The sequence below is a fragment of the Dreissena polymorpha genome, chromosome 2, assembly GCF_020536995.1.
Source record: "Dreissena polymorpha isolate Duluth1 chromosome 2, UMN_Dpol_1.0, whole genome shotgun sequence".
In the NCBI taxonomy this organism is placed as follows: Eukaryota; Metazoa; Mollusca; class Bivalvia; order Myida; family Dreissenidae; genus Dreissena; species Dreissena polymorpha.
Window position 1 is genome coordinate 66,709,773 of NC_068356.1, and position 279,522 is coordinate 66,989,294.

The following is a 279,522-nucleotide window of genomic DNA, read 5'->3' on the forward strand; positions in this document are numbered from 1 at the left end:
GTTCAAATGATTTGCTTAGGGCATCGGCTATTTTCGCAATGTCGCTGTCAGAGAGGCTTATCTGAAGAGACGCATCAGGCGCATCCGGAAGAGACTCAGTCGAAAATGTACGTGTTTTCTTAAATTCAGCCTGATCGAGAGGGGATATTGCGGCTCTCTTTGAAGTCTCTTGTGGAGCCACCGTGGGCGTTTTTGCCGCGACAAGAGTACTTAATGTTTTTTTGTTCATTTTACTCATTTGCCCTTTCTTATTTCGGCCAGTATACGTGTGGTCTTTGTTGACAATCAAACGCTGTGATGCGCTTACTGATTTATATAGATGTACACAATGGGATACAAGAGCGCAAGTCAACCGTGACCAAGACGGAAATGAAAAAGTCCTCAAATATCACTTTTTACTTATTATTACGATTGTTTGAGATCAGAATAACGTGGTATACATACAGTTCAAATAAGTGTCCATTTCCCGCGAAAGTTCACACAAGATTTCATTTGGGAACCATAGTTCTCATGAGAACCTAGCGTTCGTTATCCGCGCTTCTTGTCAATGGCGGTAAAAGAAAATCGTAATCATCGTATAACTTTGTTTGGCGTAACTGACGAACTTCACTTTTCTCTGAGAAGAATAACACCATTCAGTGGGAAAATTTAAAACCAAAATAAATCTACTTATTTTCTAAAGTTATTTTATGCAAATCTTCATTATGAATTAATACATATTAAATATGAGTTGCATGCTTTGAAATTTTACTAGTTCAAAGAAAATATTTTAAATAAAACTATCAAAGTATATTTGACAGGTACGTATACTGTGGAACTAAACGAACTTATAAACAATGATCGCCTCTCATTGGTCACCCCTGACCATGCCTCGCCCGTTGTAGTTTTCCGCCTCCCACTTGACTCGCATGTCACCCGTTTTTGCTTCGATACGGTCATGTTCATTTTGCGCAACGAAAATTATAATACTGATATTTTTCTTTTTTGTGCATAGACATATTACATTAAATACATTATGTATGTACCGCATTCGTCAATTTACTGTAAAATGTATTTCTTAATTAAAAACAGATTGGAAATTATATAATTTAAAATACTTGTTCAGCGCTATGGTTTATCAATTTTGAAAGCAAACAAATTACTAGTTTTATTAATTATTTTTCAGCGATAAAATATTTTACAAAACCTAGCACCAAGAATGTAGATCTACCCCAGTGTTGTTTTTTTCCATGGGCCAATCACAACAATATATTTGATATCCGTGAGAAGTCTTATCGCTTACCGCTGTTAAACCCGTTTATGCCTAGTGGACTCTCCCATCCTTCTAAATTGGATCAATTTATTTCCAAAATTAGGGATTTCTAGTATGTTTATTTTTTTATTTAAAATATTTCTTACAGAAATTCCTTTAAGCAAACAGCGCAGCCCCTGATGAGACGCCGCATCATGCGGCGTCTCATCTGGGTCTATGCTGTTTGCCAAGGCCTTTTTTCTAGACGCTAGACATAAATGGGTTAAGAGGTGTAGTTATTTATGTGGGTGTAAAATCATTATTAAGCTTTTATATTATCTAAAAGCCCATAAACCCATTAAATCAACGAAAATTTTCGTACATTATTTCGAAAAAAAAGTTAATATAAAAAAATTCAATGTCCCTTATAGCAAAAGCCAAAATTTCAACGCTAGATGTGATCTGGTACGTAGATTTAACAAGATACAAAACCCTTTTTTCAGGACACAATCTTCAACACATGTTCATGTACCAAGTAAGAGTTTTTGTGTTGTATGCATTGATATTGTTGCGGGAAATTAAAATGGAAATATATTGTGACACAAAAAAGACGAGCATTTATTGTATAATTTATTTTACAACATATTTTGCGAAATATTCGTTGATTTGAATATTTATGTTACTTTAAAGTGCCTTATTGGCCATGTTTTTACAAAAAACGTAAGGTGTCGGTTACCTGTGTATCAGCAGCAAAAGCATGGGTTCATACTATTGACCTTCAGTGCGTGACTTCAGTATGTCTGACTGATGGAACAATCACCATGTTTACACACATTGGCTGAAAAATCCACATGAGCCGTGCTCTGTGAAAAGGCGGTTGAATGAATGTGCGTAAAGTGTCGTCCCAGATTAGCTTTTGCAGCCAGGGATGACACTTTCCGCAAAAACTTGATTCTTGCTAAGAAGAGACTGTCTTGAAACGAAAAATATCATCAAATTGTAAAGTGTCGTCCCTGATTAATCTGGGACGACACTTTACGCACATTCATCAAACCCCTTTTTTCCACAGAGCACGGCACATATTGAGTCATTGTATGACGCACACATGATTTGAAATGTCCGAGACGCGCTTATCCGGCGCCAAAGCTATAACTTTTCCAATTTATAATACTTATACAGGGTTTCTTCTGAGCAAGTCAACAACCGGGTTTAGTCCACACTCTTTAATATTCACACATTAAGGGACATAAGTCCGATCTTTACACTGTAATGGTTGAATAAACACACCATGTCGTGTTAGGCCAGTTTCCATGAATAGTATTAGCAATTTAAAAGTATGCTTAAATCGTCAATTGTCTGATGTAAGCTCATACAAACTATTTTTATTCTATCATAATCAGAGATAAAAATGTATTCATATAAATTACTATTATTGAAATTTACCTTAGCAATTTCACTACAGATCAATTCAATTCGATAACACAATAATGAATGATTCACTAGGACTAAGTTTCACACCTAACCATACCCTCTGATTAGAACTCAAAAAGGTGCAACTTGCCGATGGGAAAAGTCACAAGATAAATGTGTGGTACAAACGTGATATTTTACAGACAGACAGACAGACAGACAGACAGAAAGACAGACAGACAGACAGACAGACAGACAGACAGACAGACAGACAGACAGACAGACAGACAGACAGACAGACAGACAGACAGACAGACAGACGACAGACAGACAGACAGACAGACAGACAGACAGACAGACAGACAGACAGACAGACAGACAGACAGACAGACAGACAGACAGACAGACAGACAGACAGACAGACAGACAGACAGACAGACAGACAGACAGACAGACAGACAGACAGACAGACAGAAGACAGACAGGCAGGCAGGCAGGCAGGCAGCAGGCAGGCAGACAGACAGACAGACAGACAGACGACAGACAGGCAGTCAGGCAGGCAGGCAGGCAGACAGACAGACATTTTATTTGACTTGCACAATGTACATCGTCAACATCGAATCCAGGACAATCGCTCCTACGGAAAATCGCTCCTACGCTAAATTTGACAGGGCGGCCAGTCGCTCCTACGATGTTTCGACAGGGCGAACAGTCGCTCCTACGATGTTTTGAGAGGGCGGACAGTCGCTCCTTCATTATTTTGCCAACCCGGACAATCGGTCCTACATTATTTTGTCAACCCGGACAGTCGCTTCTAAATTATTTTGACTCCACGGCAAAACGTAGTATACGCCGAAAAAACTTATTATACATATATTACAATATAAATAAAATAAAAGTTAAGAAGAACATGTGGCGAAATTCGAAATAAGCCAGATATTTAATTCTGAAATCGAAAATGTCTGTACAGTCGAATTCGCTAGAATGTTGCATTTTATGAATTTCGTTTTCAATGTATAATTTTTCTTGTCTATTTTGTGTTATTGTAACAAATACATATAACATTTTATCAATATATTACAATTTAACACAAATAAAAATTGTGCAGTATCACGTTAACACACTATTTAAATAATCATAGAAATGCCGATTAAGAAATCGTTCAGTGTTATATATCAATGGGTCAAATGTGATAACAATGACCTAACCAATTGTTTACTTACCTTAATTAACTTGAATGTGATGCCAGTCTGTAATCTTTTTGCACGGTTCGCACATCATAGGTGTCTAAGTGGTCATTATCGATTGATACTACCATTGTTGATATAGCAATGATATTTATTGAAAGAATGTACTTGCAAAGTATGTTTGCGTATTATTAAGACTTTTTGATTGTTGCTTCCTAATTTGCCATAAGCACATGATGTAAATTAAATTTTATTGTTATATAAATATTATTTCTATGCTATTATATAAATATAACTTCTGATTTAAGGTAACACAAGTGAACGGTACGAATCCTCATTCGCACGAAGCAGATCATCACAGTATTGAGGCGAACAAATGACGATTTGAAATCATAAACGCTGCACACGCGAACAGGGGTAAGCCAGGACAGATACTAGCCGACAAGCTGGTCCAATTTCCAGTACAGGTAATAATGTCACAGTTATTAATATAATAATATATTAGTATATATTAGTATAGTAATATATAAGTATGTCTACGCACTAAACATAACCGTGATTACATCTTGAGCTTTCAAGTTGTAAATACTATCATTTAAGTTTTAGATATAATAAAAAATATAATACTATAAATATTGTATAATAGACACTTTGAAGCGTGCCATCAGGCGTGCGAAGTGTGGTACCGTTCGTAGCGAGCCTCTTTCCATGCAAACCATCCCTAACCCACTCCCGGAGCCATACACCACCACCACAACAGAGGGCAGTGAGCCGTTCCTGGTGTACGACAATGGTTCGGAGACCGCACGGCTTCTAGTATTTGCCAGCGGGACTTGTCTCAATCTCCTCGGGGGTGCCAAGGTAGGGTTCATGGATGGAACGCATTCCACGTCTCCAGTGTACATATGTGTTTCCTTTCGTTTGTATGTGCTTACGTTTGCGTGTTTGGTGTGAATATATGTTTATAAATGTTATATAAATGTCATATCATTAATGCAAATGAAATAAAGAAAATTTCATCTACCCGGTATGCGGTTTTTATGTTTATTCCATTCACAAAATGGCACTTATTGCAATAAATGTAATGTAGGAACTAAATTTCCTGATAGGAATAATGCAGATACCATCGTCCGAAGTGTCCTTATAACTACCTTATAATTACAGACAAAGAATCAACAAACTGTTACATAGTTTGTTAATAAGTAAATTAATTCATTAAAATTACATTGATCGGCTCATGTTGAATCTGCTTACTGTTAATAAGTTGGCAAATTTAATTGTCGGTTAATTATAGGTTTTAGCCTTTGATCGGCGTATACTACGTTTTGCCATGGAGTCTAAATAATGAAGAAGCGACTGTCCGGGTTGACAAAATAATGTAGGAGCGATTGTCCGGGTGGCAAAATAATTTAGGAGCGACTGTCCGCCTTGTCAAAACATCGTAGGAGCGAATGTCCGCCCTGTCAAAACATCGTAGGAGCGACTGTCCGCCCTGTGAAATTTAGCGCAGGAGCGATTGTCCGGATACTGTCAACATCACATGTGGTTGGTATTTATATATGTCAACATGTATATGCGCAGAAAACAAGTGTCAACAAATATGAATATTTACAAAACAAATATATACAGAAGTACAGAGGAGGAACAATTTGAAAATTACGTTATACGGTTAAACAAATTCAATCTAATACTCAACGATTCCTTAACAAATAAACAAAGTTGTATTATTTTAGACCTATTGGTTGATTGAAGCAATTGTACATACTTAATAACAGATGGATTATTATACTAATATTTTTTAATGTATTTCTTTCTTATATAAAAAATGTTGAACAAATACATACAAAATGAAATTCGTCCTCAATATCCGTGGCATAGCAACAAAGACAATATCTTTCTTGTCTAGCAATATTGTTTCCATTATATCTACCTAGTCTCTGAATAGTATGAACCACCACGGGGAATGTTATTACAGTTCAGCGAAAAATGCAGTGGAGCGTGATCACTCCATTCATTGAATGGACATATTGTATAGCAAGTATTTATATCATATATATATTTATTGTATAACAAATATTTTGTATATAAATAACAAAGATTGGACATCTGCCATTATATAAACAACAATTATCAGCGTATTCACTTAAGGGATGAAACGTACTCAACAATGAAAACATGGCTATCAAAATTATGTCAGGCGTGTTTTTTACCGCCCATCATGCCATTTTGGAATGAATCTGTTCTTTTTTATCTACTTTATGGCATTATATAATAAATGACATTTTACATCAGCAATATTGTGTTTGTTCTTTCCTTCACGACATACGAGTCCGTCCGGTTTCTGACTTTTTCATTACCAATTAGGACGATACATAAATATTTTACTGAGTCAGGATGTTCGGAACTCGTCGCGCACTTTCTGATCGGTTCAGCTATTCGTCTGGTTTATTTGAATAGAACTGTACGAACAATTATTATTCGATTTCGACAGTTACTAATATGGTCTGAAATATCGCTTATTATTTTTCATTTGACAAATATAAAATGTGCCTCGCTCTGTGAAAAGGAAGTTTGATGCAATTGCGCAAAGTGCCGTCTCAAATTAGCCTATGTAATCCGCATAGGCTTATCAAGGACGACACTTTCCGCCTAAACTGGATTTTCGCAAAGAAGAATCTAATGTTCTTAACAGAAAATACCATTAAGCGGAAAGTGTCGTCCCTGATTAGCCTGTACGGACTGCACAGGCTAATATGGGACGACACTGTACACACATGCATTCAAACCCCTTTTCACAGCGCACGGCCCAAATCAAAATGTGACGAAATCATGACAGCATGTACACATGGAAACTAATTTGATAGGTGTGAAATCGTTTGCTGAAAGGTTTTCAACTTACTTTTTTATCTTACAAAAACGTAAAAAGTGTGAGAATATGCGCTGAAACAGTTATTGTGTTGCCCTTAAAACTCTACTTTATGAATCGTAATTGTATACATGCTATTGTGTGTTAGGCGCTTGTGTGCACGTTTATCACTTAAATTAACGTACATTTGGAATCCTTTAAAATCTACTTTCAGCACTTTGAAAACGCCTTTTCTCTTCTTAATGTACTTTTGTAAACGTTTTTGACGCGCTGTAAGCACTTTTGTAAACGCGTTCTCTCTATTAAAGGTAATTTTGTAGACGCTTTCAATCTCCATTACGTACTTTTGGAAACATTTTCACTCTAATTTAGTGACTTTTGTAAACGCTTCCTTACGCACATTTGTTATAGTGTTCACTACCGAATAGCATTTTTGTAGATGCGTTAATATGTATATGTGTTATTCTTTATTTCCTTTAACACGAGCGAAATCCTCATACATTCGTGTTCAGTTGAGTATGCTTACATTGAAATTCGGACACAAAGTATTCAAAATTCATCCGTCGCGACGTAATATTATGTGTATTGTTTCATTATACACTTTTGTATGACATTGACGACGGTCATTTTACACTTTGAACTTCGCGAATCAATGAATGTTGATATAAAATAACGTGGAGTTAAGTAAATATGAGAAAGAAACGCGAATTAATTAGATCACTACACGCATTTTTTTGGTAACGCAGCGTTCACAAAATATCGCGGTGAGATTTTCTGTGCTGCTCGCAAGCTTGTACCCGAGTGTCTTGTAGAGAGTGCGTGGACGTACGATTGGCAGATCTTGGTTCGTGATCTCACACGCGTTATTCACAGATTAGAACTAGATTATCAATATTGCACTAATCGATAAATACTCTTTCGTTTTTATATGAAAATGTAAGTAATACTCTTGTCGTGTTACAAACTATATACATGTATACCTATTTCAAAACATAAGACAATTTTACATTTTTCTAAAGAAAAAAAGAAAAGACCAGAACATTCGAACAAGAATGACCAGAATAATAAAAGACACGTATGTTTTACATTTAAATTCAATTTTTTGACATGTTGAAGTGGCAGGTTCATACAACAATGTTATTGCAAATGACATGTTTGCCGAACGTTTTTGTATAAATGTAACTCCTCTGTTCCTATAACTTCGTGCAGCCCTATAAGATCGTATACTCTTTTATGACGTAAACTTCTAAGCAACATTCGAACGCAAGTGCCCGTAAACTGTTCAGTTTTTAACGCGAGAATTTCCACAGCCGATAAGTTAACAATCACGATGAAAAAACAATAAATATGATATAATGTTCGTTTTTCTGACCTCGTTCCAAAGAAATAGCCTAAAAAGATGTTTAAAATCTGCACATTTCCTTCACCAGACGGCTATGTTTGTCAATGTTTTGATCGTAAAATGTTGTAAGAGTAGTTTCCCTTGGAGGCCCGTCTCGAATTTGTGTTGTGCACTCTGAACTTTGCATTACAATACGGTTAAAGTATGCTGTTTGCGGAAAATTTTACCCCCAAATGATGACACGAGACCATACATTAAGATCGTAACCGGCCTACTGCGATAAAGATTCTCGCTGCGTCAATTTGAGATTTTGTCACAAAACAACTGCCATTAGAAGGGGTGACAGCCTTTTATGCCCCCATTGTGAAAAGAATTTTATTAAGCTATTTTCCGTTAGTAAATACACTTTATCTAGACCTCTGAATACAGTTATCACAGTTCATATTTCGTTTTTATGAAGACCAGTTTTGTTTCAACCATTATTTTCAATACAGTTTATTCACGAAATTCATCTAAAAAAACATATTTAATACAAATAAACACATATTCACAAAAACATATGTCGGTTATTATAAACACATCCCAGGGCCTCGCTGTGACGTCATCAAAATCTGTGCACGATCTTATAGGGTAATTCTGTGTGACGCAGACTACGATATACATGAATGTTTAAAGGTACGTAACTCCATTATTATTGTCTGTCAACCAACATATTTCACTCGTTATTTGTTAAACAAAAGATGAATCATAAAGTATATATCAAGTTTAGTTATTGTCTAATGATTTTTCATGAAATATATGACTTTGAAGTTTAAGGTGCACGAACTTATAGGTTTAGAGGCTGCAGTGCACCAGCTAGGATTTGAAAAGGACAGGGGGGCTTTTTTGTCAAAAGGGCACTTTCGACGCGCAGTATTTTGTGAAAAGGGCAATTACGAGCGCGCGGGTGTTTCTGGAATGCTTCCTATTGCATGTTAATTTATATGTTATAAATAATTGTATTATTCCCATTATTATTAAACCATTCAAATATAATGTCTACAATGAGGATTAAACTAATAAGAGTGTAATAAGAGATTTATGAATAATCATATGTAAAAAAAAAAAATGTTTTTTTTTTTTTGGGGGGTGGAGGGGGGGGGGGCAGGGCGGAGGTTCGGGGGGCAGGGCGGAGGTTCGGGAGGACAGGGCGCGGCGCCCTTCGATTATTTAGGCCTAGCTGGAGCACTGTCAGGCTAGATGAGGTATATTAAGTACACAACTCTCGAACAGCGGTCAGTCAATGGAAATTGCCAAAATCACCGTTGTCGACAATTGACCGCTTTTCTCGAATCACCACTTTTTAGATGGTTGGTCAGTTGGTAGTTTTTCCACGTCATTACCCCACCCAGTTGTTCGCACACAGTGTAAAACACCGGCTATTTGCTTTCAAAATAAGGTCGCCCAAACTTTATCTTTGCCCTTTTTCACCTTACAACAGTCATTCATAGCAAGGCATCAATTGTCCCCAACATCTTTGCGAAGAACAAGCTGATTTGACAAACGTGTCTATATCCAGGACAAATATATGCTGCTTGAAACTATTTTGTAAGAAGTGAACACTGAATTCCATCCTTACTGAAAATAATTGAGTTTAAGCTGATAAATAAGCGTTATTTTGCACTGTTTATCATAAATACGTGAACAATAGGACATAATTGACACATTATCATGATTACTTCAAGGCAACAACCAATTGATCAGATGTTCGTCGGATGTGCCGCATCAGAAATTCATAAAATGTATTTTTTAACCCATTTATGCCTAGCGTCTAGAAAAAAGGCCTTGGCAAACAGCGTTAACCCAGATGAGACGCTGCATGATGCACCAGGGTCTGCGCTGTTTGCTTTAAAGGAATTTCTGTAAGAATTATTCTAAATATAGAAATAAATATACTAGACATCCCTAATTTTGGAAATAAATTTATCAAATATAGAAGGATGGGAGAGTGCACTAGGCATAAATTGGTTAATTTATGTTTCTATTTCGCAAGTCTAAAGTCTCAAGTCCTATCTCTTATTATACGAATTCACTGACCACGCTTGCGCGAGTCTATGTCAAGACCATCTTGTAGACGCAAGTCCAGCGTTGTGGTCGACAAGTATTCCCATCTGATGAGTTTAACCCATTTATGCCTAGTGGACTCTCCCATCCTTCTAAATTGGATTAATTTATTTCCAAATTAGGGATGTCTAGTATATTTATTTCTATATTTAGAATCATTCTTATAGAAATTCCTTTAAGCAAACAGCGCAGACCCTGATGAGACGCCGCATCACGCGGCGTCTCATCTGGGTCTACGCAGTTTGCCAAGGCCTTTTTTCTATACGCTAGGCATACATGGGTTAAATGTTGTTAATACAAATAGAACCGTTTGATTTATTATATCTTGAAATGCTAGTGAACATCACATCTACTGATTTAACATTAAATTGTTTTATATGTTTTGTTCGGTTTTGAAAATTGTTATTTTCGTGTACAGGTCTTTCCATCATTTTACGTTATCAGTCAACGTAAACTATAAACTGTTCAAAAACATTCAAGGACTTTATTTCAACATTAGCCCTTACTCCATCACACTTATACTATCACTATCATTTGTTTATCGCTTAATAGTACATAATGGTAGTATAAAATGAGCTAAATGAGTTTGGCAAAAGGCTCAACACATATGTGCACAGTAACTTTTATTATTCTGCGCCTCGCCTTAGTATCTGATAATGTGGAAGTAAAATAAGTTTATGTGTGTTTTCCTTCCCCAAATTCTGGCGGCAAAATTTCCTTGTGGTCCAAGCATATATTAGTCGCCAGAATCAAATTGATTATGTCACTAAAACGTTTTATTCCACGTAAGAGGATGTTTTTTTTGGATTTTTTTTTATTGTCTGCAGACTAAATGTGTCTTGTTCTGAGAAAATTGGACTTAATGCATGTGCGTAAAGTTTCGTCCCAGATTAGCCTTTGCAGTCCGCACAGGCTAATCAGGAACGACACTTTCCGCTGTTATGGTATTTTTCGTTTAACGGAAGTTCCTTCTTACCGAAAATCTTGTTGTTTAGGCGGAAAGTGTCGTCCCTGATTAGCCTTTGCGGACTGCACAGGCTAATCTGGGACGACACTTTATGCACATGCAGTATGCCCAGTTTTCTCAGAACGCGACTCAAATGTATTGGATGCGAATTGCGAAAGTTAAACTGTATCCTCTGTCCTTTGCTCAAGTCGAATTATAAAAATCAATTTGTGGGTGCACCCCCCCCCCCAAAAAAAAAAATCCATTCCATTATACATATGAAATCCATTATGCTGACTGTATATGACTGCGGTTTCTATTTATAACTAAATACTGTATTTGCCTTGAAGCCATCGATCAGTCACATACACTGAAACCGTCTTCCTTTTTTGCATTTTTTAAAAACTTATTTCAAATTTAATTGATGTAAAATGAGAACCACCTAACGTGTTACGATGAGAGGCATTGATCATGCCTTATATTGTTTTACGCGAGTCGCATTATAAACGTTAAATGGCCCCACTAAAGCTTAGTATTTACGGCTTTCTTGTGGATGATACGTAACCATGGTTACAATTATCGTTTATAGAAATGCCTGCAAGACAATCGATTACAGTAACGTTCATTCTTGTCGCTAAAGTAAAACGCGGCTAAAGTTTGCCAAACGATATTTTAAAGCCTCATAAACACTAAAAATTAACGAATTTTTCGTAAAATATTCCGTAAAATAAAGTTAACCCTAACAAATCAGTGTTCCTTATAGCAATTGCCAAAATTTCAACGCTAGATGAGGTATTGTAACATACATTTAAAGAGATACAAAGTGCTCGTTTTTAGTTTTTTTTGTGACAATGTGTTATATTTTAATTTCCCGCGTCGATATCCGATCATTTACGAGCGAAAGCGAGATTGGCTTTAGGCAGCGTCCGTAGCACGACGTAGCTCTCATGCGTTTGCTCGTAAATGTTCGGATATCGTCGCGGAAATTCACATGGAATATATTGTCACACGAACAAACACGAGCATTTTGTATTTCATTAAATAACTTATTTAACGAAATATTGTTTGAATTGGAGTGTTTATGGGGCTTTAAGAAAGTATTAAACATATACTTTATATAATAATAACATATACCAATTAATATGCCTCTTTAAAAGTTCAGATGTAATTATATTTGCTTTGAAATCGTGATGATTCTTTTAAAAGGATATCAACCTAGTGAAAATGTCATCAACGTTAGTGAAAATGTCATTGTAACGTAAATTTAAACATTGAGAATTAAAAGCGCAACGATTTAGCACAACGCACTGTTTACTAACTGATTATTAAGACGATGGTGTATTGGGTAGACAATGCGTTCAGTTAAATATATGCTCATAAACACAATTCAATGGCAATCGGTAACATTCTGCACAGATTAAACACACATCAAAATGATTATATTGTTGACACTGATCTTCAAATTCTGCATTTGTTTGCATGCGTTTGATTATTAACCGTGTCTTTTTCTGATTTTGGTGTTCAAATTTAAGTACTTAATCATTGGCATGCGCACAGGCATTTCTCCATGCACAATGTATTTTGAACACAGTGCACAGGTAGGATCGATGGCATCATGGGTTATCAATCTTCAAACAATTATGTGTTTCAGGTTCAACACCTTCCTAGAGAGTAGAGAGAGAGGAGAGAGGAGAGACGAGAGAGAGATCCAGGAGAGAGTCTGAGAGAGAGAGAGAGAGGAGGAGAGAGAGAGAGAAAGAAAACAGGGGAAAGAAAGAGCAAAGAAAGAAAGACAAGCAAGAAAGAAAGAAAGATCGAAGAGGAAAGAAAGAGGAGAAAAACGACCAAGCGGGCAAGAGAGAAAAACCAAAAAAGAAAGCGAGTAAGATAATCCTCCGAAAAGAATCGAAAAAAGACACCAAGTCAAAGCCCGCCCAAAGAAAGAATCCTTCAAGACTCCCTCGCTGACAGAAAGCAAGACAGAAAGGTCCGCCCGCACATCCCCTCCCTCCCTCCCTCCCTCCCTCCCTCCCTCCCTACCCTCCCTCCCTCCCTCTCTCTCTCTCTCTCTCTCTCTCTCTCTCTCTCTCTCTCTCTCTCTCTCTTTCTCTCTTTCTCTCTCAACAACGAAAAAGTTAATGTTGAAAAAATAGTTTAATAGTATGAAAAAATGCATAACATTCGTCGTTTTAATAAACACATGCAAAACTTAATACTTGTAAGTAATTTCCGAAAGTATTAAAGAGACAAGAGCAAAACAAAGCTACAAAAAGCGGCACAACAAACACAAAAAAACGACAAAGGATTTAATCGATAAAATAATTATTGAACTGAAGTAACGATATATCAGCAAAGGAAGGAAAGGATAATTGCATATTTCAAAAGTGTCAAGTTATGTAAATGCGTTGTAAAATAAAAGATGTTAAGGGATACAAAATCTCAAACAAAAATTGCACATATGAAGACAATTGACCAGAGTTAAAAGTTAAAAAGTGTCGACATTACCATTTTCATAATAGTTTATTGGATTCAAAGAGAACTAATGTTTTTTGCTCATATCTATCGATCATGGGCCTTCGTTTGCGCTCGTGTATAGTTTGGTTGAAAGGTATTCACACATCAACATAATCATCCAAAACATCTATGAGACACTCAAGTTGGTGCTGAACACCTTAGTTGGATTGACAAAAATGAGGTGCAACTCAGCTCATTTTTAATGAGCACATACAATTTCATTTTAATGTAAAAGTGAAACGAATGTTCTACATAATACAAAATAAATACATGTTAATAAATAAATCGCTTCACATTGTATGTAGAGCGACCTTAGTCCAGGTTTTCACTGACGTCACGCAGCCTTTGGGTTGATAAAAGGTAACTGTTGATAAAACGTGTCGTTGAAAGCTAACAAATGGCTCGGGTCTGCCGTTCTGTTGAGGTGCCATTCCTCGATACAGTCAAGACCAAGGGGCTGATAATCCAGGAAAAACTTGTTAACGAAGAGGTGACGTTTGGAGACTAATTCCTGGAGATCGCCGACCCCGAATATGCAGACGCCCCTGACGAACTTCCCTTGACACGGGTTGGCCCCTCCCCAGGCCGCATATACTGCTAGCCATGGCTTATCATCGGGCTTTCCTGTAGGAGACAATCGTTGATAAATGTGGTGTTGGTGGTTGTTATTTGTTGGCAATTGAAGCAGTGGTGGTAGCTGTGGTGTTGGTTGTCGGGATGAGGGTGGTGATCGTCGAGGTTATGGTGGTTGTTATGGAAATATTGGTAACGTTTTATGTTGATTAAATAATTAATTATGATCGCGGTTGAGGTTATTATTGTCCGGGTAAGATTGGTGATCATCGAGGTTTTGGTGTTGTCATTTGTGGTGATCGCGGTTATGGTAAATGTTGTCTTGGTGAGGTTAGTTATCGTGGAGGCGCTGTTGGTTATTGTTGTGGCATTAGAAGTAAAGATGGCAGTGGTGGTAGTAGAGTTAATTGTGCTACAAATACTGAAGCTGGTGATTTAGTAGCTGTTGGAGATGTAGTAGGAGTAGTATAGTGAAAGTAGTCGATGGTGGTGGTTGTGTGGTGTTGGTGTGGTTATGTTTGTACACTATTCTAATATGACTAAACCACAATTACTTCAAATTGTTCAACACTAACGATTTTTTTTCATAGCACAAAACAATTGTTCTTTAACATTATATAAGGGTGCTGGATCACGTGACTTTTTGGGGTTCCACCTGTTAGCCTTAACGGATTTAAACGATGGCAAGTGGTGCTTTTTTTCAAATAACTTTTTTACACAAGTTTTCTTAAAAATGTCAACTAGAGCATAAAAGAAAGATGTTTATGCTGCTTATGGCAATGTGACATACATTAGAATGACTTTATTTAATAAGCATGTGTTCTTGTTTGAAAATTTCATTTTTACAGCATTCACTGTACACGGTTGTGTCACGCAACGTGAAATTTTGTCACCGATATAAAACGTATTCAAAGATTTATTCTTATAACTTAAGATATCGGCACAAACTGCAAGGAAACCTGTCTTTTATACACTATAAATTTTTGCAAATGTATTTCAATAACTTGAGATATTTGCAAAAATAAAGTTCTTAACGGCGTGATTACATTCTGTCAAGCCCGCGTGTAAACCGCTGAAAACCCTATTGATTCTACACCCTGATATTGGAATTTGCGAAATTACGTTACCGTTATAAAATGATCCAGGGGTCCCTATCTGAGGATTATACTGCAGTGAAGCCCAGTAATATTCATCCGGACTGTACACATCTCGGAACCAGTCTAGAATTTCCCGGGCTGGTTTACTCTTTACCACAAATTCTACGAATTTGCGAGTGAAGACCCCGTATGCACTTCCTTTCACTACCGTTATATTAAATGGAGGATCGCTTCGAAGATAATTGGATTTATATAAAGTGGGTTTCATATCTTTCGGCTCCTTTCTTTTATAAACATATCTAAATTTAAACCGGTTTTCCAATCGTCTGTTTCCGGTAAGCCCTTCTATATCATTTGCACCGTTGTAAATTTTTAGTATTTCAATAAGTTCCGCATTTGTCTTGATCGGAAACTGCTGACTAGGGAGATTAATGAAATATTTCCACTTGTTTCCTCGTTCTACAAGATTTTCCATGCAATTAATATCCGCCTGGAGCCTCGAAAATCCGGCGTATACAATGAACTCTTTCTTGGACACTACGAACACATTGTCTAGGCAGTCCGCTATTCCCTGCACGGCCTCATGAACTTCCGGTGCTGCATCGCCGTCCACGTGCAGGCAGAAGAAAATTCCGAGGAGTGTACAAGGCTCGCAAAAGGCGCTCAGCTTGTTCCACCTCCTTATACAGCAAAATGCTGAACGCAATTGGGTATTCCGGTTCTTCTTTATTCTGAATGAAGCCATGGTAACCACGGGTAAGTTTAAATGTATCACAATTCTTTGTTAAATTGATATAACCAGTGTCTGAAATTCCCTTACGTGAAAATGCTTTATTGTTCATCAGCTCATTGGCGCGATCAATTTCCAGTTTGCTCCCGTTTATAATTGCAGCACAATCGACGTCAAAAACGCGTCGTCTCGCTCTCGGGGAAAAATGCCCTAAACCAAACTTGCGTATTTTAAATTGTGAGATTCTTTCCATCACTGAATCATTTCTGAGTTGTGTAAGTTCCGAGAAATCTTTGAGATTTCTGGCAAGGTTTTCATAGATAGATGTTGAGTTTAAAGCCTGACCGGAAATAAACACGAGCACAATGATGACAAAGCAAATGACAATAATTCGTTTGCGACATTTTCTGTGGGGCATGTTCACATTAACGAGGTTCCTGGAAATAGAAAAAATAGCTTTCACACACGTGTACCATACATTAAAACAATAACCAAATATGCGACCAGCCCTTTAAAGTATAATTAACAAAGTGGAGTTTCACCGCCTACAAAATGTATGTATAATTTTCAAGTATTTCTCCTTTTCCATAGAAGATTGCTTTCAGGGAAGCACTCAGATGAGCAATATCACTAGAGTCGGGAAAATCCCTATTGGCGTCTTTTTATCTACGCACTGATTCAACATGCAAACATTGATAGCATGCGTACACACTCAGTCGGAAGCATGTGAACATACGCGGGAAGGTTCTGTTAATAAGTGCTTGAATACAAGTGTATTATCTCACGTAACTCTGTTCACATCGACTATTAAATACCGATAGTGGTACGGCTAACACATCAGAATTAGAAACATGGGTCTATCCACACACTCAGGTGGTTTCAGTTTAAAACAATTACGAAGAACAGATATCGTATCTCACGTATTTCCAAATGGTCGAAAATGATAGCTATAATATTATCCAGTTATTGCAATGATGTTCTACAGATAATCACGCCGGTGAAATGCGAAGAACGTCGGGGGTAGGCGAACGATGGCGGTTCAGGGCTAATTTTTTCGGCGTAGCTGTTTAACGTCACTTTTGACCTTACCTGACCTTTCGGCGGCTAACCACGAATGAATACACTTCAATATTCCATTGGCTGATTTTAGCATACCACCAAACATTGGAAACATGAACGCGTCTTTGTAACACTGTTATACTGCGTGTTCAGAATGAAACAATTTTATCTCTACTGAAAAGGCTTGTGGATAGAATAGTTTTACACTCAACTCTTGACATCAACACAGTTTGTGCGTGCACCTTTATTTTCATAGGATTGCCAGCGCCAGAGCGTTTGTACTTAAAGGCTATGTTCTCATATTGAGCAATTACTTCCATATGTCTGTCTGTATACTAGTATATTTAAGTTTAAAAAAATATCATTTTTCCCTATCCTGATATTTGTTTTGGCCAAATCATTTTAAATTGTTTTCGAAATTGAACATTTAACATGTAAAAGTATTAAGTTTTAAACAAGCCGTCGTTCTAGAAGTGGAAGCGTGGCCTCACTTCAATACATTGCATTCCAACCGGCAAGGTATCAGGGTCAGTTCGCGGCCAGGAAAATAATCGTTATATAATATATAGACGCTATCGCGTGAACTAGGTGAACTGGAATTTTCTTTAGACCAGAAATATGTTAAATGAAGATATTCAGCGATATAAGTATGGTATGTTAATAATAGATTCTTAATGTATTTTCAACAATGCCATGATAAATAGTATTTTTGATTAATTTAACAAGAATTATTCCATCATATTGACTAATGTATTAAGAATTATGAGTGCGATGATTCTCGATACGGTTCATAATCGAATAAAATAGCAATGCCCGACAAACCACTAAAACAGGTTTGTTCGAAGAACGCGCGTATAAATGTTTAAAATATGTACGGATACTTCGCGTGTGGCCGGTTGACTCATATGTTTTAATTTCACTTCCATTCTTCTTTAGGTTTTCTGTTTTGTATATATAGGTTTATGACCAGCAATATGTAATAATGTAAAATAAGCCGCGAAAACTCCGCGTAACATCCCGCACTGCGTGTGATGCAGCTAAGAACTGCACAGAAAAAGACATTCGCTATCTTTGATCTCATTCATTGAACTCTACTTTTCACCAACTCCAACCACAATCAACGCAGTATATCTTTTTAAAAATATATTTCTTGTTTTCAATAATTTCACGACAAGTACCAGTTTTGATTATTAAGAATTATTCCACCATAGCGACCAATTTATTAAGCATGAGCGCGATGATTCACGATACTATAAACAATCGAATCAAATAACTACCGGTATGTCCGAAAAAAAACATATCTGTTCGAAGAGCGCGCTAATTAATATTTCAAATATGTACGGTTGATGCGTGTGTGGCCATTGACTCATTTATTTTCATTTAGTTTCCATTCTTCTTGTGTAGTTCTGTTGTATATCTATAGATATATGGTTAATAATATTTTATAATGAGAAATAAACCACGAAATCTGGCGCAACGTAATTGATTTGCATGTGATTCTGCTAAGAACTGTTCAGAAAAAGGCATTTGCTGTCTCATTGATATACATGTTACTCTTTATCTTTCATCAACCACAACCACAATCAACGCCGTATATCTTTTTTAAAGATATTTTTGTTTACAGAAACGTCATTGTTGGTAACATCGTCGTTAACCCATTTATGCCTAGCGTCTAGTAAAAAGGCCTCGGAAAATTCTGTAAGAAATATTCTAAATATAGAAATTGATATACTAGACAACCCTAATTTTGGAAATAAATTGATCCAATTTTGAAGGATGGGAGAGTCCACTCTGCATAAATTGGTTAATAGACGATTAGGATCCACGAATAAAATTATCGTTTAAAGTCATGTCTGCAAGACGATAATTTTCCGATGATCGATGTTAATTGTTTGTTTAACGCTGACGAAAAATATATGTTCGATAGTTTTACTGATGATCGATGTTTATTGTTGTTTCACGCAAAAGAGATGCTTTGCAACTCGTGAGGTTCATATATCACTCGAGTACTCGAGTTGACTTGTAAGATAGACGAGGTCATGACATATCATGCATGAGTATATGCCAACGTTTATAAATAAATTTTATTGTCTGATCGCAAATCAAAACCTTGGTTAAACAGCTAAACATTAATTGTTTCAACACTTTTTCATTTATATTATAGTGTTTTACGATTGAAAGACAATATATCGTAAACAGTTGGGCTCGATGAGCTTATAATTCAAAGTCTTACAGTTTAATTCGATCCAGATGTTGCAATTTTGCAGCGTTTTTAGGCGTCAAAATCAATTTAAGGGGGTAACCTCGTGCGTCCTTGTTGGCGATGACCAATAATTATTGCTTAGTGCTGTCCAACTAAAAAACTGTTCTATCGACAATAACTTCAAACTTTTAGAAGAGAGAAAGTTATGCGACTTGTTCTCTGCACTTGTTTGTCATCATTAATTGTACTTACATTGTATATTAAAAAAAGTGCATAAAATTCGCAACCAGTCGCAGTTTTTTTCTTTCTTTCTTATACATTTTTTTTGCGAAAAAAAACACAATAAAAATACATACATATTTTTATAAATCATGTATGCACCTTACGTCATCAGATGAAAATGATGGCGGTTATGATGATGTTGATGATGAAATTAATGAGGAGGATCATTAAAGGTACTGACGGTAGTGATTGTGACCAAATACATGTAGGTGTTCATTGCCAAAGTTGCATTGCAACAAAAGTGCGGTAAAATACAGAATTATACTTAAGCAGTTTGACAGAAACGTGTCGTAATAAAAACTATTTTAACATTGCTTTCACGGCATCTACCAAGTTTAGTAATTTATTGTGCACATGCTCGTTATAAAGATTTTGATACACAGTCTGGCTTGCATTTGAGAAAGGTGTTTTGTAAAATGCGTCTTTAAATATGCTAACATACACTTGTATTTCACTTATCATGCAACAACTTTAATGTTTCCTCATTTCACTTACACGTTTACAGATTTAAAACTTCTTCAGTTGTGCATGATCCTTTTTAAATATTCGACTAGCATATACTATTACGCGAATCTTAACTTATCATGAATTGCAATCTAAGAAATTAATTTGATCACAGTTTTTGTATAATTCTAATGTTTTTTAAGGTCATGATTATTGAAAAATAGATGGCTGCAAGTTGAGACTTTTTATTAAACAGTTTTATGCTAAGAAATTAGACATAACGTTAGTTTGTGTCATTGTTTTGGTTGCACATTTTAGTTTGACAGCGTATAGGAGCAAATGGTGTAAGCAATCGAATCCACAGTTGCAGCTTAAAGGGATCTTTTCACGTTTTGGTAAATTGACAAAATTGAAAAAAGTTGTTCCAGATTCCCAAATTTTCGTTTTAGTTATGATATTTGTGAGAAAACAGAAATACTGAACATTCACTATGGTCTAATATAGCTTTTATATGCATCTTTTGACTATTTAAAAACCTGAAAATGATAAAGCGTTGCATCACGAAACGATTGAATAATTTGAAGAGTTCAGTTGTTGTCGTTTAATTTTTTGCAACTACGAAGATTGCTTATATAAAGTATAAAATACGTCTCTTGTACATACTTGGCAGGATGGCCGAGCGGTCTAATTGGTTTTTACTCCAGTACTCCGGGGGTCACTGGTTCGAGCACTGCTGCGGGCTACTTTTTTCCTTTTTTTAATGTTATTCTTGATTTTTTACTGAAGCTTTTTAGATCCAAGGTTTACATTCATCAATATAAAGCATTTAATGACAAACTTCAAAACATGCCAAAATCTATGAAAAGGCCCCTTTAATCGATATCTTAATATTTCTCATAGTGTTCTTCGTATAGTAGTTCTTATTTTCGTTTGTTTGTTGAATTTGTGCAAAACCAGCGTCGGATACGTCTGAGACCCAGCGCCATTTTGTTCAGAAGTGGTCGCGCGATTGGATTCTTCTCAGATATAGCCTAGAAAATCGGCCCGATGCCGATGCGATCATATTGGCTTGTCGAATACATATAACGGCGCGCTCGTGACGTCATTTGTAACTATTTATAGTAACTGTATGTAACATATGAATATTACATTTAAATCGAATGTCTGTGAAACGCAATCGCAAAGGAGAAGTATAACAAATCACAATGACATATCAATAAAACTGCTGCAACACTACTACTTATATAATCAATGTGACTTATAACATTAATGTTAAATCACAGATTTTGGCATGTATTGAGGTTTGTCGATAAATGCTTTATATTAATAATTGTAAACATCGGATCTAAAAAGCTCCAGGAAAAATACAAGAATAAAATTACAGAAAGAAAAAAGTAACCCTTAGCTGGGCTCGAACCACTGACCCCTTGAGTAAATGTCAATCACTTAGACCACTCGGCCATCCGTGCTCATACCATGAGTGAAGCATGTTATACTTTATATAGTAAAACAAAATAAAACGATTACAACAATACTCTCCAAATTATTCAATCGTTTCGCGTTGCAACGCTTTTTATTTTTCAGCTTTTTAAATCGTCAAAAGATTCATATAATTGATATTTAAGAGCATAGTAAAAATCCAGTATTACTTTTTTCTAACTACAACGAACATTTGCGAATCTGAAACATTTTTATTTTTTTATTTTTTTCAATTTTCCTAAACATGAAATGGCCCCTTTAAAAATGAAATCGTTTTAAACTACAACTACACAACGGCAAGAATGCATACACCTACCTGTCCTGACTAAAGTGTTCATACTACAATGAAAATCAACACCTTTCGACCATTCATATCATTGCGTTCGAAAACCTCACGCTTTATAATTAAGGATAAAATCGTTATTTCCAAATATTCCACAAATCTTATGGAATACCTATTTGCAATAAAATACACGAATTTACTGTTATTTCAAATATTACGTTAATTACTAATCAACACTTGTACAAATGTTGTTTGTTTGCATTACGCAACACACTAAACTGGTTTGAACTTATGTTCTGTTTAAAACAACAGCGATGCACATTCTGTTAAACACTTCGCCGACCTAATCTTTCGATATACGATGTCATGGGGTTGCATAGACCTGCTGTATCAAAAGAATATATGTTTCACGATAATAAGCATATTAATCACTCGAGCATCATGTTTTTTTCGAACAAACGCGTCTCTTATATGCACTTTCAGGTCATTTTGTTTTATACCTAATCTGAAAGCAATATTTCTTAAACGGTAATTAAATATGGTGACATGGAACTGCCATTCGAAAACACTTAAAGGGGCCTTTTCACAGATTTTGGCATTTTTTAACTTATTCATTAAATGCTTTATATTGATAAATGTAAACATTGGATCATAAAAGCTCCAGTAAAAAATCAAGAAAAAAATTAAAAAAAGGAAAAGAACATTGCCCGGAGCAGGTTTCGAACCAGTGACCTCTGGAGTCCTGCCAGAGTCCTGAAGTAAAAACGCTTTGACCCACTGAGCTATTCCGCCGAATACACATTCTTGACGTATTTTATACCTTATATAAGCAATCTTCGTAGTTTCACAAAATTTAACGACAAAAACAGAACTCTCCAAATTATTCAATCGTTTCGCGTTGCAACGCTTTATAATTTTTAGGTTTTAAAATCGTCAAAAGATGCATATAATGGCTATATTAGAGCATGGTTAATGTTCAGTATTACTGTTTCCTCACAAATATCATAACTAAAACGAAAACTTACGAATCTGAAACAACTTTTTTCAATTTTGTCAATTTACCAAAGCGTGAAAAGATCCCTTTAAGTTTCGCAATAATTATTTATAACCCACTTGAATATAGTTTTATTAAACGTGTATCGTGTTTTTGTCCGAGACAAATTTACTTATTTTTTTGCAGTACTGAAATTCTCCCTGAAAGTGCCTCAAATTGCACCATGATTTTAGTTAGCAAAAACTTAAAATTTAGTGTTAACAGGAATGTTAGCGTGTTTATGATTTATGTTATTATATGATGACGAAACAGGAATATTACCGTGTTAAGGTTAATGTGACATATTTCGCGAAACATATGTAGTTGGCATTATACGTAAGTTGTTAACGCGATCATTATTGCGAAACTTATACTGTTATCGGAGAACACTGGAAAAGCGGTTTTCCAAGTTTCCTTTGTACATTACGACCGCAATGAATTTAAACGCTAACAGGACTTGACAGCGAAACACAATGGTGTTGTATTTGCGATGCATGCCTTATCACTTCAGCGTGCATGTCACATAAGGCGTAAAACAAACAGTTGTTTGTTTGCAGTAACACGACCAAACTGCATTGTGTGTGCATATCAACTATTTGTATTCCATATATAGTTATCTTTTATTTCTACGCTCGATCATCATAAATTATAGTTGCAAAATAAACTCAAAATTATTAATGAACATATGTAAAACGGATTTGGATGATTTTGAATAAATTATGTCCCGTAAAATCTTAAAGGGGCCTTTTCACGATTGGGTATATTGACAACATTAAAAAAGTGTTTCAGATCGCAAACTTTCGTTTTAGTTATGATATTTGTGAGGAAACAGTACTACTGAACATTAACCATGCTCTAATATATTCATAATATGCATCTTTTGACGATTTAAAAACCCGAAAACTATAAAGCGTTGCAACGCGAAACAAATAATAATTTGGAAAGTTTTGTTGTTTTCGTTACATTTTGTGAAACTACGAGGATTGCTTATATAAAGTATATAATGCATCTGTCACTGTATCTGGAAGAATGGTCTAGTGGTCTAAGTGGTAGACTTTTTACTCCAGGACTTTAGGGGTCAGTGGTTCGATCCCTGCTGAGGGTTACCTTCATTTTTATTCTTGATTTTTTTACTGGAGCTTTTTATATCCAATGTTTACATTTATCAATATAAAGCATTTAATGACAAACTTCAAAACATGCCAAACTCTGAAAGTGTACAATAATATGAATATAGTAAAAGGGTTTAAAACAACGATTGGCCTACGTACCTATTTTTTTAATATGTAAATAAGACAAACAACAAATTTGTATTGTCTAACTTAAGCCCGAGACGGATGACAAGGAAACAAGACCATTTACACTTCTGTCTTGTTAATTGCAAATGCATCAAGAAGGACCCAGATTAACGTTGAAGATGACATACAGAAAGTTGTCGTCTCGGAGGGTATAATTGAATAAAAAGTCTCTTTCTCTCTCTCTCTATCTCTCTCTCTATCTCTCTCTCTCTCTCTCTCTCTCTCTCTCTCTCTCTTCTCTCTCTCTCTCTCTCTCTCTCTCTCTCTCTCTCTCTCTCTCTCTCTCTCTCTCTCTCTCTCTCTCTCTCCTCTCTCTCTCTCTTCTCTCTCTCTCTCTCTCTCTCTCTCTCTCTCTCTCTTCTCTCTCTCCTCTCTCTCTCTCTCTCTCTCTCTCTCTCTCTCTCTCTCTCTCTCTCTCTCTCTCTCTCGCATGATGCGGCGTCTCATCAGGGTCTGCGCTGTTTGCTTAAAGGAATTTCTGTAAGAAATATTATAAATATAGAAAATAAATTTACTAGACATCCCTAATTTTGGAAATCAATTGATCCAATTTACAAGGATGGGAGAGTCCACTAGGCATAAATGGGTTTATAGACGATTAGGGTCCACTGTTATAATTATCGTTTAAAGTCCTGTCTGCAAGACGATAATTTTCCGATGATCGATGGTAATTGTTTGTTAAACGCTGACGAAAAATGTATGTTCGATAGTTTTTTGATGATCAATGTTTATTGTTGTTTTATGCAGAAGAGATATTTTGCAACTCGTGAGGTTCATACATCACTCTAGTACTCGAGTTGACTTATAAGATATACGAGGTCATGACACATCATGCATGAGTATATTCCAATGTTTATAAATACAAGGTGCGTGAAGAGGCTCGCCGTTCGACATTAGCTCAACATTCAAATTACCGAATGTCGAGCTGGCTCGGCATTCCATCTCGACATTCAGTTCGGCATTCGCATATAGTGTTGAATGCTTTTTTCGAATGTCGAGCTGGCTCGGCATTCCAGCTCGACATTCAGTTCGGCATTCGCATATAGTGTTGTATGCTTATTTTCGAATGTCGAGTTAGCTCGGCATTCAAGCTCGACATTCAGTTCGACATTCGCATGTAGTGTTGTATGCTTATTTTCGAATGTCTAGCTGGCTCGGCATTCCAGCTCGACATTCAGTTCGACATTCGGACATAGTGTTGTACAATAATTTTTGAATGTCGAGCTGGCTCGGCATTCCAGCTCAACATTCAGTTCGTCATTCGGAGATAGTGCTGCACAAATTTTTTTGAATGTCGAGCTGGCTCGGCATTCCAGCTCGACATTCGGCTCGGCATTCGCACATAGTGTTGTATGTTTATTTTCGAATGTCGAGCTGGCTCGGCATTCCAGCTTCGACATTCAGTTCGACATTCGGAGATAGTGTTGTACAATAATTTTTGAATGTCGAGCTGGCTCGGCATTCCAGCTCGACATTCAGTTCGGCATTCGCATATAGTGTTGTATGCTTATTTTCGAATGTAGAGCTGGCACGGCATTCCAGCTCGACATTCAGTTCGACATTCGGATATAGTGTTGTACAATTGATTTTGAATGTCGAGCTGGATCGCCATTCCCGCTCGACATTCAGTTCGGCATTTGCATAAAGTGTTGTATGCTAATCTTCGAATCTCGAGCTGGCTCGGCATTCCAGCTCGACATTCAGTTCGGCATTCGCATATAGTGTTGTATGCTTATTTTCGAATGTCGAGCTAGCTCGGCATTCCAGCTCGTCATTCAGTTCGACATTCGCATATAGTGTTGTATGCTTATTTTCGAATGTCGAGCTGGCTCGGCATTCCAGCTCGACATTCAGTTCGGCATTCGGATATAGTGTTGTACAATTGTTTTTGAATGTCGAGCTGGCTCGGCATTCCAGCTCGACATTCAGTTCGACGTTCGGAGATAGCGTTTAACAATTTTTTTGAATGTCGAGCTAGCTCGGCATTCCAGCTCGACATTCAGTTCGGCATTCGCATATAGTGTTGCATGCTTATTTTCGAATGCCGAGCTTGCTCGGTTTCCAGCTCGACATTCAGTTCGCCATTCGCATATAGTGTTGTATGCTTATTTTCGAATGTCGGGTTGGCTCGGCATTCCAGCTCGACATTCTGTTCGACATTCGGATATAGTGTTGTACAATAATTTTTGAATGTCGAGCGGGCTCGGCATTCCAGCTCAACATTCAGTTCGGCATTCGGAGATAGTGCTGTACAAATTTTTTTGAATGTCGAGCTGGCTCGGCATTCCAGCTCGACATTTAGTTCGGCATTCGCACATAGTGTTGTATGTTTATTTTCAAATGTCTAGCTGGCTCGGCATTCCAGCTCGACATTCAGTTCGACATTCGGAGATAGTGTTGTACAATAATTTTTGAATGTCGAGGTGGCTCGGCATTCCAGCTCGACATTCAGATCGACATTCGGAGATAGTGTTGTACACATTTTTTTGAATGTCGAGCTGGCTCGGCATTCCAGCTCGACATTCAGTTCGGCATTCGCATATTGTGTTGTATGCTTAGTTTCGAATGTCGAGCTGGCACGGCATTCCAGCTCGACATTCAGTTCGGCATTCGCATATAGTGTTGTATGCTTATTTTCGAATGTCGAGCTGGCTCGGCATTCCAGCTCGACATTCAGTTCGGCATTCGGATATAGTGTTGTACAATTGTTTTAGAATGTCGAGCTGGCTCGGCATTCCAGCTAGGCATTCAGTTCGACATTCGGAGATAGTGTTTAACAATTTTTTTAAATGTCGAGCTTGCTCGGCATTCCAGCTCGACATTCAGTTCGGCATTCGCATATAGTGTTGCATGCTTATTTTTGAAAGTCGAGCTGGCTCGACATTCCAGCTCGACATTCAGTTCGCCATTCGCATATAGTGTTGTATGCTTATTTTCGAATGTCGAGCTGGCTCGGCATTCCAGCTCGACATTCGGTTCATCATTCGCATATAGTGTTGTATGCTCTATTTTCGAATGTCGAGCTGGCTCGGCATTCCAGCACGACATTCAGTTCGGGATTCGCATATAGTGTTGTATGATTATTTTCGAATGGAGAGCTAGGGCCGATGGACGACCGATCGACGACCGATGGACGACCGATGGTGGACCGATGGACGACCGATGGACGACCGATGAACGACCGAAGGACGACTGATGGACGACCGATGTAGGACCGATGGACGGGAGAGGAATAACCGATGGACGACCGATAGACAGATAAGGGACGACCGACGGACGGACAAGGGAAGACAATTGACGACCAATGGATGACCAACAGTTGGACGAGGGACGACCGATGGACGACCGATGATCGAGGGACGATCGATGGACGACTGATGGACGACCGACAGTTGGTTTAGTTACGACCTATGGACGGCTGTCGGTTATCCATCGGTCGGCCCTTCCCAAACAGTCGTCGCCAATCGGTCGTCCAACGGTCATCCATCGGTCGTCCATGTGCCGCCCATTGGTCGTCCATCGGTCGTCCATCAGCCGTCCATCGGTCGTCCCTCGTCCAACTGTTGTCCGTCCATCGGTCGTCCATTGTCTGCCCTTGTCCGTCCGTCGGTCGTCCATCGGTCGTCCCTTATCTTTCTGTCGGTCGTCCATCGGTTATCCCTCTCCCGTCCGTCGGTCGTCCATCGGTCTTCGGTTGGTCGTCCATCGGTCACCTCGACATTTAAAAATTATTGTACAACACTACATCCGAATGGCGAAGTGAATGTCGAGCTGGAATGCCGAGCCAGCTCGCCATTCGAAAATAAGCATACAACACTATATGCGAATGCCGAACTGAATGTCGAGCTGGAATGCCGAACCAGCTCGCCATTCGAAAAAAAGCATACAACACTATATGCGAATGCCGAACTGAATGTTGAGCTGGAATGCCGAGCCAGCTCGAAACGAAAATAAGCATACAACACTATATGCGAATGCCGAACTGAATGTCGAGCTAAAATGCCGAACCAGCTCGACATTAAAAAAAATTGTACAACACTTTCTCCCAATGACGAACTGAATGTCGAGATGGAATGCCGAGCCAGCTCGACATTCAAAATTTATTGCACAACACTATGTTTGAATGTCGAACTGAATGTCGAGCTGGAATGCCGAGCCAGCTCGACATTCGAAAATAAGCATACAACACTATGTGCAAATGCCGAACTAAATGTCGAGCTGGAATGCCGAGCCAGCTCGACATTCGAAAATACGCGTACAACACTATCTCCGAATGTCGAACTGAATGTCGAGCTGGAATGCCGAGCCAGCTCGACATTCAAAAACAATTGTACAACACTATATCCGAATGTCGAACTGAATGTCGAGCTGGAATGCCGAGCCAGCTCGACATTCAAAAAGTATTGTACAACACTATATCCGAATGTCGAACTGAATGTCGAGCTGGAATGCCGAGCAAGCTCGACATTCGAAAATAAGCATACAACACTATATGCGAATGCCGAACTGAATGCCGTGCTGGAATGCCGAGCCAGCTCGACATTCGAAAATAAGCAAACAACAGTATATGCGAATGCCGAAGTGAATGTCGAGCTGGAATGCCGAGCAAACTCGACATTCGAAAATAAGCAAACAACACTATATGTGAATGCCGAACTGAATGTCGAGCTGGAATGCCGAGCCAGCTCGACATTCAAAAAAATTGTATAACACTATCTCCGAATGTCGAACTGAATGTCGAACTGGAATGCCGACCCAGCTCGACATTCGAAAATAAGCATACAACACTGTATGCAAATGCCGGATTGAATGTCGAGCTGGAATGCCGAGCCACTACGACATTCAACAAAATTTGTACAACGCTATCTTAGAATGACGAACTGAATGTCGAGCTGGAATGTCGAGCCAGCTCGACATTAAAAAATTATTGTACAACACTATATCCGAATGTCGAACTGAATGTCGAGCTGGAATGCCGAGCCAGCTCGACATTCGAAAATTAACATACACCATTATATGCGAATGCCGAACTGAATGTCGAGCTGGAATGCCGAGCCAGCTCGACATTCGAAAATAAGCATACAACACTATCTCCGAATGTCGAACTGAATGTCGAGCTGGAATACCGAGCCAGCTCGACATTCATAAATAATTGTACAACACTATATCCGAATGTCGAACTGAATGTCGAGCTGGAATTCCGAGCCAGCTCGACATTCGAAAATAAGCATGCAACACAATATCCGAATGCCGAACTGAATGTCGAGCTGGAATGCCGAGCCAGCTCGCCATTCGAAATTAAGCATACAACACTATCTCCGAATGTCGAACTGAATGTCGAGCTGGAATGCCGAGCCAGCTCGGCATTCGAAAATAAGCATACAACACTATATGTGAATGCCGAACTGAATGTCGAGCTGGAATGCCGAGCCAGCTTGCCATTTGAAAATAAGCATACAACACACTATGCGAATGCCGAACTGAATGTCGAGCTGGAATGCCAAGCCAACTCGACATTCACAAATAAGCATAAAACACAATATGCGAATGCCTAACTGAATGTCGAGCTGGAATGCCGAGCCAGCTCGACATTCAAAAACAATTGTACAACACTATCTCCGAATGTCGAACTGAATGTCGAGCTGGAATGCCAAGCCAGCTCGCCATTCGAAAATAAGCATACAACACTATATGCGAATGCCGAACTGAATGTCGAGCTGGAATGCCGAGCCAGCTCGCCATTCGAAAATAAGCATACAATACCATATGCGAATGCCGAACTGAATGTCGAGCTGGAATGCCGAGCCAGCTCGACATTCGAAAATAAGCATACAACACTATATGCGAATGCCGAACTGAATGTCGAGCTGGAATGCCGAACCAGCTCGACATTCAAAAAAATTGTTTAACACTATCTCCGAATGTCGAACTGAATGTCGAGCTGGAATGCCGAGCCAGCTCGACATTCAAAAACAATTGCACAACACTATATCCGAATGCCGAACTGAATGTCCAGCTGGAATGCCGAGCCAGCTCGACATTCGAAATTAAGCATTTAACACAATATGCGATTGCCGAACTGAATGTCGAGCTGGAATGCCGAGCCAGCTCGCCATTCGAAAACAATTGTACAACACGATATCCGAATGTCAAACTGAATGTCGAGCTGGAATGCCAAGCCAACTCGACATTCAAAAATAAGCATAAAACACAATATGCGAATGCCGAACTGAGTGTCGAGCTGGAATGCCGAGCCAGCTCGACATTCAAAAACAATTGTACAACACTATCTCCGAATGTCGAACTGAATGTCGAGCTGGAATGCCAAGCCATCTCGCCATTCGAAAATAAGCATACAACACTATATGCGAATGCCGAACTGAATGTCGAGCTAGAATGCCGAGCCAGCTCGCCATTCGAAAATAAGAATACAATACTATATGCGAATGCCGAACTGAATGTCGAGCTGGAATGCCGAGCCAGCTCGACATTCGAAAATAAGCATACTACACTATATGCGAATGCCAAACTGAATGTCGAGCTGGAATGCCGAGCCAGCTCGACATTCATAAAATTGTTAAAAACTATCTCCGAATGTCGAACTGAATGTCGAGCTGAAATGCCGAGCCAGCTCGACATTCAAAAACAATTGCACAACACTATATCCGAATGCCGAACTGAATGTCCAGCTGGAATGCCGAGCCAGCTCGACATTCGAAAATAAGCATTTAACACAATATGCGATTGCCGAACTGAATGTCGAGCTGGAATGCCGAGCCAGCTCGCCATTCGAAAACAATTGTACAACACTATATCCGAATGTCAAACTGAATGTCGAGCTGGAATGCCGAGCCAGCTCGACATTCGAAAATAAGCATACAACACTATCTCCGAATGTCGAACTGAATGTCGAGCTGGAATGCCGAGCCAGCTCGACATTCAAAAATTATTGTACAACACTATATCCGAATGTCGAACTGAATGTCGAGCTGGAATGCCGAGCCAGCTCGACATTCGAAAATAAGCATGCAACACTATATCCGAATGCCGAACTGAATGTCGAGCTGGAATTCCGAGCCAGCTCGCCATTCGAATATAAGCATACAACACTATCTCCGAATGTCGAACTGAATGTCGAGCTGGAATGCCAAGCCAGCTCGGCATTCGAAAATAAGCATACAACACTATATGTGAATGCCGAACTGAATGTCGAGCTGGAATGCCGAGCCAGCTCGCCATTTGAAAATAAGCATACAACACAATGCGAATGCCGAATTGAATGTCGCGCTGGAATGCCAAGCCAACTCGACATTCACAAATAAGCATAAAACACAATATGCGAATGCCGAACTGAATGTCGAGCTGGAATGCCGAGCCAGCTCGACATTCAAAAACAATTGTACAACACTATCTCCGAATGTCGAACTGAATGTCGAGCTGGAATGCCAAGCCAGCTCGCCATTCGAAAATAAGCATACAACACTATATGCGAATGCCGAACTGAATGTCGAGCTAGAATGCCGAGCCAGCTCGCCATTCGAAAATAAGAATACAATACTATATGCGAATGCCGAACTGAATGTCGAGCTGGAATGCCGAGCCAGCTCGACATTCGAAAATAAGCATACTACACTATATGCGAATGCCGAACTGAATGTCGAGCTGGAATGCCGAGCCAGCTCGACATTCAAAAAATTGTTAAACACTATCTCCGAATGTCGAACTGAATGTCGAGCTGAAATGCCGAGCCAGCTCGACATTCAAAAACAATTGCACAACACTATATCCGAATGCCGAACTGAATGTCCAGCTGGAATGCCGAGCCAGCTCGACATTCGAAAATAAGCATTTAACACAATATGCGATTGCCGAACTGAATGTCGAGCTGGAATGCCGAGCCAGCTCGCCATTCGAAAACAATTGTACAACACTATATCCGAATATCAAACTGAATGTCGAGCTGGAATGCCGAGCCAGATCGACATTCGAAAATAAGCATACAACACTATCTCCGAATGTCGAACTGAATATCGAGCTGGAATGCCGAGCCAGCTCGACTTTCAAAAATTATTGTACAACACTATATCCGAATGTCGAACTGAATGTCGAGCTGGAAAGCCGAGCCAGCTCGACATTCGAAAATAAGCATGCAACACTATATCCGAATGCCGAACTGAATGTCGAGCTGGAATGCCGAGCCAGTTCGCCATTCGAAAATAAGCATACAACACTATATCCGAATGCCGAACTGAATGTCCAGCTGGAATGCCGAGCCAGCTCGACATTCGAAAATAAGCATTTAACACAATATGCGATTGCCGAACTGAATGTCGAGCTGGAATGCCGAGCCAGCTCGCCATTCGAAAACAATTGTACAACACTATATCCGAATGTCAAACTGAATGTCGAGCTGGAATGCCGAGCCAGATCGACATTCGAAAATAAGCATACAACTCTATCTCCGAATGTCGAACTGAATGTCGAGCTGGAATGCCGAGCCAGCTCGACATTCAAAAATTATTGTACAACACTATATCCGAATGTCGAACTGAATGTCGAGCTGGAAAGCCGAGCCAGCTCGACATTCGAAAATAAGCATGCAACACTATATCCGAATGCCAAACTGAATGTCGAGCTGGAATGCCGAGCCAGTTCGCCATTCGAAAATAAGCATACAACACTATCTACGAATGTCGAACTGAATGTCGAGCTGGAATGCCGAGCCAGCTCGGCATTCGAAAATACGCATACAACACTATATGTGAATGCCGAACTGAATGTCGAGCTGGAATGCCGAGCCAGCTCGCCATTTGAAAATAAGCATACAACACACTATGCGAATGCCGAACTGAATGTCGAGCTGGAATGCCAAGCCAACTCGACATTCACAAATAAGCATAAAACACAATATGCGAATGCCGAACTGAATGTCGAGCTGGAATACCGAGCCAGCTCGACATTCAAAAACAATTGAACAACACTATCTCCGAATGTCGAACTGAATGTCGAGCTGGAATGCCAAGCAAGCTCGCCATTCGAAAATAAGCATACAACACTATATGCGAATGCCGAACTGAATGTCGAGCTGGAATGCCGAGCCAGCTCGCCATTCGAAAATAAGCATACAATACTATATGCGAATTCCGAACTGAATGTCGAGCTGGAATGCCGAGCAAGCTCGACATTCGAAAATAAGCATACAACACTATATGCGAATGCCGAACTGAATGTCGAGCTGGAATGCCGAGCCAGCTCGACATTCAAAAAAATTGTTTAACACTATCTCCGAATGTCGAACTGAATGTCGAGCTGGAATGCCGAGCCAGCTCGATATTCAAAAACATTTGCACAACACTATATCCGAATGCCGAACTGAATCTCCAGCTGGAATGCCGAGCCAGCTCGACATTCAAAAATAAGCATTTAACACAATATGCGATTGCCGAACTGAATGTCGAGCTGGAATGCCGAGCCAGCTCGCCATTCGAAAACAATTGTACAACACTTTATCCGAATCTCAAACTGAATGTCGAGCTGGAATGCCGAGCCAGCTCGACATCCGAAAATAAGCATACAACACTATATGCGAATGCCGAACTGATAGTCGAGCTGGAATGCCGAGCCAGCTCGACATTCGAAAATAAGCATACAACACTATCTCCGAATGTCGAACTGAATGTCGAGCTGGAATGCCGAGCCAGCTCGACATTCAAAAACAATTGTACAACACTATTTCCGAATGTCGAACTAAATGTCGATCTGGAATGCCGAGCCAGCTCGACATTCGAAAAAAAGCATACAACACTATATGCGAATGCCGAACTGAATGTCGAGCTGGAATGCCGAGCCAGCTCGACATTCGGTTATTTGAATGTTGAGCTAATGTCGAACGTCGAACGGCGAGCCAACTTCACGCACCTATAAATACATTGTATCGTCTAATCGCGAATCAAAACCTTGGTTAGACAGACAAGCACTAATTGTTTCAGCAATTTTTTTCATTAATACTGTAGTGTTTTACGATTTAAAGACAATATATCGTAAAAAGTTAGGCTCAATGAGATTATATATCAAAGTCTTACAATTTAATTTGATCCAGATTTTGCAATTTGCAGCGTCAAAAAATAAATTTAAGGGGTTACCTCATGCGTCCTTGTTGGTGTTTAACAATATGGCTTAGTGGTGTCCAACTAGAAAACTATTCTATCGACAATAACTTCAACATTATTGAAGAGAGAAAGTTATGCGTCTTGTTCTCTGCACTTGTTTGTTAACATTAATCCATTTGTGCCTAGTGGACTCTCCCATCCTTCTAAATTGGATCAATTTATTACCAAATTAGAGATGTCTAGTATATTTATTTCAATATTTAGAATATTACTTACAGAAATTCTTTTAAGCAAACAGCGTCATGCGGCGTCTCATCTTGGTCTACGCTGTTTGCCAAGGCATTTTTTTCTAGACGCTAGGCATAAATGGGTTAACTGTATTTATATTGTATATTAAACAAAAAAGTGAATAAGATTCACAACATGTCGCAGTATTCTTCTTTCTTTCTTATACATTTTTTTTATCGAAAAACAAAACAATAAAAATACATACATATTTTCATAAATCATGTGTGCACCCTACGTCGTCAGATGAAAATGATGGCGGTTATGATGATGTTGATGATGAAAATAATGAGGAGGATCATTAAAGGTACTGACGGTAATGATTGTGACCAAATACTTGTAGGTGTTCATTGCCAAAGTTGCATTGCAACCAAAGTGCGGTTAAATACTAAATTATACTTTATGCAGTTTGACAGAAACACCGTATCGTGATAAAACTATTTTAAAATTGCTTTCATGGCATCTACCAAGTTTAGTAATGTATTGTGCACAAACCCGTTATAAAGATTTTGATACACAGTCTGGCTTGCATTTGAAAAAAAAGTGTTTTAAAAAATGCGTCTTTAAATATGCTAACATACACTTGTATTTCATTTATCATGCAACAACTTCAATGTTTCCTCATTTCACTTACACGTTCACAGATTTAAAATTTCTTCAGTTTTGCATTATCCTTTTCAAATATTCGACTAGCATATATTATTACGCGAATCTAAACTTATCATGAATTGCAATCTAAGAAATTAATTTGATCACAGTTTTTGTATAATGATAATGTTTTTTAAGGTCATAATTATTGAAAAATAGATGGCTGCAAGTTTAGACTTTTTATTAAACAGTTTTATGCTAAGAAATTAGACGTAACGTTAGTTAGTGTCATTGATTTGGTTGCATATTTAAGTTTGACAGCGTATAGAAGAAATAGTGTCAATCGAATCCACAGCTGCAGCTATAATCGATATCTGAATAATTCTTTTAGTGTTCTTCGTATACTAGTTCTTATTTTCGCTTGTTTGTTGAATATGTGCAAAACCAGCGTCGGATACGCCTGCGAGCCAACGCCATTCTGTTCAGAGGTGGTCGCGCGATCTGATTCTTATCTGATATAGACTAGAAAATCGGCCCGTTGCCGATACGATCATATTGGCTTGTCAAATACAAATAACGACCCGCTCGTGACGTCATTAGTAACCATTTTATAGTAACTATATGTGATATAGAGGATATTTGTTGGATTCGGTGGATTATCGCTTTTAATTCACGAGTGATCATAGAAAATGATATTTTCACGAGTGGCGCAGCCACGAGTGAAAAAATATATTTGCTATGATCACGAGTGAATTAAAATCGATATTCTACCGAATCCAACAAATTTTCTTTTTATTTTATGATTTTTTTCACAGTTTATATACATCGTTAAAGAGCTTAGTTAAAGAATTTCGCTGGGATAATGACGTCATTTCGTCCCAAAAATGACGTCATTTCACAGTAAACAGTGAAAATTATCGATAATTTTCACTGATAATTTCCACTGTTTGTAACAGTGAAATTATCAGTTTTAATTCACTGATATTTCTCTATAAACCACCGGAAAGCATAAAATAAATATGAATAATACATTTAATTTGAATATCTATGCACACACAATCACAATAAAATGAAGCAGACGTAGAACAAATCACAATAACATATCATTAAAACAGCTGCAAAACTACTACTACTAATTCTGCTGATTATGACGCATGACATGAATGACTAATTAAGTTTCCCATTGCCCCATGTTGAAGATGAAAATTATAACTTCAAATCTTCAAGAATGCTAAAACGTACCTGTACATTCTATGATAAAAATCAACACTTTTCGGCATATTCTATATCATTTTGTTGGAAAATCACACGCGCGCGTTATAATAAATTATAAGCTGTTTTCTTTGAAGACCTTTTTTCAATAAAATACAAGAATTGACTGTTATTTTACAGATGTTTAAAATTACTAATACACTTTTGAACTTATGTTTTGTTTCAAACAATTACAATGCATGTTCTATTTCAAACAATTACAATGCACGTTCTGTTAAACACTTCACAGATATTATCTTTCTCAATAACGCGGTACAATATCAATGGGTTGCATAAACCAGCTGTATGAAAAGCATATTATGTTTAACGCCAAGTAGCTATTAACCACTTGAGCATTGTGTATGTGTTTCGAATACGCGTGTCACTTATAGGTTCTTTCAGTTCATTTAGTTTCATACCTAATCTAACAGAATATATTGGTAAACGATAATTTAATATGGTGACATGAAACAGCCATGCAAAAACCTCTTAAGCTTTGCTATAATTATCACATAACCCACTTACGAAGAGTTGTATTACAAGTGTATTGTATTTGTGTTGTCGATAACTTTTTGTCACTTTTTTTTTTTGCTTTACTGAAATTTTCCCTGAAAGTGCCTCAAAGTGCACCAGGATTTTAGTTATTTAGGTAGCAAAAACTTAAAATTAAGTGTTAAAAAGTATATCAGCGTGTTTATGAATAACGTTATCATATGATGACGTAACAAGAATGTAACCATGTTAACGTTAACGTGACATTTTTCGCGAAACATGTAGTTGGCATAATACGCAAGTTGTTAACGCGATAATTATTGCGAAACGTAAACGCCTATCGGAAGGCAGTTCTATGCCACCATATCATGTCAAGCGTTTTCATTCAGTTTCCTTTGTACATGACACATGCAATTAATGTCAACGCTGAAAGGACTTGACAGCGGAACACAATGATGTTGTATTTGCTATGAATGGCTTATCACTTCAGCGTGCATGTCACATAAGGCGTAAAACAAATAGTTGTTCGTTTGAACTAACACCCATTCTCATCTTGTGTGCATATCATTTATTTTTGTATTCCATATTTAGATATCTTTTATTTCTAAGATCGATCATCATAAATTATAATTGCAAAATAAACTCAAAATTATTAATAAACATATGTAGAGCGAATTTGGATGATTTTGTATGAATTGTGTCCCTGAAATGTAAATGGAAGTGTAAAATAATATGAAACAGTAAAATGGAAAATGGAAAACAAAACAGCTATAGGCCTACGTACCTATTTTTTTGAAGATGTGAAATAAAACAAACAACTAGTTTGTTTTGCCTAACTTAAGCTCGAGACAGATGTCAAGGAAAGAAGACCATTAACACTTTCACGACACGTTAAACACATATTGTTACATAACTGAGACTTTTTTATATATACATGTACCAATATATGATTTGAAAATCACAAATTGTTATTGCTTTAAAACCCAAGTTTAAAGTGGTTATGTGTTAATCCGCAATTATGCAATGACAACCTCTGTGATCCATCGATACCCGAGGTGTTTTGTTGATTAAATGTTCAATAACATGTATTTAAAATATTAACAAAATATTTAAGTAAGATAAACACACGGGTATCGTCTTTTTTAACCCTACTAGCAATATTGTAAATAAACAATAAACAACAAATGTGCCGAATACTATGCAAAACACAAAAAACTCGATCGCAATTTTTTTCTTTAAAATCTTTTATAAATATATTCACTGTGACATGTCTATATCGCAAAATAACATTCACTAACATTCAATGCGTCCTTTAGAACGCTGTTTAACTTTCATTGCACGTTTATTCTTTCGAACGGATTGTATTGACGAATACTCCAACTGAACAATTATTCTAGGTTTTAACGAGAATTTAATTTTAAAACTATTGTTCTGTCGAAATCGCCTTTTCACCACAATGGTTTCAATATTCTTAAAGCAACTATAATAAATACGATGCTCAAGCAGTATTAAAATGATGAACATTGAAAGATGAAATTATTCATAAAAAATGATACACATGTTTTCACTTAAATTGTATGCATTCGCAATTTTTTTAGTGACAAAAGGTTCACTATGTTACGACAGTAATTTTAATTTGTCAATGAATATGTTATATGATATTTATTGTTAACCCATGGATTTTGCGTTTATATTTTATTTATATTAGTGTATGTGTTGTAGACAAAGAGTGTTAAAGTCCGAAATAACATACAAACGGTAGGGAGCACGTAATCAATGAAAGAACACTCGTTATGCGACAAAAATATACTGATTTGAGTTTCCTAGTTTCCTAACCGCCATTAACAATACTCAACCCGATTTCTTAACAGGGGTCAAACAACTTAACAACACGAGGACAAGAACAACAATACCACGACAACAGCAGTTGCAGCACGAACCACAACAATAAGATTAACACATCCTACTGTATTTACCATTAATGCCTCCATTACCACATACACTATATCCCAATTGCTGCTACTGCGACTAATGATCGTTCTTAAAAAATGACTTGTATGACAAACCGCCGAATTCATTGAATTGACTACCGGTAAAAATGATCATTATTTTAAAGTAGACGAACAACTAACAATTATTATAAAACATGCACTCCAAAAATGACTTTTATGACAAACTGCCGAGTTCATTGAAATAACTTACGGTAAAAATGATTATTATCTTAGAGTAGAAGAACATCTAACGATTGTTACAAAACATGCACTCCAACATATCACGTATTTCACTTGCATTACAAGCAATTTTATCTGTCCTCCACCGTGCAATTACATATACGTTCTCCGTTCTGGGACACAACATGACATAGTTTTGCTTCAGAACATCTCTAAAACTTCCTACCTCAAACTTAGTCACTGCACGCATGTATATAGATTATATTATATTAATTTGAACTATCGCTGTCCACTTATACATGTATCTATCTTAACATGGTTTCCCAATCCTATACGTGTCACTGTTTTCTCTTTACTTACACTACTAATTTTTCTCCTCTTATCGCACTGGTCTCAGATTTATTCGATATATTCGTTATCCAATAATGTTCGCTTGAAAACATGCAACTTAATATAACCTCTATGGAGAAGACGTCTATGAGACGAAGTCTTCCGTTCTTATCCCGATCAAACTTGTTTGTATACAACTGGCGTATGTTTCATAAACATGTATATGGACCGTGCTCTGTGAAAGGGGTTTAATGCATGTGCGTAAAGTGTCGTACCAGATTGGCCTGTGCTTGAAACAGAAAATATCATATAAGCGGCAAGTGTCGTCGCTGATAAGCCTGTGCGGACTGCACAGGCTATTCTGGGATGGCAGTTTACGCACATACATTATACCCCCTTTTTACAGAGCATGGTACATATGGGAGTGCATTCTTGTTTGAAATAAATACGAGGTTTAAACTAAAATGATATGAAACCATGTGACATGCCATCTGTATAACTTAAATGTATACATTCGTACAAAGAGGCTCTTTCATACCGGTAGTGCGTTATTGTTATTTTCCCTAGATTGAGTGTTGTTTAACAAAAAACCGGATGTGGCTTTCAAGAGAACAAAGATATTCGGTGCTTTTTTAATTGGTTTCAATGCGAAATGTTACATACCAATTATTGTTTCACTGCTTTACTGTACAGAATTGATCACACATTACAATAAACTACTCAGTCATGTCATTATTTGCTTTGGAGAATACTATATGACACCGAATTGACATTCTTCTGTTCTGATTTTATGCTATATTTGTATAAAAAATGAATGTCCAGAAACGATGATACTCTAAACCATTTATTTGCATAGCGGATATTCTTTCAGAAATTTCTCGTTGGCCTCCATTATCTGCATGTTTCAAGGAAATTAATTTGTAGCGTTGTTTTTTTATAAGAACGGAGAGTTTTCAATAATGGAAACTGGTGTGTCCACACCTTTGTTGAAAATCTCCTTTCGAATTCAGCTCAGTATTTAGCGAGCATTTCAGCAATCAAAATTCTCGTTTGATATTTAACGGCACACAACAGAAAGAAGTCTTTAGTATGTTTTCCACGTCACGAAATACAATCAACATACATACATTATGTTAAAACATGTAAGCAAATATAAATCAAAGAATAACACTTTCTCGAATGGACCAAATGAAAACTGCATCAAGTGCACACAACGAGAAATAAAAAAACTGATTTACGCAACTTTAATTGGCCGAAGATACTGGTTTTGCTTTATCAGATATATTTGTTTCAGACAAGCAACCAATGATGAATGCCATTGAATGGTCATAGAATTAAAAAACTGATGTTGGTTATGTAGTATTCTTTTTATGGTCATTTTGATAATATTATATTTTTCTGCTTTCCGTTAGTTTATAAAGAAATATGAATTAATTAAAACTGATAATTCACTGCTTCAAACAGTGCATGCTAACAGTGAAAATATATAACAGTGAAAATTATCGATAATTTTCACTGCCATAATGTGAAACGCGTCAATTTTTTAAACGACGTCATTATTTCAGCAAACATCCAAAAACAATCATTTGTAAGCTTAATTAAAAAAATGTGTTAGATTTGGTGGAATATCGATTTTAATTCACTCGTGATCATAGCACAAATATATTTTTTATGATCACTCGTGAATTAAAATCGATATTCCACCGAATCAAACAAATCTACTTTATATAATGTTATCATCCTTGCGTGACAACAGAAACCAATATTAACTCAGGTAAATTGAAGTATACTAACAGTCACATACAAAATTCGTGGACAAACAAGACAACATTATATAACAAGCAAACTATTCGCATTTAACTTGGAACATCACATATATTAGGCTGAAATGTTAAACACGTATGGGCACACTGTTTTTGGATTCTGATATCGAACAACTTATCAATTGCTGTGAGCTAATACTTTATTATCCATTCACATACCGCTTTGATTGAACATTATGCAAACCAATTAAAGAATAGACAAACTCTTTATTAAGTTTTATTAGTTTAAAGGGGCAGTCAACCAGATTGACGAAAAAAGAAAAGTTATAAAATACCGTCATTAAATGCTTTATTGTGATTAATTTAAACATTTGATGTAAAATCTTCAGTAAAAAATCAAGAATAAGATGAAAAAGGTATTTTAAAAAATAACCCTGAACAGGACTCAAAGCACTGACCCCTGGAGTCCTAGAGTAAAAAACCTCCCATTTGAACCATTAGACTCATACTATAAGCTTTGTATTCTATACTTCATATAAGGCTTGCAATCCTCGTAGTTTCACAAAATATAACGACAACAACATATCTCTCCAAATTACCTGGTAGACATACTCAGTAAGATCTTATAACCGAATATACTGAAAATATGAAAACTTAACAACAATTGTCAAGTAATGAAATATACCAGTCGTGATATTTTAATCAATATAAACTAATAACTGTAATAAGTACGGTATTTTAGAATTTCCTTTTATTCATGATATATAGCAATCTGGTTGACCGCCCCTTTAAGTATCTAGTCTGAAATCATTGTTTGCAACAAGAGCTGCGGAGTACTGTTAAATTTGATGTGTGCCCGTCATTGTGTAATTGTCCCTGCGCCACTGAGTTTTTGATCAGTGCTTGGAAGCTCTGATTGATAAACATCTTGATCGCCTCTAAATAATTTTAAATAATTAATGATTGTTCAGTGACAATCAATATGTTCATAAATACTTCCGAATTATTTATAACTACAAAGTTTCTGTATCGTTTGAGATACACAAATGTGTATGTTTGATACTATGTGAGACGCTTATTAATCAGTTAAGTACATGTAATAAAACTGACAATCTTTAACATTTTTTACTCCATGCGTAAAATATGAGCCTTATTTTTAGTAACGCCGTTTCACTTATGATAATATTTAACTTCAGCAAAAACAATACATAACTAAGCTGTACGTTGTTTTACTGACTTTCTTTCTATGAAAATCATCACCACATCTTTACGTCAAAATTTAATGCGCATACTAAGGCGATTCGCGGTATATAATTGTGTCTTGTTCTGAGAAAACTGGGCATAATGCATGTGCGTAAAGTGTCGTCCCAGATTAGCCTGTGCTGTCCGCACAGGCTAATCAGGGACAACACTTTCCGCTTAAACTAGATTTTCGGTAAAAAGGGACTTCCTTTAAACGGAAAATACCATTTAAGCGGAAAGTGTCGTCCCTGATTAGCCTGTGCGGAGTGCACAGGCTAATCTGTGACGACACTTTACGCACATGCATTATGACCAGCTTTCACAGAACAAGACACAATTAAAGTTAAACACTCATACCTTACTTTAAGCTTCTCTGTAAAATAAATCCGCTAAATTCAGTGTGTTCTACACAATTATTACATTCTGATAACAATTCAAACAGTGATATGAACAGCCACGTGTCAAGTGTTTTTAACTCAGTGTCATACGTAGTCATATAGCAGGCATGCTCACTTAATCAATGCATGTCCGCCTTGACAGAACGTTGACAATGCATCACAATGATTTATCTTCCACAATTGACTTAATTTCACTGCGCATGTAACGTGACGTACGCGCAAGCCCGATGAAAAAGAAACGAAAAGTTGCTGCGGTGTATCCCTTTTTACTTTAATGGAAATTATTTTTTTAAACATGTATTAAATTTAGATTTTTATATAGTATATTGACTTTGGCAAATAATAATTATGTTTAATTAATGTGCAAGTAACAATTTGTGTGAATATAAATTGTATATATATAATTATATGCGTTCTTAATATTGTTATGTGTTATGAAACTGCCCATATCAGATGATTAATTCTGAGAAATATTACTGTTTATTTATATATGTACGGTACGCAAGCCAGTGGTGTATTTCCATTGTATGGACCAGTGGTGAAATAATAGGTAATGGGAGCCATGCTTTTGTATCCAAACACTTCTTTACATTGGTACAAAACATCAATAAAAAGGGTCTCCCAGGTTAAACTATGTAATTTTTAACGCGTAAAACTCAAACATCGATCGTGATGATATGACTTTTGGGTAGCCTACGTACGGTCACGTATATAATGTTTCAATTAAGATTTATTTACTTTTAGCATAACTAAAGTCCAATTATCGTTTTGTTTAGTTTGCTGTCTGTATCTCATGTAAATCGAAAAAAAATTCTTGAACATCACGCAGCAACGGTCCATATATTACACGAATGTATTCTTCATTCATTCGAATTCTTGTTTAAATCGACAAATTAACAACAATTTGAAGCTCGTTTTCTTAAGTTTTGCAACTCAGTACAAAACAATCTTGACCGATTGCTAATTTGTAGCAAAGGGAGAAAACGGTAAAAAATCATAATTATGATTTATCTCTTCTAAACAGCAGCGTCACTCGTTTTTTATTCGTTTTGCTAAAGAAATAACGGTCAACGGGAACACGTACTAAATTTCAATTTTTAAAACCACGACACATACTTTCAGGTACCATATTTTGAGTATGTTAATTGTTTGCACTTTTTCTCGTGAGAAATTTTAAAATCCTTGTGTCCCTCATTCACTATGCTTAAAGACTCTTACTCGGGTCGATGTATTGATTATTTTTTAACAGCATTCCAAAATATATTTTTTCACTTTTGCATAACTTTAGATCATACATAAACATAGTTGCATGATGATTTCTAATGTAGAAGGGGATACAATCGTTTTATCAGACAGTTACCTGATATTACAGAAAGGAGTTTATTTGGGTTTTCTGTCAGTGCCCTTATAACAACGTCTTTTATCGCAACATATCACAGAGATCATATCGGGTCGTTCTAGATAATGACAGATGCATAATACGCATTCATTCTCGCACAGTCCGGACAATTGTCTTTAAATAAAATCTACATTTTAAGTGCGTTTTTGATCGCGTTCATTGTTCCAAATTATTTGTCTATATATTAACCGTGTATTAAAAAAGATTTGCCAACCGTGAAACCGCAGTTTTCGAGAAATGTGCTTTTATATGATTTTATGCTGTCTAATTCTGAGGATATTTCCATTTGATATAATATAGCCATTATTCCATAAAAGCACTATTAGTATTAAAACAAACGATTAAAACAACGTGATAAATTTCCTCCATATCAAAACACCCGTCACAAAACTGCACGATTTCAAACAATATACATCTTTCCATTAAACTTGTTGATCTTTATGTTGGTGCTTGCACAAATTAAATTTACATAATCGATTAATTTGCGTTATTGTAAAAAAAGAAACTTACACCAGTTTTTTAAAAACTTTATTCAACGTTGCAATCCTTCAATATGACAGAAAAAAGTATGATATACTGAAATGAAAAATATATAGATAGACTTGGCAATTTAACAATGTTCTGCTTATTTTTGTTCTTTTGTATATATAATAAAAGAAACCCAATACCATACCGACTACCGATAACAGTACACTTGAGTAGACACGCGTGCTAATTAATCTATAGAAGCGAATAATTCTTCATTATGATGATTAAACCTTTTAACGTGTTGGTATTTAATTTGTGTTTTTTTAAGTACATACTCCAATAACGTGCGTTACTGTTTTTTTAATAAAAAATATATAATAAAGCACATAACAATTTTCTCAGCTTAATTTATATAAGCAATTCTTCCGGCTAACATACAAATATTCTTTTCCTACGCAAAAACTAATATATGGAAATGTAACACTGTCCCGTTCATTTTGATGTTTTATGTCCCGTATATTGCGTTAACCAAACTAAATGCGCTACCGATGTATACTACATTTGAGTATATAAACATGCGGGACATAAGAATCTAGAGAAGTAAATGAGGTTACCCGATGCCAACAACTTATTGTTTAATGTACGTCAAGTCTCAATCTAGATAAAAATTCATGGAATGAATGTGTTTGTCAGAGCAAATACCTATCGACTCCAATTGTAAATGACAATACGAACGTTGACGAGTGACGTCACGCGCACCTGCTAAATGACCCGTATTTACACTGGAGGGCAAAAAGCGATATTGACCTCCATTGTTGACACTAGATCTAGCGTAAACAGACCGTTGTATTTCTAAATATAACCAAATATGGTGAACACATGTTCCGCGGTAGGATGCACAAATAGGGCAAAGAAGGGAGGCAACATTAAATTTCATAGATTTCCGACCGAAACAAACAGAAGAAAGAAATGGATTCAGGCAATGAAGCGAATGAAACTTGACGATCCCTCCCAGCTGTGGGAACCGAAGGATCATGATCGGCTTTGCTCCGAACACTTTGTAGGAGGTAACATTGTTATAAAATAAAATGTAGATTTATATAAATAATTGAATTTCCAAAATGTATGCAAGCACAGACATTGATTTTCTGTTCTGCAGCATCAGTGCATGTTATATAGTATGGGCCATACCCCACCCACCACCATTACAATTACACCTAAATAATTTACATTTGAAAACTGTTGTGTTGAGGAAGTCCATGATGAAGATTCTTTGTTCCATTAAAACTGTTGTTTAACAGAATTTCTCATTATTTATTGTTGAAACTGAAATAGACATACACAGCTGAATTTGTAAAGGAGATTTAAGCCACATCAGGCAAAAAAGAACTTGAAATGCAATCTGATCATGAACCAGACTGTTCGCTACTGTATTCAGTCAGTAGTGTCAGTACCTTCGAATGATGAAACTGTAAGGGAATAGGCTCAAAACACACAGTGGTTATATAAAGCATATTATTTTATCAATTTTAGGAGAGCCATCTGATGACCCGGAACATCCTGGTTATGTGCCGTCATTGTTCGCTTTCACACCCATGGCTAAAACACGTATCGACACGTCAAGGCATCAGAGACGTGTACAGCGCAGACTTGCCCTAACACCGGTAGTGATGGATGAAAACCGAGACATTGCAGCTGCGAATGCTTTGCTCAAGCTTGGTTCTAACAGTCCAAAGTTCGTTGAAAAAGGTAAAAAGCTTTCCAAAAAATATATGATGTTTAGTTAAGGGTAACCACGAAAGTTTTACGAATGAAGCCAGTAGATCTGTGCACAAGTAACTAAATGCAAAGCAATAAATATTACTTTAAAGATTGACTGAATTCATGTTTAAAGGGGTTTATGTGAGATACAATATAAACTGGAAAAGTGGCTCCTTTGGAAGCACAAACTGCATCCAAGAAATATAATAGCTGACCCAGTTTGATATATTTATGGGCTAACTTTTCTTCTTATTCGGTGAGTGATGGGGATAATGAAAGCTCACACAGCCTGTTTTTTTGCATGTCCACTTAAACGTTGTTTGTATTTGCATATGACCATGTCCGCTAAACAGTCCGCATGTGAACATAGTTTTGTTCTTTCCTTAAAAATTGTGTCCTCATTTTCAGGAACTGACCCAGGTCCAGATCCAAAAGATGCCAGACTGAAAGAACTGGAGACCCAAGTCAATTATCTGGAATTCAATTACAGCTCTCTGCAGCAAGAATACCAGAGACTGCTGGAAGAAAATAGAACATTAAAACAAGAACTAGGGGAGAAAAAATTCACGCACACAAATCTTAAAAATAATGAAATAAAGACACTGACTGGTTTGCCATCATGTGCAGTTTTCATGTGGATTCTGACGTTAGTCAGCCTTGGCTTTAAAAAAATAGGAAATTTGAACAATGGTGATCAACTCCTGCTTGTGTTGATGAAACTCAAACTGAACTTGACAAACGCTGATCTTGCTATAAGATTCAACATATGCCCAACGCAAGTTTCCAAGATTTTTTCAAACTGTGTGCCGATAATTTCCAAAAAGTTGAAATTTTTGATAAGATGGCCTGGCAAGGGAACTATTCTCAAAAACATGCCGAAGTCATTCCAATTGAAATACAAGAAGTGTAGAGTGATAATAGACTGTAGTGAAATATTTATTCAAAGGCCTTCCAATCTTGATACGCGAGCAAAGACCTATTCAAATTACAAACACCATAATACGCTCAAGTTTTTGGTAGGAATTACTCCGTATGGAGCAATAAGTTTCTTATCAAAGTGTTGGGGTGGCCGCGTATCTGACAAGGAAATAACTGCCAAATGTGGATTTTACGAAAAACTGGAGAATGGGGACCTAGTACTGGCAGATAGAGGCTTCTTAATTTCCGAGGAGTTGGCTGTGCGTGGGACTTCATTAGCAATTCCACCGTTCACAAAGGGCAAGAAGCAGCTGGGACACAGGGAGGTGGAGGTGGCAAGACGCTTATCCCGTGTGAGGATCCACGTTGAACGGGCTATAGAGCGCATAAAGAACTTCCAAATTCTTAAACATACTTTGCCCATATCGCTGATAAAGCATGCTGATGACATTCTTCAGATCTGTGGTGCTCTGACAAATCTGCAGCCCAAATTAGTTAAATAAAATGAAGAGGTCATTATTCTGTTTTGTTTATTTACAGTTAGGACACTAACTGAAATGTATATTATAAGTACAGAACTTATATAGACTAGTATGCAATGTTATAAGCTCAGTATGTGAAAAAATATACATAATTGTCATGATTGCTTTTATAGGAAGTTACTGAATCCTTGAAATTGGTTACAAACTAAAATGTTAATTCATGGGATATCTTCTATGTTACAGTCAGTGGTGTTCGCCTTTATTTCTACATGAATTTGTCAAATGAAATTGTTATTGAATAAGCTGAAAATAAAAGCTGCTGCTTTATTGTTGATATGTGTTGATACTTAACATAATAAATACAGAACTGTTGACAATTTCTTTATTTACATATACGTCATAATACCGAACTGTCGGTTTGGTTCTATACACATTACACACAGTCATCTTAGATGTATACTATGCTCAACTTTCAAACTATATATTTCATTTACTTCAAATACTTTTAAGTTGTCAAAAAATTTAAAATTTGGGGAAAAAACAACACACATGTAAAAGTATATGCCATGTAGAATTTGTGATTGTATTTGTTCTTTGAGATTTAAAAACATATGCTTAAATTTACTAAATAGAGATTTGTTGATATAAGATTTAGCATGTATGAACCTTGAGCATAGTATAACATTAAATGATAATAGCATGCCAAGATTTAACACATTTACTATCCTCATTCATTGTCACCACGTTCCAATTTTTTCATGATAATTGCTGGAACTAGTTCTGACATGGCATATGTTGTACATCTGTTTATAAGGTCTCTCACAAAAGTGCTGTCATAATAGACTGTCTGAACAAATACACCCTTATTTGTATAAACAACAAAGTCACAAAATTGTTTCTGGCACACAAACATTTGAAACTGAATTTGTGTGTAGTGGCGGTGACCCTCCTTCAGAGTTAAATTTTCCTTTCCGAGGTAAAATGTAGGATCTATGTCTGGAATGTCCTTAACACACACATCGCGATGCTTGTATGAGCACTTCACTTCAACAAGTCCTTCCCCGTGACATAGGCAAGTTCTTACACCATCGGGTGATGCCGCAAACACGGGAAATGTGGTGTCTATCACTAGTCCACTGTCCCGCAACACAAAATTGTCATGTTCTTTCGCCATTATGTCATTGTACTGTTTCTTTGCTTTTTTTTTCGTTAACTATTCCAAACCTAACACTTTGTAATCCACTGATGTCTGTTTTGTCACTGTCCATGATCCTTTTTATCAAGGCATCAGACTTAGTTCCCTCTTTCCTGGTTTTAACATCATGAGCATTAGATGCCGTTATGCGACCAAGACGTTGTCGCTTCCATAATCCACTTTCCGACTGGTTCCTGGTCATTTTTTCGAGGTTGCTGGCTTGTGTCGGAGTGACAGTAAAATCTCGCAAGAAAGCTCTGCATTCTGCGGCCAATGCTTCCTCGGTTAGCTGTCCACTGATGCTGTGCTCTCTGATAAGTAACTGGAGAAGAAGAAAATAATTGTTTAGTCCAGAACACACTCGCAGTAAAGAATTTGTATGAGCAACTATTAAAAGTGTTTTAACTGAGATACAATTTGAGGAATTTTTAGACATTTAGACAACCCCTCCCTGTTCTTTGTATAAATGCTATTGAACGCCAAGAAATAAAACCAGCAATATATTCACGAGTCTTGTCACATGAGAGGGGACCTAATGGTGATGTGACAAGTACTTGAAAGCGCAGTCTGACGGATATATATATCTGAATCTTTTAAAAGTACCGGCTGCCTGGCAATCGCTTAGAAATCTTATTAAAATGTAAATAGTATGCTTTTTGATGTGCAAGCTTGTGCTACCTACCGGGGGCATATCTTCGTCATCTGATGCAGTATCAGTGTCAGAGTCGTCTTTTGTAAGGACACATGCATTTGGACAAATGCGTTTTAGAGCACGCAGGGCAGCTTCGTCGTCAAAGTCGTTATCAGAGTCTGTGTCTGGCGCGGGTCTGGCTTTTCTCTTGGGGACTTTGCCGTGCTTTGGTTGGCTGAAATTCATCTCACTCAAAGGTTCTGCAGCTACCTATAGAAAAGAGATGCATAACAGTTTTAGGGTTTTAACAACAAAACTTTTCTGCAAGTATTAAATACAAAATACGTATCAATTATTACATTAGTTCCTGTAGTTACCTTCTCTCTGTAGTAACGGTTCCAGACACAGGCAGCACTGGTTTTGGATGGGTTGGTCAGGTCTAGCTTCACCGCAGCTTCCACTTTAAACAACAGAGCTGCGACATGACTGCAAGCCTCTCCGGTGCTGAAAATACAACAATAATAACCCTTAATATTTGTTCATAAATATTTGCATGAATGAAATATTATTTTTAACATAAAATGTATTTATCAACATTTAATCATCTGCAAACATATAAAAATAAAATGGATTACTTTATATAGATATTTTACTACAATAACAGCCCATTATCTGAACCTTGGCGTATTTACAAATACATAGAATGATAATTTCATTATATACCCAGCTTTACAAGTACAGTGTGCAGAGATCACATAGCCCTTATCCCTGTCCAGGCAGACCCACACCTTGTGCCATTGTTTTTTGTCACTGATCTTCTGTGACGGAATTACTGTGGACTTCAAGAAGCACACATGGTCATTCACCTCGTGGAATAAAACCTCATGAACATGGCCCGAAATGAAGAAGTTGTAACCGTCCAATGATTTATAAGCCTTCAAAGATTCTGCCGTGTAAAGCCCATGAGTGTTAATCAAATAATTGTAAATGTCACCGTACTGCACAGCAGGCCACATTCCAATGTCATTCTTCCACAGTTTTTGATCAATTTCAAACGGATCATTCAGTTTCTCACCGTAAACAGTTAGCTTAAGGTCATACCTTTTCTTATCCTCCGAACAAAGATGATCTAGATGCAAAATTGACAGCTTTTTATCCGATTTAATCTTATCTGATTCCATTGTTGTGTTGACAGTTTGCAAGCGGAAGCGCGTTTTTTGCCCTCCAGTCAATGCGCATGCGCGGAAATACCGAAATGTAAACAATAACAATCAACGTTCGTATAAGAATGAATTTTTAAAAGTCCACTTGAAGCAAAGTGTGGGCAGGATTAGAATGTATGGACTGCGCTTACTGATCGAGATCGATACTATAACGCAATAATAGAATGCTTGTTATATCATGGTGTTCAAAATGATATTCAGTATGTCATTTGGAATAGAGAAAATTTTGGTATTCCCAGTTTGTTGTGAAGCATCAACAAATATGTTGATGACATCATTAGACTCTATTAAAATCGCATCATTCTGTGTCTGCTAGTTCAATCAGTCAGTACATTTCCCGTGGCCGTCATCAAGACAAAGGCAATTTCACAAGCCCGACCTTTTTTATATTTGCATCAGCACTGGGCTACGATGCCCGACTCTCCTGCGTCCACAGGTGTCTAATTCTGTTCATCTTAACTATTTTTAGCTATATAACATTAAAACCTTCTTCGTTTGCCTCTTTTGTGGATCAGTATGTGTTTGCTTTCCCAAAATTGTTTGTTTTTCCCAAATATAGTCTGATGTGACATTAAAAGATTCTCCTATAACACTTTCAATACAAGTACAACTTGAACTACGCACCCATATAATGCTCACAGAATCTGCCCCTACTACAGCATGTAGACTCAAGGTACCTTTCATAGGATTGATAATATTGTTCTTTTGGTCAACTATAGATGTATCGGTCTCATATTCCTCTTCTGTCATCAATTGACACTTAAAAGAACTGTCTTGAATTGAAGTATAGAGAAATAAATCATATGCGTCTTGGATAAGAGCTCGACCTTTTTAGCGCATTATCTGCATTACGCTTTGTGGTTCCGTTTACGCCTTCGCAAAAGCCGTTGCAAGGACCATATTCAACGAAGTGCCATTATGCTATCAAACCCTAGCGGCTGTTGAATCTGCTCACTAAATGAATATCGTATTGTAACGATACTGTGACAAAAGTAAATCCGTCCAAACGTGAACATGTCTTACTTTTGAAACAATTCGCTTGACTAATTCTGCTGCTTTGTCTATTTTGTTAATGATCATGGTTGAGTTGTAGCTAAATGATTCTTAAACATACACGGAACCACGGTGTTCAAGCTGTCTTTCTCCAGTCATGATGTACATGTTTATCACAACCGGATTCAGCGTGACTATGGACCTATATCAAAACGCAGACTGGATCTCTTCTAGACAAGTGAAAGTATTGCAACGTATTTGATCTTTCACCCTTTGTGTTATACCTTCAAACTATTTTGTAAATTGCTTCATCATCTTGATTAACTCCATTCTCCTATTTGTATTGGCCAGTATTTCATAGAGGAACTCTATGTTGTTATAGACCAGTTCGATAAACGACCGAGGGAACTAAAATAATGGTGCTTTGCACAAAGTCCGACACTTCGGGATGCAAAATTCACCAAACCAATATGATTTTGCCTGTATCTGTAGAAGGATGCTTGTTTTGATATACTAATGGTGGATTCGGCTATGACTTTAACATGAAGGTTTTACATATGGTCATTCAGCACTGTTTTCTGAACTTCCCCTTGCTTACCATTGACAGCATCCGCTTTACCTGGCATCATAATGGAGTTACCGTCCCTTTCCAAAAACTTCGTGATCTATTGAGTCAAAGTTGGGCTTTCAGCATTTACTTCTTCACCGTTTATACAGTTTTATTTTAACCGTGACTTTTTTCTGTTAAGTTTCGTCTTCCTCTCCATAATAGACTTGTATTTTATCCTTTTCATAACCCTACGAAATACGATCTTGCTGACTACTTGCACTTTGCTACAAAATTTTCAAAGACTTAATATGTATACAGTTTCAGCTTTTCGAAAATAATTGAATGGAATCAAGTGATTAAATGTTCTTCGTCTTGTTTGTATTCCCCGTGATGCATTTTGTTGAGCAGTTGTGTGTATTTAGTCAAGGCATGTTTGTGTGAAACTATCTGAGAATTACATGTTCATATAATGATATACATACGAGAATGGGATCTGCTTTGTTAAACCTGTACTTGAGTTATTTGCAAATGACTCGATACCCGAATCCTAGATCCGCTCCTTTAAAGATTATTAAGATATTAATTTTCAGTTTACATCAATCACTCACTTTGAATGGTGTCAGGCATGATCAAGCCATTATTATGTTAATTTCAAAGTATCGTTTGCGCGTTTCAATTAAAATTTACTTTACAGTAGCTACTTAAGTTCCGTTAATATATGAAAGTTGGAGTTGTGAATACGGTTAAATTTTCGAAACGTAAATATTTTATGGATATAATTTGATACTTGTCCGTATGCATCATATGACCGACTTAAAAATAATAATACATTTGTCGTCATGTGTATGTTTGCAATTCTTTACGATGCTACTTTAATAGTCTCACATTACCGAGCGACAAGCCTTTTTGAATTACGAGCTATCCGAGACACAATATCGACGAGTGTTAGCAACGGAAAGATATCAAACGTAAATAATGTTGGTTCTGAAATTGAAAGGCTATACATATCATTGAAAGACTTTGTTACGTTTTGAGGGAATGATTCACAATGTTGCTGTTATGGTTGGCAATTAGTTTATCCTAATAGTATCCTCGATTACCGTAAATTCGCGACATTATCATTTAATGTCAATATTTAAATCGTAACATATAAACAACAGCAATAACAAACACAACCTTTTAAAATAAATACATCCCTCGCTGATTTGTTCCAAAATAAATCCAACACTGTATTTTTAAAAGTCTTAAATATAAACTTTGTTTACATCAGTGTAAAGCGTCAGCTATTTTGTTTTGCTACCCAGGGAGCCGCATTCGCGGGTATGACGTCATGCAACAATTCCTGGAAAGTTAGAGTAATGAGGCCAAACTGACTTATTGTAAACAGTCAACGTTCGTTTCTGGTGCTTACGTGAACTAAAAAAAAAGTCCAACAAGTAGTAACAATTAAATATTTACATATGTACATTGTTAATTGCATTACAAAAGTCGCTATTCTTTAATTATGCAATGTTGACAGAAGAATTTCTCCCGTATCCTCACCAATCTTACAGGGGTGCAGTAGTTTAAATGTGTCCAATGCAGACATAGTCTTCCATTTCTGACACCATCACACTGGGCTTATTTAGTGAAGATAAATGATTCTGCTCCAGACACAGTCTGCGGAGGGAACAAATTGCACATACAGCATTTTTATTCATCATCCATTGACTCATCTTAAGAGCTGCAGACATTCGTGTACTCGAGAAGGGCCCGGTAGAGGTTCCTGTTTGGTTTTATTTAGATTTGTTTTGGTTGTTCCAGGCTGTTTTCCTTTATTACCTGATTGCATGAGCTAAGATTGCTGAGATTGCTCGTTTTAATAGGCAGTTAATTTGTCATAAATTTGTCTGAGTCGGTTACATCCTTAACTGCAACAATTTTTACAAATGTTTCTCCTGTTTGATTTCTTCTTATATGTTTTGTTTTTATTGTTTTCAATACCTTTTCTGTGTAGGAAAACATGTCATAACCTTCAGCAAGAGTGCATATTCCATTATCGATAGTAGTATCTGAGTCACTGTCCACATACAATTCAGCAGCAATAATACCTTCTTTTTGTATGGCGTCCCTGTTGAGGGTAAATGCCATCTCGCTTGAATCCTTTCTGGAGATTGTCATTTATTATGGTCTGATAGAACACTTTGCAGTCCACATATATTGTACCTGGTAATGTCAGCAGCAGTTTTGCGCAATCATTTAATTGTGACATGCAGTATTGTACATACGCTAGAAATGTCCATTACATGACAAATCAAGGGGCTGCAGGATTTGACTTGTATGGGCTGGAAGTATGAAAAGCACAATATTGATAGCTTTTTCCCTGTCAACTAGACCCACTTATATATCTATGTGAACGGTATCTGTCTAGAATAAGAAGAACCTTCTCATTGGAGCGACCAGGTATGCATTTGATGAAATGGTTTTCCAAAAAGTCCCTGAAAACTTATGCATTTGACCAACGACTTTCAGACATCACAGCAGCTGTACCGGGTGAACAACCAAACAACAACTCCGGCATGAGCCGTTTTCCAGGGAAAACAAAATATTTTGGTAAAGCCTGGCCCCCAGCACTACCACAACCAATGAGCGTCACAGTTTGGCCTTTACCTGAGGTCACTGCAGGTGGACAGTTGTCAGCTCTGGAAATAATACTTGGTGGTTGTGTTCACAAGTGAAGCCTTTCTCATCAACGTTAAACACTAAATGTGGTTCGTTAGTTTGTTAATGACATGTATTGTTGACGCATGTGAATTTGTTTTGTTTTTCTGTTCATATTGTTGTGACGATGATCTCTAAATGATTAAGTCGGAAATAAACATTATGTTCTCTTCTATTCTGTTAAGAAGGATGTGCTTTTTTAGGCATGACTCAAAGTTACCAAAATACTCCATAACCACAGACTCTTTTGTCATTTTAGCACGGGCCAACTCTAAAGACCCGGGTTAAATTTTTTTCATTTCAGGCCATGTTCTTTTTAAACCCTCTAACCAATAGACGGACAGTGCCTGATTTGGGGTTCTCTTTCCAATGCTATCAGCATACTCGGTTGCTACGTCAATACATTCCTTACCTGTATAACAATACCCATAGTTGTAATAACATTGGAGCAGATCCCACTGTGTCTGGATGTTTTTTTCCCAAGACCTTGTCACGTAAAGTATTTTCAGGCACTTAGGATAATTACGTGGCTCTAAGGACGGACACATTCTCTTTTTTAAAAGCTTTGTAAACATTTATCAATGCAGTGGGAAAATAAAGCCTATATATTTCCGACAAGGCATATGGGGTGGCCTAAAAAACAAAAAAACAACACGAATCAGCTTAATTTTCTAAAAGTTCTAAGAAACGCAAAATAAAACTTATTTTGCATCATTCATGATCGGAGCGTAACAGTGTCATATATGAAAGCCATACTACAACAGCAGATATTTGATTTTCACATACAATATATGAATTCAATTATCGAATATATAATTGGTGTTAAGAAAATATGGCGTTTAGGCTAATCGATTTTATTCACACGTTTTATCTGTTTTAAACGCATTGTTTTCAGGCGTTCTAATTGAGTAAACTTTAATTAACATTTTCCCACGATCGCACATGCGTACGAACAAATCTCGCTACCTGTCACGTGAATTAAACAAAATCCGCGAATCGATGGTAGTCGAGAGTTTAGATGAGTCGATGTCTAAAAAGAATGAATGTTCTGAATCGTATGGCGTAAGCACTTCTTCAGAAAGTAATAATGTTTCAAACAATATATGATGTATTCATAAGAAAGATGTGAGTGTGTTGATTTAAATACACATACCATCAAAGCTGGGAAAGGTGTATTTATTCTGGTCTAGAAAGTACGTTCGTATTTTTAACAATATGAATGTCTGCACATGAACCTACAATACATGATAAACAACTAAAGTGAGATTCAAACTATTGTAAAACGAACATAATTATGTAGTTATAATAACTGTCGGTATACAAATAAGACAATCGGCAGAGGAAACATTTACCGCAGACACAAAGCGATGTTAACACAAGCAGTTAATATATACATACTTACACCATTCCCCATTCATTTATCAGACGCAGCCCGTTTTTCTCCAAAAGTTCCAATGCTATTACTTATAATCTTAAGTCACAACGACTTTGGTTTAATGATATTTTGTCTAATATTTCGTTGATAAAACCACTTGCAAATACACATAAATATAACTATAAACTCACAAAGTCTGTGGTACTTCCTATACATAGATATATTGCCAAGACGTCTGCAGTCCATGCATCGATATGCTTAAAGCATTACACAGATGAAAACGCCCATTATCATATATAGGAAAACTGGTGCCATGGATACCACAACCTCTCTCTGGAACACACTACTTAAGTTATCGAACTATAGGAAGCAAATTTATAGTAGCAGATTGTTGCTTATGCTACTGCTGCTTCTTCTGCTATTGCTTAATGCATGCAAAGTTAATAATGATCATGATACTGATATATGTCCTGGGGTGGTATTCCAGAAGCATCTTAAGTTAAATTTTATTTTTATCCTTAAATTGGGACATCTTCTTAAGTGTTTCATTTCATACTGCAATAGTAAGGTATCGACAATTACATCAAAATAACATCATTATGTCAATGTTATTTGAGGAATATCAAAAAAACATGCATGTCTTTATTTAGTAAAGAAATACAAAACATTGTTATTTTGAACTTTAGTGAAAATATTTAAGAAATGACTTAACATGTTTCTGGAATACGGTCCCTGATTATACAGACTATATTTGTCCGGACCCTACTTCGCGCACTGAATGCTTCCTCTACATGATACACAATATTGTGTCGAGTTCTTATACATTCATACCGGGAGGGCTATCTCAGTCAGTAGAGCAATGTTCAACAAATCAGAGAATTACGGGTTCAATCCCCGGCCCGGCCGCATTACATGCGCGGTGATTGGTAATGAAATACTTTCCTTCATCATCAATTTACTTCTTACTAACATAGGGCAGTTGTTAGTTTCTCGCATACTTATCTGAATTATCTACTGGTAAACCAGCTAGGAAATAAAAGTTTGAGTTCAGGTAGTGCACGCCGTGATTTTAGTTATTAAATTTGGAATAGGCGAAAAATCAAACAAAACCATGAACCAAAGTGACAATTTTGCGGCCGACATTCTGTCATTCAATCGATTATTATAACTACGGCCATTAATGCGTTGCATTTAGTTCGGTTTATATTGCAAGGACTACCTCTATCATGGTTTATGGTCATTATAAACGTTCATAAACACAATGAAAAACGTTGATGTGTCTCGGACTGATACAAACGACTTCAAAGTTAGTAGCCAAAATCTGGATAATATATTAGACTCTTACAGCCTTTAGTGAAATATTAATTTGGAAGATAATTGTGGCATGCAGACTTCTACATGTGCGCATTCTCAAAATATAAGATAATAAACGATATTGTATGACATCAGTCATAATCATGCAAGCGCTGGATGCATGATAATGATGATGATGATGAGGAGGAGGAGGAGGCGGAGGAGGCGGAGGAGACAGAGGAGGATTTGACAGTCTATAAAAACGACTAACATTATTTTAATGCTTAATCAGTGCTGTTTATTTGTACCGCAACATAAAATGAGTTTGTCCTTACTTCAAAGCTACGGTAATGTCGTTATATTGTGCAAACAATCAAACACGACACCCACGTGAATGAGGATGTCGTATTGAAAACAAATTTAAAAACTCGGCAATCTCGTTCCCTCTACTACTATTGGATGCTTTTTAGAAAAAGATTGCATTTCATATGTCAAAAAATAAAAAAGCAATTTAAAATGTTTCCCTGACAACTCTGATATCAACGTGTGTTATGCGTAATCTGTTCAAATACATAGCAATTTTACTATTTTTCCCATATCCCATTTAGATAAGGTTATTGACACATCGAGGCGCGCTTTACTTCACCTACGTCGGGCGTTTTGGTTACTAACCGGCAACGGGCGGCTAGGCAGCGTTATATGAAATTATTCTCGTTTCGAAAAATACGCCGTTTTGTAAGTATTGTGCTTGTGATTTTGCAAAGAGAGTGCATCAACGTTTCAGCGCGGGAAATGAAAAAAGTGTGTCGTTTGGCATTAAAATACGTTATAAGGCCTATTGATTATCAATCTCGTGTGCGTGTTTTTGTCGGAGATGCGATATGGAGAAGGAAGAAACAAAGGCCTTACTAACCCTTAACATGTTAGTTTGTTAAAACAATCAGCAAAAAGTTAAAGGCTTGATTTTCCACACAAAAAGCTGCGTTTCGGTATATTTTCAGTCCAGACACTTTTCAGATGGCATCCTTACACGCATCGTTGCGAGTGCTGGATAAGGATGCCGACACGTTTACGGCGCCCTGAAGATTTGTCATATGAGCGGTGTCATTTAGGTTGATCACCGTTGCTCAATAAAGACATCAGAGCGGCAGAAGATTTATTATTGCATTGATGTGTATAAAAAACTGTCCAATACGAATACGCACGCCTACTGTGTCTTTGTTTAGTTGTTTATATGAAAAGATATTGTGTAAGATTATCAAGGAGAAAAATGATGATGATGAGAAGGAGGACGAGGAGGATAATGATTATCATAATGATGATGATTATGATAATGATGATGGTGTCGATGATGATGATGATGTTGATGCTGCCGCTGCTGCTGCTGATGATGATGCTGATGACGACGATGCTGATGACGACGACGATGATGATGATGATGATGATGATGATGGACGACGACGATTACGATGACGACGACGACGACGATGATGATGATAATGATGATGATGATAATGATGTTGATGTTGATGATGATGATGATCATGATGATGATGATCATGATGATGATGACGACGACGACGACGATGACGATGATCATGATGATGATGATGATGATGATGATGATGATGATGATGATGATGATGATGATGATGCTGCTGCTGATGATGATGATGATAATGATGATCATGATGATGATCATGATGATGATGATGATGATGATGATGATGATGATGATGATGATGATGATGATCATGATGATGATGATGATGATGATGATGATTATGATCATGATGATGATGATGATCATGATGATGATGATGATCATGATGATCATGATGACGACGACGACGACGAAATGACAATGATAATGATGATGATTAGGATAATGTGAATTAAATGAATATAAATGTCAGTAAATATTGTTTTCGTCGTTTGAGCACGTGCGAATTAGACGAAAACTACTTTCCCTTGTCAATGTAGTTTCCGATAGGTGGCTCTGAAAGAGTGCGTTTATCTCGTGGCCGAGTAACTCTGTTCGGTCATTCAGCGTTGGGATTGACACATAACACATTGAGACCATAACACATTGAGTGAATTTATATCGAACAGCATCGCCTCTGACCAGACCGCGCAAATGCACAGGTTGGGCTTAAGAAACGCTGGCCAAAACGCATAAGACCCATTTTCGCATGACGCGGCTATGAAAGTGTGATTTTAATATGTCGAAAGAAACTGCGTGTAAATCAAATATTAACATACGATATATTTCCAAAGTGAAGAAATACACTCATAATAAGGCATGTGAGGACACATATGATGTGCACTCCCGTAGTATTATTTTTTATCTACTTACACTAATGTACGTTTTGACAATGATAACACACATTTCATGCGGAAAATATGCGACTAACAAGTAAAAAAAAACAATAGTTAAACTTTTGTTTTCAAGTTAATTATTTAGAAACGTTAATTGCAAACTTTATTTCAAAGTCAGCATTTACGCCGACTACCTTTTTAAAAGATATTTCTTATTATATTTAGATGTTTTTTATATTCGGTTTTAGCGAGTATAAATAATTTTTGTTGTTGTCCATAGTATATCTCTAGTAATTGGTGAACTCATGTTCAACGTTTTATAAATTGAGAACTGTGAATATAAACAAACTTAGCCTTCTACTATTGCGTTGTTAGCACCCGTTAATACAAAAGATCGCCGTTATCTGTTGAGAACAAAATAACGTTTCCCAGACATATCAAATTTGACCCCGTAGTATGCACTTTGAACGAGATTACTCTACATCCCACTATACTTGTTTATCAGCAGAAATTTTATTTTCCCGCATCTATTAATAGCCTCAGATTATGAATGACATACGTCATTAAGACGCAGCAGATAGTGGACTATTTTAATCATTCATAAACATTCTCTTCCGCGACACGTATAATACAAATATTGTTTATTGATTTTTTTCTATATACGCTCCGTTCAAAAATATTCCATTTAACACGATATTCACAATTTGTTTCCATTTGTGAATGAATATAGTTAAAGAACTCAAACCTCTTGCATAAATTATACATCTCTTTATCGTTATCAGGTTTATCGTAGTTAAGAGCGAACTGACTTGAAATGTTTGTACTACCATTAGTTGTTCGCAAGCGAATAACTAAAAATGAGGCGCTATCAAATTACCGCTGAAAAGAATGAGTTAGAACCAGTAATCTTGCAAAGAAGAAACGAGTGTAGACTATTATCAATTATAGTGAAACTTAAAAGGCGGCGCCATAATATTACGAGTACGAGTAAGAACAAGTTATCTTGCAAAGAAGAAACCTCGCAAATTCTGAAAATCTATGAAAAGGGCATCGCTGGAAAAAAGAACAGCGGGTGGACACTAAAACAATTGCAAACTTATACTTTTATTTAAAGGAAATGTTTGGCCTATAGCCATAAAGTTCCATTAACGAAGAATCAGATAAACACCGCAAGATTACTCAACGCCTAAATATGCGCAACTCGATACCAATACACGTATAAGCGAAGAAGAAATCAGACAAATAATACATTTGCAAAACAATAACAAAAGCCGCCGATTACCGATGTATTATTCTCAAAAAAAGATAGATATAATTATCATGCCATTTCTAGACCCCAATACAGCAATATTTGTCTAAATCATGGGTAACGTCGGTGATCGGCATTAAAATTCAAGTGTTCAGAAAAAGGTGATTTAAGTGACTTTACCTATTTAAGTCTAGCGTCTAGAAAAAAGGCCTTGGCGAACAGCGTAGACCCAGATGAGACGCCGCATGATGCGTCGTCTCATCTGGGTCTGCGCATGATGCGGCGTCTCATCTGGGTCTGCGCTGTTTGCTTAAAGTACTTTCTGTAAGAAATATTCTAAAAATAGAAATAAATATACTAGACATCTCTAAATTTTTTGAAAATAAATGGATCCAGTTTAGAAGGATGGGACAGTCCACTAGGCATAAATGGGTTAATCAAAATACTACATGCGCATGACGCTGACACAAATTATCGCAAAAATATACTCCCAAGTTCTATTGACCGTAATTACTCTCAAGTTTGCGAACACTATTAGTTTTCGCCCTACACCGTATGTTTTATCCAAACTTATTAAATAATTATTTCGTGCCTCTTATTTTACGGACACGCATATATTCCTCAAATTTTATTCACTTGATTTTCGGACAGTTTTATTTAAGAAGAATTAATCTTACCCGGTATTGCCGTTATTCCGTGACACATTACGCCTGTCTTTTAACAAACAGATGCCAGTAAAAAATGTACAGATTAATACAAAGTCAGCGACGCGTATTGTTTGAATAGTTTAGATAAATAGGACTGTGTACTCTACGCAAGTAATGATTTCATCCGATAGCTTTAAAGGGGCCTTTCCACGTTTTGTTAAATTGCCAAAAACAAATGTCTCAGATTCGCAAATTGTCGTTGTAGTCATGATATGTGCGAGGAAACAGTAATACTGAACATTTACCATGCTCTAAAATATCCATTATAGGCATCTTTTGACGATTTAAAAACCTGAAAATTATAAAGCGTTGCAGCGCGAAACGATTTAATAATTTGGAGAATTATGTTGTTGTCCTTTTATTTTGTGACACTACGAGGATTGCTTATATTAAGTATAAAATGCATCTTTCATTGTATGATCACGGATTGCCGAGTGGTCTAAGCGTTAGACTTTTACCCCAGGGGTCAGTGGTTCGAGCCCCGTCCAGGGTTACTTTTTGCTCTATTTTTATTTTTTTACTGGAGCTTTTCAGATCCAGTTTTATATTTATAAAATGTAAAGCATTTAATAACACACTTCAATAAATGCTAAAATCTGTGAAAATGTCCCTTTAAGAAGTTACACAAAATGTCAATGGAATCCAAGTCTACTTAAAGCGCATTCTATACATAGATGGTAACGTCACTACGTTATTGTCAGTAAGACCGGTGTTACACAATGCTTAAAGCGAGATTATACGATTTTGTCAAATATTTATGATTTTTTATAAAATGTGTAAAAAAAACTTATTATAGATATATTTTAATATAAATTAAAACAAAAGTTAAGAAGAACATGTGTCGAAAAATGCGAAATAAGCCAGATATTTGATTCTTAAATCGAAAATGTCTGTACATTCGAATTCGTCAGCATGTAAATCATGCATGTACGATGTGAATCTAAATTTAGTTTTACGGATAATTTTATTTTCCTGCAACGGTATCTATTCGTACGACACACGAACACTAGCTCCGATCCTAATAAAAAGACGAATGATTCGTTTATTGAAGGAAAATATGCACGAAATATCTTCGTCACAATCGACTCGGGGCGCTAATTTGTCTTTGCTGCATTTTATGAAATTCGACTTCAATGTATACTTTTTCTTGCCTATTGTGTGTTATTGTACCATATTTTTTTATCAATATATTACAATTTAACACATATAAAAATCGTATAATCTCGCTTGTATTTGCAGTTTTTTTTCTTTTGTTTCGTGTCGAAGACAACTTTATTGCTTTCATATAGTGCCAATTTTAATTATCTCGATGCGTTTGAAAATATTTGTTGAATATTTGTTGGTGAATGCCTGTTAAATATTGTCAATTGATCATCTAAGAACCGAACCGAACATAAAACATCGTTTATTTAAGCCAAGTATACAAAGTATATAACAAAGCAAGATTATTTAGTAAATAATAAACTTCCGGTAATATTAACAAAACAGATGTGCAAAAACAAAATGAATGCAATATGGACAGCGTGGTGGGTACCTTAGTTGGATTGTAGTAGTACAAAAAATTGGCCCGCGACAAATTTGACGTGTGACAATTAGCAGGGGGATGCGGTTGCTTATACACGAGCTTACCGGGTTTAAGCATAGGCGCTCGATGTCAATGTTTATATTTATTTTTTATTGTTATTATTTTGTTTTTAGTTACCCGTATTTAATTATAATGCAAACACATACTAAATCAATAAAAATCTTCCGACAAAACGTCTGCTTAAAAAAAGTTCGACTATGTACATAGAAATTGACAAGGTAAATCACTCGCCATTTTCTGAAGCAACGGAAGTGCATCATTATGCATAATTAAATCGCTGTCACCCCGCTCGCGTATTGAAATCCGCGCGCAGGCCGGGAACCTCGATCTTTAAATATCAATAACAGTCAACACACTACGGGCGCCAGATTTGATTTTTGAATCGGTGATTTTTTTCTGGAAACCACCATGGCAGACCAAATCCAGTTAAACAATTGGTAAGGAATGATTCATGTGTATGCAATTTACAACATATTTTGTTGATTACCCCATTAAGTGAGTGAAACAATAGTTACAGAAATTTATCACATCGTCTGTGGAGGTCTCTTAGGCTATAGGCATACACGCATGTACATGACAGTTATTGATATTTAAAGATCGAGGTTCCCGGCCTGCGCGCGGATTTCAATAAGCGAGCTGGTTGACAGCGATTTAATTATGCATAATGATGCACTTCGGTTGCTTCAGAAAATGGCGAGTGATTTACCTTGTCAATTTCTATGTACATAGTCGAACTTTTTTTAAGCAGATGTTTTGTCGGAAGATTTTAATTGATTTAATATGTGTTTGCATTATAATAAACTACGGGTAACTAAAAACAAAATAATAATAATAAAAAAATAAATAAACATTGACATCGAGCGCCTATGGGTTTAAGTGAGGTTAGTTGGGCTCGCGTTAGTTGGAGCTTACTTCCAAGATGGCGTCGTTTTCCTTGTTTTCGTGAAGGAGTAGCGGATATTTTCATCCGGTAAGACAATTGATATTTCTGTTAAATGATTACGCCCTTTCGGCTCTGCAGTGTCTGCGCTTCCGTCATTGTTTTGTTTGTTTCAAGACGTCGGGATAAAAAGGTTATTGAAGGAAAACCGTCCACAAATCTGTTGTCTTTTTACGTGACGTTCAAGAATTGGATGAACAAATATCCTGCTCTCTTATAATACACAGTATCACGCTGGTAATGCGTATACTTTTATAACAGATGGCATTTTGATAAGAGAGAACAACAAAAGTCACGCGCGAGAGGTAAGTTCCTCATTTTTTTTAAAGCTATATCATACAGATTAGTTTTTTAGACAAGGCACATGGTCGAATTTACAAACGGTGTATCCTTTTCTATTGGGAAGATAAAATTTACAAATGGTGTATCATTTTCTATTGGGAAGATAAAACAAATCACGGAAGAATGGTAGATTTTCCCCCACAGAATAGAAAATTCGGTCGGAAAACAGCATGAACTTGATGAATAAAACTACTTAGAAATATTGCACGATATTGTTTGATATTCCAGCATGTAGAGTAATCACTTTGCTTCAAATACTGAAATTTTGATAGAATTCAATTAAACATAAACGAATATAGAGCATGTTTTCAATATATTGGGTACTGTGATAACCGATTGAAATGCATTTATGTATATTATGGTTATTCGTACCAAACATTTTGAAGTCGGAATCAATGTGCATAGCCAAGCGCGACACATTGCTAATATATGCATAAGTTAATTACAAACACATGTGAAATACAACCAATGGCATTGTTCGTTTTCAAAAACCACATTATTATTAATTGATACTATTGATATTATAATTGTAATGTTTAAATAAGATATAAATGCTTATTTCTGAAGAAATATTTTTCAAAGACGACCGGAAATAATTGTCTACATATTGAACATGTTTTCGTGGTAACTTGAGATTCATAGAGATGAAAATACAATGGATCATGTGGATCAATACGATCGTGTTTAATTTTACTTATAGCAGGGCTCTAAATAACGGGAGCGAAGGGGTGTTTAAGAGGCAAATACGCCTTTATTCTTCATAATGTCCGATGTCGTTGTGCTTATTAGAATTTTCAGTTCTGTGCGTTACGGAGTATAGCACAGAACGTATGTCTAAACATAACGCTCCGCACAAAACAGGTATATGTGCGGTTCGTTCATGCGTGTGGTTGTCACGTGAGTGATGGTCACTCAGGTGGACATAGGCGGGAATTTGCACGGGTGTTCATTGTTTGGTCAGTTCTACGCTAGACTTTTTTTTAATTCGAACCGCATTAGTAGTAAATTGGCTCAAATGACATGTTATGTTTGTGTGACATAATGTTAAGTTACATGTTAATATTGGTTGTTTTCAGGTACAGTTTTCCAGAGTTATTTTACATTGGGCTTCTGATGAATTTTTATCTCTGGTTTTTACCCTGGCCTTGAAAACACCAATTAAGGACACAATACTAGAAGTGATGTATACACATTATAGTTATAATTTGTTATATAATTTATAGATCGAAAATTGTCTTGTTAAGGTTGTACTACGATTGTACTTGATTGCTATATGATACGAATATGTAATATTCGTGGATGTTTGTTGTCAATAAACTGATCGCAAGCCTTGCCCAATGCAGGGCTCTAAATAACGGGAGCGAAGGGGTGTTTAAGAGGCAATATGTCGTTGTGCTTATTAGAATCGCATCATCAAGACGATACTAATGCGTACCCACACAATTAATAAGAGATATGAAAACCCCGTTTATCTTGAGCTCTGCCTATACTTTATATATAGAAAGAGTATTATTATATATTACATGATTTAGTACACCATATACATTGACGAGAAAGTGTCTTCGAATAATTGCCAGTTAATTAGGTGTGAAATGCCTTTCAGGGACCAGCACACGTGCTCGAGTTATCGAAAATCTCATGTTTGAGTTATTGCGGGTATTTTTTATATAGAAATTTAAGGAAAATGTTAGAAACTTCCTTTTATGCTTGAGTAATCACCAGGTTCAGAGAAATCGCTAGCTCGAGTTATTGCATTTCTACTGTATTTCATTCACAGTGGCTACACATACCCAGGCAAAGGCCCTCGTAGCCCAATGCCTACGCATCTGAACTCCTAATTGCTGTATATTGACGGATCTCAACCTTTAATAGCAGTTTTAGCAGCGTGATGTTTCATGACATGCTATGTAAATGATCGGTAAATGGCCTAAGTACCTTTATTAGAACATAATTATACATGCTTTAGATCAACCGTTTGCTACAAGGAACGTTAGTTAAAATTGTTTAAGCTCGTGTACTAAGCGAAGAATCGGCGGTTGGGTGACTGGAAATATAGACGGTACTCATCAGACATATCGATTTAGTTTCACATTTATCTTTCACATTTATACAAAATCATAAAAAATAGTCTTAAAAGATAAGAAAATGTTTCGGTAATTCGTTTTTAATTTACTTCAGAAGTTACCTTTTATACATTGCCTGCTTACCATAACAGTATTCCACGGCGAATTCTTCATCTCTGATTCATTAAAAAGAGTGTTTTATATCTGGTAAAAAGTGTCGACTAATCTGGAATAGAAGTGCCATTGTCATTGAGATTATCGGTTAAAGAAGAGTCTATTAAAATTTGTCATCCAACTCTTAAAATATGAATTTTGTCAAATACGTTAGAAATCTAAAATGTAGTATGTTGTACCGTTTATGGATATATTGAACTTTTATTTAAAAAATAAGCACGTTCTTGGTTTATTTCCAAGTATTTTAATTTTGTTGAAATGTGTTCTGATCATCCAATTCATGCTGATTTTCAATGGAATTTTATCGTTTTTGTTTATATAATCCACCGTTTTTCTGCGAATTTCTTTCTTCGCAGTACGAAGTGCTATACCATTAATCGACCAAACAATGTCACGTGTCTGAAAACAAACTGAACATAACATAAATGTAAAAAAGCTGAAGAACTTTCCACTCGCGCGTGGCTTTTGTTGTTGTCTGATATCAAAGTGCCATCCGTTATCAATGTATCCGCATACCCGGCGTGAGTATTGACGCACGTGAATATTTAAATTTAAATAAAATCACGATTATTTCATTTTCCCAACGCCGTTTCATCTCTGATGACTAATTAATTGCCAAAATAATTGGTTTTGCCCAACTTTTTGGAACTGACTTCTTTTTAAGCACATTTTAGGACCTTATTTCAAAATGGCAAACAGCTCTTTGCTATGTTCAAAGGTCTTACACGAAATAACTGTCGTGAAAGAATTCCGATTGGTGCGAATGTTTTGGAAAACATTTTTTTCTGTAGAGATCAAGATTTATTATGGTTATTATATTTATTATTTGTTTTGTTATTAATATTTATTATTATTTGTTTTCTCACATACTTAACGCTGTTAGTTTCCGTATTATAACGCATTTGGCGTTATTATTTACACCGTGAAGTCTATTTAGGGTAATAAACTAAATCAGAATTAACTAAGTAAACCCCAAATAAATTGCGCGTGCTCTTTTGAAATAAAAAATCAGTGTTCCTTAAACCAATAGCCAAAATCAACGCTAGATGTGGTCTGGTAACATAGATTTAACCAAAATACAAAATGCTCTATTTTGTTTTTTGTGTGACAATATATTAAACACAGGTTCATCTACCATATATGTGTTTGTGTGTCGTATGAAAATATATCGTTGCGGGAAATTAAAATTGAATATATTGTGCCACAAAAAACAACAAACACGAGCGTTTTGTATCTCGTCAAATCTATGTTACCATACCACATCTAGTGCTGAAGTTTTGGCTATTGCTTTAAAGAACACTGATATTTATCGGTTTACTTTATTTTACGAAATATTTTTCCAAGTATTAGTTGATTTTGAATATTTATGTTACTTTAAGTGTCCGAAAATTTACAGTAATTGCGGTAATAGACTAAATAAGAATTAAGTAAGTGAACCCCAAATATATTCCGCATGCTCTTTTGTAATAAAACTAACATAATTATCCAAGTACAATGGACAATGTTTATAAACTACTATTTTTGTAGGCTGAGTCTGCAGACATGACTGCTGTTGGGGACGTGGATAAGTTTTTTTCCATCCATTCATCAATTCACCCACCGACCCAACCCAACCACCCAACTAAACCCCATCCATCCATCCATCCATCCATCCATCCATCCATCCATCCATCCATCCATCCATCCATCCATCCATCCATCCATCCATCCATTCACTGAAAGATTTATGGTAGCGCACCCCTAATGGGCACATATCCAAATATAATTTACTTAATTATTTTCATAATCAGCATCATTTCACTGAACTACATGCAAATTTGTAGGTAGGCTTTCCATGCTTTTTAAAAAAATATACCAAAACCAGCCTCACGCTCGGCTTTTGTCCAGTTTATTTTCACCCCTGGGGTATATAAAAGTTCCATAATTCATTCAAATTTCAAAATATGGGCATGCAGTTGGTGTGTACAGATGCAGTAAAGGTGTTTAAAATTGAAACAAGATGAAATAAGTATTCTTTTACAGACATTTGTTTTTTACAAATTTTTATCTATGGAATAGCGCCATGAAATGTTAGTGATTTCAGCCTAGTAAAAATTGGATCGGTTAAAAACAAAGTGTCATAAAATTAAAAATAGTATCATTTAAGTTATATTTTAAACTAATTTTTTATAGAAACACTATATACAGCAAAAATACCAAGAAATAGACAGATTTACCGTTTACTTTTTGAAATAAAAATAAAAATGCAAAATGCATCATTCGTATTTTCAGCAGTTAATTACCCAATTAAGCCATCACGTTGTTTTAATTTTAAAAATGGAAGGATGTGCATACAATTTTCAACATATTTAACAATAAACATAGCTTATATGCTATATTAAATCAAATTACGTTAGAAAAGAAATAAAACGCGTCGCAAAAAGTATGCGATGACGACAGGATTCGAACCTGCGCGGGAAGATCCCAAAAGATTTCCAGTCCATCGCCTTAAGCACTCGGCCAAGACAACTTCGCTTCAGTGTAACCTTAAATTACAGGTTTGAAAAAAAAATGCATCTCTCGGAAATAACCGATCATTGAAGATCGGCAATGATCGTAAAATAATTCGCGGGAAATCATTAGAGGTGCGGTACCTTTAAGCAAATCAATCGTTAAATATTTTAAAGATCTTCATGCTTGAAAAGAAGGACGCACTGCTTATGCACTCCGGTTGCTGAAAGGATCTATATATGGTTTATATGATAACCGTTAAGGCGATACAGTATTAAGGGTACTGATTTGGATCGCATTCCACTATCACTTTATGTTATACGGGTTAGGTGAACAGAATCACATAGGCAATAAGGCGTAAACAAGTTGTTTTTTTGCACTATACCGACAGCCCTATTTTTTCTGCCGACCAAACATTTATTATCGGTAGTCCAAGTTAAGTTTTTGATATTTTTGCTAATTCTTTTAAAAGAAAACGTTTTCGATCTGTTAAGTTGTATTAAATCTTTCCACCTAATTTGATAAAAGAAAGAATATTAAATAGAAATATTTTGAAGATTTCTGCATGTATTTGCTTATTTTTATTTATTGGAAATCATAACTAAACTTACGCGATCTTCACAACAAGATCTTTTGATATTTAAGTGAAAAGCAAACGACTTTTGGTCTGTTGATGTGTTAAATAAAAAATGTTTGCATGTGGAAATCTTAAAATTAAAACGTAATCAAAACAGTTATCTTCTGTTATTGTGAGCGCATGCACAGTAACATATATATATACGTGATTTATTCAATATTTTACCGAAAGAAAGCGTATTTGTGTGCTTAAATATTGGTTTATACACTGATTGATTGACTTTTGGTGTGATTAAAGAACTTATGTCTAGCTTAGAACGGGAGCCAGGCTATATTAGTAAGTAGTATATAACCGGAATTGTGTGGGCATATAACTTTGGGTTAAATCAATATGAATGCGCCCATATAACTTTGGGTTTAATCAATATGTCTGCCCCCGTCACATCAACAAAAGTTGTGATTTGAAATACTGAAAATGAGTTTACAAAGCAATGTCAGAGCTTCTGTTCGAGAAATACAAAATAATTTAAGGCGGGCAAGTTCTAAGGATGCATTTGTTAAAGGTCTGAAATGCGCGTGCGAATTCCTGCCGTGTCAACAAAAAGAAAAAGCAGACGAAATATACCATCAACTGGATGAGAGTTCTGAAGTGTTCTTGAAAAATCATCATTCTCAGTTCACTCGATTTCTTTTGGACATAATGAATGTTGACAACGTTGGGCAATTGAACAAAGATGAATTTACTAAATATTTTTTAATATTCTTTCTCAATGGCAGTTGTGAAAATGCGTTGCTGGCTGTCTTAAGTTTCCTTGGACGTTCTGGGTAAGATGTGAACAGTTAAGGGTTCATTCAGACTGCGTTTTATGTAGTAAAAGCCTTAACAATATGTTTCTGAATCTCATTTGCTACTCATATATCTCAATGTATAGTTAAACAATTTTCAAATCCGTGAAACAAACATTAATAAATAGATCTGAAAGATCGACTTTATGATCACATTTTACTTCATTTTATCCAGGCATCTGACATCAATTGCAATGTCTGGAATGTTTATGTGCTTTATTAAATTAGGTTACATTAAAATTGTTTGCATTTTAAAAGGCATTTTTACTACGATTCATTTATGAATCTTCATAGTTTTTCTATTTAGGGAAAAAACAGTATATATAAGAAAAGGAAAAGGGCACCAACGCAATCCTACTACTGGACATGAAATGAAGGCACTGCTACACAATTCAAAATAAATTATCTTTTAAACGGTACCTCTGTCATTCCATTCGACGCAGTATTAAACTTCCCGCATGGCCTTAAAACACGAGAAATTGTCCAAAATTCGGTCGATGTAGATAAGCCTGTCCACCTGTGTTGACACTGAAGGAGTACTGTTTGGCACGTAATAAGCGATTTCCCGATACATTGTCTATGTCTCCATATAAAACACATCCAAGGAACACTATCCACGTCAATAACTAGCTCGGTCTCCAAATATTAGCCAAGAAATCAACTCGTTTTCACACACAATAATTCTTAACGTCAAAAGCAACCATTTGCCGGTGTCAATGTCAATTGTTACCTTACCTTTGAACTTTTTACAATTTCAACCAATCAAATAACGGCGTTCCAAAATCTGCGCGATGCGGTCGGCAAATTGCTACATTTAGAATTATTGTGTGTGAAAACGAGTTGATTTCTTGGCTAATATTCGGAGACCAAGCGAGTTATTGACGTGGATAGTGTTCCTTGAATGTGTTTTATATGGAGACATAGACAATTTATCGGGTAATCGCTTATTACGTGCCAAACAGGACTCCTCCAGTGTAACGTCTACAATATGAATGAATATACGCCATGTAAAGTGTTTTTACAAATTAATATTTAATTCATAACACATATAACACAAGAATAAATGTTTCGTTAAATTTCCAAATGAGAATAATAATTTGTTATCCGAAACACGCTTCCGATTTTAAGCTCATCTGATTGCTCAGGTGAGCTTTTCTGACCGGTCTTTGTCCGTCGTCCGTCCGTCTGTCCGTTAACATTTGCTCGTAAACACTCTAGAGGCCACATTTGTTGTCCAATCTTCATGAAACTTGGTCAGAAGCTTTGCCCCAATAAAATCTCGGCTGAGTTCGAAACTGGGTTGTGCCGGGTCAAAAACTAGGTCACTGGGTCAAAAAAAACAAACTTGTAAACACTGTAGAAGTCACATTTTATGTTCAATCTTTATGAAGCTTGTAAAATGTTTGTCTTAATGATATCTTGATTGATTTCAAATTGGTTCCGGTCTGTTGAAAAACATGGCCGCCAGTGGGTGGGGCAGTTTTCCTTATTTGGCTTTAGAGAAACCTTGTAAACACTCTTGAAGTCACAAGTTTTGCCCAATCATCATGAAAGTTGGTCAAAACATTGGTTTTATTGATATCTAGGACGAGTTCGACAATGGTTCGGATCGGTGAAAAAACATGGCCGCCAGTGGGCGGAGCATTTTTCTCTATATGTATATAGTGAAAACATGTTAACACTCTAGAAGTCCCATTATTTGGCCCAATTTTCATGAAATTTAATCAGAACATTTGTTTCTTTGATACGAGAGTTGAGTTCAAAAATGGTTTCGGTCAAACCTTGTGATCGAACACTATGGAAGTCACGTTTTTATTCCCCCCTTTGAAGAAGAGGGATAATATATTGTTTTGCCCATGTCGGTTCGTATGTCTGTCTCACAGGTGGAAGTAACGTACATTGGATAGTATTTTTTTAGGAGCCCAATATATTCAAATAAATATATTAAATCATGTTTAATGAGAAAAGAATTGACAAAGAGCCATGAAAAAAAATCCCCACCCTCTGATATTGGAATCATAACAAGGTCATTAACTAGACTTTATTATAGACCTGTCTTCGCGGGCCTCAGAAATGTCAAAAATAGCTTTAATCCAAAGCACGCCTCTTTGTTTTAAATGAATAGGACGCGAGCTATCGAATAAGGGGAGAAAGGTCAAAAATATTGTTTGAAAGTCTGTAGAAGATTTATTCGGGTTGACAAACGGACTCGAAATATTGCTCGGTTTTCGACTGACTGTGAGTTAACGGCTGGAAAGATATTTTTGAAGTTAACTTTTTTGGAAATGTTGTTCAATTGCCCATAGGAGGAGTAAGGGATGCTTTGGATTAAAGCTATTTTTGACATTTTTGCGGCCCGCGAAGACAGGTCTATAATAAAGTCTAGTTAATGACATTGTTATGATTCCAATATCAGAGGGTGGGTATTTTTTTTTTCATGGCTCTTTGTCAATTTTTTTCTCATTAAACATGATTTTATATATTTATTTGAATATATTGGGCTTCTAAAAGAAATACTATCCAAGGTACGTTACTTCCACCTGTGGTCTGTCTATGAAACTTCATAGGTACATTGATCATGACTCGAAGATGACCCCTATTGATTTTGAGGTCAAAGGTCAAGGTTACGGTGACCCGAAAAAGTAAAATGGTTTCTGGATGATAACTCAAGAACGCTTATGCCTAGGATCATGAAACTTCATAGGTTCATTGATCGTGACTCACAGATGACCCCTATAGATTTTCAGGTCACTAGATCAAAAGTCAAGGTCACGGTGACCCGAAACAGTTAAATGGTTTCCGGATAAAAGTTCAAGAACGCTTATGCCTAAGATCATGAAAGTTCATAGGTACATTGATCATGACTTGCAGATGACCTCTATTGATTTTCAGGTCACTAGGTCAAATGTCAAGGTCAAGATGACCGGAAATAGTAAAATGGTTTCCGGATGATAACTCAAGAACGCTTATGCTTAGGATCATGAAACTTCATAGGTACATTGATCATGACTTGCAGATGACCCATATAGATTTTCAGGTCACTAGGTCAAAGGTCATGGTCAGGGTGACTCAACTTAGAAAAATGGTTTCCGGATGATAACTCAAGAACGCTTACGCCTAGGATCATGAAACTTCATAGGTTCATGGAGGTGACCCAAAATAGTAAAATTGTTTTACTCAACAACGCTTATGCCTAGTATGATGAAACTTCATAGGTACATTGATCATGACTCGCAGATGACCCCTATTGATTTTCAGGTCACTAGGTCAAAGGTCAAGGTCACGGTGTTTCGACTTAGATAAAAATGGTTTCCAGATGATAACTCAAGAAGGCCTATGCCTAGGATCATGAAACTTCATAGGTACATTGATCATGATTTGCAGATGACCCGTATTGACTTTCAGGTCACTAGGTCAAGGTCACGGTTACTTGACACAGTAAAATGGTTTTTGGATGATAACTCAAGAAAACTTACGCCTAGGATCATGAAACAATATAAGGGTCAAGTTGATAGAATTTTCTTATTAAATAAAAAAAATGGAATTCATCATGTAGATGTCTTGAACACCTTATAACTTTGTTATCCATCTGATATGTGTGCATTATCAGTTGTATAACTTGGCCGGGGGGCAGTTATTTATATTTATATTAAAGCTTGTGAACACTCTAGAAGTAACATTTTTTGCGCAATCATCATGATTAATGTCATAATTATCGCCCTTAGATTGTCCAAATTTTCATTATATTATACAAAATCCTTGTATACACTCTAGAGGTCATAATTTTGTTTCCGACTTTATGAATCTTGGTCATAAAATTTATTTTTGTAAGCAACGTTTGATGTTTTGTAAGGGGAGTCAACTCAAAAGATAGGCCACCAGGTCAAATCTTAAAAAAACAAAATCACTCAATATGCCAGAGTTTTGGTTCAATAATGATGAAACTTGACCAGGATGTTTGTCTGGACAATATCTAGGTCAAGTTTGATGTTTGGTAAAGATTTAATGAACTGACTCCTCTCAGGTGAGCGAACTAGGGCCATCTTGGCCCTCTTGTTATGTTAACACGACGTTTACAAATGCTTCCAATATACAGTCATCATGTATATTTCCCGACAAAAGCGCGCGAAAATTATGCTACAATGTACAAGGTCAAGGTATATGCGTGGAAATATTGATTTTTTGATACAAAAGTTGAAGTGCAGAGAACACTGAATTCTGTTGATTTCGGTTAAAAGTTTCTTTGGTATTTTTTAACACAATTATATCGCGAATAATTTGATATTTCCTCCAAATTAACTTCAAATCAAACACGCGTATCTTTATCATTACGGTATTTTAGAAGAGTAATTATTGAAACAGTAATTGTACTGTATACTGATTAAAGAGAACATCTGGACGGAACTGGATTAAGTGTTTGGCGTTATGAAAACACGCAAAGCTTGTCTACTGACCTATTGTGTAGACTGCTGTCTGTGGTGTTTTGACAAAAGGGATTAACATGTGTGAATGTCACTCTGCCGATGTGGTTCATATTTACCGGTAATACATTGTTTTCAATGTCATTATTTTATATACATATGCACTTGTAATGAATGTAATTTTATTTGAAAATCAGGAAGTCAAACAAAGTAATATTGATCAATATCTCGTTAAACACGGAGTTTCCTCCGCGTTGCCAAACGCCGAGGGCCGACGCATTGGCTTATCAATTTGCCGATCGTTAACCTCGGTGGTACCCATCATGCAAACTCCGCGTATCGCGGGACGTTCTTAATCTCCCTCCGTGGGCGTGTCCGCGGAGAAGCGAGGGAAATTGGGGAAAACGTGTGGACTGTACTGTACTTGTACTAGAACATATGCATTTTTTAGCTCAACTGTCACGAAGTGACATGGTGAGCTTATGTGACCGTGTGATGTCCGGCGTCCGTTGTGCGTGCGTGTGTCCGTCAACAATTTGTTTGTGTAGACAGTCACAGTTTTCATGCAACCTTTATGAAATTTGGTCAGAATGTTAATCTTGATGAAATCTGGGTTGGGATTGTATTTGGGTCATCTGGGGTCAAAAACTAGGTTACTAGGTCAAATTATAGAAAAACCTTGTGTAGACAAGAGAGGTCACAGTTTTCATCCAATCTTTATGAAATTTGGTCAGTATGTTTATCTTGATAAAATCTGGGTTGGGATTGTGTTTGGGTCATGTGGGGTCAAAAACTATGTCACTAGGTCAAATAATAGAAACACCTTGTGTAGACAATAGAGATCACAGTTTTTATCCAAACTTAATAAAATTTGGCCAGAAAGTTAATCTTGATGAACTCTGGGTTGGGATTGTATTTGGGTCATCTGGGGTCAAAAACTAGGTCACTTGGTTAAATAATAGAAAAACCTTGTGTAGACAATAGAGGTCATCCTAGATTATGGAGCCCAAATCTATGCATGTGCATAGCCAAATGCCCTAACAATGGTTGATGCCATTCAACACAATGCCCTAAGGATAGCTCTGAGAGCCCTAAACTGTACACCGGGTGCACTGCTAGAGGAGGAGGCCGGTGTGTTACCTCTTGACTTGCGTAGAAAACAACAGTCCCTCAATTTCTGGGCCAGGGCTAAGTCTCGGCATGGTTCAAACCCCGTTAACAAACTTGTCGGGACTGGCACCTTCATCAAGGGGAAAATACTTAAGCGTAAGCATGTCGCCCTACCTTTTGGTGCGAGTATTAGGACCCTGTTTGAGGATGCCGGTCTCGACAAGGTACATGTAGCAGACCTGAGACCCTCCAAGGCCCGCCCCCCTGGACGCTTGGACCCATTGATGTTGACCTATCACTCTCTAATAAAATAACGAAAACTGACTTGCCACAACTCATCAAGTCAGAAGCTCTCTCTCTCTTATAGATAATATGTATGCTGAGCACCTAAAAATCTACACTGACGGCTCCAAATGCCCTAACTCTGGTCCGTAGCCAACTCTTTTGTAATCCCTTCAAAAAACATAAGTAAAACGCACAGGCTCAGCAACAATCTCTCTATTTTTACAGCAGAATTTTTGGCAATTAAATTCTCTCTGTGCTGGATATTGGTCAATAAACCTTTAATCAGACTCAATGTCATCTCTTGAGTCCATAAAAAACAGAAATAGCAGATCTAGGCCTGATATTTTAGCTAACATTTTGGAACTTCATCAACAGTGCCTAGATAAATCTTTAAAGGTCACATTAGTGTGGTGTCCAGCACATGTCAACATCAGTGGGAATGAGCAGGCCGACAGGGGGGGGCCAAGGAGGGCCTCTTGAGGGGGGTCGTAGATGTTGGGGTACCCCTGGCACCTTCTGAGATCTACTCCCTGACAAAAAAATTTGTTTTGGGCAAGTGGAATCTCCGGACCGACAATTTGTCTTCCCGTCGACATACTTTTACCAGACCTGCGAAAACCCTCAGGCCGCCTGACAGATACTCAGCAAGCATTGTGCTTGACAGAGCCATCACGCGCCTGAGGATGGGAACCACCCTATAACCCGGTGGCGCAGGAAAGTATGTCCTCGGTATAGATCCTGCATGTCCTAGGTGCCAGGAACCTCTCACTGCGCCCCACATGCTGATGCACTGTCCTAACCATAAGGCGCAGAGGGACCACCTCAAAGCTGCATAGCACTCCCATGGACTAGTTTTTAACCTTACCAACGTGCTAGACTCCAAGGGAGAAGCTAGGGGCCCGGTCTTCTCTGCCCTCGCCAAATACTTACTAGATTGTCAAATAACTGACAAAATCTAGGTCATTGGGGGAGGGAGAGCAGCCAACACCCACCTAATTATACAGTCTTGTGACTGTTTTCTTTTAAAATGTGTAATCTCTGCACAAACCTGATGTAATCTAATAATTGTGTTGGATTTGTGTCGCTTTTACACAACCTTTATTTTAGCTTTTAATGGGTTTATTGTTCTACCCCGCCCTTTCTAAATCATGGCCAATGGCATTGACCTGGTCTTCTTTATTTTAATACATTTTTTATGAGAGTATGACGTTAGTCAACCATTTACATTTTTCAGTTTTTTAATATAATCATATTTTATGGCATTTCTTACTACAAGAAAGGACGAGGCTGTCCAGTAACCTGGGATTGTTGGCTGCATTGCACCCCCTCCCTTCCTCTTTGACACCCCAACTTTCCCCTTCAAACTCGAAGAACCATGTCGGACTGGAGTGCACGGTACAGGGCCTTATACCATGATAAACACCTATTTAGCCCTACCCAGGACAAAGTATTGTCGACTTTGTTGAAACTGCTAATTTTGTTCCTTGGAGTACATTAAATATTGTTATAACTGCTTTTTGTGTAGCAATTTCCTTTTTTTTGTGAAAAACTGCTACTTTATATAGCAAATTGCCTTAATTTTTATCTAAATATTGCTATTCCTACACCATAGCAACCATTTTACTTTGTAGTGCATTAATTCATGTTAAAATTGCTACTTTTATAGCAAATAACCTTATTTTTATATTAAATTGCTATCTTATATAGCAAATTGCCTCGGTTTTTCTGTTTAATTGTCATTTTGCATAACATACAAGGTATTTAAGTATTATTTCCTCCATTGTTATCCCCAATATATTAATAATATTGGTTAGATTAGAGCTTTTTGGGTTTATTTTAATGCATCTAGGTAATATTTGGTCTTTTTACCATTTTACATCTTACCATTCTCAATTTTCCTTCAATAGCATACAAACTATTTTTCATCTACCGTGCACTCCCTCTGGTCCAGGGGAAACAACCATTGTAGACTCCATCACCACAATTACCTCCCTTAGTACAACTGAGTGACACCACCTCTGCTGGCTCTTCTTTTCCCCCACCCACAAAGGCCTACACTTCCAAAAATCTCCCCTTCTTTCAACCCTCCAGGGTGGCAACATGTATTTTAAATATATAAATGCATATAGTTCTGTACATATTTTTTCAATAATGTATCTTTTGTACAAATTTAGCTGTTTTTGTCTCATTTTTAACTGTAAAGCACATTGTCTTACCCTTATTTTTTATGTGGCCCTATGAAGGTGACCGTTTGGAGACACGTAAGTTATTGCCCTTAACATATAAGGGTTTTTTACTAAACCCACAATATTGTTTTAATGCCACTCTGGGGGGACCTCTCTTCTGCATAGCCCAATCCTTCTTAAGTTCCATACAGACAGGGTCCTATGTTGGAGCATTTAGGCTATATTCCCTGTCTGCAAGTGTTCAACATTGAGCCACATACATAAACTGGTACTCATTATTTTTTTAACAACTCAATACTCAATTGCAACATTAATATATAATTGAGAGTTATACTCCCTATGTGTTATCATATATTGTCTTTTTTCCTTTCCTTTTCATATAATTGCATGTACACATGCAATTTCACTTTACATTTGAGAGCTGTTAAATCAGGCTCTGGCTTCCCTATTAATTAATGTTCATAGATATAAACATATCTCACCAATGATTAGATCTTGTTGTGTGGCATTTAGTTTAAACTTTAAATATACACATAAAAATGGTACTTGACTATGTATGTAAACATATTGTGGCAATGTTTAACCACTTTGTGATCTGGAAAACCCTCAAGTATTATTATTGTGTTACTCAAACATATTACACATCTGTGTATCCCTTTTTCTATAAGACTTATATTAAAATGGTCCTATTTGGACTCTAACATTTAAAACACAGATCACAAAGTCTTAAGACTCCAACAAACCCATTGCAGTATATACTGAACAGTGGGTCTGGTAATGATGATGCCAAATACAACAGTATGTGTGTTTTCACCATCTTTACTTATAAAAATTGGGCTATTCTTTCTCTCTCTCCTCCTTAAAAAACAAAACAAACAATAACATACAATAACAACATCATATTAATGATAATAATTAATAATAAGCACAGTAACATAACATAAAAATAGTAATATATAACTATAAAACAAGTCCAAGTTCTTTTGGATTTATCATCTTTTTCCTTCATTTATAATTTTTGCATACAAACTATTATTGTTTACTTTTTCTTAAAGTACAACGTCAGCCGTGGGAAATCTATTTATAAACGGATTGACCTACTTGCAATCCTTAATAAGAATTTACGGCCAATCAGCGCCATCGTTTTATAAATGCATCAACCAATAAAAACGCCGCTTTTTAACAGCGTTAGGCATTGTATGGTACTGCGTCTTTTCAACGCTTCTTATAAAGGTTAGATATTTTTAAACCAATAGATTTTTATTAAGGCACCGCACCAACACTGCAAAGTTTCAATTTATATCAATGGTACAGCCCAGTAAAATCGGGCTGTCCATTTTATGGCCGTTTTCGGCTTTTTTACGCAGAGTTCTATGTTAAGCAGTGTGCTCGGGCAATGGTTTATAACCGAAGTCCCGAGGGTAAACAATCCCATTAGTTAGAGGTCATCATTTTCATCTGATCTTAATGAAATATGGTCAGAATGTTTATCTTGATAATATCTGATTTTAGATCGTACATGGGTCATCTTGCGTCAAAAATTAGGTCATTGGGCCAATTCTAGTAAAACCTTGTGTAGATGAAAGAGGTCACAGTTTTCATCACATCTAAATTAAATTTTGTCAGAATGTATGAATTGATGCAATAGGGCTTGGGATTGTATATGGGTCTGATAGAATTTAAGTTAATGTAGCAAGGTTAGTCAGGTGAGCGATTCAGGGCCATCATGGTCCTCTTGTTTAATTATGTGTGAATTAAAATAGGTAATACCCTCCACCATGATAATATGCATTATCAACCTAGTCATGTCTCTGGTGTGTAGAACAAAAATGAAAAATACACTTTTAAGTCGGCATAGCCAAGAGATAGTGGACTTTAAAACATGATTGTCTGACAAGTAAGTGAATAGAAAAAAAAATGTATCAAGTTTTGTTTAGAGTTGATTTATGTTAATTATTGTTTGTCTCTCATCCACTTCAAGCTCAAGGAAGTTTATTTTCAAAGTGCGAAAATTCCACTAAATATATTTGCATTTAGTAATTATCATTCTTCGACCGTATTTTATTCTACATTATATTTTTTATCTTAATTTAAAATGTGAAGTTCTGGTAATACATTACACCACATTACTGATTACAATTAGTTTTTAAGAATTTTATAAATGGCCCCAGGGCTTTCCTTTGACCCGAGCCCCCGGGTTTTGACGCTTGAAAATTACAGAATACCCTAGTTTGACTCGTGAGAAAATTACGTCATGCGTCACATTAGACTCGGGGAAATGTACCGACTTGCGTCAGAGATCAAAAGTTGTTTACAGTAATCGATAATTGGCTTGGAGCGGAGTATCTTTTGGTAGACGCTAACCGTTATCGTCCGTTTCCAATCATTGAAGCACAAGTCCGCCCAGTAGGCGGATTTTGCCCATTGAGAAATCTAGTAATGACACTGCTGGTTCGATGACACGTGTATCAACGTTCCATTATTTATCTGAGCATTTGTTATCAGCTGTTTGCAGAAACGACATGTATTAAACCCACTAAAACAGAATGGACTCACCCGCGTCAGTTTTAATAATATCCAATATATAATTATAACATCCATATCCACAATATTTTGAGAAATACTACCATAATATGTCAGAATGTATTTCCAATGCTGAATACAGTGTACCCAACCCTGGTTTATTCCATGTTTGCTCCGTTCAAAGACGCGCGTAAGTTATGCTGGCATATGTACTGTATACAACGTCAATTTACACGCTTTGCATCAGAGTTGCTAAAAATAACCATAGAACTGGTATAACTGACCGTGCGGCAAAGTGACAAATTTGGATGCTGCATGTGCTAATTGATTACAACATATGTGTAAAAATTGACCATTTGAGACGGCATAGAAAATCGGCGTGTTTGTCGCACGTCTTCGGTAAAGATGGCACATGAAATAATTAAATCCGGATTTGAGCCGTCCAGGGTCGATTTTGAGATAAATGTAAATCCGATTAGTAAGTTTAAGGAGGTATTTTGATGGTTAACGGCTGGCACTGACATGAGCAGTAACTGACGAAACATCTTTGCTACTTTCCGAAAAACCGTTCCATTCCATCCGCCCTTTTATCTAAATAATAAGAAAACAATACTTGGACAAATATGACCTGTGTAATGTGAAAATAGTCATATGCCATATGCAGCCAATTTAGCTCGAGCTGCCTAGGCTGTCTTGCAGTCTGGTCAGGAGCTACACTGTCCTCTAATGACACCATGAAACCTGTCATTACTTTATAGTGGACAGGGTAGCACCTGATGAGACTACCCAAATGCATATCACTTAAGACCCATTTTTGCAGGAACTGTGTCACCTATCAAAAGTTTATGTACATTTTCTTGACTTCAGGAAAAGCAGTTATAGACCTTAGAAAACCTATAAAAAGTATATAAATAGTTCAAGTGTGTTACCACTTTGAATTACATTTAATGGTATCAATTCAGTTTTTTATCTGATTTTTGAGAAAGGGCCTGGCCTTTTTACAGGGGAAAAAATCGCGCTAAACGCCGGTTTTTGCGGAAAAGTACTGAAAATCTTAAATATTCAATTTAACATGTTTACTGTTTTTAATTAAATTCAATGCAACAGATTTTTTAATTATCAATATTTTTCTATTTTCTACACTGGATCAGGTTAACTTATAAATATTACAATTAAAGGCCCCCCCCCCAAATTTTTATTTTTTATTTTTTTAGATATCTTTGTTTGGGAGAAAATCTCTGTAAGAGGGGAAAAATACTTCAAGGAGAAAGGGCTGATATTAGGCGCGTTTTACAGAAGGAAAAAAACCTGTAATTTAAAGACCTAAACACTAATTTATTTGTTGACAGAAGAGAAGTGTAATTCTAAAATATGTGTATACAAAAATATGCATTGAAAAAATATTGTAAGGAATCCAGATACAAGGAAGTCGAAGAAAATGTAGAAGCGTTTTCATTCTTTTCAGTCCAAGCTTTCAACTCAACAAGAGTATTGCCATTCTTGAAGAGTTTTTGAGACAGCATAAAATTGCCACAATCCTGCAAGAACAAAGTGGGACCATCAACATGCTATCTATATGAATGGAAGGCTGAAGGAAGGACTCTGCTATGGGAATTATTGGTATCTGAGATTGCATCCATTCATGATAAAATGGCCAACAAGCTGAAGACTGATATAAGGTACTAGTGAAGTATTGACTAATGTTTGTGAAATCTCATGTTTGATTTTACTTGTAACTAAAAAAATGAAAACATTCAATACAACAACACAACTTGCTACTCGTAAATAAATCAATTAAAGAGCAACGACTTAGAACAAATGTGCAGTTGACTGTTCATACTTTGGAACACAGCAGATAAATGGGGAACTTGATTTTGCCACTCCTTAAAGTATATGTGTCCACTATTTGAAAAATGAAAAAAAGAGTAAAACAGCTTTAAATGTGTTGTGAGCAAGACCTTTATTGTTTTCTTTTCATACCTTAACCAGTTATATTTGCTAACACTGTTTGGTTTGGAAATGATAATGAACATTTCTTATTTCACAGTTCAGTTTTCTTTTCTGTTCAATATAATTTGAAGAGCAAAGTCAGTCATAATAAATCATAAAAAGCTTACCATATTAAATTGGAGCCATTCCTTGAAAATCATGTCTATTTCAGTGATATTTTTCGTCCCAAACGCTACATCCCCCTTCTGATCTCTGATATTCTTTAAACACTTGGTATGGTGTGTAAATACATTCGTTTGTAAAAAGACTGCAGCTTGGAATTCATCAGTCACCTTGTTGGGAAACTTTGCATCTCAGGATATGCAGGTAATATGAACCATTATTGCAACATTGCTTTGTAACTAGTTTTTTGCTAAAGTGATAAAGTTTTGGGTTTAGTTCTTACCTCTAAAGTGGAACATTATGACAATAGTATTGGTCCATTCGTGTCAGGCTAAAATGCTTTTTTTTCAGTAACCAACTGCATACATTTGACCAAACTCCTGGCAGTTTCAACAATGTACTGACTTACACTTAGCAACAATGATTTTCTCATTTTTCATTTTCTCATGGCACTTCTGCAAGAGTTTTAAAGAGTTTTTTTATTCGTCTCCTCATCTCTTTTCCACATACCCTGTACCATATTGACTTTGTTGCTCAGCCTGTGAATTCTGGGTTCTTTCCTGCAAAAAGCAATTTTTTAGCAATTGAACAATAACCGGTATAAGTCTTCAACCAATCTAAATGCATGTGCGTAAAGTATCATCCCAGATAAGTCAGTAAAGTATGCATTATCATGAACGATTCTTTTAGCCTATACTGAATTTTAGTTTTGAAGAGACTTCCTTTAAACCAGAAATCTCCTGAAAGTAGAAAGGATGGTTCCTGATAAGCTGAGGGGTCCGTACAGGCTAATCTGGGATAACACCTTATGCACAGGCTAATCTGGGTTGACACCTTATGCACAGTCTAATCTGGGATGACACCTTATGCACAGTATAATCTTGGATGACACCTTATGCACAGGCTAATCTGGGATGACACCGTATGCACAGGCTAATCGGGGATGACACCTTATGCACAGGCTAATCTGGGATGACACCTTATGCATAGGCTAATCTGGGATGACACCTTATGCACAGTATAATCTGGGATGACACCTCATGCACAAGCTAATCTGGGATGACACTTTGTGCACAGGCTAATCTTGGATGACACCTTATGCACATTATAATCTGGGATGACACCTTATGCACAGGCTAATCTGGGATGACACCTTACGCACAGACAAATCTGGGATGACACCTTATGCACATGCTGATCTGGGATGACACCTTATGCACATGCTAATCTGGGATGACACCTTATGCACATGCTTATCTGGGATGACACCTTATGCACAGGCTAATCTGGGATGACACCTTATGCACAGGCTTATCTGGGATGACACCTTATGTACAGTATATTCTGGGATGACACCTTATGGACAGGCTAATCTGTGATGAAACCTTATGCACAGGCTAATCTGGGATGACACCGTATGCACAGGCTAATCTGGTATCACACCTTATGCACAGGCTAATCTGGGATGACACCTTATGCACAGTATAATCTGGGATGACACCTTATGCACAGGCTAATCTGGGATGACACCTTATGCACAGGCTAATCTGTGATGACACCTGATGCACAGGCTAATCTGGGATGACACCTTCTGTACATGCATCAAACCGACTTATCCAAGAGTGAGGGTCATATTTAACCCTTTACTACTCAGAAACAATCTTTTACGCATTTGAAAAGTCCTTTAGAAAATCTAATTAAATTGAAGTCAACTCTTAATATATTCAAGTTTGAAAGGCTTCATTTCAGACCCTTAGATACTGATGAGCAGCAAACAGCATAAAGCCTGAATAGACTGCCAGTTACGCGCAGGCTGTTGTGGATTTATGCTGGTTGCAAAAGCCATTTTTACTTTGCTTCTAAAAAGGAATGGGTTAAACAACACATGGAGAGAGACTTGTTTAACCAAATTCAGGCTTTCAATAAAATTGCTGCAATCATTTACTTTAAAAGCTCAGCAGCACTTTTAACATTATAGTGCATTTGCTTTAGCTGTAGAAAGAACTGTTGCTATTTTTTTAAGAATGATTTTGATAAACATATTTAAATACTGTAAAACCATTAAATTTCGTGTGGTATGAATTTTCGTGGATTTCGTTGGTCCGCTGAACCACGAATTCGAGTACAAACGATTATATATACATTTGTAATCCGAAATCGGTCATTTCAGAATGTCATGTCGGGCAATCATGCTATAGTAGGAGGACGTGTCTGAACTTTGCCCGTCTTCAACCATTTTGAAAGAGACATTGTTTGATTGAGCTATGCTAGTTAATACATTATGTTGTTTTCTTAATAAGTGTTTGGGTAATAATACATTTTAAATCAAACAATTTATTTAAACTGTACATCAACGATTATTCTCTTTTAGGTGATGCTTCAAATTTACAGCTTGCAGATTTATCACATATGTCAATTAGTGCCAATTAAAGTTAAAAGAGACATAACGGTTTTCACACGTGTATTTTGGGGACCTTATTACTCAATTGTTACTACTAGGGATCGATTGCAAATATTGTCAATATTGTCAAAACAACAATAGGGACTAACAAGTGCGCCGCTTTATCGCTCTAATTGGCAATACTCTGCAACACTTTCATGCTACAGTGCACATTAACCTCAAGTCTTGCTATCAACACAGATAAGCAGATTATGCTTCGTTATTACTCTTGTTGTTTTAATATAAGTTATATTATTATGACGGTTAGTCTTCCCCCAAAAATTGAAATTACGTGTCAAAGAATTTGTTGTTTTTTAGTAAACCACGAAATTTCATACCGACGAATATCTATACGTTTACAGTTGTACAGAATTTTTTTAAAAATAATGATTTTAAAATGCAGTATTCTCGAAACTTTGCAATTGTTTTCAGACCAATTCTGGGATATTATGCTTCAACAGACCATGCTGTTGGTCCGCCAAGATTTCATTCGGAGCAGAGTAATGGAAACCATAGTTACCAGAGTGCCGGACAGATGTATGGAGAGCGTTCTAGTTCCTCTTGTAAAGGATTTAGGCTGGTAAGACAAGAGGCAATTTGCATCCTAGCTGAGTGTCTGCTTGACACTGCCCTGTAACTGCTCTACAGGTTACAGCAGAAGTAGAACATAAATAAGGCATACAAATTACTTCATGATCTATTCATTGGCAAGCTATTTGGCTGGTTTCCGTTACAGAAGATATCGATTAGTAATAACAATAATAGTAAATTGACTAAATCTTCACCTATAAGACATTTTATTTATTTTGATTGTCTTATAACCATAATTACAAACAAAAGTGAGTGTAGCCATTTCTTGACATGTTAGAATATGCTATTTTCAAGTATAAGCTTTTACACAATTAATTGGGTACACATTTTGTGTAATTTCAATCACGTACACTTTCATGCGGTTTTGATTTTGCTCAATTCCGTTTGAGTTTTTGCTTATTTGGCATTATTTTCCAGATACCAATGAAATTTAAAAAAATGCTATTAAATTGATAAAATTTAAACACTAAGATGATATTTGCTGTTGTTTTAATATTTGTTCGGCTACAACAGATTTCTATATTAAACTTTTTATGTCTGAATTTGCGTATGTAGTGGTTACATCACGCCGGGTATGCGGATACTTTGATAACAGATGGCACTTTGATACCAGATAACAACAAAAGCCACGCGCGAGAGTTGAGTTCTTCAGATTTTTTGCATTTATGTTCTGTTCATTTGGCTTTCAGACACGTAACATTGTTTGGTCGATTAATGGTATAGTTATTCGTATTGCGGAGCAAGAAAGTCGTTAAAAAACAGTGGATTATAAAAAAGAGATACAATTTAATCGATAATCGTCATGAATACGATGATCAGTACGTATTTCAACAAAATAAAAATACTTGGAAATAAATCAAGAACGTGCCAACTAATCGAAATAAAAGATCAATATGTCCATTAATGTTACAACATGTTAAATTGAAGTTGAATAACGTATTTGAGGAAATTAAAATGTTTTAAGAGTCGGATGCCAAATTTTCATAGACGCTTCTCTTACCAATCATCTCAAAGACAATGGCACTTTGATTCCAGATAACTCGACACTTTTTACCAGATATAACACACTTTATTTAGTGAATCAGAAATGCAGAATTCGCTGTGGAATACTGCTATAGTAAGCAGGCAATAAATAAAAAGGTATGTACTGACGTAAATTAAAAACCAATTACCGAAACATGTTTTTATCCCTTTGGAATATGGTTATAAAAGGGAAAGGGAATTGTAAAGCGAACTGCTTCATATAAGTAGAGCTCAATATAAAAGGAGTTTTCCAATCTCTTTTAAATTTTGTGGCTACGCATTAGTATCGTCTTCATGATGCGATTCTAATGAGCACCAATGACAAAGGATTTCATGAGGTGTATTGGCCGCTTTAAGACCCCCCCCCCCTGCTCCCCTAATCTAGAGTCCTGCTATAAGTTCAATTGAACACAGTCGTGTTAATCCAAATGATCCGTTTTATTTTCAATTCTTTCGAATCTCAATTAACCACTTTAAAACAAGTTTATTATTTAGACAATTATTTTCGGTCGTCACTTCAGAAATAAGCATTTGAATCTTATTTAAAACTTGCATATATAATAATAATTATATAAATTAATAGTAAAAAGATTTTTGAAAACGAACAACGCCATTGGTTATATTTTATATGTGTATGTAATTAAGTTATGCATAGATTCCCAATGTGTCGGGCTTGACAATGCAAATTGATTCGTACTTCAAAATGTTTGGTAAGAATAGCCATAATATACATAAATGCATTTCAGGTAGAAGATAAAACTCGGTAATCAGAGTGCCCAATTTGTTGAAAGTCTCGGTTATCCATATATGCCCTATATCGGGAATCGAAGTATCCGAAACTTCATGAATGCAACCTATTAAAACATGCTCCATCTTCGTTTATATTTCATTGAATACTATCAAAATTTCAGTATTTGAAGCACAGTGATTACTCTACATGCTGGAATATCAAACAATTTCTTGCAATATTTCTAAGTAGTTTTATTTTGTTAAAATGTTTACTGTCCATCCAGTTTATGCTGTTTTCCGTCCGAATTTTCTATTTTTTGGAGAAAAATCTACCATTCTTCTGTGATTGTTTTCTTTCCAATATAAAAAGGATACACCATATATAAACTCGACCATGCGCCTTGTCTAAAAAACGCATCTTTACGATATAAGTTTTAAAAACCCCTGATGAACTTACCTTTCGCGCGTGGCTTTTGTTGTTCTCTGTTAGAAGTGCCATCTGTTATCAGAGTATCCGCATACCCAGCGTGGGTTACATTGGGAAATGAAAAACAGGTCAAATGGGACAACATCAAATGAGAGATACACATTTTTTATGTGTATGGCATTAATAAATATTTAAACTACAAGTTAAATATTCAATTAATTAAATTTTGAAAAAAAAGATTCATTATGAATGATTTACTCTGCACATAGTGATTAATAAGTTACATGTGTAGAGGCTGACTAATGGTCAAATTGGTACATGTTTGTGGTGTTAACCCTTTACCACTTAGATACTGGTATGTATGTTCACGCATTTGTAGTCCCTTAGAAAGTTATACTTAAATGAATACCTTTCTTACTAGATTCAAGTTTTTAAGACTTCATCTCCAAACCTTAGGTACTGATGGGCAGCAAACTGCATAAAACCTGAACAGACTTCGAGTTACTCGCAGGCTGTTCTGGTTTTAAGTTGTTTGCAAATAGGCATTTTTACTTTGCTTCTAAGTGGGAAAGGGTTGATAAATGGAATGATGGGTACAAAAAGAAAAATGCGAGAAGTAGACTTCTGCGAAATTTAGCATTTCCACATTATGGAGGGAATTGTAATTTATATAGTTATGGATAAGTGTTAATCGTCATGTGATAGTTACAATTAAATTTAAATCTAAGGTACATTCAGTTTTGTATAAACAGTTCATGCAAAATGTATAAAACATTTCATGGTTCATGTTCTATGATAAAGGGCATATTAAAACCTATGTTTGTATGGATAACTGATGATTGGCCTTTTTGTACCCATATTATTTTCCACCACCAAAAGGTGTAGGTGTATATATATGGTAGACATCATAACATCTATGTCTGTGTGCGTGCTTTCATCCGTAAAACTTTGTGGGCAACTTTTTATGTCCCCCACCACTGTAGTAGGGGACATATTGTTTTTGCCCTGTCTGTTGGTTGGTTGGTTGGTTGGTTTGTTTGTTTGTGTGTTTGCTTCAACTTTAACATTTTGCCATAACTTTTGCAATATTCAAGATAGCAACTTCATATTCGGCATGCATGTGTATCTCATGGTGTTGCACATTTTGAGTGGTTAAAGATCAAGGTCAATGTTATCCTTCAAGGTCAAAGGTCAACAAAAAAATCCATGGGAAGTAATAAGCTTTAAAGGGAGATAACTATCTGAACCTGCTAAATAATAAAAAAAATCAAAGCACCGCAGAAGGGGACATAGTGTTTCTGACAAACATATATCTTGTTTGTTTATGCTTTTCCTCAAACTCAAGCACAGGCTTATCAGGGACAACACTTTGCACTTAGACTGAATTTTTTTCTTTAAAAAGTATTCTTTCGAAAGAAAAGTATCATATAAGTATAAATTGTCGTACCTGATAAGCCTGTGCGGACAGGCTAATCTGGGACGATACTTTTCAGAAATGCATTCTGGCCATTTTTTCCAGGACACGTTTAAATTGCTAAAATTGCAATTCTCCTGTTGCAGGTATGGATTGATGGATCGTTTCCTAGACAACTGTGTAATCCAGAACCAAAAGATTCAGCTGTTGTTGTGAACCAAGCTCGTTTTTCACAGATACTTTAGCACAGTGAGTTTAACCCTTTACCACTCAGTATGCTCTTTGACGCATATGTAGTCCCTTAGAAAAAGCAGAACCAGTAGTAATCGTAATAGAAGCAGTAGTACATGTAGCAGCGGCGGTGACATGGATGAACATGAATGTCGTATTGGAAGTAGTATTTGTGAAAATAGAATAATGCGTTATTTTTGTTATTTTAGTTCTTGTTGTTTTTGCTGATGCTGATGATGATGTTCTTGCCGTTTTGTGTAGTTTAATATCAATTCAATGATTACTGTCTTAAAAATCATGTTGTGGTTGTTCAATCTTTGTATAAAGACAGTAAAGTGGAAAGATATGTATCAACAGTGTATGCATGATTTTGTCATTTCACAATGGAGGATAATTAAAAGGATTTCGCTCTAGTATCCAGTTCACCAGTTTATTACTGCGGCACTCTCAGTCAGGAAATTCCCGTCAACGTCTGGCCTTGGGATGTTTGGATTTTGTGAGGGTCTTGAGGGTGCTGTGCGCATTTTAAATGCTGCCTTGAGTCATCTCATTGTTGATGTTGATACAATCCTCTACTCATGGGTCTCATTACTGTTCTTTTTCAAATCCCTGTTCACTGTCTGGTATTCTGCCATAGAGTCGAGGCTGGTGTACGTCTTATGCCTCGGCATTCTTATTTTGTTACAGAGGTCTATGATGTCGTTCGTCATTCATGGCTTGTTCTTTCTTCTCTCTCCCAAGAACGTCTTCGACCGATGACAAAAGGACATCATTCATGTTGTGTGTGATGGTGTCAATGTCATAGTCTGAGATGTTCATGGCTGCACACTTACCATCTATATATGCTTGAAATATCTTTGATATCTCTTGATCTTTGATTATTTTCAAGTCAAGTCTGATTCGAGGGCTCTTGGTGATGTGCTTGCTCTTTAATTCCAGCTTGACTTTGGTGAGCACTAAGTCATGATCACTGTCGATTTCTTTGCAAGGAAGCTTTATTGTGGGCGCCTTTTTTATGCTGGACTTGAACCGTTGCGGCGCCAGTATGAAATCGATTTGGCTGTGTACTTGCCCGTTTGGAGCATGCCTGCGGTTCCGGGAGGTTTGTGTTGGCGCAGCGTGTTTGCAATGAGAGTAGGTGGCTTCTTGTGAACTCAACCCTAAGTCGTTGATCAGTCCTAAGCCAAATATATATAGTATTCCTGACCACTCTTGGTAGCGTCAGGTCCAACCTTTACATTCCATTCACGTGGACAATGGGGTGTCTTTCTTAAGGACATTGACTATGATGCGCGGTAGTTCTCCATAGAACGGTTAAAACTCCCTGTTTTTCTAGTCCGCTATTGGTCCTTCGACCTGAATGATTTTGATGTTGTTAGGTTTGGCTGATAAACAGATGCAAAATGAGTCTGCTGGAGACTGGGGTGCAACTGATGAACCTGTTGACTAAGTCCAACTAACGAAATAAGAAACCCCGTCGTTTTATCTCCGGGGCCCCGACCGATCCTGCATGGCATTCCGTTTTGTTTCTCCTTATCATTTCTTTTTAGTGGGCTTTAGGTAATCTTAGCGACCTATATAGCCTCTCCAAGATTTCGCAACTGGTGTTGTTTGTGGTTTTATAAATAACTTTCGAAGATTGTTAATATCTTTCAATATAAATTATACAGTATACAGTAGAAGTCGATAACATTTTAGTTTCATCAATTGAACACATCTCATGCACGGGGCAAGTGACCAAAGCTTACGTCGGGAACAAGACTGCGACACTTTTAGGCTCACAAAAGCCCTTACTAGCGAACGTGAAACGGCAAAATCTCGCTTGGTTTAGACACATTAAAAGGCATCTTTCTCTGTGAAGGTCTGTGCTTCAGTGAACGTTAGAGGGAAGTCCCCGTCGAGGTCATCAGAAGGACGGAAAGCTGGATGGACAATGTGCAAGAGTGCACATCACTCCTCATGGATGGATTCCTCTTAGCAGCCCACCACAGACATAACTTGCGGAGGGTTTCTGTATCGTCGTCTTCCATTTCCTCTGAACGGTCAAACCGGTAAAGGGATTGATAATGATGCCTATGAAGCAACACTGATGACTATCTAGAATGAAACGCTAGCAATATCTTGCAACAAATGTCTGTCAATTGCCAAAATGTAGTTCATTGAATCATGTGCTTTGTGAATCATTAACACACATGTAACTTTCCATTAAATGCCATCAGTAAACATCAGTAACATTCGTGTACACAAGACGGACAGTACCAATCATGCCTTCAAATACCGACGCAGTTCGCACGATCGAAACTGATTTAATCTATGCAAATGGGACACTTCCGGCGCATTTCTCGTTCTCGTGGGATTTGTCATGCCATACTGGGTTACGTTCGACCATAAACCATGCCTTAGCAACGGAGCGTACGAGGTGACCGTGTACGTTAGTATCTGGTACGGCATGGTGTGTGATATGGATTCGCCGACTTACTGCCGCATGAATGGTATAGGCTTATCGCTGCACACGAGCGACACTTTTAAATTCAGTGAGCTTTCTGGGTGTAACGCAGAAAAACTTTCGGTCAGTCTGGCTTCTAGATTAGGTAAGGAAACGATACAGTGACATTTATTCCTTAATATATGACCCATCAATATCAATTTAAATATATTGTGCATTGCAAACGATAACACTAAGTTTAAATATGGATGAAATTAAGGGGTAAATCAAATAAACATGTTATTTTTATATGCACATCTTTAACAGTTGCTTTACACAATCTTCTTTCTTTCATTCTTCGTGTGACAACTTAATATATGAGCGAGGATTACATTATTTAATGGAATAGTGCTTCAACTTCATACTTAAATACAACAGTGCGTACATAAATATGTGTTTTGCAACTACAAGGTAAATACTCATCGTGGACGGCCGTACCGATAGTGATGACAATAGGCCTTGGTCTGATATTCGTTGCCGCCATTATGATAGAGGTCTGGAGATGTGCAGGTTACAGCAACAGAAAGTTTGTCAAGACCATATGCTTTTTCCTTCTTCTGGGAGGTAAAACGTTACAATATTGTTTTTCTCTGTATTTTTATACTTGTATTACATATACGCTATATTTATGTATACACAATCTTAATGCCACGTATTATTGTGGAGACTTAGACAAATGACCAAAGTACCCGAAGATCCCGACATCACATGATGAATATCACTTTAACTCACAACGTTAACATGTTTGGTCTACTGTACATAATTATAAAATAGAAACAGAACACTAATTTAACCGGTCTATACTGATTGGCTTTCTATACAAAAAAATCCGCATTTGGATTTCAAAACCCATTGATAACAGTTTTATCCAGATATGTTTACCTTTGCAACATTATCATGATCATACTGAATGTTTGAATTAATTAACTTATAAATTAATAACGCATTAATTGTATTAAATGTTGATCCATCCTAACCATGTTGCAGTTAACGTTCAATTAACGTGCATTGTATCTATGCGGATGATAACTAAACTTCCCAATGGGATATAATTATCATTATCTACGTGTTAGTCCGTCAATTGTTAACAAAACATATAAATAGCCTGTGCGGAAAGATTGGCTTTTAATGGACATTTACAGTAACTTTTGTACTCCTTTGTTATCATGAGTTCTCGTCCTCGCCATGGTGATACTCGCAATTGTCGGTGTAACAAGATCATTTGGCGTCCCAAAGTACACGATAAGTGTGGGGACGTTTAACTGGTCGTTACTCACTACCGGTATTGGTTCCCTGTTGGTTCTCGTCGGAGGCTATCTAGCGTACAAAGAGGTCTGCATTTGGAATGAACCAGCCAAAACGGTTAACGACACTGTTAACTTGAGAAATATTGAACCGGGACCTTCTACACACGCAAATCCAGCGTTTACTGGTATTGTTGCTGATAGGGTTGATGCATATAAATTGTATAGTGGTTCACACGATAACAATAGAAAGCCACGAGAAACAACAGGGTCTTCATCTTCATACTCAGGACAAAGATTGACTGATTATGACGTTGTTTTGGTTTGTGCATATGGATATTCTAATCATTCAATTGATAACCATGGAAGAGCTTCTACTGGGCACTTGAACCAACGGTTCAATAATTATGATGCTGGTAGGGGCGGCTTATATGATGACAATGGCAGGCATTCCCTTGCGCATCCAAACCAACGTTCCGCTGGTTATGATGCTGGTTGGGTCAGTTCATATGGTAACTCTGGAAGGCGACAAGGGGGAACAGGTTATACCGAGCAAAGACATTTCCATAATCAACCAGATCCAGATAACTATTTGTATTCAAGGAGTTCGAAGCAAAGATACACTCCTAGTTTTTAGTATGTGATCCGTATATGTATATCGTGTGTACTATGTAATCTCAAGATTAAAACAGAGTTGGGGTTTAGGAAAGGCAACCCATAGTTTTGTTGTAATGCATGTTTCACTATATAATGACTAAGTTATTCATGTAATTGTCGATATTGCGTTAGAACAATTTGAAGTGATAATTCATTAAGGACATTTAAACCGATTGTAGGCTCAACAAAACCATTAACAGAAAAATGCAGTCATTTAATATAATGCATGTTATAAAAAAAATTGCTGCAGCTCATCCGACAACGGATATTTATTCCCTGCATGTCAATCATTATTTTGGCTTTTAAAAGTCTTGTTAAAGGTGCTAGCTACTAAAATCGATACCTCACAGGAGAGAAAACCAACCCATTTATGTTTTATTAGAATTATAAAGGTACTTCTATGTGTTTGTATAAATGAAAGGCATGTCAAAACTACATTATCGGCGATTTTGTAGTTAGTTATATGTTGCATAGGCAAGGTGAACGTGTTTTTTTTCTAATTTTAATATGTAATATTATAACTTTGAACAATACCGATACTAGTTTTATGATTTTGACATTTCATGAGCAAGTTCCAAAAAATTTGACCAGCATGATATTTTTTCTAAAAGAAGACAAAAACAATGATGGTAATGATTTCATTAAAGAATAAGAATAAAGGAGTTTGTTTCGTCAGACCATTTATAAATGAGTTTGTGGATTATGAAATCATTGTTATCAGGTTTTGTTTTAATGATTATGTGAACTAGCGCAGTTTTTGTGCGACTGAAATGTTCGTTGTTTTGCATCGACATGTTTATACTTACCTTTAAAGTTTCTTCGTAAGTTTTTAAACGTCCGTTTCTTTCTCAAACTTTTTTCGTGACGTGAACGATATGGGAGAAGTCTTTATATGGTCTGCAACTAGTAATGACATTTGCATTGTTAATATTGCTTATACTATATCTTATTTGATAGTGTACTCTTCATCATGTTATTTTATTGTGGTATATATTCTTAATATTATGGTTTGTTCACATTTTATTGTTGTGGATATACGAATCACTATGTAATGTGCACATTTTGTTGTTGCGTCTATATCAATCATTTGTTTTCTTCACATTTTCTTGTAGGTTATATTTCAAACATTATGTTCTGTGTACAGTAAACTTTCGTGTATGTACGAATCAATAATTACAAATTCGGTAATTCAAATCATAGAACGAATAAACGCCACTAGACAGTCGAAATCGATCTACAGCGGTGACCAGAAATATTATGAGAACAATAACAGAATGAGATATACCGGAACTTTTTATCTTTAAAACGAACCTTTACCGTACAAATGGTATATTTCATTTTTAGTCTTATATCTCCAGCGTGTTTGAAGTTACGACTTAAACAGGAAATAATGTAAAAGCTTAACTACAAGGATTGCTTATATAAAGTATAAAATACATTACTAATTGTATGAGCAAGGAGTGGTCTAAGCGATACACTTTCACTCCAAGGGTCAGTGGTTCTAGCCCAGTTGAGGGTTACTCTTTTTCTTTCTTTATTTTAATTCTTGTTGTTTTTTCTAGAGCTTTTTAGATCCAATGTTAACATTTTTTAATATAAAACATTTAATGACAAACTTCAATAATGCCTAAATCTGTGAAAAGGCCCCTTTAACAAAAAGCTAATCGGACTCAACTTATGAACTGCTTTGTAACGATTAATGCGATTTATGTGTGATAGAAATTTCAATTTATTTGCCTCTTGTAGTTATTCCCAGGAATATACGCAGAAGGAATAAATAACCATCAGCGATAACGCTAAAGAATTAAAACATAACAAAAGTTAACGGAAGGATGAGTGAACGCTCTAACGAACTTACGGAAGGACACGGAATCATCATTTTTCTTTCGTAGAATTATGGTGTGGCCTTGCTAAATCAAAATTATATCAGTAAAAAGTTGCATTATTTAAAATTTATGATTGTTTCGATGTTTTATTGAACACGTTTTACAGACTATGATGCTGTATTTAATACACTGGTTTATCAGCAATATTTTCGAATGGAATGCATACTAAATTTCATTTAATTGCATACAAGTAGTCGCAGTTAGACGAATTATTCTTTGTGTTATAGTAGGTAATAATGTTGCAGTTTTACACCAAGCTTATTTCGGTCCTTTAATTATGTTTAGTACAATGTTGGGAGTTATGAAGGTTGTCAAGTCTTAAAAATTTACAATGTAGATATCTATTTGTTGATCTAACATAGCTCTGTAAAATACATAAATTAGACTTTAGGATGGGATGTACTCTTCCTTGTGTTGTGGCTCTCATACCAGTTCACTTCTGCAAATTACCGGATATGCACACACTGACTCATTATGTAAGAAATGTGCAGAATGGCTAATTTAAATATTATATAAAGAGGTTTTTGGAAGGAAACGGAGGAAGGAAAAATGCAATATGCATGGATGGTTTGAATATATGCCACTTAAAACGTGTGTCTTTATACTCAGCACATACATGTTAACATATTCCTGTATGATTTATTATAATAGCGTATGTCTTAAATAACACGTGTTAAGTATTTTATTGAAATAAACTAAGCAGATAATATTTGCGTTAGTTTGGAATTAAATCCTGTTAACATTTTCAAAGTGGACTTTGGGGAGCAAACTTACAGTTGTTATCCCTAACCAGACCGGCATTATTCATCTCTTCAGTTGCGAGCTCTTAAGAGAAGTCACCGCAACAGCAGAAAGCCTTCTTAATGATGAACATCATGATCCGTTCAGAAGTATTACTGCTTAAGTGAACAGATTTATGTGTACAACTCATTTGAAAGTTAATGACTCGTGTAGATCTACTTGATAAATGTAATTAATTACGAGAAATATTTCATAAGCCTTGATTGGTGAAAGTGTATCTTGGATTTTAATTATCAGGGTGACAGTACTGTGATTGAGATCTCCAATTAGCGGATTCGAAAGGTGTGTAAGGATATAAATGTGATTGAGATGTGTAAGGATATAAAACATTTTCTTATTGAAAATGATGCTTCTGCGAGCCATCTTGGTTGCATTGCATGACAGTGTTGTTAATGCGTAAATGTATGCGTCATGAAAAGTTACTGTTAAGGAAAATCAGAAAATGCAGAAAAATCAATTTCGTTTATGTATATAAGAAAGGGTCTTGAGTGGTGGAACAATTCTATGCAGATATGTAATGATTTTTTGTAATGAACTGTCAGTTTACATTAAGCTTGTAACACACGCTTTTATTTCTGGTAAGGGGAATAGATTCCCTACAAGGAAGCGCAACGTTTTCGGAACCTCGATGTGTCGCGAGTTGTAAGCGGTTTTCTGTCCGTAGGCAGCTTCTTGTTTTGATGTTTTAGTTACTCTTTTTAATGCCAAGTTCTGCATGACTATACTGTTACTACAATTTACTTTTTACAAAATGATTAAAGCGGATGCATATGTGAGAAATTGGACAGAACAAAAGCCATAGCGTCAACTTCTCCTCTTTGCCTTTTCTGCAACCAAAGCTTTTGCCTTTGAAGTTGTAATGGAATATGGCGAAACGTACGGCTATCATGGTAAACTAATAACCTTTGTATAACCACATTCGGCGACAAAAGACGTATCGAGGTTGTTTCACCGGGGGTCTCCTCTTGATTCTTTTATTAACACAGATGATGAACTAAGCATATTTTGAATTTATGCATTTACAAACTTTGTGTGAACGTTAAATACGTAATCGGTTTAGATAAAACATATACATTGTAACTACTTACCCGATATACTTAGAGCTGATGTTAACATCTTCACGTCTAAAGTAATTATCCTACGCTATGGTATATTTTGCAGTGTTTTGTCATATTTAAACGCACACTACGAAATATATATTTAAACCAAAATGGTTTTTAATGTGCATTTTTTATTCATAACAAATCATGTAACTTTGAACGCTGAATGAGTTTTATTTCATTTAATTAGTCGAGAAATGCTAAATAATTATATATGTTAAAGAGACTTGAACGTAGTTTAGTAAAATGACAATACAACAATGTTATCGATTTATATTTTTTTTCTAAATGCTTTTTATAACATTTACAGAAATCACCAAAACCTGTTAAGAAGTCATTTAGGAATTGACTCATTTTATAAATTGTTTTGGTTGTTGGGATATATTACACCGTGTTATATCAGCTTTAAGTAGTTTTTAAGTACACTTGAACTGTGGAATAACACACCTTCTATTTAAAAAATATTTTACCATTGGAGATACAAAGGTTTTGATGAACCCTGATTATCAAGCAATTTAAGCATACACGACCTTAAGGCCCATATAACCATCATAATGTTTTCAAAAGAAGTTACAAAGATTGTTAAAGGTATAAACTTCACATTCTTATTTTTTGTGTAAACACATATATTCTGTAAAATATTGTGACACGTTTCGCGATATATTTTGATACGCTAACATGAACTTCGTGCATTCGTACAATGGGATACACTGGTCACCCTCGTATTATTTGTACTTATGTGCAATTCTGGGTGAACTTTTCGGTTATTTGGGCTGTCATGCATTGTTTTCCTTAAACAATTATTTAAACAACTGTTCAATACTATGATACATCACTGTGTTATTTTGAAAAACAACAACAGCATAGTGAACTCAAGGATTGCCAATAAAACATATTCTGTCAAATACATTTATATTAAAAACGGATTAAAATGTTTCAGTTAACACTTAATCCATACACTTAAATCAGGCGTAAGATAAAGTTGTTTATTTCAATTTAATTGCGTATTTAAAATAATAATTTGATGCATATGGAAGTTTACAAAGACTAAATCTATTGCATAATGCAAATATTTGCAAAAATAATATTGTTTTAATCACGGAAAAGTCAATATTTACACGTTACCACGAAGTATTGGGGATATTGTCAATTTTCAACCGGGACCGCGTTGATTCATGGGTAATTGGATAAAGAGCATGTTATGGTGGTGCTTGATTTTGAACCCGCTGCTCTACTCAAGTGCTGTTTATGAAACCCCGCTTTCGTTAAGTATTTTTCTTCCGTGTTTACATTTTGTTACTCGTAATACGCGGAAACGAACGTATTTTATTGCATTTTCCCTATTGCTTCATTCGCAACTGTTATCAGCAATCTAGTCGTCAAGTTACGCGTGCATTCGTCGTCACAGTATATCAATTGCAATATGTGAAGAGGTTCAAAATAATTTTAGCTACATGTGTTCAATATTTCTTTATAAGGGTATACTAGATAAACGACTGAGTAAATGATAAAAGGCGACCTAGCGAGGCGTCTTATCAGGGAAGAATGCGATAAGAGATATATTACCCAAGTGTAAACATTGAGGTTTATCAGGTAAAATCTACAACGTTAACACTAGAAGGAGTAAAACATTTAAAAATAAGTATGACAGTAATAAGATGCATTAATGTATTTGTTGGACATTTAAATTTCTTCATATACATGAATAACTAATCGAACATGTTAGTACCATCATACTGAAAATGTGGTTAGTCAAGTTCAGATAAACTTAAATGCTGTTTGTTTGTTTACACGTTCTGCATTGCCCTTATATTTGTTTTGTAATAAAATTGCACAACACAGTAATTGACATACACATACTTATAAATTCAGTTAAGACTTCAAGAACAGCTATGGGTATATACCCTGGTGTGTATAGCAAGAAGTTTCATTACTTATTTATTTTCAAATCAATAGCAAATTAAGCTACAGGTGTTGTTTACATGGAGCTGTTTTAATACACTTGAACCGTGCTATGTAAAAAAGGGTTTAATGCATGTGCGTAAAGTGTCGTTCCAGATAAGCTTGTGCATTCCGCACAGGCTAATTAATGACGACACTTTCCGCAAAATCTTGATTTTGGCTAAGACGAGACTTTCTTGAAACGAAAAATATAATTGAAGTGAACTAAAGTAATCTGGGACGACACTTTACGCACATTCATTAGTCCCCCTTTTCACAGAGCACGGCTCATTTATTTTTTATGTTAGCGTTTTATTTCCCACTTTCAGAGGATAGTTGGGAAATATTAGTATTGGACTTATCCGCCGGTCTTTTCTTCAACTTCCCCTGCCGGAAAATTGTTTCGGATGTAACTAGAACGGTATTACTGCTAGTGGAATTGTACTTACCACCATGTTAACTTTCGCGCCCGAACATTTTGGTTCATTTTTGACAAGTGGTGTGTTAAGAAAAAGTAAAATGTGCAGGCATCCGTGTTATACGAATACATGTCTTCTTGAATTTATATTCAGAAATACACTTATATGTTCACAATGCATATTTTAAATACGCTTTAGTGTGTATAAATTAATCATTTTATTAAAGCCGAATGCCAGCAACAGTAACGAGACAAACATATATATTTTTAAAATACTTAATGCTTGTTATGCCATGATTCAATAGCGTTAAAGCAAACCTAAAAAGCTGATGATGAGCGGATATTTATGATAAGTTGATTAATAAAAAACGTTTGAATAACATAATTTATGATGTGCACATTTATACACATTATAAATGCCTGAAAAAAAATCAAACAAATATCAATGTTACCAGTGGAAGCAGAGTTTCAGATGGTACAAAGAATTCTCCGATCCGAATTCTGTTAAATGCAATGCTCGGTGCATATTATAATTTAGATACATACATGTTGTTTCATGGAAAATATTTTAGACACTTGCGAACTAAAATTAAGAACACATTTGTTAAACCAAATAATATATAATGACGAACTTGTGATGCAATGCACATTCCTTTAACGAAAATGTAGATCATTTTATAAATTTTATTACGTTCACAATATGAACATAAAAATGTGAAATATATGGACTTAATACATGTATCTGATTGCTTCACTTACATAACATATTCATTGTGCAAGTTTTTTATAACTTTTGCAGTGGTTACTATACAAAAACGCACAACCTTTTAAAACCAATATACATTGTTAAACTTAACAAGTATGTTCCGATTAAGAAAACATATATTTTGATTTACAAAATGATTTTCTGTCATGCGTACAAATAGTCGAGGTTAAAAGAAAAATGTTAAAGTGTTTTTACATCCAGCACCAGACATCTAAACATGTTATTTAGCAGGGTCTAAACAGAAATTTCTTGTGTAGTTTTCGTATTTGTAATGGTTGTTTTATGTCATAGTAAGGATGCCAGACATTTCATTACTGCACATCGTTTACAATCAATCCAAAACATAGGTTAGAGTTCAGTATAGTGCTCAACCTGTCGTTTGCTTGGCTTCTTAGGCACTGCATAGGGATGTTCTTCGCTATTTTTTCTAGTAACATTATCATAACCTTTATTGAACTCCTCTTGTTTTCGGTTACTATCCTTGTCATCGGTACCACTAGAAGATGGACGGGAAACTCTTTGACCAACAGTTCTGGATTCTTCAATACTGTAAGGTTTGTTGATTTGCTTCGAAGACGTTTCTTGCGCGGTTTTCATTGGAACGTCTTTGTTATCATCTTTTTTACCAAATTCTACCCATTTGCGAACTTCCACCGTCGCTAGGCAGCCTCCCGCGAGCGCCAGAAGGGCGCCAATACCGGAAGTGAGAACGGACCACACAAACGTTCCAGGCACCCTTTCAGACAACTTCGGTACGTCAAAGGATTGGACAAGGCCTACGATAACTAGTATCACCATCGCAAGGATGGCAACTCCTGAATACAAACCAGTAACGATGGATACATATGCGTCAAACAGACGCATCAATTTGTATATTTGTAGTCCTATAGAATGTCATTAAGCTACATGCAATTGTCGATCTAAAACACGCATGGATAGGCGAACTATCACTTACATATAATACAAATCGTTATTTGAAATGAGATAATGGTAGTAACAGGAATATTTAAATTTCAGTTTTAATTTTGTTAAAACTCGGTAAACGGCATTATGTAGGTCCAATTTTACGTTTATTCTTATTGTATTAAAGTAAAAATTAGACCTGAGATTTTGTATTTGGATATATTGCTTCATTTTCTCTTACCGCTTTTAACATAAAAACACTGGCTTGCAAGTAATGAAAAAACATGAATCTAAGAATAATACGCAGATGAAATACTCTTTATGTAGATCCTCTTAAACAAAAAATTAACGAGCAGAAACACATTTTGAGGAATGTTACCTCCAATGATGAGGAAACTAGACATTGCAGCGACAAATCCTCTGTTACGGTACCCTCCGCATCTCCAAGCCTCTACCATAATTGAGGCCACAAATATCAGAACAAGACCGACTGACGTCAAAATCTGCACGGCCGTCCATAATCCGGAGCCACCTTGAAACACACACACACACACACACACATATATATATATATTTATATATATATATATATTATATATATATATATATATATATATATATATATATATATATATATATATATATATATATATATATATATATATATATATATATATATATATACACCCACACATACATTTATTTCTTAATTCATATTAAGGAAGTTGTTGAATTACTGGTATACTGAACGTTACCTCACAAGTTGTCAAGCTTTTTAGCACATTTAGTTGTTTATATTAAGTAAACAAGATACAAATATAATAAAATTATTGTTATTGAGATTCAAATATTTTATTTTATTTGCCAATTTATCTGCTTTGTCGATTAATTTTGTTGTTTAATAAGGCTCTGACATATATGGCACATTCTTTTTCGTAATTAATCATCCACAACAATACAAATATTTTTTTATCTATTTAGAATGCTAATTGCACGCTCTAAATTTTGTAAATGGGGAAAAGGATAAAAAATTAGTTGTAAATCTAAGTATAGTCTGTCCTTACCTAATCCGGAAGCCAAACTAACAGATAGATCTTCCGCGTTACATCCAGTTAGCTGGCTGAAATTAAAGTTGTTTCTGGTCTGTGGCCGAATACCCTTCATCCGACAGTACGTCGGCTTGTCCATATCGCATACCATGCCGTACCAGACGCTAACGTACACGGTCCCGTTGTATGAACTGTTGCCAAGACACGGTTGATGGTCGAATACAACCCAGTAGGGCATCACAAATCCGACAAGGACAAGGAATCCACCGGAAAGAGCGAACATAAGCGCTCCAGAAGCGTAGAACGACCATGTATTCTTGTTTGTTAGCTTTCCCATTTTTTTTCTATTCTTCTATTTCTTTATCTGCGTCAATGTGTTTTTTACTTACTCTCCCCGTAAACCTTGCAGGTATCTTACATTAAACGTTCGTTCTATTTTCTTTGCGCTTGGTTTGGAAAACCTATACATTAGTTTGAACGTTTGAAATATGTGTGTATGCGAAGTCCATCGATTTAAGAATAAGCAAATCTTGGGCGTTGTTATCATCACAGCGTGGCGTCTGCACTAGAAAATAACACGAACGACAACACATTTATTCCATTATTCATACTACGAACATCCCAAGCTTAATCCATATAATGATAATGCATGTATTGTCAAACTCGATATACTTATATTTAAAAATGAAACACAACTTAGTTTAACTACATGGCGAATACTTTCGCCTTCGATTTATCTTTGTCTATTTGTAAATTGTTGCACTATTGAATTTCTCATTCAGGGTCACATATCACTGATAACGAGCTTTTCGTAATTGGTTGAATGTGCAGATTGTTCACCACTCATTATACATCTGATGACTGTTAAAGCATATTTTTCCTTCAGACTCTCCAGTGTGCACAACAAAGAGATCTAATGTTTAGGATGTGTTTACATGTGTCTGCAAAAAAATAAACAAATACTTATTAAACTAAACGAGAAACAAGAAGTTATCACGAGAACATCAGAACCTTTAAATATTCAACAAGTGGCCTGATGATGTTTCTTATAATTTAGGGTTACTGCAGGTTATTGTCTATGCTTCTTCGGATAAAGTTCATTCTTCAAATGAGCGTTCAGCGGCGTAGTCAAAGAAACACCTAAGCGGTGGCAGTTTAGGCATGCAACCGTTCCGCTCCCGTATTGTTGTGTGACCAAGGCAATATCTGATTTCATTAAAGTTTCGTGTGTGATATATTGTAATTCCCCTTAGTTGGATAATGGTAAAACATGGTCATGCACTTGAAAAGTATGCTAAAACCAAAGATGAAACGGAACTTAGCTTTATTTTAATACGCATTAAAAAAAAGTAACAAGAGATGTGTTTGTCAGAAACACAATGCCACACTATTGCGCCGCTTTGAAATAAAATTTCAATATATCATTTGGCACTTTTAAAAGTTAACTCCCTTTTAAAGCTTATTACTTCCATTGGATTGTATTTTTTTTACTTTTGACCTTAAAGGATGATCTTTACCTTGACCTTCCACCACTCAAAATGTGCAGCTTCATGAGATACACATGAATACCACATATCAAGTTGCTATCTTCAATATTAAAAAAGTTATGACCAAACTTTAACCAAGGTTAAAGTTTTGAGACACACACAATAAATGAATGACAGACAGACAAGCCAAAACAATATGCCCCCGATCTTTCGATCCGAGGGCATAACAATTATTATATTCGTCCTTCTGACATAGATGTGCCTCAGAAAACCTGTATGTAATAGATAATGTAGCAATTCTTACAACTTATAATTCGGTATGCAAATTTAAATTTAGATAGCTGATTCGTCGTGCATTAGAATGGTTACGACACTGAATGATAAACGAAACTAGCACATTTCATTCATGCGGAGTTGTTTTGCTATACATCAACACTCACCGTGATGTAATAACACTAGTTGCATTATATTCCAAACTATAGTTTGATAAAGAATTAATTTTAAAATGCCTCAATGTTATACATGTATTAGTCAACACCGATATTTAGGCATGTTTTTCAACTTGATTCGAAACGCTTAAGACCTGTCGACCACAAATACTAACATGCAGTCTAGGTGTTTCCTATTGAAAACATTTTTATCCTGCTTAACATTTGGTTTACAGCCTTCTTATCACGGGTAGTTTGGACTATGTGATAAACCCAACTTCAACTTGAAACATCTTGATAAGTGTTCTCGTGTTAACCTTAAATATTTTAATTTACACCTTATGGTCTGTATTTTGAATAAGAAGACAAACCTTTATTCATTATCGGATTGATCGTTTCAACACAGCCAGCGTTAAGTATAAAATAACGTTGTTTTTGACAAAAACAAAACATTTTCATTGATATCACTAGTCTTATGCAGTGGGGTTTAATTCCCCACACAACACCAGGTGGATTTTCATATTTTGCTCAGAAAACTCAGAAAAAAATTGTACTTTACTTATAGTATTTACAAAAGGGACTTGTTCAGTACACTCAAATATGAAAACATTCTTTAACATGCAATTGCGGAAATTACCAATCTCCCCGCAGAGTTGTCGTTCCTTGCTTTCACCTACACTCTCTGCCATCATAAGAAAATCCTACCAGATTTGGTAGGATTTTTGTTTACGTATTATATATTGAAAAGTAGTATAATTTTCTTTTTTATTTCGAAAATCGTATATAAGTTTAGGTCCATTATGAAAAATGAATTACCTAAATTTAAACAAAGTAAAAATAACAACGGTAAAATTATTGTACCACGTGGCTAGGCTATCATCACATGGATGGTTATGAAGGCAGGGATTCGATCCAGCTATACTGGTTTCAGTCAAATCTCTGCGCGGATGTTGGGAAAGTACAACAATGTCAAGTACTATCTTTCATACGAAGATGTTCAACATTCAGCTTCTGATGTCTGGTAAATACAAGGATACATCCGGATATAATATTGCACTTAGTGTTTACCCAGTTATTTGATAACTGCTATACAAACCGTGTAAACGGATGTTGGCGTGTGTCATCTATCAGTTTAAATTGAGGAAGGTTTCAGATTACCTTGGAACATTTTATTTTAAAATGCCTGTTTCCTATTTTGTCACTACAGTGTAGTTTCGTTATTGATATTTTAAGTTTTAACTTACTACGAACTTGTAAATAGACGATTGAGATCGCCGTGGTGTAATGACTATGGTGCCCGCCTAGCGATAGGTAGGTCAAGGGTTCGATCACCACATCTATGGGAGCCTGTTATAGATGTCTCTAAAAGAGATACGGGTTCTACCCATTACAGGGAAATCAAGATACAATTAATATGTTTAAAATAATAGACAATATTTAACATGCTATATTTTCTTATTATAAGAAGAGTTCAGTGTATTGAAATGTTATTCAAGTTTTACGCGGAAGGTTTTGCAGTGGACGTTAATGATTGCACAATGTGTACAAAACATAGGACAAGGGACGTTAAGGACCATTATTTGCCTGGAAAATAGTGTGTGTGTTTTTTTTTTAAAAATTATTGCATTATTCAATAACAAATTGTGAATAATACGACGTGCACTTTACGTTGACATAGTTATTGCATCGTACACCGCATATATGACGTCACACTTAACGTTCTTAACTCGCGCGTTTCTTCGAAAAACGCCAAATCGAGCATATTTTCATGTTTATCATTATTTTGTGACAACAACACAAACGTTTGCTAACTCGATTTTTCTAAAAACCGAAATACATTTCCGTAATCTGATCGTCTGTATCGCTTTATTTTTGCTAAAAGAGCGTGTTGAATGAGAAATATACATGTATTTCCATCTTAATCGACATTTGATTGAAAAGTTTATAATTCATATCTTTAAAGATATAAATGACGAATGACGAAAAAAGAAAAGTTCTAAAATACCGTATTTTTAAAAGTATTAGTTTATTTTGATTGACTATATTTATATTAAAGGGGCCTTTTCACAGATTTTGGCATTTTTTAACTTATTCATTAAATGCTTTATATCGATAAATGTATACATTGGATCGTAAAAGCTCCAGTAAAAAATCAAGAATAAAATTAAAAAAAGGAAAAGACCGGTAACTAGTCGTAACTAGTATATTTTAATTTTAGAATTTTATGTTGACTTATTAAATCATTTATTTTTCATTAAGGATGTCTAAATATTAGTATTGAGCTATATGCACCAAACGCGTCTGTCCAAAAGAAAGGAGGACTTTTAAAACAGACGGAAGTAAAACCACTTATCGAGTACTTGCGAAAACTTTTGATATTGAAAGACAAAGTAACGGACAAATATGTAGGTCACAATACTTGCCCAATACTGTCTTATCTTATATACACGTATACACACCGGTAATGAATATTCTGATTTATTTAAATTATTGTTTTATTATATTTATATTTAATGAATGCAATTAAATGGAAACAACATAGATCTATTTGAATATATATCAGGGTTGACGAAAGACCAATACAAAAGTCTAATCGGTAATGTAGACAACATAAGGACCACTAAGACTGACCAAGTTGAATTGAGATTTAGTCATATATTTGGCGTTAAGAGTGCTAAAAAGATTTTTCCAAGATTTCACCTATTTAGCAAGTTTTTTAGCATACGTAACCTTATCATGTCAAATTATGATATGTAAAAACAGATGGCAAAACTATTTGAATATTCAATTGAATGTTTGCCATTAGGATATTTGAAAAACGGTAGTGTTATGAAAACCCATTTTCCATTTAAAAAAAAAGTTTTTACTAAACCGTGATTCAACAAATACTGCAAGTGATTTGACTTGATCATATGATATCATTTGACATGCCAGACTTGTTCATAGAATAAACAGTTTGGTGTCGGAGGTTGGTAATAAACAATTACATCTGAAAGTAGTAAAGAATTACAGTTAATTGGTTATTAAAACTATCAATTTTAGGGCTGTGGAAACACTACCGAACCAACAATATACATCACACATTTGGTCATTTTTTATTAGAAATTTAGCTTAATTTGATAAATGCATGAATGCTTATCTCAATGTTTTTATTAGTGTATTAATTAAGGTAGCGCACCCCTAATGGGCACATATCCAAATATAATTTAATTAATTATTTCCCTAATCAGCATCATTTCACTGAACTATATGCAAATGTGTAGCTAGGCTTTCCATGCTTTTTAAAACAATATACCGATTTTTTTCAAAACCACCCTCACGCTCGGCTTTTGTCCAGTTTATTTTCACCCCTGGGGTATATAAAAGTTCCATAATTCATTCAAATGTCCAAATATGGGCATGCAGTTGGTGTGTACAGATGCAGTAAAGGTGTTTAAAGTTTAAACAAGATGAAATAAGTATTCTTTTACAGACATTTATTTTTTACAAATGTTTATCTATGGAATAGCGCCATGAAATGTGCGTGATTTCAGCCAAGTAAAAATTGGGTCGGTTAAAAACAAAGTGTCATAAAATTCAACATAGTATCATTTAAGTTATATATTTTAAACTTAGTTTTTATAGAAACACTATAAACAGCAAAAATACCAAGAAATAGACAGATTTTCCGTTTACTTTTTGAAATAAAAATAAAAATGCAACATGCACTTTTATATACCCCAGGGGTTAAAATAAACTGGACAAAATCCGAGAGTGGGGGTGGTTTTGAAAAAAAACGGTATATTGTTTTAAAAAGCATGGAAAGCCTACCTTGCATGTAGTTCAGTGAAATGATGTTGATTAAGAAAATAATTAATTAGATTATATTTGGATATGTGCCCATTATGGGTGCGCTACCTTAAACAATTTTGATAATATGTGCAGTTCAAACAGCTCTAGCAGTAAATTAATAATGAGAAAGCACACATGTTAAATGCATAATTTTGTCATATAACCATATTGTAAATTTGCTACTCAAAAATAAAACAAGAGGCCCATGAGGACCTGAATCGCTCTACTGCTATAAACACTGTACAAGTTAGGAAAGAATAAGATGGAAACTGTGTACTTAATCGCGCAAACAAGGAGAATTTTCTCAAATTCAAGCGGAAATTATTGTGTACTTATTTCTCCTATACTGCTCATATTCAATAGGGTTGAAGTCCTCATTGATATAAAGATACTGTGCAATTAATTGCGTAAACAAGAGGGATTTCAAAATTTTCTCATATTCAAGGGGAAGTCATTCTGGACGTATTGCTTCGATATTGCTCTTTTAAAAAAGGGTTGAGTCTTCATTGATACAAAGACGCTGTGCAAGTTTGCCAAGAATTGGATGAAAATTATGGACTTATTCATATAAAAAAACTGAATTTTTATTTTTTTCTCATATTCAAGGGGAGATAATTCTGGATTTATAACTCCGATATTGCTAATTTTCAATAGGGTTTGACTCATCATTCAGATAAAGACACTGTGCAAGTTGGGAAATATTTGGATGAAAACTGTGGACTTTATTGTGTAAACAAGCCTTATTTCACAAATTTCTCAAATTCAAGAGGAGAAAATTCTGGACTTTTTACTCTGATGTAACCCATTTTCAATAGGGTTCGAGTCCTCATTAATATAAAGACACTGAACAAGTTTGAAAACAATCGGATGAAAACTGTAGACTATCGCGTAAACAAGAAAAAGATTAACGCACGCACGCACGCACGGACGGACGACGGAAACCACACCATGACAAAAGCTCTTCAGGCCTTAGGCCAGTAGAGCTAAAAAGAGTGTCTCTTATACACAAAGTAGTAAGCACTGCTTTGTAATATTCTGCTGACTGTTAATGTGAAATTCAAATACTGATTTTAATATTCAATGCGATTCCTAGAAACAAAATTGTCAATGTGAACTTGAATATAACTTTATTTCGCAAAATATAGTGAAAGGTAAAGGATAAATAACATGTTTAAAATACTTGTATACATGTATAGTTGTCTTAAACAAAAATTAAATCTAAAAACAATGACGGAAGAAATTCGTACAGTACATTAATTATTACTTTATGATACTTAATATTTCTTTGAACAGAACGCATCCTTATAATTAATGAATACAATGAAAAAGCAACAACTCTCCTAAATTTCGTCCTACAGTTCATTTTACTTTGCATAAGCATTATTGTAGAGAATCACAAATGACAACAAGAAAGTCCTGTATGTATATGTATTTGCAAGGTTTAAATCAAGATTTAAAAATACACTGATAATATACATTTCAAAGATAAATAATCATCAGAGCAATCCAATTGTTTAACTGGTGATATCATGCTTTCAAAGTTTGGGGAAACACAACAAATCATCCAGAGAAACAAATGCAATTAAACATTACACTTAATAAGAAATCCTTGATGCCAAAACACGTTATTATGAAAGTACGGTTGTAAACCAATTAATAATATGATATTACTTGGCAACAAAATCAAACATCAAAGTTTATTATGTGATGCAACATAACTTTTAATACAAGTCTGGTTTTACCAAGCATTCGAGTTGAAAGTACATGTCCAAAACCGTATGCACTAAATCTTGTGAAACAAATCTATTTTACTTTAAACACATGGATGTTCCCATAATGTGTTTGACCCACAATGATGGATGATGTGCTCATATTGTAACATACTGAATGTGGGTGAATAAATCTATCCCTTCTCGTAGCAATAGTTGCCAGCTTCTTCGTCCCTTGACCATCCAGCTGTATGATAGTGTTTGATCCATATCCACAGACCAGCACCTGTCCCTGAGCTATCACATGTATACCACGTGGGCGTTCCAGGTCTAGGTCGGTAAAGGTGTGGAGGACTGTACCCTCTCTGGCCAGGGTGAGGACCTTGTCATGGAAGAAGTTTGTGACAAATATCTTGTCACCTGACAGACTCATTGCACACTTATTTACTGTAAAAAAGATTGGAGTCAATGTGGCAAATTCTTTACAAAAATCATAAAGACACAGTTAGATCTTATTCACATCAGCTATCTATTTTATTTAACAAAGTACTATTTTTCTTACAATGAACCATGTACCAGTATGAATTAATGATTATTTGCTGAAACACCATGACGCACACATCAATTACATTCTCTCAGTAAAATGTACTCACTGACATAGTCAGAGCATTCTGACATGATTACTATTAGGGAATTATTTAACACCAATACAAACTCTTAAACAGTAGGAAAATAAGCCAAGGCACCACTTGGCAAAGGAAGGACATTATTGTTGAGTAGACAATTATTTCTGGTGCAAGTATTAAGTTCTATCATTTTAAAACATTATATCTGCAATACGCAGATATTGACTTTTAAATGAATATGTATACAACAAAATATTCCTTTTAGTTGTTTCAAAGATACCAAGATATATCCACCTTAATATTACCTGTGAATTTGCCTGATGTATCATCATACGGTTTATTCAGCAGGGCTCCACTCATTGAATACTTGTAAAGTGCAGTACCAGAAGTGAGATACAAGTCTTGCAGATTATTAGCAATACTATTACATCTATGTTGAAAATGTAACTTCCTGCCCATAACCAGCAGTCCGTCATTCACTGAGACAAACTGAACCTCATGTGTCATAATGTCATTCACAACAACAGCTACTTCACTTATGGTAATTTTGCACATGTCACGCGGAGAAGAATTTAAATCACAATGTCCCACCACCTGGTATTGATGATCTAATAGCTTAACTCTTTTATTATAACAATCTGCGACAAGGATCTGATCATTTGCGAGAACACAGATGGCACTTACATATATATCAAATCTGCATCACTTGGTATGCTTACACCATGCTCTGACTTTCCTTGCACGGCCAATACCTTGTTTGGGGCACCAGGCAGGCATTTACCCACAGTTGATTGAGAAAACGTAGCCATCTTGATCACTTTATTATAACTTTTCTTGAGAAGTCTTTATTCCTTAAATTACACCCCTTCAGCTGGTGACTTAAATCAACTCTTAAAAATACTTTGGGCTGTACCGTTAACATATAAATATTTCAGCTATCATTACTTTACCTTATTTGACAGTATCAAACACATTATCAAATCATATGATGTGCATGTTATCATACAACATCAAAGTCGGCCAGGATCATTCATAAATTTGCAGTCTAAATTCAAGCACTTTAAAGCATTTTTCAAGACAAAAAAGTGAAATTCAAGCTCTTTTAAGAATTTTTTTATGGTAAAGCACTATTATAAAACAACTAGTATTGTTCAGGCTGCATAAGACATAATATGAAAAATACTACTTTTCATAAAATATATTTGATAAGAAAAATGCTTGCATAAAATCGGTTTACAGAATTACTTAGACAGGTATTGAGTTTCCTCTTATACTCAAACCCGGTATTATCGCTGGTCGGCTATTCTCGCAGTATATGGTTTATGCCCCCTGGTTTTTGTTTACAAACAAACCTACGCTACCTTCTTGTAAAATCTGCATGAAACCATCTCCAATATCAATCGATTCTTACAAATTAATTGTTTTAAAAGGATGGAAAACATAATTTGAAGCAATAAACGACTTAAATTCATCGTTTAATGAAAAACTGGACAGTGAATGAAAATAACTGTGATATTTTTTTTATTTTTGTGTCTTAATTAAAATCAAATTAGTTAAAATGATACAAACTTAATTGATTGTTGCTTTTGATGGTATGTCAGATCTTTGTGTATTCATGCTTGATTTAATTTTAGTGCTATCTAACCTATTTTCCCGCGGTAATATCTTTCGTAATAATAAACAAGATTAACTGATAGTGGTGTTGTTTATGTTATGACTTCGGTTTTAATGTTTTTCGTCATTAATACGTAATTTTTAAATGAAGTTAAGTCAAATGTGATTTTCGATTCAATAATGTATCCGCTATATTAATACGGTGTTTACACACGATTGATAACTCCTTTAGTACCCTGTCAATACCGAGTTGCAGGCTATATACTTGGACTAATGTTTACATTGAAACATTTTCCAACATAACCACTTAGTATATGATAGGCCCAATGCTGACATCAACATGTTTTTCAACGTGACCACTTACATTAAAGCTTTTGGGGTATCTCCTAAAGTCAGGGGAAGCCATTAAAATTTTTATATAAGTAAATTTAAAGCTCTAAGAAAAAAACTGCGTTTTTAACACTTTTTATAGTGATAATTTAATTTACAGAGGTTCTACTGAGCCGATCTTGCCAATTCTGAAAACATGACTCAGTCTTAAAAAAATGTAAATGGGTATTACAACCATATGAAGACCATATAGCACTAATATGATAGATATGTTCATCATGTTAAAGATCCACTTTCAAATATGCATCAACATATTGATGAAAGTATTTTGTTATTTACCACAGTCTGTGTCAAATATTTATTAAACTCGTTTACATGAAGAAGATAGTGTTCAACAATAGCATACATTCTCATGAAAATGCAGTACAAAGGTAGAACAATGCTAAACTGTGCAGAGTTCATGCATTGGGTGGCATTATGCATTCATTTTTAATATTAAATAAAAAAATCAGTGATATATGAAGTACAATTCTATAAAGACAAAATAAACAATCAAGTGACAACTGTCACTAATCACCGAAAATACAAGAGCATGTTTACATTCATAAGTTGTTTAAGTAATACCTTTATTTTTCAGAACAATTGTTTTGTGTGTGTGTCGATTTCCAACAAACCAGTATAATCCATTCGGGTATTTCTGTCTACAGTTTTGCTTGCAGCAAGAAATCGAATTTGCTAGTGGGAAAACACGAACATCGACACAGGATAAAATGGGTGGTTTAATAATTGGCGGTACTGGCCAAAACAGGATTTGTCAATTTTCATTCCCAACCCGTTTTGTTTAATACACGGTTCGCCATATAACCCTTTAAACAAAATTAATTTATATAAATGTTGGAAATGACATAGGATGTTCATAATCTGGTTTTCCTGATTTTCCAGCACGTTTGAGCCGAATTCGAGCTCTTTCTAAGCATTCTGTATAGTTATGATTGATAATGAGCATTTTTTTACACCTCTGATTGTTTTCAAGCACTTTTCCACGTAAACCTTCATTTTCAAGCACTGTAAAGGTCAGTGCCAATCCATCCTGTCTGTAACCCCATCAGAACTTGTAATATTAGTCCGTTTAAAATGTCTTAAGAACACAATCAAGTTGTTGCTCTTCCAAATGAAGTGGTACAGCTATAAGATGCTGAGCAACAATAAGCTGAAGACAACATTGGAGAAGAAATGCATATCAACATCAGTTGTTTGTTGGTGTAAAACTTTATGCTCGTTTTCTATTCTTAGGCCACTCCAAATTGATAATTTGGTCGTCGGATTTGCCGCACCTATTTTTTCAAAATGGAATTTTTTTTTATTTTTGTACCGCTCGCACTAATTTGTGTGTCCTTCTGTAACCATAGCGCATGTTGTTGTTTTTTTAAATTTGTAAAAAAACGCGATTTACCATAAACGATTTTGACGCTGAATACGAATACCAAATATAGTGTTTCGTAACCCTTTTAATCGTTTACTGCAGACGCTAAAAAAATCGATCGAGACGACCAGTACATGTTTCGCTGTCGTAACCGTTTTAACAAATTGCGGTGAAAAGTTGCTGTAGCCAACCCTTAAACATATAAACACATCTGCGTTCTGTGACTTATTTGAATGTGTTTGTTTACGTTTGAACATGCAACTATCAGCAGATACCGTTGAAACATGTTCAGTTTCAAACAACATCGGGAAACATGACGTAAGATTTCTAAAATACTTTTTCTTCATTAAATGGGCATATAGACGGTATTTCCCTATATGTAGGCAATATTTTCCTATAACACTATTTTAAGTGAACAAAAAATAAACATAAAATCATTAAATGCTGGTTCTAAAAGTTTCACAGGGACAATGTTTTATAATTTTTAAAATACATGGTTGACGGAACATGTTTAACAGCTAGGTCCGTGCATTTCAGAAACAGCAAATAAGTTCTTTGTAATGTATAAATTTATTTCAGAAAAATACAATACCGTACTAGCTATCGGTATGCCCCTTTTAAAATAAGGTAGCGACAAGGGATTATATGCATGGCCTTTGACTGACTGTCTGTCATTATCATTTTGATGATTGTCCCTCTTCAAGTGCTATTGCATCATGGTATACCTTTTCAAAGCTTGCAACATGGTATACCTTTTTACAGCTTTGACTGTTTAAAAATTCAAACATATATAAGCAGCAGTAGGTAGACATATGTCCCTCAATGATATGGTTACACGTATGTTTCGTGGTCAAAGGTCATATGCAACTTTCTCCTATACATATGAGGTCAATATATATTTTATATAAGAATTGATTTGAATGTAAAATATAGCTGTTTAAACCTGTATCTCTTTAAAATGCAAACATTTTCTATCGAAATGTGATTTTTTTTATTCTTCGCTCGAGAATTTTCCTGTTTTAAAGGAAATTTTTTTTCGTTCGCCTCTTCAACTTAAAAAAAATCCGTAGACCAACATATCAATTTGGAGTGGCCTTATACATGTTTATTAAGGGTGTTTAATAACTGTTGGAATGTGTGTACTTAAAATTATTAAACAAGAAGGCAATGTTCCTTAAGGTGCTCACCTGATACCCAAAGGAACTTAACTTCTTTGAGAAGGTGGAGTTCAAAATAACAAGTGTTCCGAGGTTGGAGACATATGTCCCTCCAAACAGGGCTTTGAACTAGTATCCACAATTTTAATAGGTGTCATCTGCTGGCCATGGCCAATGCACATGTGAAGTATCAAGCAAATCGGTCATTTTGTTGACGAGTTATTGATCGGAAACAATTTTCACACTTAGTGCGATAGTGCCCTTGACCTAGTGCCCCCAATTTCAATAGGTGTCATCTACAAGGCTAATGCATATATGAAGTATCAAGCCAATCTGTCAATTCGTTGACGAGTTATTAATCGGAAACGAACTGGTCTACAGACGTTCAGACTGGTCTACCGACAGACAGCCAGCAAAACAATATACTTCTTCCTCTTCGAAGAGGGGCATACTAATTGAAATTGCGTGCATAGTCCCACATGCCTCTATTTTCACCTTCTGAGATTCATCAACTATGCTTAAGTGCTTTTTGAGTTTCGGATATTTCGGACAAACGGACACAAACAAAACTAAAATGATGTTCATATTCCTCACATGTTCTTTTATCCACTTGCCTAGTTTCCTCATTTTCATACATTTAAAATAATTATAGGATGCAGATGCTAGTTTTTCAATTCTTTCTGTAAAACATAGCATCTATAACCACAGTTTTTGTCAAACACAATTGCTAAAAAAATGTGGTTATTCCCCATATGTCACTCTAACACACACATAGTTTCATCAACCTGGCTTTAGCACATGTTAAGTGATTGCAAGATCCAGAAATTAGTGTTTGATGATTTCGGTAACTTAAGCAACCACAATTTGTTTACGACAAAAAACTGAACCATCATTCATATTACCCATATTGTATCTGCCCACATAAGAGTTTAATCCTTTACCACTTAGATACATATTTTGATGCATTTGTAGTCCCTTAGAAAGTTAAATTATATTATAGACCTTTCTAACTGGATTCAAGTTTTAAAGGCTTCATTTACTTAGATATTGATGAACAGCAAACAGCATAACTCTTAACAAACTGTGAGTTACCTGCAGGCTGTTCTGGTTTTATGCTGTTTGCACATATCCTTTGTCACTTTGCTTCTGAGTTGGAAAGGGTTAAAATCTACCAAATATTATGAGTTAAACTTCCAAAGTCAAAGGCTCGGAAATTCTGACTTTTGACATTACGGAACATAACGAGGCACATTGATAATAAACGGAAAGTAACGTTTCCTGATAGCTGAAAAGGAGTTTAATCTTGTTGCGGCCGTATGACAAATGGTAAAATATTGAACAAAATGTTTATTTACAAATGGAATATAAAATTTGGCCATACATTTTACTCTCACCACACTTGACAAAATGATTTGAAATTTCTGAACGCAGGAAAGATATTTCAAGACATAAAAATTTCAGATCATTTCAATGAAAATATGCCACTCTGTAGTTGAACATTAGTTTGGCAACAATTAAGTTAACATGCTAAGATACGAAGATATGCATTATAATATTAAATGGAAATGAACACTGGTTGTATAGTTTTTTTTACGTTTGACTCCATATAAACTTAATCATGTTTACATTTGAAACAAAATAATACAATGTACCACAAAACATACTTATTTCACTAAATTGATAATAAGTCAAACTTATTGTTATTAATGTTCCCCCACAATTGGTTGAATAAATATAATTCATAAATTCTTTACTCTGAAACAAACAAAGTTCTATTGAATTATTGCATTTTTAAATATTGCATTATATTTTCACTGCATTGTGTAGTCATAAATAATCACTCTAGATATAAAAAAAATAGCCAATTAATCCATAAAATAGTTTTCTTCATAAAATACCTTCAAACTTTACAACATAATTAAAAGCCTTTGTCAAAATAAATTAATTATACGGGTTAATGAAGAAGAATTGGATGCTTTTGAGAAACTATGTCCGTACCTACATCCTTTCAATAGAAAAGAATTGTTCCATGTATTCGTAATAGTGTAGTGTGTTTTTCGTCATTTTTAATATGGCCTAACAGCAGTGTTCTGAATAAATATTTCGTTGGCCTGTTATATTTTCAAACTAGCCAGCGACTAAGAACTTAAACGGGCTTTTTTGCAGTGTTTTGAAAATATATTTTTGGGATAAGTAGCCGATGCCAAGATTTTTAGTAACCAGTGACATCCCCGGCTGCATGTGCTTAAGGAGAACACGGCTTACAGATTTCAGCTTTAAACTTTTCCCTCTAATATACACATTTGTAGTTTAAGAAGATCAAACTTAATTCAAAACCTCCCAAATAGATGCAAGTTTAAAGGCTTCATCTCACTGGTTTTATACTGGTTGCATTTTCACTTTGGTTTTTAGCGGGAGAGTATTGAAGAAGCATAAAGGTTTGTTTTTCAGACTGTCTTGTGTCTTTTTTGCACTAGTTTTCAATAGGACATTTATTGCAACTGTAACATAAACTGTGTTCGCACGTATAAAAACACTGTAAGGACGTAAAAAAAGTAATACAGACGTCGTGAATTTGAATAATATTTGGTTTGAAACCTTCATGGAAATAATAATGTTCATATGTTCATAACCAACGAATTTCTGTGTTACATGATATTTGTCAAAAGGCCTTTCATATAACTGGAACAAGATGTTTCTAATAACAATTATAACTGTATCATGACATAATTCCTCAAAAATGGCGTACTGTTATAATGTTGATTCTTTGTAACTCGGCCATTTCAAACAATTACACATTCAACATAAACAATAATCAAGTCATTTAGCAGTAACTCTTTAACAATTACTCATGGCTATTTTTCAGTGACGGTATAAACATAAATACATAGAGTCCAACAAAAGCATTTCATAAATATCAACAGTCTATCTCTACGAACATCACTTCACTTTCTGACATTTAATTGCCTCTTTAAATGTTGCTGCACATAATCATATGAGCCTCTGGGAAAACTGGGCTACATGCACGTGCGTAAAGTGTTGACACAGTCATGGTTCGAATTACTTTTTTGTTACAACTCGCAAAAATTGCAGGTTGTTAAAATTTTATCTCGCATATTTTCTTTCCAACTCGCATTAAACGTTTTCGAAAAATGCATCCTTTGATAGATCTAAACTCGAAAAATAAAGCCCTGAACTTGCAGTGATACTGTGGTAACAAATACACAAATATAAAACTGGTAGAACTATGTTTATTTTAACTTAAAAGGTTTAAAAATGCAAGAACATTGCAAATTACACTATTTAAGGTAAGATCGGTTTACATCGGCTAATGTCGTTTAATATCGTAACTGAAGTCGTGAGGTGCCCGCTTTGTTCGGTTTATTATTTACAAAGTATAAATCTTAAATAAAAACATGTTATATATAATTTAATAACAGATTGTATCGCTGAAATGCATAGTACATTATATTACGACGTCAAAATAGATTTTTCTTAAAAAATTGTGTAAAAAATTAACCGTAAGTAATATATTTTCGCGACAGCATAAAATAACAGCAATCGTGAATCGTAACCAAAAAGACGGTTAACGAGTGAAAAAACGTAGCAAAAAAGAAACAAAATCTGTACGTAGAGTGTATAAACATTGAGTGCCAGTTGGTAAACACTACAGCGTATGGTAAAACCCACACAGTCAAATTGGGAAAAATGGACCTGGACAAGTTGAATACCATGCTTTGTTGTCAACTCAAAACTTGAAACGGGTAAGGTCACAGATATATGATCAGATATTTATATATAATACACATACGGTAATCATTTATATTGATATTTAGTTCAAAGATGTAAATTACGGGCATTATTATCATTATATTATGGTCTTTGTCTATGCTCTCTTTACTGTAAACATCAATTTACAGTTACCAGAAGAAAATGTGTATTGTTTTTTAGATCTTGTACTTACTTGAATCTTTGCTATAGTTATATGTGTTTCTGTATTTAGCAATCGTGGACAGCCTGGATGGACCATCCCGTGTACACAATATGCTGTCCACATTAAACCTCAAAACAATATCGGATACCAACTTAAAAATAATGGAACAGCCAGGTGATAGAGCAAGTTGCAACTGAATCAGCAAGGATTGCAGCGAGCGATGTTATCTTAAATGAAATGACGTAAGAATATATTATTTGGATTATCAGCGGTAACAATTAATTTTTTGCATCATTACATGGAAAACATCAAACTATGTAAGATGTGTTGTAAAACAAATTATCTATGTTGACCGCCAATCTCACAGGCGTTAGTTAGGCAACGTTTGGCAGGCCTTTTTAAACAAATCCTGCGGGTCAGAATGTCTGACCCATTCCCAATTCAAAATACAAGTATTTTCGTCCAAATAGCTGAAAATTTTCCCAATCGTAGAATAATAGTCCAAATAATATGTCAAAAATAACAATAATCTTCTTAAAAACATCATGGTTTTGTTCTTCTTTAAACAAATGTCATGGCTGGTAGATCAGCAGTTCACACATTTTATGGCTTGTAGATCAGCAGTATGATTATAAGCCTAATAAAATTCCAATATATTATGTTTAGTTGCATTCTAAATGTGATATTGCATGTCAATATTTTACTAGATTGCAATGTCAACTATGTTTCCAGTTGAAGGAAGGGAACTCCTGCAGGTTACTCATATGCTAGGTGGAAGTCCAGTCTGGTGGTTAGTTCCCAACATACGTCACGCCAACTGTTGCAATAAGTCAAGAGGCTTTACATGTTACAGGCATTTCAATGACTGATGGGACAATGACATTCATTTGATAAGTTTTGCCGCCAGTGTCGAGACATTTACATTCATTGGATAAGTTGTGCAGCAAGTGTCAATATGAGTGGCTGTCGAAAGACTTATACATTGGCTTGAACAGTTTCAAAATGTGTGCTTAGTTGTTCATAATGATCGTCGTTTTGATTTAACAATTTTTGTTTCAATCTTGGTAAATTTAAGTGCAATTTATATTTTGTATAACTGGGCTTTTATCGATTCTCTATCAATAATCAGAAAATTATATCCAAAGCAGTCCTTTAAGAAAGTTGATTTAGTTTTACAATTGCTTGGTCAACTATATAATGCACACGATGCTTTGGCAGATGTGACAGGACTTAGAAAGTCGCTTTAATTTGTGATTTTTCTTCAAAAGATCAAATGACCCACAGCTTTTCCCCATTGGCTGTGTAAAACAAAAATGCTTTCAACGGTGCTAAAGACCAGAACTGTCCAACATTGAGCCCACTCATTTCATGAAGTGCAATAAAAAGGTCTATGGTTGAAAATATTGCTGGGTCAGGGCCAAATCTTGTGAGTTGCTAAGAGTCACTTATTCTAAAAAAGTATTACATGAAGTTGTTCTAAAAATATGTAAGTACTTAAACGAATGATTTGAAAGAAAATTTAAATTACATGTTTTACTTCAGTACCTTCAGTCCTTTTTTAGTAATTACAGGAGTCAGATTGTGTGCAGTTCTTTATTTATTTTTGAGTTACAGTGATTACAATTAGGTAAGAAATATGGTACTGCATAATCTCCATAATGCCCTTTATAAGTGCAGAAAATTTCATCAAAGCGCCCTTAGTACTTTTTGAGTTATCGTAGGATCCATTTTGTGTGATTTTATGTTTCTATTTTTAGTAACAGTGACCTGATCAATCACATAAGGTGAAAAATGAAGGGTTGTACTTAATCCCTTCATTGCCTTTAGATGCATGCCAAGTTTCACCAAATTTGATTGAGTATTTGTAACTAACTGCAGGATATAGTGTAGAAAGCCCTGTCCATGTCAAAGGAACTTATAAGTATACGCTTATTTAGTTTCGTTATGAAATTTTGCATTCATATTTTTGTTTTTACTTTGTTTTTAAATGAATACAAGCTTGTTAGGTGTGTGGCCATTTGAATTTAAATCTAACAATGTTATAGAAAAATACTTAATATACAACTTTTTTTCTCACTTTTCAGACCTACTCATGTCCCCACCCCCACCCCCACCTCACCAACGCCATCCCTACATTGGCAGATTTAGCATAACTGCATAATGTATTAAGTATGTGTATAAAGAGAGTAAGAACATTTAAGGTGTTAACTGAATTGGTAAATGACTCTGTTTATTTTGCATATTTTGACCATTTGCCATTATGTGGTTTTGAATATCTTGAAAAATATTTCTAATAGTCCTATTAGATTTTTGTTTAAAATTGTTTAAAATATACACGGGAAAATTGCTTTTTTGACTTCGATTTAAGCTGATCACATGTCTCTGCTAAAATATAAATGCTCAAATTCCAAAGAAATAACATACAACTTATTAAAAAAAAGAGGAAATTTTGTATTAGTGATTTTTGCATACACGGGTCGAACTTGTAGTTTTTAAGGACCTTACATAATAAATAAGATTTTGTTTCATTATTGTTATCACTCAATTGTCTTGTATTAAGTTATTTTATCATCTACAATCATATACTGTTCTAAATATACACACATTGTTAACAAAAAATGCTAAAACATATGAGTTTATTGAATTTATTTATCCCCAGGGGTAATTTAATTTAGAAAAAAATTCAAATTATGGGTCATCATACAGAAAAAAATCACGAAACAAATGTTGCATGGAAAGCCATCCTTAAAATGTGTAATAAGACCACACATGGCATGAAGTTTATGAAAATAATACTTTTATTGGGTTTTGGAATATTGCTCATTACAGTTGTACTACTTTAATGGTAAACTATGATCCAGGTCTTTTTCAGCAACTCATTCAGCCCTTGTGACACCTTGTCGAGTATTTTTGTTTTTAAATAAAAACAATGAACTGTCTGATCAACAACCTGACGTTTTATGTCCGAATATAGTGCACATCTGAAAAATCGGTTGGGGTTACATCATACTTTTTGTTTTAAACACAACATATAGCAATCTTAGATTGGTTGCTATTTTAAAATTATGACGTTTATCGGATGCGCACAGATCGCTCTGTGTTTGTTTCGCATGTCCAATTGGAATACCCTGTATAACGTCATCATATCGTGTGTTCCCTCGTGCTATTAACGCGAACCTGGTACTTACCACAAATGGAGATCGGTTGAGTTTATTCAATTCTAAAACAACATTTTTGTTCATTCTCGGTCTGCATTTGTGTTTAAATATTTAAGTTCTGGATTAAATAATTATCCGGGATAATCAGGTAATATATGTAATATGGGATAATCTTAATTTTTCTCCAACTGGCAAAAACCGTATTTGTGCACTCGCATTTTAGTCGCGTTTTTTTAAAATTAACTCGCAATTGGCCAGTTTGCGAGTGTTTAATTCGATGCCTGGCACCAAGTATAGCCTGTGAAGTCCTCATAGGCTAATCAGAGACAACAATTATCGGCTTTATGGAATTTTTTGTTTAAAGGCAGAAGTGTCTACCTGAAAATTCCGTGTGGCAGAAAGTGTCTTTCCTGATAAGCCTGTGCAGACAGTCTGACAGTTAGTCTGGAACGACACCAAACGCACATGTATTAAGCCCAGTTTTCCCAGAACAAGGCTAATATATAATCACCTGCTTTAACTGCTACAACCGTTTTAACACAGAACATCTAAAATATTATTATTAAAAACATAGCATGAATAAGTTTATGATTTATGTTATGAGCAGTAAGACAAAGAGAAGAAAATAAAGTAATAAATACTAAAGTTCTTCAAATGATAATTGTATATTGATGATTAAATTAATATTAAATCTAAGTGTTTCAAAAGTATGTTGCCGGCGCAGCCCCTGTTGAATTGGTTTTAATTGCAATAATTGGTTTTGAAGTTTGAGGTGCCAAAACTTGGTTCGCTGAGAGTGATGTCCCTTGAACTGAGCTGAATTGTGTCCGTTGCATTGTCTGGAGTCGTGGCCTCTGAATTGGTGAAGTTGAGGGAATCATGGGCCCTGAAACAAACAAGAGATTTGTTTGAAACACAATACCCCCTACTGCGCCGCCTTGACCTTTTACAGCTCAAAATGTGCAGCTCCATGAGATACACATGCATGGCATATATCAAGTTGCTATCTTCAATATTGCAAAAGTTATGGGCAATGTTAAAGTTTTCGGACGGAAAAAGAAATTTCGTGGATTCACAAAATGTGGCATTTAAGTTTCACCTTATATGAGTGGGATTTTTTTATACAGTTCAACCTGCCAATAACGACCACTCAAGGGATTTGGTCGTTTAGGTCTTTGTTCACAGGTGGTCTTTATTCGCAGAGTCGATTGAAACTTTGCAAAATATGCTAGTATGCTTTTAACAGGTACCGTATCTATGTATGTGCTTTATTGTTAAAATGTGTGAATACTAATCCATGTTTAATGTAAAAAAATGATTGAAAACACTGTTTTGTTTTATATTTACATGTATTATTTTAATTTCCAAACTTTAAAAATAATGTACCAGACAGGATGTCAACAAACGTCAAGAACTTACGCGTGGATGCCATAATAGTTATCTTAACTGACAATTTACTTATCTATAATCTATGCACGTCGCATCATGAAGAAATTTAAAAATGTATGTGTGTAAATGGCATCGTAATTGTAAAGAAACCGTAAATTTCCTTAATAAGTTGATATAAGCCCCAAACTTTTCTTTGATATTTTCGGCAATTAGTACATAAATAATCGCAAACCACTAAAATAAAAAGGCAACTTCATACACCTTCGATACACTGTCGAATGCATAAAAGAAGCAGGCGGCTACCAATAAGCAATGTGTATTAAACAAACAAAAAACAGCTCTCGAGTTAGGTAAAGTGTCACTTGCCTATATCTCCATAGCGACCGACCAGTGCACTGATAAGATGTGCAGCTTTATCAAGACATATCAACCTACAGGGTAATTCCAGTATAACCGCCCTTAGCTTTGTTTTCTGGGTGTTATAAGATAGAATCTATCATGGTTTTATAAATGTTTGTGCATCGGAAATTAGAACTGCATCTTACACAATTATGAACTCATTTTTGAGGCTTATTCAGTGTTGTTTAAAGGAAATTATAATGGTAATTTTATTATAAACTCCTACGCAGTTACGCAAGTTCTTTGTTTGAAATGTTAAGTCAGCACATGTTACAGTCTGATACCTTTATTCGTAGAAATATAACCTGATTAACTTTATTTACGCACAGAAGTCTGCCCACGTTATTGGAAGGATAATATCACAGTATCACAGGCTTTAAAAAGGGGAATACAGGCAGCAGTGGAAACAATAATAAATCAAATTCAAGCTAGACATTTGAGCAACGGTCTGGGAAAACTGGATAGATTGATTTGAGGGAACATTTTCCTCTTATCATGGCTTATGTGCGACAAATTTCATATTTTTCCCGTAAACTTGCTAATGTAGCGGTTTATACGAAATATTTGGGTTTAAATGCAATAGATGATCGTATCGTGATGCACTTCTCACTAATATTAGCAGTAAAGACCTTAAAACAATTCGCTCGCTGATTTTAAACGAATCTGGTAGAAAAAAATGTTTTGTAGCACTATCGGGTCTTATGAAGAAAATATTTGTAAGCGTAACAGAAACACAATATATTTGGGACCATTGTATGGGGAATAAAATGTTGAACATTTTTGTATAACACACTTGATGGTTTCATACAACGCTTAACAATTACGGACCGAAAATCATCCTCAACAAACAGAAATTTCGCGAATCGCAGAATCTTTCATATTTATTTGCACTGATAGGGCCTAACATTTGATTGATATTTATTATTGCAACTGTTGAAATATCTGACAAGCAGACTCTGCCGAGCAACATAACAGACCAGTCTTGCTAATCTATATTATGAAATAATGACCTTGTCGTTTCAGAGCCATTCGCTTTCGAACTAGGTATAACGTATATCGATTTGAGGGAACACTTTGCTCTTATCATGGTTTAAAAGTTCATATTTTTCTCGTAAGAAACAGGTCCGTAAGAAGGATTTTTCTCATGTGAATCGAGTCTATGATAAGTGGTACAATCGTACAGGGAATTTATTTCTGTGCATTTTCATGTATATAACTTCAAAATACGCTGAATGGTGACAAAACTACAATCCGAAAACGAATCCAAACCAATCGCATTTTTCAAGTATCGAGCGAAACTGAACGTCGAATTGTACTTAAAATATGTTTATGGGTCTTGGTTTATGTGCTCTCGGGGTCGTGATGAAATTTTCACTAAAATAACCAGTAAAGATCATAGAACAACTCGCTCGCTGATGTTTACGGACACCTGAGTGACTTAACATTCGAACGTTTCACGTGTGGTAAAGCCATTTCGTTTATTTACATTTGTTTGGAACCAGACGTGCGCATTCGAGTAGATCTGTGTCGTTTACTGCAGACCAGTGACTGTAAGTGTAAATTATTTTTTTTAGACTTGCAGCAGTTGCATTTCAGGTGCTGAGCAGTACAGACGTGTTTCTGAGAGGTCTCACAAGTGTTATGATCATTTGCATTACAGATATAGAACAGTACAGTGGTGGTTCTAAGGGCTACAAAATGTTGGATCATGTTTTCAGACGTAAGCAGTCATTTGCCTATCAGGTGCTAAGTAGAGCAGAAGTGTTTTTGAGAGCTCTCACATGTTACATATTATGCTTAATGGTTTTAGATGTTTCAGAGTTGGGAAAAAGCAGTAAAAACAAAGCAGACACCTTTCAAGAACAGTTTGTTGCATGTTTCTTCTTATGTTTGATAGTGCTTGCCAGCAATGTATGATTGTATGCATGTTTCTCTTTCGGATTCTTAGGGTTTCAGTCTTGGCTCCAGCGGAAATCAAAATTCACATGGTGGCACACCAGTCCGAATATGCTCATTGCTCTAGCCAGGATTGCAAATTACTTGTGAGCATTGGCAAGGCTCCCCAGTTAACGGAGCAGTGTTACTGGCGTTGGGTCGACAGTGTTGAGGCGAGGTTTTGCTTTGGCGCAAGAAGCGGGTCACTTGCTTTGGCGAGTCAACGTTTGATCGTAGTTTCCAATCTAGCTAGATCAATGTAAGGTTTCTTTGACTGCGTTCTGTAAGCAGTCCTGCTATTTGTAAAGAAAAAAAGACAACAGCAGTCAACATTCACTGAGATTGGGCGGCCGAGGTATGAAGGTGTCGTTAAACCGACTCCACAAGTTGCAAAGCGCGCCGATAGCACTTGGGGGGAAACGCCTCGGTTTTCAGCGCTAAGATGTTTTATAAATGCTGTCGTCTGGCAAGGCGCCTCAGTCTATCGCGACGGACACTATGTATTGTCCGCAAGCGTTAGAACCTGACGTGGGTCGATAATGCGTATGCAAGTCCGAGGACGCGGTGGCATTGATAAGGCTACAAACCAGTTGATGACTGCTTGACCGATACACGAATTGCTATATAGGATTGTCAAAATTGTTAAGGTTTTGCTTGGCACAGAAGTTTGTTGCATGTTCCTTCGTATGTTTGATAGTGCTGACCAGCAATTTATAATTGTATGCATGTTTCTCTTTCAGATTCTAAGGGTTTCAGTCTTGGCTCAAGAGAAATCAAAATTCACATGGTGGCACACCAGGCCGAATATACTCATTGCTCTAGCCTGGAGTTTGAAAGTGCGGACGATTGGGTTAGGAACTGAATAAGCAATAGCTTAATTGTGCTTTTCCTTAGAAAGTCCTGTGTATATATTTTGTTAATGTGTGTCTAATGGTTCTCAATAGATTTGGAATAACCAATTTATACCGTACGTACAAACGTACCAATAATAGTTTTAGTAAATAGTAATGATTGATATGGTATGTGATTTTGAAAGGATATCAACTGTCAGCTTTTTACCCACAGATAAGTTTGTTTTGCAAAAAAAGATAGACCGAGCCTTTACTCTGGGATCTTATAAAGTTTGAAATTGACAGCCGAACACATTAGTTTTTTTAAGTTATTAACGCTCTTTAAGTGTATAATGTTGATTTGTCTCCAGAAACAAATAATTTAGAGATCTGAAAATTGTCAAATGGTAGTTTTATCTTAAATACTTATGTTAAACATTGTTTTGTATCACCACTTCATGATTACCTTCCAAAAGATGTATATAGATGGAATATGAATATTGATATGGTAATGACTTAATACTGATATGGGTTGTTATTGTTTGTGATTTTATTTTTTTTCTTTAAAACTGTGTCATATTACAGTAAGATAAGATTTCATTAATTTAGCAATATGATAACTACTACATATATGAATGCATGTAAACATTAATACCTCACTTTAAAATGTACTACTGTCAAAAAAGTTTTAAACAGACTATCTTTGTATACATTAAATATAGAAATATATTAATAGATGTGAACGCATGTTAATTTCGAATGTTAAGTTATTATATGTAATCTGAACATTCTGTAATGAAAATAAAAATGTTCACACATTTTTTTTTAACTCGTTGTTTGTTAATTCCTGCTTGCTTATTATTTTCATAAAGCGAAGTGGGCGCTAAACTTAGAATCAAATTTGCATGGTCGTGAGCTTATTACTTATACCTCTCCTCGTGTTATTTGTTATCTAGTGACATTGATTTTTGAAACACATCAAGTCAGGTTTTACGACACATAATGAATACATACATGCATTACAGATACTTATGATATCCTTGACCTAGTATGGGACTCTACAGCCAAAGATTTACTGTCTTAGAAGTTGAAGAGGAGGCTAAACATATATTTTTGTGCGTCTAAGCATACATGAACCGCATTTAAGAACAGTTTTTTGTTGTTAATGAAGTTAACTCAATCATTAGTTGAACAGTGAAACCGTAAGATAGCTCATCCTCATGTTTGATTTACAAAACTTTCTTCCACACAGACTCGTCAATTTATATTAATTTGTCTTCTGCGGGAAACATAACACTTTAAATAATATTTTTAGTCATTTTGTATGTTATAAGCTTGTAACATAAAATCACATGCTTTTGGGCAGTCATATGCAAGCGATATCAAATTGTTTTACTTACCTTATCTGCTTTGCTGTTTTTGAGTAAGTCTCTATCAAGCCTGTTTGGACCAGATGCCCATGACCTACATCACTGCAGACTTGGCATATGATATTAAAGTATGCAGTTCGTGAGTTTTATAATTAAGAAGAATGCCACATTCAGTCAGAGAGTCATGACAATAACTCAATGCTTTTAGGAATCAAATGTAATTACCTCTACTCAAGTAAACATATCAACAACTTACTAAAGGAGTGATACTTGTATTTGGAGACTGAATCAATACAACGTTATGCAGTATAAGATGGATATTATTATATCGATCGAAATTAATTATGCAACGTTTTTACAATTAATCAAATTTTTATTGATTTAATTATCAGCTTTAAATGTAGTTATTAATACTGTTGTAAAATGCAATCAATATAAATAGGTTAATGTAATGTGTGTGTTACTCAAGATGTATTTCAAATCATAAAATACCCGTTAAACCCACGAAAACAATTTAAATAAAGCAAGGTTTTTTAAGCAGATCTATCATTTGCATCTCTCAGGCTATTGCAATATCGTCATTTTGTTATTACACTTGTATTCAGTTTATTAGAGCGGACATAAATAAACGGAAATGTAAATGCAAGCTGTTTATAGAAAATCATACAAGCACTGATATTTATAAAATTTTATTTACACAAATAATAGTGCTTAAGCGTTTTTTCCCTAAAAATCCATCTACAAATATTTTCCCCAATTTAGTGCCAGATCTCTAACATCTATAACATTTTGTTTACAAGAAATCGCGTAGCACAGTCGACACAACCAATTTGGCTCACAACAGTAAATGTGTGTGTTAGGCAATAATATTGGTTTAATTGATTTAATTTAACATTCAATTGATTTATATATACAATTATAGTTTGTGATAATAGAGATAATAATTTGTAGAGATAGGATTAACAAAATATGCATTACATTTAATTGCGTGCTCATTAAGTCAACGTGCACTGTATTTTTTTTCTGAAAGCTTTTGAAACCGATTACAAACAGAATTATCTAACTAGCGAATGGATACTCATAAGCCGAGTCGATAACCAAAATACTTCTGATCATTTGAGTCGCGTTCTGAGAAAACTGGACATAATGCATGTGCGTAAAGTGTCTCACAGATGAGCCTGTGCAGTCCGCACAGGCTTATTATAGATGGCACTTTACGCACATGCATTAAGCCCTGTTTTCTCAGAACACGACTCAATTCGTCAAACAGCTGAGACTGAACCGCTTAAAATTTCACAGTGAAGGTCCAAAACATAAACATTGTTGAAAAGGTAGGAATTGTCATCTTTGTGTCTATACCACCACACAACATGTATTTATACATTTTGGTAACACATTTGTAAACTATAACTGAAATTGAAGTTTAATTTCACAATGAAAGCAACGTGCACCGATTGTTCTTCATCATAATTTTTAATATTGCAAATATTAAAACAACATGCATGTATTTACTTCGTTGATAGTACACTAGAAGTAAATTCGTTATTCGTACAAGAGACGAAATTTCGTAAAGTCAATACACAAGCTGATATTTGTTACTTCCCTCTAAGCAGTTTACTCAACTGGTGGCAGAAGTTTACCATATGACATATGATACATGTTAAACACATGTCGACCGTTTGCAGAAATACAGATTATTAAGATTGTATTACTTCGTGAATACTCTCCGGCAGTCGATAAAATCAACTTTACCGTTAACTTAAAATAGAAGAAGGGATAATTTAATCAGCGTTGATAAGTTGACCTTTATGATACAGAATTTACTAACTGGTGCAATCCATTTAACTTTCTAAAAAGAAGCTTTATATAGTACTGTAACGTAACAGCATATGCATATTGTTTATTCTTATAACATAAATATTATGTTATACAATATAACAATATGACAGAAATTTAATTACAGATAAATATTAATAATATGATAGGAATTTATAAGTAAATTTAATTATCATAACTGTATGTCAGAAATTATCAAAAGATGTCTTAATAATATGACAAAATCATGTATGCATGTTAGAAATTAAAAAGATGTGTGTATAATGTAAGAAGATGTTAAACGTTTATTTACATCAATATTTATAAATAACTGTTGTTATTAATGTTACATCTTATATCATAATAATAAGGGTTCTATAAAGAAAATATTTGAATGTTAGAACCAATAATAACATAAATGAAGTTTAGGAATTTAACAGCAAATCTTTGTGACATAGTTGCCATGATTATAGGATTTGAAGATTACTATTTCTCGCAAGTAGAAACATGACATATCTTTGCATTCATTGTAAAGTCGACTAAATCAACAATTTGAAACGTCAAAGATAGTATATTTAAATATGAGAATCTGCTTCTTAGAGACGTATATTTGGTAAAATGGTCAACAGTGTTGATACAGGAATTCTAATCTTATTAGATTATTTCATATATTCATTGAAATATGCCAGATGAAAAGGATTACAGTGATACCTTATTTGAATCAGTCATACAAAGTATTGCACCGGGAAACTTAAAAGTATTCAACTATAAGATTACATTAAAACTTTCTATCACCACAAATAATCAAATCAGATGTCTGGAAGGATTATTTAAATAAGTTGGTTACTATACTCCTGGGGGAGTGTCCTGTAGAACATTAATTTAGCGATCAACCAATCGGCAATTAACAAATATAATATATTTATATAATATATAAATTATAAAAAGATAATTCTATGACCAAACCAATTAGAAGTCAACAAGTAGTCAGTGAACACTTTGATCAATCAAATATGTTATAAGGAATAGTATTATTTTATGTTTATATGTATTTCAGTATAAAACGAGATGTTTTATGTAGAAAGGATATCCTGCGGTTAGATTTGAAAGGAACTTTGAAACTTATAATTATAATTTTGGTGTTAGAAATTATCTTGATAGAATAATAAAATAAAATAGCTTAAATCGTTCGTAGACTTGTTTTGTTTCTATAAGTTAAATTAAATACGTTGACACTCAATTACGCTATAATACAATCCTTTTTATTGGCCACCGTATGTTGAGTATTCGGTCAACAAAACACGTGTATTTTTTACAAACATTTAATTTGGCAACGTTTTGTTTAAGTTACGTATAAACAACGTTTAAATGAAGTCATATAACCGCTTTATGGTGAAGGTTGTCCGTTTTGCCTAAAACATGCGTGTGTGTTTTGCAAAAGTACGGAATACCGTTAGTGTCATCGTGGTTACACATTAAAATCTAGAGGGCGAGAATGCGAGAATGCGATAGTAAGATGGCGACAATGCGACAATACGATGACGACATTGCGACAATACGATGGCGACAATGCGATATTACGATGGCGATAATGCGAGAACGCGATAGTTCGATGACGATAATGCGACAGTGCGAGTACGACAGTGCGACAATACGATGGGGACAGTGCGATAGTAAAACATGCGTGTGTGTTTTGTAATAGTACTTAATACCGTTAGTTCCATCGTGATTACACATTAAAATTAAGAGGGCGAGAATGCGAGAATGCGATAGTACGATGGCGACAATGCGACAATACGATAACGACATTGCGACAATACGATGGCAAAAATGCGATAGTACGATGGCGAGAATGCGAGAACGCGATAGTTCGATAACGACAATGCGACAGTGCGAGTACGACAGTGCGATAATACGATGGCGAAAGTGCGATAGTACGATGGAGACACTGCGACAGTGCGTTAATACGATGACGACAGTGCGACAATACGATGACGACAATGCGACAATATGATGAAGACAGTGCGTCAATACGATTGCGACAATGCGATAGTACGATGGCGACAATGCGATGATACGATGGCGACAGTACGATATGACTATCGCATTGTCGCCATCGTACTATCGCACTGTCGCCATTGTTTTTATGCACTGTCGCATTGTCGCCATCGTACTATCGCGTTCTCGCATTATCGCCCTCTGGATTTTAATGTGTAACCACGATGTCACTACCGGTATTCCGTATACAAGCGGTAAAAACAGATCTGTTACATTTAAGACACTTAGATCTACAGAATTTTCTCAACGAAATATATGAGGAAGGTGCAATTAAATAAATAGTTTCAAAATTACAAAATCGCTGATCTCAACTTACCGTTAATACTGCAAATCTAAAATGAAATTCGGATTCGATTATGAAAGGTTACACGTATTACGATCATACCGTTAAATCATTAAAACAATTTGAAAAAAGCTATTGAAATATACAGCATTCACGCTTATAAAACAAAAATGAAGCGTTTATATCCATCTTTTCAAATGGTATATTTGCCATAGGAGTTTGCTTTTTAACTTACGACCTTTCCTGTTATTTACGGCAAGTTAAATGTTTGATTAACTGCTATCTGAAAATAGCGACGTTCAGAATAGAAACATTGCGACAGCCACCACCAAAAATAACAATACGCCATTTGTGCTTGTTCTGACAACTGCATTTATCAAGTGGGAAAGGTAAAAGTTAATGCTTCGGCAAGTAAAACACAATACGATAATAAGATACGTACTTTTTCTTATAACCTAATGACAATTATAATTTACCAATATTTTGAGGGGTTTAACAAGACCAGCTTAAATACTATTTCTAGGTTAATAGTAATATTTAAAATATCAACTTTGGAAGAAAGATGGTCGTCATTAGCCGCAAAAAAAAGTTTGACATTTGACGTAGTCAGAAGGTTAAATAATATACTGGCACCAGCGAAGATATTTTGTTGAGGTCACATTCCTCGATACAGTCAAGACCAAGGGACTGATAATCCAGGTAAAACGTGTTAACGAACAAGTGGAGCTTCATTACTGATTCTTTGAGATCGCCGACCAGGCTGAGTATCTGGCCTGCCAAGGCTTTTATGTTGGAAAAAAATTGTAAATATATAAAGCAATGTTTTTTTTGTGGTGGTGGTGGTGTTGGTGGTGTTGGTGTTGGGAGTGGTGGTTGTGGTAGTGGTGGAAGTGGGAATGTCGGTGTTGTTTTTCGATGGTGGTAACAGTATTAAAAGTAACAAAAAAACAGTAACAGCAGTAAAGTAACAGTAGTAACAGTAACAGCAGTACCTTTAATAGTAGTAAATGTAACAGCAGTTACATTAACAGCAGTTGAAGTAACAGTAGTAAAAGTATCAGCTGTTACCGTTACAGTAACAGTAGAAACAATAACAGCAGTAACAGTAATAGTAGTAACAGTATATGTAGCAACAGAAACAGCAGTATAAGTAATAGTAGAAACAGTAACAGCAGTAACAGTAACAGCAAAAACAGTAGTAACAGTAATAGCAGTAACAGTAATAGCAGTAGTAACTTTAACGGCAGCAACGGTAACAATAGTAACGGTAACAGCAGTAACAGTATCAGCAGTAACAGTAACGTCAGTGAAAGTAACAGCAATAACAGTAGTAACAGTTACAGCAATTACAGAAAAAACGGTAACAGTAACAGCAGTTACAGTTGCAGTAGTAACAGTAACAGCAGTAACAGTAACAGCAGTTACAGTAAAAGTAACAGTAGTAAAAGTAAAAGTAACAATTTTACAATAATATCAGTAACAGTAGTACCAGTAACAGCAATAACAGTAACAGTTGTAAGAGTAACATCAATAACAGTTACAGCAGTAACAGTAACAGCAGTAACAGTTTATAAAGAAACAATAACAGAAGAAACCGGAAAATTAATAAAGCTAACAGCAGTAACAGTAAAAACAGTAACAGTAGTAACAGTAACAGCAGAAGCAGTAACAGTAGTAAAAGTAACAGCAGTAACAGTAATATCAGTAACAGTAACAGAAGTAACAGCAGTAAAAGTTACAGTAGTAGCAGTAACAGCAGTAACAGTGACAGTAGAAACAGTAGCAGCAGTAACAGAAAATCAGTAACAGTACTAACAGTTACAGCAGTTACAGTAACAGTAGTAACAGTAATAACAGAAAAAGCAGTAACAGTAACAGTAGTTATAGTAACAGTAACATTAGTATCAGTAACAGTATTAACAGTAACAATATGAACAGTAACAGCAGTAACAGTGGTAAAATTAACAGCAATAACAGTAACAGTAGTAATGGTAACAGTAGTAACAGTAACAGCAGTAACAGTAAAAACAGTCACAGTAGTTACAGTAACAGAAGTTACATTAACAGTAGTAACAGTTACAGCATTAACAACAGTAACAGCAACAGTAGCAACAGTAACAGCAGTAACAGTAACAGCAGTACCAGTAACAGCAATAACTTAACAGTTGTAACAAAAGTAACTGCAGTAACAGTAGCAGTAGTAACTATGAACCGTAACAGCAGTTAAATTATTCGTAGTAACAGTAACAACAAAAACAGTAACAGTAGTAACAGTAGCAATAGTAACAGAAGTAACAGTCACAGTAGTAACGGCAACAATAGTTACAGTTACAGCAGTCACAGTAATAACAATAACAGAAGTAACAGTAACAGCAGAAACAGTAACAGCAGTAATAGAAGTAACAGTTACAGTAGTAACAGTAACAACAGTAACAGCAGTAACAGTAACTTAAGAAACAGTAACAGTATTAACAGTAACAGCAGTAACAGTAACCAGAGCCGGATATCCACCGTGGAGGTCCATATAGGAAGTAAATTCTTTGGGGCCCACGCCCTATGCCCCTAGTTGGTCTAGTGCCTAATAGAACGCCAGTGCCCGGTCTATTGAATTCGTTTAAAAAAACAGAAAACAACAATACGGATTTGCAAATGATAAATGATTTTAACTTGGAAGACATTGTCACGCCTTTAATCGCAACATACCATTGTTAATATTATATTTGCTATGCCAAGTCATTAGATTAGGCTAAGTAAGTACAATACATTATTCACGGTCTAATTGGGCCCCAAAAAGTCGCGGGGCTAATAGCCAGTTGCCTCCTATGCCTGATAGATAATCCGGGACTGACAGTTACAGTAGCAACAGTAACAGTAGAAACAGTAGTACCAGAGACGTCTCTGGTAGTATAAGTAGTAACAGTAACATTAGTCACAGTATCAGTAACAGTAGTATCCATAACAGCAGTAACAGTAACCGTAGTAACAACATCAATAGAAACAGTAACAGTAGTAACAAGAGCAACAATAACATTACCAACAGTAACAGTAAAAGTAACAGTAGTAACAGTAACAGTAGTAACAGTAAAAGTAGTAAAAATAACCATTGGAATAGTAGCAGTATTTACAGTTACAACGGGAACAATAACAGTACTAACAGTAACAGTAGTAACACTGGTGACAGTAATAATAGTTGCAATACTAACAATAACAGTATAGACAGTAGAAACAGTAGTAGCAGTGGGATTGATAAAAGTAACAGTAGTAATTGTAAGAGTAGTAATAGAAGTTGAAGTAGCAGTAACAGTTTTAACAGTGTCAGTATCAGTAAAAGTAGTAACCGTAACAGAAGTAACAGTAACAGCAACAATAGTAACAATAGCATGATTAGAAACAGCTATTACCGCTTGTGCAATGGATATAACATTCAACATGGCATTACGTACATTTGTCCAGCACATTTAGTCGTTCACAATGAACATGCCAGTCCCAAAATCATTCCTGACTTGTCATATTTAAACTCTGAACACATTTGCATTTAGATTACTATATTTCATTAAAACTTGTGTTGCTCTGAACGTACTTAAAGGTCCGCGCCTGAAACGCTATGAATTTGAATGCCACGGTAAGGGTATTTTTCTTTATTACCAATTAAGTATTAGGACTTATTCATAAGATATTACTGGCGTAAAATTTTACATTTTTCAATGTTATAAGATGCTGAGGAGGGTCAAAAGTTAGGTTACACAGCTAGGCCGAACAGAATGACTTGACGATGATTTTAACGTATGAGAACTGATGATTGAAATTCGAAAATGAGTGCAATTGAAATATAAATCATATAATCAGATTTAATGAAATGTGTACACTTGTTAGACCTAATTATACAAAATATTTATACATGGTTAAACATGACTAAAATTACACAAGCGGTCTTAAATTTATTATTGCTTTAACATCGCCAGCTCTGCCTCGGACTCGCTTTCGCGCTATCGACCCACGTCATTGTTAAAGGGGCCTTTTCACGTTAGAGTAAATTAACAAAATTGAAAAAAAAGTTGTTTCAGATTCGCAAATTTTCGTTGTAGTTATGATATTTGTGAGGAAACAGTAATACTAAACATTTACCATTCTCTAAAATAGCCATTATATGCATCTTATGACGATTTAAAAACACGAAAATTATAAAGCGTTGCAACGCGAAACGAATTAATAATTTGGAGAGTTCTGTTGTTGTTATATTTTGTGAAATACGAGGATTGCTTATATAAAGTATGAAATAAATCTTGCTTTGTATACGGAAGGATAGCCGAGTGGTCTAAGTGGTGGACTTTTTTACTCCAGGAATCCAGGGATCGGTGGATTGAGCCCTGCTGAGGGTTACCTTTTTAAAATTGCATTCTTGATTTTTTTTACTGGAGCTTTTTATATCCAATGTTTACATTTATTAATATAAAGCATTTAATGACAAACTTCAAAACATGCCAAAATCTGTGAAAAGGCCCCTTTAATGCTTGCGGGCAAAAAAGAGTGTCCTTCGCGATAAACTGAGGAGCCTTGCCAGAGTTTGAGCGTCAACAATGTTAAAACTACCTCGATAATCACTTCTTAACAAAATCCTCACACTTCTGCTATCCAACAGCCTCGCTTCTAACCAATGGCGGTAAAAGAAAGTCTTAATCATCGTATAACTTTGTTTGGTGTTACTGATAAACTTCACTTTTTCTCTTAAAAGAATAACACTATTCAGTGTGTATATTTATAACCAAAATTAATCTGCGCATTTTCTCAAGTTATGTTATGCACATTTTCATTATGAATCAATACATATTAAATATGTGTTGCATGCTTTATATAAATATAACTTCTGATTTAAGGTTACACAAGTGAACGGTAAGAATCCTCATTCGCACGAAGCATATCATCACATGATTGAGGCGAACAAATTACGATTTGAAATCATGAACGCTGCACACGCGAACAGGGGTCAGCCAGGACAGAACCTAGCCGACAAGCTGGTCCAATTTCTAGTACAGGCAATAATGTCACAGTTATTAGTATAATTATATATTAGTATATATTAGTCTAGTAATATATTAGTATGTCAACGCACAAAACATTACTGTGAATACATATTAAGCTTTTAAGTTATAAATACTATCATTTAAGTTTTAGATATAATAAAAAATATTTCACAATAAATAATGTATAATATACACTTTGAAGCGTGCCATCAGGCGTGCGAAGCGTGGTACCGTTCCTAGCGAGCCTCTTTCCATGTAAACCATCCCTAACTCACTCCCGAAGCCATACACCACCACCACAACAGAGGGCAGTGTGCCGTTCCTGATGTACGACACTGGCTCGGAGACCGCACGGCTTCAAGTATTTGCCAGCGAGACTGGTCTCAATCTTCTCGGGAGTGCTAAGGTATCGTTCATGGATGGAACGCATTCCACATCTCCAGCTCAGTTCGCACAGTTGTTCTATATTCGGGTGCCAGTGGGTGAATCATACGGTACTGCTGCCTACGCTCTCCTGCCTGGAAAGCAGAAGAACCACTTCAAAGAGTGTGTGACAGCCATAATGGACGCCTGTCTTCGTTGAGATGTGCACCCGAATCCGGAGAAGGTTTTCGCCGACTTTGAAATCGGGATACACAACGCAGTGAGGTTGGTTATTCCCTTTATCCGCATCCAAGGCTGTTTTAACCACCTGATCCAGATGACTTGGCGACACATCCAGGTCGATGGATTTGCAAGTGTCTACAGGGAGGATGAGGATATCCGTCACTTCTGCGGCATGATAGACGACCTTGCGTTTCTACCCGTGGACGACGTCGCCAGCGGGATGGCATACTTGAAGCAGTCCGCATCAGACGTCCTCACATCGGTAGTGGACTACTTTGACACTACCTACATGTCTGGTGTGTTCCGGACGGTGAATTCCAACGGGCGGATACGCTTCAGGTGGACTCCGCCTAGGTTCCATCCAAAATTGTGGAAAGTTCACGCAGCGACCATCGGCTTCAGCGACCGCACCAACAATGTCTGCGAAAGCTGGAACAATGGTTTTCGGCATCTGGTCGGCCACGACAAACCGTCGCTTTGGGTTTTGATTGGTTGTCTGCAGAAAGACTAGGATGTGTTACGAATAATAATAACTGACTCGTATAAATCGAGCTGTGTGTATAAATGTGCATATGTGTTTGTTTTCGTTTGTATGTGCTTTCGTTTGCGTATTGTGTGTGAATATATGTTTATAAATGTAAATACGTGATATAAATCGAACTGTGTTCATAAATGTACATATGTGTTTCCTTTCGTTTGAATGGGCTTCCGTTTGCGTGTTTTGTGTGTATTTATGTTTATAAATGTTATATACATGCATATCATAAATACAAATAAAATAAAGAACATTATATCTATGCGGTTGTTATGTTTATTCCATTTGCAAAATGGCACTTATTCAAATAAATGTAATGTAGGAATTAATTTTCCAGATAGGAATAATGTAGGAACCATTGTCCGAAGTGTCCTTATAACTACCTTATAATTACAGTTGAAGAATCGACATACTGTAACATAGTTTCTTAATAAGTAAATTAATTAATTAAAATCACATTGATCGGCTCATGTTGAATAGGCTTACTGTTAACAAGTTGGCAATTTGAATTGTCGGTTAATTATAGTTGTTTGCCTTTGATCGGTGTATACTACATTTTGCCGTGGAGTCAACATAATGTAGGAGCGACTGTCCGCCCTGTTAATACATCGTAGGAGCGACAGTCCGCCCTGTGAAAACATCGTAGGAGTGACTGTCCGCCCTGTCAAAACATCGTAGGAGCGACTGTCCACCATGTCAAATTTAGCGTAGGAACGATCGTCCGTAGGAGCGATTGTCCGGGATTCTTCCTTAACAAATAAACACAGTTTTATTATTTCAGACCTATTGGTTGATTGAAGCAGTTGTACATACTTCATAACAGATAGATTATTATAGTAATATTTTTTTAATGTGTTTCTTTCTAATATCAACAAATGTTGAACAAATGCAATGAAATTCGTCCTCAATATCCGTTGCATAACAACAAAGACAATATATTTCTTGTCTAGCAATATTGTTTCCATTATATCTACCTAGTCTCTGAATATTATGAACCACCACGGGGAATGTTATAACAGTTTAGCGAAAAATGCATTCATTGAATGGACATATTGTATAACAAATATTTATATCATATATATATTTATTGTATATAAAATATTTTCTATATAAATAACAAAGATGGGACATTATTCCATTATATTAACCCAGTTATGCCTAGCGTCTAGAAAAAAGGCCTTGGCAAACAGCGTAGACCCACATGAGACGCCGCATGATGCGGCGTCTCATCAGGGTCTGCGCTGTTTGCTTAAAGGAATTAATGTATAAATATTCTAAATATAGAAATAAATATACTAGACATCCCTAATTTTGGAAATAAATTGATCCAATTTAGAAGAATGGGAGGGTCAAAATCGAGGTCACGAGGTCACTTAGTGCATTTCAAGCATTGAGCATGGTGTCCGCTATCTAATTGAAGTAGTTTTCATCCGATCTTCACCTAATTTGGTCAATGTAATGTCTAGATGATATTTAGGTCAAGTTCAAATATTGGTCATGCCGGGTCAAAAACGAGGTCACGATGTCACTTAGTGCATTTCAAGCATATAGCATGGTGTCCGCTCTCTAATTGAAGTAGTTTTCATCTGATCTTCACCTAATTTATTCAGATGTTACGTCTAAATGATATCTAGGTCAAGTTCAAATATGGGTCATACCGAGTCGATAACTAGGTCTCGAGGTCACTTAGTGCATTTCAAGCATTCAGCATGGTTTCCAAAACCTTCGAACGGGCGTATCTTGTAACAGTTTGGCACTCTTGTTACATCTCATGGCTTAAATGTTATGCTCGGGAACATATTCGAGACTTAAAAAAATATATACTTTTTTTTCTAAAAAAACTTTGAATTTAATTGATTTTGTATTTGAGCCTTTTTAATTAACTTGTGTGTACTGTATATGAAATAGTACTGTAATTGTAAATAAGGGATATTTTCACTCATGTTCCATCTTTACCGCTAGATTAATGACTAAAGTAAATAAGGGCTATTATCACTCATGTTCTATCTTTACCGCTAGATTAATGACTAAAGTAAATACGGGCTATTATCACTCATGTTCCATCTTTACTGCTAGATTAATGACTAAAGTAAATAAGGTCTATTATCACTCATGTTCCATCTTTACCGCTAGATTAATGACTTAAGTAAATAAGGGCTATTATCACTCATGTTCCATCTTTACCGCTTGATTAATGACTAAAGTAAATAAGGGCTATTATCACTCATGTTCCATCTTTACCTCTAGATTAATGACTAAAGTAAATAAGCACAATGAGACCACTCAAAGTCTGACTCTGTGTGGTCATTTAATTGATAGGAAGTTTTAACAACATGTATATGATAACTGTAAATTCTTTTAGAGATTTTGTACTGTATTGTATTGTTTTGTACTATTCTTAACTTTGGGAACTCTTAGGGAAACATTGATTATAATTGTTATGTTCACCAATGTTTTTTTGAAGTTTAAGATAATTATGTCTTGTATAATTTTTTCGATATTCTCATTGTGCACTGTACAATGCATTATTATGTTTGCTGGAATTAAATTTGCAATTATGTTTGGATTAATTGAACTTTTTTTTCTGAAACAAATGGTAGCATTTGTGTTTATAAGTAAACCAAAGTTCTGCACAGCTTCAGCCCGAGACCAAACTAGCGACCACTCACTGCTGGCTACAATTGGTCTGACACCAGTAGCAGGAAAATCAAGATGCATTGTGGGTTTAATTAGTATTAGTAGACATTGCTTAATCAGTCACTATAGAAGCTTCAGTCTGATGATGGTTGTAATCAGATTATTCTGCTCCAGGAAGTGATGCTCTCTTGATCTTTACTAGTAATAGATTTATGCCTACTAAAGGTTTGGAGTTTGTTCATAAATTAATATTGAGTACCCGTCAATTCAAATGATAAACATTGTTTTATATTGGAAGTAATCTTTGTTGGTAGATATTTTTAATAGATACTGATCTTATGAGTATAAGATCATTCAAAATAAAAAAATTAGCTCCTGCATAAGTAAGTTCAGTCCATGACGTGTGATGTTACATACAAGTACATTTGTAGTATATCTAACGGCTATTTAAATAGTCCAATCTTGATTTGATTTTTGAGCTTCATTTTAATATCTTATTGTGTATTATAAGATGTGATTGTAAATTAAAGGGGCCTTTTCACAGATTTTGACATTTTTTTTAACTTATTCATTAAATGCTTTATATTGATAAATGTAAACATTGGATCGTAAAAGCTCCAGTAAAAAATCAAGAAAAAAAAATAAAAAAGGAAAAGAACATTGCCCGGAGCAGGTTTCGAACCAGTGACCCCTGGAACCTGCCAGAGTCCTGAAGTAAAAACGCTTTAGCCTACTGAGCTATTCCGCCGAGTACACACGCATGACATATTTTATACCTTATATAAGCAATCTTCGTAGTTTCACAAAATTTAACGACAAAAACAGAACTCTCCAAATTATTCAATCGTTTCGCGTTGCAACGCTTTATAATTTTTAGGTTTTAAAATCGTCAAAAGATGCATATAATGGCTATATTAGAGCATGGTTAATGTTCAGTATTACTGTTTCCTCACAAATATCATAACTAAAACGAAAACTTACGAATCTGAAACAACTTTTGTCAATTTTGTCAATTTACCAAAGCGTGAAAAGATCCCTTTAACGTTTACTGGTAACGAGTATGACTAAATAAGAAGCATCGTTATTATATAATTGCACGAAGTGTGAACAGGGACTAAATAATGTCCCTGGTGTAAATTGGAATCAGTTTTTGATGGCATATAATTTATAACTGTTTTCTTCAAACGTTGGACTAGGTAAACTAACAATGACACTATGTGTGAATGCGGCTTATCTGTCCACTAACATTACCGGTATATAACATTTCGTGTTAAGACACATTTGATATACTAAGTAAACTGTGTTATATATTTAAATTAAACTTGTTCTTAGCTCTTAAGTTTTAATTTTGATGAACGAGTTGTATCCAGTGACATGCAACACCAAACAACTTTGATAATTTCTATCACAAACAGGTAAAACGCTTGACTTCAAAACGTACTATACAGTGAAAGTTTACGGCAGGTTCCAACGATGTCCGAGTTTAAATTGTAACCTGTTGTCAACAGTTTTCAAGTGTGACACACCAATACACTTATAGAACGGTATAATTAAAAGTAAGCTGGGTTTGATCTTCAAATGCAGAATAAACGTTTTATACTATAACAACTGTTGATGCAATATCAACAGTAGTGTGCACATCTCTGTCACGATTTCCAAGACCTCAATAGTTGACACGAATACATATATGTACAACAGAACAAGAAATAGGTAATTTTTATTGTAGTATTAATTTTAAAAAAACATGGCCACAAAACAACATATACCATAGGTGTAAATTCAAGTGACACAATACCACTGGTAAAACAATATGAACAAATGGACATTATGTTAGTTTAAAATAAACAAAAGCAAAATGCTTTATGCGAGTTCATGGTCATTTTTTATCAAATGCCTCGTCTTACAATAGTATCAACGAGAAAGACGACCAGCGTCGAGTATTTTACTGAATTAAACATATATAACATATTGTCCTACGCAGTATATTCCTTTCAAAATGCAACGTATATCTATCTACTAAGCAGTTTTCAAATTCAAAAGGCTCTTGAATCTACCATAACGTGATAAGTTCGTTGTCAAATGCATTATGTGTGCGTCTACTTTAATGCACATTTGCCACATTTGCCTTAAGGGCTTTACTTCAATAATATGTGTGTTGACAATAATCTTTTTAGGCTACATAAATCACAAACGGCAAAATTAACTGCGTTGTAATTTTTTTTCGGCAAAGTTATTGTATGGTATAAAGTGGTTCCTAATTTGGGGCAGCTGTCGGGACTGGGGCGTCAGTGGGAGCCGAGCCGCCGGCAAGTTTTATTGCCTCATCACACACGGTGTCAAATCGGGTGATGATGTACTTCAAGTCTGCGGGGATGGTCTGTCAAGGAAAATGGATGACGTCTATATAACTTGTGATATTAATCAATTTTCAATCAATAGAGGGTATATTTTAGAAGCATAATATATACATACATATATATTTATTTATATGCTTACTACAATACGTCATTTGATATGCAAAATAGTAAACTTACTTACTATGTTGCGGTACTGTAAACAATTATAATGGTCTTGAAGTTTAAATAGTTTATATGTGACATTCGACCCTATAATTATTCAATGAACATGCCTGTCGAGCGTATACTCACCGGGTCGTCAACGGGAATCTTCTCGACGCCTTCACACACATGCAGCAGGATATCTACGGCAGTCTTATTGCCATGGCGGCGGTCGGCGGGTTGGTCGGCATCATCACTCTCGAAACTGTCCTTTCCACCGCGGGATTTCTTAACTCCAGCTGGGCCACGTTTACCCTGAAACAATTAAGTAGATAGATTTAAAAAAAATATTTCTAATTACCCTAATTGATAATCTATTCGTTTAACATGGCTGATTACTCCATGAAGCGTGCTATATTTGTCAATTCGATCGCCTCTGTTTAACTGGCACTGACATTTATCAATTAATTAATAAATATTAGAGAAAATACTGCTAAGATAAATATACTAAGTTGAGTACGGGAAAAGATTCAAATTGATTAAAGCGAGTCTCAAAGGTATGCTTCTCTGACCTGATAAAGTAAAACGTGCACGAACAAACTTAACTGCAAATATAGAAAATACTATATTATGCTACTAAAGGACAGTTTTACGAGTGCCAGTTGTCGGCGTATACGTTTATGAATAAAGATACTTCAATTTAATCGTAATGTGGCTTACAGTTCCCTCAGCAGGCGTGGCGTATGTCGGCTTGTTGGCTTCAAGCCAGGCCAGGAGATCCGTGCAGACGCCGGTGACGCTGGTGAACACACCGTCGAATGTCGTGTTGTTGTTGGTGATATTTCCGTTCACGAGTGCGCCGCAGAATTTTCCCGCGCCTTTTACAGCTTCCGGTCTCCTCGGCGGCCTCACGTCACCGCCACCATTTGTTGGCTTGGGTGTCTGCGTTGGCTTGGCTCTTTGCATTGGTGTGGGCTTCTGCTTTCCGGACCCTTTCGAAGGCCGCTGTTGATTTCCTGACCCGCCCTGCAGATAATAATATTATTTCTTTTCTTACAGCCATTCTTTAATTCGAAGAAAACCACGATACTAACAACGTACAGTCTATATTTACACCTTTTAATCATGGCTATAGATTTATCATACCTAAAATAGCGGTTTATACATGAATATTAGTTTTCCCTCACTGACTATGATAATATGCTCAAATAAACTGTAAAGTAGATTTCATTTTACCTGTGGTCGGGCTTCGCCTAGGATAACTGCACAAACCAACACTGCGACCACAATCTTCATTGAAATATGCATCTGAAAATATTACAATATCACTTTCCTTTATCGCGATCGACCTTGCAGGAAATGCATATCAATGTCATGTAAAGGCATTGTATATCGACTTTAGTTGTTAATAAATGTAACAGTAATATTCATAAGAATGTAGTTATGTAAGTCGTTTTTTACTTAAACGATGAAAAAAAATAACTTACCGTTTATTCTGATGTCAATGTATACTTCGAACCAGCTATATTATTAAGAAGTGCTTTCCTTAAGTCCTGACCCGCAGGCTTTGAAGAATTCGAGTGAATGCCGCTTCCCACAACCGAAGGCAATATATACTCGTACCCGGGCATTCGGTAAACAAGGCATTGTGAGAAAACGTGAACATGCCAGCTCGAGTCGTCACGATCCGCAGTCACCCGTGCCTAAGTATAGGTATGAAGCCTTTTGTTCGGCTGTTAGATATTTATCTAGGCCACGTTTATGTTCCAATACCATACACAGATCGTGATTAAATTGTAAAGCAATCGACAGCTTCGTGGTGTTTGTATATGGTGCGTCATAGCCATGCGCTATTTTTTTGTCACTAAGAAGGTTACTAGAAAAACACCCAGGCCGGAATTACAAGTATGAGGTATTAAATTTCAAGAGGACAAGGCGATCGTGTGATCGGATTGATTTAAGCACAGTTCGTGACTGTATAACTATTGGCTTTAAAAGAAATGCTTTAATTTGTTTGGTGTCATTGTTATGTCTGATGCAGACTTTGTCATGTCAATTCAACAACTTTTATTTCAATCATATTCACAAAGCATGAACACTGGAGGAAACTGCAGTTTAACACAAAACGACATTCGCATAGGTTATCAGTTTGTGGACGCGAATAACTTAATAAATGTCTAAGTATAAGATAAATGTTGAAATTAACAAATACGATGTGTAATGCATTAAAAGCAATATTGCTGTAGTGCTAACGACGTATATATATACATATACTTTGGTTTATATTGTATTAGCAATTCTTGTGTGAACGTGTTCTAAGTGTTACATAATTTGAAAGATGTACATGTATATACCTTTTATTGTTAACAGGAATGACACTGCTATATAATTACATAATTATATTACTTAGAATGTAAAAAATGGTACGCTTGTTTGATAAACGGCCGCATAATATGAGAACACGAGAGGGGTGGGCGGGGGAAAATATTTGTCGGGCTTAACTTTGTTCCGAATGGATGGATTTCACTAAAAAAACTTGCCACACGTGATCAGAATTTTGGCTTAGAAGAGTTTTGGTGGAATTATGGCCCGTTTACCACAATGGAATAGACTAGCCCAAAAATGTTTGTTTTCACTCCTCTAAATGCATTATGGCTTATTATTGATTACTTGATTGCTCTTGATATATATAGCCGGTATAATTTTGTTTAATCGGTATATAAATATCATAACAATGTCTTCACAAATTATACATCTAAACGTACAATAGTGATTCCTATTTTCAGGCATTCAAAGCCTAACATTGAACAACAAGAGGGCCAGAAAGGCCCAACGTCGCTCACCTCAGACACAAAGGAACTGACTTGTTTTGTGCAGCCAAGATGTCATAAGAAGAAATGTTCTGACCAATTTTCATGACGAGAGAACAATAAATGTAACTTTTAGAGTGCTAACAAGGTTTTCCAATAGCCAATGCTGCCATATTATGATAAATTACCCGCCCACGGGCTGCCATATTTTTCAACAGACAGCAACCATTTTCAAACTCATCCAAGATATTATTAAAACAAATGTTCTGACCAAGTTTCGTGATGATCGGACAATCAATGTGGCCTCTAGAGTGTTAACAAGGTCTTACTATAGCCATATATAGCCATATAAGGAAAAAATGCCCCGCCCCCTGGTGGTCATGTTTTTTAACCAACCCGCGTTATTTTCGGACTCACCCAAGATATTATTATAACAAATGTTCTGACCAAGTTTCATGGTGATCGGACAATTGATGTGGCATCTAGAGTGTTAACAAGGTTTTACAAAAGCCATTTAAGGAAAAATTCCCTACCCCCTGTTTGCCAAGTTTTTCAACCAACCGGTACCATTTTTGAACTCATGCAAGATATCATTGGTACAAATCTTCTGATTGAATTTCATGAGTATCGTACAACAAATGTGGCCTCTAGAGTGTTAACAAGGTTTTACTATAGCCATATAAGGGGAAAAAAGCCTCATGGCCGCCATTTTTTCAACCAACCAGACCCGATTTCCAACTCGTCCAAGATTTCATGTGCACAAATGGTATGACTCAATTCAATGAAAATCGTACAATAATAGAATGTTAACAAGGCAACTGTTGACGCTGCACAACCCAGCCCGAACGACCGACAAAAGGCGATCACAAAAGCTCAACATGAGCAAATTGTGCTCAGGTGAGCTAAAAACACAAACAAACATGAGGGCCATGATAACCTTGCAGCGCTCACCTGAGTTTAGGGTAACAATTACCAAAGACTTTACCTGGTAACATAGTTTTTTACCTACTTGACCCAGATTCAAACATGGCATTGATATTGGAAAGATAAACATGCTGAACTAGTTTTATAAATATTGTGTCATCAATGACAGCTATATATACGCATGACTTAAAATTTTGTTGAGTAAATAAACTCCTGGCTAAATTCGGATTACGCATCGTGTACAAGTTCAATGCGTATCAGCCGTGTATACATGCACATAAGTTCATGTAAACATGACTTATTCCCGTCATTGTGTCCACACCGGTAAAAAACGTAGTGACATCACCATCTATGTATAGAATGTGGTTCCCGATCTAATTTGCTCCTCAGTCAGAGCGGTATTATTTCATTTCGGCCCACGATAAAGGCCGATGTTGACAAAACGGGCTCCCCGCTGCATTGTTGAGAATCGATATACGCTTATGGTGAAAACAGTTGACATTACATTCGATAAAACCCGAATCGCCCAACTTCAAGCATATAATTTTTGATTTGCTATCATTTCATCTCTTGTCTGGCACTATGGATAAACCGTTTTTCTCCACGCACTTTTTTAAAAAGCAGCCGAAATACACATATAATAAACAAGTTATACGGATACCGACCGCTTACCATTCAGACTAAGCAAATGTTTAACCTGTTAGATATATTGAAATCCGGTTTGCAATCAATGAATCCACTTGAATAATAATGTAATGCAAAAACTTGCTGCTTGCTTATTTTTCATATGACCGCCACGATCTGTGCCGTCCTGACCGGCAGTCTCTGTCCCGAAAGCGCTTTTCTTTTTGTGACGTATGCCGCAGCGTCTGCATGTGTTTGTGTTTTATTGTCATGTAAATAAACCAAAAAGTAATGGCGAGCCAGTTAAAATGGTCGTTTTTTAAGTCGACATCGTCAGTAATAACATCAGAAAAAATAGTACGCCCTCATATCGCCAGTATATTAAAGGATGTTATAAAATCGGTTCAGAGAAAGAAACATGACGGAAATAAGGGCACAGACAGGACTGTTTCTAACTGGAAAGAATGTTTCCAGTGGCTAAAAATTGAGCCAGTGTGTGCTAAACAGTGGCTAGCTAAATCAAGACGGAAAAAGAGATTAATGACTGATATAAGCCAAAGGCAAAACCCCCTATGAAAACTGTTAAATAAAACAAAAGTGATTGCTTTATTGTGTACAAGACTGCTTGTGATAGCGAGTTAACAGAATATGTACAATGTATTTTTAATTCTGATCCTTTGAACATGAAAACTCCTCTAAATTATCGGATTTTGATTTCTACTCATCAATTTAAAATTTCATGAGTGAAATACCCCTCGGCTGAAAAAATTATCTGGAGCTCTGTGTTCAAGGTCGAATACTAAAAATCAATGTATGGGTGCACCCCCCGCCCAAAAAAAACCATTCCATTATATGTATTCAATCCATTATGCTGACTAGATATAACTGCGGTTTCCATTTATCCCTCAATACTGTATTTGTATTGAAGCCGTCGATCAGTCACATACACTTAAACTGTCTTCCTTTCTTTGCATTTTTTGAACTTATATCAAATTTAATTGATGTAAAATAAGAACTACCTAACGTGTTACGATGAGAGGCATTGATTTTGCCTGATATTGTTTTACGCGAGTCGCAATATAAACTTTAAATGGCCCCCTTAAAAGCTTCGCATTAACGGCTTTCTAGTGGATGATAAGTATCCATTGTTACAACTATCGTTTAAAGTCATGCCTGCAAGACAATCGATTTCAGTAACATTCATGTTGGCGCTAAAGTAAAGCGTGTCTCAATTTTGCCAAACGATATCTTAAAGCCCCATAAACACTAAAAATCAACGTATTTTTCGTAAAATATTTCGTAAAATAAAGTTTATCCTAACAAATCAGTGTTCCTTATAGCAATAGCCAAAATTTCAACGCAAGAAAATGTATTGTAACATACATTAAACGAGATACAAAATGCTCGTTTTTAGTTTTTTAGTGACAATGTATTATATTTCCCGCGTCGATATCCGAACATTTACGAGCAAACGCGCGATTGGCTTAAGGCAGCGTCGGAAGCACGACGTAGCTCTCATGCGTCCGCTCGTAAATGTTCATATATCGTCGCGGATATTCACATGGAATATATTGTCACACAAAAAACACGAGCATTTTGCTTCTCGTTAAATGATTTTGAGTGTTTATGGCGCTTTCAGACAATATTAAACATATACTTAATATAATCCAATAAGTTGTAAACTGTCAAATTACACACACTAGTTATTGAAAACTATACCTGGAGCTTTCGTTCGTGTACTAGCAATTGTCTAAGAGTTTTAAGTCGCTTAAAGGACACGCTGATGTTGTGTTTAAGAAAGGCCCGCTTCAACTGTTCAGAGGTACCTTAAACATATGGAAGGACAACGTTGCCCTTAGACTTGGCTTGCCATGGTACTCTTTTGCTCTACTCAATATAATAATAACATATAAAAAGTAATATGCCTCATTATTAGTTCAGATGTAATTATATTTGCTTTGAAAACTTGATGATTCTTTTGAAAGGATATCTACGTCAGTGAAAATGTCTCTGTAACGAAAAAGTAAAAACATTGAGCCATAAAAGTAGAATACAGCGTAACGATTAAACAAAATGCACTGTTTACTAACTGTTTGTTAAGACGACGATGTATTGGGCACGCAATGTATTCAGATTAATGTATGCTCATTAACACAATTTTCAATAGTTATCGATAACACTTTGCACGGATTAAACAAACATCATAATGATTATCCCGTTCAAACTTACTTTCAAATTCTGCATTTGTTTGCATGCGTTTGATTATTAACCGCGTATTTTTATTGGATCGTGTTCAAATAACTGTAATCAAGCATTGAAATGCGCACAGGCATTTCTCCATGCACAATGCATTTTGAACACAGTGCACAGGTAGGATCGATGGGTAATAAATCTTCAAACAATTCATGTTTCAAGTTTGAACACCTTTGTCTTCTGTGACAAGATTGCTTAAAGTAACAAACTGAAGACTACCGCACTATTATTATTATGTTTAGAAAATGTTATTGCAGAAATGAGATCACTATCATTCACTATCATATATATATATATATATATATATATATATATTACGAAAAAGTAAATGTTGACAAAATAATTTAATAGTATGAACAAATGCATAACATACGTCGCTTTAATAAACACATTCAAAACTTAATACTTGTAAGTAAAACAAAAATTGCACATCTGAAGAACATTGACCAAAGTTAAAAGTTAAAAAGTGTCGGATTACCATTTTCATTATAGCACATTGGTGTCAAAAAAACGAGTATTGTTTTCTCATATATATCGATCGAGCCCTCGTGTGCACACGTTACGTTTTGTTGGAAGGTATTCACACATCAACATAATCATCCAAAACATCTGAGACACTCAAGTTGGTGCCGAACACCTTAGTTGGATTGACAAAAAAAGTGAGGTGCAACTCAGCTCATTTTTGATGAGCACATACAATTTAAAAATAAATACATGTAAATAAATATATCGATGCACATTGTTTGCAGAGCGACCTTAGTCCAGGTTTTCACTGACGTCACGCCGCCTTTGGGTTGATAAACGGTAACTGTTGATAAAACGTGTCGTTGAACGCTAACAAATTGCTCGGGTCTGTCGTTCTGTTGAGGTGCCATTCCTCAATACAGTCAAGACCCAGGGGCTGATAATCTAAGTAAAACTTGTTAACGAACAGGTGGCGCTTGGAGACTAATTCCTGGAGATCGCCAACTCCGAATATGCAGACGCCCCTGACGAACTTCCCTTTACACGGGTTGGCCCCTCCCCAGGCCGCGTATACTGCTAGCCATGGCTTATCATCGGGCTTTCCTGTAGGAGACAATCGTTGATAAATGTGGTTTTGGTGGTTGTTCAGGTGGTTATTTGTTGGTGATGAAAGCAGCGGTTGTGATTGAGGTTGTGGTTCTCGCGATGCGGTTGGTGATCGTCGAGGTAATGGTAGTTGTTATGGAAATGTTGGTAATGTTTTATGTTTATTAAATAATTAATTATGATCGTGTTCGAGGAAAATATTGTCCGGTGAAATTAGTTATCACCGAGGTTGTTGCTGTTGTTTTTGTGGTGGTGGGCTTGTCTTTGTTTTGTTGATGGAATCATTTGTGGTGATCGTGGTTGAGGTAGTTGTTGTCATGGTGAGGTTGGTTATCGTCGAGGTTATTGTGGTGGCATTATCAGTAAGGATGGCAGTGGTGGTAGTAGAGTTGGTGGTGCTACAGATACTGAAGCGTGATGTGATGTAGAAGGTGTAGGAGAAGTAGTAGTAGTAGTAGTATAGTGAATATAGTTGATGGTGGTGGTGTGATGTTCGTGTGGTTTTACTGGTTAACTATTCTAACATGATTAAATCACGTTTGCTTCAGATTATTAAAAAACAAACGCCTTTTTCAGAGTATAAAAATTATTTTTAACATAATCTAGGAATTGCAGAACTGCAATAAAAATGTGCGAAATTACGTTACCGTTATAAAATGACCCAGGGGTCCCTATCTGAGGATTATACTGCATTGTAGCCCAGTAATATTCATCCGGACTGTACACATCTCGGAACCAATCGAGAATTTCCCGGGCTGGTTTACTCTTTACCACAAACTCTACGAATTTGCGACTGAAAACTCCGTATGCACTTCCTTTCACTACCGTTATATTAAAGGGAGGATCTATTCGAAGATGATTGGATTTATATAAAGTGGGTTTCATATCTGTTTGCTCCTTTCTTTTATAAACATATCTAAATTTAAACCGGTTTTCCAACCGTCTGTTTCCTGTCAGCCCTTCTATATCATTTGCGCCGTTGTAAATTTTGAGTATTTCAATAAGTTCAGCGTTTGTCTTGATCGGAAACTGTTGACTAGGGAGATTAATGAAATATTTCCAGCTGTTTCCTCGTTCCACAAGATTTTCCATACAATTTATATCCGCTTGAAGCCTCGAAAATCCGGCGTACACAATGAACTCTTTCTTGGACACTACAAACACATTGTCTAGGCAGTCCGCTATTCCTTGCACGGCCTCATGAACTTCCGGTGCTGCATCGCCGTCCACGTGCAGGCAGAAGAAATTCCAAGGAGTATACAAGGCTCGCAAAAGGCGCTCAGCTTGTTCCACCTCTTTATACAGCAAAATGCTGAACGCAATTGGGAATTCCTGTTCTTCTTTATTCTGAATGAAGCCATGAAATCCACGGGTAAGTTTAAAAGTATCACAGTTCTTTGTTAAATTGATATAATCAGTGTCTGAAATTCCCTTATGTGAAAATGTTTCATTCTTCATCAGCTCATTGGCGCGATCAATTTCTAGTTTGTTCCCGTTTATAATTGCAGCACAATCGACGTCAAAAACGCGTCGTCTCTTTCTCGGGAAGAAATGCTCTAAACCGAATTTGCGTATTTTAAATTCTGAGATTCTTACCACAACTGAATCATTTCTGAGTTGTGTAAGTTCCGAGAAATCTTTGAGATTTCTGGCAAGGTTTTCATAGATAGCGGTTGAGTTTAAAGCCTGACCGGACATAAATACGAGCACGATGACGACGAAGCAAACGACAATAATTCGTTTACGACATTTTCTGCGGGGCATGTTCACATCAACGAGGTTCCTGGAAATAGAAAAAAAACAGCTTTCACACACGTGTACCATACATTAAAACAATAATCAATCATGCGTTCAGCCCTTTAAAGTATAATTAACAGAGTGGAGTTACACCGCCTACAAAATGTATGTATAATTTTCAAGTTTTTCCCCTTTTCCATAGAAGATTGCTTTCAGGGAAGCACTCAGATGAGCAATATCACTAAGGCCAGGAAAATCCCTATTGGCGTCTTTTTATCTACGCACTGATTTAACATGCAAACATTAATAGCATGCGTACACACTCAGTCGGAAGCATGTGAACATACGCGGGAAGGTTCTGTTAATAAGTGCTTGAATACAAGTGTATTATCTCACGTAACTCTGTTCACATCGACTATTAAATACCGATAGTGGTACGGCTTACACATCAGAATTACAAACATGGGTCTATCCACACACTCATGTGGTTTCTGCTTAAAACAATTACGAAGAACAGATATCGTATCTCACGTATTTCCAAATGGTCGAAAATGATAGCTATAATATAATTTAGTTATTACAATGATGTTCTACAGATATTCACGCCGGTGAAATGCGAAGAACGTCGGGGGTAGGCGAACGATGGCGGTACAGGGCTAATTTTTTCGGCATAGCTGTTTAACGTCACTTTTGACCTTACCTGACCTTTCAGCGGCTAACCACGAATGAATGCACTTCATTATTCCATTGGCTGATTTTAGCATACCACCAAACATTGGAAACATGAACGCGTCTTTTTAACACTGTTATACTGCGTGTTCAGCATGAAACAATTTTATCTCTAATGAAAAGGCTTGTGGATAGAATAGTTTTACACTCAACTCTTGACATCAACACAGTTTGTGCGTGCACCTTTTATTTTTAGAGGATTGCCAGCGCCAGAGCGTTTGTACTTAAAGGCTATGTTCTCATATTTAGTAATTTCTTGCATATGTCTGTCTGTATACTAGTATATTTAAGTTTAAAAAAATATCTTTTTTCCCTATCCTGATATTCGTTTTTGGCCAAATCATTTTTAATTGTTTTCGAAATTGAACATTTAACATGTAAAAGTATTAAGTTTTAAACAAGCCGTCATTCTAGAAGTGGAAGCATGGCCTCACTTTAATACATTGCATTCCAACCGGCAAGGTATCAGGGTCAGTTTGCGGCCAGGAAAATAATCGTTATATAATATATAGACGCTATCGCGTGAACTAGGTGAACTGGAATTTTCTTTAGACCAGAAATATGTTAAATGAAGATATTCAGCGATATAAGTATGGTATGTTAATAATAGATTCTTAATGCATTTTCAACAATGCCATGGTAAATATTATTTTTGATTAATTTAACAAAAATATTCCATCATATTGACTAATGTATTAAGCATTATGAGTGCGATGATCCTCGATACGGTTCATACTCGAATTAAATAGCAATGCCCGACAAACGACTAAAACAGGTTTGTTCGAAGAACGCGCGTATAAATGTTTAAAATATGTACGGATACTTCGCGTGTGGCCGGTTGACTCATATGTTTGAATTTCACTTCCATTCATCTTTTGGTTTTCTGTTTTGTATACATGTATATAGGTTTATGATCAGCAATATGTAATAATGTAAAATAATCCGCGAAAACTCCGCGTAACATCCCGTACTGCGTGTGATGCAGCTAAGAACTGCACAGAAAAAGACATTCGCTATCTTTGATCTCATTCATTGAACTCTACTTTTCACCAACTCCAACCACAATCAACGCAGTATATCTTTTTAAAAAGATATTTCTTGTTTTCAATAATTCCATGACAAGTACTAGTTTTGATTATTTAGAATTATTCCACCATAGCGACCAATTTATTAAGCATGAGCGCGATGATTCACGATACTATAAACAATCGAATCAAATAACTACCGGTATGTCCGAAAAAGAAAAAAAACATATCTGTTCGAAGAGCGCGCTTATTAATATTTCACATATGTACGGTTGATGCGTGTGTGGCCATTGACTCATATATTTTCAATTAATTTCCGTTCTTCTGTGTATTTCTGTTCTATATCTATAGATATATGGTTAATAATATTTTATAATGATAAATAAACCACGAAATCTTGCGCAACGTAATTGATTTGCATGTGATTCTGCTAAGAACTGTTCAGAAAAAGGCATTTGCTGTCTCATTGATATACATGTTACTCTTTATCTCTTTATCTTTCATCAACCACAACCACAATCAACGCCGTATATCTTTTTTTAAAGATATTTTTTGTTTACAGAAACGTCATTGTTGGTAACATCATCGTTAACCCATTTATGCCTAGCGTCTAGTAAAAAGGCCTCGGCAAATTGTGTAAGAAATATTCTAAATATAGAAATAAAAATACTAGACATCCCTAATTTTGGAAAAAAATTGATCCAATTTTGAAGGATGGGAGAGTCCACTCTGCATAAATGGGTTAATAGACGATTAGGATCCACGAATATAATTATCGTTTAAAGTCATGTCTGCAAGACGATAATTTTCCGATGATCGATGTTAATTGTTTGTTTAACGCTGACGAAAAATATATGTTCGAAAGTTTTACTGATAATCGATGTTTATTGTTGTTTCACGCAGAAGAGATGTTTTGCAACTCGTGAGGTTCATATATCAGTACTCGAGTTGACTTGTAAGATAGACGAGGTCATGACATATCATGCATGAGTATATGCCAACGTTTATTAATACATTTCATTATCTGATCGCAAATCAAAACCTTGGTTAGACAGCTAAACATTAATTGTTTCAACACTTTTTCATTTATATTATAGTGTTTTACGATTGAAAGACAATATATCGTAAACTGTTGGGCTCGATGAGCTTATATTCCAAAGTCTTACAGTTTAATTCGATCCAGATGATGCAATTTCGCAGCGTTTTTAGGCGTCAAAATCAATTTAAGGGGGAATCCTCATGCGTCCTTGTTGGCGTTGACCAATAATTATGGCTTAGTGCTGTCCAACTAAAAAACTGTTCTATCGACAATAACTTCAATCTTATAGAAGCGAGAAAGTTATGCGACTTGTTCTCTGCACTTGTTTGTCATCATTAATTGTACTTACATTGTATATTAAACAAAAAAGTGCATAAGATTTGCAACCAGTCGCAGTTTTTTTCTTTCTTTCTTATACATTTTTTAGCGAAAAAAAACACAATAAAAATACATACATATTTGTATAAATCATGTATGCACCCTACGTCGTCAGATGAAAATGATGGCGGTTATGATGATGTTGATGATGAAAATAATGAGGAGGATCATTAAAGGTACTGACGGTAGTGATTGTGACCAAATACTTGTAGGTGTTCATTGCCAAAGTTGCATTGCAACCAAAGTGCGGTAAAATACATTACAGAATTATACTTCAGCAGTTTGACAGAAACCGTGTCGTAATAAAAACTAGTTCAACATTGCTTTCACGGCATCTACCAAGTTCAGTAATTTCTTGTGCACATACCCGTTATAAATATTTTGATACACAGTCTTGCTTGCATTTGAGAAAGATGTTTTGTAAAATGCGTCTTTAAATATGCTAACATACACTTGTATTTCACTTATCATGCAACAACTTCAATGTTTCCTCATTTCACTTACACGTTTACAGATTTAAAACTTCTTCAGTTGTGCATGATCCTTTTTAAATGTTCGACTAGTATATACTATTACGCGAATCTTAACTTATCATGAATTGCAATCTAAGAAATTAATATGATCACAGTTTTTTGTATAATTCTAATGTTTTTAAGGTCATGATTATTGAAAAATAGATGGCTGCAAGTTTAGACTTTTTATTAAACAGTTGTATGCTAAGAAATTAGACAAAACGTTAGTTTGTGTCATTGATTTGGTTGCATATTTAAGTTTGACAGCGTATAGAAGAAATAGTGTCAGCAATCGAATCCACAGTTGCAGCTATAATCGATATCTTAATAATTCTTTTAGTGTTCTTCGTATACTAGTTCTTATTTTCGCTTGTTTGTTGAATTTGTGCAAAACCAGCGTCGGATACGCCTGCGAGCCAACGCCATTCTGTTCAGAGGTGGTCGCGCGATCTGATTAAAGATTATCAGATATAGCCTAGAAAATCGGCCCGTTGCCGATACGATCATATTGGCTTGTCAAATACAAATAACGACCCGCTCGTGACGTCATTAGTAACCATTTTATAGTAACTATATGTAATATATGAATAATACATTTAATTTGAATATCTATGCAAACGCAATCACAATCAAATGAAGCAGACGTAGAACAAATCACAATGACATATCATTAAAACAGCTGCAAAACTACTACTACTAATTCTGCTGATTTTGACGGATCACATAAATGAATAATTAAGTGTCCCATTGCCCCATGTTGAAGATGAAAATTATAACTTCAAATCTTCAATAATGCTAAAACGTACCTGTACATTCTATGATAAAAATCAACACTTTTCGGCATATTTTATATCATTTTGTTGGAAAATCACACGCGCGCGTTATAATAAATTACAAGCTGGGTTTTTTTAAGACCCTTTTTTCAATAAAATACAAAAATTGACTGTTATTTTACAGATGTTTAAAATTACTAATAAACGTTTGAACTTCTGTTTTGTTTCAAACAATTACAATGCACGTTCTGTTAAACACTTCACAGATATTATCTTTCTCAATAACGCATTGTTTGGGCAATCGGTCACTTGCCTTAAATAAAGGACCAACTAATTGTTTTTAATGAAAATTCAATACTGCTCCAGCAGCTGGAGTTTCACTTCTTTATATTGATATTAACGTTATTTATAATTGATATTGGACTCGAATCTGTTAGTTCATCCATAATACACAATTATTAAACAGCGTACATTCATCAGCATAATTCGCTAAACGTAATATGAAGCGATGTATCTTTTTGGAATTTTCAAATTATTTTGAATTAATATGAAATTAATTATACTTATACTAAGTATATTGAAAAAATAATCCAAGGGTCATTATTTCAGTTTAACGGTAAGCGATATTTAAATTTCCGAATAAAAGACGGGATAGCTTATGTCCGCCCCTATGAAATTGACGGGAGGGTTTTTATCCGGATGCCTTATATCCCTATTATATGCATGTAAAGTGATACTGTCGAAAGAAAAGCGTGTTGCACGAAAATCGACTTAAAATACTCCAAACTAAATTTTAGGGTCGGCAAGAAAAAAAACACGTAGGGTCGGGTTACCGGAAACAATTTTTTGCTTTAAAACTGTAACTTTAAAACAGAAAATGTCATAATTTGGTAGGGAAATCAAACAACTTATACCAACCTACAGCGCACATCTGATATTGAAAAAATACTTTTGCATATTTTTGGAACGTAATAAATTTTCCTTCACAACAATATTATTTTAATTCAAGTCAGTAGAAAATATTGCTTTTATAATTTACTTTTATCTTTTCTGAATTTTACGCAAAACATAATTAGGCATTAGAAATCATAAAACATAACCAACTTTGGACGCTAACAAGAGTTCTAATTTGATATTGTAAAACATTATTGTTGCATGTTTTACAAACCTTAGAGGGCCTCTCTACTAGGACACCATTATAATTAATATGGAAAAAATAATATCGCTTTTATAATCACTTAAACATAGGTTTTCCTTAAATGTCGGTATCTCTGTTTTTTGTATTATATATTGTGAAATGCGCATTTTTCAGCTGATTCGTTTGATATAATTATCATGACGCTATGTTAAAAAATTAAAATTTTATTAAGAAAACATGTACATCACATGCGCAATTTTCTGGATGGACGGACTTTTTGACGTTACGTCATAGCATATTTTGATAATAACATGAATATAATATTGACACATCATTTAAATGTTATTTACCTATACAATTACAACTATTAATGTAACACTCGATCAATATCAAATTTCGTATTTTGCATGATTATTTTTTGAATACACGTTTTAAAACAACAAATAAAATAAGTTGTAAATAAAATTAGTTTAACACAAAACAAACACATACCATATCACCAGGTTAATTTCAAAACTGTGTTGACTGCCATTACTACGAAAGTACAAGTTTTTAAATAAAATAACGAAATAAATCCTGAACTTCTTCCATTTAGCTTTTGTTTTGACATTTTTATTATCTTATATTTATTCAAACCAAGTTATACATGAAAAGCACAATCGTCTTTAAATACTACTTGTATGTATACGCTGCCCTGTATCTTTTAGAGCAACAGTATTTAAACGTATTTTATTAAAATAATAGACTTGCAAAACCAGCATAGTTGTTGATAACCTGTCATCAGGCTAACGGAGTTCACATTTTGCAAATGCATTTTGTGTTTTGACCTTTTTGGTCAGTCATCCTGGTTATTCACAATATCATGAGGCGTTTATGACACAAAGGTTGCATTATATCAAACCATTCAGAACAGTAGTATTATGTTATAACGTATTGGGTTGTTGGTTACATGGTTAACACGTACTACAGTATTTTAAAATGGTATCAACGCCATTGATAAGAAATGAAGCATTAGGAAGACTAGCAAGCACTGATATACAAAGTATGAAAATGAAGTGTCTTGAAACATTACACGTGTTTATATTTGCGTACACAACCGGATTTATAAGCGGGATATTGTGAGTAAAACGCCGAAATATATTGCTGACATAATTATTTTGTTTACCAAATATCTCCGCTCAATATTTACGCCATTGCTTTCGGATTGGCTAAATGCGTCCAATTGTGTCGTATCATATGATCAATTGTTCAAGTTATCTTCTTTGTGAGGGAAAACTATTTTTTTCCTGTTTACGTGTTATTTGGTGTTTTATCTCAACATAATCTTCCGGTCTTTACATCCATGTCAGTTGGATTTGAATGAATTTTCTTCCTGTCCAATTGTGTCGTATCATATGATCAAGTGTTCAAGTTTTCTTCTTTGTCAAGGAAAACTATTTTTCCTGTTCACGTGTTATTTGGTGTTTTATCTCAACATAATATTCCGGTCTTTTCATCCATGTCAGTTGAATTTGAATGAATTTTCTTCCTGTCTTTTTTAGTTTCGGGTTTGAAATATAAAATTTGAAAACCAATCAAGCACACGCGAGTAAGTTGTACTTCAGGAAGTAGTGTGATTTTGCTTTAAATGTATAATATTGCCTCATAAGCTCACCTGAAAATACGTCATGCTGTTATAAGTCAGTCGTAATTGTATGTAGTGAGTTCTACCATTGAACTCGGTTAAAACCACAGCGGTGTTTTAAAACAGTATTTCAATATATAATTTTTATTTTTGCAGATGAAATAAGCCAGGAAATGCAATGTTCAAATTATACATTATACATATGTTTTTTATACATAATTACTATTTTACCGTCTTTGTTCAACTTTAATATAAATTGTAGTTGATTCAAACGGAAAACTTCACCCAATCAACGGAACTGTACGTTATCCAACTCGGCTTTCGGCTTATCACGTCCCAACGTCCCGATGTTTGTGAGTCTAGAAATTTAGTTAGGTAGGAGCGATGTGACACACTCTGGGTTTTCCGGACATTTCCGGGTTTTATACCTCCCCTTTGGTATTAATAATGCATTTTAAAATATAAGACGAACGTTCAACATTTAGGTACGGAATGAACGAGCAAACCAGTCTGTACACTGCCTATTAAAGGGGCCTTTTCACAGATTTTGGCATTTTTTAACTTATTCATTAAATGCTTTATATCGATAAATGTAAACATTGGATCGTAAAAGCTCCAGTAAAAAATCAAGAATAAAATTAAAAAAAGGAAAAGAACTTTGCTCGGACCAGGTTTCGAACCAGTGACCCCTGGAGTCCTGCCAGAGTCCTGAAGTAAAAACGCTTTAGCCTACTGAGCTATTCCGCCGAGTACACATGCTGAACGTATTTTATACCTTATATAAGCAATCTTCGTAGTTTCACAAAATTTAACGACAAAAACAGAACTCTCCAAATTATTCAATCGTTTCGCGTTGCAACGCTTTATAATTTTTAGGTTTTAAAATCGTCAAAAGATGCATATAATGGCTCTATTAGACCATGGTAAATGTTCAGTATTACTGTTTCCTCACAAATATCATAACTAAAACGAAAATTTGCGAATCTGAAACAACTTTTTTCAATTTTGTCAATTTACCAAAGCGTGAAAAGATCCCTTTAAACAGACGGGCCGAATGTTGAAAATGCGGCATGCTAGCCTCCTGGTATCTTATCATGCTTATAGAATAAGCGAGACCACTGTGCAGGAGAGTGCCCATATTTTAGCTTGATTGCTCCGCAAATAGCACTGACAATGTTATCGGGTGCCAACATCCGGTTTTGTAAAACTTTATAACGGCTTTAATACAATTTATTTATTTTTTGTATTTTTCAACTCGACTGGTTGTCCACGGACAACTTAATTGAAAAAAACCAGTTGCCCGGACAAGCAAATGTACGACTCGGGCAACTCGGACATTTGATTTCGCCACCCCTGAATAAGTAAAAATATCACCATATGCCTACATTCAATTTTACGCAGTATGCGAATTTTAACACATTACGACCGCGAAAAGAAGATTTTACTTTACTATAATTCATTTTATTTTCGAAAGAAAATGATCAAAATCCAATATGGAGGCGATTGCTCCTGACAAAATGCTGTCGATGTCAACATACATGTACACCATCGACGACCTAGTTCTGGCTACCATAACTTTAAATGTCGCTTTTTATGATTTTTGACTGGCGCGACTTTGTACAGGTCTGTCAATACTAAATAAACTGTACGCTGAAGTTTCTTTAGCTATCGAAGACCTTGACAATTTTGACAAGTAAACAGACAATTGCAGTGACTGACACTTTATTTCACAAAATATACAGGGCAATACGTTTTACGACTTCGGACGACGAATTTAAGGACGCGCACAACGTGTTTTTTATATAATGTTATGGGTATACCGTGTGTGATCCGATGCATCAATGGCGCCCATGTTAAAATCATTTCCCCGAGAACAGGGAACGACAAAAGTACAAACAAAAATCAAAACACGTAAGAACTAGTATCTTAACTTTAATTATCCTTTAAAATCCATCTAATAATCCATTTAACTCAATAATTGACGATTTTGCATCTAGGGTCTTTAATAATTATTTTAGGCCTAGCATAGTTAAATAAAGACCCTTATGCCATTCTATATCTATTCAAATTAGTTTATGAACGCGATAAACTTTCTTCTTCGTCACACGCTACGTCATGTACTCTACATTACTGCTGTTCAAATGAACCGGAGCGGTTTATCTAATAATAGCCGTTGGTAAACTCGGTTGCATTTGCAGATTTCTGCATACAAACATAATTATGTTTAAACTTGCACAATGTTTTATTTATCTATGGTAAATGTCCTTATTGTACGAGAAAATAATTTAATATATAAATACACAAAGAATGGAAAACATTCCAGTACACAACAGATAATTGAGTAGAAAATACCCGTGTACAAAATGGGACGTTCCCAATTCCAGTTTGGTGCAATTTTTACCATCTTATACTTTACACAGCTCTATGCCTAACGTGAATTAAATAGGAAAGCAAACATAGCAGATTATTCATGAACTGTGCGATATGTGTATTGCTTGTTGTACATTCTTAATATTTAAGTTAAATGTCAAAAGTATATGCTTTGGTTATAAACAATGCACATTACACGAAATAAGGAAAATGTGATCAATTGACAATTCAGATATGTCGACATACAGTACATGTAGAAAACATGTGAAATAAGTCTCGTTTATAATAAATCGTCAAAAAAATGGGAAAATTACGCACTAAGTATGTCATTTTATGACGCCATCAATCAGCTGATTCATTATACGGATGGCGAAAAATTATGTCATATGACTAGATTTAAAGGTTGAAGGTCGTATAATTTTGAAGCTTAAGTTTTGTCGACTTTGTTTCTTATGAAAAATCATTCAGTGGTAAAGTAAATATAAATAAAAAAATAACAAAACAAAAATCGTGTAATTTTATATTTTATTTCAACATTTCTTTTGGTGAATATGTCATAAATATATTTTTCTGCAAAATATGCACATTTTCTTCTAATGGGTGACCTTAAAATTCGATCAATGAACCAAACAATATCGACCTAATTTTAGCGCATATCGCATGACGTCATTTAAAAAGTAGTCCGTGCACGCGACAGGTATATTCCACAGTGTTGAATACAAGCAAGTATATTCCACAACGTGTTATACCGTCAATGTCGCGGTGAAAATAGGATACAACCATGTTCACGTGACATTTTTCGCGAAACATGTATATGGCATAATACGCAAGTTGTTAACGCGATAATTATTGCGAAACGTAAACGCCTATCGGAAGGCAGTTCTATGCCACCATATCATGTCAAGCGTTTTATTCAGTTTCCTTTGTACATGGCGCACGCAATTAATGTCAATGCTGACAGGACTTGACAGCGAAACACAATGATGTTGTATTTGCTTTGAATGACTTATCACTTCAGCGTGCATTTCACATAAGGCGTAAAACAAATAGTTGTTCGTTTTACGGTTGAACTAACACCCAACCTCATCTTGTGTGCATATCATTTATTTATGTATTCCATATTTAGATATCTTTTATTTCTACGATCGATCAGCATAAATTCTAATTGCAAAATAAACTCAAAATTATTAATAAACATATGTAGAGCGGATTTGGATGATTTTGAATGAATTGTGTCCCTTAAAATCTAAAGAAAGTGTAAAATAATATGAAGATAGTAAAATGGAAAATGGAAAACAAAACAGCTATAGGCCTGCGTACCTAATTTTTTGAAGATGTAAATAAAAGAAACAACTAGTTTGTTTTGCCTAAGTTTAGCTCGAGACAGATGTTAAGGAAAGAAGACCATTAACACTTCTGTCTTGTTTGTAAATTGCTTGAAAACTTTCATGACACGTTAAACACATATTGTTACATAACTGAGACTTTTATATATATATATGTACCAATATATGATTTGAAAATCACAAATTGTGATTGTTTTAAAACCCAAGTTATTAAGTGGTTATGTGTTAATCCGCAATTATGCAATGACAAACCTCTGTGATCCATCGATACCCGAGGTGTTTTGTTGATTAAATGTTCAATAATATGTATTTAAAATATTAACAAAATATATAAGTAAGATAAACACACGGGTATCGTCTTTTTTTAACCCTACTAGCAATATTGTAAATAAACAACAAATGTCCCGAATACTATGCAAAACACAAAAAACTCGATCGCAATTTTTTTCTTTAAAATCTTTAATAAATATATTCACTGTGACATATCTATATCGCAAAATAACATTCACTAACATTCAATGCGTCCTTTAGAACGCTGTTTAATTTTCATTGCACGTTTATTCTTTCGAACGGATTGTATTAACGAATACTCCAATTGAACAATTATTCTAGGTTTTAACGAGAGTTTAACTTTAAAATTATTGTTCTGTCGAAATCGCCTTTTCACAAAAATGGTTTCAATATTCTTAAAGCAACTATAATAAATACGATGCTCAAGCAGTATTAAAATGATGCACATTGAAAGATGAAATTATTCATAAAAAATGATACACATGTTTTCACTTAAATTGTATGTATTCGCAATTTTTTAGTGACAAAGGTTCACTTTGTTACGAAAGTAATTGTAATTTGTCAATGAATATGTTATATGATATTTATTGTTAACCTATGGATTTTGCGTTTATATTTTATTTATATTAGTGTATGTGTTGTAGACAAATAGTGTTAAAGTCCGAAATAACATACAAACGGTAGTGAGCACGTAATCAATGAAAGAACACTCGCTATGCGACAAAAATATACTGATTTGAGTTTCCAAGTTTCCTAACCGCCATTTACAATACTCAAACCGATTTCTGAACAGGGGCCAAACAACTTAACAACACGAGGACGAGAACAACAATACCACGACAGCAAGACCAACACATCCTACTGTATTTACCATTAATACCTCCATTACCACATACGCTATATTCCAATTGCTGCTACTGCGACTAATGACCGTTCTTAAAAAATGACTTGAATGACAAACCGCCGAATTCATTGAATTGACTACCGGTAAAAATGATCATTATTTAAAGTAGAAGAACAACTAACAATTATTATAAAACATGCACTCCAAAAATGACAAACTGCCGAGTTTATTGAAATAACTTACTGTAAAAATGATTATTATCTTAGAGTAGAAGAACATCTAACGATTGTTACAAAACATGCACTCCAACATATCACGTATTCCACTTGCATTACAAGCTATTGTATCTGTCCTCGACCGTGCACTTAAATATACGTTCTCCGTTCTGGGACACAACATGACATAGTTTTGCTTCGGAACATCTCTAAAACTTCCTTCCTCAAACTTAGTCACTGCACGCATGTATATAGATTATTTATATTATATTAATTTGAACTATCGCTGTCCACGTATACACGTATCTATCTTAACATGGTTTCCCAATCCTATACGTGTCACTGTTTTCTCTTTACTTACTAATTTTTCTCCTCTTATCGCACTGGTCTCAGTTTTATTCGATATATTCGTTATCCAATAATGTTCGCTTGAAAAAATGCAACTTAATATAACATCTATGGAGAAGACGTCTATGAGACGAAGTCTTCCGTTCTTATCCCGATCAAACTTGTTTGTATACAACTGGTGTATGTTTCATATACATGTATATGGACCGTGCTCTGTGAAAGGGGTTTAATGCATGTGCGTAAAGTGTCGTACCAGATTGGCCTGTGCTTGAAACAGAAAATATCATAAAAGCGGCAAGTGTCGTCCCTGATAAGCCTGTGCGGACTGCAACGGCTATTCTGGGATGGCAGTTTACGCACATACATTATACCCCCTTCTTACAGAGCATGGTACATATGGGAGTGCATTCTTGTTTGAAATAAATACGACGTTTAAACTAAAATGATATGAAACCATATGACTTGCCATCGGTATAACTTAAATGTATACATGCGTACAAAGAGGCTCTTTCATACCGGGAGTGCGTTATTGTTATTTTCCCTAGATTGAGTATTGTTAAAAAAAAACAGGATGTGGCTTTCAAGAGAACAAAGATATCCGGCGCTTTTTTAATTGGTGTCAATGCGAAATGTTACATACCAATTATTGTTTCACTGCTTCACTGTACAGAATTGATCACACATTACAATAAACTACTCAGTCATGTCATTATTTGCTTTGGAGAATACTATATGACACCGAATTGACATTATTCTGTTCTGAGTTTATGCTATATTTGTATATATAATGAATGTCCAGAAACGATGATACTCTAAAACATTTATTTGCATAGCGGATATTCTTTCAGAAATTTCTCGTTGGCCTCCATTATCTGCATGTTTCAAGGAAATTAATTTGTAGCTGTTTTTGTATAAGAACGGAGAGTTGTCAATAACGGAAACTGGTGTGTCCACACCTTTGTTGAAAATCTCCTTTCGAATTCAGCTCAGTATTTAGCGAGCATTTCAGCAATCAAAATTCCCGTTTGATATTTACCTAGATTTTCGGTAAAAAGAGACTTCCTTTAAACGGAAAATACCATTTATGCGGAAAGTGTCGTCCCTGATTAGCCTGTGCGCAGTGCACAGGCTAATCTGGGACGACACTTTACGCACATGCATTATGACCAGCTTTCACAGAACAAGACACAATTAAAGTTAAACACTCATACCTTACTTTAAGCTTCTCTGTAAAATAAATCCGCTAAATTCAATGTGTTCTTCACAATTATCACAATCTGATAACAATTCAAACAGTGATATGAACAGCCATGTGTCAAGTGTTTTAGACTCAGTGTCATACGTAGTCATATAGCAGGCATGCTCACTTAATCAATGCATGTCCGCCTTGACAGAACGATGACAATGCATCACAATGATTTATCTTCCACAATTGACTTAATTTCACTGCGCATGTAACGTGACGTACGCGCAAGCCCGATGAAAAAGAAACAAAAAGTTGCTGCGGTGTCTCCCTTTCCACTTCATTGGAAATTATTTTATTAAACATGTATTAAATTTAGATTTTTATATAGTATAATGACTTTGGCAAGTATAAATAGAGGATATTTGTTGGATTCGATGGAATATCGATTTTATTTCACGAGTGATCATATACAATAATATTTTCACGAGTGGCGCAGCCACGAGTGAAAATATGTATTGTTTATGATCACGAGTGAATTAAAATCGATATTCCATCGATTCCAACAAATTTTCTTTTTATTTTATGCTTTTTTCACCGTTTATTTACATTGTAAAAGAGTTTAACTGGATAATGTCGCTGGATTTATGACGTCATTTCGTCGAAAAAATGACGTCATTTCACTGTAAAACAGTGAAAAATATCGTTATTTTTCACTGTTATTTTTCACTGTTTCAAACAGTGAAATACCAGTTTTATTTCACTGATATTTCTCTATAAACCACCGGAAAGCATAAAATAATTATGTTTAATTAATGTGCAAGTAACAATTTGTGTGAATATAAATAGTATACATATAATTATATACGTTCTTAATATTGTTATGTGTTATGAAACTGCCCATATCAGCTGATTAATTCTGAGAAATATTACTGTTTATTTATATATGTACGGTACGTAGGCCAGTGGTGTATTTCCATTGTATGCACCAGTGGTGAAGTAATAGGTAATGGGAGCCATGCTTTTGTATCCAAACACTTCTTTATATTGGTACAAAACATCAATAAAAAGGGTCTCCCAGGTTAAACTATGTAATTATTAACGCGTAAAACTCAAACATTGATCGTGATGATATGACTTTTGGGTAGCCTACGTGCCGTCACGTATATAATGTTTCAATTAAGATTTATTTACTTTTAGCATAACTAAAGTCTAATTATCGTTTTGTTAAGTTTGCTGTCTGTATCTCATATACATAGAAAAAAATTCTTGAACATCACGCAGCAACGGTCCATATATTACACGAATGTATTCTTCATTCATTCGAATTCTTGTTTAAATCGACAAATTAACAACAATTTGAAGCACGTTTTCTTAAGTTTTGCAACTCAGTACAAAACAATCTTGACCGATTGCTAATTTGTAGCAAAGGGAGAAAATGGTAAAAAATCATAATTATGATTTATCTCTTCTAAACAGCAGCGTCACTCGTTTTTTATTTGTTTTGCTAAAGAAATAACGGTCAACGGGAACACGTACTAAATTTCAATTTTTAAAACCACGACACATACTTTCAGGTACCATATTTTGAGTATGTTAATTACTTGCACTTTTTCTCGTGAGAAATTTTAAAATCCTTGTGTCCCTCATTCACTATGCTTAAAGACTCTTACTCGGGTCGATGTTTTGATAATTTTTTAACAGCATTCCAAACAAAAAAAAATCCACTTTTGCATAACTTTAGATCATACATAAACATAGTTGCATGATGATTTCTAATGTAGAATGGGATACAATCGTTTTATCAGACAGTTACCTGATATTACAGAAAGGAGTTTATTTGGGTTTTCTGTCAGTGCCCTTATAACAACGTCTTTTATTGCAACATATCACAGAGATTTTATCGGGTCGTTCTAGATAATGACAGATGCATAATACGCATTCATTCTCGCACAGTCCGGACATTTGTCTTTAAATAAAATCTACATTTTAAGTGCGTTTTTGATCGCGTTCATTGTTCCAAATTATTTGTATATATCTAAACCGTGTATTAAAAAAAAATTGCCAACCGTAAACCGCAGTTTTCGAGAAATGTGCTTTTATATAATTTTATGCTGTCTAATTCTGAGGATATTTCCATTTGATAGGATAGCGCCATTGTTCCATTAATGCACTATTAGTATTAAAACAAACGATTAAAACAACGTGATAAATTTCCTCCATATCAAAACACACGTCACAAAACTGCACGATTTCAAACAATATACATCTTTCCATTAAACTTGTTGATCTTTATGTTGGTGCTTGCACAAATTAAATTTTAATTTACATAATCGATTAATTTGCGTTATTGTAAAAAAAGACACTTACACCAGTTTTTAAAAGCTTTATTCAACGTTGCAATCCTTCAATATGACAGAAAAAAGTATGATATACTGAAAAGAAAAATATATACTTGGCAATTTAACAATGTTCTGCTTATTTTCGTTCTTTTGTATATATTATAAAAGAAACCCAATACCATACCGACTACCGATTAACACTACACTTGAGTAGACACGCGTGCTAAATAATCTATAGAAGCGAATACTTCTTCATGATTATTGAACCTTTTAACGTGTTGGTATTTGATTTGTGTTTCTCTTAAAGAACATACTCAAATAACGTGCGTTACTCTTTTTTAATATTTTTTTTTTAATAATACACATAACAATTTTCGCAGCTTAATTTAAATAAGCAATTCTTCCGGCTAACATACAAATATTCTTTTCCTACGCAAAAAACTAAGATATGGAAATGTTACACTGTCCCGTTCATTTTGATGTTTTATGTCCCGTATATTGCGTTAACCAAACTCAATGCGCTACCGATGTATACTACATTTGAGTATATAAACATGCGAGACATAAGAATCTAGAGAAGTAAATGAGGTTACCCGATGCCAACAACTTATTGTTTAATGTACGTCAAGTATCAATCTAGATACAAATTCATGGAATGAATGTGTTTGTCAGAGCAAGTATCTATCGACTCCAATTGTAAATGACAATAAGAATGAATTTTTAAAAGTCCACTTGAAGCAAAGTGTGGGCAGGATTAGAATGTATGGACTGCGCTTACTGATCGAGATCGATACTATAACGCAATAATAGAATGCTAATTATATCATGGTGTTCAAAATGATATTCAGTATGTCATTTGGAATAGAGAAAATTTTGTTGGTATTCCCAGTTTGTTGTGAAGCATCAACAAATATGTTGATGACATCATTAATTTCTATTAAAATCGTATCATTCTGTGTCTGCTAGTTCAATCAGTCAGTACATTTCCCGTGGCCGTCATCAAGACAAAGGCAATTTCACAAGCCCGACCTTTTTTATATTTGCATTAGCACTGGGCTACGATGCCCGACTCTCCTGCGTCCACAGGTGTCTAATTCTGTTCATCTTGACTATTTTTAGCTATATAACATTAAAATCTTCTTCTTTTGCCTCTTTTGTGGATCAGTATGTGTTTGCTTTCCCAAAATTGTTTGTTTTTCCCAAATATAGTTTGATGTGACATTAAAAGATTCTCCTATAAAACTTCAATACAAGTACAACTTGAACTACGCACCCATACAATGTTCACAGAATCTGCCCCTACTACATCATGTAGACTCAAGGTACCTTTCATAGGATTGATAATATTGTTCTTTTGGTCAACTATAGATGTATCAGTCTCATATTCCTCTTCTGTCATCAATTGGCACTTAAAAGAACTGTCTTGAATTGAAGTATAGAGAAATAAATCATATGCGTCTTGGATAAGAATTCGACCTTTTTAGCGGCATTATCTGCATTACGATTTGTGGTTCCGTTTACGCCTTCGCAAAAGCCGTTGCAAGGACCATATTCAACGAAGTGCCATTATGCTATCAAACCATAGCGGCTGTTGAATCTGCTCACTAAATGAATATCGTATTGTAACGATACTGTGACAAAAGTAAATCCGTCCAAACGTGAACATGTCTTACTTGTGAAACAATTCGCTTAACTAATTCTGCTGCTTTGTATATTTTGTTTATGATCATGGTTGAGTTGTAGCTAAATGATTATTGAACATACACTGAACCACGGTGTTCAAGCTGTTTTTCTCCAGGCATGATGAACATGTTTATCACAACCGGATTCAGCGTGACTATGGACCTTTATCAAAACGCAGACTGGATCTCTTCCAGACAAGTGAAAGTATTGCAACGTATTTGATCTTTCACCCTTTGTGTTATACCATCAAACTATTTTGTAAATTGCTTCATCATCTTGATTAACTCCATTCTCCTATTTTTATTGGCCAGTATTTCATAGAGGAACTCTATGTTGTTATAGACCAGTTCGATAAACGACGGAGAGAACTAAAATAATGGTGCTTTGCACAAAGTGCGACACTTCGGGATGCAAAATTAACCAAACCAATATGATTTTGCCTGTATCTGTAGAAGGATGCTTGTTTTGATATACTACTGGTGGATTCGGCTGTGACTTTAACATGAAGGTTTTACATATGGTCATTCAGCACTGTTTTCTGAACTTCCCCTTGCTTAACATTGACAGCATCCGCTTTACCTGGCATCATAATGGAGTTACCGTCCCTTTCCAAAAACTTCGTGATCTATTGAGTCAAAGTTGGGCTTTCAGCGTTTACTTCTTCACCGTGTATACAGTTTTATTTTAACCGTGACTTTTTTTGATAAGTTTCGTCTTCCTCTCCATAATAGACTTGTATTTTATACTTTTCATAACCCTACGAAATACGATCTTGCGGACTACTTGCACTTTGCTACAAAATTATCAAATACTTAATATGCATACAGTTTCAGCTTTTCGAAAATAATTGAATGGAATCAAGTGATTTAATGTTCTTCGTCTTGTTTTTATGCCCCGTGATGCATTTTGCATTTGTCATGGCTTCCAATGTTAAGCAGTTCAAAGTGTATGTATTTAGACAAGGCATGGTTGTGTGAAACTATCTGAGAATTACATGTTCATATAATGATATACATACGAGAATGGGATCTGCTTTGTTAAACCTGTACTTGAGTTATTTGCAAATGACTCGATACCCGAATCCTAGATCCGCTCCTTTAAAGATTATTAAGATATTAATTTTCAGTTTTCATCTATCACTTTGAATGGTGTCAGGCTTTATTAAGCCATTATTATGTTAATTTCATAGTGTCGTATGCGCGTTTCAATTGAAATTTACTTAACAGTACTTAAGTTCCGTTAATTTATGAAAGTTGGCCTCGTGAATAGCTCTACGGTTAAATTTTCGAAACAGAAATATTTTATGGATATAATTTGATACTTGTCCGTATGCATCATATGAACGACTTAAAAATAATAATAAATTTGTCGTAATGTGTATGTTTGCAATTCTTTACGATGCTACTTTAATAGTCTCACATTACCGAGCGACAAGCCTTTTTGAATTACGAGCTATCCGAGACACAATATCGACGAGTGTTAGCAACGGAAAGATATCAAACGTAAATAATGTTGGTTCTGAATTTGAAAGCTTATAGATCTACATATCATTGATAGACTTTGTTACTTTTTAAGGGAATGATTAACAATGTTGCTGTTATGGTTGGCAATTAGTTTATCCTAATAGTATTCTCGATTACCGTAAATTCGCGACATTATCATTTCATGTCAATATTTATATCGTAACATATAAATAACAGCAATAACAAACACAAACCTTTTAAAATAAATACATCCCTCGCTGATTTGTTCCAATATAAACCCAACACTGTATTTTTAAAAGTCTTAAATATAAACTGTGTTTACATCAGTGTAAAGCGTCAGCTATTTTGTTTTGCAACCCAGGAAGACGCATTCGCGCGTATGACGTCATGCAACTATTCCTGGAAAGTTAGAGTTATTAGGCCAAACTGACTTATTTTAAACAGTCAACGTTCGTTTCTGGTGCTTACGTGAACTAAAAGAAAAGTCCAACAAGTAGTAACAATTAAATATTTACATATGTACATTGTTAATTGCATTACAAAAGTCGCTATTCTTTAATTATGCAATGTTGACAGAAGAATTTCTCCTGTATCCTCACCAATCTTACAGGGGTGCAGTAGTTTAAATGTGTCCAATACAGACATAGTCTTCCATTTCTGACACCATCACGCTGGGCTTATTTAGTGAAGATAAGTGATTCTGCTCCAGACACAATCTGCGGAGGGAACAAATTGCACATACAGCATTTTTATTCATCATCCATTGACTCATCTTAAGAGCTGCAGACATTCGTGTACTCGAGAAGGGCCCGGCAGAGGTTCCTGTTTGGTTTTATTTAGATTTGTTTTGGTTGTTCCAGGCTGTTTTCCTTTATTACCTGACTGCATGGGCTAAGATTGCTGAGATTGCTCGTTTTAATATGCAGTTAATTTGTCATAAATTTGTCTGAGTCGGTTACATCATTACCTGCAACAATTTTACTAATGTTTCTCCTGTTTGATTTCTTCTTATATGTTTTGTTTTTATTGTTTTCAATACCTTTTCTGTGTAGGAAAACATGTCATAACCTTCAGCAAGAGTACATATTCCATTATCAATAGTAGTATCTGAGTCACTGTCCACATACAATTCAGCAACAATAATACCTTCTTTTTGTATGGCGTCCCTGTTGAGGGTACATGCCAGCTCGCTTGAATCCTGCCTGGAGATTGTCATTTTTTATGGTCTGATAGAACACTTTGCAGTCCACAAATATTGTACCTGGTAACGTCAGCAGCAGTTTGGCGCAATCATTTAATTGTGACATGCAGTATTGTACATACGCTAGAAAAGTCCATCACATGACAAATCAAGGGGCTGCAGGATTTGACTTGTATTGGCTGGAAGTATGAAAATCACATTATTGTTAGCTTTTTCCCTGTCAATTAGACCCACTGATATATCTATGTGAGCGGTATCCGTCTATAATAAGAAGAACCTTCTCATTGGAGCGACCAGGTATGCATTTGATGAAATGGTTTTCCAAAAAGTCCCTGAAAACTAATGCATTTGACCAACGACTTTCAGACATCACAGCAGCTGGACCGGGTGAACAACCAAACAACAACTCCGGCATGAGCCGTTTTCCAGGGAAAAAATATATTTTGGTAAAGCCTGGCCCCCAGCACTACCACAACCAATGAGCGTCACAGTTTGGCCTTTACCTGAGGTCACTGCAGGTGGACAGTTATCAGCTCTGGAAATAATACTTGGTGGTTTGTGTTCACAAGTGAAGCCTTTCTCATCAACGTTACACACTAAATGTGGTTCGTTAGTTTGTTAATGACATGTATTGTTGACGCATGTGAATTTGTTTTGTTTTTCTGTTCATATTGTTGTGACGATGATCTCTAAATGATTAAGTCGTAAATAAACATTCTGTTCTCTTCTATTCTGTTAAGAATGATGTGCTTTTTAGGCATGACTCAAGTTTACCAAAATACTCCATAACCACATATTCTTTTGTCATCTTAGCACGGGCCAACTCGAAAGACCTGGGTTTTATTTTCTTCATTTCAGGCGATGTACTTTTTAAACCCTCTAACCAATAGACGGGCAGTGCCTGATCTGGGGTTCTCTTTCCAATGCTATCAGCATACTCGGTTGCTACGTCAATACATTCTTGACATGTATAACAATACCCATAGCTGTGAGAACATTGGAGCAGATCCCATAATCACTGTGTCTGGGTGGATTTTTACCAAGACCTTGTCACGTAAAGTATTTTCAGGCACTTAGGATAATTACGTGGCTCTAAGGACGGACACATTCTCTTTCTTAAGAGTTTTGTAAGCATTTATCAAGGCAGTGGGCGAATAAAGCCTATATATTTCCGACAAGGCATATGGGGTGGCCTTAAAAACAAAAAAGAACACGAATCAGCTTAATTTTCTAAACGTTCTAAGAAACGCAAAATAAAACTTATTTTGCATCATTCATGATCGGAGCGTAACAGTGTCATATATGGAAGTCATACTACAACAGCAGACATTTGATTTTCACATAAAATATATGAATTCAAATATCGAATATATAATTGGTGTTAAGAAAATATGGTGTTTAGGCTAATCGATTTTAATTCACACGTTTTATCTGTTTTAAACATATTGTTTTCAGGCGTTCTTATTGAGTAAACTTTAAATAATATTTTCCCACGATCGCGTATGCGTACGAACAAGTCTCGCTACCTGTCACGTGAAATAAACAAAATCCGCGAATCGAGGGTAGTCGCGAGTTTAATGAGTCGATGTCTAAAAAGTATGAATGTTCTGAATCGTTTGGCGTAAGCACTTCTTGAGAAAGTAAAAATGCTTCAAACAATATATGATGTACTCATAAGAAAGATGTGAGTGTGTTGATTTAAATACATATATCATCAAAGCTGGGAAAGGTGTATTTATTCTGGTCTAGAAGGTACGTTCGTATTTTTAATAATATGAATGTCTCCACATGAGCATATCAATACAAAATAAACAACTAAAGTGAGATTCAAACTATTGTAAAACGAACATAATTATGTAGTTATAATAACTGTCGGTATACAAATAAGCAATCAGCAGAGGAAACATTAACAGCAGTGACAAAACAAATGTTAACACAAGCAGTTATTACATACATACTTACACCATTCCCCATTCATTTATCAGACGCAACCCGCTTTTCTCCAAAAGTTCCAATGCTATTACTCATTATCTTAAGTCACAACGACTTTGGTTTAATGATACTTTTCCTAATAATTCGTTGATAAAACCTCTTGCAAATACACATAAATATAACTATAAACTCACAAAGTCTATGGTACTTCCTACACATAGATATATTGCCAAGACGTCTGCTATCCATGCATCGGTATTCTTAGCATTACACAAATGAGAACGTCCATTATCATATATTGGAAAACTGGTGCCATGGATACAACAACCTCTCTCTGGATTACACTTCTTAAGTTATCGAACTATAGAAAGCAAATTTATAGTAGCAGACTGTTGCTTATGCTACTGCTGCTTCTTCTGCTATTGCTTAATACATGCAAAGGTAAGAATGATAAGGATACTGATATATGTCTTCATTATATAGACTATATTTGTCCGGACCCTACTTCGCGCACTGAATGCTTCCTCTACAGGCTACATAATAATGTGTCGAGTTCTTATACATTTTTACCGGGAGGGCTATCTCAGTTAGTAGAGCAATGGGCAAAAAGTCAGAGAAACGCGGGTTCAAAACCCGGCCCGGCCGCATAATATGCGCGGAGATTGGTAATTAAATACTTAACTTCATCATCCATTTACCTCTTACTAACATAGTGCTGTTGTAAGTTTCTCTCATACTAATCTGAATTATCTACTGGTAAACCAGCTAGGTAGTCAAAGTTTGAGTTCAGGTAGTGCACGCCGTGCTTTGATTTCTTACTTTTGGAATAAGCAAAAAATCCAATAAAACCATGAACCAAAGTGACAATTTTGCGGCCGACATTCTGTCATTCAATCGATCATTATAAATAACGGCAATTAATGCGTTGCATTTAGTTCGGTTTATATCACAAGGGCTATCTCTATCATGGTTTATGGTCATTATAAACGATGACAAACATAATAAACAATGTAAAACGTTGATGTGTCTCGGACTGATACAAACGACTTCAAAGTTAGTAGTCAAAATCTGGAAAATATATTAGACTCGAACTACCTTTTTATGAAAGATTAATTTGTAAGATAATTGTGACATGCAGACTTTTACATGTACACATTCTCAAAATATATGATAATAAACGATATTGTATGATATCAGTAATAATCATGTAAGCGCTGGATGCATGATAATGATGATGAGGAGGAGGAGGAGGAGGAGGAGGAGGCGGAGGAGGCGGAGGTGGATTTAAAAATCTATAAAAACGACTTACACTATTTTAATGCATAATCAGTGCTGTGTTTTTGTACTGCAACATAAAATGAGTTTTTCCTTACTTCAAAGCTACGATAATGTCGTTATATTGTGCAAACAATCAAACACGACACACGTGAATGAGGATGTCGTATTGAAAATACATTAAAAACTCGACAATCTCGTTCCCTCGACTACTATTGGATGCCGTTCAGAAAAAGATTGCATTTCATATGTCAATAAATAAAAAAGCAATTTAAAAAGTTGCTCTGGCAACTCTGACATCAACGTGTGTAATGCACAATATGTGTAAAATACAGCTATTTTACTATTGTACCCATATCGCAATAAAGATAAGGTTATTGATACATAGAGGCGTGCTTTACTTCACCTACGTCGGGCTTCTTGGTTTCTAACCGGCAACGGACGGCTAGGCAACGACATATGAAATTATTCTCGTTTAGAAAAATACGTCTTCGTATTGTGCTCGTGATTTTGCAAAGAGAGTGCATCATTAGTTCAGTGCCAAAAATGAAAAAAGTGTGTCGTTTTGGCATTAAAATACGTTATAAAGCCTATTGATTATCAATTCCCTGTGTGTGTATTTGTCGGAGATACGATATGGAGAAGGAAGAAAGAAAGGCCTTACTACCCCTTAATATGTCAGTTTGTTAAAATAATCAGCAAAAAGTTAAAGGCTTGATTTTCCACACACAAAAAACTGCGTTTTGGTATATTTTCAGTTCAGAAACTTTTCAGATGGCACCCGTACACGAACCGTTGCAAGTTCTGGATAAGGATGCCGAAACGTTTACTGCGCCCTTTATATGAGCGGTGTCATGCAGCTTGATCACCGTTGCTCAATTAAGACATCAGAGCGACAGAAGATATGAGCCGCGTTCTGAGAAAACTGGGCTTAATGCTTATGCTTAAAGTGCCGTCCCAGATTAGCCTGTGCAGTCCGCACAGACTAATCAGGGACTACACTTTCCGCTTTTATGACATGTTTCGTTTAAATGAAGTCCCTTCTTACCGAAAGTCTTGTTTAGGCGGAAAGTGTCGTCCGCACAGGCTTATCTGGGACGACACTTATCGCACATGCATTATGCCCAGTTTTCTCAGAACGCGACTCATATATTCTTGCATTGATGTTTAGAAAAAAATGTCAAATACGAATACGCATGCCCCCTGTGTCTTTGTTTAGTTGTTTATATGAAAAGAAATTATGTAAGATTATCAAGGATAAAAAAGATGATGATGATGAGGAGGACGAGGAGTATATGATTATCATAATGATGATGATTATGATAATGATGATGGTGTCGATGATGATGATGTTGATGCTGCCGCTGCTGCTTCTACTGTTGCTGCTGCTACTGCTGCTGATGATGATGATGATGACGACGACGAGGATGATGATGATGGCGGTGATGTTTATGATGATGATGATGATGATGATGATGGTGGTGGTGGTGGTGGTGATGATGATGATGATGATGATGATGATGATGATGATGATAATGATGATGATGATGATGATGATGATGATGATGATGATGATGATGATGATGATGATGATGATGATGATGATGATGATGATTGATGATGAAGACGACGATGACGGCGGCGATGACGATGATGATGATGATGATGATGATGATGATGATGATGATGATGATGATGATGATGATGATGATGATGATGATGATGATGATGATGATGATGATGATGATGATGATGATGATGATGATGATGATTAGGATGATGATGATGATGATTAGGATGATGATTAGGATGATGATGATGATGATTAGGATGATTCAAATTAAATGAATATAAATGTCAGTAAAACATGATATGCAACAGTAGACTATAATCAACTTGAACATGCTGGGTAGGTAAGAGAAAAGTTCATCAGTTTTTTTCAAAGTTATATCATAAAGATTAGTTTTTTAGACAAGGCGCATGGACGAGTTTATAAATGGTGTATCCTTTTCTATTGCAAAGAAAAACATCACGGAAAAATGGTAGATTTTTCCCCAAAAAATAGAAAATTCGGTCGAAAAACAGCATAAACTGGATGAACAGTAAACATTTCAACAAAACAAAACTACTTAGAAATATTGCAAGAAATTGTTTGATATTCCACCATGTAGAGTAATCACTGTGCTTCAAATACTGAAATTTTGATAGTATTCAATGAAATATAAACGAAGATAGAGCATGTTTTAATATGTGGTATTCATGAAGTTGCGGATACTTTGATTCCCGATATAGGGCACTTCGGATAACAGAGACTTTCAACAAATTGGGCACTCAGATAACCGAGTTTTATCTTCTACCTGAAATGCATTTATGTTTATTATGGCTATTCTTACCAAACATTTTGAAGTACGAATCAATTTGCATTGTCAAGCCCGACACATTGGGAACCTATGCATAACGTGATTACATAAATGTAAAATATTACCCATGGCGTTGTTCGTTTTCAAAAATCGTATTACTATTAATTTAAATAATTAATATTATAAGAGCAAATTTTAAATAAGATTCAAATGCTTATTTCTGAAGTAATATATTTCAAGTGACGACCGAAAATAATTGTCTAAAAAATTAACTTGTTTTTAAGTGGTAAATTGAGATTAAGAGAATTGAAAATACAACGGATCACGTGGATCAACACTACTGTGTTCAATTGAACTTATAGCAGGACTCTAGATAAGGGGAGCTAGGGGTCTTAAAGCGGCCAATACACCTCATAAAATCCTTTGTCATTGGTGCTCATTAGAATCGCATCATGAAGACGACACTTATGTGAAGCCACAACATTTAAAAGAGATTGGAAATCTCCATTTATATTGAGCTCTACTTTTAGGATGCACTTACCTTTACACTTCCCGTTCACTTGTATTATCATATTCCAAAGGGATAAGAACATGTTTCGGTAATTCGTTTTTAATTTACGTTAGTACATACATTTTTATTTAATGTCTGCTTACTTTAGCAATATTCCACGGCGAATTCCGTATTTCTGATTCCCTAAATAGGGTGTGTTATATCTGGTAAAAAGTGTCGAGTTATCTGGAATCGAAGTGCCATTGTCTTTGAGATGATCGGTAAAAGAAGTGTCCATGAAAATTTGGCATCCGACTCTTAAAACATTTGAATTTCCGCAAATACGTTATTCAACTAAAATTTAACATGTTGTAACATTAATGGACATATTGATCTTTTATTTCGATAAGTTGGCACGTTCTTGATTTATTTCTAAGTATTTTTATTTTGCTGAAATACCAACTGATCATCGAATTCATGACGATTATCGATGACATTTTATCTCTTTTTTATTATCCACTTTTTTTTTTCACGACTTTCTTGCTCCGCAATACGAAGTACTATACCATTAATCGACCAAACAATGTTACGTATCTGGAAACCAAATAAACAGAACATAAATGCAAAAAAAAGCTGAAGAACTCAACTCTAGCGCGTGGCTTTTGTTGTTATCTGGTATCGAAGTGCCATCTGTTATCAAAGTATTCGCATACCCGGCGTGTTAAACGCATGTAAAAATGAGACGCTTATCAAATTACCGCTGAAGAGAACGATCGAGAAACAGGAATCTCGCGAAGAAGTGTAGACTATTATCAATTATAACAAACACCTATAGAATACATGTTTCTATAGGTTTTTGATTATAATGAATCTAAAACGGCGGCGCTATCATATTACGAGTACGGGTAAGAACAAATCATCTTACTTTAAATATACCTCGCACATGTTTACAATGTATGAAAAAAGGCATCGCTGGATAAAAGAACAGCAGTGGAAAATAAAAACCATGGAAAACGTATACATGTACTTTCATTTAAAGTGATATTGTGGGCATTTTTCACTGTTGAATTGAGCTGAAAAGAATTAACAGGTCAAAAGAGTTAGTTAAAATGTGGTTACTGACCAATTATCTGCAACTCATCTTGCTACCAGTTGTTTATAAAAATATATTTTATATTCGATATCTTACGTGACTCACCCAGTCCTATGGGCCGAAATGATCCGTAAAACAAAATATTGGCATTGTGTCGTATGAACGAATCTGCACAAAAAACTAAATTTAGGTTCACATCGAACATGCGTGATCAGTCGTCAAACGAAATTACGATTGATATTCAAATGCATTATTTTTCTCTTTCCGGGATATTGTTTTAGTTTGTTGATTCTGCATTAACAAATATAAGTGTATATGAAGTGAAAACACCCAACATAAACAACGATTGCGATAGACACCTATAAACTGTTAGATGCCCATAATATCACTTTAAAGGAAATGTTCGGCCTATAGCCATAAAATTCCATTCACGAAGAATCAGATAATACATCCATTACCAATAATATTGGGTAATTATAAAGTAAAATAATATTACCCAACGCCTAAATATGCGCAACTCGATGCAAATACACGTATAAACGAAGAAGAAATGAGACAAATAATACATTTGCAAAATAATAACAAAAGCCGCCGATTACCGAATGTATTATGCTCACAAAAAATATAGATATATTATCATGCTATTTCTAGACCCCTATACAGCTAGCAATATGTGTCTAAATCATGGGTAACGTCGGTGATCGGCATTTAAAATCGAGTGTTCAGAAAAGGTGATATAAATGACTTAACCCTATTATGCCTAGCATCTAGAAAAAAAAGGCTTTGGCAAACAGCGTAGACCCAGATGAGACGCCGCATGAAATTTCTATAAGACATATTATAGATATATAAATAAATATACTAGACATCCCTAATTTTGGAAATAAATTGATCCAATTTAGAAGGATGGGAGAGTCCACTATGCATAAATGGGTTAAAATACACGCGAATGATGCTGACAAAAAATATCGCAAAAAAGATACACTCAAGTTTTATTGACCGTTTTTACTCTTAGTTTGTGAACACTCTTAGTTTGCGCTCTACACCGTATGTTTTATCCAAACTTATTAAATAATTATTTCGTGCCTCTTATTTTACGGACACGCATATATTACTCAAATTCTTCTTAATCTTACCGATATTGTCGTTATCCCGCGAAAAATCACGCCTGTCTTTAAACAAACAGATGACGGTAAAAATTGTACAGATTAATATAAAAAGTCAGCGATGCGTACTGTGTGATTTTTTTTAGATAAATAGGACTGTGTACTCTACGCAAGTAATTATTTCATCCGATAGCTTTAAAGGGGCATTTTCACGTTTTGTTAAATTGACAAAAACATTAGATTCCTAAATTTTCGTTGTAGTAATATATTTGTGAAGAAATAGTAGTACTGAACATTTACCATGCTCTTAAATATCCATTATATGTATCTTTTGACGATTTAAAACCCTGAAAATTATAATTAAAGCGTTGCAACGCGAAACGATTTAATAATTTGAAGAATTTTGTTGTTGTCCTTTTATTTTGTGAACCTACGAGGATTGCTTATATAAAATATAAAATGCATCTAATATTGTATTAGCACGGGTTGCCGAGTGGTCTTTTACTCCAATGGTCAGTGGTTCGAGCCCCGTTTAGGGTTACTTTTTTCTTTATTTTTATTGTTTCACTGGAGCTTTTTAGATCCCATTTGATATTTATCAAATGTAAAGCATTTAATGACAAACTTCAATATATGCCAAAATCTGTGAAAAGGTCCATTTCAGAAGTTACACAAAATGATCTTTCAAAGGAATCCTAGAAAGTCTACTACATGTATTCGCAGCTTTTTTTTCTCTTTGGTTTCGTGTCGAAGACAACTTTTTGCTTTCATATAGTGTCAATTCTTTAGTAAATTATAAACTTCCGGTAATATTAACAAAACAGACGCACAAAAACAAAATGAATGCAATATGGATATGGTGGTGGGTACCATAGTTGGGTTGTAGTAGAACAAATCTGACGTGTGACAATAAGCAGGGGGAGGGGTGCGTATACAGGAGCTTACCGGGTTTAAGTAGAGTTAGTTGGGCTCGCGTTAGTTGGAACTTACTTCCAAGATGGCGTCGTTTTCCTTGTTTTCGTGAAAGAGTAGCGGACATTGTCATCCGGTAAGAAAATTTATATTCCTGTTAAATGATTACGCCCTTTCAGCTCTACAGTGTCTGCGCTTCCTTCGTTATTTTGTTTCAAGACGTCGGGATAAAAGGTTATTGAAGGAAAACCGTTCGCAAATCTGTTGTCTTCATACGTGACGTTCGAGAAATTGGATGAACAAATAGCATGCTCTCTTTTTATACAGAGTATCACGCTGGTAATGCGGATACTTTGAAAACAGATGGCACTTCGATAATAGAGAACAACAAAAGTCACGCGCGAGTGGAGAGTTCTTTAGATTTTGGCTTATTCTCTGTTATCGAAGTGCCATCCGTTATCAAAGTATCCACATACCCTGCGTGAGTATTGACGCACGTGAATATTCCAATTTAACTAAAATCACGATCATTTCTTTTTCCCGACGCCGTTCATCTCTGATGACTAATTTATTGCCAAAATTATTGGTTTAACCCAACTTTTGGAAACTGACTTCATTTAAGCACATTTTAGGACCTTACTTCAAAATGACAAACAGCTCTTTGATATGTTAAAAGGTCTTACACGAAATAAGTGTCGTGAAAGAATTCCGACCGATTGGTGCGAATGTTTTTGAGAACATTTTTTTTCTGTAGAGATCACGATTTATTATAGCTATTATATTTATTATTTGTTTTGTTATTATTATTTATTATTATTTGTTTGTCACATACTTCACGCTGTGATTTAGTTTCCGTATTATAACGCATTTAGCGTTATTATTTACACGGTGGAAGTCTTTTTGAGGTAATAAACTAAATCAGAATTAACTAAGTGAATCTCAAATAAAATTGAAATAAAAAATCAATGTTCCTTAAACCAATAGCCAAAATCAACGCTAGATGTGGTCTGGTAACATAGATTTAACAAGATACAAAATGCTCTATTTTGTTTTTTGTGGGACAATTTATTAAACAAATGTTCATGTACCAAATTAGTGTGTGTGTGTCGTATGAATAGATATCGTTGCTGGAAATTAAAATTGAATATATTGTGCCACACACAAAAACAAGAGCATTTTGTATCTCGTCAAATCATGTTACCATACCACATCTAGTGTTGAAATGTTGGCTCTTACTGTAAGGAACACTGCTATTTATGGGTTTATTTTATTTTATGACATATTTTTCCAAATATGTGTTGCTTTTGAATATTTATGTTACTCTTAGTATCCGAAAATTTACAGTAATTGCGGTAATAGACTAAATAAGAATTAAGTAAGTGAACCCCAAATATATTGCGCATGCTCTTTTGTAATAAAACTAACATAATTATCCAAGTGCAATGGACAATGTTTATAAACTACTCTTTTTGTAGGCTGAGTCTGCAGACATGACTGCTGTTGGGGACGTGGATATGTTTTTTTCATCCATCCATCAATCCACCAACCAACCCAACCACCCAACCAAACCCCATCCATCCATCCATCCATCCATCCATCCATCCATCCATCCATCCATCCATCCATCCATCCATCCATCCATCCATCCATCCATCCATCCATTTATCTATCCATCCAAGATTTAAAGCAAATTAATCGTTGAATATTTTGAATATCTTCATGCTTGAAAATATATTTTACGTTCTTATAAGTTCAGCGAGTTTAGAAACGTATTTTATACGGGTTCGGCACGGATTCTAGTCAATATACGCTCCGTGGGTTCGGTGAACAGGATCACATAGGCATTAAGGCGTAAACAAGTTGCTGTTTTTTTTCTCACTAAACCGACAGCCCTATTTTTTCCTGCCAACCAAACACTTATTATCGGTAGTCCAAGTCAAGTTTTTGATATTTTTGCTAATTCTCTGAAAAAAAAACGTTTGCGATCAGTTAGGCTGTAATAAATCTTTTCGCCTAAATTGATAAAAGAAAGAACGTTAAATAGATATTGTGAAGATTTCTGCATGTATTTGCTTATTTTTATTTGATTGGAAATCATAACAAAACTAAACTGACCAACAAGATCTTTTGAAATTGTAGTGAAAAACAAACGACTTCTGGTCTGTTGTAGTGTAAAATAAAAAATGTTTGCATGTGGAACTGCTAAAATTCAAACGTAATCAAAACAGTTTTCTTCTGTCATTGTAAGAGCATGCACAGTCACATATATACATGTGATTAATTCAATGTTTTACCGAAAGAACGCGTAATTGTGTGCTTAAATATTGGTTTATGAACTGCTTGATAGACTTTTTGTGTGATTAAAGAACTTATGTGTAGCTCAGAACGAGAACTAGGCTATATTAGTAAGTAGTATATAACCGTAATTGTGTGGGCATATAACTTTGGGTTAAATCAATATGACTGCGCCCATATAACTTTGGGTTGAATCAACATGTCTGCGCCCGTCATATCAACAAAAGTTGTGATTTGAAAGACTGAAAATGAGTTTACAAAGCAATGTCAGAGCTTCTGTTCGAGAAATTCAAAATAATTTAAGGCGGGCAAGTTCTAAGGATGCATTTTTAAAAGGTCTGAAATGCGCGTGCGAATTCCTGCCGTGTCAACAAAATCAAAAAGCAGACGAAATATGCCATCAACTGGATGAAAGTTCTGAAGTGTTCTTGAAAAATCATCATTCTCAGTTCATTCAATTTCTTTTGGACATCATGAATATGGACAACGTTGGGCAGTTGAACAAAGATGAATTTACTAAATATTTTTTAATATTTTTTCTCAATGGCAGTTGTGAAAATGCGTTGCTGGCTGTCTTAAGTTTTATTGGACGTTCTGGGTAAGATGTGAACAGTTAAGGGTTCATTCAGACAGCGTTTTCATGTAGTAAAAGTCTTAAAAATATTTTTCTAAATTTAAAAATATATTTCTGAATCCCATTTGCTACTCATCTATCTCAATGTATAGTTAAACAATTTCCAAATCCTTGAAACAAACATTAATAAATGGATCTGAAAGATCGACTATATGATGACATTTTATTTCATTTTATCCTGGCATCTGACCTCAATTACTATGTCTGGGATGTTTATGTGCTTGATGGCCCTGTTATTTTATGCACTGGTTACATTAAAATTCTTTGCATTTTGAAAGGCATTTTTCTACCATTCAATTATTAATCTTCATAGTTTTTTCTATTTGGGAACAATAACTTTCAAATAAAAAAAATTGGTCTTTGTAGATTTGTTTTTTTATACAATAAAGGCTAAATACAATTTTCAAATATAAGCAGCAGATTTTTAGACTGACATTGCATTTTAGATGTCCTCTTTATTTGCTGTTTACATTGTTGTTAATGAAGGGTGGACCATTTTCTAGCAATATAATTGAATGGATTACTTACAAAAAAAATTTGTTTAATGGAAATGTAGTTTGTTTATATACATATGCCAGTGTGTCAGGCAAATGATGGATTTTAATATAAAGATGCACATATTAATATTTTAATTGAAACATGTTGTTAAAACTTATGTGGTGTAGTATTTACATGTAACAATATTAAGTAACAGTTTGTTCAAGATACAGTGTATATCATGCAGATACTTTGTGTGACTAGTAAATTTTGTCAGATTTTGTTGTTGATCTACTAGAAATTTACTTGAACATAATTGTATAAATGGAAGTTTGATAATTATACGACGACCTACAAACTAGTGCATACATTACTTGTACTAAAACATGCATTTTTTTTAAATTTAGTGTGCATTAAAATAGGTTATACCTCCACCATGATAATATGCATAATTGTCAACCTAGTCTTGTCTCTGGTGTGTAGAACAAAAATGAAAATACACTTTAAAGTCAGCATAGCCAATAGATAGTGGACTTTAAAACATGATTGTCTGACAAGTAAGTGAATAGAAAAATAAATGTATAAGTTTTGTTTAGAGTTGATTTATGTAAATTATTGTTTGTCTATCATCCACTTCAAGTTCAAGAAAGTTTATTTTCAAAGTGCGAAAATTCCACCAAATATATTTGCATTCAGTAATTATCACTCTTAGATTGTATTTTATTCTACATTATATTTTTATCTTAATTTCAAATCTGAAGTTCTGGTAATACATTACACCACTTTACTGATTACAATAAGTTTTTAAGAATTTCATAAATGGCCTTCTTTATCTTGAGAAAAAGAAAACAATACTGTGTCAAATATGACCTGTGTAATGTGAAAATGGGTCTTATGCCATATGCAGCCAATTTAGCTCCAGCTGCCTATGCTATCTTGCAGTCTGGTCAGGAGCTACACTGTCCTCTAATGACACCATGAAACCTATTACCAACCCATGCGAAAGACGTTGGACCTCGGACATTTCCGATAAAATTTGCTGAGGTCCAATTTAATTCCAGGGAAACTGTCAGACCTCGTGTCCGACAAAAAAAACTATGTAAAATGTGTTTTAGTTAAAAATGAAATATGTTTAAAAAGAAGGGATTGGTTTATCTTTATTTTACTTCGATCGATAATTTAACTATTAAATAACACAGATTTTACCAGTCAAACTTGCTATTTTTGCTGGTGATGTTACAAACTCCATGCGCGATTCTTAGAACCAGTCAAATATTGCACCTGAATTGTATTGATCAAACAGCTCAGCAGGGTTAACTGGCAATCATTATTTTTGGTTGATGTCATTCTTGAAGTTAGCGTTTATCGCAGATTGATTTACAAGGAATCACAGTTTTAAAATTTGCGAAATATCCAACGGTAATTAAACAGTCCATGAAAGACGGTATCATCATCACACCTATTTACCGTAAACAATTGCTTAAACAACAATTGTTCCTTATGAGAAGTTAAATGCAAAGGGTGAGCAATTTATTACTTATGGCGAGTAAGTTGTGAAAACAATATTATACCCGTTACAAAATGAATGCGGTAACAATTTAATTTCAGTACAATTTCATCAAGTCCACTTATAGAACTGAATTACACAATTTTTCTACAGCCACGTGATATTATTTAAGTCCCTTTGTACGTCGCATCTGCACCATTCACTTTACATGATGCCATGTAAAACCCGTGTTTTATAAAGAGCGCGAAATTGTTGCTGACAGAGTAAAGTTTTAGGCAAGGACAGCGTGCGTGTCAAAACAGACCATGTGCCGTAACAACGGTAAATATTGACGTGCAACTCGGTACATTTAGTATTATAAAATGAAAAAATACATCGGAACTAATGCACAATATGAGATAATATTGACACATTGAAACTTAGAAAAAATACGATAATTTACAAATAAAGAATTAGATTAAAGTCGCTCATTAATTGGTCCTTATAACCAAATATGAACATTGCTAGATGCTCTAACATCGCGTTACATGATTTATGCATGTTCAATGAGAATTATCCCATCCAAACATTAAACAAATCAGTATCAATACTGGTCATATTTTGGTTTTGAACATTGAAATCGCAATTATACTGGATTATATAGTAATGGATAGTGTTGGAACATGTATGTATCCAGCGATCAACACATACGATAGGTTTACTAAAGTATTCATTGAAATACAATTTGGACTTCCAACTGTATTATCTGGGACGTCCAAAATTTAAAGCTTGGAAGTCAGAACTTCCAACTTTTAAAAGCTAGTGGACTTAGCGCTAAATTAATATTTTCATAGAACTGTTTTAAATTTAGTTTATATTTTATTGTATTTAGAATTATTAAACGTTGTGAAGGTCATTATAATAAAAATAAGCTCTATAAAAGTTTTTTTTATTGTTTGGTTAAAGAAGAACAAAGTCCGGTAAAATCTGGTGAGGTCCGGTAATTTTTTTAAGTTATCGGACCTCAAGATTTTTATGTCTTTTGCATGGGTTGCCTATTACTTGATAGTGGACAGGATAGCTCCTCACCTGATCAGACTACCCATATGCATATCACATGAACTGTGTCACATATCAAAAGTTTATACACATTTTGTTGTTGACTTCAGGAAAAGCAGTTATAGACCTCAGACAACCCATAAAAAGTATATAAAATTTCAAGTTTGTTACCAGTTTGAATTACATTTCTTGGTATCATTTCAGGTTTTTTTATCTGATTTTGGGGAAAGGGCCTTGCCTTTTTGATGGGAAAAAAATCTCGCTATGCGGATTTTGCGGAAAATCTAAAATAATCAATTTAACATATTTTACTGTTTTTAAAATAAATTCAAGGCAACAGATAATTTAATTATGCAATATTTTTCTATTTTCTACACTGGATCAGGTTGACTTATAAATATTATAATTCAAGGTCCCCCCCCCAAATTTTTGTTTAGATATCATTGGTTTGGAGAAAATCTCTGTAAGAGGGGAAAAATATGTCATGCCTTGAACAAATTTTGTAAGGATTCCAGATACAAGGAAGTCAAAGAAAATGTAGAAGTGTTTTGATTCTTTTCAGTCCAAGCTATCAACTCAACAAGAGTATTGCCATTCTTGAAGAGTTTTTGAGACAGCATAAAATTGCCACAATCCTGCAAGAACAAAGTGGGTTGCTGAGACCGTCAACATGCTACCTATATGAATGGAAATCTGAAGGAAGGACTTTGCTATGGGAATCATTGGTATCTGAGATTGCATCCATTCCTGATAAAATGGCCAACAAGCTGAAGACTGAAATAAGGTACTGGTGAAGTATTGTCTATTGCTGGTGAAATCCCATGTTTGATTTTACTTGTAACTAAAAAAAATTAAAACATTCAATACAACAACACAACTTGCTACTCGTAAATAAATTAAAGAGCAACAACTTAGAACAAATGTGCAGTTGACTGCTCATGCTTTGGAACACAGCAGGCGAATGGGGCAGTTGATTTTGCCACTCCTGAAAGTATTTACCGCATGTCCACTATTTGAAAAATGGAAAAAAGTTTTAAAACAGCTTTAAATGTGTTGTGAGCAAGACCTTTATTATATTTTTTTTCATACCTGAACCAGTTATTGCTCACACTGTTTGGTTTTGAAATGTTAATGAACATTTCTTATTTCACAGTTCGGTTTGCTTATCTGTTAAGTATAATTTGAAGAATAAAGTCAGCCATAATAAATCATAAAAAGCTTACCATATTAAATTGGAGCCATTCCTTGAAATTCATGTCTATTTCAGTGACATTTTCCATCCCAAACGCTACATCCCCCTTCTGATCTCTGATATTCTTTCCACACTTGGTATGGTGTGTAAATACATTCGTTTGTCAAAAGACTGCAGCTTGGAATTCATCAGTCACCTTGTTGGGAAACTTTGCATCTCAGGATATGCAGGTAATATGCGCCATTATTGAAACATTGCTTTGTAACTATTTTTTTCCTATTTAAGTGATAAAATCTTGGGTTTAGTTCTTACCTCTAAATTGGAACAATATGACATTAGTATTGGCCCATTGGTGCCAGGCTAAAATGCTTTTTTTTCAGTAACCAACTGCATAAATTTGAGTTGCGTTCTGAGAAAACTGGGCATTAAGCATGTGTGTAAAGTTTTGTCCCAGATAAGTGTGTGCGGTCCGCACAGGCTAATCAGGGACCACACTTTCCGCCTAAACTAGATTTTTGCTTAGAAGAGACTTTTTTTAAACAGAAACTATCATAGAAGCGGAAAGTGTCATCCCTGATTAGCCTGTGCAGACTGCAGAGGGTAATCTGGGATGACACTTTAAGCACCTGCATTAAATCCTCTCTCACAGAGCAAGGCCCATTTGACCAAACTCCTGGAAGTTTCAACAATGTACTGTTCTCGTATAATTTGTGTAAAAGTTGGCACTTCTGTATTAAAGAGTTTTAAAGAGTTTTTGTATTCGTCTCATCATCTCTATTCCACATACCCTGAAACATATTGACTTTTCTGCTCAGCCTGTGAATTCTGGGCCTCTTTCCTGCAAACAAATACATTTTTAGCAATTGACCAATAATGAGTCTTTAACAAGTCTGTCCCATAAATATAAGCTGAAAGTTCTTTATATATGAGCATGCTTTGGGAAAATAGGGCTTAATGCACATGCGTACAGTATAATCCCAGATAAGCCAGTAAAGTCTGCATTATCACAAACGATTCTTTTAGCCTATACTGAATTTTAGATTTGAAGAGACTTCCTTTAAACGAGAAATTCCCTTAAAGTGGAAAGTGTGGTGCCTGATAAGCTGAAGGGTCTGCACAGGCTAATCTTAGATGACACCTTATGCGCAGGCTAATTTGGGATGACACCTTATGCGCAGGCTAATTTGGGATGACACCTTATGCAGGCTTATCTGGGATGACTTTATACACAGGCTAATCTGGGATGACAACTTATGCACAGGCTAATCAGAGATGACACCTTATACACAGGCTAATCTGGGATGACACCTTATGCACAGTCTAACCTGGGATGACAACTTATGCACAGGCTAATATGGGATGACACCATATGCATAGGCAAATCTCGGATAACACCTTATGCACAGGCTTAACTGGGATGACACCTTATACACAGGCTAATCTGAGATGACACCTTATGCACCGGCTTATCTGGGATGACACTTTATGCACAGGCTAATCTGGGATGACACCTTATGCACAGGCTAACCTTGGACAATGCCTTATGCACAGGCTAATCTGGGATGACACCTTATGCACAGGCTAATCTGGGATAACACCTTATACACAGGCTTATCTGGGATGACACCTTATGCACAGGCTAATCTGGGACGATGCCTTATACACAGAATAATCTGGGATGACACCTTATGCACCAGCTTATCTGGGAAGACACCTTATGAACAGGCTAATCTGGGATGACACCTTATGCACAGGCTAATCTGGGATGACACCTTATACACAGGCTTATCTGGGATGACACCTTATGTACAAGCTTATCTGGGATGACACCTAATGCACATGCTTATCTGGGATGACACCTTATACACAGGCTAATCTGGGATGACACCTTATGCACTGGCTAATCTGGGATGACACCTTATGCACAAGCTAATCTGGGATGACACCTTATGCACATGCTTATCTGGGATGACACCTTATACACAGGATGGGATGACACCGTATGCACCGGCTTATCTGGGATGACACTTTATGCACATGCCAATCTGGGATGACAGCTTATGCACAAGCTAATCTGGGACAATGCCTTATGCACAGGCTAATCAGGGATGACACCTTATGCACAGGCTTATCTGGGATGACACCTTATGCACAGGCTAATCTTGGATGACACCTTATGCACAGGCTAATCTGGGACGATGCCTTATACACAGGCTAATCTGGGGTGACACCTTATGCACCAGCTTATCTGGGAAGACACCTTATGCACAGGCTAATCTGGGATGACACCTTATGCACAGGTTTATCTGGGATGACACCTTATACACAGGCTAATCTGGGATGACACCTTATGCACAAGCTGATCTGGTATGACACCTTATGCACATGCTTATCTGGGATGACACCTTATACACAGGCTAATCTGGGATGACACCTTATACACAGGCTTATCTGGGATGACACCTTATGCACACGCTTATTTGGGATGACACCTTATGCACATGCTAATCTGGGATGACACCTTATACACAGGCTAATCTGGGATGACACCTTATACACAGGCTTATCTGGGATGACACCTTATGCACACGCTTATCTGGGATGACACCTTATGCACATGCTAATCTGGGATGACACCTTATACACAGGCTAATCTGGGATGACACTGTATGCACCGGCTTATCTGGGATGACACTTTATGCACATGCCAATCTGGGATGACAGCTTATGCACAAGCTAATCTGGGACAATGCCTTATGCACAGGCTAATCTGGGATGACACCTTATGCACAGGCTTATCTTGGATGACACCTTATGCACAGGCTAATCTTGGATGACACCTTATGCACAGGCTAATCTGGGACGATGCCTTATACACAGGCTAATCTGGGATGACACCTTATGCACCAGCTTATCTGGGAAGACACCTTATGCACAGGCTAATCTGGGATGACACCTTATGCACAGGCTTATCTGGGATGACACCTTATACACATGCTAATCTGGGATGACACCTTATGCACAGGCTAATCTGGGATGACACCTTATGCACAGTCTAATCTGGGATGACGCCTTATGCACAAGCTAATCTGGGATGACACCTTATGCACAGGCTAATCTGGGATGACACCTTATGCTCAGGCTAATCTGGGATGACAACTATGCACAGGCTAATCTGGGACAAAGCCTTATGCACAGGCTAATCTGGGATGACACATTATGCACAGGCTTATCTGGGATGTCACATTATGCACAGGCTAATCTGGAATGACACCTTATGCACAGGCTAATCTGGGATGACACCTTATGCTTAGGCTAATCTGGGATGACACCTTATGCACAGGCTAATCTGGGATGACACCTTATGCTCAGGCTAATCTGGGATGACACCTTATGCACAGGCTTATCTGGGATGACACCTTATGTAGAGGCTAATCTGGGATGACACCTTATGTACAGGCTAATCTGGGACGACGCCTTATGCACAGGCTAATCTGGGATGTCACATTATGCACAGGCTTATCTTGGATGACACAGTATGCACAGGTTAATCTGGGATGACACCTTATGCACAGGTTAATCTGGGATGACACCTTATGCACTTGCTAATCTGGTACAACGCCTTATGCACAGGCTAATCTGGGATGACACCTTATGCAGAGGCTAATTTTGGATGACACGTGCACAGGCTTATCTGGTATGACACCGTATGCACAGGTTAATCTTGGATGACGCCTTATGCACATGCTTATCTGGGATGACACCTTATGCAGAGGCTAATCTGGGATGACACCTTATGCACTTGCTAATCTGGGATGACACCTTATGCACATGCATCAAGCCTACTTATCCAAGAGAAAGGCTCATAGTTAACCCTTAACCACTCAGAAATGCACTTTCACACATTTGAAGTCCTTAAGAAAATGAAATTTAATTTATGTTTTTTCTTAATATTTTCAAGTTCAAAAGGCTTCATTTCTAATCCTAAGATACTGATGAGCAACAAACAGCATAAAACCTGAACAAACTGCCAGTTACTCGCAGGCTGGTCTGGTTTTATGCTGGTTGCAAAAGCCATTTTCACTTTGCTTCTAATGGGGAATGGGTTAAACAACAAATGCAGAGAGACTGTTTTGACCAAATTCAGGTTTTCAATAAAATTGCAGCAATCATTTACATTAAAAGCTCAGCAGCACTTTCAACATTTATAATGCATTTGCTTGAGCTGTAGAAAGAACTGTTACGATATTTTAAGAAATTTTTTGATAAATTTCATCTGAAAAGTACACAAGTTTAATTTGCAAAAGAATTTATTTTAATGCAGTATGCTTGAAACTTTGCAATTGTTTTCAGACCAATTCTGGGATATTATGCTTCAACAGACCATGCTGTTGGTCCGCCAAGATTTCATTTGGAGCAGAGTAATGGAAACCATAGTTACAAGAGTGCCGGACAGATGTATGGAGAGCGTTCTAGTTCCTCTTGTAAAGGCTTTAGGCTGGTAAGACAAGAGGCATGTTTGCATCCTAGTTGAGTTTTTTCTTGATACTGACCTGAAACCGCCCTGCAGGGATCAGCTGTTGTAGAAAATAGGCATAGATAAGGAGTACAAATTACTTCATGATCTATTTATTTTTCGCAAGCTATTTGGCCGGTTTCCATTACACTCGATCTTTACCTTAGACTTTGTAATTATTTTAGTTTAAACCTATTTATTTTAGCTTGATTGCATCGAAAGCCTAAGGCTTATATAAACGCTCTCGAGTCCATTTCCTGGGCCTAGAACCAGTACTTGGTGTCTATGGCGGAGATCTAAAGAACGCTCCCTTGGTGGGGATCGAACCCGTGACCTTCCTGTCGCTAGGCGGACACCATATCCATTACACCACGGCGACCTGTAATTATTTTGATTGTCTTTTAACCATAATAACAAACTAAAGTGAGTGTACTCATGTATTTACATGTTTGCATTATGCTATTTTCAAGTATCAGCCTTTTACACAATTCATTGGGTACACATTTTGTGTAATTTCAATCACGTACACTTTCATGGGGGTTTGATTTTGCTCAATTCCATTTGCGATTTTGCTTATTTGGCATTATTTTCCAGATACCGATGAAATTAAGAAAAATGCTATTGAATTGATAAAATGTCAACACTTAGATGATATTTGCTGTTGTTTTAATATCCCTTTGGCTACAACAGATATCTGTATAAAACTTTTTATGTCTGAATTTGCGTGTGTAGTTGTTACATTGGGAAATGAAAAACAGGCATATGGGGAAATATCAAAACAGAATGCAGCCTTGATGTGAAAATGAAAGATTTTATAATTATCAAAAAATTAAGAAGACAAATTTTTTTATACTAAAAACAATTTATATTAAGTTATTTGAACATCTATACATGTATGTATATAGGCATGTCTATGGGACTTTTGCAATAAGATATACACATTTTCTGTGTGTATGGCATTAATAAATATTTAAACTATAAATGAAACATTCAATAAATGAAATTTTGAAAAAAATGATACATTATGAATGATTTACTCTGTACATATTGATTAATATGTAACTTGTGTAGAGGCTGACTAATTGTCAAATTGGTACATGTTTGTGGTGTTAATAAATGGAATGGTGGGGACACAAAGAAATGCGAGAAGTAGACATCTTCAAAATACAGCATTTCCATAGTATGCAGTGAAAAGTAATTTATATAGTAATTGATAATTGTTAATTGTTATGTAATAGTTACAGTTAAAATTAAATCTAAGGTACATTAAGTTTTGTATTAACAGTTCTTACATGTTTAATACATTTTGTTGTTAATGATCTATGATGTAGGGCATATTAAACACTATATTTATATGGATAACTGGTAATTGGCCTTTTGTACCTATCAGTACATGTATATTATTTTCCACCACCAAAAGTTGAAGGAATATATACCAGTATATGTTAGACATCATAACATCCATGCATGTGTGCTTGCTTTCAACCATCACACTCTGGGGGCAACTTTTTTTGTGTATGCTTTTCCTCAAACTTTTTACATTTAAATGCTACAAAGAATTTAGCTGGTTATCAAACATTGGCCTCCATGTTTTGTCTAAAAACATGTCCAAAATGTTTGATGAAGATTTGATGATTATGTTTATTAGGTCTGTAATACAAAAAATATTGTCAAGGTTTTTCAATTGTGTTATTTTTTTTTAAGAGTTGTATATAATGGTTTCTGTGTGCAACATTTTATGTGCCATTTTTGGCAAACATATATAGAATAATTTAAATTATCTGCAAATGCTACAGCACATAATAATTGTCAAGATGTAACGATTGTGTTTTTTAAGGAGTTATTACCCAGATATTAAAATAACATATAAGGGCTCATCAGCTCTGCGCCTCCTACATATTGCTTGTGATTTTCATAGATTTGTTTACTGAATAATTGTATCCTTAATGATACAGTGCATATTTTCAAAGTTTGCGATTGTATTATTTGTTAGCTTCAGTTATTGTCTCTCATTTAAAGTTACATATAGAAATGATTTGCCCAACTCAAACTTTCACAACCACATTATTTTAAAAGAGGCATTGTCACCCCCGGAAACCTGATATGCTGTGAAAAGTTGGATGTGCTTGGAAAAGTTGCAGATAGATTTCGCTGAATTTTGTCAGGGTAAGTTAATCCAGTTCTATAATTGTTTTAAGGCATTTTTGAATTAAAACATATTTTTGTTTATGCAAAGGAGGTATAACCATGTTTGTTAGAAAAATCCTGGTTATTATTATTCATATTTATTGAAATATGGCTATTAAAAGTCGACGAGGCAGGGATTTGTCCCATATTAAGCACTTGATTTACAAATTTCTTTAAAGGTATGCCAGTGAAAAAGTTTTTGCACCGACAATTATATCAACCAATGTCCCCGAGTAACATATCCGCCAGGGTTTCTTAAACAATTTTGTATTGGTTTAAAAATTAGACTTTACATTCAACATGTTGATGAAAAAAAGATATGACCTGGTGCAGTTCAAAAGATGTCAAGATATGACAGGAGTGCAGTTCGTTTATAAACTTAAAAGCTCACTAATAGTAACCAGGATTTTAGTAACATACATGGTAATACCTCCTTTGCATATACTAAAATATAGTTTAATTCAAAAATGCCTTTAAACAATTATAGAACTGGATTTACTTACCCTACCAAAATTCAGCCAAATCTATCGGCAACTTTTCCAAGCACATCCAACTTTTCACAGCATATCGGGTTTCCGGGGGTGATTGTTCTCTGTTTAAAATAAAAATTCCTGAGGGTTGTGATTGCATTTTTTTTAAACGTTTGACATCAATGTTCCATTGAGGTATGCAGTGTCAGTGACAGCTGTTTAAAAAATTTTATGCTCTCCCAAAATTTATTTTGGGGGGAGCATATAGTCGCCGCTTCATCTGTCTGTGTGTGCGTCTGTCTGTCTGTCCGTGCACAATTTTTGTCCGGGCTATTTCTAAGCAACTAATGACCGGAATTCAATGAAACTTTATGGGAAGCTTCACTACCAAGAGGAAATGTGCATATTATCAGCGGGTTCTGGTCGGATGATTGTTCAGTTATGGCCCCTTGAAATTTTCTATAAAAAAATTCTTGTCCCCCCAACTACTGTGCCCTCAAGACGTTTCCTTTTATCTTAATATATAGTGCAATATTGTGACAAAAAAAGCCTTTGGGGAGCATCACCCGTCTCTGACAGTTTCTTGTTTATTTTGTCCCCCACCACTATAGTGAGGGACATATTGTTTTTGCCCTGTCTGTTGGTTGGTTTGTGTGTTTGTTTGCTCGAACTTTAACATTTTGCCATTACTTTTGCAATATTCAAGATATCAACTTCATATTTGGCATGCCTGTGTATCACATGGAGCTGCACATTTTGAGTGGTGAAAAGTCAGGTCAAAGTCATCCTTTAAGGTCAAAGATCAAATATATAGATTCAAAGCGGCGCAAAAGGGGACAAAGTGTTTCTGACAAACACATATCTTGTTTTTTATTTTATTGATTTGTAATGCAATTGCTTAGAATGCAATATTTGTGTTGCAGGTATGGATTGATGGATCGTTTCCTTGGCAACTGTGTAACTCAGAACCAAAAGATTCAGCTGTTATTGTGCACCAAGCTAATTTTTCACAGATACTTTAGCACAGTGAGTTTAGCCCTCTGCCACGCTCTTTGATGCATATGTAGTCCGTTAGGAAATTAAATTTAATTTAAGACCTTTTTTAAATAGATACAGGTTTAAAAGCCTTCATTGTTTTAGGCTGATCTGGTGTTATGCTGATTGCATCTAGCCAATTTTACAGATACAGTAAGTGTAACTTAGGCATTGTATACTGCATAAGAAGATGTGTGCTTTACTTGTGGAACCAGTAAATAAATATAAGCTACACTTTGAGAAAACAGGGTTTTAATGCATGTGCTTTAAGTGTCGTCCCAGATTAGCCTGTGTAGTACGCATTACTCACAGTCAAATCAGGGACGACATTTACCGCTTCTGCTTTATGGCATTATTTATTATCCCCCGCCAAATGCGGAGGGATATTGTTTTGGCGTTGTCCAACCTTCCGTCTTTTCTGTCCGTCCGGAGCCATATCTTGGAAGTGCTTTGGCGGATTTTATTGAAACTTGGTATGAGTATGTATATGGATAATAGGATGATGCAAGCCAAATGGCATTGTACACCATCAGTTAATAACAGAATTATGGCCCTTGGTATCTTGAAAAAATGCTTTTTTGTGTGTCCGGAGCCATATCTTGGAAGTGCTTTGGCACACAAAGTCAATATTACCCCATATTACCTGACTCCACTAGTCTGATATTAGCTAATTGGACTACAGGCAAAAAGAAACAGGTTCTAATATCACTTTTTATAAGCTGGCCACCTGTTTATACAATTATGTTACAATTGTGTATAATTTGTTTTATAAGTACTGACATTCCTTATTTACAGCCTCAGGTCTTGCAGAATGTGATTGGATATTTGGCGACAGGGGCAAGTAGAAAGTACCTGTATGCAAAGGTATGAATCTTAAATGGTACATATTGTAGACATAAAGACAGTAACCAGTATCAGTGATGGCATTTTACATATACACAATGATTCATGATGCATTTGATGTTGCCCTTGCTACAAGCTTGTGTTTTGTGTGTTTAAATGTTGTTGCATAAATTTGCACTACACAAAAAATTAGAAGAACTGGATAAATTACATCATATATGCTTAAACATCAGTATTTTCTGTTCAATAAAAAGTATATTTTTGTCAATATTACGTCTAGTTGATGCTTGTTTTCAGATGCTGAAGGAGCTGGTGCAGGTGTGGGGCGACCGCAGCTCAGTACAGCACACGTCATACGAGCAGCACTACTACCTCACACAGGCACTTGTCATCTCTATGGCCTTCCTCAACGACCCTCAGAAACATGAGCTCAAAGATGGTGAGACAATTATCGACTAGAACATTGACGAATGGGAGATTAAATGTGAAACTATAGTTTCTGAATGATATTTTTATTGACTTGACCGGCCCTCATAAACATGAGCTGAAAGACAGCTAGATAATCCTTGGCTAGCATTTTGATGACTGGAGATTAAATGTGAAACAGTTACTTCATCTTTATACTTTTATATTGACTTGATATTGAATCATTAACTTATGGCCAGTTTTTTGCTTGATCATTCTTTGACCTTTCAAGAACATGAGCTGAAAGATGGTGTGAAAATTGTTGGCTGGTACAAGGATACATTGAGAACTGTTCTTCCCTCTTTATATTTTTAATTGGTTTCCAACAAAAGGGTTGGTATTGAAGGATTAATTTATTTATTTATTTATTTATGACCAGATTATTGACTTGACAGGAAAAGGGTTGGCATTAAGGGAGAATGGTATGGCCTGTTTTTAGCTTGACTTTTCATCAACTATTCATTCAATAGTTGGAGCTGTGCTCCTGAACCATTTTTCTGCGTCTACCTCTGGTGATGTTATGGCTTAGATTTGTGTGAAACCACTCCATACCACTCTTTTGTACAACAGCTATTCAAGAAAAACCTAGTTATTTATCCTTTCCCACATAAGAAGCAGAGTTAAAATGGCTTTTGCAAACAGTATAAAACCAGAACAGCTGGTTGCAAAAGCCATTTTGTCTGTAACTTGCAGTCTGTTCAGGTTTTATTCTGTTTGCTGCTCATCAGTATCTAAGGGTTTGAAATGAAACCTTTAAAACTTGAACCTAGTAAGAAAGCTCTTTAACAACATTTAACTTTGGAAGGGACTACAAACACGTCAAAATATGTATCTAAGTGGAAAAGGGTTAATTAAAGATTGCTTTTGCTCATAAAATACATGCACAGCCCATTGGAAGCTACAGTAAGTACAGTTTCATGCCCAGTTTTATTCACCAGAGTTGCTCCGTCACCTGTTGACCAGTGTTGACAACCACATCAGCTTTGCGGATGCCCGGATCAGGAAGCTGGGAATGCTAGTTGGAGAGATCATCACACGCAAACTGGAGCCGGATGGGCCTGACCTAAACTTTGAGGTGGGCCTGTGACATTAGCAAATGATGCTTGTGTAAAAAATCTGGTTTTGATGTCACATATCTGGTGCTTGAGTCACATATCTGGTGTTTTTGTCACATATCTGGTGCTAGTGTCACATATCTGGTTCTTGTGTCACATATCTGGCAATTGTGTCTAAAATCTGGTTCTTGTGTTTAATATCTGGTTCTTGTGTCTTATATTTGGTGCTTGTGTAACAACTCTGATGCTTGTGTCACATACCTGGTGTTTGTGTCACAACTCTGGTACTTATGTCACAATTCTGGTGCTGATGTCACATATCTGATGCTTGAGTCACATATCTGGTGCTTGAGTCACATATCTGATGCTTGTGTCACATATCTGATGCTTGTGTCACATATCTGATGCGTGTGTAACATAGCTGCTGTTTGTTTCTCATATCTGGTGCTTGTGTCACATATCTGGTGCTTGTGTCACATATCTGGTGCTTGTGTCACATATCGGTTGCTTATGTCACATATCTTGTGCTAATCTAAAAACGTTTTAATTGGATCTAAAATAAGTAAAGATCTTGCCCTGATAAAAAAAAATAAATATCAGTTTTAAGAGTAAAAAGTTGCTTATGTTATGCAGTCGTATAATTATTTTTAAGTTCATGATGTTGTCTAAATTAATATTTATATTGTATGTTTGATTTTAAATTTTCATATAATACTTATTATAAATTTACACAGGTAATTTTTTTTAAACAAACTTAAGAATAGTGGGGAAATAGAAGTACTTTGATTATTTTGCTGCCCCTCTTTGCAAGCCAGAAAGTAGCAAATGTACTATGTCACAAGAAGAGAAGATAATGGTCATAAACTTTTTGGAAAAAACTTGGCTTAATACATGTGTGTTTAATTTTATAAAAAAATCTGTAATGTGCTTTTAGCGAAAATTAAGTATAGGCGGAAAGTGTCATTCCTGATTAGCCTGTGTGGACTACTGGCTAATCTGGGACAACACTTAAAGGAGAAATGCTGTTCTTATAATAAAATTTGATATTTTATCAATTGATATATTCTTAAATGTTTTTGACACTCAAAAACAATCATTTGTTTTATGTAAACCGCTCATGTGTATTTCCGCCACCTATTTTGGTTGTGACTTGACACAAGGCACATGACACGGAAACTCGCACATTGTTATTACGGATTGAAGCTTGAACACTTCGCCCTGAAAGTCAACTTTGACAATCAATATCGAGTAATTTTATTAGTTTTTTTGTTAAGTTTTATTTCAAGCTTGTGTTTCAATTAGTTTTCTGCATGACAATCATTAATCAACATGGTTCAGTATGTTTCTTTCGGGTGCATACACCGTCTGGACAAAACTTCAAAATACACAGATTGGTTTTCATATTTTTAATGCCTTTGATATTTTCTGAAATTGTGCAAAATGTATGAGTATTACAAGAAACATGGAAATGCATTATTGTTATGCCTTTACAGATACGGATTATTAAAAAAGCCACTATTTCTTATAAGCATGTATGCATCAATGGTTTGGAAACGAAAACATGTTATTTGAACCCTTCGATTATCATTAAGAAGTTATGGTGTGTGTCACCAATAATATTGAGAGTGTCTAAATTATTATTTATACTTGCTTATCAATCATTTTACCTCAACTTATAAGAAATTATGAGAGAATAAAAAATAAGTAATAGTAAACTTAGTTATACTGATATTAAAACCAAATAATTTGCTGTTAAATACACAGACTCGTAACATTGTAAGGGTTTTAAAAAGCATGTCATTTCATCTTTAACTCCATTATGCCAGAGCAAGGCTCATAACTTTCTTGTTTCTAGGTGGGGGATGATGATGAAGTGAAAGAGCTGAGATCCTTACTGGTTGTGCCAGAAGACCATTTCAACATTGAAATACCAGAGTAAGTATAACAATAATGCTACTGTTATCTTTTGAGTACTTGTATTTTAACCCTTTCCCCCATAAGAACCAAAGTGAAAATGGCTTTCGCAACCAGCCTAAAACCAGAACAGCCTGCGAGTAACATGCAGTCTGTTCAGGTTTTATGCTGTTTGCTGCTCTTCAGTAACTAAGAGTTGGAAATGTGCCTATAAAACTTAAATTTAATAAGAAAGGCATTTTATTAAATGTTACTTTCTAAGGGACTTCAAATGCATCAAAATATGTATCTATTTTTAAGTGATTAAGAGTTAATTAGGATGTAAGGCTTATACAAATATTTGTGACATATGATGCAATTCAAAATTATATATCCACCATAATTTATAGTGCACATTAAAATGCTAGTCCAAAGTGTTATTTTTATGCCCCCGAAGGGGGGCATATAGTGTTCAGACTGTGCGTCCGTCTGTCCGTCTTTCCGCCACACTTTGCGTTTAGGTTTCACGTTTATGTTTCGAAAAATGCTCAAAATGTCCCTTCACATAGCAACTTGATATTTGGCATGCATGTGTATCTCATGGAGCTGCACATTTTGAGTGGTGAAAGGTCAAGGTCATCCTTCAAGGTCAAAGGAAAAAAAAACATGAATCCAAGCAGTAGGGGGGCATTGTGTTTCTGACAAACACATCTGTTGTTTCAATATATATTTATCATAGTTAATTAGCAAATAAACAATAAAATGTTATTATGATGCAAAGGAATACAGCCTCAAGATCGTTTGCCTAAATTCTTTTATTCTCACCCAGCAATGACAATGTCTTATCAAAGTTGTTTGATCACTAATAAGTTACAGCCAAGCCAAAAATATGTGTATTCTAACATAATTTTAATCAATTTATGGGCAACTTAAGTCAGAATGATAGTTTACTTTAAAATTCTTATGGTTGCGACTTTTAAATTGTCAACGAACAGTTTCAAACGCTAATTTGGGTCATTAGTTTATTTTGTGACACACATTTTTTCTTTTGAAGTGAATTGAGCATGCTGCTGTCAGAAAATGGTACAGAAGTGGCACTCCTTGGAATCGATGAATTCCTGGAAAGCAGTGAACCCAGCTCTGTGATGTCATCAGCAGGTGCACAGAAACCAGTGACATCATCAGTGACATCATCACAGGATATACAAACATGTGACCCACCATCAGATCTTGATAGGTACTGGTAATCATGTAAATGACAACATAGAAAGAATAATGATAGCTGGTCCTGATACAGTTTTCTTCAGCCATATTATCTAATTTCAAAATTCTTCTAATGTTTTATCTTTTTCAATCGGGTTTTAAGAAAAAAATGTAGCCAAATAGATCTTGCATTCACTAATTTGGGGAATGGCAATGTAGGCCCTGATAAGAGACATGTGTTGCTGTTACTGTCAAGTTTTTGTTTCAAAATGGTTTCTTCTGACATGAAGGTGGAAAAACTTGCATTTAGTAACGATTGTAAAATCCCATTTAACACATTTGTAAATAATATTTATTCTATTAATGGTTTTATACTGTTTTAGTGATGATGACCTTGAGCCTTATGACCTTACAAATGATACAGATAAGTCCAAGGTCAAGCAACCAAAGTATATTCGGGATTGCATGGAAGGTGAGAATAATGACGGAAATAACAGAAACAACTTTAGATAATATTTTATTCTTTAAAATATAAACAGGTTTTGAGGTAGACAATTCTACAGAAATTGTATACAGTACAGTTCTTTTTTGTGGGTGTAAATAAAGACCTACTTTGCTAATGAAATGTGTAAATTTAAGTTAACCCTTTCAGTGCGGGAACAGAATTTTAAAGGCCTTTGCAAACAGTTTGGATCCAGATGAGACGCCACAGAACGTGGCGTCTCATCAGGATCCAAACTGTTTGCTATTCTGATAGTATTCTTTGAAAAATATCGAAGAAAATGCTAATTTTAGAAATTCAGCAGACGACATTTAAGCAGACGACAAATTTCCCAGCATGCAAAGGGTTCATGATTTGTTTAATCTAGCTAACTGTCTGGTATGCATTTGTTCCATGTAACTGGTATACAGCATACAGTTTGTTTTCTTACATGATTATTGTGGTTTGTAAATTGTAGATCTGATCAACAATGAGGGGCCAAACAAAGTTGGGGAAGCCCTTAAAGCAGCAGAGTCTCTCATCAGAGGAAATCCTTTTGGTCTTACAGAGGTATGTGGACTCGGTATTAACCTTTTCCTACTTAGAAACAAAGTGAAAATGGCAAACAGCATAAAACCTGAACTGCCTGTGAGTAACTCGCAGTCTGTTCAGGTTTTATGCTGTTTGCTGCTCATCATGAGTATCTGAGGGTTGGAAATGAAGCCTTTAAAACTTGAATATAGTAAGAAAGGTCGTATATTAAATATAACTTTATTAGGGACTATAAATGCGTCAAAATACGTATCTAAGCGGTAAACGGTTAAACTGTTTTTAAAAAAAATTGCAAAGATTGCAAAAAAAGCCTAAGGCTTATTTGAAACGCGCTGGAGTCCATTTCCTGGGACTAGAACCACTACTTGGTGTATATGGGGGGAAATCTAAAGAATGCTCCTACAGTGGTGATCGAACCCGTGACCTCCCGATCTCTAGGTGGATACCATATCCATTACACCACAGCGACCTCAACGACATTTAAAATCTTGGTCACTTTGCATTCAGATCTGTGCCCATATACACAAACAAACATTTGGATGAAGTTAAATCATAGAGATTACTCTTACTACTATTAAGTTTTTAACCAGGTTTTTAACTAGGTTTTCCGAAGGAAAAAACTGGTTATTAGATTGGCGAATGCGGGCTGGCTGGCTGGCTGGCGGGCGGGCTGGCGGGCGGGCGGAACAAGCTTGTCCGGGCCATAACTATGTCGTTCATTGTCAGATTTTAAAATCATATGGCATATTTGTTCACCATCATTAGACGGTGTGTCGCGCGAAATAATTACGTCGATATCTCCAAGGTCAAGGTCACACTTTGAGTTCAAAGGTCAAAAATGGCCATAAATGAGCTTGTCCTGGCCATAACTATGTCATTCATTGTGAGATTTTAAAATCATTTGGCACATTTGTTCACCATCATGGGACGGTGTGTCGCACGAAAGAATCACGTCAATATCTCCAATGTCAAGGTCGCCACGACTAAAAATAGATTTTTTTTTAAAAACAAACTTACAAAGGGGGTTAATTTTGTTTGTTCATTTCAAAAGTTCAGTTTGAGTTTTCTCCCTTTATCAGATTTTTTTTCACAATGAAAACCTGGTTTTGTGACAATTTTGTCCCTTGTTGTTTTTAAATTGAATATTGAGTCTAATTTGGCATTTTACTCATATGATAACATTATGTGTTTTAATAGAACAATTAGTTTATGAAATAAGCACCATGTAAGCCTGTTTTTCGTATATCAAATCTGAAGTAATTCTTCTTGAATCTGAGCCTGTTCTTTATTCTTAAGTCTAAAAATGGGTTGGTGAATACAGGCAATGGCTTTTTAATAACAGATTTAATGCAATTGAAGTTGATAAATTGGTATATTGGTTAATGTTTAATACCTACTTGGTTTCTTGGCATAGAAGTTTGTCTGATTTTATCAGGTGAAAATTTTAACATTAATTGTTAAGAAAAACCAAACACTTATGGTGATTAAGATGTATTTCAGAACCCTGTATACTTTTTGTATGTATGTTAACCTGATTGTTTGCTCTGTGTTTCAGATCAGTGCTGAGTTTTCTAAAGTTTTACTGCATCTCACCGATGAATACTCCTTGCCTGACTTCAGGAAAAACAGATTTAACTCCCTTGTGGCTTTGGCAGTAATGGCACCTAAACAGGTGTGCAACATATCACTTACTTACCATAGTTGGGCACTTGCCTCGCTGTGGTTTTGACAATTGTTTAATGCCTGGTCTAAAACAAGGAGAACAATTTAAGCTGATATATATAGCTTGGCATTTGTGTCTGGATAATGATGCTCCTGTTGAGAGGTAAATATGCAGCATCCCCATGTCACTGTTTTAAAGTTAAATTTAATTAAAGACCTTTTTTCACTAAATTCATCTTTTAAAGGCTTCATTTCCAACCCTTAGATACTGATGAGCAGCAAACAGCATAAAGCCTGAACAGACTGCGAGTTACTTGCAGGCTGTTCTGGTTTTATGCTGTTTGCATATAGCCTTTTTACCCTTTGCTTCTGAGAGGGGGTTATTGTTTTCAGATGAAAGTTCACACTAGTGTTTGGGGTCTACAAATACAATCTAATTATTGGAAACTTACTATTTTTCTTCTGGATCATCATGCAAGAAAAGTGATCAAGGCTGTTAACTGTGAGCTACAATTTAGCAGAAGTATGGCCCTTGTGTGTGCTTACCCCTTTCTTACTTAGAAGCAAAGTGAACATGGCTATGTGCAAGGGCCGCAACTTGTAGCCAGAGCTTAGTACTGGCTTTGGGGCCAGTAAGTTCACAGTGAAGGCAACTGTTACTAAAAATAGGAAAACAGTTGACGAGAATAATTTAGAGTTTTGAGAAAGGTATTGCATTAAAATGTGTGTGTAGTTGTATGTATGCACCGTGTTTGGTATTGCATAGTTATTTAAACAAAAAATAATAGATTGGTAAAACAATTAAAATCTCGTTTTTCGGTATAGTCATATTTCTTGTAGAATCTAAGATAAGTACAAAATATAAAAATGTGTTATATCCTTTGTATTTTGTTGATACATTTTTTACCACTACATTACTTTTCAGGATTTGTTCACGTTTATATTTAAGCTTATTGGATATTACTCAACAAAATTATCCATATACCATATATATATATATATATATATATATATATATATATATATATATATATATATATATATATATATATATATATATATATATATATATATACTGTATAACATTGGTACTAACCAGTCTTTCCAAGATTTGTCTGTTTTGACTTAATTTTTTATTAATGCTTTAGGTGGCCTGTTACCTATCAGAGCAGTTTTATGAAAGGAACTACAGCATAAGACAGCGACTTGATGTCATAGAGGTGTGTGGGATACTCTTCTGTTACTATGGTACCCAGGAAGCTTTAGATTCTGTGCAAGTACTTGGTACTTAGGGATTTCAAAGCATTAGATTCTGTGCAAGTACTTGGTACTTAGGGATTTCAAAAATTTAGATTCTGTGCAAGAACTTGGTACCCAGGGATTTCAATAGATTTTGAAAACCAGCAGTCAAATGACCTAATGATAGACGTGTTTATTGGTCAAATAAAATCTTCAGGAGTCACAATACTTTAGCTTAGACTTATTTTGTTTCTGAATATGTGTAAATACTCAGTAAATGTTTTGTTTATGTTTTGGCTTTAGCTTTTTGGTAGCATTTCTGTCAAAATGATGCAAGGCAGATTATTTGCAGGAGTCAAAAGTGAGAAAATTTAAACATTCTTGCATCAAGAACCAGGATTCTTTTTCAAATGAAATCCCTGGTACATGTATTTTTTCCTTACTTTTTAATAGAATATCTAACTATGGACTATGGTTAACACTTTACAAATTGAAGGTTAATGCAAGCTTACAGCGCTGTTTATATTTTAACTGCATAGACAACATGCAGATGTTACTGTGGTTGACTGTACTTTAGTTGACTGAACTGTATTTGACTGTACTGTAGTTGCCTGTACTGTTGTTGATTGTACTGTAGTTGACTGTACTATTGTTGACTGTTCTGTAGTTGACTGTACTGTAGTTGACTGTACTGTTGTTGAATATACTGTTGTTGTCTGTATTGTAGTTGACTGTACTTTAGTTGATTGTACTGTAATTTATTGTACTGTTGTTGACTTTACTGTTGTTGACTGTGTTGTAGTTGACTGTACTGTAGTTGATTGTACTGTTGTTGACTTTACTGTTGTTGACTTTATTATAGTTGACTGTACTATAGTTGACTGTACTATAGTTGACTGTACTATAGTTGACTGTACTATAGTTGACTGTACTTTTGTTGACTGTACTTTTGTTGACTTTACTGTTATTGACTGTACTGTATTTGCCTGTACTATAGTTGACTGTACTATAGTTGGCCATAGTTGACTGTACTATAGTTGACTGTACTGTAGTTGACTGTACTGTAGCTGACTGTACTGTTGTTGACTGTACTGTAGTTACTGTACTCTTGTTGACGGTACTGTAGTTGACTGTAATATAGTTGATTGTACTGTAGTTGACTGTACTGTAGTTGATTGTACTGTAGTTGACTGTACTGTTGTTGATTGTACTGTTGTTGACTGTACTGTAGTTGACTGTACTAAAGTTAACTGTACTATAGGTGACTGTACTAAAGTTGACTGTAGTTGACTGTACTGTAGTTGACTGTACTGTAGTTGACTGTACTGTAGTTGTTTGTACTATAGTTGACTGTACTGTAGTTGACAGCACTGTTGTTGACTGTACTGTAGTTGACTGTACTGTAGTTGTTTGTACTATAGTTGACTGTACTATAGTTGGCCGCAGTTGACTGTACTTTAGTTGACTGTACTGTAGTTGAATGTACTGTTGTTTACTGTACTATAGTTGACTGTAGTTTGCTGTACTATAGTTGACTGTACTGTAGTTGACTGTAGTTGAATGTACTATAGTTGACTGTACTGTTGTTGACTCTACTGTAGTTGACTGTACTGTAGTTGACTGTGCTGTAGTTGACTTTACTGTAGTTGACTGTACTGTTGTTGACTGTACTGTAGTTACTGTACTGAAGATTTTTTTATAGCCATTTTAAATTGTTATCATGAAAGAAGTATGTGTATGTGTCATTGTTATCCCCACGCTTTTTGAAAAAAAGGTGGGGATATTGTGGTTATCTCCGCCGTCCGTCCGTCCGTCCGTCCGTCCGTCTGTCTGTCTGTCTGTCTGTCTGTCTGTCCGTCCGTCCTGGCCACTATCTCCTCCTACACTAAAAGCACTAGAACCTTGAAACTTACACACATGGTAGATATGAGCATATGTGCGACCCTGCACTATTTGGAATTTTGATCTGACCCCTGGGTCAAAAGTTATAGCGGTTGGGGTGGGGCCGCGTCAGAAATTATCACTCATTTTTTTAGGTTATTTTACATTTACTTCTTTATTTCTACACCGATTCACTTCAAATTGATACTGGACCTCTCTTATGACAATACGGTCAATCTCAACCATGCATGGCCCCATTCCCAACCCTGGGGCGCCCCGCCCACATAGGCCACACCCACCAAAAATTTCCATTTACTATAATTTTTTCATTTCTACACGGATTCACTTCAAATTGATACTTAACTTTTGTTATGACATTAGGGTCAATCTCAACTATGCATGGCCCCAATCCCAACCCTGGGGCGCCCGCCCACATAGGCCACACCCACCAAAAAATTCCATTTACTATAATTTTTTCATTTCTACACGGATTCACTTCAAATTGATACTGAACTTCTCTTATGACATTAGGGTCAATCTCAACTATGCATGGCCCCATAACCAACCCTGGGGCCCCGCCCACATAGACCACACCCACCCAAAATTGCCTTTACTATAATTTCTTCATTTCTACACCGATTCACTTCAAATTGATATTGAACTTCTCTTATGACAATACAGTCAATCTCAACTATGCATGGCCCCATTACCAACCCTGGGGCGCCCCGCCCACATAGACCACACCCACCCAAAATTGCCTTTTACTATAATTTCTTCATTTCTACACCGATTCACTTCAAATTGATACTGAACCTCTCTTATGACAATACGGTCAATCTCAACTATGCATGGCCCCATTACCAACCCTGGGGCCCCGCCCACATAGACCACACCCACCCATAATTGCCTTTTACTATAATTTCTTCTTTTCTACACCGATTCACTTCAAATTGATACTGAACTTCTCTTATGACAATACGGTCAATCTCAACTATGCATGGCACAATTACCAACCCTGGGGCGCCCTGCCCACATATGTCACACCCACCCAAAATTGCCTTTTACTATAACTTCTTCATTTCTACACCAATTCACTTCTAATTGATGATGAACTTCTCTTATGACAATACGGTCAATCTCAGCTATAAATGGCCCCATTACCAACCCTGGGGCACACCTAGGTCAAACATTCGGCGTGGGAATACGCGTCGGCCTCTGCCGCGCCATTTCTAGTTATTATGTTCATTTCTGCTTAAGCTGGCTATAACCACTTATGTTAGTTAAAATTTCATGTTCATGTAAAAGTGTGTAAAGGTAATTTTTAACTAACAATTTCTTGTCTCCACATTCAGGTCCTTACCAATTTTCCACTTTCAGGTTTTAGGAACAGCAGCACAGGAGCTTTCCAAGCCCACGGATCTCAACACTGGGAAGGGAGACAAGCCTAATATCAGCAAGATTGAGGAATTACCTCCCCCAAGCTCCGAGCCCGAGAAATGGCAGGAGGTGGTGCAGAGACGCATTGACAGCAAGACGAGAAGGTTTGGTCAGGGAAAAACTAGGCCTGAGCTGAAGGCTGTCGAGAACAAGTTCTCCCCCGTCGCTGGACATTTCTTCTACCCGCTTCTGAAACATTTTGATAGGTAAGACTGCAACTACTTTGGATGTTTTGTTGTAAAGGACCCATGCGTGATGTGATGTTTACAATATGTAATACTTTTATAATGTAGTATACATAATGAATAATCAATGTTATAATGTTTTTTGAGGATGTGAGTGCTGTTGACGGACATGTAAATCTATTGTCATTATTAACTGTATTTTTTATATCTCCCTGAATTTGTTTAAATTCCTTGCTCCTTTTGAATTGAACCAAATATATTATACCACTTTTATTTAAATACATGTACTGATGAACATAATAGACCACAGCAAACTGTCAGACTATCTTAGGAAGTACCTCACCAGTGTCTCTTTAAAAAAACAAACTCTTCATTGCAAAAGTTATATTTGTTGAAAATTTGCCATAAAATGACAATGTTGTATGAAGGTTGTTTAAATATGTTATTTTCACTGTCGACCTCATTTAGCATGTCTAACAGTATTTTACTAGATTTTAAATAATTTACTATTTTTTAGTTTTAAAGCCAAAGATAGTGAATGGCTCCTTAAAAAAATCAATCATGCAAATTCAGATGAAGTGGTACACTATTTCCATTACACATCATTCTAAGCTCTTCATGTTTCAGGTCAGAAAATACACTTGATCTGAGCTCTTCATGTTTCAGGTCAGAAAACACATTTGATCTGAGCTCTTCATGTTTCAGGACAGAAAACACATTTGATCTGAGCACTTCGTGTTTCAGGTCAGAAAACACATTTGATCTGAGCTCTTCATGTTTCAGGTCAGAAAACACATTTGATTTGAGCTCTTCATGTTTCAGGACAGAAAACACATTTGATCTGAGCTCTTGATGTTTCAGGACAGAAAACACATTTAATCTGAGCTCTTCATGTTTCAGGACAGAAAACACATTTGATCTGAGCTCTTGATGTTTCAGGACAGAAAACACATTTAATCTGAGCTCTTCATGTTTCAGGCCAGAAAACACATTTGAAATGAGCTCTTCATGTTTCAAGACAGAAAACACATTTGATCTGAGCTCTTCATGTTTCAGGTCAGAAAACACATTTGATCTGAGCTCTTCATTTTTCAGGACAGAAAACACATTTGATCTGAGCTCTTCATGTTTCAGGACAGAAAACACATTTGATCTGAGCTCTTCATGTTTCAGATTAGAAAACACATTTGATCTGAGCTCTTCATGTTTCAGATTAGAAAACACATTTGATCTGAGCTCTTCATGTTTCAGGACAGAAAACACATTTGATCTGATGGGGGAAGACTGTTTTGTTCTCGGCCGATTGATGTACACGCTAGGAATCGTGATGTATGCTGCAGCTAATTCCCCTGTAAGTGCACCTCAACTATCTTTATCTTACATGCATGTCTTCAGCCAGATTGAGTACTTGTAACATATTCACTGTGGTATTTCTAGTCTATCAAAGTTTCTTTTGTACTGCGTTTGAATTGGTACAAAACCAGTTAGGTAATAATGAATTGCAACCGTATAGATGTATTCTACGTTATTTTATCAAATACATTCTGTTGACTAGTGATCACTTTATAGAAAAGCCTTTTAAAATGTTCAATATTGTATTCATAGCATCCATTTAATACTGACATGGATCAGCAATTATTTTGTATCATGTAAAACACATTGTAGGGAAAAGAACAATACCAGTAGATGACTGCCAGGTCATCACACCTTTTGCTTAAAGCTTGTATTATATAATGTACTTTACATGCATAGGTATTTCAGGACTTTTTCAACAAAAGTCCTTGGAGTTACATATACTGTGACAGTTCTAAGCAACAACTCAAATTCAAATACCCATGTTGAGACCTGATATCCATCCATCTATATGACCTAATGAATTGACTTGGAAGAATTTATGTTACTCAATATGGATAAGACTCATTATAATTGCTTTACTTTCAGCCAGCAAAACAGATGGGAAAAACCCTGCTTGAATTTATCTGGGTGCTTAGATTCCACAGTGACAGGTCACTTTTTGTTTTTTTTTAAACGTGAGCATGTGAGTTGTTCTTTATTTGATGTGATCTTAATGGTTTAGTCCCGATTGTCCCACATTTTTATTTTAAGAGTAAAATATCGATAACGGAAAATACAGGTAAGTCGCATATCTGGGGCTCGAAAAGGCGTATTTATTTCGTGTATTTATTTGATTAAATTAACAAAACATAAACACAAAAGTGTTTCTCGATAAATATTTTATTTTTATTTTCTTCCAATAGAGGGAATATAGACACACTTTATTAACATTTTATATTTAATAACCAATCGATTTAATACCTATAAAAATGAAATATGAATGTATTAAAAAAAATCAAACAATCTCAGGTAATTTGTTTATTTAACAATCTCCATTTAATCTTAATATTTCGATTCAAAGCATCAATCATTCAATCCGTTATTTAATCTCCCCTCTGAATAAAGATTCTGTATACTTTAATTCGAATGGCATACTAACACTACTTAGTTATAAGTAACACTGTAATAAGATCAATGAGTATACAAGTATACATATTAAAATACAAATCTGAATCCGTCAAGCAAAATGCTCATCCCTTCGTGTTTATTAGTAAATAAATAACGTGGAATTTTGAAAAAAGTGAAGTTAGGTTAATTTATTGAAACGCATGGATATATATTAATGCATGTTTGAGATGTTCAACTGTTATTTAATTATATAAAATAACAGTTTTTATTTATCTTATTTTTTTTTAATTTAAATTGTATTTATGTTAAAGCAGACAAACAATAGATAATTATCGTTTTATACTTTGATCGTAGTTAATCATAATAAATCCTAGACATGATATTTTTTATACTTGTATTACCCATCTTACGCCTCTTCACACCTATTTGTACGGTGTATTGAATTTCTAAATGTGGGACAATCGGGACGACACCATCTTAATATGTACTCTAATTATCTAAAGACAATATTTTATAATTGGTTTCCACATTTCTTGATACAAACCAAAATGGTTTGTTAGTTACTTTTGATTTTATCAAATTTGTATGCTTACTTTGAAAGAAATGGATAGATTTAAATGGTGATAATCAACTTGTTTATGTGCACTAAATTGTTAAAACTACTTATTATTGAAATATACATCATTGCCTTTGTTGTGTTAACAAATGTGTCTAACAAGCATGCTAAATGCTTCAACCAGTGTTTTTTATTGAAGTAAATCATTTGTACAATGATTAAATCATACATGAGCACCACTTAACTCTTTCAGCGCTGGAACCGAATTTTCAAGGCTTTTGCAAACAGTTTGGATCCAGATGAGACGCTACAGAATGTGACGTCTCATCAGGATCCAAACTGTTTGCTATTCTGATAGTATTCTTTGAAAAAAATCAAAGAAAATGCTAATTTTAGAAATTCAGCAGACGACATTTTAGCAGACTACCAATTTCCCAGCATGCAAACGGTTAAAGAGCAATTAAATGTTGTGTATTGCAGCAAGGTGCGACAGGGTCTGTTGTTTGCAGTCTCCATGGTCTACCTGTCGGTACCTGCTCACATGCTTCTAAATGATCTACAGCAAGAGGTGTTTGAATCCAAAAACTGGCTCGAAGGTATTTGTTGCACATTTATTAATAATGGAATAGTATGGTTTAATGGCAACTTTTTTTGGAAAAACAATATGTTTTAGAATCCCAAAACTGGCTTTATGGAATGTTGGTCTGTTTTATGCACATTTAAAATAGAAAAGTATGGTATACTGGCAAGTTTGTTTTAGAAAAAATAAATGTTCAAATTTAATATCTGGCTCATAGGTATATACATGTAACACAGATTTGTTTAGCACTTGGGCAAGTTTTTATTGTAAATGCAAAAACATTGATTTTAAAGATCATTGAAGAAAAAGTTGTACACATGTATTAAATAACTAAACTGAGCATAAATCAATAGTAATAGTCTTCAATAAAATCAAATATAATTTATTACATTAAATACCGACTACAACATGTATCTCCTATAGGATGTATGGGCATGTACATAGTGCAAATTTTGTTTGATTTACGGAGGAAAATAGAGAAACATTCAAATAAACAAATGACTACAGTCCAACCTGTCCATAAAGACCACTTAAGGGATTTGGTCGTTGTGGTCTTTGTTCACAGGTGGTCTTTATTCGCAGGGTCGATCGAACTTTGCAAAATATGCTAGTAGTTTTTTAACAGGTACCTTATCTATGTATGTGCTTTATTGTTTAAATGTTTGAATACTTATGCATGTATAATGAAATAATGGATTGAAAACACAGTTTTGTTTTACATTTGTATATTTATTACATCTTGTATTTCTATTCCCTGATGTTTTTATTATTTATTTAATTTAACATATACTGTATAAATAACTATTGACATACATGTATACGTACATGTACATGTAATTCTACAAAGAACAAAGTACAAAATACACATAACATAGCAAACATGTATACATGAAATACATGAATCACTACTACACAACCAGTAAAGTTGACAATAATGGACAATAAATGAGATCTGATATTTATATAAGACTGAAAATTTAAAGCTAGCCTTAAAGTCCAAATATCCTAACTCACACGCAAAAATTCAAGGCTTTCTCCTGGATCATTGGTCCAGACACAGGCAAGAGACTTGCACTTGCGTCAACAAACCACTAATGCACTAAGTCATTCACTGACGCGAATTCCGATTCACGCTTAGGGTGTTTACTTTCACAGTTTACGTTCTCCTCGAATTCGTCCATAATCTCAAGTTTACGCTTTAAAATGCTCTGAATTTGAGTTTTTCCTACACCAAGATCACTAGCCACTCGTCTACAACTGTGTCCTTTATCTAACAAACTAATGACCTTAACGCGTTCTTCCAACGTCAAGAACTTACGTTTGGAAGCCATGATGGTTAACTTGTATTGACAATTTACTTTTCTATAATCTACGAACGTCTTACGGAGAAATTTAAGAAGAGAATGACTATCAAAATGTTTGTCTTTAATAGGCATCGTAAATGATATGAACCGTTAATTTCCTTAATGAGTTTATGAAAGCCCCAAATTTGTCTTTTATATTTTCGGCAATTAGTACATTAATCGCGAGTCACTTAAATACAAAGGCAAATTTTTACACTTTTGACAAACTGTCAAATGCATAAAAGAAGCAGGCGACTACCAATTAGCAATGCATGTTAAATAAACAAACAACTGCTATCGAGTGCAATAAACTGTGACTTGCCAATATCTCCATAGCGACCGACGAGTCCACTGGTAAGATGTGAATCACGTGACTACGCAGCGTCTTGGCGGCCATTTTGTTTCTTGAAAGTTGCGAAATCGTTGATTTTTATAATTGCAGTGGTCGTTGTAAGCTATCAAAATGGAGATTTGGGAATGTGAAAGGGTGGTCGTTGGTCTTTGTTTACAGGTGGGCTTTATTCGCAGGTTCAATATATAGTGAAATCGTTCGGGAGGAAATCGGTGTGGTCGTTATTGACTGTTGGTCGCTATTAACAGGGTTTAGGTCCAGAAAGGCCGAAAACCAAAAAGGCCGCATAACAAAAAGGCCGAATACCAAAAAGGCCTTACCAAAAAGGCCCCAAAGCGTACCAAAAAGGCCAAAAATGAACCAAAAGGCCTTAAAGCAATTATTGTTATTATAGGTTTCAAATTTTGTTTACAAACAAATACACATGAATCAAAATGGAATAAGTCATAAAACAGGTATGAAGTTAATTATTTTCTTTATTTGTTGTTTATGTTTAAATATACATTTACGATATATACAGTCATTGTACAAGCACAATCACACAATTTATATAACAAAATATACAGTTGCAAGCAAACATTTACAGACGTTATATACAGTCACACTGACAAAATACAACATAATTTCATAATAATATTGTTAAACATGTGAATTCTATTTTTTATTGAATCAAATGGCGTACGACATAAAACATGTATGAAGATTTTTATTTTCTTTATTACAAATTTTTTTTATTACAAAATATACATAATTTCAATTAATTGAAAATGGAGTACGACATAAAACATGTATGACATTTGTTTTTTCTTTACTACAAAATATATATAATTTCAATTAATTTCAATTACATAATAATATTGTTTAACATGTTAATTCTATTTTCTATTAAATTAAAATGGTGTACGACATTAAAACATGTATGAACTTTTTTATTTTCTTAATTACAAAAAATACATAGAATATACAGTGAACTTGAAAAAATACAACAGAATTTAAACAATATACATGTGCATTACTCCAGCACAACACCGTACCTTTGCCGGGAACTCGGAGGTGGTGCATTGTTTCGCCTCATACTTGTCACATAAATTAGAGATCGAAGGCGGTCGTTATAATAAGATACTACCGAAAATAGAAAATGTAAGTTTTGAAACGGACACGCTATAGAAAACGAGTGTCACTTTTTACCTGTTTGTCCCCTATATAGAGAAATTAGAAAGGAACAATTAAAACTATATTTTCAAAGGTGGCCAACACTAAATAAATCTGACATTCTAATGCAGTCGGCTAATAAAAAAGACATTATAAACTTTGCTTAATATATTTTTAATGATAATGAAATGCGTAATAATATAGACAATCTGTTATAATTTTTAATAATATCACATAGAATAAAGCATTTTTATTTATTTCGGTTTAAGTCTGCCGAATTTAATGTAGCTAGTTTTATATCGTATAAAGTTAAGAAACTTTTTTAAAATGCGCACATAATTATCAATAGGTGCCAATAAGTGTCATTTTACACCATATGTGGAAGTTCTACTAATCCGTTATCAAAACAGATGCCGCAAACTGTGAATGACCCTTGACACTTGGATACCCGGTCTGATTAGAGTTTTTTTGTACATGCAAATTCTTTCAACTTCTTATATTTTAAAAATTGCCAAAAAATGGTTTAAGAGGAAATTAATAATATATAATGATATATTATGTGCTTTATTGTATATGTTAAATATTAAATTTTTGTCTTTTAGCAGTCACTAATCCATATGCGTATATTTTATTTATTTTATTGTTTAACATAGTATTCAAGAATAACGTTGTACACTAATTATTGTGTATGCTACTTTTTGACGACATTGATTATGTTATACGATTATAACAAGGCTCATACCACAACACTTACACAATTTCAACACACAATAAATTAACACTCGTGAAAAAATTCGTATAATTTATACGATTTAGAAACACTATATTTCAAGCGCCAAATAAAGTCTGGTATACTTTCCAATATAACGAATAAAACAAAGCAACTAATATAGACAGCTTTGACACATGAACGGGTTATATATATCTCAATAATTCTGGATCTTATATATATTTGACCGACACGTAAGTTTACAACACCTTCATAACTCATTTGTTACACTTTTAGATGCAAACAGAGAGTTCAGAGAAAATTAAAATTTTCTTAAACGGATTATTCCTACGTGCTAATTGGCGATAATTATGCCGACTTTGATTACAAAATTAACGGCTTTTAATTAAAAAAACTGAAACATCTATTACTCAACGAAAAATATTGTGACTTACGAATTATTCATAATGTATGTGATAGTTCGCGATATTTTTGCCGACTTTGATTATAACATTAACGGTTTTTAAGTAGACTAATAAACAAGTTATGACTATTTAATTAATAGATATGATAATTATATTCAGCATAACTATTCAATGATAATACAAAATATTGTATGGCCTTTCTGGTATACCATGAGGCCTTTTTGGTTCATTAATGAGGCCTTATTGGTGTGGCCTTTATGGGAAGGCCTTTTTGGTAAACGGCCTTTCAGGTACTTTACCATTAACAGGCGGTCGCTCGGGCAGGTTGGACTGTAATTCCTTCATTTTTACACTTGCCGGTAGGGTGGCATATAGCAGGCGCAGCAGTGTCTGACCATCAGTTCATCAGGCATCAGTTTCAAGAGTTGTTTTCATGCTTTCAGATATTTACCTGATTTATAATGTGTGAGTCCACCTGCATGACTTGCACATCAAGTTTCAGTTTTGTTATGGTACATTGATTTTTGGCAAAGTTACGGCTCTTGGACTTAGACATTTTCTCTGGAAAAAAAGTTGTCCATACTTTTGGTGTGTGAGTCTACCTACATTATTAACAAATCAAGTTTGAGTTTCGTTCCGATATATTGTTTTTTTTAAGAAATTAAGAGCATTGGACTCTGGGACACTTTCTGGATTATTTTTTTCGAAAGGCGTTATGACACTGACCTTATTTTGTGCGTGTGAGTCTACCTATAATATTTATATGTCAAATTGGATGTGAATTGGGTTTCATTGATTTTTAAAGACATTTAGAGCCTTGAACTTAACAATTTTTTCTAACTTAACACTTTTCTTAAATATTCAGGAATTTAAGACACTTTTGATGTGTGAGTCTCAACTTAACTCAGTTTATTAAGTAAATATAGGCCTGCGGCCTTAAATAAACACAGTATTTTACACAAAACATAACACATGTTTGTAATTGTGAACACATCAACTTACGTATAAAATATATCAACTGATAAATTTTATTCATAAGATGATACACATACGTACATAATATCAATATTGTATCATTATCAATATGTACAGTATTTCCACCCATTTACCAGTTATAAAGATACTCTATGGGCAACATCATATTTACTACTTTGAAAAAAGGAATGATATTCACAAGCAATAATAGATATATATAAAAAAAATAAATAATTTCATATTCTCAAATTATATGCATAATGTAACTGCCTACCAACGTCAGTATTTAATTTGAGGTTCGAGCACCTAAACTTGGCAAAGGCTGTCTTATATTTTAGCAGAATTTCCAACTGCAAATACTGTTCTTTATTAAGTAGAGACTTATAGTTCTTATAATGGTTACATCTAGATGCATTGCTTATGTCATGGTGCCAATTCTGGGTGACACAATCAATTATACGCTGTCGAAAATTGTATACAAATAAATCTTCATTGACAACATCCTGAGAGATCCGAACAAACCTGAAACCATATCAATATATTACATTTTTTATATTCCTTGCAAAGCAATTACCCACACTGTTATCTATTTATTATGCTCCCCCAAAATTTTTGGGGGGAGCATATAGTCGCTGCTTCGTCCATCCGTGTGTCCGTCCGTCCGTGCACAATTTTTGTACGGGCTATTTCTCAGCAATTAATGACCGGAATTCGATGAAACTTTATGGGAAGCTTCACTACCAACAGGAGATGTGCATATTATCAGCCGGTTATGGTCGGATGATTTTTCACAGAGTTATGGCCCTTTCAAATTTTCTATAAACTGTACAATTCTTGTCCCCCCAACTACTGACTGGAATTCAATGAAGCTTTATGGGAAGCTTAACTACCTTGAGGAGATGCACATCTTATTTGTGGGTTCTGGTTAGATGATTTATTTAGAGAGTTATGGCCCTTTAAGAATTTTAAGTTGCTAAACCATCCATCGTATTATTTTGTCCAAAGTTATGCCCCTCAAGACGTTTCCTTTTATCTGAATATATAGTGCCATATTGTGACAAAAAAAACCTTTGGGGGGCATCACCCGGCTCCGACGGTTTCTTGTTTTATTATATTATAGCCTTGTTTTGGAAATCTATAATTAGGCATCATGAACTGAACAGCTTACACCAATATTGAATGCAATTAACAAAATATGTGACCGATAAAGGAAGTTGGCCACATTTACCAAGGGCAATACAGTTTTTTGTATTTTTACTAACATGCAAATGGGGTTTGCAAAATTTATGTTGGACAATTAAAATGATATTTACATATTCATAGCCCCAAGTATGTGAGCAGTAACACAATATTTGCTTTACCACGCTATCAAAAAGTAAAAAGAGTTCTTTAATAGGGAAGTTTCCAAAAGTTGTTTTATAACTATGAATTGATAATATTGCTTTTATGGCTTGTGAGCTTAGTTTATTGTGGACAACGATCCATGATAATTTGGGTGTGAACAATAATCCCATACGCTCGTGGAGGTTTCTCTGCTCTGGTTGATGCATTATTGAGTAAATTCTTGGACTCAGAGCCGAATTTTTTACCTTGGAATTTTCGAAGATATCACATCTTCTTCATCAGCTGATCACTGGCTAACTGACGTCACAGTCACATGACCGGTGAAGGGTCACGTGACATGAGGAGACTGTCATAAACCCGGGGTAGCTCGAGTCCCTCGTCCCTGTTAAGTGATGGGTTTATGACAGTCTCCTCATGTCACGTGACCCTTCACCGGTCATGTGACTGTGACGTCAGTTAGCCAGTGATCAGCTGATGAAGAAGATGTGATATCTTCGAAAATTCCAAGGTAAAAAATTCGGCTCTGAGTCCAAGAATTTACTCAATAAATAATCCCATATATTTATTAACAGGATTGGTATTTATTTTCGTATCATGATATGTCCAGCATTCATAATTTTTAAAGGTCCACCAATTCTAAAAACAATTTGATCAAATATGTTTAACTGTTGTTGAAGTTTAAAGGCTTTAGAATTACTTATATTTCATCTATAAATAAAGCAACTATGGTAGAGCTGGTCTTGTCCCCCTGACTGGTATCTACATTACATTTAAAAAAAACTGATGAAGTAATTTGACAATTGTTTCTATATTTCGCAGCAGCATTAGTGACGGCTATATTATGTTCTTTGACACAGGAATATATTTTTAGTACGTTAATGAATTTACCTTTAATACATGAATGACTTTCAAATCAAGGCTGGGTTTTGCTCTGGTCCATTAATTTTGACAAAGTAACGAGCCTTGGAATTTTCTCTTAAAAGTACAGTGTGAGCATTGTGTATCACAAACATGTTCTTGTTTGCATATGCATGTCTAAGTTCTTCCATGCATGGAACTGCTCTGTCTTTCAACATATCATATTTATGAAAGAAAAAAATCAATCAGTAGTCTCATATGACATATTTCTTTCTTTTCAGATGTGATTGACAAAGATGTGAACGTGACCTGCAAGACTCTGGCAGTTCAAGCCTTGGTGCTGTTGGAGAACATAATAAAACAGGTAAATATTTGTGAGATTTTCTGGAAACTCAATAAGTTAAAGGTATTTTGTTATTTTTTTATTTTGGTACATTTTCTTTTGTATACGCCCGTTTTCAAAACGGGAAGTATTATAGTTTCACCCTTGGCAGGCGGCAGCGGAAGGGCGGCGGCAGCGTCTATAGCAGTGTGTGCTCTCTAATTCAAATAGTTTTAAACCGATCTTCACCAAACTTGGTCAGAAGTTGTAACTAGGCAATATCTAGGTCATGTTCGAATATGAGTCATGCCTGGTCAAAAACTAGGTCACAGGGTCACTTAGTGCATTTCAAGGATTTAGCATGGTGTCCTCTCTCTAATTGAAGTAGTTTTCATCCGATCTTCATCAAATTTTTTAGTCAGTAGTTGTGTCTAAATGCTATCTAGTTCAAGTTTAAATATGGGTCATGCCGGGTCAAAAACTAGGTCATGAGGTCACTTAGTGCATTTCAAGCATTAAGCATGGTGTCCGCTCTCTTATTGAAGTAGTTTTTCTCCCGATCTTCACCAAATTTGGTCAGAAGTTGTGTCTAGATGATATGTAGGTCAAGTTCAAATATGGGTCATGCCGGGTCAAAAACTAGGTCACAGAGTCACCTAGTGCATTTCAAGGATTTAACATGGTGTACGCTCTCTAATTGAAGTAGTTTTTATCCGATCTTCATCAAATTTGGTCAGAAGTTGTATCTAGACAATATCTATGTCAAGTTCGAATATGGGTCATGCCGGGTCAAAAACTCGGTCACGGGGTCACTTAGTGCATTTCAAGGATTTAACATGGTGTCCACCTCTAATTGAAGTAGTTTTCATCCGATCTTCACCAATTTTGTCAGAAGTTGTATCTAGACAATATCTATGTCAAGTTCGAATATGGGTCATGCCGGGTCAAAAACTCGGTCATGGGGTCACTTAGTGCATTTCATGGATTTAACATGGTGTCCGCTCTCTTATTGAAGTAGTTTTCATCCGATCTTCACCAAATTTGGTCAGAAGCTGTGTCTAAATGATATCTAGGTCAAGTTCAAATAAAGGTCAAGTTGTCCAAAACCTTCAAATGGGCGTATCTTGTGACAGTTCGGCACTCTTGTTATTATCGTAATTTGTGCAGTAATTTTTAAAATGGTCATATTTTGACAAATGCATATAAACATTAGGGCTCGCTTATAAGATATTGTCTTGAGGATAACTTCATCACAATTGAATTGATTTTCAAATAACTAAGATGAATTTACTAGCATTGTTGAATGGCATTACTAAGAGTTTTCAATATTTTTGCAGAAGTTACAAGCAAACTGATGTAGATTTTTCTCATATCCAGGCCCCCAGGTTTAAAGTCACACTTAAAGGTCAAATATGAGAAATCAATTAAGACTTCATCCAATGTTTTTCTGTAAAATTGGACTACCCGGTATTAATTAGTTTTTGACAAAGTGAACTCTTTTTTCTCTTTTTTTTCCCAATAATAAATATTTTTGAAACGTGTTGACATAAGTCAGATTGTAGTTAACAACAATATAATATCATGGATATTAAACATTTATCTACAATATTTTTGTTTTTGTAGGAATTGTTATGTGATACAGATTTTACTTGAGGATTTACAATGGAACAACAATTGAAGAAAACTGCAAACAGATACAATGGATTTCTGAAAGGAAAACGAACGTGGACATATTATGTAATCAATTTTAAAGAATGTAGCAAGAGTTGAGAGCATGTAGACAAGAGAAACTTTTTGTATTGACACAAACACCTTTGGAAAGTTATTAAGCACCTGATTTGTATTGGCAGCATATCATGATGGTTGTTGTTAATTAATCTGTCAATAATCAAATGATTTTGTTAATTTAATAATGATCCGATCATCCGAGTGTTGATTTATTTGTTAATTATCCATGCCGGTAGGTTCAGTTTGCAATTTCCATTTGCATTAAGAAAACTAGAACATCCAAAAGTTGTTAAGACTTATTATTTCTGAATGTAAACTAATAATATTTACTTTCGCGGAAATGGATGTTGTTTACTGGTTTCTATACCGGTATATAAGATTACGGAATACATTTGTCTGTTTCGTTATGTAACGTTATGTCCGGAATGCCTCGGATGAGTTCGTTGGAACAATAGAATTACGCATAATTTTTGTACCACATGATATTACGTCATTACTCCTTTTGCAAACTGCCTGTGCTTGCTTTTGGATCGCCAAAAACATGTACAATTTTTAGCTCGAGTAATCTTTGGAAATGTCTCGCGGCAGAAAAAGGAAGCAAGTGGAAACTCTTGAGGAAACATTGGAGGACAATACCAGATTCCTGCAACCCGATCAAGATATATGGGTAATCGGGGACTCGATCCCATATTTGTCTGGCTTTCGCGCCTTACAGACAGCCAATAGCGACCTGAAAACCCCGACAGAAAACAAATCGGTTGGTGGGGCATGTGCGAGATGACATGGGCGCAGTTCCGGCATGCAGTCCGGTCGAACGTGCTGTTAAATAAAGCACCGGACATTCTATTTATCATTCTTGGGGGTAACGATCGTGCCAATATATCGGTGATTTAACTAAAGAACACCATTAAACAAGAATTAAACTATATTCGGGCCGCCCTTCCAGATTCCGTTTTTTGTGTGGATTGATATTTTACCTCGATTAACTTGGAACAGCGCTAGTGTTTCGGACCAGTTGATCGACATGAAGCGAAAGCGAGCCCAGTCAAGTATATGGTTTTTCCTAGTTCGGTCGCTTGATGAGCAATAGCATTTTTCATTTTGGGCAGGCGGTGTTGCTGCTATAACAGCGTTTCTTATCGTCTGTAAATTTAAGGTGTGCTCTTCCACCTTCGGTATGCATATTTTTCAAGTAGCCGCTTTCCACGAGTGAATAGCCGATCTTTCGGGGCTCGTGGTTACCAACGGCTGTTTTGTCTGTTTAACGCTGCGGCCATTATATCCCACTATTCACTTGTATAATATATTAAATAGATCTGATGGTGAATACTTTATGCATTCTATTACATTTTTGTGATGTTTATTTGGAGGCAAAATCTATTGGCATCCTGTCATTACACTAGTTAACTGCAGTGATGTGTTGTTTAATCGTTGCAGTCGTAAAATAAACTGCTTATATTGAGTTTATAAACTTAGTTATATAAATGAACATTTAACGTAATGGATATGTGAACATTATATTTACCCCCCCCCCCCCCTTCGAAGAAGAGGGGGTATATTGTTTTGCACATGTCGGTCTGTCGGTCCGTCCACCAAATGGTTTCCGGATGATAACTCAAGAACGCTTAGGCCTAGGATCATGAAACTTCATAGGTACATTGATCATGACTGGCAGATGACCCCTATTGATTTTCAGGTCACTAAGTCAAAGGTCAAGGTCATTGTCAAGGTCACCTTTGGGGGGGGATGCATATGTCTCCGACAGCGGAACACTTGTTGATAATAAATCCTTATACAACCTTTTGATTACATTGCCTGCTTGCCACTAACATTACAATTTCTGGTTAAGTGAATACATTTCACAAGACCTGTTAAGGTGAATTGGTCATTTACAATTACTAGCTATTGTCTTGTGCAACACAGGTTTAATGTTGCATTGTTAATCAAAAGTATAAGTCATTTTAAATGTGTTTTATATAAGGTTTTAAGTATTATGTGTATTTGTTTGAACTTGTATTGAACATGACCATAAATGACTTGAACAAGATTATATTGCTTTGATCTCAAGATAAACAAATTCTAGTTTTGTTGGAATATATATTCTGTACAGTGAAATCAGAAATAGATTGTCAGAACTGTTGCCACAGGTGCTGCAATGAGAACAACAAAATACTTGAACGACATGTATCTTAAAGCCCATACATCACACTATGGAAACAAAAATGGTTACGCATGCACTTTACATGCTTTCTATAAATTCATTATATAAAAGCCTCTGTGATGGCTCTTATTATAGAACATGATAACTTAACTACAATAATAAGCACATTTTGATAATCAATGCAACATTTAAAATGTTGTTACTACGCAGCGTGTTTATCCTGACAGGTAAGATTAAGTACGGTATGAAAATCTACAAACATAGTTTGCTCCAATAATAGATTCCATAATCAAGCCTTGACAATGGGTAATCAATTCTTATCAACATAATAGTTATACTACTGAAACATCCTTACTGCCTTGTAATAATAATCAGTTTCATTTTATAGCTCTTTTTAGTTACCTTTAAAGTGGTGAAACTTTTGTATGAAAACCATGGACAATCCTCTCAATTTATTGTGAAATCAGTTGTCAAAGTTGTGGATATTAAAAATATTTTGAAGTATTCCCTGTTAAGCTTCAGGATGCCACCACAAATACAGTTTGCCAAATATTCAAATGCTTTGAAGTATTTTATGAAATTATCTTCAATGGGATAACTTTAAATATAAGTTTCAGTGTTAATCTGTCACAAAAAGTTTTGATGGAGATAACACAAGGTGTCTAACCTGAATATATTAACTACGGTTAAGCGATTAAAATGATAGTAACTAACATACATTGTTGTATCATTTATTTAAAGGGGCCTTTTCACAGATTTTGGCATGTTTTGAAGTTTGTCATTAAATTCTTTATATTGATAAATGTAAACATTTTATCTAAAAAGCTCTAGTAAAAAATCAAGAATAAATTAAAAAAGTAACCCTCAGCAGGGCTCGAACCAGTGACCCCTGGAGTTCTGGAGTAAAAACCAATTAGACCGCTCGGCCATCCTGCCAAGTGTGAATGACAGGCGTACTTTATACTTTATATAGGCAATCTTCGTAATTTCACAAAATATAAAGACAACAACAGAACTCTCCAAATTATTCAATCGTTTCGCATTCAACGCTTTATAATTTTCAGGTTTTTAAATCGTCAAAAGATGCATATAATGGCTATATAAGAGCATGGTAAATGTTCAGTATTACTATTTCCTCACAAATATCATAACTAAAACGAAAACTTGCCAATCTGAAACAACTTTTCTCAATTTTGTCAATTTACTAAAACGTGAAAAGACCCCTTCAACAAGCATTAGTTTTCATATTCTTAGATATTTCAATTAACATTTTGTTTTGACACTATTATTTTAATCCTTTGTGATAGTCCAAAACTGCCTCAGAACAATTGCAATTTAAGAGAACATTCCAATTTACGGCCGTTAGTATATATATACTTTTTGTATAAGTTCTTATTCATCGGAGTACATGTATTATTCTGAATCATGACAAGAGCACACTCGAATTTAGTGTAAGAGAGCTTAATGTTTAACAAATGTACATCTGCATCTCCCACAACTAAGTTTTGTTACTATAATGTAGAATTCATTGCTTTTATAAGCTCACCTGATTGCTCAGGTGAGCTTTTGTGACCGGTCTTTGTCCGTCGTCCGTCCATCCACATTTGTTCGTAAACACTCTAGAGGCCATATTTATTGTCCGATCTTCACGAAACTTGGTCAGAAGCTTTGTCCCAATTTAATCTCGGTTGAGTTCGAAACTGGGTCATGTCGGGTCAAAAACTGGGTCACTAGGTCCAAAAAAAAAGGAAAAAAAAGTGTAAACACTGTAGAAGTCACATTTCATGCCCAATCTTCATGTTACTTTGTCAAAATGTTTGTCCTAATGATATGTTGGTTGAGTTCAAAAGTGGTTCCGGCCAGTGGGCGGGGCAGTTTTCCTTATTTGGCAATAGAGAAACCTTGTAAACAATCTAGAAGTCACAATTTATGCCCAATCATCATGAAAGTTGGTCAAAACATTGGTTTTATTGATATCTCGGACGAGTTTGAAAATGATTCAGATCGGTGAAAAAACATGGCCGCCAGTGGGCGGGGCATTTTTCTCTATATGTATATAGTAAAAACATGTGAACACACTAGAAGTCACATCTTAGGCCCAATTTTCATGAAATTTGGTCAGAACATTTGTTTCTTTGATATGAGAGTTGAGTTCGAAAATGGTTCCGGTCAGTTGAATAACATGGCTGCATGGGGGGGGGGGGGGCAGTTTTCCTTATTTGGCTATAAAGAAACCTTGTAAACACTATAGAATTCATAACTTTTGCCCAATCGTCATGAAAGTTGGTCAAAACATTGGTTTTATTGATATCTTGGACGAGTTTAAAAATGGTCCAGATCGGTGAAAATACATGGCCGCCAGTGGGCAGGGCATTTTTTTCTGTATGTATATAGTGAAAACATGTGAACACTCTAAGAGTCACATTTTTTGCCCGATTGTCATGAAATTTGGTCAGAACATTTGTTTCCTTGATATGAGAGTTGAGTTTGAAAATGGTTCCGGTCAGTTGAATAACATGGCTGCCGGGGGGCGGGCAGTTTTCCTTATTTGGCTATAGAGAAACCTTGTAAACATTAAGAAGTCACAATTTTTTGCCCAATCATCATGAAAGTTGGTCAAAACATTGGTTTTATTGATATTTTGGACGAATTCGAAAATGGTCAAGATCGGTGAAAAAACATGGCCGCCAGTGGGCGGGGCATTTTTCTCTATATGTATATAGTGAAAACATGTGAACACTCGAGAAGTCACATTTTTGGCCCAATTTTCATGAAATTTGGTCAGAACATTTGTTTCCTTGATATGGGAGTTGAGTTTGAAAATGGTTCCGGTCAGTTGAATAACATGGCTGCCGGGGGGCGGGCAGATTTCTTTTATTTATATAGTAAAAAAAGCTTGTGAACACTTGAAGTCACATTTTTTGCCCAATCATTATGAAACTTGGTGAAAAGATTGGTTTTATATATATTACGTACTTAATGCCATAATTATTGCCCTTAGATTGTCCAAATTTTCATTATATTATACAAAATCCTTGTAAACACAATTTTGTTTCAGATGTTATGAATCTTGGTCATAATATTTATTTTTGTAAGCACAGTTTGATGTTTGGTATGTTGATGTTGATATACAGCGAGCCCTGGTGATGGACAATACCAAGGGCATCATGCTGTAACTGAAACTTCCTCCCATTTACCAGCTGCCAATTGATTACAGACATAAACATCACAACACCATAACCACTAGTCACAGTCACCTCATTGGATGTAACCTGGCAAATATCAGTTGGGTTACCCAAAACATCACAGCAGCTAGTCACATTGAACTGCTCGTCCAAAAGCTTCAATCTATAATTAGTATAATCTAAAACAATAACCTGGCCATAAGGCAGGTTGCATATGCCTACAATGCTACAAGGCTTCCGTTGACTTCTGTCACTTGATATGCTCACATAATACTCATACTTCCGCTTCACAGTCATCACTTGGTCTGGATTAATCTTTAATGCCAGAGACTGCATACTGTCTACAATTCTTGCTAGACTTGATTTTTCACACATATACTGCTCGATGCTTATACCTGCAAGAAATATTTTTGTATTCGGAATCTGTACAGAGTCTTCCTTCAGATATGTCTATGACTCCCGTATTTTGTTCAGACATTTTCTGCTGGCTATGAACTCAATTTCCTTTTTGCTCTTATTACCAAGGTCTTGTACGGCTTCACTGAATTGCTGCAGCTCATCAGTAAGTCTGCTGCTGTTGTCAATATCACTCTTCAGAGAGGTTTGCCATGCGGCCCCAAAATCATCTAGTTCTTTCAATGTTGTATTTTCTAGCATATCTAAAGCAGCATTTAGTTTCTGACGCAAGTCTTTGATCTCTTGCAGTTTTTCACTTAATGATACCTCCACGATATGAATGCTGGCCTCTTGTGTTTTCTTAAACTTACTTAGTTCATTAAGAATAGATTTAAGATTGTTTGACAACTGTTGCATATTGACTGACAGTAACTTCTTGACTGACTCAGAAATAAGAGCCACGTTGGAACACTGTCTGAAAAAGCAACACAAATCAAAAGTAGCACACGTACAATTTTGAAATAAAAGATGTATTACTCAGATCAATGCCAATTTGATATTAATTCAAACACTTTTCACGCAACACTTGCATTTTTATTAAATTCTTTAAATAATTTATCGAGGGATTTTGTCAAAATGTGCAATATGAAACATAAATAATTGTTTAATATCCCTTTAAAAATCATTTCAATTGATTGACTATGTGATGAATTATTATTCAATTAGGAATAACAATCAAAAATAAAAAGTCACAAAATGTAACCATTTCAAATTGTTATTTTTGTCAGTTAAAAATAAGCAAAATAATAAATCATAATTAACATGGACTAAATAAGTATCAAACCTCGTTGCTCAGTATTGTTAGTGTCAAATCATTGCTCTGATGACATATTCATTTATCTAACTGAGAACCTATCAGCTGAATGCCAAACAAATGTTGACTCAGTACCATTTGAGTCAAGTAGGCTCGGTGTTAAGATCGTATCTTACACGCATGTTAAATTCATAACACGATTGGTTGCAAAAAATGGATCAGGTAATTTTGTCGTCAGAGCCCACTTATGTTTATGTTAGACATGATACTAGTGTAAATAATTTGTTGCACGTGCGTAACGAATTAGTGTTCAACTACATAGCTACATGAACGAATAAAACAGTCTGCAATAGTCTTCTTAAACAAACGTGCTTTTTAATCAAAATAAATATTAATAAATATTATAAATAAAAAAATGAGTATAATATGCAAATGAAAATCCATATTGTTTGAATATTTTTATTTGCATGTGCGACACGAGGAAACCGCCCCCGCACATGGTTCTGCAGTATCTAAGCGCCATTGATGAATGAATTTAATGTTACTTTAACAAATATAATATCAAACACAAATGTGCAACATTTGAAGATGCCATCTTGAGCTGTTTTTGAGAAATTATAACTATAACAGTGTTCTATTAGAAGTTCCTTTGAATAACAGGGGACCTGTCATTTTTAAGCCCGAGTCAGTCGTTTGTGTCCCTTTTTAATTTGTCCATGTTATTTTAAAACACAGACACCTCTCACATGTTTTATTGACTATTGGTGGTGTTAAAGAGAAACATACAGTATAATTTTGATTATTTGATTATCAGATTATTTTTAATATGAAACATACTTGATGGAATATATGGATGCTTGAATGAAAGTAGTTAAGTGACAAAAAGCAATAATAAGTCACTTGCTGTCTGGTTACATCCATGTTTAGTTATACGATCCTCAAGTATACCTATGTACAATCAACAATATAATATTGCTTTAAGAATATATGTTATAATGCTTAACAACTGTAGAAAAAACATATTAAGATATTTTTAGATGCATGTGAAAGTATAACCAAGATAAAAAATTAACCGTTGGACCTTATGGTTTCAAATTAAACGGTTTGATAATTCTTAGTAGAAGGCCAAGGTACAAGGCCACACACCAAATATAACACACCTTGATGCTGCTGTTTCAGACATGTATATGTTTTGCAAATAGAGTTTATAGTAGCAATAAGAATGTAATGGTACATACATTTTTAAGTTGAAAAACGGAAATATCGTTTGTACGTGTTGATGCAGTTAGATATAAATCATGCACACATTCATACCATTATGCAGTCAAGAATGTTTTACATTGAAAAGATGAGAATTTCTGCTGGCAAGTTCGTGTCTAATGAGAGGCATACAGACGGGCAGATGGTGATTTCAGTGACCCACCTCTTTCAGTTTATAACTGGGGTAAGAAACCTACTCCATTACTTAAATATTTTCATCACTTCAGTGTCACTAATCTGTGGTTCAATAAAACGCAATCAGAACAGCAAAGCTGACTGTGGTCCTGGCAAAACCTTTTTAGTTTTTCATTGTTGTGGACATCACATTACAGAAGAAAATCCTCTGTTTTCTTTGCCAGAGGCCATTTATTTGTTTCTCCTTTTCCATATTTGGAATGATTTGCATATAGTTGATCATGGTGGTAAATGCATTTTCCGCAGAAAAACTTCATACACGTTTCACAAAAATAGTCAGCACATTCATTAATATGTTTACTTTCGCAAGCGCCACAAACATAGTCCTTTACTAAGTCTCAACTGCTGTGCACTGAACCAACGAGAGTTGCCATTTTACAATTAATACTGCGAACAGTGCCTTTAATTAAAAAACTTTGTATAAACTTTAAATGTGCCTACTTTTTAAATGTAATAAATGTCATTCAAAAAAAAATGTGTTGGACGAAAACACGTACAGTTTTTAAGTATGAATAAATGTACTGAACTTCACCTTGTCAACGATTATGCTTTGTTGGGGATATCCACAAACCACAAATTTTAAATACACACTAAAGTAGAAAGTCCAGCGGAAAGTAAAAATAGACCTTTATATAGTTGGTTTAGAGATAAGCTGATAACATGGATATAAAGCATTTAATGAAAATAATGTTTAACATGTCATTCCGTTTACAAGCACGTTGCTGTCATTTGTGGTCGAATATTATCAGATCGATATTGATTTATTTAACCAGGTTTACAAAAGCTCTGAATTGCATATTTACATTTACCTACCAACTTTTTTGTTTAGAATTGCTGATAACGAACAAATATAAAAATCTAGGGCTTTTAGTATTATAAAAAAAATGCGTCCACTCTTGAGAGTTAAACCTGTCTAAAATCAGGAAGTTAGCGCATACTGTTGAGTTTAATCTAGATTTTTTTTGTAGACAAAATTGAAATCTCAAAATGCATATTATTTGATGCAGTAATATGCATTAGGAAATAAGAAGTCAAGAATAAACTTAAATTCAATATTGTGAAGACAATGGATTGAACTTTGCAATTAAACATATGAGAAGCCAACTTTGCAATAATGGGTAGTAGTACATGGCTCTTATTTACTACAAAATTTTGCAACTTAAGTATAAAATAAAGAATATTCTTTAGATTGAGATATATTCATCCTCTGAAGATCATTTTTGGTTCTAAGTCTGTTCTGGTCTAAGAATGGGAAAGTGAATTCGGGTCCTGGTTATCTATTTTAAGTATATGTGACATATTAAACTTACGTGAAAAGGAGTACCGGTATATAGATTTTTAATAATGCAATTACAGTGTTGCTATAATTCATACTTATTCAACAAATATATGTTCAATTAAAACCATGATACATGTACACTCTTTTGAGTGCATCATAATGCATCATATTACCTCTATTACCTCCGAGGTGCCACGAATGTATTATGATTAAAAACCATACATCAATTAATTTCATCTAAAGCATCGAACAATTGAAGGTACGTAAACTAAACCAAGCAACTACTATAAAGAGTCTAATACTTATATTAGCAGATTTGGCTGAAGTGCGTCTTTCAAATTAAAAATGATGAACAGTTTGAAAAAATAGGGAATTCGAATGTGATTTTGAGAAAGATATTATGTTCAAAACAGAAAATACGATTAAGAGAAAAATAATTTGAAGTAAGAATTAATAATAATAAAACATGTTTAAAAGAAACTGTGTATTATAGTTACAATTTTCTTTGATTCACACTAAAAAATAATGTTTTGTTTGGTTGAATTGATTCATACGACAGGTATAATTATTATTAAATAAAGCCAGTTGCATCTTTGAATAAAAATAAGTGATCTGTAAATATGTGATATTTTAAAAGCCCATAAACACCCAACATCTACGAATATTACGTTCAATATTTCGAAATATAAAGTTAACACATAAAAAGTCGATTTTCCTTATAACAATAGCCAACATTTCGACGCTAGATGTGGTCTGGTAGCATAGACTTAACACGATACAAAATGCTCTTTTTGTGTGTCATAGGTACCATGTTAGTGTTCATGTGGTGTAGGAATAGATATTGTTGCGGGAAATTAAAATATCGTGCCACAAAAAACAAAAACGAAAAAAACGAGCATTTTGTATCTCGTTAAAATATTTCTTACCATGCAACATCTAGCGTTGCTAGGACCATGGATTTTTATGGGTTAACTTTATTCAATGAAACATTTTGTGAAATATTCTTTGATGTTGAGTAGTTATGTTACTTTATTATTAATGAATGACGGAATAGCAGTTTTACAGATTAACTCGCGTCTATACATATCATTAAAAATCGATTCACTTAATTTTTATTTTGTTTTGATCACTAGAGCTTTTCATTAACGTTTCTGATACTCTTGCTTTAAAAATGCACGGAATAATTTCTATGGTCAAGTTCAATGGCATATATCTCATGAGTATAAAGAACACGCGACAAGAAAAGTGTTTATTTTATGACATTCTATGATAACCTGATAATTTAACTATAGTTTTAATGAAATGATAAGATTTGATCATTTCACTCTTGGAAAGTGCCAAGCTATATATTTGTTGTTTTTTCATCAAATGTAAATAATTTACTTGTCAGTGTACATGACATAATGACATGTATGACATAATGACATGTATGACATAATAAACACTATAAAACAAATAATAAACCTCAATAACATCAAACGTTATGCATTTACAAGTCAACGACGCAGAAGCTATATATCTATTTTTGCACAAAAAAAGGTGAGCGAACATTATTCATGGAGAGTAAGTTGGTTCCTTTTCCCTCGTTTCTTATTCCCTATTCGAATAAGGAAAAAGGAACTGGTTTTTATTCCTTATTCAAGCTTAACAATGTTGATATAGGGTTTTACAGAAAAATAATGCATGCAATTCTTATGTAACTCAAAACAAAATAACTCGAATACATTTACTTTATGTATTACGTTACATGTTCATGTTTCTTCCCCGCGCTTGCATAGGATTTCTTGTTTAAACCGAAACGATATTTTCTAATTCGAATAATAACTCTACATCAAGAAAACATAAAGCGTATACTATTATTTTACATGTATGTGATATAAAAGTGTAATCTTGTACATTTTAACATGTTTGTTTTTATTAGCGAGGCTGTTTTCGGAGAAAACCCGAGCTATTGTCATAGCCAGCTCGTCCGCCGTCCGATGTCTGCCGTCCGCCGTAGGCGTCGTGCTAAAACCTTAACATTGCCTCTAAAATCAAAGTGCTTCCACCTACAACTTTGAAACTTCATATGTAGATGCACCTTGATAAGTTCTACACGCCACACCCAATTTTGGGTCACTAGGTCAAAGGTCAAGGTCACTGTGATCTCTAATATCAAACTTTAACATAGGCTCTAAAATCAAAGTACTTCCACCTACATCTTTGAAACTTCATATGTGGTTGCACCTTGATGAGTTCTACATGCCACACCCATTTTTGGGTCACTAGGTCAAAGGTCAAGGTCACTGTGACCTCTAATATAAAACTTTAACAAAAACCTTAACATTGCCACTAAAATCAAAGTACCTCCACCTACAACTTTGAAACTTCATATGTAGATGCACCTTGATGAGTTCTACACGCCACACCCATTTTTGGGTCATTAGGTCAAAGGTCAAGGTCACTGTGACCTCTAATATCAAACTTAAAAATAGGCTCAAAAATCAAAGTGCTTCCACCTACAACTTTGAAACTTCATATGTAGTTGCACCTTGATGAGTTCTACATGCCACACCCATTTTTGGGTAACTAGGTCAAAGGTCAAGGTCACTGTCACCTATAATATAAAACTTTAACAAAAACCTTAACATTGCCTCTAAAATCAAAGTGATTTGATACAACAGTTAAGAATATACAAAGTCATCTCCTAAAATAATAAATGCAATTTAGAAACCGGTGTATGATTAATGCGGTTTTATGTAACATTGAAGTAATTCATTTAAAAAATCTTTTTGTTAGGTCTCTCAAATCAATACAGTGGGCTCATCTAAAGCAGATAAATCGATTTAATTTGTTCAAAAGAAGAATGGTATTGTATTCTTTAAAAGCGCACCTTTGAGCTTCTGACGTTATTCAATGTCGTTTCAGTATAGGCTTTGAATAATGCAAATCAAATAGCATACATATGTGCAACACGTTAACTATCAGTTTAATGCTATTTATTATTTCAAATTGTCCCACAAAATGTTAATACGATGATACAACGATGACAAACAATAACAGCGTAGTTGAAAATCATTGCAACAGGTAAAATGCCATTCGATAGTAGCTTCTGCACATTACGTTGTGTATAATGTATTTTAAGTTTCAAGATAATGTTAATTGCAGTATATAACTGTACACAATAAAATGCGTGCTTCTCTGTTTATAAACTCCTTGACCTTCTTTTCTATCGGGATGCGCTGTAGAGTATGGACTTCAGTATGTTTTCCAATGGACCACCACCAGTTGTTTGTCTTAAAAACAACATACATGTGGAACATATATCTCTTCACAAGTTTGTACAAGCGAGGCACCAAAAAATCAAGTTGGTACATGCACCAACTAAGAGGTACATTGTACCACCTAAGAGGCACATTGTATAGCCATATTTCTAGTATTTTTTCATTTTCGTCTACAATTTCTTGAAAACTATTTATAAGGTAAATAGAGTATATTGTTTTCAGAAACAATCGAAAGGCCATTTCTCCAGTTGCCTCCAGTAATGGTGCTGTGTCGAAGGCGGAGCTTTGCACGTGCTATTATTTAATTGGACGATTGCCATTGAGGAACAAAAACACGATTGGTTCGGCATGTTGATTGCTAGACAAAGGAAGCCAATTTTGTCGTCGAGAAACTTGTCGCTTTATTGCTGCAGACAGGAAGCGGCTTTCCTTTGATGACGTCAAACTGTTAATTCACATAGAGTGCAAATTTTCGGAATTGCTAACATTAAACTTTGGATTAAATTATCAAAATAAAGCAAAAGCGAAGTTGAGAAATATGATTGAAATAATTAGCCTCAGTTCAAATAAGACGTTTTGCGTTGTAAATCAACAAGTTTTCATGACAACAAAAACTTTAACAAACACTACCGCGACGCACGGGGTTCGATATACCTCGATTTTTTTTAATGAACAATCAATGAAGAAGTGTGAAAACACCAACAAAGACATTTATTTCCTCTTTTAATTTTTGTCAAAACTGTTACTACCCCGTTCATTCCTAACCTTTCCCGCTATTTGTTGTTTCGACAACGGCCCCTTCAGTCTATAACATTATAGGGTGTAGTTTTCTTCAAAAAAAAAATGGCGGCAATTGTGAAGATTTACCATTATGAAATGGATTTTTTGCAATTTAGCAACCAGGAAAGCGTTGTGTCAATGTATTACGCGCACTGAATTTTTATTTTGAAATTTGAAGGTAAAAAACTGCGCGCTATGCATGGTAAAATACGGTAATTATATTGTTGCTACAGTGATGGTAACGATATGGCGGTTCGATCTAAAGTTCTTTAAATACCAGCAGTTTACCACTTATCGTAAGAAGGTGAACAAATTAAAGCAGTAAAAGTAGTTAATTTTCACAATTCTGCAAGAAGTGTTAAATGACTTAAATATTTTTTTCGCAGAAGGCGAAAGGAATTTTGCAAAACCTGGTAACGAGGGTGAACACACGCGCATGTGTTTGCTATAATATTGGAACGTAAAAGCATCCCATGCGCATATCATTAACAAAATATCACGCATGTCCTCTTTATGTCATAGTATGCCAATGTTCTTGTTTAGGTTCATCGAAATGGTGGAAAAGCATCGATACAATCAATATTTTTGCAACGAAGAACAGATTGCTTATGTTAAAAACTAAACATAAACTCTTTTAAGTAAACGCGCAAAACACAACTGTTAAATATATCGATTTTACATTTAAGAAAAGCTTATTTTTCCTTTAATCATTTAAATTTATTTTCTCACGTTTTGCGACAAAAAATTAATCCATAATCACTTTAACTTCAAAATATTAAGCTTCTGAGCATCTACTTAAATAATAATGTATTTAGACAGCAGGTCATGTTTGCAAATACACATAAAAACACATAAAACCGTACAATAAAAAACAAAATTTAATTTATTGTTTTTACCATTATGAAACGTGTTTATCAATCCATCGCCAAAACGAATTTAAAATCTACACTCTACCCGCATAAAACAGGTTACCGACGATCGATATTTTATATATAATTTATGGAACCTAACTCTTTCTAGTATTAAGTTTATGCATAACATCAGTTATGGTATGTAATGCCATTAACAACAACTACTCAGATAAATATAAATATTTTATAACAAGGACAATCTGTATTGTGTAGTGAAAATCTCATTTGCGGATGGAGTCATTAACAAGTAAGTTTTGGACCAGCACTGGAAGAAAATAGACTTTGTTAGAATGTTAGCATTAAAATGTTGATATAATTAATTAGTATTAATTTGTGTTATTCCTTTTAAGACTTCTTACTTACCTCGTACGGTTTGATACTTCTTCAGAAAGAAAAAAACATGTATTTGTAAAAACACCCCTCGCCATGTTTAAACAGAATTTAATACTTATGTTACTATATATAGTAACAAAATTGACTCGAATGCATGTGATTATCGGTCAAAGCAAGGTGATAATCACGTTTGGCCCTGCAGGGCCAAATGTTGATAATCGATAATCGGCGCCGGTGACGTAATTACGCGTTATGTAATAACAAAATGTCGTCCAGATTCAGTTTCAGCCAACGGTGATCAATACAACTTACCACAACTCAACGAAAGAATCGAACATAATGTTAACGAAACGTAGCACACAGTTTGGATTATACCAATATCGATTGAAACTGAAGTTTTTTTGTACATTAGATATATGCCTCTATTTGATCTTTAACATGATTCATCGAACTGACGAACAGCAAAATTAATAGTTAAAGAAACACTTACTTCGACCACCTTAGATCCGATTTTTATAATAATAAAATAGCAACGATGACGGACGTGCTATTCCGTCCTTTATTGTTATTCCATCCGTTATTTTACATTGGTTTTAAATCACAATTTTTTAAACGATTGTATCGAATGCTAACCCCTTTCACCAAAAACACGATTTACGAGATCGAATGACTTGTCGCAGAGATTACACAAAAATGATTCCTAATAATGCATGACAAACACACAATCTGAAATAAGTTTTGGATTCGTTCGATTGTAAAAAGTATTTAACTGTTTAATATAATTCCTCCACGACGGAATTGTTTTCCCTAAAATCCAGAGAGTCTAGCTAAAACTGTGATGCGACACAGAAATAACGTCACATGAAATACATCATAAATTGCGTGATCAATAAAATTGAATGAAAATTAAAGTACGGAAAGCTGTTTCTGTAATGAATAGGACAGTTAACGGGGATATAGTATTAAAGACGTTAATACCATCGTTGCTTGAGGGCCAGAAGTAATAATCGGCCCAGTAGTGAATTATCGCCCTCAGGCATACGGCCTTCGGAGCGATTATTCACTCTGCGGGCCGATTATCACTTCTGGTCCTCAAGCAACGAGGTATTAACCCGAAGGCCGTGGGCAACGATGGTATTAACGTCTTTAATACTTAATCCCCGTTAACTGTACTATTTATTACAAAACCAGCTTTCCGTACTTTAATTTTCATTCAATTGAACACTCAATTTATGACGTGTCTCATGTGACGTAATTTCTGTGACGAAACACAGTTTTAGCTAGACTCTCTTGATTTTAGGAACAACAATTCCGTCGTGGAGGATTTATATTTAACAGTTAAATATTTTTTAGCATCGAACGAATCCGAAACTTATTCCGGATTGTGTATTTGTCATGCATTATTAGGAATCAATTTCGTGTTATCACTCCGACAAGTCATTCGATTTTGTAAATCGTGTTTTTGGTGAAAGTGGTAAGTATTCGATACAATCGTTTTAAACGTGTGATTTAAAATCGATATAAAATAACGGATAGGATAACAAAAAAGAACGGAATAGCACATCGTTGTTATTTTATTTTTATAAACATTGTCGAGGCAAGTGTTTTGTAAACTATAAATTTTGTTGTTCGTCAGTTCGATGAATCCTGTTAAAACTCAAATAGAGGCACATATCTAATGTACAGAAGAGTTTCAGTTTCAATCGATATAGGTATAATCTAAACTGTATGCTGCCTGGCGTTAACATTATGTTCGATTCTTTCGTTGTTTTTGAGTTGTGGTAAGTTGGATTGATCACCGTTGGCTGAGACTGAATGTGGACGCCATTTTGTTATTACGTAATGCGTTATGACGTCACCGGGGTCGATTATCGATTATCAACATTTTGCCCTGCTGTGCCAAACGTGATAATCACCTTGCTTTTACCGATAATCATATGCACTCGAGTCATTTTTTTTTACTATATATCGTAACATAAGTATTAATGGATCTTTTCACGTTTTGGTAAATTGACAAAATTGAGAAAATTGTTTCAGATTCGCAAATGTTCGTTTTTGTAAGGATATTTTTGAAGAAACAGTAATACTGAACATTTACCATGGTCTAATATAGCAATTATATGCATCTTTTGACGATTTAACAACCTGAAAATTATAACGCGTTGCAACACGAAACGATTGAATAATTTGGAAAGTTCTGTTGTTGTCGATTAATTTTGTGAAACTACGAAGATCTTTTATATAAAGTATAAAATACGTCTGTCACACATACTTGGCAGGATGGCCGAGCGGTTTAATTGGTTTTTACTCCAGGACTCCGGGGGTCACTGGTTCGAACCCTGCTGCGGGCTACTTTTTTTCCTTTTTTAAAATTTTATTCTTGATTTTTTACTGGAGCTTTTTTAGATCGAATGTTTTCATTTATCAATATAAAGCATTTAATGACAAACTTCAAAACATGCCAAAATCTGTGAAAAGGCCTCTTTAAATTGTTATGTGGCTCGAGCTGTTTTTAGCTCAATATCAATTTGCTGAACCTGTATAACACAGTACGGGGTCAGTAAGCAGCCAGTAACTAAACATACACGCCAGGTAAATTATTATAGACAGTCAACACCTCGATTTATCCAATGTAAAATGTCAAAGGTAAAATATTATTATGTATATATGTATATTTGTAAATGTATGTGCGTTTAAAGGGGCCTTTTCACGTTAGGGTAAATTGAAAAAAAAAACAATTCAGATTCGCAAATTTTCGTTTTAGTTATGATATTTGTGAGGAAACAGTAATACTGAACATTTACCATGCTAAACAATTGCCATTATATGCATCTATTGACGATTAAAAAAAAAACGAAAATTATAAAGCCTTGCAACGCGAAACGAATTAATAATTTGGAGAGTTCTGTTGTTGTCGCTATATTTTGTGAAACCATGAGGATTGCTTATATATAGTATAAAATACCTCTCGTATTGTATCCGAAAGAATGGCCGAGTGGTCTAAGTAGTGGACTTTTTACTCCAGGACTCCAGGGGTCAGTGGTTCAAGCCCTGCAAAGGGTTAACTTTTTTTTCTTTTTTTAAATTTATTCTTGATTTTTTATTGGAGCTTTTTATATCCAACCTTTACATTTATCAGTATAAAGCATTTAATGACAAACTTCAAAACACGCCAAAATCTGTCAAAAGGCCCCTTTAAGTATTATTTTATTAAAATAAAACTCATTTGATTTCATATGCTTACATTATTATTAACTCTATGTAGATAATTAGACCATCATTTTCATTGTTTTGCATAACAAAATAGTACTCACTCCTCTGATGTGTTGAGGTATATAGCGAAAATCTAGATGCAAAAGCTTTCAAATCAATCGTTTAATTTTATAAGTCGTTTATAACTAAGAGTCGTTTAACAAAGCGTATTTCTAAACAGTATATAGGTTTGTGTAGAAATCTTGTTGAATGAAAATAACGTGAATTCTGATTTGAAAAAAAAACCGTCTTTTATATTATCGTATTTTACTCAATTGTTTTCTTGTGCCTCGGGATAAATGTAAATCTTGTTCATTCAGTTTTTCACTATTTTTCATTAAAATAAGTTCGAATCTTGATAAGACGCCAAACCCTGGAAATAACATATGAACATCGTAAAATAGTTACTTGCAACTATTTGGATGCACTTTCGCATGCGCTATGGTTTCAATACCTTCTCGTCATGAGACTAATAATCCAAATTCACAAAATTGTTAAATACCCACTGTAATGCTGTCGTTTATATGTCTGTTATTCAGCAGTTCTAAAATTCTTTTTGAAGATTGGCAGATGGTATGAGATTAAACAATGTCTTAGAAAAGGTTTTAAACGACATGATTGAAAATGCTATTAGCGACTTTGCCAACGGTTCGATTAGCGGAAGATGTTCGTATATGTCAATCAAACAAGAAGCTCGACGCTATAACAACTTTTCATACAAGAATATAAATTGATCATTATATACATAAAACGATGCGATTTAAGTTTGAAGATTGAATCGGATATAAATGTGCTGCAAAGTGACTGACCATTGTAACAAGTAATGAAAGCACCTAAAGAGGCTCCATCATTGTTTCTTATAATTAACGAATATTTCCCAGTGTAAATGGTCAGCTGACAATATTAATGTGCCTTTTGAGGACATCCGAATGATTTGTAGGCATACATTATTGAATAAGCTATATTTATGGTTTACGTCTTTCAATCCGGAATGCTCTGGTTGACAGAAAAAACTTTTGATCATGACTAATCACGGAATATATCGTCTTATTAGGGACCGCTTTATAAAGAATGATGCATGCAGTTATTTCAAATACATGTATTAAATGTACTTAAATTGTGTTTGCGACCTTTTTTTTAAAGTCAGATTATTTGCATAATAAACAACCATATTAACACTGTTTCATGTACGTGCACATTTATTACGACGTATTTTGTTCATAATGATACAACTTTTCTTCTTATACGTTTTATTACCATGGCCAGTTCAAACGGATTACACCAACTATAGCCAACAACATTTAAACATTAAAGTTGTACGCATATTAACATTATGTGTATAAGCAAATGCAATAATTAAAAAAAGTTATCTTCATAGAGCTTTTTTACGGGCTTGTAAATAACAGCATGAAAATGTCTTATCTCAATTTTGTTATCAGAAGAAATAGATCAACACACACCATTTTGATTAGATAAACGTTAATTGTGCTAGTTTATATATGTTTGAAAAGCTAAAAACATACATTGGGGGAAACTAATTATATATATTTTTTAATATTTGAGAAAACTATTTCACATGATGACCAAAACATTTGGTAGATCTACCAAAGGAAACAACCAGTTTCAATGCAACGAATATCTAGTTATAATACATATAGATTCTCACATTCATCCAAAATAAAAAATAGATAAAAAAGTAAACTCGTGAAGTATTTTATCAAATTATTTCATACAAGCAGTAAAAAAAAACATTGGACGCACAACGATGAAATCCTATTCCTTTATATTTATATTGTATGCCAATCTATGTTCAAGAACGAATGTTCTTTCGCTTTTTGACGATGCTGGAACAGCATCGTCTAAGGTATGATAACCATCAAAAAATAATTCACAATGGCGACCTATGTAAAATACCGAGCCAGTCCGATTTAGATAACTCGATTTTTCAGTTACTTCCCTTGGGCATTCGCCACTGCGTAGGAGATTGCTCGTTGATTTTCATTGATAACATTCTCCTAGCAGAGTTGTCGTTCGTGTTTCAACATTCAACAATGGCCGCACCCATGAGAGTCTCGATTCAAAACTTTCTTACTGCATAAATTGGCTTGTTTCGCTATTTAGAAGCTGTCATTTATGATATATGAATTATTTATTCACTAAATCTCCGCTAATGACAACAATGGATGGAATTCGAAGGATATATTCGATGTGAATGGATCACTTTCTACAACAATGGCTTCGCCCATGAGAGACTTGATAACACTCGTGTCAAAACTTTCTTACAGCTTAAATTGGCTTGTTTCGCTATTTAGTAATGCAACAATAAATGGAATTCGAAGGATATATTCAATGTGAAATGAAGCACTTTCTGGATCTCGACAGATTGACAAGGCAAAACTGGCATACTGATGATACTGGTATTTTTAGTTATCAATTTAAGTCACATTTTGCTTTATAAATTTTGTTCGAACATTTTGCGACTTATTGAATGGCTATGATACCCGATATCAACAGCTCATATGGGATTTGCATATCACCAAGCTGTCCTGAAATACAACATTGATTACAAACTCTTTACTAAAATTACTGGTTTGTATGAATTCTTTCTTCTTTCTATTTAAGTAGTTGATATCATAGTCCAAATAATTAGACGTAATTTACCGTTTAGTCCATGTATATCGACCTCATATTTATAGGAGTAGATATTATGTTAAAGGGGCCTTTTCACAGATTTTAACATGTTTTGAAGTTAGTCATTAAATGCTTTATATTAATAAATGTAAACATTGGATCTTAAAAGCTCCAGTTAAAAATCCAGAATAAAATTCTTTTAAAAAAAGTAGTCCGCCGCAGGGCTTGAACCAGTGACCCTTAGTCCTGGAGTAAAAACGCATTAGCCTGCTCGACTTTTCTGCCAAGTATAAATGGTTGACGTATTTTATACCTAATATAAGCAATCTTCGTAGTTTCACACAATTAAACAACAACAACATAACTCTCCAAATTATTCAATCGTTTCGCGTTGCAACGCTTTATAATTTTTAAATCGTTAAAAGATGCATATAATGGCTATATTAGACCATGGTAAATGTTCAGTAATACTGTTTCCTAAAAATAACATAACTTAAACAAAAATTTGCGAATCCGATACAACTTTTTTCAATTTTTGTCAATTTACCAAAACGTGAAAAGATCTCTTTAAAGTAAAATGAACTGTATCCCAGTAAAAGAGACATTAAGGCGATTGTGGCCAGTTTAGATCCAGTTCAGCCTGCAGTTGCTTGAAAGCTGTTTGCTTAAGAGCGGTTTTCTGACAATGACAAATAGTTTAATTGGATACTGATTAGACTGCCCTTTTCCTGTGACCTGGCTAATTAAATTCAGAAGCCTGGTAACAGTTTAACGTTCATGTTACCATATGTCAGACCAGGGCCTGGATTTTGATATCCTAGGACATGCATGGTCAGAAGATGTCATTTAAGATTATACATTTTTTCAAACATATACAAATGCATACAAATATGAATAGTAAAATGCACTAAGTCAGAAGGCATTTGACTTCGGTTGGTGCCTTGGCACACCAGGTGTTTCGGTTGCAATAGTTTGATGGACTCACTACTTGGATGTGTAGTTACATTATTTACAGTATATCAAACAGTATTTAGCATGAACCAATGATTTTTTCAAACATAATAATTATTGATGTAAAATGCTTGAAGGAATAATATTTAAGGTTTAAGAAGGCATTTTCTTTTTGTTTTAAAGGATATCTTTGAAAATTATATTTTCTATGATTTTTTTGGCAACAAGTGGTAACGCATTTTATAAAAATGTAATTAATTTTCGACAAAAAACTGGTACCATGAGAAGCATGAAACAATTTACTTTTTTTAACTTTTGTAATTGATGAAAAATGATTGCAAAAATAATATCTAGGGTCTAATAAAGCATTTTTTATTTTATTTTAATAGGTTACTCTGAAAATTCTATTTTTCATGTTGTTTTTTTTCAACAAGGGGATTATGAAATTTAAAAAATGTTACTGGATTTTTAGACCAAAACTGGTACTATGATAATACTATAATGCACTTTGCCAAAACATTTATAATTATATTGTTTATTCTTGAAAATGTATTTCCCCTATTCACTAAAAAAAACACTTTTGATCAGAAAATTCATATATAATGATGTTTACTTTTATTTTCAAGAAGCATAATGCCTCTTTTTAGTTGTATTCAGCCACAAGTACTTGTCAGCCACTTAAGGGTTATATGTTTCCTTTCTTTTACTAATGCAAAATAATTCTACGCTTTGAGACATTCATAAAATATTTTATGTCTTTACAACACCGACAGGCTAATAAATTTATATATCAAGTACTTCCATACTAACAGAACCATTCTAGGCGGGCAACCTAGCAACCTTGATTTGTTCATATCTTTCTATCAATCTGTTATATGTGTTATGAATCATTTGTTCGGAGAACATTTAATGTTTGTTATAACTTTTTAATAATTCAATGTTCAAAGGGATATTGTTATTGACCGATAAACCAACATACTGATTAAAAGGGAATATTTTATTAATTATTTGCATTTTATCTTACATGAGAAATATTTACCTAAATGTTTTTCAAACTATAGAGAAATCTATATACAATTAATAATTGACGACGTTTATCAAAAAAACATTTATGAAATGGAAGTTTAAAGATTAAAATAAATAATGCAAGTTTTTGTCAGATATTCGTAATAATTTCCATTATAATTGAGTGTCTGAGCAATGTGGATGAATGAATATATCGGATAAAACGAACACTTGTCTACACTTGAATTATGATTTATTTTTTTCAATATTGTATGCACTTAAGTTTAGCCTTTATGCTCTTTTTAGCATTCAAAGACAGTGTCCCTCCCCAAAATCAAGGAATTATAACTTGTCATTCATTTGTGTAATGGTATACAATAATTTTGTGGTATAATATTTGAGAAAAACATTAGAAACGAAACTTGTCAGTGATGAAATTTTCCATATGGTTATGGAAATTACCGATCGTCGGTTTCTGAAAAACAATACGTCACGGTTTCCAAAAATATGATGGTTGTGCCCAAAGATTTTGGTGTTAATGAACATTACTGGTTTATATTTTAATAATTTCGATTCTCATTTGATTGATAGGTAATTTCAAGGCTGATAAACTTGAAATATGCAAGCTATTCTTTCGTTTTGCATATGTCTGTCGATACATCTGTACAATCGGTAATTTCCGTAACCACTCGTTAAATTGTAGCAGACACAAGTTTAAATAAAAAAAATTATGTTTTACACTAATATTCTACCTCTTTCTTGCTAAAAACTAATGCATGAATGATTTAAAAGTAATATTGCATCGTTTTCAGCCATGAACACTGTCTATGAACGCGAAAAAAAAAACATAAACTTTTGATTTACGATATTTACTTTATAAATAGCTTGCATGCGGCATGGCATTGCATGTTCCGCAAGATAAATATCTCGACTTTATTTATTGGATGATTTCGGACTGTTTCATCCAATCAGAAAATAGCTTTTAAACGTAATTTAGACCCATGTTTAGCGAGATAATTAAGTACCACTTTTTATACACTGCCAAATTGTGACATAACAAGTTGCCTCCCTTGTTGGTTCATTCTACTGTATTATTATGCCCCCCTTCGAAGAAGAGAGGGTATATTGTTTTGCACATGTCGGTCCGTATGTCCGTCCACCAGATGGTTTCCGGATAATAACTCAAGAATGCTGGATGCCACGTTTATATTCCAATCTTCATAAAATTTGGCCAGAATATAAGTCTCAATTATATCTTGGATCAGTTCGAAAATGGTTACAATTGGTTGAAAAACATGGCTGCCAGGAGGTGGGACATTTTTCCTTATATTGCTATAGTAAAACATTGTTTATACCCGAGAGGTCACATTTATTTTCCGATCTTCAAGAATTTTGGTCACAATATTTGTCCTAATAATATCTTGTTATCTCAGGTGAACAACTTTAGGCCCTCTTGTTTGTTCATCTTACCATTTGAAGAAAAGATATCATTGCACAGATGTCTTTAACTTTTAGAATGTGTTATGCTGCATTTCTTATGTGGCTTGTTCGGGGTATATTGTTTAGCACATGTCGCTCAGTCCGTCAGTTGGTCCGTCCACCAGATGGTTTCCTGATGATAACTCAAGAACGCTTAGGCCTATGATCATGAAACTCCATAGGTTCATTGATCATGACTCGCAGATGACCCATATTGATTTTGAGGTCACTAGGTCAAAGAGCAAGGTCACGGTGACCCGAAATAGTAAAATGGTTTCCTGATGATAACTCAAGAACGCTTATGCCTAGGATCATGAAAATTCATGTGTACATTGATCATGACTCGCAGATGACCACTATTGATTTTGAGATCACTAGGTCAAAGGTCAAGGTCACGGTGACCCAAAATAGTAAAACGGTTTCCGGATGATAACTCAAGAACGCTTATGCCTAGGATCATGAAACTTCATAGGTTCATTGATCATAACTCGCAGATGAACCCTGTTGATTTTCAGGTCACTAGGTCAGAGGTCAAGGTCACGGTGACCCGAAATAGTAAAATGGTTTCCGGATGATAACTCAAGAACGCTTATGTCCCTAGGATCATGAAACTTCATAGATACATTGATCATGACTCACAGATGACCCCTTTTGAGGTCACAAGGTCAAAGGTCAAGGTCACGGTGACCCGAAACAGTAAAATGGTTTCCGGGTGATAACGCAAGAACGCTTATGCCTAGGATCATGAAACTTCATAGATACATTTATCATGACTCGCAGATGATCCCTATTGAATTTCAGGTCACTAGGTCAAAGATCAAGGTCACGGTGACCCGAATTAGTAAATGGTTTCCGGATGATAACTGAACAACGTTTATGCCTAGGATCATGAAACTTCATAGGTACATTGATCATGACTCGCAGATGACCCCTAATGATTTTCAGGTCACTAGGTAAAAGGTCATGGTCACAGTGACTCATCTTTGAAAAATGGTTTCCGGATGATAACTCAAGAATACTTACGCCTATGATCATGAAACTTCTTAGGTACATTGATCATGACTCGCAGATGTCCCCTATTGACTTTCAGGTCACTAGGTCAAAGGTCACGGTGACTTGACAGAGTAAAATATTTTCCGGATGATAACACAAGAAAGCTTACGCCTAGGATCATGAAACTTCATAGGTACATTGATCATGACTCGCAGATGACCCCTATTGATTTTCAGGTCACTAGGTCAAAGGTCAAGGTCTCAGTTCCAAAAAACGTATTCACACAATGGCTTCCACTACAACTGACAGCCCATATGAGGTGCATGCATGTTTTACAAACAGCCCTTGTTTCAAAAATGTTTTCATGTAGTATACTTATATTGATATTTACAAAATTGATGCATATGAATGATAGACTTTACTGAAATCATTTTAATGATACTTAAATCATGACAGTGAATTAATACTGATAATTATTTAATATATTTTGCTTGATACAATCATGTACATCTATATCAAATGAGATCATACTGTAACTTCAGTGATGAATTTCAGTGAATTAATTTAAATCCAAAATATAAGTAACTCCTATATCTCTCCCGCAGCGCGCACACCTAAACATCCTGCTGTGTACCTATCCAGATCCAGATAAAAAGATATGATACATAATTATGTATCATATTGTTCAGAGGGGATGATTTTACCTCTGTTGTATCAATGTATTGTTTTACATCTTCAATCAGTGTGTTTAAAGATATATAAACATAGCCCCAGGGTATTTGCTTCGTCAATGAATATTTCATATCCTGATCTCTTTTTCGAATGGATATTTTTTACTAGTTCCTACATTCAATACAGTCAAATATATGTTAAGTAGTATCTGAACACATTGGTAGATTAAATGTGTACATCAAATATTATTTTTTAATTGTTTAAAAAAGATATAGTTCAAATGTTCATACTAGATTAATTTAGAACCTTAGTCATGTCACGGAGATCTAGAGTCCGTGGTCATGTGGTAATTAAACATTTTTAAATATAACCACTTTTATATGGAGTCCTGACCAGATCTGAAATGCATATCCCTTTCTCTGTCACCCTAGTCATCTCCTATCAAAATGGGAAATTATATGCAGAACCGTTCTTTATACATAATGGTTGAATGAAAAAATTGACATCCTTTTCGCATGGAAATTTCACTTTGACAGTCATGCAAAAAGAGCCTGCACAACACAGATCAAAAATACTTTTTATTTGTAGATAATCCCATATCTTGAAACTCTATGTGCATAAATATCTCAAGTCTTCAGGAAATCAGGACAACAAATTTTTTTTAAGTCCTTAATTGACCTGGCTATAGTAATCAGATTATTATAAGCTCAATTAGTCTATTTATGTCATATTCTTTGTGTATTGTAAACATACACACAATATTGCAGGTACATGATAGCAATAAATAATAACAAAGCCATCCATACTATAAAGGTCAATGGCAAAGCCTGTGAGAAAAATGTGAACGCATTGAGTGTAATCACACAACGTGCTCATGGTGAGCTTTTTGTGATCGCTTTATGGCCGTCGTGAGCCGTCAACATTTGCCTTGTTAACTCTGTGGATGCCACGTTTATATTCCAATCTTCATGAAATTTGGCCAGAATATAAGTCTCAATGATATCTTGGATCAGTTCGAAAATGGTTACAATTGGTTGAAAAACATGGCTGCCAGGGGGTGGGGCATTTTTCCTTATATTGCTATAGTAAAACATTGTTAACACCCGCGAGGTCACATTTATTTTCCGATCTTCAAGAATTTTGGTCACAATATTTGTCCCAATAATATCTTGTTATCTCAGGTGAACGACTTTGGGCCTTTCAGGCCCTCTTGTTTGTTCATCTTAGCATTTGAAGAAAAGATATCATTGCACAGAAGTCTTTTACTTTTAGAATGTGTTATGCTGCATTTCTTATGTGGCTTGTTCGGGGTATATTGTTTAGCACATGTCGCTCAGTCCGTCAGTTGGTCCGTCCACCAGATGGTTTCCGGATGATAACTCAAGAACGCTTAGGCCTAGGATCATGATACTTCATAGGTACATTGATCATGACTGGCAGATGAACCCTATTGATTTTCAGGTCATTAGATAAAAGGGTAAGGTCACAGTGACTATAATGCTTAGGCCTAGGATCATGAAACTTCATAAGTACATTGATCATGACTGGCATATGAACCCTATTGATGTTCAGGTCATTAGGTCAAAGGTCAAGGTCACGGTGAGTCAAAACAGTTTAATGATTTCCGGATGATAACTAAAGAATGCTTACGTCTAGGATCATGAAACTTCATAGGTACATTGATCATGACTGGCAGATGAACACTATTGATTTTCAGGTCACTAGATAAAAGGGTAAGGTCACAGTGACTAGAATGCTTAGGCCTAGGATCATGAAACTACATAGGTACATTGATCATGACTGGCATATGACCCCTATTGATGTTCAGGTCATTAGGTTAAAGGTCAAGGTCACAGTGAGTCAAAACAGTTTAATGATTTCCGGATGATAACTCAAGAATGCTTACGTCTAGGATCATGAAACTTCATAGGTACAGTGATCATGACTTGCAGATTACCCCTATTGATGTTTAGGTCACTAGGTCAAAGGTCAAGGTCAAATAACTCAAAGCAGTAAAATAGTATCCGGATAACTAAAAAATGCTTACGCCTAGGACCATTAAACTTCATAGGTACATTAATCATGACTGGTATATAACCCTTATTGATTTTCAGGTCACTTGGTCAAAGGTCAAGGTCACAGTGATTCATAACAGTAAAAAGGTTTCCTGATGATAACTCAAGAATAGTAAGGCCTAGGATCGTGAAACTTCATAGGTAAATTGATCATGACTGGCAGATGATCCCTATTGATTTTCAGGTCACTAGGTGAAAGGTCAAGGTCACAGTGACAAAAAATATATTCACACAATGGCTATCACTACAACTGACAGCCCATATGGGGGGCATGCATGTTTTACAAACAGCCCTTGTTAGTCTTATGTTGGTTAATGTTCATCTCGTTCAATTCTAGGTTAAGTTTGAAAGTAGGTCATATGTGGTTCAAACTAGGTCAACAAACCAAATCACAGAAAAGGTTAGTGAACACTCCAGAGGTCACATATTCTTCCAGATCTTCATGAAAATTAGACAGAATGTTATCTCGATGAAATAAAGTTTCAGTTTGAAAGTTGGTAGTTTGTCAAAAACTAGGTCATTAGGTCAAAATATAGAAAACTTCCTTAACCTTTCTACAGGTCACATTTTCTTCCTGATTTTCATGAAAATTGCTTACAATGTCCATCTTAATCAAATCAAAAGCTGAATTTGCAAGTTGGTCATGTGCAGGCTAAAGCTAGGTTACAACTTAGTCAAATCATACACAAGTTTTTGACACTATAGAAGGAGTTTTGGGTGAGCGATACAGGGCTATCTTGTTTTAGAACAGCCTGTAGTAAGAAAGGGAAGGTATTGTATTTGTTTCAAAAGTAACATTTTATTGTTATTGGAAGTAACTGAGCAATTATATGATGTCATAGTTTTGGTTATTTTGCTCACTTGTTATGATGTGACAAGGTGAGCTTTTGTTATCACTCTTTGTCTGTTGTATTTTATCCAAAGTTTATTGTGAACACATAAGATATCATTTTACAATGTTTAAATTTGAGTGTCACCTCTTTGCCAGATTCTTATTAAACTAGTCACTTCTATGTCATTTTGGGTTTCATATTCTATCAACAATTAGGGCACTAGGTCAAATGTAAGAAAAGGTCTGTTTATACTTTAGTTGTTTCTTTCCGTCTCTGATCCACTTGTAAATTGGTTAGAACATATTTTAAATGATTTCAAAGTCAAGCTTGAAAGTAGCATATTCAACATTTAGGTCACAAGGTCTAGTCTCAGTGATTAACAGGTCACGTTCCAAAGTGGGTCATGTGCTTCCAAGCATTTAATCAATAACTAAAATCATTAAAACCTATGTTAACACTTACATTTTTTACCTGATCTTCATGGCAGTTGATCAGAATGTTCAAATAAATAAAAGTAGGAACTCGGTAACAAGGCTCAACTAGACCGGAAAGACGCAAATAGTTTGTTCATACTCACAATGCCTTTTTTTCTAGATCTTCATGAAAAATTAGTTAACACCACTAGGAAACGATCAGTTTCAGGTGAGCCACATTGTGCTGTTAAAGCTATCTATGTATAGTATAGATTGTTACAAAACCTTGTTTATCAAAAAAAATAAATGAAAAAAATGGCTTTCTAAAAGTTGTAGTCTTGGATGATATATTCCTCAACTTATAATCTACGACAATATTTTGAGAAGAAAAACAAAATTTGACTATTATTATACCCCAACATACTGTGATTGGGGGCTAGCACAGGAATTCTCAATTATGTTCCTCGAAAAATAATGTGTTAGCATATTGTTGCTGTTTTATCCAGTTGTCTGTACCATTACTCCCAAAATAATTGTAAGTTCAAATATGAGATATTTAGGTAAATAAAGCTCAGTTAAGGGAGTGCAGTGTCCAAGAACGGAAACGATTGCACCACAACCATTAACTATTGACCTGCGGATAAATGACAAGCAATAAAAATTACACAATTGCGGTGATGTAGATTAACTTAAATGGATGCTTATTTATTTCATGCTTTCCGGTGTTTTATACAAAAATATCAGTGAAATAAACTGGTATTTCACTGTTTTAAACAGTAAAAAATAACAGTGAAAATATCGATATGTTTCGCTGTTTTTCTGGGAAAATCGATATTCCGCCGAATCCAACAAATATCCTCTATATATCCATCCTCTTCAAAAGCATCGTCAAACCAGTACTTTCAGTGCATTGATTTTATCTGATCTCAATCATCATTGACTTAAACGACTTGTCAAAACAATCCTAGTTTTAAATAGCACGTTGCCGCATCACACAATCTAGAGCATGCCAATCATTTAAACAACCGCTATGCATTTTTTAATCCGAATATTGCTCACATATCGACATGTGTGTAAACATAAATGTAGGAAACATCCGTCTAAAAAAAATAAAAAAGGCATGATGGTACTGAACTTACGAAAACAGGACATAACTCGGTTCAATAAAATTATGTGCAAAATGTTAATATGCAGACAAATATATTATTTATCTACAGGAAACACATCGTATGATAAGAAGTTAATATGATTTTCATTCAAACTGCTACATTGTCGATTTTTTAATAAAAATATACCATGAACATATATTGTGTATGTATTATTATTATTATATACCAGTAAACAAAAATTATTAAACGGTAAACATATGTTGTTGTTTTTTAAATACGATTTGCAGACATAATCCGTATTATCCGTGTAGCGTGAATTTTTAACTTTCAAATCGTTTTGGTAATAAACAACACTCTAATTAAAATTTCACTGACATCATAATTACGTCATGACGACAATTCTTTTATGTGTGTAGTTTTTTTATAAAAAGAGTATAACATTTTTCCTTGATTTCAAATCTAAAGAGCCGTGTTCACATTCAAATTAAATCTGGTTTTAATATACGCAGATCGGAAGAAAAATGCAATAAGTTTAATTATGCATTAGAACATTTTCATAAAAATGTTTATACATGTTTAAATATGCAATAAATTGTGTGTACATGGAAGTGTAACTAGATGGTAATATAAAGTGAAAATGTACATACGTAAATGTGTAATATTCCGAGTGTTATGTTTATTGTCAAACGGACTCACATTAAGATTATATTCTAATAAGAATGCCTCAATAATTTTACTCCACACATTTTAAACATATTAGGTTACGACCTAAAACGTTAACGAATAATTAATAAAATATTTTTTACATGAAATAGAACAAATGTTTGGTATTGTAACCACCTTCATAAAAATAAGTTATATAAATACGAACTTCGTCTTTCTGCTGACAAATCTGGCAATACAAGTGGTGAAACTCAAGGGTATAGTCTATTTAAGGCGCTGGTAAGCATTTGTTCCGGTACACTCCGCCATACAAGTGACTGTACTTCAGCAGGTTACCTTTTGTATAAGGCGTTGTTAATCCATTTTCAGTGATATAACGCCGTACAAGCGGACGTTCTTTATTATGCTTGGTCTGTGATATCCATCAAACGACGAAACTTCAGGACATCTTTCAGGAGATAAGTTCTACTTTGTATAATCTACTTTTATAACATAACACCAACTATACATATACACTTATTAAAACTGGGATCACCGCCTTGAAATCGGTCAGTTGAAAACGTTGAGCGAGAAAACCGGTTAAAAGACCGGGCGAATCTCAAACTTACCCCAGACTTTATCACAAACCAAGAGCGCTTCTAAATAGATCTCAACCAAATATACATATTAATATGCAGACAAAAAATGACAAAGAAGTGCGAAAACGCGTTTGTAGAATGCTGCACATATAACAATAATAAGGCATTATAACTGACTTTTCCGTGACATTCTACCATACGAGTGTCAGCAGTGCATAGTCTCTGGCTTGTATAAGACGTTATCAAGCAATTTTCCATCATATTCCAACGTTAGAAGTGGCAGTTCATTAAAGTACATTGTCTTAAAAAATGTTGAGCACTTCCAGTCCCATTCCACCTTACAGGTGGCCGGTAGTTCATGATTGAACATTGTCTATATAAAGGATTACACAGAACGTCACATTCTGCACGTCAAGTGGCAGTTCTTCGTTAATTTTTTAAAGCATATGTTTTGTTTTCGCAACACGATGAAATACTGCTCTCGCAAAATCCTTACAATTTGAATACATGTATTGATATTCTTTATCTAGTTCCTGGTTTATCAAAAGCCAGTTTAAGAAATCGTGAACGTTCATTCCACCATCATCTTCTTCGATGATTTTTGTTGAACTTGAGCTCGTTTCGTTTCTGCAATAATCTATCACATCAGACTGAATGTGACTCCGATGAACATTAATCCCTTCGCGATTTTTCTCTATGGACCACCACCATGTTCTTGTCTTGAAGACAACAAACATGTGGAAGAAGATAAATTGTGTCATTTGCCACTTAGACAGAGGCCGTTGATAAGCCCAAACCTTCTCTATATTCTCGTTAGCGCCTACCTTGTTTAGGAGCTCTGTCATTATTCCGCAGTCGCCAACCTGACCGCATATTTTGCCTTCTTCTGTTTCTAGATAAAAGTAGATCTTGTAATGCCACTTTCCTCTTTGCTCTAACGTAAAGGTTGGTGATTTATTGATTGAATTTCCCTAAAACAAATAACATAATAACATTGCTTCGGCATACATTTTGCATACTTTTTGGCATACCTTTTCAAAATTGAGACATTTAAAAGCGTTTGCGTTGTGTTCGATTTTTTAGGTATTTTTGGTAACTTTAGAAAATAAAAGGAATTCTAGTTGCTGAACAAGTATTTCCCTAAATTGCTGCAGTTGTGATTTTTTTTTATAAATTGTAATACAGATGTGAAATTCAAATGAATAATACAAGTCGTAGGCCTATATTTTACATGGTTCGTCGTTATATTCATTATAGTGAGAAGTTCCTCGTGAATTTATCGTCCCTATATGTGTTGACAGGTGAACGTAATGTATAGTTATTTTATAGATTACTTGAAGTAATAGAGATATATAGCATAAATCCTCCCAAGCTTGGACAAGACTTCCCTGGTAGTATCATTTTTGTCCGTTTTATCCATGGTATCGTAAATTAATGAGACGTTATATGTACAAAATATGAACATAGTTTGTATTTGGCTGAACTAATCATTGAAATCATGTAATCAAAGCAGATTCACACAATTGTTGACGATGAGAAACAAAATGCCACATCTATAAAAGAAACTTATGCGCAATTGTACGATCCTCATCCTTGTGAGATTCAATTAGAACATGTTTGCTGTATTTAAGTGAGAATCGATCATGTGTTGTAGTATTCAAAACATAAACTTATACAATATAATACTGAACTATTAAAAGAAAAAATAAACATACCATACTAGAAACCCACTTTCCACATTAAGGAATACCTACAATAAAACAAAAGCCACCAAATTCATATCCGCTGAACAGTAATAAAATTTAAGAAATTAACGCAATCGAAATTTAGATTTTTTCAAACAAAAGTATTTAACAGATTTTCACTTACTACATTAGGATCACACTATAGCGTTCTTTAAACTGTCATATTAACCTTGCCATGTTCTTATACCCTTTTAAACGTTTTGTTTTGCGTATAGAGTGTGTATTGCGCTTGACCTACTCATTTCATATTTTTAATTTAAAAAAAATTCAAAAGTCGTTTTTCAACCGAAGTAGTTTGTTTATAAAACGAAAATACAATCGTATGTGAAAAAGCTGGTACGCACAAACAAATCCATTAGGCCATACATGTTTAAACTTACGTTTTCTATTTCAAATGCAATTAAGATACAGCTGATCGGAATTTAAACATTCATTTATAGCAACTTAATTCTGTGAAAACTTAACCATTTTTTCAGTGAAGATTAAACAAATAAATAAATAGATAAAACAGTAAATAAATCATGTTGTGTTGACTGACATGAAATAATATGTTGTTTCATGTAGGGTGGCTTTAATTAGTCACACCAAGCAAATAAGGAAACAGCTACACAAATCATGGTTTAGCGTGTAACGACATCACGTTTGAATCCCCAAGCAAATAAGGAAACAGCTACACAAATCATGGTTTAACGTGTAACGACAACACGTTTGAATCCATATTCACAACAACGTTTTAAGATGTAAAAATATATGAAGTAAAAACAATTGTAGGAATGACGAGCTTAAGAGTCGTTCATTTTTTTATTAATTTAACTGTCAATTAATCCCAGCTAATTATAAAGATAAGCATTAGATATTTCGATAAATATGACTTCTTTAAATAAACAACATTGCGTATTTCTCAAATGTATCCTATATTCCGACTCTCAGTACCCTCAGAATGTATTTTGTAACAGTGTGTTTTGGGGAAACACAACTGCACAGAGGTTCTCAGAATTTTGGTTCAATTGCTATTCGAACACGGCGTCAAATGGAACTAACCGCAGTTCTTATTTGACAATATGTTAAGTACATTTGAAAGTTAAAGTTGGTTTTTGCTCATATAGTACGCCGACGGTTTAACCTTGCAGAGAGGCCACGTGCTATCGATCGTTTTGTATCGTTACAGGCTGTAGTAACGCGTAACAATAACGGAGAGAGCTATATGAAGAATGAGCATTGATGATACAAATAAGGTTTTCAAATAGTTAATACAACTTTGTGAACCTCGATATATATCGTTATATGTTAAGGGATTATAAATCAATATGTTAGTACATAATGCAGCTGCAAACACTTTGAAAACAGCTATATTACTACGTATCGTTGAATACGAAACTGTAACACACTATAGCAAAATTGAAACTCGAGAAAGTTCAATTTGGTTCTAAATGAAATCCGCTTTCACAAACAATAACGGTAACAGGTAGGTATCTTCAGAAATTCACAAATATAGAACGTTTAAATACTTAACTTGATTCTATATTGACTCGAAACCAAAATGCATCTTTTTAAGATAAGTGCAGGTTGTACATTACAATATAAACGAAGTAAACATTAAGAATCACGTATGATTCGAATCAATATAAATGCGAGGATTGTATTTCAACAAAAAAACTCTATGTTCATTTTAGGGAAACAAATTACCCCATATGTAAATAATATTTTCAACAAACGTGTTAGATGACCAGCAAATAATTCAACATCGGACGATCCGTCATTTGCGTCTAACTATCGACCAATATATCTCCTTAACACTCATAAAAAGGTATTCAAAAGGATCCTTAATAAACATATCTTAATTTCTTCGAAGTTTCTTGTTTTCCACACAATATCCGTCTGACTTTATCTAATTGGATTCAGCCGTGAATCAACTAACTTATTAAATAATAAAAAATAAAAACATATTTAACCCTTGAAGTGCGTAAGCTCTTCTATAATGGTTATATCTCACCTATATCCGACTACGCATGCGTTACTTGGAGTTCAGCAGCCAAAACGGATATTAATAGAATAGTCAAACTACAAAAGCGTTGTGGTGCACATATTTTAAACAAAAAGTACAACACCAATTTAAAAACCCTATTTAAAGATCTAAAATGGTTGACTTTCGAACAGCGTAATCACTATTTCACGTCAGTTATTGTATTTAAAGCATTTCACAATCAAACCCCAACATACATACGTGACCTTTTGACACCTTCACAAAATAATCACTATAACTTGCGATCTTGCGAAAAGAGGGATTTAAAGCTTGTGCGAATACCCAAAACAAACTATTTCAAACGATCGTTTGAATTTTCTGGCACAAAAATTTGGAATTCGTTAACCCAATCTATACGTCAAACAAACAATTTAATGACATTTAAGAAAACATTAAAAGCTTACCTTTCTACCACACTTTATGAAATAAACTGAACATGCTTCATGTTGTTTTAGTAAATAACCTTAGTTTAATGTTTTAATACTGTTCTTGCATAAATGGTAATTGTAGTTTTATGTCTGTCATTTGTTTTTAATTATGATATATATCGTTGTTAGTGTACATGCATTTATGATTCTTTATGTTTTGTTCTTATTGCTCATGACGAAATATGATGTATATGTTGTAAATTGTATTATGTAAGAAGACCTTGTTGAAAATAAGAAATGTATTATATAAATTGCATATTATGTAATTTCATCTGATGTATTTCTTAACAAGTCTATCTTCTTTAAATAAAGATTTTATTATTATTAGTAGTATTGTTATAAGTTTTTACCGTTGTTTCCGAGCATACTTTAATATAATTCGTCATGACGAAATAGTTTTCGTAAGTAGTAAAATTGAAATATTTTCATTTGACAAGCGAACACTTAAGGTTTTACTATTGTTGACCTGTACACACAAAATCAATTTGTAATACATTTGAAGAGAATTAAAAAAAAAATGACGGTAAGATAAAGATAACTTAAAATATAATACAATTGTCGTCTGTCATAATTATTTTAATACGTTGCTGCAACATTAACTGTTAACTAACCATACAACAAAAACTTTATAAAAATATATACCATAAAACGCATAATTAATAGTTCTATTAAGTGCATGTGTACGACACAAAGCAAATGATAAAGGGTATTCCCGTGATATTCATAACAAAATCACTATTAAATCACACATCGCACACAATACAAAAAGAGTTTAAATTACCCCGTGCTTGTGTGTCATGTATCATATACCTTGCGTGTAACGCTAGTTATTCATAGCATGGACTATATTCATTTTCTATACCTTATTCATACTCTGATTCGAATATATTCATAAGACAACATAAAAGTTGTGGTTTCGTAACAACTCGTTGTATGCCATTTTTCCGTACACATAAACATAGAATTGTCGTTTAATGAAATAATATATACGCGATCATTAAAAATCAAACCATGTTTACATGCCTTTAATAAAGGACCAACTAATTGTATATAATGAGAATTTAATACTGCTCCAGCAGCTGGAGTTTTACTTCTTCATATTAAACTATTTATCAATATCTGAACAAAAGATCAGATAAATACAATACCAGATTGAGTCGAATACTTATGACTTAATTTGCTCGGCAAGACAATTCTTATCCCGATTCAACGGCTTGTATTATGTAATAATATTTAACTTTGTAATTAATTAAAATATAATTAAATATCCGCTTTGCTTTTTAAATAAATAAAATAAAAACTAAGTAACGACTTGAGTACAATAAATAAAAAAAAGAGAATAATTAATGTCGTTTCTCGGTCAATATAAATAGAAAATATGCCACATTATTAAAAGACAACGTTTAATAGAACTGTTTTTAAGGCTTGTCAAATCATCGTTTTTGTTTAATCAACGCTAAGCTTGTGAATATATTCTAAATGCTTTATATAAATAACATAACGTATAAATCTAAAACACACTTTGCTTTAATATATCTCATACAACTACGAACACGCTTTAAAATCATTTCAAGGCCAGTACACGCAGACATATTTGTTTATTTTTTCGATTAACGTTCCATAGAAAGTTAACATGGCATTTTACGCACTTTATACTACCTCAAAAGGATAAAATTTAACGACCATGGTTATTAAGAAAAACGAACCTGCGAAATATTCCTTTAATGTACTACACAAATGAGATTAAATATTTAATGCGTCTTCTTAAACCTTTACAACATGAAACGCACAACCATACGGAATACCGTTAGGGCCAAAGTGGTTACACATTAAAATCCTGAGGGCGCCAATGCGATAGTTCGATAGTACAATGGCAACAATTCGATAGTGCGATGGCGACAATGCGATAGTACGATGGTGACAATGCGAAAGTACGATGGCGACAATGCGACAACGCGATAGTACGATGACGACAATCCAACAGTGTGACAAAACGATGGCGACAGTGCGATTGTACGATGGCGACTATGCGATAGTCATATCGTACTGTCGCCATCGTATCATCGCATTGTCGCCATCGTACTATCGCATTATCGTACTGTCGTCATCGTATTATCGCATTGTCGCAATCGTACTATCGCACTGTCGTCATCGTATTGTTGCATTGTCGTCATCGTATTATCTCATTGTCGCCATCGTACTATCGCACTATCGCATAGTCGCATTGTCGCCATCGTACTATCGCACTGTCGCCATCGTATTATCGCACTGTTGTCATCGTATTATCGCACTATCGCATTGTCGCCATCGTACTATCGCACTGTCTTCATCGTATTGTCGCACTGTGGTCATTGTTTTATCGCATTGTCGCCATCGTACTATCGCGTTATCGTACTGGCGTCATCGTATTAACGCACTGTCGCCATCGTCTTGTCGCACTGTCGTCATCGTACAATCGCATCGTCGCCATCGTACTATCGCACTGTCGCCATCGTATTGTCGCACTGTCGCCTTCGTATTGTCGCACTGTCGACATCGTATTATCGCATTGTCGCCATCGTACTATCGCATAATCGTACTGTCGTCATCTTATTATCGCACTGTCGCCATCGTATTGCCGCACTGTCGTCATCGTACTATCGTATCGTCGCCATCGTTCTATCGCACTGTCGCCATCGTATTGTCGCACTGTCGTCATCGTACTATCGCATTGTGGTCATCGTACTATCGCACTATTACATTATCGCTCTCTGGATTTTACCGTGTAACCACGATGGCACTAACGGTATTCCGTACAACCCAGACCAGGTCTGGCAGTCTGCCAACGATCGAAGCTATTTTGTAATTCGATATTTCGGCCTTTTCAGACATGCAAGCGAGTTATGCGATTTGAAAAGGCGATTCACATGTAATGATCATTTTCACGTTTTGTGAATCACGTAAAAGAATCATTACAAAAAGAATTGCTACACCAATTACTTTGCTTTCATAACAATATAGTAATGCTTTAAAAGCCCATAAACACTAAAAATCAACAAATATTTCGTACAATATTTCGAAAAATAAAGTTAACACATAAAAAAATTAACTTTCACTATAGCAATAGCCTTAATTTGAACGCTAGATGTTGTCTGGTAACATAGATTTAACAAGATAAAAATGTTCTTTTTGTACATTTTCTTTAGCCAATAGACTTAATAACCACAAATCAAAGAGTCGGTTGAGTGTTAAAATGCGGTAAAAATGCCCGGATGTAGTAGGATGTTGGCAGACGAAATAGATAATTAACAATAGAATTTTCTAATTCATACAATTGTTCACTTAGAAACATTTGTTTTCAACTATTTTCTTCTGAGAATGTTTCAGAACCAGTTTAGTCATTTTTTCTTAGACCATTTTAAATGAAAAATCGTTCTTAGAGTCAAAACAAACACTGTTCGTTAAACAATTATATCATTGGCAAAAGCTATAAACGTTTACTTTACGGAAGGGGAAATCACGTGATTGTCAAGATGGCGACGTTTATGCTGACTTACAGGTTACGGAAATTCGTTGGTTGGTGATCTCTGCATTCCTGGAGGATGTGTTTTGCGCTTTGATCGGCTTCTCCGCAGGAGCACGTTAAAATCGTCACAAGATGGGATATGTTGCGCTTGCTGTGGTTTGGTCTAATGTACCCTGTTGTAGGTCGGATTATGATAATGTTCTAGTCTAGAGATGTGAGCTGTCCTCAGGAAGTTTCGATCTTAACAGGCAGAGCTGCTGTGATGACAGGCAGATTGTTGTCTATCGCTTATTCGAGGACGGACAAAGACTGTTAGGAAGACTACGTGGGCGTCTGTTCAGTATTTGTATTCCAAGGCTTGTCACTGCGGTTTATCAGGTGATTCTGTTACTATATGGCGTTCATTCATTTGCATTCCCTTCTTTTATATGGAGAAGAAATGTCCGGTTTATTTATATCACTTTTCTTGACGAGGGTTCTCACTACACGGGTGATGATGCATAAAATTCGTTCTGAACTATGTACAGATTGTGATGGAAGGGCTATACAGACATATCTAGTTTGAGCTTTATTCCGGATAAGGTCTTATCCCCCAATGTGTTACTGGCAGCTTCCCAGTGATGACACGTTTTATCCGCCTGGCTTTAGGCTCTTCGCACCGTACCTTTTGTTTCCTTCGCATTCTCTTCTTGTTGCCTTTAAGTTATTTAGTTTTTCTTCATAATGGAGCGAATTGTTTGTTTGTGGAAGTCTTCCAGACTGAACTTTGTTGGAGTGCGGATGTACGATTGGTGATGAAAACGCACCAGTTAAAGGTCTGAGATCTCGTCCTAGGCAAGTTGCATTCTATATATTGCGGCTTGTGCTTAAACGTCTGTGCAATAGAGCGTCAATTCACCTGCGTATATAACTGATTCTATCTCTTTTTTTTGTAGTTCTGTCAGTTCGGGTATGATTTCGTTGATGACGAATACTAACACCATGGGCGACAAGTCTTCTAATTGTTGTGATCTTGGCGCAGCTGCTCTGTTTTCTTAATAAGACCAACTACCGACCCCCGGCTCTCCGAATTTACATACTATAGAATTACATACTATAGTATGTCTTAAGTATATCTATGGATAATCTTTTGTCCATTAGATTCGTCTTCGAAAACCTTGGTGAAATTTGTTGTATGGTCTTCCGTACTCTTCTGTTTTGGTTTTCGAAAACAGGCTTGCTTTAACGCGATGACGCTTTCTGTCGCAAGGTACTAGTACATGCACTGGTATCCAATGCGCTTTGCGGTCTTGTAGATGCAGATTACCAGACTGATGGGTCGGTTAAGGTGTAAAATCAATCAAAACTGAGTAAAGCACTGACCAGATTTGTAAACATATATAGACTTTTCATTGTATTTTAGTATTGGCCCTCTCAGATGTGGCATAGAACTTAAATGTCAAGGCGTAGTTTCTTTTACAGATTTATTGACTAAACATAAAACATAATAAGTATTTTACCTTTCAGAAACATATTGACCCCTGAAGAATATACAAGTTCTTCAAAAGTGACATAGACATGAACGAGTCAATGACAAGGCAGGAAAGAGACCACTTGTTTGACATCTTGCCATATTTCTATACATAAGCGCAACATCTGGCAAATTTTTCCTACGCTGTCTATATTGCATAATAGGTCAGGTGTGGATGAGGTTTAAATAACCAATTATATCGTTGACTTCAACGGTCTTTGGTTTACTTGTTTTTCTCTCGGTAATAATACAATCCAAACGAATTGACATATTAAAATATAAGAATTATAGTTTTAAAAAAACACAACAGAAACCTTTGATTTAACTGGAAAATCAATTGAATGTGAGCTCTTATGACCTATCGCTTGATCATAAGAGCGACAAATTATTGATCTAAAGTTACGATTTGATTAAATTGATATCGGCTATATATTTGATTCCATCTCAAATTTGTAACATCATCAGACTTGACATTTTGATAATGTGCAGTGACGCGTTTTACATCCATGCACTTCTCAGATTGTTGAGATAGTTTTGTTTAGTTTGCGATTCATTACAACAAAACGAACACGAACACAATCAAAGCACGCACTAAGATACGAGCTGTAATACATACGCATGTATCAAATTCAGATTATAATGATAATTGTTCTTTTATAAGATTCCATTCTATCATTACAATTACAACAAATTCATTCTTTCAGCTTATATGAAATGTACATTAAACCTAGAACACTTAATATGCAAGAAAACAAAATCATTACTTAAAAGTAGTCGTATAATAAATTGATCTTAAAAACCTGAATGGAAAAAGGTTCTCCTTTTTGATAATACATAAATGTTTTGTTATATGTTTTAGATTATTTATATTCTATGATATGACATCCCTTTTTCAATTACATTTTTTTATAATGCTACGTGGTTGAAAACAGACTTTGCAAAGTCTTTGCAATTGCTAAATATATCATTTTACGTTTTCTTTTGTTCGCCTTTTTTATAAAGCCATTCTATGAGTTCATGAACGCTCATTTTTCCAATGTCTTCTTTAAGAACTTCCCACCCGGATTTGCGATTCTTGCGCCTGTAACGATCAATGACGGCCGTTTTGAAATAACTTCGTTGGATCGTAATACCATCAGTATGCTTTTCGATGGACCACCACCATCCCTCGGTTTTAAAAACAACAAACATATGAAAGAGTAACCGAGGCGACGACTCTGCCTCCATTGGTGGCGCTGTATATGCCCACACGTTTATTATTACTTCGTCCACTCCAACAAGCTGTTTTAGCGTCGTCATTAGGTCTTCCTCTTTGATATCATATTTGTCACCATAGTCGACTTCAGCCTCAGGATCGAAGTAGATCTCGTATTCCCATTTGTGCCCGGTGACTGCTTTTGATGGCTCCACGCTTTGTCCATTGGACTGGTAACTATACAAATTCCCCTGAAAAAGACCCACGGTGACAAACGTGTGATGATGGTTGAACGTTGGTATTTAAATGAAAAAAGCTTTTGTAGAAACTTCTGACTATTAATTTTAATCTTCATAAATGTACATGATTCATTTTAACATGAATTTCATATACAACATTTTTTGGGTGTTATACTTCAAGAAATATTGTAAAATGTAACAATTTACACTAGAGAAAATATTAACAACTTTTTGTCTCAAATATTAAATGTCGCTGTTTATAATGTAGTAAACATATACCATATCAGTGTTTGGAGGCTGTTTCTGTGAGTAAAGATCCAACCTGTAAAAGGAACAAGATGTCCATATAAACAAAAATATAGAATATACATCACTTAAAGCGAAGATTTTACCTAAATCATTCACTATAAATAAAAACGACACACTACGAAACATCCTGACTTACCTTTATTATCGACTACTCAATAAAATAGAGACGTATTAGGAGCCAAATACTTATAAGTCGCACGAAGTTGCACAAACTACTTTATACCTTATGTTTTAATTTACGTGTGAAATTGGTTGTGACTCGATACAAACAAATACCACATCCTACTCGACAGGTAACTCAATACAAATCTTTTAAAGCTTGCACAGTGTGAGGTAAACTTAAGCAATAAATATGCGATCCATGCTCGATTTGTGGGTGTACATCTTAATCGTTAATAAACAGCTGCCGTTTGCGTCTTGTTTTAAATACGGATCTCTTCAAGGAAGCGTACCAAGGAAGAGTTAAAGTGTCTTTTTTGCAGACTCATACTTAACGCAATCAGGAAAATGTGTCGACTATTAGTTTATACACACACACACAATTACATTTCATACACAATTTAGAGTTCACACGATCGAGTTATAATTGAAGAATCTCTATATAAGATGTAACAATTGATATTCTTGTTATACTGTTTTTCTTAAACGAGATATTGTATTGGGAAATAGCCAAATGGCAACTACTTCAGTGCATGGTATGGGAAGAGTAACATTGTTTAATAGTACATTCGATATTTGACAACAGCCACTTTGAGAATGGTATACTTGGTTTGTAGTACAAGCGTGTCAATGGCATTTACTCGTAGATGATAACATTTAAGGAATGAAGAAATCAGGAGCTTTTATAAAAATGTATTGTTCTTATGCGTAACAAATAATTTCGTTAAGTTTAGAAACTTGTAAGCAAACATTGTCAAGCAAAACGCAAAATTTAACAAGTTGCATACACACTTCCGTTTAAATCAATTCAAGGACACATTCAGCGCAAACACAAAATTAAAATTATTTTTTTCATGGGCTCATTTGTCTTAAAATGTTGTGCAAGCTATAAAAAATATATAATAGAATAATATCATTTTATCATGTTTTACAATAAATAATAGTTAACTGGTAAACCGGCATTGACAGTTACTATATTATAGTATTTTCAGAAACACGTTATTTTCATAGAGTTTTGTTTCATATGGGCTTGCAAATAACAGCATGAAAATGACTTATCTCAATTCAATTATCAAATATATAAATATATATATATAAATAAATAAATATATAAATATATATATATATATATATATATCAGGCATTTCCCCAGGAATTTGGCAAGGCACAGCGGCAAGACATCGCGGAATGGGGGTTATTGCGGAAGGGTGTCCATTTTGCGGGTCGATTTTTAAAAACGATCCTCTACCTGTCTTTAATAAAATATACAATACTTTGAAGCTATTTAAAAAACTACAATTTATCTAAATGTGTATAATTTTTTCCTAAATTTATTTCATTCAAGTCATATTTTATACTATGAAATAACAAGAAAAATAAAAGCAGGCATTAAAACGCTTATACAGTTTCATATTTTACCACAAGTGTACAGATATAATAATTTAACTTCCAAAAACTATTCTTCGAGGCTTTATCCAGGTGCTAAGCATCCATCATTCTTCCGAAGTCCACTTCCTAATTGTCTGGTCCTTCAATGCTGACCATCACAAGAGCATGGTGGACAGCAGACTTTAGGCGAACACGATTTTCATTTTTTTACCGTTTTCATTTTGCTGAAGCCCTCTTGCAAACTGCAATACGCATAATTTGTAAAATAATTCTGAAATTATAGAGATATTTAAGCATTTTTCGTTTGTTTATGTATTCTTGACAGTCTAGTTAAGTACCGACGGAGCAGTACCGACTGCTGAAAGCACTGGTCTGCACATGTGACGTATGCACAAAGAGCACATCATACCTACAAAAGATTGGATTATTTTTTCAAACAACTGTTTCATTTCATAGTCTATTATATGTTCATAAAGTTACATTAAGACATGCTTTCATATTGAAAATTTATTATCTGTAGTGTCTAATCTTTGATGCAACACAATATCTGTCTTATAAACTGTTTGAGCGACAATTTTAAATTATTATTCACTTGCGATTTCATTTTGTTTTGCTTTTACTACATACTTATACAAAATATTAAGTAAAGTAAAGATGTACTTACTTCCTTCAACTTTTGTTAAACATGTAAAATCTTGCTTCCAACTACTTTCGAACCCAATGGCTCGCTGTTTGAGTCGCTTGGTAGGTGGGTCGGAGGTTTCAGGATCACTAACAACGTCCTGGAAACTTTCACTTGTATTTAATGCACTATTTGACAGCGACGATTCATTAGTAGCACTAACGAAGAAATAGATAATTGCAGATTTCCCAGATACAGGCCTTGGTCGTTTCTAAAATCGTATCATTCTGTCATGCCCAAAAGCTAAAGAAAACTTTGTTGCGGGTTTATAGCGTGCTCTGACTATAGGCTGTTAATGCATTTAATGAAGGTTCTTTAAATTTTTATAAAATGCTGTGAACACATTTTTTGTTGGCGGTAGCAATCAAATGAGGGGTTTTACTCCAATTAATTAAAAATACAACTTCAATTACGCTGAAATATATAATTTATTTTACTGAAAATATACGATTAATGTGACATGAATATTCTTACTCATGCCTTGATTGTTTTGTTAGACTGACGATGTAGATTGTGCAAGTTATAATAAAACGCATGTTATGTTCTGTTCTTCAATAACGCACTACCGAAACAAGCAATAGTGTTTTTTTTTAAACATCGCTGAAATATTTGCATGCAATTAAAATAAAACAACACAAAATTGAGCATACCTTTAATTACTCTTACGCCGCGTATACCGGTTTATAATGGATCTTTTTTGACCATTTTAAGTGGACAGACACCATAACTGACCCCTATACACGACCCGTAAATCGTGCTTGCGTCTTATCAAAATATATGGTTCACGGCTTGCAAGGGCTTGACAAATTCACAAGCGTCGCGGCGACATGATCGGAAAATCAAGCGCCGCGGCAAAATCATCACAAACCATTTTGATTAGATAAACATTAAATGTGAAATCATGTATATATGTTTAAGAAATAAAATACATACATTGGTGAAACTCTTATAATATATTGATTGTTTAAAAGTTCAGAAAAATATTTCAAATGACTACCACAACATTGAGTTAAGACATACAACAATGGAAACGACTAATATCAACGCAAGACATATCTAGTTAAAATACATATAGATTTTCACATCAACAAAACATTTAAAAAAATCACAATAGCTATTGAATTGTTTCTTTTCAAGAAAGACAATTTAGGTAATCCGAAGTAATAATTACCTTAATACTTTGATATGTGTTTTTGTCGAGAAAAGATGGCTCTGCTGTATTAACGAAAACACGACATACCCTCAGTTCAATAAATGTATGAACACAATGTTTATATGACTAAAATATTATTTATCTTCAAGAATTCATCGTTTTATTAACAATTTAATAAGATTATAATTTAAATGTCTACATAGAACTCACTGGCATTTTAAAGGGAATATCCCTCAATATTCCCTTTTTTCGTTGCAAAATGAAGAAAAACATGTGATTTATTTCTCATTTTATTGCACATAAATTTAATTCTGACAAACTTTTCAAAATACAAATTTTCAATTCTTGCAAGCACTGCGTAAATTTACGCACTTAAATCATCATAATAAGCCTTATCATTTTACATAGAAATCGAAGAACTATGCAAAAGCTGTCCCAAGCACTGCGTAAATTTACGAACTAATTTATAAAAAAAAAGTGATGTGGTAGTTTGAATTTCACATATACAATATTTTTTTCGAAGTATCTTTCAACATAAGCCAAGCCTTGCGTAAATTTACGCACTTAAATGAACATCAAAATACCCGATAAGTTAACAAACGATTCAAAATGATACACACAAATTGTCCCAAGCACTGCGTAAATTTACAAACTAATTTATGGCAAAAGATAGCAAACTTTTAAAAATGCAGTTGTCGATTTTTGCAAGCACTGCGTAAATTTACGCACTTATCATAAAAACCCTTATCATTTTAAAAAGAAAACGAAGAATTATGCAAAAGCTGTCCCAAGCACTGTGTAAATGTACGAACTATTAAATAACAGCGATACTTGTTTTTGTCAGCGTTCTAACATACAATATTGTTTATAAAATAACATTCTCAGGATTGTGGCGCAAATGGTCTTCGAGTAGCCTGCTAACATGTAAGTTGCAATAATTCAACTCTCAGCTCTATAACCGTAAGGGTTGCTGAGAGTTGCATAATGCGCTGTCTATTGTCCTAAGGTGCAAAATTTGATCACCACTGCAAGGGCTAAGGAACAATGATACTGCAAAAATCAACGTTTACCTGTCTAAAGCACAAACTCATGCAAATGGTACCATTAAACTTAAAGCAAAAAATAATTGACCTTTCGACAGCCGATTGATTGACAGGCTTATTAGTCAATCAGATTACAGCATAGATTAGGCCCGTTTCTATCGGCCATTTTGTCCGTCAAACTCGCCGTTGTCAGACACATAAGTTTATACGTAATTTTGTGTTTTAAACAAAGAAAATGGTTAAAATGTGCTGTTATGACACTTGTAATTCAGACACAAGGAATCCAGAACGGTTAAAATATGGAACTACGGTTTTTCAGTTCACTAAACCGGGTACTAATCTTGAAAAATGCAAACGTTGGAGTCGTCTTTGTGGTCGTCCACACGAACAGCTTTATCTCAACATATTAAGCGATCGCCCGAAAGCAAAACACCTCTACGTTTGTTTTAATGTCGTTATAATAAGATACTACGCGAAAATAGAAAATGTGAGTTTTGCAACGGACATACTATAGAAAACGAGTATCACTTTTTCTTGTTCGCCTCTATATTGAGAAATTAGAAAGGAACATTTAAAACCATATTTTCAAAGGTGGCCAACGTTAAATAAATTTGACATTCTAATGCAGTCGGCTAATAAAAAAAAAACATTATAAACTTTGCTTAATATATTTTTAATGCTAATAAAATGCGTAATAATAAAGACAATCAGTTATAATTTTTAATAATATCACATAGAATAAAGCATTTTTATTTCTTTCTGTTTAAGTCTTCCGAATTTAATGTAGCTAGTTCTATATCGTTTAAAGTTAAGAACCTATTTTACGAGTAAAATGCGCAAGTAATTATCAATAGGTGCTAATAAGTGTCATTTTACACCATATGTGGGCTTTCTACTAATCCGTTATCAAAACAGATGCCGCAAACTGTGAATGACCCTTGACACTTGGATACATGATCTGATTAGCGAGGGGTTTTTTGTACATGAAAATTATTTCTCTTCTTATATTTTAAACATTGCAAAAAATAGTTTAAGAGGAAATTAATAATATATAATAATATATTGTGTATGTTACTTTTTTGACGACATTGACTATGTTATACGATTATAACAATGCTCATGGGTCATTTTGACCAAACGCATTGTAGATATGTGTTATATCGGATTTCCATAAAACGTTCTTCGTCGTCTTATATAATAAATTTACTTACCTGTTCCACATTTGCGATGTTGCCATCGGTTGCAAAATTAACGGCTTTTCATTAAAAAAACTGAAACATCTATTACTCAAGGAAAAGTATTGTGACTAACGAACAATTCATACTGTATGCGATATAATTTTGCCGAGTTTGATTATAAAATTAACGGCTTTTAAGTATGTATCAATATTTTCGTACACCAGTCAGTTAGTTGATCATGTGCTATGATTTGGCCATTCCCATTGGCGGACACAGGCCATGACGTATTGATCAATGTCGCCGCCATTTTGAACGTTTTCGCGCTATGTATTCTCATGCAGCTATTTCCCAAGTGTGCCAGTCATATTGTAATGTTACAGTGCAGTGCGAGAGGTGATATACAACGATCCTTGATGGTGGGCAATACCAACAGCAATAGGTTGTAACTGCAACTTCCCCCCATTCATCAGCTGCCCGTTTATCACAGAGATAAACTGAACACAAAGACCAAAAGTCACTGCCACCTCACTTGATGTGACCTGGCAAATATCACATGGGGTACCAGAAACATCACAGTGGTTGGCTACATTGAACAGCTGGTCCAACAGCTTAACTCTTTCATTAGTATCATCTACAACACTGACCTGACCATTAGGCATGCTGCACATGTTTACAAATTTGCAAGTCTGAAATGTGTCACTTGATATTCTCACATTATACTCAGACTTCCTTTCAAGTTATCACCTGGTCTGTATTAATCATTAATATTGGGGACTGCATACCGTCTACAATCCTCCCTAATCTTAATTGTGTATACAGATACTTCTCGAGGTCATTATCTGCCTGGAATATCATCTGAGCATTCACAGGGTTCTCATTCAGATATGTCTCGGACTCCTGTATTTTATTCAGACATCTCCTGCTGGCTATGAACTCAATTTCTTTCTTGCTCTTTCACAAAGGTCCTGTACAGCTTCACTGAGTTGTTGCAGTTAATCATTTAGTCTGCTGCAGTTGTCAATATCTTTCTTAAAAGAGGTTTGCAATGCTGCCCTTAATTCACCTAGTTCTTTCAAAGTTGCATTTTCTAGTTTATCCAAAGCAGCATTTAGTTTCTAACGATGCAGTTTTAAACTTTATGATACCTCCACGGTCTAAATGTTGACCTTTTGCATTATTTTAAACTTAATTAGGTCATTTAGAACAGAATGAAGATTGTTTGACAACTGTTGCAGATCCACTGACACCTTTTTTGACTGACTCAGAAATTAGAGCCACATTGGTACACTGTCTGAGTCATAACTACCAAGTAGCATTTCGACCAAATTGTAAAATATCTAGGTGATATAAAACATTTTAAATCATGTAAAATTTATTTTTATAAGAATTCACAGCAGGTCATGTTTGTAATAGAAAGGCACTTTTTCTGAAACACGTGCAGTTTTAATAAATTTGATTTATCAACGGATATTTTCAATATTTGTTATATAAATAAATACATATTGTTTTCATATTCCCAAAAATTTTCATTTGAATTTATCAATCATTGGATTTATTATCATAACATGATTAACAGCACGCACAAAATTACAAAATGAAATAATGTAGACATATATATTGCTAGTAAAAAGCATTAAAACGTTAATCTCAATTAAACATGTACTTAATATGTATAAATTCCTGGTTGCTAAGAATCATTTATGGCAAATCATTGAATTGATGACAAATTGACATACTTATCTCATCCTCATCTAGAAGCCAGAATAACAGCTGCATGCCATTGGAATGTTTATCAATTCCCGAAAAAGTGTCAACTTAAGTTCAAATAAGCTAAAAAGGCTTACATTTGCACGTGCTCCACTAAGAAAGCACACCCAATATAGTCTAGCAGTGTATTAGCAATATGGATGAATGAATTTAATGTAACTTTGAAGAAAATTTTATCAAACAAAACAGTGTGTAATGTCAATTTGATATCTTGAGCCGATTTGAGAAATTATTAAAATGTTACTTTAGAAGTGCCTTTACGTGTATTTACATATATTTTGTGTATAAAAATTAAACTAAGCCTTAAAACAATAAGTTATAACACAGTGACCCAAATGCTTATCAACCACTAATCACTTAGATCCTAATATTAACCACACAATAAAATGTTATATCAACAAATCTTTAATTGTGACTAATGCAATAGACAGCTACCAGTAGAAACCTTCATCAATTAAAGGTTATTCATAAAGATCAAGGTTTACCCCATTTTTTTAAACGATGTCTAGTAGGGAGTGAGTAAAAGACGAAGCACAGTGTCCAATTGTATTTCTTATGCCCCTCCATTTTACAATATGCAGCTCTCTTTAGTGTCTCTTTTTCATTTCCCAATCTTCTCTTAAGTATAGGAAAAGCCAACTAGATTAAGTTGCTATTGATGTTTTGTAGAGTAACAAAACAGTATTTGCGTTGGTATCAGCAGACCATCAAATAATTTTTAATAAGTGGGTCTGAAAAGCCCAAAGTCGATCACGCTAGATACAAAGGAACTGACCTGCTCAGTGCAGCACCAAGATATCATCAGTACAAATGTTCTGACTAAGTTTCATGAAGATTGCACATTAAATGTGACTGTTCGAATGTTAACATGTTTTTACAAATGAAAAATGTCCCTCCTCCCGGCGTCCGTGTTCTTCAAAAAACCAAAACCATTGTCGAACTCGTCCAAGATTACATTGGGACAAATCTTCTGACCAAGTTTTATGAAGATCGGACAATAAATGCATGAGTGAAGGTTTTCGGGATAAACCGTAATTCCGGTTTTTGGAACGCCGCCGAGGCCATTTTTCCAAATCGCGTTAATCCGTTGAGAAAATGTTAGGGGGGAGCTAGGGGATAGGCAGCCTATAGATAGTAGGCGCACGTTTAAGTAAATCAATAAAAACCTCCCGCAATGTATTCTAATAAACCAGATCTGCGGTTTGTAAAATTAACAGCTGTCGGACTGCCGGAAGTCTGCTCCGATACCACAATGCCAAAATTGGAATTACCATAAAACTATGAATAGAAATTCCTCATATCTTTTGTTGACTCTTTGTCCCGACAAAAAGCGCGTGAAATGTATGCGACATGCCTTATGCATGGAAAGCGTGCGCGTATTGATTTGTGGATAAAAACTTTGTAGCACAAAGAACATTGAGATCTGTTGATTTCGGTTAAAAGCTTTTTTTAAAATTATATCGCAAATAATTTGGAATTGACATTTCCTCCAGATTAATTAAAAAAAAACACGCCGTATCTTAATCGTTACTGTCTTTTAGTTTAGTTCTTATTGAATTAGCTATTGTACTGATTAAAGAGAACATCTGGACAAAATTGAATAAATGTTGGGCGTTATGAAAACAAGCTTTTCACGTCTACAATTATATACTGTGGTGTTATTACAAAATGGATTAACATGTGTGGATGCCACTCTGCAATTCGGTCCATAATTACCGGTTAAATAAAATTGTTTGTAATGCAAATATTTTAAAAGTATTTAAAGCAATGCATTTTTATGAATGTAATAAAGAAATAAGAAGATAGTCTTTTGAACTCACATGAGAAGTACTTTACCTAATTTAAATGGTTTCTAAAAGGCTAAATTTATGGAGCTTCGGGGTTTTTCGCTCCGTATGGCCCCCACAAGCGCTTTACCCTGCACCCACCGGTGGCCCTGACGCCCACCCCCCCCCCCTGGTCCCCAGCAAAAAGTTTCGGTTTTCAGACATTTTCAACGCTCACTCATGTTAATGTGGCCTCTAGAGTGTTACCATGGTTTTACTATAGCCATATAAGGAAAAATGCCCCGCCCCATAGTGAGTGGCCATGCTTTTCAACAGACCAGAACCATTTTCGAATTTATCCAAGATGCCATTGAGATGTATGCATTTTTATGAAGATCGGACCATCTGATAATATAAAGTCATAGAAAGTATAAGTTGAAAAAGGGGCAAACTTTTGTATTGTTTCATACCGTTTCAATATATGGATAGTTAACAATACTTATTGCAAAATGGCAACTCGTGTATGTTCAGTTCACAACAGTTCAGATTTAGAATCTCCATATTGCCATCTATCCATGTTTCAAGTTTTATGAAAAAATATGAAGCACTTTTTAAGTTATCGCAGGATCCACCATTTTTAGCAATAAGTCTAGTATATTTGTTGCCATAGCTACCTGAATTCTTGATGTAGGAACAAAATGAAATGACGTGCATAGTCTTCATATCGCCATCTTTCCATGTTTCAAGTTTCATAAACAAATATGAAGAACTTTTAAAGTTATTGAGGATTCAGAAAAGTTTGACAGACTGACTGACAGTCTGACAGACAGAGCACAAACCATAAGTACCCTCCGGTTTCATCGGTAGGGGACAATTATCATTTATTTAAGGAATCAGGTAATAATATACCTTGTTTATAGTTGACTTCGGGATAGGCTGATAATATGGGTTCAAACACAGGTGGAAGTAACGTACCCTGGATAGTATATGGGCCTAGGAGCCCAATATATTCAAATAAATATAATTCCAATATCAGAGAGTGGGGCTTTTTTTCATGGCTCTTTGTCAACTTTTCTCTCATTAAACATGATTATATATATTTATTTGAATATAGTGGGCTCCTAGGCCCATATACTATCCAGGGTACGTTACTTCCACCTGTGGGTACAAACGATTCACTGAAAATAGCGTATAACATGATATTCAGTTTACCAGCATCCTTTCATTATCTGATCTATCTTGATTGATTTGTTCATGTGTTCAACAGTTCTCGATTGTATTTTTACAAACTGCTCTGTTTTAAATCACTGACAAAAGGGACACAAGAAAAAAGTTTAAAATGGTAATATTTCTTGAAATGCCAGTGAACATTAAGGCTACCTGATAAGATATTGTTTGGAGAATATCTTTATAACAGTAGTTACAAGCAAATCTATGTTTATTGGAGTATGCAAGATAAAAAGACCTAGATTGAAGGTCACAATTTAATGTCAAATATGATGAATCAATTGAAACATCATCCAATATGTTCCTGTAAAAATGGATTGTTGATGGTTGTATGTATGTTTGTGACAATTGCAGGAACTTTTATGATACATAGTACATTTTAAGATTTACAGCATAACAATACTTGAAGATAATTGAGTAAAAGATAAAAAATGATTCCTGTAGGGAAAAAACAGGGTCAAAATCTGTAATTTCAACAAGAGGGCCTGAAATGCCCAAAGTCGCTCACATGAGATAACAAGATATAATTGGGACAAATCTTCTGACCAAGTTTCATGAAGATCAGAAAATAAATGTTGTCTCTATAGTGTTAACAAGGTTTTACTATAGCCATATAAGGAAAAATGCCCCACCCCCTGGTAGCCATGTTTTTAAACCAACTGGCATCATTTTTTAACTCTTCCAAGATATTATCAGGATGAATCTTTTGACCTAGTTTCAATGAAGAAATCGGACGGTAAATGTGGCCTCTAGAGTGTTAACAAGATTTTACTATAGCCATATATAGCCATTTAAGGAAAAATGCCCCGCCCCTGGTGGAAATGTTTTTAAAGCAACCAAAATCATTTTAGAACTCATCCAAGATATCATTGGGACAAATCTTCTGACCAAGTTTCATGAATATCGGAAAATAAATGTGACCTCTAGTGTGTTAACAAGGTTTTACAATAGCCATATAAGGAAAAATGCCCCGCCCCCATGGTGGCCAAGTTTTTCAACCAACTGGCATCATTTTTGATCTCGTCCAAGATATTATTTGGATGAATGGTTCTGACCGAGTTTCATGAAGATCGGACTATAAATGTGGCCTCTAGAGTGTTAACAAGATTTTACTATAGCCATATATAGCCATATAAGGAAAAATGCCGTGCCCTTTGGCAGCCTTTTTTTTCAATTAAACGTAACAATTTTCGAACTCATCTAAGATATCAATAAGACAAATCTTCTGACCATATTTCATGAAGATTGGACAATAAATGTGGCCTCTAGAGTGTTAACAAGGTTTTACTATAGCCATATAAGGAAAAATTCCCCGCCTCCTGGCGCCCATGTTTTTCAACTAAAGGGCATTATTTTTAAAACCTCCAAGATATTATTGGGATGAATCTTCTGCCCAAGTTTCATGATGATTGGACAATAAATGTGGCCTCTAGAGTGTTAACAAGATTTTACTATAGCCATATAAAGCCATATAAGGAAAAATGCTCCGCCCCTTGGCAGCCATGTTTTTCAAGCAAAGGTTACCGTTTTTGAACTCATCCAAGATATCATTGGGACAAATCATCTGACCAAGTTTCATGAATATCGGAAAATAAATGTGACCTCTAGAGTGTTAACAAGGTTTTACAATAGCCATATTAGGAAAAATGCCCCGCCCCCATGGTGGCCAAGTTTTTCAACCAACTGGCATCATTTTTGATCTCGTCCAAGATATTATTTGGATGAATGGTTCTGACCGAGTTTCATGAAGATCGGACTATAAATGTGGCCTCTAGAGTGTTAACAAGATTTTACTATAGCCATATATAGCCATATAAGGAAAAATGCCGTGCCCTTTGGCAGCCTTTTTTTTTCAATTAAATGTAACAATTTTCGAACTCATCTAAGATATCAATAAGACAAATCTTCTGACCATATTTCATGAAGATTGGACAATAAATGTGGCCTCTAGAGTGTTAACAAGGTTTTACTATAGCCATATAAGGAAAAATTCCCCGCCTCCTG

At 35.2% G+C, this 279,522-nt stretch overlaps 4 protein-coding genes and 2 long non-coding RNA genes across 17 annotated transcripts; 1 reads left to right on the top strand and 5 right to left on the bottom strand.

The window, feature by feature from the left end:
• Positions 1-13,786: 13,786 nt before the first annotated feature.
• On the bottom strand, positions 13,787-176,842 carry LOC127867423 (beta-1,3-galactosyl-O-glycosyl-glycoprotein beta-1,6-N-acetylglucosaminyltransferase-like). Of its 5 annotated transcripts, none has more exons than XM_052408560.1 (3): positions 168,071-168,268; positions 153,133-154,268; positions 13,787-14,223 (listed from the first exon to the last, which is right to left on the bottom strand). In XM_052408560.1, the coding sequence occupies exons 1-3, from the start codon at positions 168,202-168,204 to the stop codon at positions 13,934-13,936; spliced, it is 1,560 nt and encodes a 519-aa protein (XP_052264520.1). In that variant the 5' UTR covers positions 168,205-168,268; the 3' UTR covers positions 13,787-13,933. The 5 variants fall into 5 exon arrangements, with proteins under 5 accessions (XP_052264520.1, XP_052264521.1, XP_052264524.1 ...); XM_052408561.1 differs by lacking the exons at positions 13,787-14,223; positions 168,071-168,268 and adding exons at positions 151,963-152,482; positions 176,710-176,842; XM_052408564.1 differs by lacking the exons at positions 13,787-14,223; positions 168,071-168,268 and adding exons at positions 151,963-152,482; positions 173,780-173,915.
• LOC127867421 (telomere length regulation protein TEL2 homolog) lies at positions 70,557-225,170 on the top strand. Of its 6 annotated transcripts, XM_052408554.1 has the most exons (21): positions 70,557-70,705; positions 186,547-186,808; positions 190,429-190,650; positions 191,134-191,288; positions 195,412-195,559; positions 199,155-199,257; positions 200,062-200,130; positions 200,407-200,548; positions 201,513-201,649; positions 203,485-203,564; positions 204,577-204,759; positions 205,109-205,197; positions 205,685-205,776; positions 207,314-207,430; positions 208,569-208,640; positions 211,918-212,183; positions 213,414-213,513; positions 214,104-214,168; positions 215,662-215,777; positions 223,201-223,283; positions 224,865-225,170. In XM_052408554.1, the coding sequence occupies exons 1-21, from the start codon at positions 70,618-70,620 to the stop codon at positions 224,892-224,894; spliced, it is 2,619 nt and encodes an 872-aa protein (XP_052264514.1). In that variant the 5' UTR covers positions 70,557-70,617; the 3' UTR covers positions 224,895-225,170. The 6 variants fall into 6 exon arrangements, with proteins under 6 accessions (XP_052264514.1, XP_052264513.1, XP_052264517.1 ...); XM_052408553.1 differs by lacking the exon at positions 186,547-186,808 and having other exon boundaries at positions 70,557-70,967; XM_052408555.1 differs by lacking the exon at positions 70,557-70,705 and having other exon boundaries at positions 186,411-186,808.
• LOC127867428 (uncharacterized) lies at positions 101,683-105,815 on the bottom strand. Of its 3 annotated transcripts, none has more exons than XM_052408576.1 (4): positions 105,658-105,815; positions 103,746-104,290; positions 103,061-103,213; positions 101,683-102,593 (listed from the first exon to the last, which is right to left on the bottom strand). In XM_052408576.1, the coding sequence occupies exons 2-4, from the start codon at positions 104,065-104,067 to the stop codon at positions 102,127-102,129; spliced, it is 942 nt and encodes a 313-aa protein (XP_052264536.1). In that variant the 5' UTR covers positions 104,068-104,290; positions 105,658-105,815; the 3' UTR covers positions 101,683-102,126. The 3 variants fall into 3 exon arrangements, with proteins under 3 accessions (XP_052264536.1, XP_052264535.1, XP_052264534.1); XM_052408575.1 differs by having other exon boundaries at positions 103,746-104,295; XM_052408574.1 differs by having other exon boundaries at positions 103,746-104,671.
• LOC127867429 (uncharacterized) lies at positions 144,010-146,877 on the bottom strand. The gene is made up of 5 exons (XM_052408578.1): positions 146,291-146,877; positions 146,040-146,111; positions 145,524-145,829; positions 144,954-145,118; positions 144,010-144,682 (listed from the first exon to the last, which is right to left on the bottom strand). Exons 2-5 carry the CDS (start codon positions 146,109-146,111, stop codon positions 144,560-144,562), a joined length of 666 nt encoding a protein of 221 aa, XP_052264538.1. The 5' UTR covers positions 146,291-146,877; the 3' UTR covers positions 144,010-144,559.
• Positions 225,171-255,615: 30,445 nt separating the features above from the next.
• LOC127867431 (uncharacterized) lies at positions 255,616-265,349 on the bottom strand. The gene is made up of 3 exons (XR_008043495.1): positions 262,103-265,349; positions 257,916-257,950; positions 255,616-257,171 (listed from the first exon to the last, which is right to left on the bottom strand). It is a non-coding gene; the product is annotated as an uncharacterized LOC127867431 (long non-coding RNA).
• A 7-nt stretch (positions 265,350-265,356) lies between these two features.
• LOC127867430 (uncharacterized) lies at positions 265,357-267,668 on the bottom strand. The gene is made up of 3 exons (XR_008043494.1): positions 267,291-267,668; positions 267,125-267,167; positions 265,357-266,857 (listed from the first exon to the last, which is right to left on the bottom strand). It is a non-coding gene; the product is annotated as an uncharacterized LOC127867430 (long non-coding RNA).
• Between the last annotated feature and the right edge of the window lie 11,854 nt (positions 267,669-279,522).

Coding starts and splice junctions, on each gene's coding strand:
- LOC127867421 (XM_052408553.1), top strand. CDS start 70,618: ATGAGTTTACAAAGCAATGTCAGAGCTTCTGTTCGAGAAATACAAAAT. Junction 205,777..207,313: donor ATCCTTTTGGTCTTACAGAG/GTATGTGGACTC, acceptor TCTGTGTTTCAG/ATCAGTGCTGAGTTTTCTAA. Junction 214,169..215,661: donor CTTAGATTCCACAGTGACAG/GTCACTTTTTGT, acceptor TGTGTATTGCAG/CAAGGTGCGACAGGGTCTGT.
- LOC127867428 (XM_052408576.1), bottom strand. CDS start 104,067: ATGGGAAAGCTAACAAACAAGAATACATGGTCGTTCTACGCTTCTGGA. Junction 103,214..103,745: donor TAGTTTGGCTTCCGGATTAG/GTAAGGACAGAC, acceptor GTGTGTTTCAAG/GTGGCTCCGGATTATGGACG. Junction 102,594..103,060: donor TAGTTTCCTCATCATTGGAG/GTAACATTCCTC, acceptor GTTTGTATTCAG/GAGTTGCCATCCTTGCGATG.
- LOC127867429 (XM_052408578.1), bottom strand. CDS start 146,111: ATGCATATTTCAATGAAGATTGTGGTCGCAGTGTTGGTTTGTGCAGTT. Junction 145,119..145,523: donor CCACGCCTGCTGAGGGAACT/GTAAGCCACATT, acceptor TAATTGTTTCAG/GGTAAACGTGGCCCAGCTGG. Junction 144,683..144,953: donor AGATTCCCGTTGACGACCCG/GTGAGTATACGC, acceptor TTTCCTTGACAG/ACCATCCCCGCAGACTTGAA.
- LOC127867423 (XM_052408560.1), bottom strand. CDS start 168,204: ATGACTACGTATGACACTGAGTCTAAAACACTTGACACATGGCTGTTC. Junction 154,269..168,070: donor ATTTTACAGAGAAGCTTAAA/GTAAGGTATGAG, acceptor TTCTATTTCCAG/GAACCTCGTTGATGTGAACA. Junction 14,224..153,132: donor CCCTGGGTCATTTTATAACG/GTAACGTAATTT, acceptor TGTCTCCTACAG/GAAAGCCCGATGATAAGCCA.